The sequence below is a fragment of the Amblyomma americanum genome, chromosome 8 (genome assembly GCF_052857255.1).
Source record: "Amblyomma americanum isolate KBUSLIRL-KWMA chromosome 8, ASM5285725v1, whole genome shotgun sequence".
NCBI classification, from domain to species: Eukaryota; Metazoa; Arthropoda; class Arachnida; order Ixodida; family Ixodidae; genus Amblyomma; species Amblyomma americanum.
The window spans coordinates 57178678-57431385 of record NC_135504.1 but is presented as its reverse complement, the minus strand read 5'-3'; the positions used below and the strand labels follow the sequence as shown (position 1 = coordinate 57431385).

The window sequence follows — 252708 nt, the reverse complement described above, 5'->3', positions numbered from 1 at the left end:
AACAAGTATATGGTCTAAAAATGGAGTTATGGCATTTATTAGCGCTCGTCTCGGCTCCCAGAGACGACAAAAGCTGAGGACAGTACTTGCAGAGGTATCATTCAACTCTCTTCGAGCAAGGTACACAGATAGTAGTCCAATTTTGCAATACCAGCACAAGCAAACCGGATTACATTGATGAGCAGTGGCAGTGGCTTTAAATATGCAAAATTAGTTTTGTTGAGCAATCACTAAACTGCCAGCAACAGGATGGCTCGAAGGCACTAATAATAAATATTAGTGGAGTGGCGTTCTTACCTTCTTCCAGTTTCCCACATGCTAGGCACCAGGGGCAACAGAAAAGACCATTAAACTGCGTGTGGTTGCCAACAGATGCTCTTGCAGGGGCATCCACACACACACACACGCAATGTACACTTTCGAAGCCACAGCTGCAGCCCCATGTTGCCAGACAACCTCACCAACAGCCTGCACTGCCTTCACAAATTCTCCCACAAACAGCATCATGTCAGGGTGTTTCCGTCCAAACCACAAGCCAGCAAGAAAAGAATTCTCCATGCGATGAGGCTGTGGTAATTCATTGACACACACCTGAATAGGCCAGACTGATGAATTATTGGACTTGATGATTGTTGTTGTTGTTGTATGGGGTTTTATGGCGCATAAGCAACTATGGCTATCATGCGCCAAACACAAGGTTAGACGATGCTATGTCAAGTGTACAGAGGTTACATTATAATAGATTTAAAACACTGGCTTTCTTTAGAAACTTACAAATAAGTGAAAATTCGACGAGTGTTTGCTCGCCTAAAAGCAATGCGGGATGAAATGGAATGTGTTCATTGTAAAATACCGTAAAAACTTTTTGTCTAAGTTCTTCGAGATGCGAACAAGAAATTAAAATGTGATTTACTGTGAGCTCTTCAGCACACATTTCACACACAGGTTTGTCTTTTTTTGTTAATAAGAAGTTATGGGTGATGTGTGTGTGACCTATGCGTAAGCGACATAAAATTACTTCGATAAAACGCTCTTTATGGTGGCATGATTTCCATTCTTTTATAATGGGCTTTATGGTATGCAGCTTGTTGTGTCCTTCATTTTCCCAAGAAGCTTGCCACTTGTCTCTTAGTCTGCTATGCACTAACTTCATGTAATCCCTAGGAGGCAAATTCACATGTTTTATTTCCATGGTTCTGGTTTGTGCAGCACAAATGTCGGCTCTCTCATTGTCCTGAATGCCAACGTGACTGGGAACCCAGCACAATTTTATAACATGTTTTTCTGTTGTGACCTTTACTATATTATGTATGATGCTTCCAATCAGTGGCTCCGTGGCATTTTTAGAGTTTATTGCTGTAAGGACGCTCAGTGAATCTGTATAGATGATGCTGTTTTTGATGTTTTCATTTGTTATTTTCTGCACCGCAACACTAATAGCATAACACTCCGCGGTGAAAACTGTAGCACATGAGGGAAGTCGTACTGCATTTTCATTTTTTCCTTGCATTACTGCGCTTCCTACATGAGCATGAGTTTTTGACCCGTCAGAATAAAATGGAGTGTAATTTCTGTATTTTTCTTGTAGTGCTAGATATTCTTGTATTATCTGGTCGTGTGGTGTACAAGTTTTCCTGAGGCGTGTTAGTTAGTTAGTTATATTGATTTTAATGGCGCAAAAGCAACTTAGGCTATGAAGCACCAAACACACGGTTAGAGCTTTTGTTAAAGGTTACGCTTTTTATATCAAAAGTTTGTATAAAACATTGGCTTCTCTGAGAAATTTAAAAATGCTAGAAAAATCAACCAGTGCTTGATCTCCTAAAAGTAACATGGGGTGTAGTGGGATGTATTCATTGTACAATGTTGTGAAGTATTTTTTCCTCAGTTGTTCCAGTTTTTTGCATACAATTAAAATGTGGTTTACCGTGAGTTCATCGCCACACATTTCGCAGAGAGGTTTGCCTTTTTTTGTCAGTAAGAAGTTGTGAGTAAGGTGTGTGTGTCCAGTGCGTAGTCGACACAAAATAACTTCTATGAAACGCTCCTGATGTGTACATGACCTCCATTCTCCCAAAACATGTTTTATAGAATGTAGTTTGTTGTTTGTTTGTTCGTCCGATGCAATCTGCCACTTATTCCTGAGTTTACTGTGCAGTAATTTAGAAAAATCCCTCTGTGGTATGTTAACTTGTTTTATATGGCCAATTCTAGCTTGTGCTGCGCAAGCATCTGCTCTCTCATTACCTAAAATTCCAACATGGCTAGGGACCCAGCAGAATATAATGTTATGTTTTTGCTTTGTAATTTTAACTATGTTATGTATGATTTTTCCTATTATGGGTTCAGCAGCGTTTGTAGAATGCAGCGCTTTTAGCATACTGAGTGAATCGGTGTAAATGATGCTATTTTTTATGTTTTGTTTTACAATTTGTTCTACAGCTACAAAGATGGCATAACACTCCGCAGTAAATACCGATGCATACTGTGGCAATCGTATCATTTTCTCATTTGTTCCTTGAATTACTGCACTTCCGACATGACTTTCTGTTTTTGAGCCATCAGTGTAAAATTCGGTGTAAGTGTCATATTTTTCTTGTAGTGCAAAAACTCTTGCAGTATGTGCTCGTGTGGTATTTTCTCTTTGTTTAAGTGTGTCAATGTGAAGTCACATACTGAAGGAAGGCTGTACCATGGTGGTAGATATTCATGTCTTTGTGCAATATTAGGTAGGGCGTCCAGCACTGCTAAGTCTTCACATTTATCTTCAAAGCGCATTATTAGTGGCCTGATAAAATGTGGTTTATTATTGAATAATCTCTTAGATGGGCACTTGGTAACAATGGGATAGCAGAGATGTTTAGGGAGAGAACGGGTTTTTAGGATGTACGTGCATGTTAGTGTGACTCTTCTATCCTCTAGTGTGGGCTCATTAGCTTCAACGTAAAGACTCTTTACCGGGGGTGTCCTATAAGCTCCAGTTGATAGGCGCAAACCAAGATTATGAACAGGGTCCAGTCGTTTCAAGTAGGATGTTCTTGCCGAACCATATACCACACACCCGTAGTCCAGCTTGGAGCGCACCAAATAGCGATATATTTGCAATAGGCATGCTCTATCGGACCCCCACCGTTTTCGCGAGAGTACCTTTAATACATTGAGGGCTTGGGATGCTTTCTTTTTCAGGTTGTTAATGTATGACAGAAATGTAAGTTTCTTGTCAAAAGTGACGCCTAAAAATTTATGTTCCTGTTTGACTGGCAGTGTGGTTTGATTCAAGCACAGATTGGGATCGACCTGTAGGCCTCGTCGTAATGAGAATAAAACAGCTACTGTTTTTTGAGGGGAGAACTTGAATCCATTTTTCTCTGCCCAAGCAGCCAGTTTATTTAGTGTGATTTGTATTTGTCTCTCGCAGGACAGTATGTTGGAAGAAGTGTATTCTATCTGTATGTCATCTACATAAACTGAATACATTACGGACTTAGGTATTACTTTGGCCAAGGAATTCATTTTTACTATAAAGAGTGTCGTACTTAAAATGCATCCCTGGGGTACGCCATTCTCTTGGGCGAATGTCGTTGATAGAGTTGCTCCCAGACGGACTCTGAATGTGCGGTTAGTCAGGAAGTCGTTCAAGCAGTTCAGCAACCTGCCGCGGATCCCTAGATCTGCTAGGTCATGGAGGATGCCGAACTTCCACGCGGTATCATATGCCTTCTCCAAATCGAAGAAGACACCGATACAGTGCTGTTTGTGGATGAACGCCTCTCGGATGGTGTTTTCTAGGCGGACAAGGTGATCAGTGGTCGAGCATGCTTTCTTAAATCCACATTGATGTAAATCTAAGAGTCGACGAGATTCAAGTGTGAAGGTCAGTCTAATGTTTACTATGCTTTCGAAAGATTTAGCGATGCAGCTGGGGAGGGCTATCGGTCTGTAATTGTTAGGACTTGTTGGTTGTTTTCCGGGTTTCAGAAAAGGTACTATTATTGCTTTCTTCCACTCCTCAGGTATATTCCCAGTTGTCCATATTTTGTTAAAGAAGTTCAACAATGCCTGCACGGCAGCCTCAGAGAGATGGGCGAGCATAGCGTAATGCACATTATCTGGGCCTGTTGCTGTCTTTTTACCACAAGATAATGCCCTGATCAATTCCTGGAGTGTGATGGGTTGATTGTAGTCCTCGTGCATACCTGCTGCAAATGGAAGTTTTTGTTTTTCTGCTATTGCTTTGTACTTCTGGAACGTGTTTGTGTAATTGGAAGAACTGGAAACTTCAGCAAAATGTTCACCTAGTATGTTGGCCTGTTCTTCTAACGATGTTTGTGTCCCGGGTGTAGTCAACAGAGGAAGTGTGAAAGGGGTATGGTCACTACTGAATCTTCGAACTTTTTCCCACATTTTTTTTGAGGTTATTGAGCTGTTTATAGAGGACACATATTTCTGCCACGAGGATTTCTCGGCATTTCTCCGAACGAATCGCGCTCTGGCCTTGGCCCTCTTAAAGGCAATCAAGTTCTCCGCTGTGGGATAACGACGCAGAGAGCCCCAAGCTTTATTTTGTTGTTTTTTTGCCAATGTGCATTCTTGTGTCCACCATACTTTATGTTTTTTGTGTACGAGGCCTGTTGTTTGTGGTATGGCTAGTGTAGCGGCCGATATTATGCATGTAGTAAATTTTCCATTAATTTCGTCTATGCTGAGATCTTCACAAAATTCTTTTTCTAGTGTGGCACTAGCTGTAAAAAGTGACCAGTCGGCGAGGTGAAGTTTCCAGCGCCGTGGTCTTGTGGGGATGACTGCAGTAGACGATGAGAGGCTGATGATAATAGGTAGGTGATCACTTCCCAGAGGGTCATTTAAAACATCCCATTTAAAATCTGTAAAAAGCGATGGCGATGCGAAAGCTAAATCGAGAAAGCTCATTTTTGCCGAGCTTGGGCAACAATAAGTTGCTTTTCCTGTATTTAAAAGACAGACGTTATTTGAGAGGATAAAATCTTCGATTGTTTGCCCCCTAGAGTCGCAGCGCTCGCTTCCCCAAAAAGGGGAGTGAGCGTTAAAATCCCCAACTACCAGATATGGCTCTGGAAGTTCATCTATCGATTCTTCTAGATCATGGACTGTTAATGCAAAATGTGGAGGAATGTATACGGAACAGATTGTTAGTGTTTTATAGCTGACGATGCTGACTGCAACCGCCTCTAGTTTTGTATTGAGCTTTATTTCTCGAGCAGGGACGCCGCTTTGGACGACAATTGCGACGCCTCCTGAGAGTCGATTTGCCTGCTCGCGATCGCGTCTAAAAGTTTGATAATGTTTCAGGATATGCACATGTTGTGGACCAAGATTGGTCTCCTGAAGACATAAAACTATGGGTAAAATTGACCCTAAAATATGTGTTATGTCACTATAATTCCGCATAAGTCCTCTACAATTCCATTGAATTAAAAAAGCCATGCTTGTGTTTTTAAAAGAAAATGAAAGGAGATTTACTTATGAGGTGGGCCCGTTATGAGGGGCCTGTCTTTTTTTCGCTCAAGAGAGCTGTTCCGCCGCTGTAATGGAGGCGGAGTGGGTGTTGTATCCATCACCTCAACAGAGGTGCTGGAGGACCGCGCAGCCGCGGTTGTGTTAGTTCCAGGCCTCTCCCGACGGGGGGAGGTCCTGCGGGATGCCGACCCATGGACCGGCGGTCCCTGCTTTGGCAGTGACAGGGCAACTTTCGCTGACCCTGCCTGGGGCGTGGATGGCCCTGCCATAGGCTCGGTGGGAGCGGCCTTGGCAGGTGCCGGAGTGCTGTGCGGTGCTACGCCCCTGCGCACCACATCAGCGAAGTTTTGTTTTGCTGTGAAGGAGAATGTGTTTGTAAGCGCAAAACGCCTTGTCGCTTCTTTAAAAGAAATGTTTTCTTTGGTCTTTATGGTGATAATTTCTCTTTCTTTCTTCCAGGACGGACACGCCCTGGAGTATGCAGCATGTTCTCCTTCACAGTTTGGACAGCACAGGGCTGCGTCACATACATCAGACTGGTGATCCTTAGAGGCACATTTTGCGCAAGTTTTACGACCGCGGCAGCTCTGTGAGCCGTGGCCGAACCTTTGGCAGTTGAAACACCTGCGAGGGTTTGGTATGTATGGTCGTACATTGATTTTCAAATATCCCACGTGGATTGTGTCGGGCAGGGTGCTGGTGTTGAACGTCAGGATCATGTGTTTTGTGTCTATTTCCTTGTTGTCCTTCCGGATTTTGATTCAGTGAACATCTATGACGTCTTGGTCGATGAGCGCTTCGAGCATTTCTTTTTCAGTTATGTGAAGAAAATCATTTTCCGATATTACGCATCGGACAGTGTTTAGTGAGCGATGAGGAGTCACGGAGACCGGGATTTTCCCTATGGACGTTAGGTTGGAGAGCTTAGAATGTTGGACATTGTCACACAGTTCGAGCAATAAGTCGCCGCTGGCCATTTTTGACAGCTTATAGCCAATGCCTAGGGTTTCAGTCAAGCACTTTGACACAAGGAAGGGGGATATTATTCTTGCCTGTTTATCTTGTTGTTCACTGTGGATCACATGATATTTGGGGAAAGTTACTTTTCTTTTTTGAAAGAAGTTGTCTGCCTCGTTCCGCCCTCTTTTGAGAGAGTGATCGGGTTTTGAAAGTTGGGGAGCCATAAAAAAACTTTTTTTTTTCGGTCGTGGTGCCAGCCACCCACCACGGAGTCCAACAAGGGGACGGGACAGGAACTTGATAGCAAGTCCTGCCCACGCCAGCTGTACACCTCAACTATAACCAAATATGACGCAACTCAGGGTAGTTGGTCACACAAGGTTAACCCTCGCCGCCAGGAAAAAAGGAAAAACCAAGAAGTGAGTAGGATACAGGAGAGTTGTGAGACAGAGATAGGAAAGTTAAAGATGAAGAGGAGGATAGGAAAAGGCGACTGCCGATTCCCCCCGGTCGGGTCAGGCCGGAGGTGCCGTCTGCAGGAAGCTGGGGCCAAAGTGGTGTGTTGCTTCCGCCAAGGGGCCTTAAGGGTCCAAACGCTCGGCATCGGCTCAACCACCAGGATCCCCTTTTCCCCGGACACGGCGATGCCACGCACGGCGAGGCGCGGGTGCTCGGGTCCGTGGTGATGCACAGTTCACCATCATCCCCTTGCGGAGATGTCCCTGCGGATGCTCGGGAACCCGCGGTGCCGCCACTCACCGTCGCGACGCCTGCAAACTGCAGGCGCCCCCCTGCGGGGTCTTGAGGCGTGTTAGTGTGACGTCACACACTGTGGGAAGAGTGTACCACGGTGGTAGCGCTTCGCATCTTGGGGCAATATTTTTAATTTCATTTAGTATGTTTAGTGCTTGGCATTTTTCTTCGAAGCGCAAGAGCAACGGCTTAATTGCGTGAGGCTTGTTGTTGAAGAGTATTCTGGATGGGCATTTCGTGACGATTGAGTAACAGAGATGTTTGGGGTGAGAAAGGATTTTGAGGATGTATGTACAAGTTAGTGCAGTTCTTCGATCTTCTAAGGAAGGTTCATTCGTTTCCACATACAGACTTGCTATTGGTGAAGTTCTGTAAGCACCAGAAGACAACCTTAAACCAAGATTGTGGATAGGATCTAGTCGTTTTATGTAGGACGGTCTTGCTGAGCCATATACTATGCACCCATAGTCTAACTTAGAGCGAACCAGAGAACGATATATATGTAATAGGCATGCCCTATCAGATCCCCAGCGTTTTCTTGACAGTAGTTTTAGCACATTGAGGGCTTGGGAAGCTTTTTTCTTTAAGGTGTTTATATGTGGCAAGAAAGTTAGCTTTTTATCGAAAGTTATCCCTAGAAATTTATGCTCTTGTTTGACAGGTAATTGGGTTTGGTTTAGATATATTGTGGGGTTGGCCTGTAGGCCTCGTCTCAAAGAGAACAGAACCGCTACTCTTTTCTGAGGGGAAAATCTAAATCCGTTTCTATCTGCCCAGGTACACAGTTTATTTATTGTTATTTGTATCTGTCGCTCACAGGTGGGTATACTGGATGACGTGCATGCTATTTGGAGGTCGTCTACGTAAACAGAGTACATTATGGATTTTGGGATTACTTTTCCTATTGAGTTCATTTTGATGATGAATAAGGTCGTGCTGAGGATGCACCCCTGGGGTACGCCAGTTTCTTGTGTAAAAGTGTTGGAGAAGGTTGCACCTAGGCGGACTCGGAACGTGCGGTTGGTTAGGAAGTCATTCAAACAGCTCAGCATCCTGCCGCGGATACCTAGGTCCGCTAGGTCACGGAGGATACCGAACCTCCACGTGGTATCGTAAGCCTTCTCCATGTCGAAGAAGACCCCGATGCAGTGCTGGTTGTGGATGAACGCTTCCCGAACTGTGTTCTCAAAGCAAACGATGTGATCGGTTGTGGAACATGTCTTTTTAAAACCGCACTGGTGTATATCTAAAAGTTGCCGGGACTGAAGTATGAAGGTTAGTCTGATGTTTAGAATGCTTTCGAATGATTTTGCTATACAGCTAGTGAGTGCTATTGGCCTGTAACTGGTGGGAGTAGTTCGTGGCTTGCCAGGTTTTAGGAAGGGTACTATGATTGCTTCTTTCCATGCTTGGGGGATTTCTCCACTCATCCATATTTTATTGAAAAATTTTAGGAGAGCCTCTATGGCAGTCTCAGAGAGGTGAGCAAGCATGGCATAATGTATACTGTCTGGGCCTGGTGCTGTCATTTTACCGGATGTTAGTACTGTGTTTAGTTCCTGCATTGTAATAACCTGATTGTAGTCTTCGTGTATGCATGTTCCAAAGGGAAGTTTTTGTTTTTCTACTATTGTTTCGTGCTTTTGAAATGTTTGTGTATAGTTTGATGAGCTTGAAACTGTGGAAAAATGCTCACCCAATATGTTGGCCTGTTCTTCTAATGTTGTTTGAGTACCGGGTGTTGTTAGCATTGGAAATGTGAATGGAGTAAAATTTCCAGTGAATTTCCGCACCTGCTCCCACATTTTCTTGGATGTTATTGAGCTGTTTATGGAGAATATGTACTGTTGCCATGATGCCCTTTCTGCGTTGCGTCTGATGTATCGTGCTTTGGCTCTAGCCCTTTTGAAGATGAGCAAGTTTCCTGCAGTGGGATATCTGCGAAGGTTGCCCCAAGCCTTGTTTTGCTGCTTTTTAGCCGACGAGCATTCGTTTGACCACCAAACTTTGTGTTTTTCGTGCAATTTCAGACGTTTGTGGGATGGCTTCTATTGCTGCAGATATTAAGCATGTGACAAATTTTTCATTTAGTTCTTCTATGGTAAGGGTTTCGGCATATTCTTTTTCTAGTGTGGCCTTCGTTCTGAAAAGTGCCCAATCGGCGAGGTGAATTTTCCCTCGCCGTGGCTTCGTAGGGATGATGGGTGTAGCTGATGTTAGCTTTAAAACTGTAGGTAAGTGATCACTTCCCCGAGGGTCGTCTAAAACATCCCAAATAAAATCATTAAAAACCGATGGTGATGCAAACGCTAAATCTAGGCAGGTCATTTTTCCAGAGCTGGGGCAGCAGTACGTTGCTTTTCCAGTGTTCATTAAACATATGCTATTTGAAAGAATAAAATCCTCGATGAGCTGACCCCTGGAATCAGTATGCTCACTTCCCCAGAATGAGGAGTGTGCGTTAAAATCCCCAATTATGACATATGGCTCAGGCAACTGTCCCAGAAGTTCTTCTAGGTCATGCATAGTAATTGTGTTGCGTGGTGGTATGTACACAGAACATATTGTTATTGTTTTATGGCTAATGATGTTTACTGCGACCGCTTCTAAGTTCGTCTTTAATGATACCTCTCTTGCAGGGACATCGCTTTGCGTAATGATAGCGACGCCTCCTGAGAGTCGGCTAGCTTGTTCTCGGTCTTTCCGGAAAATATTATATTTTTTTAAGATGTTTGTGTGCTGTGGCCCAAGGTTCGTTTCTTGCAGGCACACAGCTGTAGGTGCCATTGTTTTGAGCATATCGGTTATGTCTGTGTAGTTTCTGTGCAGACCTCTACAGTTCCATTGTATTAGATATGCCATTGTGATAAGTTGGGGATTGGGGAAAGTCACTTATTTTCAGGAGCAGTGATTCGTGGTTTCCCTTTTTTCTCTAGGGAGTCTCGCCGCCGCTGCAGCGGTGGCGAACTAGGAGTTGTATCCATCGCCACTTTCGTGGCGCCGGATTTCTGCGGAGATTCCGCGGATGCGTGTATTTTAGATGTCCGCGGACTTTCGCTGACATCCATCTCCTCCACGGTGGACGTGGAGGATGCTTCTTGGTTGCGATGGCCCGTGGCCTTCGCATTCGTCTTTTTTGCTGGCACCGCTGAACCAGGCCCTGCTCCAGCGGCAGAGTCTTTTGGGCCAGTAGTTGCCTTCTTATAGGGGTGGGGCGACAGGTCCAGTTCAGCATAGCTGTTCTGGGTGTCTATCGCCGAGGATGCCACTGCTGAAAGTAGGGCCTGAGGGCCTCCGGCGAGCGAGGATCGCGTGGTCTTCCCGCGAAATTTTCAGCCCTGTGGACTGTGTCATTGACTTCTGTGGTGGGGACTTGGTTGTCGACCACAGGTCCTTCGGATCGACCTGTGTGCCGACAGAAACCGAAGGCGGCGGCGGTCCCCGCGTCACCGCTTCGGAGTATGTCCCTTTCTGTTGGAAAGAGACGCGTTTTTTTGCTTCAAAGTAGGACAGGTTTTCTGTGGTCTTCAAAGTTATGATTTGTTTTTCTGTTTTCCAAACTGGGCACGACCTGGAGTACGCGCCATGTGCGCCATTGCAGTTGATGCATTTTGGAGTGCGTTCGCATCTTTCTTCTGTATGTGCGTCTTCTGCGCATGTGACACACGTGGGTTTGCCCCGGCAAGCCAACATGCTGTGTCCAAAGCGCTGGCACTTGAAACATCGTCTCGGATTTGGTATGTATGGGCGGACTTTACAATGGAGGTATGCGGCGTGGATGGAATCAGGGAGAGTTGTACTATTGAAAGTTAGGACGATGTGTTTTGTCTTGATTTCAGCATTATTTCTCCGGATGGTTATTCGTCGGGCTGCTATTACTCCTTGTTCAGCTAGTTCTTCTTCCATTTCCGCATCCGTACTCTGTAGGAGTTCATATTCAGATATGACGCCCTTTGAGTGGTTCAGGGTGCGGTGCGGGGTTACCTGTACGCTCATTTCTCCAAGATTCTGTAAAGACATCAGTTTCGCGCTCTGTTCTTTTGTGTTTATTTCTACAAGGAGATCTCCGGTTCGCTGCTTTTTTGCTTTGTAGTTTTTGCCTACACAGCTTTTTAGGGTGTTGGCGATGACAAATGCAGACAGGTTGGCTACCGGTTCATCAGTGTTTGAGTGAACCATGAAAAACTTCGGAAACGTTTCTGGTTTCTGTGGCATCAATTGTTTCGCATCGGTGCGACTCCTTTTTGGGAGCCGATCAGATTTTTTTGAAAATTTTTCCATACGGCATGTACTGGCTAAGGGTTCCAAATACTTTGTCGCCTCTGATTCACCCTTATACACAGAGGAAGGACCCGGGACTCCCCCCCTGGTAGACAGACGAGGAGCCCATCGGCCGAGGATTGACCACTTCCTCGACCGCCACCGTTCAAGGTTTCTTCCCTCCACCTTTCAACCTATCGCCACGGTACGGATGACAGCTTCGGTATGGGGGCTAAGGGTCCGTGGTGGCGCCAAGCACCAACACCTCGTTACACATTGTTACCCTTTCTGTGTTGCTGCATGCAGGTTGCAAGTGAGCGGTAGTCACACGCGTGTTTTGTCCCCGCATTGTCGTTCGACGATGAGTTCCTCAGGTGCGCCTAGCTACGCATATGTAAAATATTTCGACGGCGCAAAAGCTATAGTTCATTTATCTTTAATACGCGAGTATACGCCATCATCTCTAAGCGACCTGGCAAAGAAAAAAGACGTTTACTGGGGCGGCGGCAAAGAAGAGGAGGAGGGATTTTATTCCGCCCAAGTAATGGAACTTGGAGGTGAGTTTTGCATTTACTTCACCACGTGGTCATTTAGATTTGAGAAGCCTGCCAGAAGTGTGACGCTTACACTGACGTGATGTATTTACAACCTATACGGTTTTAATGAAGCTTGGTGGCGTTTAAATGAGGTATGTGGTCATGGATCATCGGGATGAAAAAGCGCCCTATTGTTTACATGAAGCCTTAGACGTGCTTTATTTTCTGTTGCGAACGCGTGCAGAACGCTTACGTTACCACTTTGTTAGTGTGTGCGCCCCGTGCACGTAGCAGTTAGTCCGGCGAACGCTATTTAAAGTGTTTTTTTCTTTCTTAAATTGAACTATTTGCACGAGGCAGGGAGAAGCCCGCTGTTTTCAGATCTGCTAGTTACATAAATTTTTCTAGCTTGTCTTGGGTTTGCTGACGCTTTCATTATTTTGTCTCATGTATTCTGTTCCAGTAACAAAGGCAGACCTCATACGGCGCCTAGCCAGGCGTAAAATTCCGGTGCCGGACTTTGAGGAGTCCGAGCCAGTAGCCACAGTTTCACAGGAAAATGTATGTACTAAGAGAAGAGTCAGGCAGGTGTCTCTCTCTGTATGTCTCAAATATTTATTGTTGCTGGAAGCAGCCAGGCAGCCTTCGTCAACAGAGTTCTGCAGCGGATTCTTGAATTGCAGTATAGACTTGCACTGAGCTTGGCAATACATATTGCTTATGCGAAAGATTGCGAAGGACACGAGGGCAGGAGCATCGTGCTGATTTCATTCTCTCATATGTTGTGTTCTTGGTGTCAGTTCAAAATTTCATTTTTCATGTTGCCTCCTTGCGTCAGAAAATGAAGAACAAAAAAAATACCTGCTGTTTAACTACTGCTGAACCTGGTTTTAGAGTGAAAGATGTTGTGTATTGGGCAACTAGACGTGGCACCCTGGGAGGTGTATGATAAATTGATACTTAATCATGAGAGGTTGTACCTCAAAGTGCAATTGAGGAGTCCACTGACTCAGGGAGCCAGTTATGCGCCCTTCCTTTCCTCAATCATCGGAGTCTAGAATGTTGGCAACGCCAATGCCAATGGACGCTGATGTGCTGTAGCTTCAGTGCCGTGGTTCTGCCACAACGTTGTCAATGCCAACGCATGCAGCGCACATCTGTCACTACAATGTAGCTTATAGCGTGACTGAGACGTCCAGTCCACTGTCCCAGGGGGCCAATTATATGCACCTTTTCTTTGCTTTCGAAGCTCCCGCTCTTTATCTGTTACGGCACAACTGCAGCTCCGCGACGTCACGTGGTTCTCCTTGGTTCGAGGCCGTATGAAACACACGCCGAACAAGCTGCAGAAGGCAGTAGTAAAGTTTTAGCTTTAGAATGAAACCAAAGAGATAGTGTTATAGAAGCCAACTATACGGTGCAGCCTGTCCAGGAGCGCTGACATGAATTTTCGGCAGCAGGTTAAAAACGTTGGTCATATATGGCCAATGCCCTAAGGCGTGGCAAGGGAACAGTTACCACGGTAGCAGTGTAATCTTTATCAAGAACTAGGTTTGTCTAGCCTTTCGATCTGGACCGACACTGTAATGTCAGCAATGTTCCAAGCTTTCCCAAGAGCAAGGGAAGTGCGAATGGCCTATTTGAAAATGCTTTTCTTGATGTAAAAGTATCAAGGCTTGTGCAAATTGCATTGAAAATGCCCTGATATTCTTAAGTAATTTGATGTAAATGCATGATGAATAATATCATCTTTCAGTCTTTCTTTACAGCTATGCATATTATTGTTTAGTTAGAAAATTCCGGGCATCAAGCTTTACCTAGAATCCGTTTTTTATGTTTGGCTCTGTTTTCGTGCTGTAACTTGTATCGTAAGCACATGGATGGGGCATTTTACTGCAGGCTGTATCAGCAAAAGATGCAGCAAACAATGTCAAAACAGCGAAGCGGCAGAAGCTGCAAGAATTAATGGATGGATCAAGCTCAGACGATGACGTTCTTCCTAAGAAGCTGTTGGAAGAGCGCCGAAAAAATTCGATTCTCCTCCGGAGACTGAAACGAGTGCGCAAAAAAAAGGCGGAGCTGCAGGCCCGCCATGACCGAGTTGAGGATCTTTTCCTCAACAAATTTGGTGAGTGATAAGCAGTATGCCTGTCTCAAAAGTGGGTAACATGTGCTGATTACAGTGTGCAACCAATTGTGTGATTGGGTGCGTCTGGTGTTGATATATGCTATTTGAAGGCTAATTTTAAATTGTATTTTAAGGAAATGAAACCTAAGCAATTAAGTTAAATTCTTGCCAGTGCAAGGTAAGAGCAGTGCGGGCAAGGTAAAAATTGCATGCAAGCTTCCGCTATGAGTGCCCTAGGCGCATTTCTAATTGGTAGTGCCAGTCTCAGTACTGGGTGAGTGAAATACATTTTCATATGATCTTTTTATTTTGAATTTTTGTAATAGAATTACTTGCACCTACACACGCTCAGATTTTGAAAATTCTTTTTTTTGCACTGGTCTCTGGAGTGCATGGTGAATCCCTTTGATCAGATTGAATGGCACCGAGGAAAACATCGCAGTGCCCCTTTAATGAGTCAAAGGATTATTTGCGGCCGTGTGTTTTGGGGACAATGCCTCACAACCGTCTGGGTAGAGGACATTTTTGGCCAGAAGGCATTCGGGAAACTTTAAAAGGTGGCTGCCAGCAGCAGCTAAGAATTTTGACTCAAAAGCAGAATGAAAGTGTTGAAGCAAAGTGAATTTCTGCATAATTGCAAAGCACATTATTGAAATTAACAGCTCAGGTCACCAAACCTAGTAGCTTGGTTTACATGCTTTTGTTTTTCTTACTGGTGGCGTAAAAAAAGCAGTTGAAAGAAGTTTGAAATACCCAGCCAGGTGTTTTTCTAATGTTGTGTCTGTTGTGTTTCATATTTAGAATCCTGGCTCGCAGCACGCTGCCATCTTTGCCTGAAGGTGTGTATAAAACAAGGTGTTTTACTGAGAAAGTTGCTTTTTGTGCAGAGTGAGGACTGGATGTTGCAATTTGCACATTTCCAGGCCTGTGAATTTTAGAGAAGAGGACAAAATCTGAACCAGCTAAGGTCTGATGATCTTCTAACAGTGTGAAGTAGATTGGCATGTAGATTAGCAAAGAGATGGTGGGCCAAGGCTAAAGAAAGCAGGTTAATTGAAAAGTATCAGCAGTTTCAATTTTGGCAAGTTTAGTTAGAGATTTCAGCAGACTTTGAACTGATCTAAAGATCAGGAATGTCATTGTGGAAGAGCATCCGCCTCGCATTCGGGAGGTGCTGTGTTCGATTCCCAGTGCCAACGGGTACCCATCGGTTTTTAATGGGTACAAGATTTCCCCCGGCCTGGTGCTCGGCTCTTCTGGGTGAGATGCTTGGGAAAGGGTCTTGACGACAGTTGCTCTGACAGATCAGCGATAAGTTCCGCCGTCAACAACGTTAAATCTGCCTCGTGCGGTAGAAGCCCATTTGTGGCCCTTTAAACCACAGCCATGGCCTTGTAGTAGAGCCCCCGCCTCGGCTTCGGGAGGTGGGTGGGTTCGAATCCCACTGCCGGCCGTTTACCCACCGGTTTCCTCTAAATGGGTACGAGCTATGACCCAGCCTGGTGCTCGGCTTGCTAGGGTACATGGCTTGGCAAAGGAGCCTGCGCATTCAAATCCCATCTCTGTGGGCTTGGACTGACCTGACTGTAAGGTATCTTGCTAGGAGCTAAGGTCAAGGCTGTGCATTTTGTATTTTGAGGTTCACATTTGGCTCACAATCTCATCACATTACACCTCAGAACACCCTGCCAGTTTTGTTGATTTCCTATATCAAAGTACAATAAAAACTAAGGGTACCGGTTGGTGGCATCGTTAGTGATCATGTGCTGTAACACTATCTACAAACTTAGCATGAGTACCCACTGGTTTTCTAGGATTGCCTTAATGCTGTGGAGCATTGCCTTCTGGGTTGGAGACCATGCCGCGTGATGTGTTTGCAGAAGCTGATAGCAGGTCCTGTGCAGCCACCTAATGTGGTCTCACACTCAGCAGCCAACACTGCTTGGTGTTATTATCAGTCCAAGCCATGTGCTCAAGCATTCATGTCAAGTTTGTGGGTGGCGTTAAACTATGTTGCTCTAACCACTGGAGCAAGTAGCAGGATGTTCACCTTATAGCGAGCCCACTGCTCAATAGATCAGTTTGATTTGGCTGCACTGATTGCATTAGTTCTGTAAAATGTACGTAGTGAGTTTGTGTGGAGCATCAGGCATGGGCATCTGCTCGCCTCGGTGTCAGCACAGAGTTGCTGCCAGCTGCACGTTGTTAGCATCAACGCCCACTAACGTCGCAAACAATGAAGAATTTTCAAACTAACTGTAATGAAATGTCACTATCAACTAGACCCAGGAAATTGTTTTTTCCAGACAAATTTGTTTCATGGGTATTACACATATGATTTAGGAATCCCTATCTGCTAAGATGCTGTCTGTCTAGTTCACAATTCTTTATTTGGGGGGCTGAGGTTTACAATTCTTATACCACGAATGGTGTCAGTCTCTTCCTTTCAAGAAGAAACTGCCTTCATTTCATTAGGATGGCGGTCATATCTTTTTCAACCTACACAGCTAGGTGCCACCATTTTTCTGCACTACAGCTACACTGACACCGCAGACAGCACAAGCCAGTCAAAAATTCATGCTGCACTAGGTGGGCACTTTTGAAAAATGAATACGGAAGTGCTGCACTCTTTTAATTGGTGCATCCAGTGCAGCCAAATCGAACAGACCTAATGGGCCATTGCTGGTAATGGCTACTGAGTACCTTTTCTATGTGCTGTCTTTGTACTACGTTCTTCTGATGAACTGGCCCCCTCAGTGTACTTTGTTAATCCTACTGTATAGAATTATGCCTATTTAATGATGCGTAATATTTTTGCAATGTTCTCTATGTTATGCAGGAACATTCAAGTTGTACTTGCCGCACAGAGCGTTCCAGAGCCTCACCGCAGCAGCAAGTACGAGAATGTTCACCTCATAGCGAACTCACTGCTCCGTTGGCAGCAGCTACCACTCTGCAGCCATCTCCCCTAGGGGATTTCAAAAACATGGAGGTATTGAGCTATACCTTGAGTTTATCAATTTCATCGCATGTATTCATTGCATGTATTTTTGTTGCCTGCAGTGGCACCTGTTATGGTAGTTCTCGCTGTTTGTTTTACAGGCATGTGTGTGATCGTATCTTGATCTTGTCGCCGCCTCGCAAGCAGAGAGGCTCATTTCATATTACAATTGCACAGTTTTGATTCACAAAATATTTTGGCTCTTAATTCCATGCAGCCAGCTGATATTAAGATCGCATACCAGTATTTTTGGTAAAATTCCAAGTGGAGAAGTGCAGTAACATTTTGTGGCAAATGTCAACATTTTTCACAATTTGCAGGCTTCCAAAAGCACCGAGCTGGTTATTCCACAAAACTTGGGTGCTCTTGCCGAGAGTAGTGGTCAGGTACAGTGATTTAATTGCCCTCTTTTTTCGAAGCAGTGTGTAAACTTGAAATGATTTCAGCTCCCATTCGTGGTAACTGCAGGCAAAAAAACTCGGCCAATCAAACCACTATAAGAGGTTCTGTGACATAATCTTTAGAAATATCATATTTTGATCTATTGGCAAATTCAAGTTTTGGTTTCGGTTTTGTAGTTGACAGTTCATTATTTAATTTATGATTATTTTGGAGAACTATATTTTTTGGAACTGAGACAAAGACGTTCAAGAAGTGTAATGTAATAGTAAACTCAAAACGTATGAAAATTTCTGGAAGTTACCCTTTAATGTACCACATACATTACTATTTGTGGAAAATGAGAAGTTTTCTAACTTTGCAGGCTTCCACTAGCATGGCTCCTGGTCCTCTGCAGAACCACCCAGGGGGTGTTCTTGGTGTCAGTGGCCAGGTACGGTGGCTTCTCATGTTTAGAACTATTTTTGTGAGCTTGAAATGCTTTTTTCTCTCATTCTTGCTAACTACAGGCAAACATCTCCCAATGATGCCGTTATAAGAGGTTATGTTACATAATCTTTGAAATGATATTTTGATCAATTTGGTCAAATTCGGTTTGGTCTCAGTGTTTTAGTTGCTGACATTTTATTATTTCATTTCTCATTTTTTGAAGAACTATATATCTTGTAACTGAGACAAACACATTCAAAAAGTGTAATGTGATACTAGTGAACTCAAAATCTTTGAAAATTCCTTGAAGTTCTTCCTGAAGGTACAGTAAAAGCCTGTTAGTTCAGATTTCGTGGGACACGAAGAAATGTCCGAATTAACCAAATGTCAAATTATTGAGAGAGGCAGAAAAAAAGGCAACAAAGTTCCCCACATCAACAGACCTTTAATTTTTTTTTAAATCTGTTATTGTTGACTCGCTTGTATGAGAACTTGCATCACTACTACTACCTAGTGCACTTCTGCCAAATGATGCAGTGTGCGCACGCTGTCTGTAAAACCTGCACATACGTCTTCCAGACACTCATGACCTCAATAGCCTCCACAACATGACTCAGCAGTTCATTACATGCGTTGTCATCTTTGGAACTCGGCTGTTCACCCGCAAAGCTTCTTCAACGATTTCATTGTCGACAGGTAACGACAGTGTTAATGTCGATTGCAACAATTGCACAGCTGAATATTCGGTGGCATAATCCTTTTATAGGCTTTCTCCATCGTACTTGGCGTCCAGTTCATTTACAATGGTGGAATCAGCAAAACTGACTCAGGACAAGAACAAGGAGGCACAAACACAACACAGCATCTGTTTCACTGGTTCCATCATTACGCATTATGAACCAACTAGCCCAGCAATTTATTCGACTGGTTCATTTACATCGGTGGTGTCAGTGCTCTTAGTAAAGCCACTGTGTTTGAAGCAGTTTGCAGTTACTGCAGGCGGTTTTTGTGCCACACATGCACTAATATATGCATTGTGCTAAGAAGAGTGGTGCCATACTTTCGACCTGCTTCCAATCAAAATAACGTGTTCAAGCACCTGCTTGCGGTATCGGGTTTTTAGATACTGAATTGTTCCGTGATCCACAGATTGGAGGGAAGCAGTGGTGTTAGGAAGCAGAAAGGGCAGCTCGATATTCTCCAGCCGTGATGTGTTGTGTGCAATGAATTTGTCGAGGACAAGTAGCACTTGTGTTTTTAGCACAGAAGCTGCGATCTAGTCGGCGTAGCCAGGCTTGACATATACTCTTCTGCTATTAAACGCGTGCTGTAGATTGCTCCTCACAGCTAAACCAGTGAATTGTTCGAGCTCAAATTTCGTGCAGAAATGGCACTTGGTCGGCAGAATTGTTTTATTTAAAATTTCTTTGGGGTACTTGCCTGAATCAATACAACGAAGATGGATATTCGCATCGTCTGCGTCGACGACAAAACAAACCAGGTGCTCTCTCAGTGAATGCATTGGTGGCACCACGTAGTTGGTCAGCCGTGGAGATTAGGTAGACGGTGGTCTTGTGTGGGAGTGCAGCATGAACTGGGGGTCGAGTTGGTCGGACATGGTTGTTGTAACCCAGTGCAACGGCTCGAATCCAAACAATGAAGGGACAAAGCACAGCGCTGAACTAACAACAGAATGGTTTTATTCAGGACACCAGGGCTTAAATACACGCTGGTATCACAGAAAAACAAAAATACTGAGAAAACATCAAGGTCCACATGCTAATCATTGTGAGCAAGCGAAAGCTTTCTTTCTTCGAGATAGCAACAGAAGGGGTGCTTATGCATTCGGTACCTATCCTCATAATCTCTGATGCCTCAATTATCTCCCTGGTGAGCTGGTCATTGCTTTTTGCTACAATTTTACTTTTCTCGAACATTGGTCAGCATGAACAATCACGGCAGTGAATGCCGATATGGCAGACAACATTTTTCACATTATTGTTATGCTTCTTAAGTCTTCAATTTAAACAACGACCAGTTTGGCCAACGTATGATCCAGCACATGACAAAGGAATGGAATACACCAAGTTGTCTCGGCACTGAGCATATTTCTTTTCATGCTTCTTCGTGCACACAGGAACATTGCAACATGTTTTTTCAGGCCAATTTACACACATGCATAAAGTCTTCAATTTTACAGGGGCTGAAAAAACATTTACTTCAGCTCGTTTTCCTATTCTTTTCAGATTGTGGGATATAGCATGAATGTATGGGATTACGGGTACGTTTTTTTTTTTTTTGACTGACTTGGTTGAAAGTAGCGCCAATTTTCAATTTCTTCATCATACCCTCCGCCACCGAAGCTAACATGCGAAGGGGGTATCCTGCAGCAACAAGCCTTTCAACCTGGCATGAAAAACTGCAAGATATTTCATGGCATTGCCTTGCATTGCACTGACAAACCAACCTCGAGTCTACCTATTCAGAATGGGATGGGCGTGTTTTCATTCAGAAGAAAAGGATATCCATAGGAGCATCTATTGCGCCATAGCTCGCCGATTTGTATTTAGCTATGAATTACAGGGCACTCGATGTTGGCCTTAAGGGATCAAATGTTACAAAAATGTTCCGCTTTGTAGATGATTACCTTATTGTACTTGAATGTGAACCTGCAAATCTTCCTGCAGAAGTGACAAAACTTTGTTCACTTCTTGCAGACGTTCTTTCACCACTGGAAATAACTCATGAAGTGCCCGTTAATGACTCCATTAAGTTCATAGACTTGACCATGTTTTTTAATGATATTCATGTATGCTCGGCCTTTGAACCAAGAAGCGGGAAGCCTCTACTTTGATACAGCTCTGCACACTCTAAGCTAGTAAAACAAGGCATTGCGGCGTCTTGTTTCAGCAATGCCATGAAAACATCTTGTAGGCATAAGACCACGCACAGTTTTTCATGCCAGGTTGAAAGGCTTGCTGCTGCAGGATACCCTTTTCACATGTTAGCTTCGGTGGCGGAAGGTATGAAGAAGAAATTGAAACTTGGCGCTACTTTCAACCAAGTCAGTCAAAGAAAAAATGTATCCGTAATCCCATACATTCATGTTATATCCCACAATCTGAAAAGAATAGGAAAATGAGCTGGAGTAGATGTTGTTTTTTCAGCCCCTTAAAAATTGAGCACTTTATGCTTATTAGGTGGTCGAAATTTCCGGAGCCCTTCACTACAGCGTCCCTCATAGCCTCAGTTGCTTTGGGACGTTAAACCCCCATAAAACCAAAACTTTATGCGCACGTGTAAATCGGCCTGAAATAACATGTCACGATGTTCCTGTGTGCATGACGCATGAGAAGAAATATGTTCAGTGCCGAGACAACTTGGTGTATTCCATTCCTTTGTCATGTGGTGGATCGTACATTGGCCAAACTGGTCGTTGTTTAACTTAAAGACTTAAGGAGCATAAGAATAATGTGAAAAATGCTCCTGTATCAGAATTCATTGCCGTGATTGTTCATGCTGACCAATGTTTGAGAAAAGTAAAATTGTAGCAAAAAGGAAAGACCAGCTCACCAGGGAAATAATTGAGGCATCAGAGATTAAGGATAGGTATGGAATGCATAAGCACCCCTTCTGTTGCTATCTCGAAGAAAGAGCACGAATTTTTGATGTCCTAGATTACGTGCATCGAAAGCTTTCGCTTGCTCACAATGATTAGCCTGTGGAACTTTGTTTTATCTGTATGTTTCTGTTTTTCTGTGATACCCGCACGTATTTAAGCCCTGGTGTCCTGAATAAAATCGTTCTGTTGTTAGTTCAGCGCTGTGTTTTGCCGCTTCATTGTTTGGCTTTGAGCCGTTGCGCTGGTTTACAATAACCTTGTGTGAGATGTTCGAAGTTTGAAGACTCTTTAGCAACTGCTTTATCGATGATCACAAAAGCTTTGTATGGCCAAAGCTGCACTAAGTATGAAGACTTCATGGTACAGCATCCTCAAACCTCCCACAAAACACTTCCCCACTTCCTTTGTCGAATCATCACAGCTGACAAACAAGATGATACCACTGGTGCAGTCGTTGAAAAAGCGCTCCAATTTGTTTCATCGTTGCTGCAGACGATGCGAATATCCAACTTTCTTGTTGATGCAGGCAAGTACCCCAAAAAAGTGTGGTATAAAACAATTCTGCCAGCCAAATTTCATTTCTGTGCGAAATTCGAGCTCTAACAATTTACCAGTTTAGCTCTGAGGTGCAGTCTAAGTGCGCGTTTAATTGCGGAACACGCTTATTTCGGATGTCATCCAAGCCTTTTGTCGGATCAGTCTACGGATGGCTGTTTTATATTTTTGAAGCACAGCGGTTTCTGCGATTTTTCAACAACCAGCAGCGGCAGCCGCTTCATGCCGGTCATATTCGCAGCAAGCAAAACTTTCACTCTGTCCTTACATCTCTTGCCGCCGAAGCAAGGGTCTCCTTTAAAAGCGAGGGTCTTATCTGGCAGGGCCTTGTAGAAAAGTGCCATCTCATTGGCATTAAATACATTGCAGGGCTCATAACAGCAGGGCGCCTCGGAAGCACATTTCTCCACGCTTGCATCCACAGCACCTTGCTCGCCGCAGGCACTCAAAGAGACCAAATTATGCCCCTTCTTGAAGCGGCCAGACTACCTTTCTGATGCACTCAAACCTCCGATGTCCATCATTAGGGCGTACTTTTCTGCTAGTGCGCAGATGAGAGGTCCGCTCAAGGGCAGCTGTGAATTTTGCGCATTCGCAATCCATCGAAGCAGTGCTTCTTTCTGCTTTGAATATGCTGCCGTTCAGAGTCTTCCGCTTGTCGGAGAGCGGTTGCCCATCGTAAGCTTGCAAAATATGAGCTTCATTTTTAATGTACGAGGTCAGCGTGTTCCTCTTCACGTTATATCTTGTCATGATGGCCTGTCGCGGAACTGCTCCCTAGGCAGCCTTCAGTATTTCTACTTTCTGAGCTAATTAAGCCCTTCGCCACATAATTCGGCTGCTTCGTTAGGGCCTTGGTAGCCATCGCAGGAGTCGAAGATTGCAGCGTTATCGGGATTGTTGCTGAGAACGCTGTCCACACACCACCCCAGCACGCGCACACCTTGCTCCACGGTGCATACGCAAAGGAAAAAAAATGTGGCACAGCAGGGCAACAAAAAAAAACAAGAAAACCCATTCTCTGCCATCTTGGCTGATGTTTACACCGATGCGGTGGCGCCTTTATACTTTGGTTTAACACCAGCGCCGCTTCCTCTATCCTCATCATCTCAGCTCCGGTGCACTCATGGCCTCCTTGTACACATGCAAGCTCTGCCGCCTGTCTGAATTAACCGAAGGGTAGCCAAATTTGTCCAAATTAACGGGAGTTTTATGCCATAGAAAAGTATTTGTGGTTGACGGGACGGGATGGGCTGTCCGAATGATCAGATCTCACATTTAAAACTATTTTTGTGAGCTTGAAGTGCTTTTAGCTCTTATTCTTGGTAACTGCAGGCAAACGATTTCTCCCAATCAAACCGCTAAGAGGTTCTGTGACATTATGTTTAAAAATATATATTGATTTATTGGTTGAAATCCAGTTTGGTTTCAGTGTTCTAGTTGTTGACATTTAATTATTTAATTTCTCATTATTTAGAAGAATTATTGTTATGAGGTAGCAAACTGAAAATATTCGAAAATCCCCTGAGGTTGCCCTTGAATATGCTATGTATATTACTCTTTTTAAATGAGAAGTTTTCACACTTTGCAGGCTTCCAGTAGCATGGTTTTGGCTCCATCGCAGAACCTGGGCATTCTTTCTGGAGTCAGTAGACAGTTGCGATGGCTTCTCTTATTTAGAACTATTTTTGTGATTTGAAATGCTTTTAATTCTCATTCTTGGTAACTGCAGGCAAACTTTTGCCAATCAAACCACATTAAGAGGTTCTATGACATAACCTTTAAAAATACCTTATTTTGATCTATTGGTCAAATTACAGTTTTGGTTTTCAGTTTTTTACTTGTTGACCTTTCATTAATCAATTTCTCTTTATTCTGAAGAAGTAGTGTAATGCAATAGTAAACTCAAAGTTAAAAATCCTCCGCGGTTGCCCTTTTATGTGCCATGTAGATTACTATTTTGTGGCAAATGAGGTTTTCTCACTTTGCAGGCTTGACCTAGCATGGCTCCTGCTCCACTGCAGGATCATCCGGGTGCTCTTGTGGAAGTCAATGGCCAGGTACTGTGGCTTCTCATGTTTAGAACTGTTTTTGAAAGTTTGAAATGCTTTTAGCTTCCATTAATACCAATTGGTAGTTGCAGACAAGCAATCTAGAAACTGGCAAGTGTGGGCCTGAACAGCAGTGCACACCTCTTCTTAAAAGCGTGACATTTTCCTTCTGAATGCATGGTATAAGGAGCAGAAAAAAAAAATTTTGCCTGCACAGCAGTGACAGCTCAGAGTAGCTTTGAAGCCGCCGCGGTGGATCAGTGGATATGGCGCTCGGCTGCTGACGCGAAAGACGCAGGTTTGATTTCAGCTGCGGCGGTAGAATTTTGATGGAGGCGTAATTCAAGAGGTTTCTGTATTGTGCAATGTCAGTGCGTGTTAAAAAACCCCAGGTGGTCGAAATTTCCGATGCCCTTCACTACAGCGTCCCTCATAGCCTGAGTTACTTTGGGATGTTAAACCGCCATAAACCAAACCAGAGTAGCTTTGTTTAACAATGGCTTATAGCAACCATCAACACAACCTCCAAGTTTCATGTTCTAATAGTGCAGCCTCTGATGCTACGTTTTAGTTGCTACATTTTAAATGTACCTCAACTTTTATCTGTTCTGTGCCTCTGAATGCCTGGCAACAGTAGTGTTGCCAACATGCAGTGGAGCCTGTAGGAATCCAAAGAGAAGCCGACCTGTGTTGTCTAACGTAGGTTTATATAATTATGGACAGAGGTGACTATAGGAGGCCCAATGTGCTGCTAACTCTAAAGTAGAGGGCCGAGTGTTATGTTTTGTCATTACTAGGATATGCAAGGAGAATTGATATTTTCGTAATATTGCATATAGCAACCCTTAAGAATGGGATTTTAGCAGTTGTAATGTAGCAAATAATGTCTCTTCTCAGTTTGTTACCGTACAGTATAAAAACATGCTGTTTTACTTCATTTACATCAGGTGCATCTCGGGAATGGGATGTATGTGAGTGCGGAGCGGTGGCGCTGGCTCCTTTCCCGAGGTCGGGACTCCCTGTTTTGCAAGGACACTGCAACACTTTTGTGGGGAGTCTCAAATCTTCGGGGAAGGAGTGTCACCGGCGCTGCATGCCGGCGATTTCTGAAAGCTGGTGCCATACAGAAACCTGGGCTGACCCCAGAAAAGCTGGCAGCAGTGAGCAGTAAGTCTCATTATGTTTAAATTTCCTGAGTGTTCATTTTATGTAAATGTACATAATTTGAATCCCATTATTCTTCAGCACCTGTGTGTCTTCCAATTATGTCGTGAATATATTACTCTTTCAGATGCATTTGATGCTTATATTATTGCCAATCCAACTGCAGAGGATCAAAAAGCGCGGCGGGGGAAGATGAATCGTTTCCTGGCAGACATGTTGAGAGACATTAAGTAGTCTTTACCTGTCCCTGCAATATAAAAATAAAGGCAGTGAAAGAAAAGAGTCGTATTTCATTCCCTGCAACCAGGCTTATGCAAGCATCCATTTATTTCTGAGATGCAGCATTTGCTCTGCTAAGGGTTGCAAGTTCATTGATGTAGCCTGCACGTTCAGAGCTGTTAGCTGGACATTCCTCTTTAATTGCTTTCCAGTGCATGAGCTCCAAAGCCATCGTAACCCCACGACCAGTCCCTCGTATGTTAAACGTGGAATAGGAGGCCCACGTATGTACGAGGGACACGTATGGGATATGTGACACGTATGGGATATGTGACACATATGACAAATATCCAACAAATCCGTATATATGAGTCCCGTATATTGGTGTTTTGGCATACGAGGGACCCAGTAACATACGAACACGCATGACATACGAGCACGTAAAGCTCATATGTGGACACATATCCAATAATTGCGTATATATGAGACACATATATATGAGATTTTTCAATAGGGTTGAAAATCCCAACAGTCACAGGTTCGGATTGTTAAACATGTATAACAACTGGCTAATCAACGTGATCAGATACGCCAAATCTCTCATGATATATGAGATAATAGACTACGCACAGAACGAACACTTGTATCATTGGTACGCTTCGATGCTCAATTCGCACGTGGGGTGCATAAAATACACGGAGCTTTCCCAATATTGCCTAAATGACAAGTACATAACCAACGAATTCCCCGTCACTGCCCTAGAAGGTGCGGGGTTGGAGTCTTTGTACATTGCAATCCCGCGGGTGGGATATCGGTGCATGTGCAGACATGTAACAAACGCATTGTTTGTACATCGCCGAACGCTGAAAAAATTAACGTATTACACCGACACGTCCACAAACCTACCGTTTCACGTGTGCGGATTCGACGACAGTTTGGTCCAAGCGGCGACGGCAATCGAACATTTGGATATTTACGCGAGTCATTTTTCAAAACCGGTCGAGTGTGATATAATACACAGAACGCTGAGACGTCTCAGGTCCCTATCAACAGTTAAATTGAATACCCCAGTTGGATTTACAGATTTAATCAACATAACCGAATATGCGCCGATTTTTGTTAAATTGGAAATGGGAACCACGCCCCCTCCCAGACACGACCTAAAGCTTTGTTTTAACGACATTCATAATATATCGTACATGAATCAAAACGCGCTGATCGATTTAGACAGCTGCAGATATAAACCCGATAGAGTAGATGTATATCCCAACATGCGATCTTGGTTATTGGATTGTAACAACTGGAAACGTATTGATATTTTAGAAAACGCGAATAAATTGGTAGTCCATTTTTGTCCCCAGTCGGTTCAATTATACATTAGTATGCACGACGGGACCACTGTGAACACGACCGTGTTTAATTACATGGCATCGAGTGCAAAAACCGGATTGCTAGTATATCCGTTCGTTCACCCCGAGCCGCATAAAATATGCGATGTTGTTGCTCCGTATATAACGCCCGATTACGACGTAGAGCTTAATTGTGGCGACGCGCTGAAATCTTTAACGGCTGAAATTGACGTTGTGTCTCGAATAATGCTTAGCGCCCGTTCGTTTTCTGGGTGGTCGACTTTCAACGAGTCTTTTGCAAAGGATCCCAATTTGAAAGGATGTATGCGCAGCGTGTTATTTGCATGTTGCGAAAATCCAAAGCTCATTTCATTAAAGTTTGCAGCTTGTAAGACGGACGAATCTCCGCATTTTGAACAGCATGTCGAAATGGCACGCATCGCATGGATGGACTGCGAAGATCTCATAAGCAAGCTAATGTTTCAACACCCAACACTGGAAGAGTTTGGCGATTTTGTCGTGGTAGATCCCTCCAAATTAGTCGTACCGACCGAAATATGTAGCAAATTGCGCACCTTTAAGACATCGGGCCAGTGGGGGTCCGTCTGCACGTTAAATGAACACGAGGTCATAAAGGAATTAAACGCGATATGCATTAAAAATAATACCAATGCCAATACCACCGATGGCTACATAAGCGCCGCTACACGAGAAGAGGGGCTGCTCGGCATAGTATTGCAACAACCAGCAATGTCTAAAATTCCAAATATTAATTAAACCATCTCTTTCCTTATTAAAAAGCTATCACAAACAAAGTAATGTCGAAAGTATATGTTATGTATTTGGTCCTATTGTGTAGTCATAATCTGGATACATGAGATATGGCGCGCAGTGAACAAAAAATACACATAACTGCCGTAAATACTACGGTCATCGAGAAAACGATTGAAGTGTTTACGTATATAGCCCAGCATCAAACGCATATCAATCCTAACATCGCCTTTATTTTGCGTGGAAACGAAGACATCAGCGACAGTGATTGGGACGAATCCAGTGACGGAGGAGGAGAGGATATTGGGATTAACGCCATGGCCGACGATTTCGCAACATTGGTCTTGGATGTGTTTTCACAAGCATCGCCATTCATACGAGCGGTCAATGAAAAGTGGAACTGGGCCTACCGAAAAGATCTTCAGAAGCCACGATGCACATCACCAAAGGTTAGCTTTTACATTCTTTTGTGTGCTGTCATCTTATGTATTATCTCTTACAGGTTACGTTCTCCTTACAAGAGCCTCAAGTATATATCGCGGACGACATTGACCGTAAAGGACCATGGGAGCAGTTTGCCAGGGATCGCCAACGATTTCAATCTCGCATCATCGCGATTAATACCATGTTGATGCCATTGTTTTGCAATGAACATCGTCAGAACATGTTTAAAAGATTTGTTGATTTTTATTGATTGAATAAACGTTTCTACGAGTACAAACTTCCATGTGGTAATGAGGAGGCAGTTTCGCAGCAAATTCTTTTATTCACACTATATACATAGCAAAATATACACACAAGTGGTAACTTTCTTGCAATAATTATGCACATGGCATTGCCTCGGGTTAAAGCCGTCTGAGTTTTCGCGACAGCATATATTTACATTCCGCTCGCGAAACCCAACCGAGCACTGCACGCATAATGTCGACAAACTTGTGAGTTCTCATTAGCATCATAGCGTGGATGTCATCGTACACTACCGGAGAAGGAGAATGTAGCGCGTATGCCACATTGCACATGGCATGTTTCATTTCATACCTGATCCAGAGATCACACTCATTTTTGCATTGACTCATGTGAAGTTTACACAATACACAAGTGTCTCCGTGGAGATCGATGTACTTGTTACTCATAATGGCACTGATTCTGGCGTCAGTTATACCACATCGGGTGGACAAGGTCATGCAACAATGCATACGTCCGTTTAATATTGTGCATATGGGATCCGTCTCGTGCGCCTGTGGAATGTATTTTGGAAAGCTCAAATACGTCCGTTTAATATTGTGCATATGGGATCCGTCTCGTCCGCCTGTGGAATGTATTTTGGAAAGCTCAAATATTGTATATTTGGGATTTCGGAGCAGACCCTGTATATCCTGTTCACATTTTTGACAACGGTAGTAACATTGTCACCTATAATGATTTCATTGAAATAGACAAACACGTTGCACAGTGAATCTACGAGCAAAGTCGGAATAATGAATGGTGCCGTGATGCGGTCCAGAGATATGTTAAAGTCTATTCTCTTGACAACATCCGGGTACGAGGTGGCATATCTGAATATGAGGCCAATTTTCCAGAATATCCTGGGATAAATGCCCGTCCTGGTTCTAAAACGCACACCAAACTCCAGATAAATTTCGGTATTGAATACTGGTAGCAAAAGATAAAAGTCCGGCACCACAGCCTTGTCACATTCGTACATTACGAGACGACTCAGTCTTAACCCATTTGGCGGGGTTGGTAATCTGTCATTGCTGTCTTGGTAAATCCACAGACACATGGCCTGCACCCATGTGAAAAACTTTACAAAGTCGAGTCGAGGGACATTTATCGGTTCATTTTCAAAGGCATATAAATCAATGTTGGGGTCCATTGCATCTTCGACTCCGCTGTAAAAAATTCTAGGCCTTTTCTTTTTTCCAATACGGTTTTCTTCGACAACATTTAGCACTGTTGACGACCGTGTGAGGTTGAGGGGAGTGATTGATGTACACAAGTCAACACTTTCCAAGCGAGGCATGACATCTTTTCGATGAGTTGCGAGCAATGCATAAATGTCTCCAACACCGTGTTTGTTGTGAGCGGATCCAAAATCAACCAATTTCAAAGTATGCAATTTGACCCACACACGGCGGTATTTGTTTCCAAACAAAAGAATGCGAACAAACTCATCCGAGCTGCACTTCAATTGCATGCAGCACAGTATGACAGCTGTCGTGATGTCTGTCTGAGGACCGCTGGTTAAGGGCAGTTTATTTTCATTTATGCATTCACTAATGCTAGTGGGGATGTCCATTAGAGTACCCATGTCGGAGCTTTGAGAAACATCTTCACCTTGTGTGAAAGTAAAAGTTTGTTTTGCAAACTCGTCTATAACGCGGGGGATAAATCTGCCTTTCGTGTGCCCTAGCGGCAGAGTTTCAATGATGATATTAGAATCCATGCTAGAGAGCTTGATGTCAAACGATGCGGCCTGGGCAAGTAACCGTTTTACACACATGATTTCGTCCACATTTCTCGTGTTCAAAACAATGTTCAATTTAAGAACGTTTGTCATGAACCTGATACAGCTCAATGTGTTGGTAAGCTGGTGAAAGGCGTCATTCTCTGTACATACTAGATTGACCAGTTCATACGATCTGTGACTCCCAAACGCATGCATCACTAACAGATTCTGCTGATCCAGGATTCGCGATGGCCCCTCTCTTCGCAGGTATCCATGGAAAGGTGGTGTAGTCGTTTGTACTTGTTAGTCCTCGACGTCGCATGGTTGTAAACTATGCGAACCTGCGACAATAACAAGTATTCATAAGTAAAACTGTAGCATAAGGATACGAAGCATTTCGACGGAAAAAGAAATGCTTACGTGTTGATAGCAGCCGTGGTTCTCGATCAATGCCTTTAAACAATCCACAGTTGCTGTCACGTGTCGCTTGTTGTACTGAGGGTATTGCGGCCAGTCTTCTATGTTGATCATAAATTCTCCATTTTCGACGTTCGTCGAATCCATGACTGGCTCTCCGATGCATTTCCCCAACACGGCAAAAATGCCACTGTTGCTTGAGCACGTGGCCATTGCACACGATAGTGTCTTTCTGTATTGCAGTGTTCTCGCGAAGCACAAAGACGGAGGATACGAACATGGTTTCGTTAGTAGCAGTTCCATCTCACACACACTGCACTTCAGAGTATAGAGTCCGTCCGTATGTCCGTAGGATTAGTTTGCCACTTTAAAATTCGTAGAGGCATTGTCGAGCCTCTCCGATCTCATATCACAACACATACTACCGTCAATTGGAATTCTGGAAGATGGCACCGAAGAAAACGTATTTGCTGATTACAATACATTTATCAAGAATATCATCCGCGGGTACACTGGGAATACCATGTACACGCACGTGTTAAATAATGCAACTACTAATGCGCATCTGCAAACGATTTTGAAGTTTACGACATGGATTCACGCTAACGTGATTTCCAAAGACCATTTGAAGCAACTGATAGATTTAAATGAAGATGAGACCGATGACAGTGATTCGGATGCCGAAATTAACACGGATGATATTGACTGTGAATCATGCCTGTCATATGGTAATGAGAGTGACGTTCGCGACGTTTCTGATTTTATTGACGACAACGGAGAGGAACATTCTAAACCGGTGCACATTTAAAACGCCGAAAAAAGCAGCCAAAACGACCAAGGGCGACATTGTATCAGAAGAAATGCACGGAAGTATTACGAGTGTAGTATAAATTAATAATAAAGGTAAATTGTTCAATCACAGTTTGCGTACGTGTGTGTTCTCGTGCTGTATCAACTGGGGAGCGTAATCCATATGTCGCGGCGACATGCGCATGGAGCGGTCTATCGAGATAAGACCCCATTGAGGCCTATAAGAGTGGCAGCCGGCGGTCGGCAGCCAGTCACAATCGGCTCGATTGCGCAGTAGATAACACCGCTCGACGGCTCTGCTAGACCACGCTCGACAGCTCTGCTAAACCACGCTCGACAGCTCTGCCAGACCACGCATGCTTCGGATCACTGCGTCTCTGCGACTCCTCAGCGAGGCTAAAAATGTGTTTGAAACATTTTCCTTCCTTTTATGCTTATAAGTGCTCCAACGTGTTTTAAACGTCAACATAAAGTTTGTAATGTTTTCTATGTGTGCAGGAGAATCATTTACCCCGCAAAAAAGGGCCAGGGGTCGTCCCAAAACGGATCACCCCAAGAACTATTTGGGGAATCAACACAAGACCAATTTCGTATTGGAATTTCCCAAGGCATTATTCCATTGTTCCATAGGGCATGAGTTGAATAATATTGTTATTGTGCTTTAGAAATTAAGACAAACATTTACATTAGAGGTGCATCAATGTTGGATGCATACGCCAGACGGATCCAGGAGGCCTCTGTGGCAATAGATGGGTTTCTCCATGGAACCCAACGTTTAACCATCGGCTGCGGAGGCGTCTCTGGGACGTGTCGTTTGAAACATCGTTTGGTGGAAATCAACGAAAAGTTGAATCTCTTCCTGGCGCTGGACATTGAACCCGTGGTGACGCCGTCCGTCGAGGAGGTTACCGGACATCATCAATTGCCAGTCTCCACATCGACGATGGACCCAAAGGTATCAGGCCAACTTTCTAAAGAACAAGACGGATCTGGCGTGGATTGTGGCATTGTTCTGAAGCTGTATAATGACGAGCCAAGTAACTATTATGCTTTGGTGAACGCACTTCTAAAAGTGCATACATGTATTACAGAAATTTGTCTCATTGATAAATGTGAGATTACCTATGAAGTGAACAAAGTGCAATTTGACACACCACTACCATCTTTAAAGAGACTGCAAATGACAAGATGCGAGGCATCAATCACGAGCATAAACGAATGCAACCTTGCATCGGGCACCAATGTCAAATATGTAAATTTAAAAGACAATGTGTATCGATACACAAAAGACGTCAATTTGCATTACTGTTCAAACAAGGATGACAGTGATATTGATGCTTTGGTGCTGAATGGGGTGAACAATGCAAGTATTAAGTTTACAACAAACATTTTGGCAGGTCGCGCCACGTCATTTGCAGGCCTTCTAAAGGGTACAGCAAACGTGGAATTGCAACATTGCCCATGTGCACACTATGTGGTATGGCAAAATGAAGACTTAACAGCTTTTGTAAAACAGTTAAAAGCTGACATTCAAGATAGTTCGCATGCACTTCGGTCTTTGGACATATCGACGGTACAACCCACGGGGTATCACGTGAAGAAAAGTTTAGTGGGCATTATGACATAGTCATGTCAGGGAATTGCACATTTCATTGAATGAAGTGGCAACCGATGACACTTTAAACTGTGCCATTACAACAAATCTTTCTGGTGCAACGAGGGATGTCATGCAAGGATTAAATGAAACGTCATGCGAATCTGGGCCAAAGGTTTTTATTACCCCAAGATATGTTGTGTGTGGACCTACGGTAACTGAGCAAGTGTCATTGCGTAAAGCGCCATGCGTCATCTACAATGACGATTATCAGTATTATAGCACCGCATCCGTTGCAAAACAGACCGCCTCATTTGCCGCTAAAAAAGTTATACTAGACTTTAGGTCCGCAACATTCCAAAATGCGGACCAGCACATGAACTTTTTGTTAAAGTTTGACAATGTGGAAGAGCTTGTGTTGCTGGTAGAGACATGTGATGGCGCCGGCGCCATCAGTCCCGGTATCAGCATTTTGAGAGAGCCGTTAACTCGCGTGGCTGTGCGTGTGATATCCATTTTGACTAGAGAGCCCGCAGTCATCTTTGCAGAACTTGAAAGTGTAGTGGAAAATGACACTTTGAATAAGGAAATTTGCACAATTTATGTCGAACATGCCCCGTGCGGGTATGTGTCCAACAGTGCATTGCCATATAATGTACTGAAAACACTTTGGCAAACATTGGCCAATGAGAAGGAAATGCTGCAACCATCACATATTTCTGACACAGATGATGATGCGAATGATGGAGATGTGGCGGTACTATCCCATGTGACAGAAAGGCATAGTCAGGAACAGCAAGGGTCGGATAAGGATGTGGAAGAGAATGATGATTTGCAACTCGAATGTAGTCAGGAATGTATTCTGAGCCCGCTCTCATTTCCTTCATTGCCGTGCGGGCAAGGATTTTCCATTGACAAGCCTGATGCTTCGGTCGATTTGGCTGTACACTCAATATCAGACAATTCGACCGATGAAAGTGAAGAGTCTGTATTACGTTCCCCATCCCCCCGGCACCGCTCGACGAACAAAGAGCGCCAATTATTTGGCGAAATGAATATTCAGAGGGCATGTCCACATTCTGAGCCTTCCGAGGCGGTTAAAGAATGGTGTGAGAAATTTAAGACTGCTTCGCAGCATTTCGGTGTCCATGACCACTTGAAAATCCTAAACCTGGATTCTTTGAAAGCGTTTGTAAAAACAACCTCACTGGTGAATAATTAGAATATGGGACGACATCTAGTAGGAAGAGGACATCTACCGAGCCTCTCCCAAATGAGTCGCGGCGCAAAAGGCGCACTCATTAGTAAGTTGTGTGTTGTGTTTTATGGCACATAGGCAGCTAAGGCCATCATGCGCCAAACTCAAGGTGTAGAATTGGCTTTCTGTAGAATGTTTACGAATATCAAAAAATGCCGATGGCGTAGATGACCTAAAACTTTGTGCTGCCTAGTAAAAGAAGAGAAGAAATTTGGAAATCGCTAATGGTAAAAGCCTTAAAGAAGGTCAGGCAGCCTTAGCGGCTATCCTTGGCTAGGCAAGGATCCTGAGGCTCCCAACCAATCAAATAAAAAGCCTCAGCCTACTTCTCAGGAATGAGAAAGTGGCTGAGGTGCATCATGTAATAAAGAGAACCAGTGGTTAAAAAATTAGTTTTTCGAGGACGCCCGCTGCTTTTAAAAAGCTAAAAACGGAGGGTATGTTAACAATGGCATTATCAGCTAAGAGCAATGTTGGGTGGAAAGGAATGTATTCATGATAAAATTGAGTGAAGTACTTTTTTCTTAGTTTTTCTAGTTTCACACATGAGAATAAAATGTGGTTAACAGTAAGTTCTTCTCCGCATTCCTCGCAACTAGGTTTATCTTGTATTGTTAGCAGGAAGTTGTGCGTGAGGTGCGTGTGGCCTATTCGCAGACGGCATAAAACCACTTCTTTAAAACGTTCCTGGTGCACACATGACTTAAATTCACCCAAAACTGGTTTTAGAAAGTGCAGTTTATTATTCACTTCGCTGTTCCAACGCGACTGCCATTTTTGTCTTAATTTCTGTTGAACTAATTTCATGCAGTCACACAAATGCAGCGGCACACAAATCTGCTCTCTCATTTCCTTTTATTCCGACGTGGCTCGGGACCCAACAGAGTTTAATGTTTTGTCCTCGAGCTGTTGCTGTTACTATGTTGTGTATGATGTCCCCAAGTATGGGAGTGGTTGCGTTTCTAGAGTGGAGGGCTGTAAGTACACTTAAAGAGTCTGTGTAAATAATAGTGTTTTTGAGGTTCTCGTTTAGTATTTTTTTTGTTGCCACACATACTGCGTAACATTCTGCGCTGAAGATGGATGCGCACTGTGGAAGTCGCATTGCTGTCTCCGAATTTCCTCGCACCACTGCGCTTCCTACGTAAACATTCGTTTTTGAACCGTCAGTGTAAAAGTCCGTAAGACCCCTATCGGAAAAATATATACCGGGCATACTGGAACCCACCATCGAGCATTATAGTGGATTATGGTGATGAGCACGTTGGGCACTGGGCATGGCGGGCATGTCGGGTAGTGGGCGTGTTGGGTATTGGGCATGTCGGGTAGTGGGCGTGTTGGGTTTTGGGCATGCCGGGTAGTGGGCATGTCGGGTATTGGGCATGCCGGGTAGTGGGCATGTCGGCTATTGGGCATGCCGGGTAGTGGGCATGTCGGGTATTGGGCATGTCGGGTAGTGGGCATGTCGGGTAGCAGGCATGATGGGTAGTGCGCATGTCGGGTAATGGGCATATCGGGTAGGCAGTGGGTATGCAGGGTTGTTGGGCTTGAAGCGAGTATGCCCAGTATAGTGAATTTTTTCTTGGTAGTGCATAAGTAATGCGCAGGTTATATACAAGATAATGCAATTTGGACTTGACTACGATTCTCTGGAATAATAAGCTGAAAGTATGACTGGCAGCCCACAGCAGAATTACGTGTGTATAGTACATGCAGTATGAATGTATCGAGGCAAACAGGCATCATTACGCCATGTTTGCATTAAGTGCATAAAGTGTCAGGTTGAACGGTAGCTGAGTGTTTATTCAGTTACACCCTCTTTGCCTGGCGGCCAGCGTCAGTTCACTGGTTTGGGTGTTGCTGCAATTCATTGGTTTGGGTGTCACGAGGTGCTGCAGCACCCTGCACCCTCTTGCCTTGGCGGGCTGCCTCCGTAAAGAAGCTGCGCAGGTGCTTCCGCACAGCAGCCACTAGGTGGTCCTTCGGCAGTTCCGGCACAGGATGTTGATCGACGAAATAAGCCAGGCAATCTGAAAAATTAAAAAAATATCCGTTTTACTCAATGCAGTGGAGGGAATGGCCAAAAGGATTTTGGAGCTGGGTTTTTAGCGGGGGAAGATTCAATTTGGAGCATCTACATCATGCTTTGTACAAGAAGCACCAAAGTTTAATACAGTACATTTCAATCAACTTGTAGCATTGCAGCATGGTTTTACAAAAATGACATGCTGCACAGATTTTAACAGTGCAGCGTAGCCGTCGTATTGCCCACATCCGCATGCACTTTTTAAATTTGCCCAAATTAACAGTGTTAAAAAATGCACAAAATTCGGTACAGTTAAAGCACAAATTTTTTGTGCGCAAGTTGCAGGAAATGTCTTCACTTCAGCCTCTACAATATCAATTTAGCCCGCATGGTTTTCTTTTAAGACGTAAAAGACAGATTTAAAAATTCGTGCACGACTGCACTCATTAATCGCTATGTTTTCGGGTGCATGCCTATTGAAGGGTCGGTATGGGAAAGAAAGCAAGGATGAATAAACAGGCCACAGGTTATAGGGTAGTTCAGGATGAGAGCGGTCTACTTCATTGAACCAGAGATTGAACCACACTTGAGGTGACCAGATACTAAATTTTAGTTTGTTTTCTTATGTCAAATGATGCATTAGACATAATACAGAGTTCACCATGTGCAATTTTTCTAGGACCACTAAATAATTTATAATTTTATTTCCTCTTGATGAACTTATAGTTTTATGAGCCATATAATGGCTGTAATGCATTGGGAGTGTTTGGTTCGCGTGAGGAAAGAAAAACTACAATATAACTGCTGATAAGTTTTGTTGTGATTCCAGTTCTTCAAGCAGATTGGCCTGTGTTGCACTTATTTAAAATTATGCAACAGCAATTATGTTGCAGTTCTTTTTTGCCTCACATGAGCTAAACACTGGACGTGTCACAGTCATTGTTTAGATGATGAAAATGCAACAGCATCAAGAAAAATCAATTGTAAATTATTTAGCAGTCGTAAGTGAATATTATGCGAACGAAGTACTGTAGTGTGTAAAAATCATTTCAACGAATACGCATGCAACTGAAATTAGGCGTCCATGGTCCTTTAAGAAGACGATGATGCACAAGGAGTTTGTCTGCACTCTCCCCATATCAAGGCACAGCATAGGTTCCTTGCCGCCATGTTTGTAGCACACCATGGCCACAACTCTCGTGATAAAGCGTTCGGTTGCGCCTGTTGGTCATCATGTCGCTAGGAACACCACGATTCTCCGCTGAGGAATCCGGCATTGCCGTGTGCTTGTAACATACTTCTACGATTCCTCAAGTGCCTGAGACAAAGAAACTGCTTGAGCTTGCTCACACCATAACATTAATTCAAGCTCGCATGGCAGAAGACAAACTAGCGATCAAGCATGCACATGTGCATGTGAGATCACGGGGATCTGGTCATCATACGCTGACCCAAGGAGAATGCCACCCTGCCATCATTAGAAGTAGCTTAATTTAGAATCCTATTTATATGAACCAACAGTAAAAACAAACCAGAAGCTCGGATGCTGACGGCATTGTTACACCGTGCATAAATTAGGTCTGTGGGGTCAAGCAATCAGCTGGAGCGTGTCCTGAACATTTCATATGGTCCACATTGAACATGCACACAATGACGCTGCACAGAAGCTTGAGAAATCTAGCAGGATCCAACTTTAGCACTGCTAGAGCCTGCTCAAAGCAATTCTTTCTTTGCATGTGAATTCGCCATTTTCACTTGAGACAGTGCTGGCAAGGCCAGAAGCAGATGTGCAGCACACCAAGTACTATCGGGGACAAAAGTGGTATACTCCACGCAGTGGGAGCCGGAGCAATGGAAACCTTCAGCGTAGCGCCATCTACAGGCGGCATCTGGGATCCAGACAGCCAGTGGGAGTCCTTTATTATCTGCAGGCATGTCGCTTGACTCGTTTCAATGTTTCGTGCTTCAGCTCACCAAAATGCTGAGCTGCGCCGCAGCAGTAGCAATAAAGACACAAAATCAAGAGGGCCATCAGATTGCTACTGCTGTGGCGCCGCTCGGCATTTTGGCGAGCTGAAGCACGAAACATTGAAACGAATCAAACAACATGCCTGCAGATAATAAAGGGCTCCTGCTGGCTGTCTGGATCCCAGATGCTGCCTGTAGATGGCGTTACGATGCAGTTTTTCATTGCTCCGGCTCCCACTGCATGGAGTATACCACTTTTGTCCCCGATAGTACATATAAACAGAAGGCAGTAAAACGCTAAAAGCAAAACGGGCCAGCGCTGGATTCTGCCGGTCACTTTTCTCATCGCATGTGGGTAAAAAAGAACCAGGGCCATGTCTCTCTATACAAGTGGTAGTCTATGCCTCTTCGCATTCTTCACAGCTCTTAATTGCTGGAAAAGCACTTTGGCGCAGCCTAACAACAATTTCATCAAGAACCACAAATTTGTAGCAGCATGTAGCAGGTTTAAGACAATGGTGCAGCATCCCGCAACTACTAGTTGAAAAGTTAGTCCAATCTGTAAGTGAATAGAAAAGTAGGGAGTAGCCTCTATTACTCTTCATCACTTCCACCTTCTCTGGTGTGGCAGGTAGCTTTCTGGCTGCAGTGGCGATGGAGCGGCACTGTTGCCCAGTAAGGCTGTGCTCAGCAGCCTCACTTAATGTCCACAAATGCCGTGCCACCTCAAGGCAACACTTTGCGTCGCTGGTGTTCTTCAATACGTATATCCACTTTGCAGCAGGCATCCATAGCTGTGGTCCTATTAGCACCTGCACCATTCCATTACATAAAAGTAGCAATAAGCACTGCGAGCACAGTTTAAGACCAAGGTTTGGTTCATGGGGTTTAACGTCCCAAAGCGACTCGGGCTGAGGGACACCATAGTGGAGAGCTCCAAAAATTTCTACCACCCAGGGTTCTTTAACGTGCACTCACATCGCACAGTACAGCGGCCTCTAGCATTTTGCCTCGATCAAAATGCGACCGCCGCTGCTAGGATCGAACCCACTTCATTCACGTCAGCAGCCCAGCACCATAACCACCGAGTCACCATAGCAATTTCAGACCTAACACAACAGGAAAGATGGACTTGGGCAGAACTTGTAATGCAGGAAACAAGCAATGGTCAATGGTCATAGGTGGTAATAAAGCAAACTCGAAGAAAGCAAGGAAACTGGGATGAAAAGCATTAGGAAAAGCCTTTGTTCTCCCGTGGACGTAATCTGGCTGATGATGAGATCGGATCTATCAAGAGCACGCGTCCCCATTTCGAGCACAGTAGGAAAAGCTTAACAGTCATCAATGCACTTCAATTACATGTGACAAGGTGCAGGAATGGCACCTAGATATTTACAGTATAATGGCCTGGAGTGGGAATGTGGTTTATATTTTTGGTATATCTACGTCTCTATGGCACTGCCCGTCAGATAAATAAAAAGAAAATGGGGTGACAGGAGCTTCACATATTTGCTTAACAAGCAGAGTTTATTGCATGGGTTAAATTGTTTCAGGTCATCATCATCATAAACATCAGCCTGACTACACCCACTGCAGGGCAAAGGCCTCTCCCATGTCTTTCCAATTACCACGTCCTTTGTCAGCTGCACCCACCCTATGCCTTCAAACTTCCTAATCTCATCCGCCCACCTCACCTTCTGCCGCCCCCTCCTGCACTTGCCTTATCTTGGCGTCCACTCCGTTGCCCTTAAGGACCAGCGGTTATCTTGCCTTCACGTTACATGCCCTGCCCAAGCCCATTTCTTCCTCTTGATTTCGACTAGGATGTCATTAACATGCGTTCCCTGACCATCTCTTCCCGCTTCCGGTCTCTTAACATAACACCTAACATTTTCCTTTCCATGGCTCGCTGTGCTGTTGTTGACTTAAGCTGAACACTTTTCGTTAGCCTCCACGTTTCTGCCCCGTAGGTGAGTACCAGTAATATACAGCTGTTGTACACTTTTCTCTTGAGGGATATTGGTACCCTGGTATTCATGATCTGAAAGAACCTGCCATATACGCTCCACCCCATTCTTATCCTAGTTATTTCCCTCATGATCCGGATCAGCTGCCACTACCTGCCCTAAGTATTCCTTTACCACTTCCAGCACCTCGTTGCCAAATGTCAACTGCTGTTCCCTCGCTACTGTTGAGCAATACTTTGGATTTCTGCATGTTAATTTTTAGAGCCACCGTGCTGCTCTATCTAACTCATTGATCATGATTTGCAGTTCATCTCCTGAGTGACTCAACAAGGCAATGTCATCAGCGAATCGCACATTATTTAGGTATTCTCCATTAACTCTTATCCCCAACTGCGCCCAATTCAGGCCTCGGAATACCTCCTGTAAACATGCGGTGAATACCATCATCGAGATCGCGTCTCCTTGCCTGATGCTCTTACTTATTGGAATTTTATGGACTATGGTAGCTGTACAGTTCTTATATATATCTTCCAGTATTTTGACATACGGCTCATCTACACCCTGATTCTGCAATGCCTGTATGACTGCTGAGGTTTCCACTGAGTCGAATGCTTTCTCATAATCAATGAAGGCTATATTATACAGGGATTGGTTATATTCTGCGCATTTCTCTATCATCTGAATGATAGTGTGAATATGATCTATTGTGGAATATCCTTTACGAAAGCCTGCCTGATCATTTGGTTGATTGAAGTCTAAGGTTGCCCTGACTCCATCAGCGATTACCTTAGTAAATACCTTGTAGGCAACGGACAGTAAGCTGATCGGTCTGTAATTCTTCAAGTCCTTGGTATCTCCTTTCTTATGGATTAAGATAATGTTTACGTTCTTCCAAGCTTCTGGTATGGTAGAGGTCATAAGGCATTGCGTATACAAGGTGGCTAGATTTTATAGCAGAATCTCCACTCAGTCTTTCAGCAGATCTGCTGTTACCTGGTCCTCACCAGCTGCTTTTCCCCTTTTCACTTTCCCCTTTGCACTGCTCCTAAGGCTTTCTTTATTTCCTTTCATTACTGGCTGGGCGTCCCACTGCTGTGCGCTAGTCTCTATCATTAACTTTCTGATTACATTGGCTACTGTATATATTTGTGTAGAACTCATCGGCTGCTTTCACTATCTTATCCATATTGCTAATGACATTGCCCTCCTTTTCTCTTAACGCATACATCTGGTTTTTACCTAGGCCTTATTTCCTCTTAACAGCTTTTAGGCTACCTCTGTTATTTAGAGCATGCTCGATTCTTTCCATATTAAACTTCCTTATGTCGGCTACCTTGCGCTTATTTATTAACTTCGATAGCTCTGCTAGTCCTATTCTGTCTGTAGGGTTAGACGCCCTCATGCATTGACATTTCTTAATCAGATCTTTCATCTCCTGAGATAGCTTGCTGGTATCCTGTTGAACCATCCCACCACATACTTCTACTGTGCACTCTGTAATGATTGCTGTCAGTTTATCGTTCATTGTATCAACAATAAGATCGTCTTCCTCAGTTAAAGCTGATTATCCGTTCAGCAGGGATATCCTGAATTCCTATATTTTCCCTCTTACCGCTAGCTCGTTAATGGACTTCCTCTTCACTAGCTTCTTCCATTCCCTCTTCAAGTCTAAGCTAATTCGAGTCTAAGCTGGTCGCTACAACGCACCTTTCTGAGGACCTCCACATTCTGCACGATACCAGGGTGAGCACATATTATGAAGTCAATTTCATTTTTAACCTCACCTTCAGGTACTTGTCAAAAAATGAAAAAAAATAGGCGGTGGCTTAGCTCTGGTTACACCTGGAGTGACGCGATAGCTATGGCTGGCCGAGAGGAACTTGGTCACGTGACCAACCATGTGATCAGCCATGGCGCTGCGCCCCCAGCAGCTGCTCCGCACGTGACCAACCACGTGACAGTGTGGCGACGCAGCCACAGAGTGCCACAGGGTGGCAGCACCGCCACGCTGAAGCCTCGAAATGCTACCGTAATGCAGCTATTGTTACAAAAAAAAACTGCAGTGACGAATACAAGGTTTATGAGCCGCTGCAACCTGAAACGGCATTCCTATTATCATCAGCAATTCTTATTTAAAAGTTTTTGGCATCAGTTAGTTAGTTATATTGATTTTAATGGCGCAAAAGCAACTTAGGCTATGATGCGCCAAACACACGGTTAGAGCTTTTGTTAAAGGTTACGCTTTTTATATCTAAAGTTTGTATAAAACATTGGCTTCTCTGAGAAATTTAAAAATGCTAGAAAAATCAACCAGTGCTTGATCTCCTAAAAGTAACATGGGGTGTAGTGGGATGTATTCATTGTACAATGTTGTGAAATATTTTTTCCTCAGTTCTTCCAGTTTTTTGCATACAATTAAAATGTGGTTTACGGTGAGTTCATCGCCACACATTTCGCAGAGAGGTTTGCCTTTTTTTGTCAGTAAGAAGTGAGTAAGGTGTGTGTGTCCAATGCCTAGTCGACACAAAATAACTTCTATGAAACGCTCCTGATGTGTACATGATCTCCATTCTCCCAAAACAGGTTTTATAGAATGTAGTTTGTTGTTTGTTTGTTCGTCCCATGCAATCTGCCACTTATTCCAGAGTTTACTGTGCAGTAATTTAGCAAACTCCCTCTGTGGTATGTTAACTTGTTTTATATGGCCAATTCTAGCTTGTGCTGCGCAAGCATCTGCTCTCTCATTACCTAAAATTGCAACATGACTAGGGACCCAGCAGAATATAATGTTATGTTTTTGCTTTGTAATTTTAACTATGTTATGTATGATTTTTCCTATTATGGGTTCAGCAGCGTTTGTAGAATGCAGCGCTTTTAGCATACTGAATGAATCGGTGTAAATGATGCTATTTTTATGTTTTCTTTTACTATTTGGTCTACGGCTACAAAGACTGCATAACTCTCGGCAGTAAAAACCGATGCATACTGTGGCAGTCGTATCATTTTTTCATTTTTTCCTTGAATTACTGCACTTCCAACATGACTTTGTTTTTGAGCCATCAGTGTAAAATTCGGTGTAAGTGTCATATTTTTCTTGTAGTGCAAAGAACTCTTGCAGTATGTGCTCGTGTGGTATTTTCTCTCTGTTTAAGTGTGTCAATGTGAAGTCACACACTGAAGGAAGGCTGTACCATGGTGGTAGATATTCATGTCTTTGTGCAATATTAGGTAGGGCGTCCAGCACTGCTAAGTCTTCACATTTATCTTCAAAGCGCATTATTAGTGGCCTGATAAAATGTGGTTTATTATTGAATATTCTCCTAGATGGCCACTTGGTAACAATGGGATAGCAGAGATGTTTAGGGAGAGAACGGGTTTTTAGGATGTATGTGCATGTTAGTGTGACTCTTCTATCCTCTAGTGTGGGCTCATTAGCTTCAACGTAAAGACTCTTTACCGGGGATGTTCTATAAGCTCCAGTTGATAGGCGCAAACCAAGATTATGAACAGGGTCCAGTCGTTTCAAGTAGGATGTTCTTGCCGAACCATATACCACACACCCGTAGTCCAGCTTGGAGCGCACCAAAGAGCGATATATTTGCAATAGGCATGCTCTATCGGACCCCCACCGTTTTCGCGAGAGTACCTTTAATACATTGAGGGCTTGGGATGCTTTCTTTTTCAGGTTGTTAATGTGTGACAGAAATGTAAGTTTCTTGTCAAAAGTGACGCCTAAAAATTTATGTTCCTGTTTGACTGGCAGTGTGGTTTGATTCAAGCACAGATTGGGATCGACCTGTAGGCCTCGTCGTAATGAGAATAAAACAGCTACTGTTTTTTGAGGGGAGAACTTGAATCCATTTTTCTCTGCCCAAGCAGCCAGCTTATTTAGTGTGATTTGTATTTGTCTCTCGCAGGACAGTATGTTGGAAGAAGTGTATGCTATCTGTATGTCATCTACATAAACTGAATACATTACGGACTTAGGTATTACTTTGGCCAAGGAATTCATTTTTACTATAAAGAGTGTCGTACTTAAAATGCATCCCTGGGGTACGCCATTCTCTTGGGCGAATGTCGTTGATAGAGTTGCTCCCAGACGGACTCTGAATGTGCGGTTAGTCAGGAAGTCGTTCAAGCAGTTCAGCATCCGGCCGCGGATCCCTAGATCTGCTAGGTCATGGAGGATGCCGAACTTCCACGCGGTATCATATGCCTTCTCCAAATCGAAGAAGACACCGATACAGTGCTGTTTGTGGATGAACGCCTCTCGGATGATGTTTTCTAGTCGGACAAGGTGATCAGTGGTCGAGCATGCTTTCTTAAATCCACATTGATGTAAATCTAAGAGTCGACGAGATTCAAGTGTGAAGGTCAGTCTAATGTTTACTATGCTTTCGAAAGATTTAGCGATGCAGCTGGTGAGGGCTATCGGTCTGTAATTGTTAGGACTTGTTGGTTGTTTTCCGGGTTTCAGAAAAGGTACTATTATTGCTTTCTTCCACTCCTCAGGTATATTCCCAGTTGTCCATATTTTGTTAAAGAAGTTCAACAATGCCTGCACGGCAGCCTCGGAGAGATGGGCGAGCATAGCGTAATGCACATTATCTGGGCCTGTTGCTGTCTTTTTACCACAAGATAATGCCTTAATCAATTCCTGGAGTGTGATGGGTTGATTGTAGTCCTCGTTCATACCTGCTGCAAATGGAAGTTTTTGTTTTTCTGCTATTGCTTTGTACTTCTGGAACGTGTTTGTGTAATTGGACGAACTGGAAACTTCAGCAAAATGCTCACCTAGTATGTTGGCCTGTTCTTCTAATGATGTTTGTGTCCCGGGTGTAGTCAACAGAGGAAGTGTGAAAGGGGTATGGTCACTACTGAATCTTCGAACTTTTTCCCACATTTTTTTTGAGGTTATTGAGCTGTTTATAGAGGACACATATTTCTGCCAGGAGGATTTCTCGGCATTTCTCCGAACGAATCGCGCTTTGGCCTTGGCCCTCTTATAGGCAATCAAGTTCTCCGCTGTGGGATACCGACGCAGAGAGCCCCAAGCTATATTTTGTTGTTTTTTTGCCAATGTGCATTCTTGTGTCCACCATACTTTATGTTTTTTGTGTACGAGTCCTGTTGTTTGTGGTATGGCTAGTGTAGCGGCCGATATTATGCATGTAGTAAATTTTCCATTAATTTCGTCTATGCTGAGATCTTCACAAAATTCTTTTTCTAGTGTGGCACTTGCTGTAAAAAGTGACCAGTCGGCGAGGTGAAGTTTCCAGCGCCGTGGTCTTGTGGGGATGACTGCAGTAGACGATGAGAGGCTGATGATAATAGGTAGGTGATCACTTCCCAGAGGGTCATTTAAAACATCCGATTTAAAATCTGTAAAAAGCGATGGTGATGCCAAAGCTAAATCGAGAAAGCTCATTTTTGCCGAGCTTGGGCAACAATAAGTTGCTTTTCCTGTATTTAAAAGACAGATGTTATTTGAGAGGATAAAATCTTCGATTGTTTGCCCCCTAGAGTCGCAGCGCTCGCTTCCCCAAAAATTGGAGTGAGCGTTAAAATCCCCAACTACCAGATATGGCTCTGGAAGTTCATCTATCAATTCTTCTAGATCATGGACTGTTAATGTAAAATGTGGAGGAATGTATACGGAACAGATTGTTAGTGTTTTATAGCTGACGATGCTGACTGCAACCGCCTCTAGTTTTGTATTGAGCTTTATTTCTCGAGCAGGGACGCCGCTTTGGACGACAATTGCGACGCCTCCTGAGAGTCGATTTGCCTGCTCGCGATCGCGTCTAAAAGTTTGATAATGTTTCAGGATATGCACATGTTGTGGACCAAGATTGGTCTCCTGAAGACATAAAACTATGGGTAACATTGACCCTAAAATATGTGTTATGACACTATAATTCCGCATAAGTCCTCTACAATTCCATTGAATTAAAAAAGCCATGCTTGTGTTTTTAAAAGAAAATGAAAGGAGATTTACTTATGAGGTGGGCCCGTTATGAGGGGCCTGTCTTTTTTTCGCTCAAGAGAGCTGTTCCGCGGCTGTAATGGAGGCGGAGTGGGTGTTGTATCCATCACCTCAACAGAGGTGCTGGAGGACCGCGCAGCCGCGGTTGTGTCAGTTTCAGGCCTCTCCCGACGGGGGGAGGTCCTGCGGGATGCCGACCCATGGACCGGCGGTCCCTGCTTTGGCAGTGACAGGGCAGCTTTCGCTGACCCTGCCTGGGGCGTGGATGGCCCTGCCATAGGCTCGGTGGGAGCGGCCTTGGCAGGTGCCGGAGTGCTGTGCGGTGCTACGCCCCTGCGCACCACATCAGCGAAGTTTTGTTTTGCTGTGAAGGAGAATGTGTTTGTAAGCGCAAAACGCCTTCTCGCTTCTTTAAAAGAAATGTTTTCTTTGGTCTTTATGGTGATAATTTCTTTTTCTTTCTTCCAGGACGGACACGCCCTGGAGTATGCAGCATGTTCTCCTTCACAGTTTGGACAGCACAGGGCTGCGTCACATACATCAGACTGGTGATCCTTAGAGGCACATTTTGCGCAAGTTTTACGACCGCGGCAGCTCTGTGAGCCGTGGCCGAACGTTTGGCAGTTGAAACACCTGCGAGGGTTTGGTATGTATGGTCGTACATTGATTTTCAAATATCCCACGTCGATTGTGTCGGGCAGGGTGCTGGTGTTGAACGTCAGGATCATGTGTTTTGTGTCTATTTCCTTGTTGTCCTTCCGGATTTTGATTCGGTGGACATCTATGACGTCTTGGTCGATGAGCCCTTCGAGCATTTCTTTTTCAGTTATGTGAAGAAAATCATTTTTCGATATTACGCCTCGGACAGTGTTTAGTGAGCGATGAGGAGTCACGGAGACCGGGATTTCCCCTATGGACGTTAGGTTGGAGAGCTTAGAATGTTGGACATTGTCACACAGTTCGAGTAATAAGTCGCCGCTGGCCATTTTTGACAGCTTATAGCCAATGCCTAGGGTTTCAGTCAAGCACTTTGACACAAGGAAGGGGGATATTATTCTTGCCTGTTTATCTTGTTGTTCACTGTGGATCACATGATATTTGGGGAAAGTTACTTTTCTTTTTTGAAAGAAGTTGTCTGCCTCGTTCCGCCCTCTTTTGAGAGAGCGATCGGGTTTTGAAAGTTGGGGAGCCATAAAAAAAACTTTGTTTTTCGGTCATGGTGCCAGCCACCCACCACGGAGTCCAACAAGGGGACGGGACAGGAACTTGATAGCAAGTCCTGCCCACGCCAGCTGTACACCTCAACTATAACCAAATATGACGCAACTCAGGGTAGTTGGTCACACAAGGTTAACCCTCGCCGCCAGGAAAAAAGGAAAAACTAAGAAGTGAGTAGGATATAGGAGAGTTGTGAGACAGAGATAGGAAAGTGAAAGATGAAGAGGAGGATAGGAAAAGGTGACTGCCGATTTCCCCCGGTCGGGTCAGGCCGGAGGTGCCGTCTGCAGGAAGCTGGGGCCAAAGTGGTGTGTTGCTTCCGCCAAGGGGCCTTAAGGGTCCAAACGCTCGGCATCGGCTCAACCTCCAGGATCCCCTTTTCCCCGGACACGGCGATGCCACGCACGGCGAGGCGCGGGTGCTCGGGTCCGTGGTGATGCACAGTTCACCATCATCCCCTTGCGGAGATGTCCCTGCGGATGCTCGGGAACCCGCGGTGTCGCCACTCACCGTCGCGACGCCTGCAAGCTGCAGGCGCCCCCCTGCGGGGAGGAAATGGTGGAACAACCAAGCCAACCAAACGTACAGCCATAAATGAGGGAGCGTCTACGAGCAGCAGTGGAAGTGGTGGAGCAACCAAACCAACCAAACGTACAGCTATAAACGAGGGGGCATCTACGAGCAGCAGCGAAAATGGTGCAATTCCAATTAAACGACCGCAAACCAGAAAGAATGGGAAGAAAAGCAAATAAAATAAATTATGAACACGAAAAAACATGTCAGCGTGTCCGTGTGAATCTCGCTAGCCGCGACCGGTGGCTGTTATCGCAGCGCATAGTGCGACGAGAGTGAAACCAATGCTTTATCGGCGCGACCTTGCATGCTCGGCCCGGCGGATTTTTTTATCGCCGCGGAAGCACTTAGAGCGAGACCATTGGCTTATCGGCGCGGCATCGTCGGCTCGACCCAGTGGGGACGAAAGTGAGACCAATGGCTTATCGGCTCGGCCTTGCACTCTCGGCCCGGCGGTTTTTTTATCGCCGCGAAAGCACTTAGAACGAGACCATTGGCTTATCGGCGCGGCCTCGACATTCTATACGACCGTCTAACGTGTAGGCTAGACTAGTCTTGTTGCTGCCCTTCGCATTTCTTAGAGACATTGGCATATACGGCACCGCCTTCGCGACCGCCTGGAATCTGTCTTGTGGCGAGACTGGGATTGTTGCTACCACTTACATTGGGATATAGCAACGACATGTCTGCCCTCACTCCGGCATAATGCATGCTTCTATTGTATAGGCAGGTCGCTGCTCGTGGCTTTAGATGACATTTCTATGGGGCATTTTTCTCTCGGATGATTGGTCGCCACTACCGCAGCGACATCACCCATTCGTGCTATATATACGAGACTTCGCGACTTAAGGATAGCTTAAGTACTGCATTGAGTTAGCAAGATTCCACTATGTCTCAACAAGTATCGTCTACCGACGATTTGCTGGCGTATTTCATGGAATTTGAAAATGACATACCATGTAAGTTTTAACATTTAAGTTTGATTAACAGTATACAAATATAAGAATGCAAATGTTTATGTTTGTGATGCTGAATGCAAATGTTTATGTTTGTGATGCAGGGTCGACGCTCGCACCTTTGGTGCTCATCTTGCACAGTTCACCATCATCCCCTTGCGGGGATGTCCCTGCGGATGCTCGGGAACCCGCGGTGTCGCCACTCACCGTCGCGACGCCTATAAGCTGCAGGCGCCCCCCTGCGGGGAACAAAAGAGATGTAAAATTCAAGAGGTGATAATGCATCGAACGTGCAACTACACACAAAGAGAGTATGTCCGTTATCTTATCATGCTTATTGAAGAGGGAGTCTCACCAAAACTCCGCAGGTCGCTGCTATTCACCGCCGCTTGACTGCTGGAGGCGCACGGAAGCCGGCCGTTTTATCGCGATCGGAGCATCGCACCACTCTCCAATTGACAAATCAACGAATTAATAGCCTCCTCTCCACGTTATGACGCACAACTCTTCGACGAATCATTGAACACGTCCCCTCTCCACACTATGACGCAGACCTCCTGCGAATCATATTTTTAAGCACCCCCTCTCCACAATATGACGCCACAATGTCCGACGAATCATCGTAACAACGCCTTCTCTCCACAACTTTCTTCAAACTACACCTCCTCTCTCTCCTCCGTGTGCACGCGCAACCTCCGGCGAATCGCAGCCGCGATGAAGTCGCCGCGCGCTAATTCCGCCAACTGATAATAGAATATATACCAGCCATCGGCGGCTGCACGCCAACAGTCCCGCAATCCGTAATCATGAACACTGCACAGTGTCAGCTGCTCGATATGCCTCTCAGTTATTCGCACCAACCTGACAATTCCCACCAGTCTGAATTCAATCCTGGATATGCTCAACAACCTGAATATTCCAATCACCCCGATGATGCTGAAACTGGATCCGTAGCTGACGAGTGCCCGCCTTCCACCTACCAATTCCAACCGGATGAGCCCATTCGACACCTACCAACGGTACCAACGCCCGGACAAGCCACGCGCCCACAGCCTGGGCCTCTACCAATCGGATCTGTGACATCACCACAAGCAACGGAACTCGCCGACCACCCATCAATGTCGGTAGGACTCGAATGCTCTGATGGTGATTTGCCTTTTGCAGACAATGTTTCCGACTGGGTCAAAGAGCTGAATGCATTTGTTGAAACTGGACACATTGACAATGTATCGCGAAAAAGGTGCTCCGTAAATTTTGCTGAAGACGAAACCGAGGGTCCCGGGCGTGCAAAAACTAGAAAAATGTCAGTTGATGTCACGTATCCGCCCGCTAAAAAGAGCGTGCCCGTGTCTCGCCAAGAGCCTGAATTTCGGCTGCATGATTCGGCTGAACATGTTATTTGTGAACCTCATCTGCCCAGTATGACTGTGTCTAAAAATCAGATTAAGAAACATAAACACTTTAAAAGCTTTTTAAATGCTCAAGATCTAAATGACTGTTTGGATGACTCTCAATATGATAAAGTGATCACTTCCATCCAGGGCATCACTTCTAAGCAATGTGCTCGGTACAGTCGACAGCCTCTCCCGGAGCAGTTTCCGTCCGTTGACATTCCACCCACTTGGAAAATTGAAACAATGCATGTAGACTTCACCCCTACAGAGTTTGATCGGTTGCTGTACACGACGTTTGCTCTAATGCTTATCACCATTCCCAGCGCCGACCGTCTTAAAGTGAAACCTTACATCAAACCTTTCATTTCAACTACAACCAAGCAGAAATTTATTTACATTCACAATATTGTAACTTTACAAAACCATATCACGCGCATGTACACAGCTAACAAATATATATTGGTTCCAAATGAGCTGAAGCATGGGAAAGACCATTCGATTGTCCAGCCAGTGTTATTAGCACCTTTAGCACCCCAAAATAAATACAAACTGATGCTCATAAATGCCTGGACACACTCGTATTTTTATCCATTTGTCATAGGAGCTGACAACAATAGACGTAAGAAAATGATAGACACAATCATGTCCTCATTTGTAGCCGCGCCGTCTTATACTACAGATGCCACTAAAATGAGAGTCATGTCGCGGTTGGTTCAAGCTGGCAAGTGTTCTCAATATTTTACATCGCAGAGCTAACGACATGGAGACCTACGTCCCGTACGAGCATTACCGGGTACAAAATTCATGGATTCCTGACGAAACCATTGGAGGCGAAATCATGGAAATAATCATGAAAGGCATCAGAGATTTAATCACCCATCCTCGGTGTCCAGCAAGCAAGAAAGATTACAAGATATGTTTTGTGGAGGGTTGCAATGCACTATACAACGTGCAATCCAATGATCAATTGCGATGGCCCTTGACAGTTGACAAGCGTTATATTGACTGGTCCATCCTACTCCCAAAGATGAAACAGCCCAACGTGAAGAACAACCCACACGTCTTTTCGAGATGCCCCATTGAACTAGAAACTGCCACTAAAGAACAGTGCGAGCGCATGTGCCGCTACATGTGTTTTAATTCATTGGATACATGTTCCGATAGTTCACTACCATGGGTCGCATCTGAAATTAGGTCTAAATTGTTCATGCAAATCATCTTGAGTGTGATAACAAATACATACGCAAACGGTGGTATTCTGTTATACTCCAATGATTTGTATGTCATTTCCAAACTTTTAAATCTTCTTGAAGACATATGCAGCCATGTATCTTCTTCCAAAAAATTTTATGAAAAGCGAGTGTATTTCAAACATAACTTCAAAGACAGGTGTGACGCAACGTACAAAGATAACATTGAGCCCGATCGGCTATACAAATTAAAACCACACATTGCGGGCGACAAAAAAATATATTTTAATTATCGCATGCATGCACATAAACAGCGCCGAAGAACTGCACACAGTCAACGAATGCTCCAAACTCCCGCGCTCAGAGTCCTGCATAGGATCTACCACAGAATTTAACATCATTTTACCGGTGTGTGTCTCACAACATGCAGACAAAAACAAAAAGTTTGCCGACGAATTTTTCAATCGGTCCACTTTCATGTCCATTGCATTGGCCATGTACGTGCCATTTGAGGGTGATGTAACAAATGCCGTGATGTACAACCTAGACAATGTTGCACGCCTGCACGTGTCCATGGTTGGTCCATATTCACACATCAGTACGCACATTTGTACATCTTCTCTACTCAAACAAAACGTATCCGGACAAGTGTCATGCAAACTTTACGACATGCAAGTGGTCACCTCCGACCCCATTTATAAAGACAAGCAACAACCCGAGACCATCCTCCCACCTCTTCCGAATGTTGTTGGCGGCACCTATAACCAAGATGTGAGTACTCTCAATATTTATCTGTTGTCATTGAAACACGACGAGGAACGTAAGCGCTACGACAGCGAAATGTGTCATAAAAGAGCTGAGATGCCCGCACTGTCGGTTCCACTGTCGCCACAAAAGCAACAGAGTACGGGGATGGAACTGGTGTTGCCAGTCCACTCATGACTGATGCACAACGACAGCGCGTTGCCGAATATATCAAACTAAACACGGCTCATGCACAACGAGCACGCGAAATGGAAGCTCGCGGGCTTTTGACCAAGGACCCCGCGCCTGTCGATATCTCATCAAAATCTCCCCAAATTTTTGAAATGGAATCGACAAGGCTGCCCTTTAAAGAAGCCACGCCGCAATACGTGGTGACAACGGAAGATTCCATTGCAACCAACAACGTTGAAAGTGGACCGATTAGACAGAAAAAGTCCGAAAACAGTGAGGTTTGTATCATCGACATCACAGAACCCACTCCTTCCGAATGCCCCACCCCAACCAAAGAAATCTACACAGCCATCGTATCTCGGAAACCTGTACTGTGTATGTGTCGTGGAGGCCGAAAGTGTATGTTTTGGTAAAGGAGATGTTTAAGTATGCAAAGGCCAGTCGCAAACTGCCCAAAACTGCAACTTATAGTATACAAGAAATGTGTGAAATTGTAAAGGACGAGCTAGACAAAAGATGGGATAAGGTGGCATCCAGGGTGGAGAGGGTGTGTTCCATGACAATGACACAAGCAGTTAAACTCGATGGCTGTGGGTATAGAACCGAGGAGGATTTCTTTATTGTATGCAGAATAGCCGACAGGATGTTGTACAAACAGTTTGTTTCTTCGCTGCCGGTATGCACGACATACAACGGACAAATCGACCACGTTGTTCAATTCATTGTGGATATAAAGCAATGCCTCCCATGGCTGAAGCTACCCCCACTGAGTGAATCATGTCACGACACTTGCTTGTATAATATCAATGCTACTGAATATTACCTTTCTGAAATTTCAGGCATAATACCAGTAACTGACGATTGCAAAGTACCAGTGCCACCCATCAGCGCCATGTCCATTGATATAGAATGTATCGGCAGCGACCTCGGATCATTTCCAGTGGCAACGTCGGGAGATCCCGTGATACAAATTGCATGCGTGACTGTAAAAGACATGCGCACACTGCAAATGTCAGGTTATAACAACCATGCGCCTACGATAAATGGCGGAAAGTATGACAAACACATATTTGTCATAGGCGAATGTGCAAAGCTGCACAGTAACATCGTGGAATTGTTGAAGAAATTCAATTTGCATGTTGCAGAAGTGGATCCAGACATAATCACAGGCTACAACATAATTCAATTCGATTTCCCATACCTCTTGCAAAGAATGGCAACCCTCAACGAAAGACAAATGTTATCGAGACACATGTCTTCTCGGTGGAGTATATACACGATGCGCCATGGAGAAACCGCCAGATTTCCGCTGGCAAGGGGTGATTCTGACGGTGATGATGTTTTTGATGACAGAGACATTGAGGATGCAATGCCAATAGAAGTGGCAGTTAGCAATGACCCAAACAAAACTGGCACCAAAAGCAAGGTGCAGAGTTCGATGGATGGATTTGTAAAATCCAATTACATACAAAAGTCGGAGGATGCAACCTCGACGGAGGACATCGCCGATGCGGCTGACGGCTGGAAAAAGGCCGACCCATTTGCATGCAACACAAAAGTGAATTTGATTACTCCGTCGAGAGTAATAATTGATATGTATCAATTTGTGAAATCAAATTTGAAACTGCGTCAAAACAGTCTGTATGCCGTATCCAAGCTTTACTTGGAAGGCGAAACTAAGGAGGGGGTAAAGTATGCAGACATGTACATGCTCCACCACGGAGGGCCTGTGGATCGCGCAAAGATCGCTTCCTACTGCGTTCAAGACACAGTATTACCCTTGAAATTGATGACTAAATTGAAAATCATGACTGCAACGTGCGAATTGGCACGCGCGACGAGGATACCCATGCGATATGTGTTTGGGAGAGGCCAACAGGTGAAAACAATGTCTGTCATTGCACACGAGGCCGACAAGAGAAATATGGTGTATCCATCCAAGATCCCATTCGATCCAAACATTGCATACCAGGGGGCCACGGTCGTGTCTCCGAAAACAGGTATGCACAGGGACCCGGTCATTACTTTGGACTTTGCGTCACTGTATCCAACAACAATCTGCGCGTACAATTTGTGTTTCACCACATGCATCCTCCCAGGTCCGCTGAGCCAAATTGCGCATTACACGCAAAACGTTGCAATCGCAACGCCATGCCCAAGCGGTACGGAGAAATCTAACAAAGCAGCCCCGACAAAGCGGGCGAGCGGTGGCAAATTACCCGCTGCAGTTAAAAAGTTTATAAACAATAGTAAACTCCCAAAACCAAAGAAAATTGCACAAGTGCAAGGGCAGTGTAAATTGTCATTTGCAAAAACACCATTGAAGGTGGATTATACGACCAGAACACTGGTGGAGTCCCGTGTGCCCTCTCAGTCGGCGGAACTGTCAGCAAATCCATCGGCTACCACGACGGCGGTGGCGTCAGAGCCGCGGGCCCCGGTAGTACATTTTGAGGGCAACGTAATCATAACCCCGACAAACGACAGATTTGTCAACGCAGAGACGCGACGGGGTATATTGCCCACTGTGATTGTCGGACTGCTCAATGACAGGCGAGCCGTGAAAAAGCAACAGGCGGTCGAAACTGACGAGTTGATGCGCCAAATTTTGGATGGCAGGCAAAAGGCATTGAAACAGGTTGCAAATTCGTTGTACGGTTTGATGGGCGCGATCGAAACCGGGCAGTTGCCATGTTTGCCAGTGTCTAGAAGCATCACGGCCATCGGACGCATGCTCATTGATCAAACCAAGCATTACGTGCACGAATGTACAGCGACGCACGCCGATGAAATGCCTGGGTTGAATGTCACTTACGGGGACACTGACTGTCATGGTGGCAACGCCGCCGGGTACTCAAGTATCGACCGCCCTGCAATGGGGTCCCAAACTTGCTAATTGGATAAACTCTCACTACATATCCCCCATTGAATTGGAATTTGAAAAAGTGTACGCCCCATATCTTCTCTTGACTAAAAAACGATATGCGGGTAATATGTACACTCACGCAGATAAGCCCCCTACGATGGACACTAAAGGTCTCGGAAACGTGCGGAGAGACGCATGTCCGTACGTGTCCAGTCAGTGAACTTATGAGCAAGGAGTTGAGCAAAAAGGCATATAAAGACGGCGTGTCAATGCCTCACGTCGAGGTTGTGGGAAAGATGGCATCTCGGAAGCCGGGCACTGAACCCAAAATGGGAGACAGGGTGTACTACCTGGTACAAAAGATAAATCCATACACTGCATACACGATGCCAAACACCCAGACCACAAAAAAGCAGAAAAACACAAAGACCGTGAAATTGGCATTTAAGGTAGAAGACCCAAAACATCTAATAGAAAATGATGAGAACATTGATTATGAATTTTATTTAAATAATCAATTAGTTAAGCCACTGGTGAGGATAGTCTCAGGTGCTCTGAATATCTCTGAAAAGAGCGCCACTGATTTGATTCTCAACAAGTGCAAGAGTGTCCGTAAGTCTTCTACGCTCGCGAGCAATGCCCCACTTGCCGAGTTTGTGGTCAGGCACAAACGTTGCGCGTCCTGTGCTTGTATGATTCTTGACGACAGCGCGAGCTACAGCGACGAGTGCGAGGCATGTTGCTTCAAGCGCAACGGCACCGATGTAAATACCCACATTAATACAACACTGGTCCATGATGCCGAAGAGGTATTGGATTTTTTAAACACATGTAAACAGTGTGTAAAGAAAGATCATGCACGCGACATTTCCTGTGTCAATGATCAGTGCCCTGCATACTTTGCGCGAAAAATGTGTGCAATAAAGTTTAATAAAAAGTACGCGCAAATGCATGTGAACAAATGTGAAGACTCCTCCTGTTGTGTTTGTTCTGAGATGTGAACTTCCAGATAAGTTGCAATGGTGAAATGTTTGTAATATATATTGATGTATTTATTGTTGCTGAGTGGATGAATGCATTGTGTAAATAGCTAAATAAAAAACTTTATTGACCAGTACTTTGTGTGTCTGCATGTCTACGTGCATATTTCAAAATAATAAACCATGTTGAATTGGGAGGCAATTTTTGAGTTTTGGAATGAACCAATACAATTGCAGAATTTGCTAGGAAGTTTAATGAAAAGAATCAGGGTAAATTAAACAGCTTTGTGGAATTTCAAAATCAAATTGGTATAGAATGGCTAGCTAAAACATGGAAGGGTATACGCACTGAAGCAAATGTAGAAAGCGGTACGTCAACGGAATGCGCAATAAAACATGCACTGTCAGAATATACTACAAAGTTTATAGGATGCGCATTGGTGCCCGCGCATCCAAATTACATAGCGAATTGGTCACATGCTGGTATGGGTAACAATTTTAAGACAAAGACTAATGTAGTTCCTACTGGAAACACAATGGTGGTCCAGAACACGACTTGACAGCTATACAACCTCCAAACACACCTTGCATATTGATAGAAGCAAGAGATACTAAATGCTTGACATTCCATATACTAATACCCAAGACGGCAAATACAGAATGTTTTGCCATAGATTTGGATTTATACATTTGCGAAATGGTATTGCCAGTTAATCAGTACTTAAATGTGGCAGTACTACCAAACGCTATTAATAAGATGTACGATTTTAAGTCTAACAGAAATCGGACATGTTTATTTCCCACTTACATGTTTCCATCCGTAGGTACAATTATAGATTGTCGGCAAACTTCGCAACATCTCAATTAAAAGTAATATACGACGCCGCACTGCTTACACCCTATATAATACAATCAGAATCCGTAAAATATATATTGCAAACTATCCGTATGACGTCTTGCGCCAATAAAGCATTTGAAACAGCTGGTGTCACTGGGCTATTACACGCATGTAGCAACCGAATTAAAACGGAATTTGGCTTTTGTTGGACAGGTCTGGGTGTAAACGCATTCAACATAGACGCAAACACGGATGATGACCTCGAAGCGCTGGCAATGTGTGCGTCTATTGCAGCTTTGATATTTAACGAAAATCTTAATATTAATCCATATGCTATCGCTAATGAAAATTTATGTAATTTAGTTGACATGCACGATACTTTGACTTTAACCATATTAAGACGGGCGAGTGACACACTACATCCATTATACACAACGGCGGCAATTAAATACGCAGCAAATGTTTGGTTATATAAAGCGCTGCAGTCAAACAAATATCTTCAAATCAGAAATACTATGAAACCTTGCATAGAACCGTTTGTATACGCCTGTTCAATTTTGTTTGGTGACGTACCACACGACGAATCGTATAGAACAACAGTACATCAAATGTACACACGTGTAATGACTGCCGTAAAATTAAATATTGAATTAACATCATTAACACGTCATTTCAGTTTACCGGCTGTGCCACAAGACATAAACAATACAATTGACCAACAGGCGCCATATATTACTGCAAAGCACCCTGATGTAAAAACTGTCGTGCAAGATGTATTTACAACATTGAGTACCCCAGCTTCAAGCTGGAATCACCAGAAATCACTATTGATAGATATTACAATTACACCTGGTATATCGAGCAGTGCCTTGTATGCCGCACTTATGAAAGGAAAATATACAGTATCATTCACTTTACAATTTACTATTGCTCCGGTGGGCATAGATGGCTTCGCCAATTGAAACTTATCAACCAGGATCAAAAAGATGTTTCACATATTCCAGGAGTTGCTACATTTGCAGAGCGGTTATTGATGGTGTATTTTTGTCATCAAGGAGCAGCAGGAGTTGCGGCTGCCAAAAAAAAGGCATGGGTGGTGATTATACATCAAAGGCATTTGCAATAGCATCACCGGCTCCTACAAATTTGTCAACTGTGTCTAGTATACTGTCAGGATAGTCCCAGGCTAACCAAATTCCAAATTTATTAGAAGGGCATCAAAGTGAAATGATCTTAATATATAAAATTTTACGAAACGTAGACACTAAGTGATCGCGAGCATTACTTGATATCGTATGGTTTTCAATCAGCATTGAACATGGTCCTGCTCTGAAACAATTGGTTGATGCACATGCTACAAATACAGCGACGGCGGAATATATCGCGTTCAATTCAATATATACTAACAGGGGAAATTCGGAATTAATAGAACCAGTACCACCACCACAACCAGTACAGGTACAGTATGCCAAGGCGAGTGAAATTATGTCAACCAGCGATCCCTCATGGAAAACATGTACATCGGCATTTGGTATTAAATTTGCCACGCTTGTACTGAACACCACAAAGAGTGCCCATGGTAGTAAGTTCGCAGTGGATGCTTTTACAGATCCCGAACATTTGTTTGCGGCATATGCATTGGAAGTACTGAAGAAAATATCCTGTAATTCACATCCGAATATTTCTCGAATGTCTAAATATTCCACAGAATTTGCCAAACTATTGCAAACGCAATACACAAAATCTCCGTTTTTTACAAAGGAAGGCGTAAATGAACCCTATACATATACATGTAAACGCCGATGTGTGGTTATGTCCACAGACACACAACAAGCACTTACAGGTATTATAGATAATATAGATAATACAGAAATAGCAGATGGTATGGACCCGTTAATGTGGTTCACACCCAATGCATTAAGCATGTCAAAAATTGGTTTTCGGGCATTAACATCAGATGAGACGCCATATCGAAATGTATTAATAGGACTCGATCATAACGGAATCGTGCATGTTAAAAGAACACATTGGTTGACCGGTGTCGTATATGATACACCATTGGCATATTTATATAAACCATTTGGGCATGATATTGATCCTACCAAAGCAGACGTATGTACATCACCATCAACGTCATATGTTGATAAAACTGTTGCCCCCAAAGGCATATGTGATGTTCTCACAAGCACAAACACCACAACCAAATGTAGATACTGCAAAAATTATTTTCGGTCAGTTTTTAACCGCTCAAAATGATTATTTTAAGAAGAAATGCTAATCATTGGATGTTCGTATTTACCACAATCTCACCCAATATTAAGTGGATATATAGGAGTTACTAATAAATGGCTGGAACACGTGGCATTGCCGGTTGTTGAAGAATATTACCAATCTCTATTAGAAGGGAAAAAGGTGGCTGAGACGATATGTAAATATGCCGATTGCATTCATGGGGGTAACGCCGACTTGCAATTTAAAACATACCAAGTCATGCGTAGTTTACACGCCAATACACAGCTTATAGATGGCGCTGTCGGATGGAGCTTACTTGGATTCAGACAGGTATGCAATGCCATACCCAATTTGTCGGTGAATATTATACCAAACAAAGTAACTATGAAATTTCCGTACGTTACCACACGATTTTTAATATACTTATCCTGGAAATATATTGTCGGTAATCATCACGAGTCCGAACTCACACGTACCGGTTACGATTTATATTCAAAGATTATGAAGAACATCACTGACATAGACTCTCGTCGGGTCATTTTCAGAGAAACCAGCAACATGAAGGACGCAAAATATTCAGTTTTTAAACTGAAAAGACCATGCCCCAGTTTATACGACGCGTACGAACGCCGTAGTTTAACTGCGTACGACATAAAAGACATAGTCACGGGAATTCCCACGTACATAGTTGCGGTTGCCGGTGGGTATCGGAAATCAGAAGGAAACGACGTCCGATTGTTGGGGTGCCTCGATTATGAAATCCCAAATCCTCGCGGATTTATAACAACGAGCGTTCAAATGTACGGAAGGGCTGGTAATGTTGATCCCCAATTGATGAAATATTCGGACGGTAGTGTAGACGATTATAAAGTACCTCTGACTGCCCAAAACGATGATTCGGGTGCTTGGGTTCTTAGGATAGTTACTGACATACTGTTCAAGTTACACAACAACGTGCGTGCACGGGTGCCGCTATTGGTACTTAAACACATCTACAACCCACCCGAATGGGACAGAGAAGATCCCACTCGTTGTATAAGTGTGAGTAACGACTACATGCCCATTGACTTTGACAGTACTCCGAACGAGCGTGTTTACGATTTTGTTTATACGTGCATGTCCTTTATGAATTCGAAATCGTTATCCAGTGCAGATGCTGTAATACGACCAGAAGCGATGCTGAAAGCGGAGAATATAAGAGAAGCGCCCCATGCGGTGTTTTTGGCCGCGTTTAATAAGGAGGATTTGAATTTAGCAGAACTTGAACCAGTGCCGCCGACTCCTGATCCCAATCCAAATGCAGCAACAGCATCTAACCAAGCATCTTCTACCCAAACATCTTCTAACCAAACAATGGCCAGGCCATCAGTGGATAAACGGGTATTAACGCACACAGTAATAACCAAAGTAATTGACCCAGAAAGGCGACATCCAGAACGCCGCAAGATCACAGACACCGACATTGAAGATGATGAATTATTACATAAAATAGGTAGAGCTGTTCATTACAATCGCATGAAATGCAATAAATAAACGGAATTTTCCACCCTTTATGCATGTGTGACGTGTTTCATTAGCGCGCTGCCGTTCTTATCACTTTCACGGGGGAGGAGAGATCTCTCCAAACACGCCCACGCGGCGTGGCGCGTTGCGCGAAGCACGTGATAGAGCGGAGTGGGTATAAATAGACGCGCCTCGTGTAGGTCATTTCATCTGCCTCAGTCTCTCGTCGCATCCTGCTAGGCTCGCCTTACTGGGAAAATGATTTTCTCCAAGGAATTGCTCGATGCTGCAAAGCTCCCGAACCCCAACAACCTCCCGCTGGCATGGTTTGCGGACTTTCTGCTCAATCCCGACAATATGTGGAAATTACACCCCGAAGACACCCTGCGGCACGGGCGACCCTCAAGTGCAACTTCCACAAGAGTAAGTGTTCAACAATCTTCAATGTCCGATACGCAAGTTGGCCCGCCATACTCCGCTTTCTTGAGGACCACGAGGCGTCCACCCCGGCCTACGAGTTCTTCGGACTCATCCTGAGATACTGCATTTTACGCAGTCATGGCATGCATTATTGTCATTCTGGTGAAATTGATGTGCCTGACATCCCCGACGACCTCCGTAGGAACATCATTGTTAAAAAAGCGATAGGGGATATGAGTACGATTCAGGATCCGCAATATCCAAGCTCAGGTGTTCTACTAGAAATGACTGGAAAATTTCAAGAATTCATATACCACAAGCTGTTCGCTGACCAATATTCGTGCATCCCCTTGAAAAAATCCGACAGAAAGCCAAACGACAATCGGGCTTATGAAGATAAACACAACATGAGATCGGCTGACTATGACAAGGCACTGCCTAATGCACCCTTTATTCACAAGGGGGTTTTTACATCTAAAGAAGAACATTTACATAACATGCTCAATCGCCTCAAGAGCGTAACCATGAAAAGCAAGATTGGGCGAATGAACGGGCAGGAAAAAACTTTTGTAAATTTTGTAGGAGAGGATGAAGCTGTGTTTAATGGTATCAACATGATCAGTCCCGAACCAACAATATTGGCGGGGGGGTTTCACTACGTTATGTGGGCAAACCAAACTCCAAGTGCCAACAGCGTGCCCTCTGAAGACTATTTTTGCTTGAAGGCAAGCAGACTGTGCCCAGGTGTCGACATCATGGCATGTGCCAATGACTACACCATCCCAGTCATTTTGTATCTGGGCTTGCACGGTGCCTTGTTTGTTGTGACCGACCCAGTCGTGACCAAGTCGTCATTGAGCAGCCTACAATACTGGTGCACGAAATTGTCAACCCTGTTATTTGGCATGTCAAAGCAGAGAACCCTCAAAAGAATGTTTATCGAAACAAAAACGATGGCATTCCTGGGGAATGTCGACAACCCCAAGGCACGCACAGCCCTCGAACGGGTTAAAGAACAGGCAATGCACGCAGCCAAGATCCTGAATGACACATCCTCGACCAATGAAAAGTCCATTGAGCCTTCATCACTCATCAGAAAAATCAGGGGCAAGTCCCATCTGGAATTTTGCATTTGTTCGGCCACAGTAAATGGGAAAAAATGCTACCGGGAAGAGTACCGCCCATTGTTTGCAGGCAAGGGGGTTGAATACAACCGCCACAAACGGTACATCGGGTTTATGAACTTGGGCTTTGAACCAGTGATTCACAATGGCGTACCAACCATGAGGATCACTTTTGGCAGCTGCATCATGAAACCATACACGCAAAACTTTGATGAAAGCAGCCTGATGGACTGTGCCTTTGAGTTGCCCGAAGCACTGGCGTTGGAACTACCCGAGAACTATGTGTGTGTGAATGACAGCGAAAAGCGCAGGAGCGAAGAGGAAGAGGAGACAAGCAGTCGGCTGCTGCCGAACTCTCTAGTGTGACATCGGAAGATGTCGATTCTAGTGTCCTGCAACTCCCCACAGATCTTAACGAAATGTATGGGACCGCAGTCACCCTTGATGATGATGAGCTGGAGGTCGACTTGAGTGGTGCATTCCACGATCGACCGACGCAAAAAGGCCAAACTGAGGACATCGTGGACACAGTGAAGAAATCAAAGTTTGAGTGACCTTTATTGTGTGTGTGGTGGTGTGTGCGCGCGTACCGTGTTTTAATGAAGATGTGTGACGGTGTTGGTGATTTTGTATGAATTGAGGGCACTTTTGATATTTATACAATCAATAAAGAATTTTGTTTGGAGATTGTTTTTTTATTTTGGGTCGACTAAATTGACCACCGATTTATTCGAGTCATCAGATGTTTCGGACGTGTCATCGTCGTCGCTCTGAGCAAGATTTTGCCAGCTCACTTCATCCAAGTCTTGGTCGTTTGTCACCAATATGTCTAGCATGCTTTGTTTAATAGTATCCAGAAATCCAGATGTTTCCTTTGTAACGTTACTCCCGTCTGTTTGTAATCTTGGGAACTTGTCCAACTCCGTCCCTCGTATTTCAATGGGCTCGTGACGCAAATCACGCTCCTGCTCGGCTTTGTGCTGTGTAATTGTGCTTGCATGTTCGACCATGGCTCTGTATCTATGGGACACTTTTATAGCTTCAATTTCGGGAGATAAATCGGCATCGGCAATATATTTAAGGTTTCTAGTAACGGGGTCGTAGATTTGTGGCTGTTTTTGAAACATGTCATCAAATTTGTAGACCGGAGACGTATCGGAGTTAACGGAACGTAAAGCTGTCAAGTGTTTTAACGATTTGTACTCGTTGATCGGATCTATATTACGCACGACGGCTAAACACATCCATTGTGCAAATATATCAACTTCTGGCATTAGTTCATATAATTTAACACAATTGCACATTCCTTTGTGTTTGCTAGTTTTCTTTGCGTCACCCCCAAACAAAAAACGTTCCAGCGATTCAACGGTCAATTCGTTAGTTTTAAATGCCGCTACGGACGGCATGTCATCATCGCACATTTCTGCAAGAACGATAGCCGCTCCTATCATTAAATCTATAATTGGAATTTTACGGATTTTGCGCAACCTATCATAGGTATTGGTGTCCTCTAGTGTATAATTTAGTGTAATAGGAGTGGACGTTACGCATTTCGCTATTAGATCATTTACGTCAGTATTTCGTTTACGTTCAATGTTTTGCGTTATATCTAATTGCATTTCACGGAAATATGTGTCCATGTATATGTTACGCGCAAATATGTATATCAACACCCATATGAAATATGAATGGCTCTCCGATAAATATTGTATCAAGGAACGGGGCTTAGGCGTTTTTACAATCCGGTCGTAAGTGTTCATCCAAATACCCGGTGCATATAAATCGCAAAATGCAGACAGATACGAAGCCGACGCTATAAAATCGGGCGTCATTGTGGCATTATGGGATAACGACGGCGTACTTGTGAAAAGTCGCAATAACACATACAACGGAGAGGCCAGATACCAGATATTATAGGCGCTTCTAAACATTTTCCCAGATGGTGTGTCGGGATCGGATGATCCGACTAGCATGGGAAGTAGGAGTCTCATTTCACCCAATGACACTCTCTGTTGTGAAGTTAATTTTAAATGGGGTTTATTTAATGCTACCACGAAATTTAACATTGATGTATATGTGGGGTCATACAACTCGTAGTTTGCAAAATATATTTTTGCTTGTGGTTCCATTTCCAATTCAAATAGCGGAGTTTTGGGTGTGAAAATGGCCGCATATGCCAATGCAGTGTTTCCCAGTGCCAATTGATTATAGGAGCGCATTATGACGCTTTGAATAAAATTGTCGTACATTTGAGTCATGACGCTAATCGCTTCGGTAACTTGTTCGGGATATAGCAGCAATTCTCCCGCGTGTATAGGCAATCTATGCATGTTATAAATGTTTGCCACACATCTTCTTCGACTGCTATGAGCATTCCTCGCGTGAAATAGCGGAATCGGATATATGTTGCTGTCTATTAACGTTATGTCCGTACATCCCACAGCGGGCATGGGACAGTCTACTTCCCATGGTTTAATATACGGAGAATAAATACAACCCGAACGCGTCACATACGTGCCGCAAGGTTCAAAACCGCCAGAAGCACCCACAAATTCAAAGGGTGGCAAATATGGATTGGTTGTTGTTGTTGTGTTGGGTTTTATGGCGCATAGGCAACTAAGGCCATCATGCGCCAAGCTGGAGGTATAGGAGAAATCTCTGGATGATTTTATGGAAATGTGAAAATCGTCGCTGGTGCAGAGTGCTTAAATAGTTAAAATTACCTCATGATGATGAAGGAAAAAGATGCTAGAAATTGGTACTATTAAAAACGTTTAAAGGGGGTCGGGTCACCTCAGCAGCCATCCTTACCAGGGTAAGGATCTCGAGGCTTCCAACCAATCAAATACAGACCTCACCCTTTTTCTCAGGAATGAGGAATGGCCGAGGTGTGTCAGGCGAAGTACTGGGTCATGATTTAAATATTTTTAAGAAAACCAGCTTCTGTTAAAAATCTAAAAACACAGGACATGTCCACAATTGCGTTATCACTCAAGAGCAGTGCTGGATGAAAAGGGATGCACTGGTTATAAAACGGAGAAAAACACATTTTCCGTAGCCTTTCCAGTTTAGAGCATGAAATTAAAATGTGAGTCACTGTAAGTTCTTTTCCGCATGTACAAACTGGTATGTCTTCTTTCCTTAGCAGAAAGTTGTGTGTGAAGTGTGTGTGACCTATCCGGAGTCGGCAGATAATGACCTCTTTGAAACGTTTCTGGTGCACACATGACTTCCATTCACCTAGGACTGGTTTTATTAACCGTAGTTTGTTATTTAGTTCGTTGTTCCAGGTGGACTGCCATTTTTTTTTTGCATTAATATGTAATTAGTTCATGCAATCTCTATAGGGCACATTTATGTTTTTAATTTGCTTTTCACAAGCTTGAGCAGCGCACAAATCTGCTCTTTCATTGCCCTTTATGCCAACATGACTTGGTACCCAGCAGAGTCTTATGTTTTGTCCTTGGGCTATGGCTGTTGTAATGTTGTGTATGAGGTCGCCAAGCAGCGGGGTTATTGCATTTCTAGGATGAAGGGCTGTGAGCACACTTAGTGAGTCTGTGTAAATAATACTGTTGGGTAGGTTCTCGTTTAGTATTTTTTCTATGGCTACACAAATGGCGTAACATTCCGCAGTGAAGATGGAAGCGCACTGTGGAAGTCTTAATATTTTATTCCAATTTCCCTGTACAACTGCACTTCCAACGTATGCATCTGTTTTGGAACCGTCGGTATAAAATGCTGTGAAAGTAGTATACTTTTCCTCGAGTGTGAGGAATTCTTGTGTTATATGTTGTTGCGGAATTTGTTTCTTAGGGAACTGTGTTAGAGTGAAATCACAGATTTCAGGGAAATTGTGCCATGGCGGCAGTGGACCTCGCCTTCGGGCAATGTTTGGCAATACGTCTAATATGCCAAGGTTCCGGCACATGTCTTCAAATCGCAAGAGGAGAGGCCGAGTAGCTTGCGGCTTGCTGTTGAAGAGTGTTCTAGAAAGGCACTTTGTGGCGATAGGGTAACATAGATGTTTATGCAGTGAACGGATTTTTAGAATGTATGAGCATGTGAGTATGGCTCTTCTATCTGTAAGCGATGGTTCATTGGTCTCTACATGGAGACTGTTTATGGGTGATGTCCTATATGCACCAGTGGAGAGACGTAAACCTAAATTATGTACCGGATCTAGCCGTTTGAGGTACGATGGTCTCGCTGATCCATACACTACACATCCGTAATCCAGGGTAGAGCGTACTACAGAGCGGTATATTTGTAACAGACATGTCCTATCGGCTCCCCAGTGTTTTCTCGACAGTACTTTGAGTATGTTCAGGGATCGAGAAGCCTTCTTTTTCAGCGCATTTATGTGAGGCATAAAGGTGAGCTTTCTGTCGAATGTTACACCTAGAAATTTATGTTCTTTTTTCACGGCTAAGTCTATTTCGTTCAGGTGTAGGGTGGGATCTATCTGCATGCCTCGTCTGAGTGAAAAAAGAATGGCCACCGATTTCTGTGGAGAAAAACGGAAGCCATTTTGGTCTGCCCATATTGCCAGTTTATTTATTGTTAGCTGTATCTGTCGTTCACATGTTGATGTATTCGAGGATGTGTAGGCTATCTGGAGATCATCTACATAGACAGAATACATTACGGACCTCGGGATTATTTTCCTGATAGAATTCATTTTTACAATAAAGAGTGTTGTGCTCAAAATACATCCTTGAGGTACTCCGTTTTCTTGGATAAACTTCTTTGAAAGGGTTGAGCCTAGGCGGACGTGAAATGTACGGTTAGACAAAAAGTCTTTAAGGCAGTTCAACATCCTGCCGCGGATGCCCAGTTCAGCCAGGTCCTGAATAATCCCAAATCTCCACGTTGTGTCATACGCCTTCTCTAAATCGAAGAAGACAGCGAGACAATGCTGTCTGTGTACAAAAGCCTCACGAACAGTGTTTTCAAGACGAACCAGGTGGTCGGTGGTGGAGCAAGCCTTTTTAAAACCGCATTGATGGACATCCAGAAGCTCCCGGTCTTCTAACACGAATGATAGTCTGATGTTCAATACACTTTCAAAAGATTTCGCTAGGCAGCTAGTCAGAGCTATGGGCCTATAGCTGCTAGGAAGGGTAGAGGGCTTTCCGGGTTTTAATAGAGGAATAATAACGGCCATCTTCCAGGCTTCAGGAAGTTTCCCCGATACCCAAACTTTGTTAAAAAAATTTAAAAGCGCCTCCACAGCCGGTTCAGAGAGATGAGCCAGCATTTGATAATGTATTTCATCTGGGCCAGGTGCAGTTTGCTTACCAGCGGACAGTACTCTATTAATTTCTTGGATTGTAAGTAGGTTATTATAGGGCTCATTTGAACTGCCACTTGTCGGCAGTCTTTGTTTTTCAGCTGTGTTTTTGTATTTCAGGAATGATTCTCTGTAGTGAGATGAACTGGAAACTTCAGAAAAATATTCACCCAAAATATCTGCCTGCTCTTCTAAATTTGTCTGTATGCCAGGGGTTGATAGAAACGGAACTGTGAATGGGGAGTAGCTGCCATTTATCTTTTTTACCATCTCCCACATTTGTTTTGACGTAATTGAGCTGTTTATTGAGGACACGTAACCTTGCCATGAAGTTTTTTCTGCATTACGGCGAATATATCGAGCTTTTGCTCTTGCCTTTTTAAAGCTTATTAAGTTCTCGTGCGTTGGGTACCTACGAAAAATTCCCCAAGCTTTGTTTTGTTTCTTTTTTGCATCTCTGCATTCCTGTGTAAACCAAATTTTGTGATTCTGCTTTACTACTCCAGATGACCGAGGAATTGCTAGGCGTGCAGCTGTTAAAATGCAGTTCGTGATAGCTTCATTCAGTTGGTCTATGCTGAGGTCATCTGAAAATATTTTATCTAAGCTGGCCCTTTCTCTAAAAAGTTCCCAGTCGGCTAATTGTACCTTCCACCGTCGTGGTTTCGTTGGGGTGACTAGTGGTGGGGATGTTAGGCTTATTGATAGAGGGAGGTGATCGCTGCCGTATGGGTTATCAATGACATCCCATTTAAAATCGCAAAAGATAGAAGGTGAAGTAAAAGACAAATCTATGCAACTCATTTTTCCCGTGCTCGGAGAGCAGTATGTATCTTTGCCGGTGTTAAGAAGGCAAACATTATTACTTAGAATAAAATCTTCTAAAATACGACCTCTTGCATCAGTGTGTGCACTGCCCCAAAAACCGGAGTGGGCATTAAAATCACCAACTAGCAGATATGGCTCTGGTAGCTGTTCTAAAAGGGATTCTAAATCATGAAGTGTTACTGTTAGGTGTGGTTCAAGATATATGGTGCATATTGTGAGTGTTTTAAAATGAAGAATGGTGACTGCGACGGCTTCGTATTTGGTTTTAAGTTTAATCTCGCGGGTTGCCACACCATTCTGGATGACAATGGCAACACCTCCAGACAGTTTGCTTGCTTGCTCTCGGTCACACCGAAAGATATTGTACTTGTTTAAAATATTTTTTTGTTTTGGACCTAAGTTGGTCTCCTGTAAGCACAAAGCCACCGGGGACATTGTGTTTAAAAGCTCTTTTATGTCAGAGTAGTTATTTATTAGTCCTCGGCAGTTCCACTGTATAAGGAACGCCATATTTCACTAGTGTAGTTAAAACTTAGGGTACCGGTTTTGGGGGTGCCAATACCGGGGTCTTTTTTCTTTTTCGCTCCAGGGAGCTGTGCCTCTGCTGCAGCAAAGGCGAATTCTGTGTTGTGTCCATCGCCTCATTAGAGGCTCTGGACTTCCGCGGTGAACCCGCAGGTGTACGGTTTGTGGGCTTCTCCCGACTGGGGGAAGCCTTTCGGGCGGCCGACTGAGGGGCCGGCGGGCCCTTGCTCAGAGGTGGCAGGGCAGCCTTCGCTGCATCTGCCGGGGGCGGGGGTGGCCCTGCCTCAGGCATTTCCTGGGCAGTGGCCGAAGCCTGGTGTGGTGTGCCGCCCCTGCGCACCACATCGGCGAAATTTGTTTTTGCCGTGAACTGGAAAGCTGATGGGAGTCTTTTCCGAGCTTCTTGGTATGTTATGTTTTCCTTTGTCTTTATTGTTATTATTTCCTTCTCTCTCTTCCAGGTAGGACATGACCTCGAGTACGCGGGGTGATCCCCTTCGCAGTTCGCGCACAGTGGTGAAGCACTGCAGTCCACAGATTCATGATTTTTTGACGAACATTTGGCGCATGTTTGGCGGCCACGACAGCTCTGTGAGCCATGGCCAAATCTTTGACATTTGAAGCAGCGTCTGGGGTTTGGGATGTACGGTCTTACATTTATTTTGAGATATCCTACTTCTATGGTTTCGGGAAGTTGGCTGGAGGCAAAGGTCAGGACTATGTGTTTTGTTGCTATTTCCTTGTCATCTTTTCGGATTTTAATACGATGTACTTCGGTGACGCTCTGGTCTTTCAGACCCTCCAACATCTCTTCTTCAGAAAGGTTCAGGAAATCGTGTTCAGATATTACTCCTTTCACTGTGTTTAGTGATCGATGTGCAGTAATGGATACAGGAATGTCTCCAAAGGACACTATGGATGGGAGTTTGGAAAATTGCACTTTGTCTCGGATTTGGAGGAGTAGGTCGCCACTGGCTAGCTTCGTCACCTTGTAGCCAAGGCCCAGGGCGTCGGTAAGAGATTTAGAAACAATGAATGGGGACATTTTCCTAGCTGGTTGATCTAGATTTTCACTATGTACGACATGGTACCTAGGGAAAACTTCTTTTGTTTTATGCAGGAACTGCGTAGTGGCATCGGTCCGCCCTCGTTTATGAGGGCGATCATTTCTTGAAGGAATGGGATCCATAAAAAAAAGTTGTTTTTCGGCTGCGGTGGCAGCCACCCACCACGGAGCCCAACATGGGGACGGGACAGACGGTTGCAAGCAAGGCCTGCCCGCGTCAGCTGTACACCGCAACTATAACCGAATATGACGCAACTCAGGGTAGTTCGTCACACAAGGTTAACCCTCGCCGCCAGGAAAAAGGAGAAACCAAGAAGTGAGTAGGGGATAGGAGAGTTGTGAGAAAGAAGATAGAAAAGTAAAAGATGGAGGGGAGGATAGGAAAAGGCGACTGCCGATTCCCCCCGGTCGGGTCAGGCCGGAGGTGCCGTCTGCAGGAAGCTGGGGCCAAAGTGGTGTGTTGCCTCCGCCAAGGGGCCTTAAGGGTCCAAACGCTCGGCATCGGCTCAACCACCAGGATCCCCTTTTCCCCGGACACGGCGATGCCACGCACGGCGAGGCGCGGGTGCTCGGGTCCGTGGTGATGCACAGTTCACCATCATCCCCTTGCGGGGATGTCCCTGCGGATGCTCGGGAACCCGCGGTGTCGCCACTCACCGTCGCAACGCCTGCAAGCTGCAGGCGCCCCCCTGCGGGGAGGAAATGGTGGAACAACCAAGCCAACCAAACGTACAGCCATAAATGAGGGAGCGTCTACGAGCAGCAGTGGAAGTGGTGGAGCAACCAAACCAACCAAACGTACAGCTATAAACGAGGGGGCATCTACGAGCAGCAGCGAAAATGGTGCAATTCCAATTAAACGACCGCAAACCAGAAAGAATGGGAAGAAAAGCAAATAAAATAATTAAAATAAATAAAATAAAATAAAATAAATAAAATAAAATGGATTGGGTTGGGTTGGGTGTTGGGTTTTATGGCACATAGGCAGCTAAGGCCATCATGCGCCAAACTCAAGGTGTAGAATTGGCTTTCTGTAGAATGTTTACGAATATCAAAAAATGCCGATGGCGTAGATGACCTAAAAACATTGTGCTGCCTAGTAAAAGAAGAGAAGAAATTTGGAAATCGGTAATGGTAAAAGCGGTAAAGAAGGTCAGGCAGCCTTAGCGGCTATCCTTGGCTAGGCAAGGATCCTGAGGCTCCCAACCAATCAAATAAAAAGCCTCAGCCTACTTCTCAGGAATGAGAAAGTGGCTGAGGTGTATCATGTAATAAAGGGAACCAGTGGTTCAAAAATTACAGTTTTTCGAGGACGCCCGCTGCTTTTAAAAAGCTAAAAACGGAGGGTATGTTAACAATGGCATTATCAGCTAAGAGCAATGAGCATTCGTCGCGTGAAATAGCGGGATCGGATATATGTTGCTGTCTATTAACGTTATGTCCGTACATCCCACAGCGGGCATGGGACAGTCTACTTCCCATGGTTTAATATACGGAGAATAAATACAACCCGAACGCGTCACATACGTGCCGCAAGGTTCAAAACCGTCAGAAGCACCCACAAATTCAAAGGGTGGCAAATATGGAATCACGTTTTCTAAAATTTCGACAGTTTGATTACATTGCGAGAGCTTGTGGATATATTGTTTCATTAATGCCTTAAAACGGCGAAGGCAGTTTGAATCTAGTTTATTATTGACCACAACTACCCCCACACTGGACAAGTGAGCATTCCAATATCTGACTATGGTTGCTCCCCTAGTTATAATGTCTGGAAGATGCATGAAAGGGTGCACGAATTGCCTACGTCTAATTATATGTTTAGCCACAACGAACACATGGAAGTCCAGTATAAATACCACCAGGGTATGGTGCATGCTTAGGTTGAAAGTACGTATCCTTTGATGGATGCGTTGATGACATAGCATAATCATAACTCCAATGGAATTAAACTTCAAGTTCACATTCTATTTCCCATATGCCACATACTGCAGCAAAAGATGCTGTTGGAGCTAAAGGTGTGTTAGTTTGAACTGGTAAAACACCAAAATGAATTAATGGTGGTGCATATGGTGCCATCATATTCATTAAAGGATGTTTTGCATATGCTGCTTTTTCAATACATACTTCATAACTAAAAATAGTATCATTTAAAGTAGCTTTTTCATCATCACTTACCTGATTACTCATTTAATTTCCTTTGATATAAGTATAATTTGCTTTTTGAAAATTACAAGGACCCCATTGGGAATCATAAGTTGGTGGTTGATACCAGTTTTTAATTGGAGCAAATTTAAAATCATGATGATAATTTATAATTGGTGTTCCCTTTTCAATATTCATATCCATAATATTTAAATGTTTATTCAATATTAATGAATCATCTTTAGGGCAAACAATCATTGTATAATTATTGAAATGTCTAGGAATACCAGTTACACAAGGAACATTTGATGGATCTTCACTTGTTTTATCTCCCCAAATCATTCTGCGCAAACGTGCCCAAATAAATTCAGTATCGTCTATAGCTGGTTTAGTTTCATCATCAGCTGTCTATTTATATGCAAGATCAAAAGTATTATATACAGTATCTAACCCAATCGCACTTGCAATTTGTACAACCAATTGACTGTTCGCATAGCCAGTATTTGTTTGATTAGTAGCAAAAGGTAATCTATATCCTAAAGGAGTTACTTTTATATTACAAGATTTAGCGAAAGTTCTATCAGGAAGATCACTAAACTGTCCTTGACTAATAAAAAAACAAATTATTAGGATTTAATGCAGCAAGAGGAGTTTTAAGGAAATAATGTTGACTTGAATCATTTAACAATAATGTATGCATAACACTTTGAATAGTTTCATATTCAAATCTATAACCGCCAGTATATACTTGAAACGTATTTTTAAATTTATAAGTTTCACTTTTTAAACTTGGATTTCTCATAATTTGATTTACTACCATACCTCCTGTTGTTGAATATCCTGCATCACTTTCTTCTAACATATGTACATCACTTATCTCTTCTGCTTTTCGTTTAGTCATATCAATTTCTTTTTGATTTAATAATTTTTTACTATACTGTTTAAAAGATTGTTTTAACCGATAGTCTTTTACAACTTTACTAAAATAACTTCTAATATTTTTTCGAGCTTGTCCTTTAGACGTACTATCTTTAACAATTTGTTTTAACTTAGGATACTGTACTCCAATAACACTTTCTAATATGTATTTCCCTCCAATACCAATAGTTCCAAGCCAAGCGACCGCGAAGATGTTAGGGCTCAGAGTTTGAGGGGACCACAAAAATGCTTAAACATCATTTTTGGTGCGTTTAAGGCCAATTTTGATCATTTAATAAGTCGGATTTTTTTTCCGTAAAATGCAAAATATCTAAACAATGTGGATATTCTCGGCGTTGAAAAAAATATTTTTGGTTACAGTACCCTATAAGGATGATATATAAAAGTTTTTATCGAAACCTATCGAGTGGATTTTTTAATTTATTGCTATATTCGGTTACCTGCTGTATCTCGTAAACGACGAGAGTATAAGGAAAACAAATTGTATCAGCAGATCGGATTTGTTGTGAAACAAAAAACGTTCCCGTGTACAAAATTGCACAATTCACAGTTTCAGAGATATTTCGAGTTTTCGTTTTTGTGCTTAAATGATCAAATTGATGGTTATAACGCACAAAACGGTCATTTAAGGAATCAAATTTTTGATGACTATCTCGAAAACTACACGATAGAATTTCATAAAAGTGTACATGCACATGTGTTATGCGGCGTTTTATTATGTTTTAGTTGGATTTCTGTAACATTTTTGTCGCACGGTAATAAAGCGCGAAAGTTTGTGGAATCGAAAATAATATTTTGGCGATGGAGTTTGTGTAGTGGATAGGGGACGTGAAAATATTATGATACATGCGTTTATTTTCGTTTAACATGCATTTTGCGGAAAAGTACGCCAGGTGAACAGTTTTTGTGCCTAAATGATAATTTGTGCGATTTCGGTGCCTAAAAGTACATTTCACACACTCTAAGCAACCACGTGCGTTTTTTTTAAAAAACGGTGTAAAATTTTGCAATAACACGGAATATCTGAACTACCAATATTATTTTCTATTACAAATTTCTATCGTGTAGATTGTTATATTTTCGAAACATAGATGTTCAAATTGTGAAAAACCACACGATAGGATATGTTTAAACTATTGCTGCTACATGTAGATGGTCTTGTGTAAACCATATTAGATTTTGACTGAAATATTTTTCGCCGTTTGTGAAATATCACATGTGTTTGGGTAGAGTACCTTAAATGACTATTTTGTGGGATTTTACCCCCGAACTGATCATTTAAGAATATTTCGATAATTTGTCTAGATATCGTGAGCATTGATTATACAACGCTTATATGGTGTAAGAAATGGTAGTCCCCCCGACACCGGGGGGACTTGTATGTGTAACGCAACAACTTTATTTACATTGTACCACATCGTATCGCTTGTATGACACATTTAAGGCACGCATATGCAACAAACAGTAAAAACAAGGTATTAAACACATTATTTATATAAACATTACATCAAGTTATGTGCAGTGGGCAAAGTATACATTAAAAGTCAAACAAACAATTACCCAAGAAGTTTATACTCTCCCTTCTTTATAATATGCACACCACTCGCCCTGATAAAGACATCCAACTTCATTGAGACGGCACATTTAGATTTTAAAGCGATTGTACCATCCGATTTGGTGGGAGTTGTGGTGTCGGAACAGCCAAATATGACAGGCAACCATTCGGTGTTAATTGCGTTTAGGACATCAACCCAATATTGTTTGTCGGTCAGGCCGTGCATTTTCAGCAGAATTAGTGAATCTGTGTCGGCATAGACACACTTGACATCACAGTATGTTTCGCATAGTGCACGCGTTAGGTACAAAGCCCTTCTCGCTATGCGACAGGTCGATGCCGCAACTGTTCTGTTTTGAATACAAGTAAATGCATTGTTTTTGTATGCAGCCATGCACCCTATCGAACTGTTTGCATGCTTTTTCATTTCACCCTTTAAGGTGGCATTTGTCGATGCAAGGTACAAATGCTGTTTTAAGTAATGGCTTGTAACAGTTTGGCCCGGGGATGCACACAAGTCGGGGAATTGCACCAAAACAGAGGGGTACATCGATGTAAAGTCAAACAAGGCACCCATTATAGATGGCGCGGGGCGCGAAGAAGTTGAAGCTGCGGGTTGTTTCTTGTAGAAGGTGTTTCCTGCCATGGCCATCTTGAATCCTCCTGCATACTCGTACTTGCAACAGTCCCACTTGCGACCATCGAAAGTTTCCCACGCACAGCTATGTTCACTGCACATTCGTACACAATGTATGGTGTAATCCTTGGGATTGAGTTCGGCGGCATCCGCTTCTCTGTCGGTTCCCTCTTCATCCAGCGGAATGTGGTACCTAGCTCTGACACGTGCAGTCATCTCCGTCATATATTGGTTGGCTTTTGAAATTGTGGATACGAATCTGTCCACCCAGTTTTTAGACGGATTTGACATTACTTTGTGTTGGAGTAACGACTGACAAATGTATACCTTTGACTGGTCGGTTGCGTTTACAGTCATCAGATGACTCAATCGCTCGGACACGCTTTTTTCGGGCGTGCAGCCGTTGAAACAACTCGGCACGTACGGGTGGCATTGCACTGTATATTTTTTGAAAATATGGACCAATCGATGCTTGTCAGTGGCACACTCCACAATTCTATTTCAACACCAGTTAATGGTCGTCTGTAATTGGTCACGACGCCCCTTTATGTCAGTCCTTCGCACGCGCTACTTTTATTTGCATAATAATTGCCGGTGTTATCCAGGTGCATATTTCCGGCAAAGACGACATCCATTGGAAACACGTCGCATGCACAACTAAACCACACTTCCTCTCGATGTGGAGTGAAGGCCACATAACTCAATGACTCTTTTGGCACGCATGTGTGGAACTCCAAAGTAGTAGCCGAAATTCATGTCCATGCGCGTCTTGCCAAAGAGATTCCCTATTACAGCAGCTGCAATGTCCACAGTACTCTGGGGTATTCTTAAATTATATAATTTTATCGAAGACGGTGCCGATACTTGCGTCCCATTGATGTCGCCGACATATCGTCCATTCAAAATCCCAGTCCACGTGACTTCAGAGTTGCGCATCCACGTTAGCTCTTGGTGTGTCATTGGGAAAGCGCAAAATGTGTGAGAGGGAATGGTGACTGCGATGGTTGTATGCGATAGGTGGATGGTGCCACTATGTGGTTGCCGTTCCAGCAGTCAGTCTGCATCGTACGAGTCGTTATCAGGAGCGTCCTTGGCAGCCCGTCTCAAGTGGCTCTTATCTGAAGTGGGTTCGCTTACGGTCGGGACGGTCGCGTAGGTTGGAGAAACGACGGTTCTGCATCGACAGGGTATATAAGGCGATCCGTTATCAGTTCACTTGAGATGCCCGTGCTGCGTGGACACAACTGGTTTGGCCCTGGAAACGCTCTTACTGCTGATAGCCCAACGGACGTAGACGACGAGTTTGTTAAGCAACCCGATCTCGAGTACGCCCGAGCAGAAAAAGAAGGTGACCCTTCCATTGTTCGTACTGCAGATTTAGAATTGATTTCTAAAACTTTTGAAGAAGGAAAAAAACACCCTCACGCTTGGTTAGGAACAATAGGTATCGGTGGAAAGTATATTTTAGAAACTGCTTTAGGAGTACAGTATCCAAAATTGAGAAAAGTTGTTCGTGATAGCAATTCTAAACAAGAAGCAAGAAAAAATATTCGAAATTATTTTAGTAAAAATCGTAAAGCGGAAATTCCAGAAGAGGAAAAAAATGTGGGCAGAGATGCTCAAAATCGTATACTTCAGTCTTCACAAACTCATGGAATGTTTTGGAGAAACGGAATCTGGAGCGGAAGAAGCCTACGAGAATTGTATTCTCACTGTAATGCAATCGTTAGTGGAACACAACGTGTTATACACGACATATTGCCAGACCCGGATGGTCGAAGAGTTAATATGTTACTGGACCACCTCAGTAACACCAGAAAGCCAAACGGATTGTGGATCATTACAATTCATAGACGCGATGGTCCTGCTCACCAGTTAGAGCTACCTGGCTCATTACCCTCCAGACCTGAAGCTATCGAGACCGCGAGACTCATTAGTGAACAGTATGGATACGGAGCTGACAGACATGCCCACATTGTCCACGTCTGTCCTTGGGCAAGCAACTGTTGCCGATGAAAACCCTTGCAAGGTATCGGAATCAAGAGACGAAGTCGACCATCTCGAGCTTGGAGAGTGCTTACCGAAGAACACTTCAGAAACTTCATTGAATATCTGTTGCGTAGTCCCAGGCAGCTGTGTTTATTTGAAGTCGCCTGTGCTCCCGTCGACATCACACTTCCTAGAGGTAATGTATTTTAATTTTATTTATAATGTTGGTTCTAATAGTGTTTTAATATGCAGGTGAAGTTCTGGGACCATCAGAATCATCCACCTGGGAGCCAATTTGGCCCGCTGCTGCTCAAGTATTGTGTGGAGATTGGAGACAGAACGAACCCCCAAACCTTCCAAGCATTCCTACAAGCTCTGAACGAACTGACTATGAATCAAATGCTTTAGAAGCTCCCCGTAAACGTAGTCAGGACACTACGGTGAACAGCATTTACAAGTTTCTTAAAGTAATTTGTGTCTCACCTCCAAAGTCTAGTTGTAGAGTATTGGAATGGGTGCAAAGCCCAGTAGCAGGATATTCAGCTGTAGACAGCGAATATAACCTAGCTGTCAGGCGTTGGAAAACTGAGTTATGCTACTGGTCTTTTGATGACTTTGTTCATCACTATGATACTGTGCAGCCAAATCCGGTGTTTGTTCCTATGACAACTTACCTGTCTGTACCAGAGGGTATGGTTATGGTAGAGAAAATACTTGATATCCAAACAAAGGGAAACATCAAGCAGTTTGTTAATGAGGTATATCAAGTTATGGAGAAGTTATTACCAAAGAAAAATTGCATTTACGTAATTTCTGCTCCTAGCTCAGGAAAAAATTACGTTTTTGATGCAATTAGAACATTTTATCTGCATACAGGTCAAATGGGAAATTTTAATAGAAACACAAGTTCCCCATTTCAGGACTGTGATAGCCGCCGCGTGATTCTTTGGAATGAACCAAACATCGAAGCGAGCGCCTACGAAACTAAATATGCTTCTTGGAGGTGATACATTGTCAGTAAATAAGAAATATGAGGACTATGTAGAAATATATAGGACCCCTATTATTATGCTGACAAACAATGAAGTACTAACCAGGGATCCTGTATGGACTGATCGGTGCTCTTTTTACCGATGGGAACGACTGGACATCTGGCAAGACAACGTCAATAATGGAGGAATGGTGAATGCGAGAGAGGGAAGATTATGAGAGAAGCGCGCGAATGGCTATTGTCTGACTGCGCTCTCGTTCTCCTTCTCTCTTTTTTTGCGCAACGCGGTTATCGTTCGTCTAACGGCAGAAGATTGCGACTGTGCTGTACGGACGCACGATGGAGGCGAGAAACATTGTCAGTGCCTTTGGTGCTCATCTATTCAAGCAACTGCAATTGCTCGGCGGCGGTAACAAGTGGAATGTTTCCGAAGACCTCCGCGCGGCCTAGAGGACCTCAAGACCTGGGAGGACTGGGAGACCCTGCTGCACTCAGAGGACCCGGCCGTGCAGACCATCGCCACAGGCCGGGCTGCCAGTGTTATGGACCTTAGGGACATAAACACTTGAGTGAAGTGGGGTCGTGCGGGGACCCAGGGGCATGCCCCGATTTCCTCTGGACAATAATGTTTTTCTCTCTCTCTCTCTCTCCGAAGACACCAACTTGGGCACCTCGCCCGTCAACGTTTACCTGGCTCTCGCTGCACTGATGTATGCAACCAAAGGTCGGACGAAGAAAGAGCTACTGGATGTATTGCACCCCAGGCCATCGCCGGCAGATGCGCAGACGGACATTTGTGATGACGACGAAACGACCGATAAAGAGTGCGACGCCCGTATGAAAGTGTATGAAAAGGTACTGGCACTGGACGAACATATGTGCATTTCTAGCGGCGCTTTTGTGGACAGTAGATATATGCCATTGAGTGAAGTGTACGAAAACGTTTTGCGCTGTACGTTTGGGACTGACATAGTGCCGATGGATATGGATAAAAATGCGGACTGTGCTGCCGTCGTGAACCAATGGATAAACGACAAAACTCGTGGTCTGATTACGTCAAAGACTCAAAGCGACCACATTTCCAGGCCACTGATGTTAATAAATGCAGTGTATTTTGAGGCTAAATGGATGTACCCCTTCGACCCCAACGATACCGACACTGGAAGATTTTACATACGCGATGGAGTGCACAAGCTGGTAAAGATGATGAAGACCGAGAAAAGTTATGTCAATAGAAATGTCAAAATGCTGTTATTAGGTTGCCATATAGGGACAATAATGGCTGTATGTATGTTATATGTCCCGACAATGTATATAGGTTGTCTGACATCGAAGAATGTGTTTTGGAACATTGCAGCAAAATTCCGACTCTTATGAATCCTAGATATATGAAGGAGAACGTTGTGCGACGTGCCGATGTTGAAGTGATGTTACCGGTCATGAAATTGTAATCTCCGACCGTGCAACTGATTCCTGCTCTGAACAAGATGGGCATTGAGCGTGTATTTAACGAATGTAGTGCTGATATATCTGGAATGTTTGCATCTGGAAAACAAGACTTGTGGGTTGCATCCGTTTTGCATCAAACTGTTGTGTTGGTGGATGAAGTCAGCACGAAAGCTGCTGCTGCTACAGTGTGATGTTGCTGATGGCATAAGCATCAAGGAAAAGTTCTATGTGACATCGCCATTCATGTTTGTGATTGAGTTGAATGGCTTTGTTTTGTTTATTGGATCTGTGTATGACCCTCAATGTCAATAGCCTGGATGTGGAGAGTGTTGAATAAAGATTGATGACATCTGCAATTCTGGTGTTTGTGTGTGATTAAGCCACATTGCACATTTGATGTGGTGTTAATACCGTTTATTTAATGTTCGTCTTAGAAGTAAAAACCATACACAGGAACGTTCTTGCGGGTCCGTCGCCGGGTCTTGGCAGTACGGCGCTTGCCCTTAGACTTTGCAGCCTTTGTAGTCTTCCACTTCTTTTTCGATAACATTTAGCAGCAATTCTATACGACTGACTAACGTGTAGACTAGACTAGTCTTGTTGCTACCCTTCGCATTTCTTGGGGACATTGGCATATCTTCGCGGCGCCGTCGGTGCATATTTTTTCGGGCCAGACTTGTTTCTGTCATCCCGCCCCCATCATCCATCTTCGTTGACATTTGTATAGAATCCGCATTAACATGAACGCGCTCACATTTCGATGACCTTTATCGGCGACATTTTATACGACCGTCTAGACTAGTCCTGTTGCCGCCTTTCGCATTTCTTGGAGACAATGACATATATGAGACCGCCTTCGCGACCGCCTGTAATTTGTCTTGTGGCGAGACTGGGGTTGTTGCTACGCCTTACAGTAGCGACGACATGTCTGGCCTCGCTCCGGCATAATGCATGCTTTTATTGTATAGGCGGGTCGCTGCTCGTGGCTTTAGATGACATTTCTATGGGGCGTTTTTCTCTCGGATGATTGGTCGCCACTACCGCAGCGACATCACCCGTTCGTGCTATATATATATACGAGACTTCGCGACTTAAGGATAGATTAAGGGCTGCATTGAGTTAGCAAGATTCCACCATGTCTCAACAAGTATCGTCTACCGACGATTTGCTGGCGTATTTCATGGAATTTGAAAATGATATACCATGTAAGTTTTAACATTTAATTTTGATTATATAACAGTATACAAATATAAGAATGCAAATGTTTATGTTTGTGATGCTGAATGCAAATGTTTATGTTTGTGATGCAGGGTCGACGCTCGCACCTTTGGCGCTCATCTGTTGCGTGTTGTTGCTGTTGTGTGTTGGGTTTTATGGCACATAGGCAGCTAGGCCATCATGCGCCCAACTCAAGGTGTAGAATTGGCTTTCTGTAGAATGTTTACGAATATCAAAAAATGCCGATGGCGTAGATGACCTAAAGACATTGTGCTGCCTAGTAAAAGAAGAGAAGAAATTTGGAAATCGCTAATGGTAAAAGCCTTAAAGAATGTCAGGCAGCCTTAGCGTCTATCCTTGGCTAAGGCAAGGATCCTGAGGCTCCCAACCAATCAAATAAAAAGCCTCAGCCTACTTCTCAGGTATGAGAAAGTGGCTGAGGTGTATCATGTAATAAAGGGAACCAGTGGTTCAAAAATTACAGTTTTTCGAGGACGCCCGCTGCTTTTAAAAAGCTAAAAACGGAGGGTATGTTAACAATGGCATTATCAGCTAAGAGAAATGTTGGGTGAAAAGGAATGTATTCATGATAAAATTGAGTGAAGTACTTTTTTCTTAGTTTTTCTAGTTTCATACATGAGAATAAAATGTGGTTAACAGTAAGTTCTCCGCATTCCTCGCAACCAGGTTTATCCTGTTTTGTTGGCAGGAAGTTGTGCGTGAGGTGCGTGAGGCCTATTCGCAGACGGCATAAAACCACTTCTTTAAAACGTTCCTGGTGCACACATGACCTAAATTCACCCAAAACTGGTTTTACAAAATGCAGTTTATTATTCACTTCGCTGTTCCAACGCGACTGCCATTTTTGTCTTAATTTCTGTTGAACTAATTTCATGCAGTCATTAAAGGGTATATCTACTTTTTTATTTCCTTGCCCCGATCATCAGCGGCACGCAAATCTGCTCTCTCATTTCCTTTTATTCCGACGTGGCTCGGGACCCAGCAGAGTTTAATGTTTTGTCCTCGAGCTGTTGCTGTTACTATGTTGTGTATGATGTCCCCAAGTATGGGAGTGGTTGCGTTTCTAGAGTGGAGGGCTGTAAGTACACTTAAAGAGTCTGTGTAAATAATAGTGTTTTTGAGGTTCTCATTTAATATTTTTTTGTTGCCACACATACTGCGTAACATTCTGCGCTGAAGATGGATGCGCACTGTGGAAGTCGCATTGCCGTCTCCGAATTTCCTCGCACCACTGCGCTTCCTACGTGAACATTCGTTTTTGAACCATCAGTGTAAAAGTCCTTAAAACTACTGTATTTTTCTTCGAGTGCAAGGAATTACTGTACTATATGTTGCTTTGGATTTTTTTTTTGGAACTGCGTAAGGGTAAAATCACAGATTGCCGGAAAATTGTGCCATGGAGGAAGTGGAGCTCGTCTTCGAGCAATGGCAGGTAATGTGTCCAGTATGCCGAGGTTTTGACACATCTCTTCAAAACGCAAGAGGAGTGGCCTGATAGCTTGTGGTTTGTTGTTAAAAAGTGTTCTTGATGGGCACTTTGTGGCTATGCGGTAACATAGGTGTTTGGGAAGCGAACGGATTTTTAAAACGTACGAGCAAGTGAGCATGGTTCTTCGGTCCTCGAGTGACGGTTCGTTGGTTTCTACATAAAGACTGTTAATTGGTGATGTCCTGTAAGCACCAGTGGAGAGACGCAAACCCAAGTTATGCACTGTATCTAGTCGTTTAAAATATGATGGTCTCGCTGACCCATACACTATACATCCATAATCAAGGGTAGAGCGTACTACAGAGCGGTAAATTTTTAGAAGGCATGTCCTGTCGGCACCCCAATGTTTTCGTGACAGTACTTTGAGTATGTTGAGGGATCGGGAGGCTTTCTTTTTCAGTGCATTTATATGAGGCAGGAAAGTGAGCTTTTTGTCAAAGGTTACGCCTAAGAATTTGTGCTCATTTTTCACCGGTAGCTGTGTTTTGTTCAGGTGTATAAATGGGTCGGCCTGTAAGCCTCGCTTAATAGAGAAAAGAATGGCCACGGTTTTCTGTGTGGAAAACCGGAAACCGTTCTCGTCTGCCCAGGTCACCAGTTTATCCATTGTCAGCTGTATTTGTCTCTCGCATGTTACCTGGTTTGAGGATGTGCAGGCTATTTGCAGATCGTCAACATAGACGGAATACATAATGGCCTTCGGAATTACTTTGGCTATGAAATTTACTTTTATAACAAACAATGTCGTGCTCAAAATACACCCCTGAGGAACCCCGTTCTCTTGAACGAAGCCCCTGGACAGGGTTGATCCTAGGCGCACTTGAAATGAGCGGTCGGAAAGGAAGTCCTTCAGGCAGTTCAACATCCTGCCACGGATGCCAAGATCTGCTAAGTCACGAAGGAGGCCGAACCTCCAGGTGGTGTCGTATGCTTTCTCGAGGTCAAAAAAGACGGCAAGACAGTGCTATCTATGTATAAAAGCCTCTCGGACAGTATTTTCCAGGCGAGGTAAGTGGTCTGTTGTTGAGCATGCTTTCTTAAAACCACACTGATGGGTGTCAATAAGTTCAAGAGATTCAAGCAGAAAAGTTAGTCTTTTATTCAGCACACTTTCGAATGATTTGGCAAGGCAGCTGGTAAGGGCTATCGGTCTGTAACTAGTAGGGGATGTTGGTTGTTTTCCAGATTTCAGGAATGGTACAATAACTGCTTTCTTCCAGGCTTTCGGCAATCTTCCGAGCACCCACACTTGGTTAAAAAACTTCAAGAGCGCCTCCACAGATGGCTGGGAAAGATGTGCTAGCATTTCGTAATGTATATTGTCAGAGCCAGGTGCTGTCTTTTTTCCGGCCGAGAGAACTTCGTTTATTTCTTGGAGTGTTATTAAACCATTGTGCGGTTCTTTTGTGCAACCCGTTGTTGGAAGTCTATGTTTCTCCACTGCATGTTTATGCTTTAAAAATGTTTGTGTAGTGTGAAGAACTAGAAATGTTTGAGAAGTTTTCTCCTAAGATGTTTGCCTGTTCCTCTATATTTGTCTGTGTACCTGGAGCTGTTAAGAAAGGAATTGTGTAAGGCGAAAAGCTTCCGTTAAACTTGTGGACTTGTTCCGACTTGTTTTTGGACGTAACTGAACTATTTATGCATGATACGTAGCTTCTCCATGATGTTCTTTCGGCATTTCGGCGGATGTACCGAGCTTTTGCTCTCGTTTTTTTAAAGTTGATGAGGTTCTCCTGAGTTGGGTATCTTCGAAAAACTCCCCAAGCTTTATTTTCCTTCTTTTTTGCTTCCCGGCATTCCTGCGTGTACCATACCTTGTTGTTTTGTCGTACTATTCCTGACGATTGAGGAATAGCTTGGCACGCAGCAGCAATAATGCAGCTTGTAAAAATTTCATTCAGTTCGTCAACGTTAAGACCGTTTGAAAATAATTTCTCCAGGCTAGCCTTTTCTCTAAATAGTTGCCAGTCGGCTAGGTGTAGTTTCCAACGGCGTGGTTTAATAGGGGTGACTGATGGTGGCGATGAAAAGTTAATCACTACCGGAAGATCGCTTCCGTACCGGTTATCGAGAACATCCCACTTAAAATCGGTAAAAACGGAAGAAGAGCTAAAAGATAAATCTATGCAACTCATTTTTCCTGAGGCTGGAGAGCAATATGTGGGTTTGCCTGTATTGAGTAGGCAAAAATTTTTGCACAATCTAATATACGGCCCCTAGTGTGTCTGTTCACCCCCCCCCCAGAAAGGGGAGTGTGCATTAAAATCCCCAACTACCAGATATGGCTCTGGTAGCCGATTAAAAAGTGACTCTAGGTCAATAAGTGTTACTGTGAGGTGTGGCTGAAGGTATACTGAACATATGGTAATTGTTTTAAAGCTAATTACGGTGACTGCAATGGCTTCATAATTCGTCTGCAGCTGGATTTCACGTGTTGCAACACCGCTCTTAACAACGACAGCAACACCTCCAGAGAGCCTATCTGCCTGCTCACGGTCACGGCGAAAGACTTTATAATTCTTAAAAATATTTTTTGTAAAGGTCCCAAATTGGTCTCCTGAAGGCACAGTGCTACAGGAGACATAGAGCGTAAGAGATCTGTTGCATCGCTGTAGTTATTTAAAATTCCACGGCAGTTCCAGTGGATAAGGAACGAAATGATTATTTTAAGGAGGAGTGTTTTGAGACCTCAGGTCCCTCCTTGTTGAGGGCCTGTTATCGTGGTTTTTTTCTTTTTTCCGGTCAAGAGAGCCCCGTCGCCGTTGCGACCGAGGCGAGCTTTGACTTGTATCCATCGCCTCCATGGAGGCGCTGGAGTTCCGCAGGGGGTGGTAGACTTCTCCCGAACGGGGGAAGCCTTGCGGGCTGCCGACTTGGAGGACGGCCGGCCCGTTGTTGGGGGTGGCATAGCAGCTTTCGCTGCATCTGCCAGGGGCGCGGATGGCCCTGCCTCAGCCTCACTAGGTGTGAACTGGGCAGGTGCCTGAGACCGGTGTGATGCGCCGCGCCCGCGCACCACATCGGCTAAGTTTGTGTGGGGTGTTAAGGAGAAAGTGCCTTGCGACATTGCATAACGCTTTCTTGCCTCTTTAAAAGTGATATTATATTTTGTCTTTATTGTAATGATTTCCTTTTCTTTTTTCCAGGCAGGACAAGACCTTGAGTAAGCAGCGTGCTCGCCTTCGCAGTTTGCACAGCGTGGCGCGGCGTCGCAGCCGTCTGATTGGTGGTCATTGGTGGAGGGTTGCAATGCACTATACAAAGTGCAATCCAATGATGAATTGCGATGGCCCTTGACAGTTGACAAGCGTTATATTGACTGGTTCATCCTACTCCCAAAGATGAAACAGCCCAACGTGAAGAACAACCCACACGTCTTTTCGAGATGCCCCATTGAACTAGAAACTGCCACTAAAGAACAGTGCGAGCGCATGTGCCGCTACATGTGTTTTAATTCATTGGATACATGTTCCGATAGTTCACTACAATGGGTCGCATCTGAAATTAGGTCTAAATTGTTCATGCAAATCATCTTGAGTGTGATGACATATACATACGCAAATGGTGGTATTCTGTTATACTCCAATGATTTGTATGTCAGTTCCAAACTTTTCAGTCTTCTTGAAGACATATGCAGCCATGTATCTTATTCCAAAAATTTTATGAAAAACGAGTGTATTTCAAACAACTTCAAAGACAGGTGTGACGCAATGTACAAAGATAACATTGAGCCCGATCGGCTATACAAATTAAAACCACACATTGCGGGCGACAAAAAAAAATATTTTAATTATCGCATGCATGCACATAAACAGCGCCGAAGAACTGCACACAGTCAACGAATGCTCCAAACTCCCGCGCTCACAGTCCTGCATAGGATCTACCACAGAATTTAACATCATTTTACCGGTGTGTGTCACAACATGCAGACAAAAACAAAAAGTTTGCCGACGAATTTTTCAATCGGCCCACTTTCATGTCCATTGCATCGGCCATGTACGTGCCATTTGAGGGTGATGTAACAAATGCCGTGATGTACAACCTAGAGAATGTTGCACGCCTGCACGTGTCCATGGGTTGTCCATATTCACACATCAGTACGCACATTTGTACATCTTCTCTACTCAAACAAAACGTATCCGGACAAGTGTCATGCACACTTTACGACATGCAAGTGGTCACCCCCGACCCCATTTATAAAGACAACAAGCAACAACCCGAGACCATCCTCCGACCTGTTCCGAATGTTGTTGGCAGCACCTATAACCGAGATGTGAGTACTCTCAATATTTATCTGTTGTCATTGAAACACGACGAGGAACTTAAGCACTACGACAGCGAAGTGTGTCATAAAAGAGCTCAGATGCCCGCACTGTCGGTTCCACTGTCGCCACAAAAGCAACAGACAGAGTACGGGGATGGAACTGGTGTTGCCAGTCCACTCATGACTGATGCACAACGACAGCGCGTTGCCGAATATATCAAACTAAACACCCACTCATGACTGATGCACAACGACAGCGCGTTGCCACATATATCAAACTAAACACGGCTCATGCACAACGAGCACGTGAAATGGAAGCTCGCGGGCTTTTGACCAAGGACCCCGCGCCTGTCGATATCTCATCAGAATCTCCCCAAATTGTTGAAATGGAATCGACAAGGCTGCCCTTTAAAGAAGCCACGCCACCATATGTGGTGACAACGGAAGATTCCATTGCAACCAACAACGTTGAAAGTGGACCGATTAGACAGAAAAAGTCCGCAAACAGTGAGGTTTGTGTCATCGACATCACAGAACCCACTCCTTCCGAATGCCCCACCCCAACCAAAGAAATCTACACAGCCATCGTATCTCCAATCTCCGATGTGTCAGACAATTGTGTAGAAACTATAAATTCAAGCACGGAGTCCGCTGTCGGGACTCCGATGTGTTTCATGTCCCCGTCGCCCGTAGCGTCTCCATTGCAACACATTACCAATGATGGGTTTGGACTCGAACTGCCCCCCATATCCACTGCCATACCCTCGTATGAAAACATACTTTGAGGAAATTCCGGAACATCGAGGAATGGCAGTAAAATGAAAAATGTTGACTTTGCGCCAGACCAATCAAAAAGGTCTAAACGGAAATACACAAAGCGGATTAAGACTGGGCGTGTGTGATAATATTGTGTAACATGTATTAGTGTCCTATGTATGTGAACATGCGTGCATTTATGTGAAACCTGAGTGACTTGTTGTATTATTATATGTATGTGAAAAATGTTTGCTGCCTACTCGTGTAAAATATACTTTGAGGGAATTCCAAGTCATCGAGGAATGACACTAAAATGGTAGATTTGCACCAGACCAACCGGAAAAAGTCCAAATGCAAATATATTATGTGTGTGAACATGCATTTGTGTGAAACTTGGGTGACTTTTGCATGTGAGAAATGTTTATAAGCGTGTGAACATGTATGCATTTGTGTGAACCTTGGGTGACTTTTGCATGTGAGAAATGTTTATAAGCGTGTGAACATGTATGCATTTGTGTGAAACTTGGGTGACTTTTGCATGTGAGAAATGTTTACAATTGTGTGAACATTGTGTAAATTGTTATAGCATTGACTAATGTGGTGTGGTATATATGTATGCGAGAAATGTATACATTGTGTGAAACTGGTGATTGCTATAGAATTGATTGATCATGTGGTGGTAATAAATAATTTCAGACTGGTATTCTTGTGTTTGGTGTCGATACTTATAACCACAAATATATGGTACCACAAGTCAGACACGAACGCGTGATATTAAAGGACACAGGAGCCAAGCAATGCCCAAACGTTTAACATATCACACACAACTTCGCGTTGGAGAAACTCTGCGCCTGACAAACTCTGCGCTGACACCAAATAATGCACCCTAGAGATGGCATGAGTTCTCAAAAGAAACATATGGATATAAATTTTATTACGTCCTAACTATTCACCTAATTAAGCTAGGACCAAACAAATTACATTTCTGAAATCAGCGCAAAATTTGCAACAAGATAGATACCTCACTTGTTTAATTACGTCAAGAATTAATTATGATGAAGCTTAGCTGGCTGTGACGTCACAATCTGAAAAATTTTAGTAGGTGGCGGCGGGCGGCTCGCTCGCCGGGGGGTTGAAACGCGATTTTGCCCCGAGGCTGAAAAAGTTTTCGAGCCTCGCTGGAAACGCGATTACAACTTGCACGTAATTACAACTTGCATATTTGGAATCGGCATCTACAGTAGAACATCTTAGACACCGAGTTCGCCCCCCTGGGCCAAAATTTGGTGGTCACGTGACCTTAATTGCGTAATAATTAATTAACTAATTATGCTAGGACCGAGCAAATATCTTTGAAGTCAGCACAAAATTTGCAACTAGATATCTCACTTGTGTAATTACGTCAATATTTAATTATGATTAGGCTTAGCTTATTGTGACGTCACATTTCTAATACAAAACCTAGTATGCGGCGGACGGCTCGCTGCCTGGGGGTTGAAATGCGATTTTGCTTCGAGGCTGAAAAGTTTTTCGAGTTTTTCGCTAAAATACAATCTGACCCCACGGCGGCGAGCCGCTCGCCACTACCCATATAGAACAAATCGAATATGCTTAATATCTAAAGAACTAATTATGTTACGAATCAGATCACCGAGCAGAACATTTTAGACATCGAGTTGAGCCATCTGGGCCAAAATTTGGAGATCACGTGACCTTTATTGACTAATACCTCTTTCTCTAATTAAGCTAGAACTCAATAAATTATATTTTTGAAATACCTCTGAATTTGGAACACTATAGACATATATCACTCGTTTAATTTCATTAATATTCATTCCATGCTAGCACTCTGAAAAAACCACGCGCTCTAGACGCGTGAGTGTACAACATTATATACATATGCCATAGGAACGACGTTTGCTCGATAAGATATGGCATCGTTACTGGATATAAACAGTAAATTGTTTCCAGTGGGACAAATCGTAAATGTGATAGATCTGGATAACGATGTATACAGAAATGTGCAAAACAAATTCCCCAATGCAGACTCCTATCCATTGGCAATTGAAGTTATCTGCGGAACGCCCAAAGAAACAATCACGGAAAGTGAATTGACATCTCTGAGGCAAGCATTAAAGGAAGACTGGTGCAAAATATGCATTGTAAACATGCACAATGTCAACCAGGGTTATCATGTGTTTGATGCAATCTTCAAACAGACATCAACGCCCATTGAATTGGATGCATTGAAGATAATATGCTGTTCCGGCCTTGGTTACGGTGACAACACAAAAAGCACCCATAGTGAATGGGAAATATGTGGTGGAGTATATGCCCGCGAAACAGAGTCTGACCGAGCACACAGAATCCATAGAAGACATCAAAATGGTGGAAGGGTTTGGGCGTGTAATGACAGATCGGTCACCGTCGTGCCAATTTCTCATCCAGAGGCATAAATCTGCCCCCAGCGCGAAAATCGGCCCGGACTTTAAACTTCACATCATCGACAGCACGTGTGCACACGAATTTGACAATCCAGTGTGTTTGTCCAAGTCAAGTTGTGTCCTATGTGAACTGTTGGAATCTGCTCCCAGTGTACACGTGAATCCCAAACACATTTGTTTGGCGAATGCCAAAAATGAACATTGCTGCGATGACGACACAAGCCTTGCTAACAAACTGAAATGTTTGTCCATAGAACGAAAAAAAGAGGGGTGTTGCGAGGCGTGTACTACCAATTTTGCGGCGCTCACAAAGTACTGTGAAGACGCGGTAAACAGTTTGTGTGTCCTGAAAAGAAGATTGGTGAAAATGCAAAGTCGTTTCACGAAACGAAACGCATTGTGGATTCATTTCGGATACCCGCACCGGCTTGTCTGAAATATGTTAAATTTGTCCAGTTTGTGGAACGTTTGATATCCAGCGGTTGCAGAGGCTGCCACCGGACAATTTCATCGCAACACGAGGTGTGGGCCGTGGTGTGTCTTGTGTTTGAAGGTTGCACGCAAAGCCCCAATACCACGTTGACCGTGAGATTAAACGTGATTCCAATACCATTCAAGCGCAGGCACGTGCTACCCGCATTATGTGGTTTATACAATTTGCCCAAGTGTCAAGATTCTTGTTTGACTCGGGATCATTTGAGCTGGATATGACTGACATACACACAGAGTGTTTATATGAGTTTGCGAAAAATATAAATGTGTGGAATGGGATAGCTGCATTGAAATTGACACGATAGTGTTCACTCGAGAATATAATATACGAGCTGGTGACAAAACAAGACTCGACCATTCGCTGCTTGTCTTTGCCAATATTAGACACGTATAAAATTTTCTCAAAAGAACCCGTGCAAGCGATGCTCTCAAGTACACCATCGTTGGAAATGCTCGAACCTCTTAGTGAATTGGCTTCACGTAGATGCCATAGTGGAGGTCATCGAAAAACACCCAAACCTCTAGATGGTTGGAAATGCATTTGCCAGCAAGAGAATCAAAATGATGAACTGTGCAAATGCATTGGACATAGACTGGCACGTGCTGTTGGGAAAACAGACACAAATTACATCATCGACCCAAAAAACGACATCAAAAAGCTGGAAATGTGGGCGCAGATGAATTGTTTTTGGGTGTCCTTTCCATGTACACAAATGATCCGTGTGTGGAAAATGCCCGTGCAATTGTTTTAGGCCTAATTACTAAATATAAGAACACGTGCTCTGGCTCTGACGCCTCCCCGGCAACATAGTATCGCCCAGCAACAGGAACTCTTCCATGTGCGCTCACGACCTTGTCCATATTTGCATTGTTCTCGCAAGTGGGGAGATATGAGATTGTCAAGTTCACGTCGTGAGAGATAAGGTGCCGTTTCTCAGAAAAAGTGTCAAGGGGGTAGAGTGACGCCATTGAACACTTCTCCATTGTCTAAGAGACGCCACCATATCCAAGATAAGGTGCACCGACCGCATTCTCAGAGCAGCGACGCTGCCGAAGCCAAAAGATAAGGAGCATCGATCACATTCTCAGAACAGCGACGCTGTTGTCCATTGTCTAACATTAGACGAATGAGGAGAGATAAGGAGCACCGACCGACTTCTTCTTGAAAACAGGTGCAAGTGAAGAGCATTGTCCATTGTTTTACACGAGGAGCACCGACCGACTCATGTGGAGCGGAGCGACATGACATGAGACATGACATGATAGTCGAGCCTCGCCTTCGCCTTCATCATTGATAACGCCTGCCACCATGAATGAGGCTGAAAAGTTTTTCGAGTCTCGCTGGAAATGCAATCTACCCCCCCCCCCCCCCCCCGGCGGCGAGTCGCTCGCCGCTACCACTAGGAAAATTCTAATATGCTTAATATCTAAAGAACTAATTATCGCACGTGATTCAAACTTGTATTTTAAGAATCGGTATTAAGAGTAGAACATCTTAGATACCAAGATGACCCACCTGGATCAAAATTTGGAAGTCACGTGACCCTTATGCCGTCATAACAATTTATCTAATTAAGCTAGGACCAAACAAATTACATTTTTGAGATGAGCACAAATTTGCAACATGATAGACAACATAAAAACGACTTTATTATAACTGTAGTTAATTGGAAATCAATAACATGGAAATAAAAATGACGTGTTTATTTCTCATTATTTTTTATTAGTAACGTCGTAGCATGTAGCTGATCACGACATTCGGGGCACATGTTTAGTAGGTTGCCAAAATAAATACAAACTGATGCTCATAAATGCCTGGACACACTCGTATTTTTATCCATTTGTCATAGAAGCTGACAACAATAGACGTAAGAAAATGATAGACACAATCATGTCCTCATTTGTATCCGCGCCGTCTTATACTACAGATGCCACTAAAATGAGAGTCATGTCGCGGTTGGTTCAAGCTGGCAAGTGTTATCTCAATTTTTTACATCGCAGAGCTAACGACATGGAGACCTACGTCTCGTACGAGCATTACCGGGTACAAAATTCATGGATCACTTACGAAACCATTGGAGGCGAAATCATGGAAATAATCATGAAAGGCGTCAGAGATTTAATCACCCATCCCTCGGTGTCCAGCAAGCAAGATTACAAGATATGTTTTGTGGAGGGTTGCAATGCACTATACAACGTGCAATCCAATGATCAATTGCGATGGCCCTTGACAGTTGACAAGCGTTATATTGACTGGTCCATCCTACTCCCAAAGATGAAACAGCCCAACGTGAAGAACAACCCACACGTCTTTTCGAGATGCCCCATTGAACTAGAAACTGCCACTAAAGAACAGTGCGAGCGCATGTGCCGCTACATGTGTTTTAATTCATTGGATACATGTTCCGATAGTTCACTACAATGGGTCGCATCTGAAATTATGTCTAAATTGTTCATGCAAATCATCTTGAGTGTGATGACAAATACATACGCAAACGGTGGTATTCTGTTATACTCCAATGATTTGTATGTCATTTCCAAACTTTTCAATCTTCTTGAAGACATATGCAGCCATGTATCTTCTTCCAAAAAATTTTATGAAAAGCGAGTGTATTTCAAACATAACTTCAAAGACAGGTGTGACGCAATGTACAAAGATAACATTGAGCCCGATCGGCTATACAAATTAAAACCACACATTGCGGGCGACAAAAAAATATATTTTAATTATCGCATGCATGCACATAAACAGCGCCGAAGAACTGCACACAGTCAACAAATGCTCCAAACTCCCGCGCTCACAGTCCTGCATAGGATCTACCACAGAATTTAACATCATTTTACCGGTGTGTGTCTCACAACATGCAGACAAAAACAAAAAGTTTGCCGACGAATTTTTCAATCGGTCCACTTTTATGTCCATTGCATCGGCCATGTACGTGCCATTTGAGGGTGATGTAACAAATGCCGTGATGTACAACCTAGACAATGTTGCACGCCTGCACGTGTCCATGGTTGGTCCATATTCACACATCAGTACGCACATTTGTACATCTTCTCTACTCAAACAAAACGTATCCGGACAAGTGTCATGCAAACTTTACGACATGCAAGTGGTCACCCCCGACCCGGAATTGTATACCGGAATTGTTAACCGGAATTGTATACGATACACCCTTAGCGCATTTGTACAAGCCATTTGGATATGGTATTGATCCAACCAAACCGAGCGACTGTGTACCATTCCCTACCTCGTATGTGAATAAAGATGTGACGCCAATGGGTATATGGGATGTGATAAATTATCCAAATACATTAGCAGGCAATGCGGGTGATACAAAACCTATATTTGGAAAATTTCTTTCTGCACAACATGATTATCTCAAAGAAGAAATGATAATCACAGGATGCTCTCATATTCCACATTCTCATCCAATTATTAATGGATACATAGGAGTTACTACAGAATGGTTGGAACGTGTGGCATTACCAGTAGTTGAGGAATTTTATGAGCCTTTATTGGCAGGTAAAACACTGGCAGATACTATATGTGAATATGCTAATTGTACGCACGGTGGTGTTGTTGGCTTAAAATTTAAGACAATTAATGAGATGATGCAATCACATGCCCCCGATAGTGTTCTTGAAAATGCTCTTGGATGGTGTCTGAATGGGTTTAATACATTATGCACAGAAATGGGCGGTATATCAATTGTACTCACTCCATCTCCCAATGAAGTAAAAATGAAGTTTACGTATGTCACACCACGATTTTTAATATATTTGACATGGAGATATATTGTCGGCGCACACCATAACGCTGAAATTGTGCGTAATGGATTTGGTTTATACACAGAGATTATAAGTAACAGTACAAACATTAACACCAGACAGACTATATTTACAAGGCTGGGAGACATGTCAGACAAGCGCCATTCCATATTTAAATTGAAAAGGTCATGCTCAAGTCTCTATGACGCATACAAACGCCGCAGTTTAATTTCATACGACATAAAAGATATTGTTAAAGGCATTGCCACCTACGTTTTTGCCGTGGCTGGGGGATATAATCCATCAGACGGTAGACTATTGGGCTGTCTCGATTATGAACTTTCGGATCAACGAGGGTTTATAACAACAAGTGTTCAAATGCACGGCCGTGCAGGCAACGTGGATCCGCATTTAATGAAGAGATCTGATGGTAATGTCGATGACTACAAATCACCGGTGACGCCTGATAATAATGATTCGGGTGCGTGGATCTTACGCATTGTTGCCGATATATTATTCAAGATACACAACAATGTCCGAGCACGCGTTCCAATATTAGTGTTAAAACACATACACGACACGCCCACGTGGAATCCAATGAATATAACGCAGTGCATACGTGTCAGTAATAAATATGTACCGATTGACGTCGATAGCACTCCAAATGAACGCGTGTATGATTTCGTATTCACGTGTATGGCGTTTGTAAACTCCAAAAGTCTATCGAGCGAAGATGCCCGAATCCGACATGATGCACTATTTAAGGCCGAGAATATACACAACACGCCCCATGCGGTGTTTATGGCAGCATTTAATAAATCTGATCTGAATTTAATTGAGATGGAACCCGAGCCGCCTGCAACAGCCGATCCCAACAAGCAACCAATGCCCAGGCCGCCTGTGAAGAAACGAATCTCAACCCATATGGTAATATCAAAGGACGACAGTTTACGGCAACATTTCAAACGTCGCAAGATCACGGACACCGACGCTGCTGATGATGATGATGAATTGCATAATATAATCGATTTAATGTCTCAGCATAATCGGACGAAATGCAATAAAAAATAAATATGACATGTGGAGTGGCGTGACTTTGTTATCGGTGCACCCTATTGGTCGAGCGCTGCGCGCTCCACCTCTCCGCTCCTACACCGCGCTTTCTCTCTATGCTCACGTGAGCGCACGGAGGGTGTATATAAACCCGCGCAAACTTCCCGAGGCATATACACGCATCTCTCGCTGTATTACTTGCTCCGTTCGAGCTTTGACGCTGTGCAAAAATGATGTTCTCCAAGGAGCTGCAGGATGCTGCCCAGGCCCCCAACCCCCATGGTCTTCCGCTGGCGTGGATTGCCGACTTCATGATGAACCCCGACAACCTCTGGAAGCGGCATCCCATGGACAACCTGGAGTCACGGGTAGGCCTTAAATGTCAACTTTCATATCACTTGAAGACTTGCAAGACAATATTTAATATCAAGTATGCAAGCTGGCCGGCTGTGTTGGAGTTTCTTGTGGACCACGAAGCGTCAACACCTGCCCATGACCTGTTTGGAAACATTTTAAGATACTGCATTCTTCGAGGCAAGGGCATGCCTATAACCCATAGCGGCCCAATTGACGACAGTGACATCCCGGAAGATATGCGGTCAAACATCATTGTTCGAAAGGCGCTAACCATGCTAACAATCCATAACCCCAACTACCCAACAACCGGAGTCCCATTGGAAATGACAGGAAAATTCAGGGATCTGTTGTATCACCGACTAATTGCAGACCAATATTCATGTATACCTCTGAAGGCATCTGACAAGAAACCCGGGGATAATCGGAAATATGAGGAAAATCACAGCAGTCGGTCTGCGGATTTTGAAGGAGCTCTATCAAATGCACCGTTTATTCACAATGGATTGATTTCTTCAAAGGAAGAGCATTTGCATAACATGATTAAAAATTTAAAAGATGTAACTATGCAGAGCAAAACGGTAAAAAACAAGGGCATGGAAAGAACATACATAAATTTCGTAAATGAGAAGATGAACTCCTTCAACGGAGTAAACATGATAATCCCCGAGCCCACTATTTTGTCTGGGGGCCTGCACTATGTGTTGTGGACACAGAAGACTCCAACCATAACAGGAGTGCCCGAGTATGAATATTTCATCTTGAAATCATCCCGACTTTGCCCCGGAGTTGACATGATGGCATCTGCAAACGACTACACCATTCCGGTGATTCTATATTTGGCCATACACGGGGCACTATTCACAATGCTGGACTCTCAGGTTTCAAAGAGAAGCCTGAGCAATCTCCAACATTGGTGTAACAAGCTCTCAAATTGGCTGTTTGGGATCGAGCAGCAGAGAACCATCAAGCGCACTTTTGTGGAGCCGGCCACGACCATCATGCTCAACAGCCGCGACAACCCCCGAGCACGGGCTGCATATGAAAAGATTTTCATACAAGCACAGCAGGCAGCAAGTGTGCTGAATTCGACATCATCAGCAAACGAAAGTGTGCAGGATCCCCAGAACCTCATTCGCTCGATCAGAGGGGGCGCCCACCTGGAATTTCTGATCAGAAAGAAAACTGTAAATGGTCAAAAAATCTTCGTGGAGGATTACAAGCCTCTCTTTGCTGGCAGGGGCGACCAGTATGATAAAAACAAGAGATACATCGGATACATGAACATGTGCTTCCAACCAATCTTGCATAACGGAGCGCCCACCCTCCGCATAACATTTGGAAGCTGTATAATGAAACCCTATACTCAAAACTTCAACGAAAGTGTCTATGTGACTGGTGGCGGCGACACTCCCCTGGACATAGACATGGCATTGGAGTTGCCTTTCAACTACATCAATGATGATGCTGAGGGGAATGAAGACGAAAAGGACTCTATTGTGGGCGAAACCTGCAGCGTCACATCTGAGGAGGTGCCACCTGTAGACACGGCGGAGACTGACAGCGTCCAGGACATCTACGGACCGCCTCTGACCAGTCTGGAAATCGACACAGACGGACTTTCTGTGGACTTTTCAGCCGGTTTCAAGGACCGGAAGCGCGCAAGTGAAGAAGCATTGCTCGACAGTCGCCACCGACATAGACTCGCGTCGAATTATTTTCACAGAAACCAGCAACATGAAAGACGCAAAACATTCCGTGTTTAAATTGAAAAGACCATGCCCCAGTTTATACGACGCATACAAACGCCGTAGTTTGACTGCATACGACATAAAAGACATAATTACGGGAATTGCCACATACGCATTTGCGGTTGCCGGTGGGTATCGGAAATCTGAAGGAAACGACGCCCGATTGTTGGGGTGCCTCGATTACGAACTCCCGAATCCTCGCGGATTTATAACGACGAGCGTTCAAATGTACGGAAGGGCTGGTAATGTGGATCCCCAATTGATGAAATATTCAGACGGTAGTGTAGACGATTATAAGGTACCTCTGACCGCACAAAATAATGATTCGGGTGCTTGGGTTCTTAGGATAGTTACGGACATACTGTTTAAGGTCCACAACAACGTGCGTGCACGGGTGCCGCTATTGGTACTTAAACACATTTACAAGCCACCCGAATGGGACAGAGAAGATCCCACTCGTTGTGTAAATGTGAGTAACGACTATATACCCATTGACTTTGACAGTACTCCGAACGAGCGTGTTTACGATTTTGTTTATACGTGCATGTCCTTTATGAATTCGAAGTCGTTATCCAGCGCAGATGCTGTAATACGACAAGAAGCGATGTTGAAAGCGGAGAATATGAGAGACACGCCTCAGGCGGTGTTTTTGGCCGCGTTTAATAAGGATGATTTGAATTTAGTAGAACTTGAACCAGCGCCACCGAATCCGTCTAACCAAACAATGCCCAGGCCATCAGTGGATAAACGAGTATTAACGCACACCGTAATATCCAAAGTAAATGATCCAAAACGGCGACATCCAAAACGTCGTAAAATCACAGACACCGACATTGAAGATGATGATGAATTATTACATAAAATAGGTAGAGCTGTTCATTACAATCGTATGAAATGCAATACATAAACAAATAAATAAACGGAATTTCCCACCCATTGTGCGTGACGTTTGTTTTCATTTGCACGCTACCGTTCTTATCATTTTCACGGGGAGGAGAGATCCATCGCATGATCACATGAAAATAAACCATTCATTAGCGCGCTGTCGTTCTTATCATTTTCACGGGGGAGGAGGGATCTCTACAAACACGCCCACGCGGGCGCGTTGAAAGCACGTGATAGAGTGGAGTGTGTATAAATAGACGCGCCTCGTGTATGTCATGTCATCTGCCCTCTGCCTCGTCCTGCTGCCGGGCTCACCTACCCGGGACAATGCTTTTTTCCAAGGAATTGCTCGATGCCGCAAAGCTCCCGAACCCCAACAACCTTCCGCTGGCATGGTATGCTGACTTTCTGCTCAACCCCAACAACATGTGGGAATTACACCCCGAAGACACTCCCGGGACCCGGGCGGCCCTCAAGTGTAACTTCCACAGGAGTAAGTGTTCAACAATCTTCAATGTCCGATACGCAAGTTGGCCCGCCATACTCCGCTTTCTTGAGGACCACGAGGCGTCCACCCCGGCCTACGAGTTCTTCGGACTCATCCTGAGATACTGCATTTTACGCAGTCATGGCATGCATTATTGTCATTCTGGTGAAATTGATGTGCCTGACATCCCCGACGACCTCCGTAGGAACATCATTGTTAAAAAAGCGATAGGGGATATGATTACGATTCAGGATCCGCAATATCCAAGCTCAGTTGTTCCACTAGAAATGACTGGAAAATTTCAAGAATTCATATACCACAAGCTGTTGGCTGACCAATATTCGTGCATCCCCTTGAAAAAATCCGACAGAAAGCCAAACGACAATCGGGCTTATGAAGATAAACACAGCATGAGATCGGCTGACTATGACAAGGCACTGTAATGCACCCTTTATTCACAAGGGGGTTTTTACATCTAAAGAAGAACATTTACATAACATGCTCAATCGCCTCAACAGCGTAACCATGAAAAGCAAGATTGGGCGAATGAACGGGCAGGAAAAAACTTTTATAAATTTTGTAGGAGAGGATGAAGCTGTGTTTAATGGTATCAACATGATCAGTCCCGAACCAACAATATTGGCGGGGGGGTTTCACTACGTTATGTGGGCAAACCAAACTCCAAGTGCCAACAGCGTGCCCTCTGAAGACTAATTTTGCTTGAAGGCAAGCAGACTGTGCCCAGGTGTCGACATCATGGCATGTGCCAATGACTACACCATCCCAGTCATTTTGTATCTGGGCTTGCACGGTGCCTTGTTTGTTGTGACCGACCCAGTCGTGACCAAGTCGTCATTGAGCAGCCTACAATACTGGTGCACGAAATTGTCAACCCTGTTATTTAGCATGTCAAAGCAGAGAACCCTCAAAAGAATGTTTATCGAAACAAAAACGATGGCATTCCTGGGGAATGTCGACAACCCCAAGGCACGCACAGCCCTCGAACGGGTTAAAGAACAGGCAATGCACGCAGCCAAGATCCTGAATGACACATCCTCGACCAATGAAAAGTCCATTGAGCCTTCATCACTCATCAGAAAAATCAGGGGCAAGTCCCATCTGGAATTTTGCATTTGTTCGGCCACAGTAAATGGGAAAAAATGCTACCGCGAAGAGTACCGCCCATTGTTTGCAGGCAAGGGGGTTGAATACAACCGCCACAAACGGTACATCGGGTTTATGAACTTGGGCTTTGAACCAGTGATTCACAATGGCGTACCAACCATGAGGATCACTTTTGGCAGCTGCATCATGAAACCATACACGCAAAACTTTGATGAAAGCAGCCTGATGGACTGTGCCTTTGAGTTGCCCGAAGCACTGGCGTTGGAACTACCCGAGAACTATGTGTGTGTGAATGACAGCGAAAAGCGCAGGAGCGAAGAGGAAGAGGAGAATGAAGACAAGCAGTCGGCTGCTGCCGAACTCTCTAGTGTGACATCGGAAGATGTCGATTCTAGTGTCCTGCAACTCCCCACAAATCTTAACGAAATGTATGGGACCGCAGTCACCCTTGATGATGATGAGCTGGAGGTCGACTTGAGTGGTGCATTCCACGATCGACCGACGCAAAAACGCCAAACTGAGGACATCGTGGACACAGTGAAGAAATCAAAGTTTGAGTGACCTTTATTGTGTGTGTGGTGGTGTGTGCGCGCGTACAGTGTTTTAATGAAGATGTGTGACGGTGTTGGTGATTTTGTATGAATTGAGGGCACTTTTGATATTTATACAATCAATAAAGAATTTTGTTTGGAGATTGTTTTTTTATTTTGGGTCGACTAAATTGACCACCGATTTATTCGAGTCATCAGATGTTTCGGGTGTGTCATCGTCGTCGCTCTGAGCAAGGTTTTGCCAGCTCACTTCATCCAAGTCTTGGTCGTTTGTCCCCAATATGTATAGCATGCTTTGTTTAATAGTATCCAGAAATCCAGATGTTTCCTTTGTAACGTTACTCCCGTCTGTTTGTAATCTTGGGAACTTGTCCAACTCCGTCCCTCGTATTTCAATGGGCTCGTGACGCAAATCACGCTCCTGCTCGGCTTTGTGCTGTGTAATTGTGCTTGCATGTTCGACCATGGCTCTGTATCTATGGGACACTTTTATAGCTTCAATTTCGGGAGATAAATCGGCATCGGCAATATATTTAAGGATTCTAGTAACGGGGTCGTAGATTTGTGGCTGTTTTTGAAACATGTCATCAAATTTGTAGACTGGAGACGTATCGGAGTTAACGGAACGTAAAGCTGTCAAGTGTTTTAACGATTTGTACTCGTTGATCGGATCTATATTACGCACGACGGCTAAACACATCCATTGTGCAAATATATCAACTTCTGGCATTAGTTCATATAATTTAACACAATTGCACATTCCTTTGTGTTTGCTAGTTTTCTTTGCGTCACCCCCAAACAAAAAACGTTCCAGCGATTCAACGGTCAATTCGTTAGTTTTAAATGCCGCTACGGACGGCATGTCATCATCGCACATTTCTGCAAGAACGATAGCCGCTCCTATCATTAAATCTATAATTGGAATTTTACGGATTTTGCGCAACCTATCATAGGTATTGGTGTCCTCTAGTGTATAATTTAGTGTAATAGGAGTGGACGTTACGCATTTCGCTATTAGATCATTTACGTCAGTATTTCGTTTACGTTCAATGTTTTGCGTTATATCTAATTGCATTTCACGGAAATATGTGTCCATGTATATGTTACGCGCAAATATGTATATCAACACCCATATGAAATATGAATGTCTCTCCGATAAATATTGTATCAAGGAACGGGGCTTAGGCGTTTTTACAATCCGGTCGTAAGTGTTCATCCAAATACCCGGTGCATATAAATCGCAAAATGCAGACAGATACGAAGCCGACGCTATAAAATCGGGCGTCATTGTGGCATTATGGGATAACGACGGCGTACTTGTGAAAAGTCGCAATAACACATACAACGGAGAGGCCAGATACCAGATATGATAGGCGTTTCTAAACATTTTCCCAGATGGTGTGTCGGGATCGGATGATCCGACTAGCATGGGAAGTAGGAGGCTCATTTCACCCAATGACACTCTCTGTTGTGAAGTTAATTTTAAATGGGGTTTATTTAATGCTACCACGAAATTTAACATTGATGTATATATGGGGTCATTGATTATAGGAGCGCATTATGACGCTTTGAACAAAATTGTCGTACATTTGAGTCATGACGCTAATCGCTTCGGTAACTTGTTCGGGATATAGCAGCACTTCTCCCGCGTGTATAGGCAATCTATGCATGTTATAAATGTTTGCCACACATCTTCTTCGACTGCTATGAGCATTCGTCGCGTGAAATAGCGGGATCGGATATATGTTGCTGTCTATTAACGTTATGTCCGTACATCCCACAGCGGGCATGGGACAGTCTACTTCCCATGGTTTAATATACGGAGAATAAATACAACCCGAACGCGTCACATACGTGCCGCAAGGTTCAAAACCGTCAGAAGCACCCACAAATTCAAAGGGTGGCAAATATGGAATCACGTTTTCTAAAATTTCGACAGTTTGATTACATTGCGAGAGCTTGTGGATATATTGTTTCATTAATGCCTTAAAACGGCGAAGGCAGTTTGAATCTAGTTTATTATTGACCACAACTACCCCCACACTGGACAAGTGAGCATTCCAATATCTGACTATGGTTGCTCCCCTAGTTATAATGTCTGGAAGATGCATGAAAGGGTGCACGAATTGCCTACGTCTAATTATATGTTTAGCCACAACGAACACATGGAAGTCCAGTATAAATACCACCAGGGTATGGTGCATGCTTAGGTTGAAAGTACGTATCCTTTGATGGATGCGTTGATGACATAGCATAATCATAACTCCAATGGAATTAAACTTCAAGTTCACATTCTATTTCCCATATGCCACATACTGCAGCAAAAGATGCTGTTGGAGCTAAAGGTGTGTTAGTTTGAACTGGTAAAACACCAAAATGAATTAATGGTGGTGCATATGGTGCCATCATATTCATTAAAGGATGTTTTGCATATGCTGCTTTTTCAATACATACTTCATAACTAAAAATAGTATCATTTAAAGTAGCTTTTTCATCATCACTTACCTGATTACTCATTTAATTTCCTTTGATATAAGTATAATTTGCTGTTTGAAAATTACAAGGACCCCATTGGGAATCATAAGTTGGTGGTTGATACCAGTTTTTAATTGGAGCAAATTTAAAATCATGATGATAATTTATAATTGGTGTTCCCTTTTCAATATTCATATCCATAATATTTAAATGTTTATTCAATATTAATGAATCATCTTTAGGGCAAACAATCATTGTATAATTATTGAAATGTCTAGGAATACCAGTTACACAAGGAACATTTGATGGATCTTCACTTGTTTTATCTCCCCAAATCATTCTGCGCAAACGTGCCCAAATAAATTCAGTATCGTCTATAGCTGGTTTAGTTTCATCATCAGCTGTCTATTTATATGCAAGATCAAAAGTATTATATACAGTATCTAACCCAATCGCACTTGCAATTTGTACAACCAATTGACTGTTCGCATAGCCAGTATTTGTTTGATTAGTAGCAAAAGGTAATCTATATCCTAAAGGAGTTACTTTTATATTACAAGATTTAGCGAAAGTTCTATCAGGAAGATCACTAAACTGTCCTTGACTAATAAAAAAACAAATTATTAGGATTTAATGCAGCAAGAGGAGTTTTAAGGAAATAATGTTGACTTGAATCATTTAACAATAATGTATGCATAACACTTTGAATAGTTTCATATTCAAATCTATAACCGCCAGTATATACTTGAAACGTATTTTTAAATTTATAAGTTTCACTTTTTAAACTTGGATTTCTCATAATTTGATTTACTACCATACCTCCTGTTGTTGAATATCCTGCATCACTTTCTTCTAACATATGTACATCACTTATCTCTTCTGCTTTTCGTTTAGTCATATCAATTTCTTTTTGATTTAATAATTTTTTACTATACTGTTTAAAAGATTGTTTTAACCGATAGTCTTTTACAACTTTACTAAAATAACTTCTAATATTTTTTCGAGCTTGTCCTTTAGACGTACTATCTTTAACAATTTGTTTTAACTTAGGATACTGTACTCCAATAACACTTTCTAATATGTATTTCCCTCCAATACCAATAGTTCCAAGCCAAGCGACCGCGAAGATGTTAGGGCTGAGTTTGAGGGGACCACAAAAATGCTTAAACATCATTTTTGGTGCGTTTAAGGCCAATTTTGATCATTTAATAAGTCGGATTTTTTTTCCGTAAAATGCAAAATATCTAAACAATGTGGATATTCTCGGCGTTGAAAAAAATATTTTTGGTTACAGTACCCTATAAGGATGATATATAAAAGTTTTTATCGAAATCTATCGAGTGGATTTTTTAATTTATTGCTATATTCGGTTACCTGCTGTATCTCGTAAACGACGAGAGTATAAGGAAAACAAATTGTATCAGCAGATCGGATTTGTTGTGAAACAAAAAACGTTCCCGTGTACAAAATTGCACAATTCACAGTTTCAGAGATATTTCGAGTTTTCGTTTTTGTGCTTAAATGATCAAATTGATGGTTATAACGCACAAAACGGTCATTTAAGGAATCAAATTTTTGATGACTATCTCGAAAACTACACGATAGAATTTCATAAAAGTGTACATGCACATGTGTTATGCGGCGTTTTATTATGTTTTAGTTGGATTTCTGTAACATTTTTGTCGCACGGTAATAAAGCGCGAAAGTTTGTGGAATCGAAAATAATATTTTGGCGATGGAATTTGTGTAGTGGATAGGGGACGTGAAAATATTGATACATGCGTTTATTTTCGTTTAACATGCATTTTGCGGAAAAGTACGCCAGGTGAACAGTTTTTGTGCCTAAATGATAATTTGTGCGATTTCGGTGCCTAAAAGTACATTTAACACACTCTAAGCAACCACGTGCGTTTTTTTTAAAAAAACGGTGTAAAATTTTGCAATAACACGGAATATCTGAACTACCAATATTATTTCCTATTACAGATTTCTATCGTGTAGATTTTGTTATATTTTCGAAACATAGATGTTCAAATTGTGAAAAACCACACGATAGGATATGTTTAAACTATTGCTGCTACATGTAGATGGTCTTGTGTAAACCATATTAGATTTTGACTGAAATATTTTTCGCCGTTTGTGAAATATCACATGTGTTTGGGTAGAGTACCTTAAATGACTATTTTGTGGGATTTTACCCCCGAACTGATCATTTAAGAATATTTCGATAATTTGTCTAGATATCGTGAGCATTGATTATACAACGCTTATATGGTGTAAGAAATGGTAGTCCCCCCGACACCGGGGGGACTTGTATGTGTAACGCAACAACTTTATTTACATTGTACCACATCGTATCGCTTGTATGACACATTTAAGGCACGCATATGCAACAAACAGTAAAAACAAGGTATTAAACACATTATTTATATAAACATTACATCAAGTTATGTGCAGTGGGCAAAGTATACATTAAAAGTCAAACAAACAATTACCCAAGAAGTTTATACTCTCCCTTCTTTATAATATGCACACCACTCGCCCTGATAAAGACATCCAACTTCATTGAGACGGCACATTTAGATTTTAAAGCGATTGTACCATCCGATTTGGTGGGAGTTGTGGTGTCGGAACAGCCAAATATGACAGGCAACCATTTGGTGTTAATTGCGTTTAGGACATCAACCCAATATTGTTTGTCGGTCAGGCCGTGCATTTTCAGCAGAATTAGTGAATCTGTGTCGGCATAGACACATTTGACATCACAGTATGTTTCGCATAGTGCACGCGTTAGGTACAAAGCCCTTCTCGCTATGGAAAACCGGAAACCGTTCTCGTCTGCCCAGGTCACCAGTTTATCCATTGTCAGCTGTATTTGTCTCTCGCATGTTACCTGGTTTGAGGATGTGCAGGCTATTTGCAGATCGTCAACATAGACTGAATACATAATGGCCTTCGGAATTACTTTGGCTATGAAATTTACTTTTATAACAAACAATGTCGTGCTCAAAATACACCCCTGAGGAACCCCGTTCTCTAGAGAACCCCGTTCTCTAGAACGAAGCCCCTGGACAGGGTTGATCCTAGGCGCACTTGAAATGAGCGGTCGGAAAGGAAGTCCTTCAGGCAGTTCAACATCCTGCCACGGATGCCAAGATCTGCTAAGTCACGAAGGAGGCCGAACCTCCAGGTGGTGTCGTATGCTTTCTCGAGGTCAAAAAAGACGGCAAGACAGTGCTATCTATGTATAAAAGCCTCTCGGACAGTATTTTCCAGGCGAGGTAAGTGGTCTGTTGTTGAGCATGCTTTCTTAAAACCACACTGATGGGTGTCAATAAGCTCAAGAGATTCAAGCAGAAAAGTTAGTCTTTTATTCAGCACACTTTCGAATGATTTGGCAAGGCAGCTGGTAAGGGCTATCGGCCTGTAACTAGTAGGGGATGTTGATTGTTTTCCAGGTTTCAGGAATGGTACAATAACTGCTTTCTTCCAGGCTTTCGGCAATCTTCCGAGCACCCACACTTGGTCAAAAAACTTCAAGAGCGCCTCCACAGATGGCTGGGAAAGATGTGCTAGCATTTCGTAATGTATATTGTCAGAGCCAGGTGCTGTCTTTTTTCCGGCCGAGAGAACTTCGTTTATTTCTTGGAGTGTTATTAAACCATTGTGCGGTTCTTTTGTGCAACCCGTTGTTGGAAGTCTATGTTTCTCCACTGCATGTTTATGCTTTAAAAATGTTTGTGTAGTGTGAAGAACTAGAAATGTTTGAGAAGTTTTCTCCTAAGATGTTTGCCTGTTCCTCTATATTTGTCTGTGTACCTGGAGCTGTTAAGAAAGGAATTGTGTAAGGCGAAAAGCTTCCGTTAAACTTGTGGACTTGTTCCGACTTGTTTTTGGACGTAACTGAACTATTTATGCATGATACGTAGCTTCTCCATGATGTTCTTTCGGCATTTCGGCGGATGTACCGAGCTTTTGCTCTCGTCTTTTTAAAGTTGATGAGGTTCTCCTGAGTTGGGTATCTTCGAAAAACTCCCCAAGCTTTATTTTCCTTCTTTTTTGCTTCCCGGCATTCCTGCGTGTACCATACCTTGTTGTTTTGTCGTACTATTCCTGACGATTGAGGAATAGCTTGGCACGCAGCACCAATAATGCAGCTTGTAAAAATTTCATTCAGTTCGTCAACGTTAAGACTGTTTGAAAATAATTTCTCCAGGCTAGCCTTTTCTCTAAATAGTTGCCAGTCGGCTAGGTGTAGTTTCCAACGGCGTGGTTTACTAGGGATGACTGATGGTGGCGATGAAAAGTTAATCACTACCGGAAGATCATCGCTTCCGTACCGGTTATCGAGAACATCCCACTTAAAATCGGTAAAAACGGAAGAAGAGCTAAAAGATAAATCTATGCAACTCATTTTTCCTGAGGCTGGAGAGCAATATGTGGGTTTGCCTGTATTGAGTAGGCAAAAATTTTTGCACAATCTAATATACGGCCCCTAGTGTGTCTGTTCACCCCCCCCCCCCCCCCCCAGAAAGGAGAGTGTGCATTAAAATCCCCAACTACCAGATATGGCTCTGGTAGCCGATTAAAAAGTGACTCTAGGTCATGAAGTGTTACTGTGAGGTGTGGCTGAAGGTATACTGAACATATGGTAATTGTTTTAAAGCTAATTACGGTGACTGCAATGGCTTCATAATTCGTCTGCAGCTGGATTTCACGTGTTGCAACACCGCTCTTAACAACGACAGCAACACCTCCAGAGAGCCTATCTGCCTGCTCACGGTCACGGCGAAAGACTTTATAATTCTTAAAAATATTTTTTTGTAAAGGTCCCAAATTGGTCTCCTGAAGGCACAGTGCTACAGGAGACATAGAGCGTAGGAGATCTGTTGCATCGCTGTAGTTATTTAAAATTCCACGGCAGTTCCAGTGGATAAGGAACGAAATGATTATTTTAAGGAGGAGTGTTTTGAGACCTCAGGTCCCTCCTTGTTGAGGGCCTGTTATCGTGGTTTTTTTTCTTTTTTCCGGTCAAGACAGCCCCGTCGCCGTTGCGACCGAGGCGAGCTTTGACTTGTATCCATCGCCTCCATGGAGGCGCTGGAGTTCCGCAGGGGGTGGTAGACTTCTCCCGAACGGGGGAAGCCTTGCGGGCTGCCGACTTGGAGGACGGCCGACCCGTTGTTGGGGGTGGCATAGCAGCTCTCGCTGCATCTGCCAGGGGCGCGGATGGCCCTGCCTCAGCCTCACTAGGTGTGAACTGAGCAGGTGCCTGAGACCGGTGTGATGCGCCGCGCCCGCGCACCACATCGGCGAAGTTTGTGTGGGGTGTTAAGGAGAAAGTGCCTTGCGACATTGCATAACGCTTTCTTGCCTCTTTAAAAGTGATATTATATTTTGTCTTTATTGTAATGATTTCCTTTTCTTTTTTCCAGGCAGGACAAGACCTTGAGTAAGCAGCGTGCTCGCCTTCGCAGTTTGCACAGCGTGGCGCGGCGTCGCAGCCGTCTGATTGGTGGTCATTGGTGGAGGGTTGCAATGCACTATACAACGTGCAATCCAATGATCAATTGCGATGGCCCTTGACAGTTGACAAGCGTTATATTGACTGGTCCATCCTACTCCCAAAGATGAAACAGCCCAACGTGAAGAACAACCCACACGTCTTTTCGAGATGCCCCATTGAACTAGAAACTGCCACTAAAGAACAGTGCGAGCGCATGTGCCGCTACATGTGTTTTAATTCATTGGATACATGTTCCGATAGTTCACTACAATGGGTCGCATCTGAAATTATGTCTAAATTGTTCATGCAAATCATCTTGAGTGTGATGACAAATACATACGCAAACGGTGGTATTCTGTTATACTCCAATGATTTGTATGTCATTTCCAAACTTTTCAATCTTCTTGAAGACATATGCAGCCATGTATCTTCTTCCAAAAAATTTTATGAAAAGCGAGTGTATTTCAAACATAACTTCAAAGACAGGTGTGACGCAATGTACAAAGATAACATTGAGCCCGATCGGCTATACAAATTAAAACCACACATTGCGGGCGACAAAAAAATATATTTTAATTATCGCATGCATGCACATAAACAGCGCCGAAGAACTGCACACAGTCAACGAATGCTCCAAACTCCCGCGCTCACAGTCCTGCATAGGATCTACCACAGAATTTAACATCATTTTACCGGTGTGTGTCTCACAACATGCAGACAAAAACAAAAAGTTTGCCGACGAATTTTTCAATCGGCCCACTTTCATGTCCATTGCATCGGCCATGTACGTGCCATTTGAGGGTGATGTAACAAATGCCGTGATGTACAACCTAGAGAATGTTGCACGCCTGCACGTGTCCATGGTTGGTCCATATTCACACATCAGTACGCACATTTGTACATCTTCTCTACTCAAACAAAACGTATCCGGACGTGTCATGCAAACTTTACGACATGCAAGTGGTCACCTCCGACCCCATTTATAAAGACAATAAGCAACAACCCGAGACCATCCTCCCACCTCTTCCGAATGTTGTTGGCGGCACCTATAACCGAGATGTGAATACTCTCAATATTTATCTGTTGTCATTGGAACACGACGAGGAACTTAAGCGCTACGACAGCGAAGTGTGTCAAAATAGCTCAGATGCCCGCACTGTCGGTTCCACTGCCGCCACAAAAGCAACAGACAGAGTACGGGGATGGAACTGGTGTTGCCAGTCCATTCATGACTGATGCACAACGACAGCGCGTTGCCGAATATATCAAACTAAACACGGCTCATGCAAAACGAGCACGCGAAATGGAAGCTCGCAGGCTTTTGACCAAGGACCCCGCGCCTGTCGATATCTCATCAGAATCTCCCCAAATTGTTGAAATGGAATCGGCAGGGCTGCCCTTTAAAGAAGCCACGCCGCAATATGTGGTGACAACGGAAGATTCCATTGCAACCAACAACGTTTAAAGTGGACCGATTAGACAGAAAAAGTCCGCAAACAGTGAGCTTTGTATCATCGACATCACAGAACCCACTCCTTCCGAATGCCCCACCCCAACCAAAGAAATCTACACAGCCATCGTATCTCCAATCTCCGATGTGTCAGACAATTGTGTAGAAACTATAAATTCAAGCACGGAGTCCGCTGTCGGGACTCCGATGTGTTTCATGTCCCCGTCGCCCGTAGCGTCTCCCTTGCAACACATTACCAATGATGGGTTTGGACTCGAACTGCCCCCCATATCCACTGCCATACCCTCGTATGAAAACATACTTCGAGGAAATTCCGGAACATCGAGGAATGGCAGTAAAAAGAAAAAAGTTGACTTTGCGCCAGACCAATCAAAAAGGTCTAAACGAAATACACAAAGCGGGTTAAGACTGGGAGTGTGTGATAATATTGTGTAACATGTATTAGTGTCCTATGTATGTGAACATGCGTGCATTTATGTGAAACCTGAGTGACTTGTAATATTATATGTATGTGAAAAATGTTTGCTGCCTACTCGTGTAAAATATACTTTGAGGGAATTCCAAGTCATCGAGGAATGGCACTAAAATGGTAGATTTGCACCACACCAACCGGAAAAAGTCAAAATGTAAACATATGTGTGTGAACATGCATTTGTGAAACTTGAGTGACTTTTGCATGTATGTGAGAAATGTTTACAAGTGTGTGAACATTGTGTAAATTGTTATAGCATTGACTGATTATGTTGTATATATATGCGGGAATGTGTGCAATTGTGTGAACATTGAGTAAATTGTTATAGCATTGACTAATGTGGTGTGGTATGTATGCGAGAAATGTATACATTGTGTGAAACTGGTGATTGCTATAGAATTGATTGATCATGTGGTGGTAATAAATAATTTCAGACTGGTATTCTTGTGTTTGGTGTCGATACTTATAACCACAAATATATGGTACCACAAGTCAGACACGAACGCGTGATATTAAAGGACACAGGAGCCAAGCAATGCCCAAACGTTTAACATATCACACACAACATCGCGTTGGAGAAACTCCGCGCCTGACAAACTCTGCGCTGACACCAAATAATGCACCCTAGAGATGGCATGAGTTCTCAAAAGAACATATGGATATAAATTTTATTGCGTCCTAACTATTCACCTAATTAAGCTAGGACCAAACAAATTACATTTCTGAAGTCAGCGCAAAATTTGCAACAAGATAGACACCTCACTTGTTTAATTACGTCAATAATTAATTATGATGAAGCTTAGCTGGCTGAGACGTCACAATCTGAAAAATTTTAGTAGGCGGCGGCGGGCGGCTCGCTCGCCGGGGGGTTGAAACGCGATTTTGCCCCGAGGCCAAAAAAGTTTTCGAGCCTCGCTGGAAACGCGATTACAACTTGCACGTAATAACAACTTGCATATTTGGAATCGGCATCTAGAGTAGAACATCTTAGACACCGAGTTCGCCCCCCTGGGCCAAAATTTGGTGGTCACGTGACCTTAATTACGTAATAATTAATTAACTAATTAAATTAGGGCCAAACAACTTATATTTTTGAAATGAGTACAAAATTTGCAACACGATAGATATCTCACTTGTGTAATTACGTCAATATTTAATTATGATTAGGCTTAGCTTATTGTGACGTCACATTTCTAATACAAAACCTAGTATGCGGCGGACGGCTCGCTGCCTGTGGGTTGAAATGCGATTTTGCTTCGAGGCTGAAAAGTTTTTCGAGTCTCGCTAAAATGCAATCTGACCCCACGGCGGCGAGCCGCTCGCCACTACCCATATAGAAAAATCTAATGTGCTTAATATCTCAAGAACTAATTATCCCACGTGATTCAAACCTGTATTTTACGAATCGGCATTGAGAGTAGAACATTTTGGACACCAAGTTGATCCACCCGGGCTAAAATTTGGAGATCACGTGATCCTTATAACATTATAATTAATTAACTAATTATGCTAGGACCAAGCAAATGATATTTTTGAAGTCAGCACAAAATTTGCAACAAGATAAATATTGACGTAATTAAACAAGTGATATATCTAATTATGATTAGGATTAGCTTATTGTGACGTCACATTTCTAGTACAAAACCTAGTATGCGGCGGGCGGCTCGCTGCCTGGGGGTTAAAACGTGATTTTGCCTCGAGGCTGAAGTGTTTTCCGACTTTCCCTGAAAGGATAATCTGACCCTCAGACAGCGAGCTGCTCGCCGCTACCATATAGAACAAATCGAATATGCTTAATATCTAAAGAACTAATTATGTTACGAATCAGATCACCGAGCAGAACATTTTAGACATCGAGTTGAGCCATCTGGGCCAAAATTTGGAGATCACGTGACCTTTATTGCCTAATACCTCTTTCTGTAATTAAGCTAGAACTAAATAAGTTATATGTTTGAAATACCTCTGAATTTGGAACACTATAGACATGTCACTCGTTTAATTCGAGTAATATTCATTCCATGCTAGCACTCTGAAAAAACCACGCGCTTTAGACGCGTGAGTGTACAACATTATATACATATGCCATAGGAACGACGTTTGCTCGATAAGATATGGCATCGTTACTGGATATAAGCAGTAAATTGTTTCCAGTGGGACAAATCATATATGCGATAGATCTGGATAACGATGTATACAGAAATGTGCAAAACAAATTCCCCAATGCAGACTCCTATCCATTGGCAATTGAAGTTATCTGCGGAACGCACAAAGAAACAATCACGGAAAGTGAATTGACATCTCTGAGGCAAGCATAAAAGGAAGACTTGCAAAATATGCATTGTAAACATGCACAATGTCAACCAGGATTATCATGTGTTTGAACTTCATGTGTGATCAACGTTCTGCGTTGCCAACGTTCTCCAGTTATCGGTGTGATAACCGAACATCTCTCGGTATAGGCCACCGATAATGAATTCTTCGAGGATGTACTGCCCCGGCTTTCTATAACACTCCATGGAATCTGGGTTATACGACACTTTAACTTTACCCTCGCAGTAGGGTCTGTCGTATTTGAGGAGAGGCATTCCCTTCTTCACGTACCTCCTAGTAGCTGCCAGCTCGGGACGACCGAACCAGTCCGAGTCAGTTTCCATGTACCACTGATATAATCTGTCGTACTTGTGCGAGTCGGCTGTAACGAGTTCGTGGTCGGTAAGCGCGAGCGCGGCGGGCGCCATCCTGCACACGCCGGCGACTTCGTCCCACCAAGTAAGCACCGAATGCGTGCCCAGCAGTAACGAATTTTGATTCGCGAGGTCGGGGTCTTCCTCGAGCACGGCGTCCATTGGGTGTTTGTAGTCCGGTATACCGACGTTGTCCGCGTTAAAGTAGCAGAACTCTCCCCACGTGTATTTACCCACCCTATCCTTCTGTTCTTTAAGAAACGCTTCTTTCGTTACAGGCACTCCGTCCACCACGGCCCGGCAACTGACGGCGAGACAGCCTTCCTTGGTGAAGACGTACTTTCCGTACGGACGCTTTCGACGACGCAGCTCGGCTCGCGTGCTCTCGTCCTGGTGAACGTCGTCCCAGATACAAGGATACGGAACCGATTTGCTGAGATCGTCGCCGCTCTGTTCCTGCCATTTGACGAATCCTCTGTCTGCGAACGCCTTCCCTACCGGCGACTGAGCCTTAAATTTCTCCCGCATCCGATACTCTGCGTATAGCGCCACATTTGCAACGTCTTCCTGAGTTGGCTGGAACGTCGGCGGCTTTTCTATTTCCACGTCGTCGCTATCCATTTTGAATCTCGACGATGTCGAAAAAGGCCGGGCCTATGAAACGCTTCCTAGTGCGTATGGAAGAAGTACTGAGACGTAGAGAGGAACGTGCTTCTAAGCAGAAACAACAGGAGCAATCCAACAAGGTCAAGCGCAGCAAGACGACGGGCACCAAGCGTTTAGGTTCAGCATCCAAAGGTTCCTACAAGAGAGGTTCCTGCAGCAAAGGGAAAGAAGATGGGATTCAACAACGAGTCGTTCGGCGGGTGACCGCGAAATCCAGCAGCAGCAGCAACGCCATTGCTCACGACGACGAGATAGTTTACAAAGACGTGCTGGCCGCGGCAAACTGCGGTTTCCCCTGTGGTGAGGAAGATGAAGTCGTCGTGATAGACAGCGATGATGACAACAACAAGAAATCATCGTCCACCACCTCCAGGAAAAAGAAGAGTGACGCTACCTCGTCGTCGTCTGCCGCTGCCTCTACCGCTACCACCACCACTACTGCAGCGGAGGAACTGATTGCAGAAATGGAGTACTTCACCGACGTGGGATACAGGCCTCGCGGTGGTGTGTACTCGTACGTTTGCTGTCCTCAGCAACTGAATCCGACGTACGAGAAGTACTTTACGACTCAAGACGGGGGACGAACATCATCGTCGTCGAAAAAGAGGCTGCGAGCCAAGACGGGCGTGGGTAGTGCGGCGGTTGCCCTGGCATCGGTGGGGGACGCTACGATGGGTGTTAAGCAAACGTCGGCAGTGTTCGCCGATGCGATGCTGAACAAATTATTGCTTCACGACCTGCAGCTGCCGTTTCCTCGAGCAAAAATATGCATCGTGTACCTGAACGTCTTTGACGGCTGGGACTCTAGCGAGTGTCACCGATTCAGCGAGTACGTCATAGACGGGTTCGACGACAGAGCGTCCACGACAGAAGAGGAGATGCGCGAAACTGCGCGCGAAGCACTGTGTAATCCGGTCGAAACGGCTCCGGCGCAGGCAAAAGTCGCCTACGCCAACGTGTTTGCGGCTCTGGCCAACCTCGTCGGCATAGACGACGACGCTCGCATGTTGTTCTCGGAGACTATTCCCGGTGTCCAAGAGGTGTACGACGTGCCGTTGCGCTACCGCTCGCTCTTTGAGCGCACGCTGGAACCGGACGCCAAGTGTCTCACCCTATGCTACAACTGGAAGAAGGAGGAAATTTCTCCGTGTGCGCTGGTTAACACAGCCTTGAATCGGTGCAGCGAGCGGGCTTTCGGAACGCCGAGCCCTCCTCGAGCAGCGGGCTACACCAGCAGCGGCGTGTCGTCCCCGATGTTCATGGAGCCCATCGTCCTACTGGGTCACGTGGAGTACATCAAGAAACACTTTATAGCTCCCGAATTGATGACCAAAAAGAAGACGACGCCGACGACGACGCCAATCACCGTCACCAAGACTCACCGCATCGCCCTGCTTCAGGCGAAAGAACACGCCGAACGCATGAAGAGCACAAACACAGAAGGTCTAGATTGAATAAAGAATCTTTATTTCCCCACAAGATTCGTTGGTGTTACTTTCGCTCAACCACGTACCGCGACCGCCTCTCGGAGGTTGCGACGCGGCGAGCGAAATATCCGCGTCGGCCGAAAGTATTCTGCGTACCGCGCTGTCGTTGGGATTCAATTAGCCGATGTTGACTAGAATTGCCATGAAGTACCTGGCCGCGCGCGTATTGACGGGAGTGTCTGGTAGCGAGCGCAAATGTTGCATGGTCTGTCCGATCAACGCGCTAGGAGTAGAGCTGGAACGAATAATGTCGTGGATCGCCAGCTCGGTTTCGTTGTTCTTGCCCACTCCGAACGCGGTCGAAGCGAGCGATCCGCCGCCTATGCGCTCGCTTTCCCGTATGCAAGCGCGAACGATAGCCGCGACAGAGTCCGCTACGTTGGGGGCGATAGCCGTGCCACCGGCGGTCGCAGCCGTCGTGTTGAGGCAGTTAGGGTCGGTCGAGCCTGGTTCGCACGTACGCGTATACACGCCGTTGGACACGTACCTAGTCACCGTGTTACCCGTAGCCATCTGCCGCGCGACAATGTTGATCGGGCTCAGTGTCGAGTCCAAGCCTATGACCACGCCGGCGGGTGGCTTGACGCGACTGCACGTTTCGAAGTCGCTAACGCCGATCGAGCGACCGCGAGTCGGGAGAACGTATTTTGATGGCACTCCTCTAAACAGGGAATGGGTTTGGAAGTATCCCGGCACGTCCATCGTGGTTTCCGAGAAACACGAATCGGCTGCGGCAGACAGTCTGGACCCGGACGCGTCGACGTTACATATTCCGTTCTCGACCATGCGTTGGTAGTACGCGCGGTCTGGAAGCGCGGTACCCAAGTCCCCGGCTTCCATGCGAGCGCGCTTAATTTGGGCAATGGTTCGCTTTTCGCGATCGGTAAGACCGCGGTTGATGAAGCGCAACTCGCCGGTTATGGGGTTGTATATCACATTGTTCGGGGCAAACTCGGCGGGTATCTCGTGAGAATTTACGAGTTGATACGAGACCAGAGGAGACACGCCGGTGTTGAAAGTTGCCAGGTACGCCGAATGTCGCTGACTGGGACTGGATCTGGCCGCGCGCAAGGCCTTGTTCAAGTACTGCGTGAATTGCACGGGATGCGCGGTGTCCGGCGAGAACCGGCGAACCGGACCGCCTCCCGTTCCTTTCGGAGATTCTACGACGGGAGAACAGTTTACGGGAATGTGTGTGTTCAGCACGGTCATGCGGAGCACATCCGCGACCATTTGTACATTGGAAGGGAACCTGTACTTGTGGTAGTTGTTGTCTATCGACGCCATTTTGCACAGTCACAACCTTATTTTTTCGCGGCAGTGGCAGCATCGAATAGGGCCATTGTTACTTTAACGACGAAAGCGTCGGAAGCGCACAACCGACCGCTGGGGAAGAAATGGTAGGAAGTCGGCGGCGATGATGCCGCCGACCGTCGCCGCTTGAGCGTGTGCTTTACTCGGATATTGGAGTGCCACCAGTGCATAGGCGGCGAGTAACAGTTCTGAAACGACGAGAACAGCTGTTGTGACGACGACGTCTCGCGCGAGATCTCAAAGTCGTTGATCATGTGAACTTCATGTGAACTTATCATGTGTTTGATCTTCAAACAGACATCAACGCCCATTGAATTCGATGCATTGAAGATAATATGCTGTTCCGGCCTTAGTTACGGTGACAACACAAAAAGCACCCATAGTGAATGGGAAATATGTGGCGGAGTATATGCCCGCGAAACAGAGTCTGATCGAGCACACAGAATCCATAGAAGACATCAAAATGGTGGAAGGGTTTGGGCGTGTAATGACAGATCGGTCACCGTCGTACCAATTTCTCATCCAGAGGCATAAATCTGCCCCCAGCGCGAAAATCGGCCCGGACTTTAAACTTCACATCATCGACAGCACGTGTGCACACGAATTTGACAATCCAGTGTGTTTGTCCAAGTCAAGTTGTGTCCTATGTGAACTGTTGGAATCTGCTCCCAGTGTACACGTGAATCCCAATCACATTTGTTTGTCGAATGCCAAAAATGAACATTGCTGCGATGACGACACAAGCCTTGCTAACAAACTGAAATGTTTGTCCATAGAACGAAAAAAAGAGGGGTGTTGCGAGGCGTGTACTACCAATTTTGCGGCGCTCACAAAGTACTGTGAAGACGTGGTAAACAGTTTGTGTGTCCTGAAAAGAAGATTGGCGGAAAATGAAAATGCAAAGTCGTTTCACGAAACGAAACGCATTGTGGATTCATTTCAGATACCCGCACCGGCTTGTCTGAAATATGTTAAATTTGTCCAATTTGTGGAACGTTTGATCTCCAGCGGTTGCAGAGGCTGCCACCGGACAATTTCCTCGCAACACGAGGTGTGGGCCGTGGTGTGTCTTGTGTTTGAAGGTTGCACGCAACGCCCCAATACCACGTTGACCGTGAGATTAAACGTGATTCCAATACGATTCAAGCGCAGGCACGTGCTACCCGCATTATGTGGTTCATACAATTTGCCAAAGTGTCAAGATTCTCGTTTGACTAGGGATCATTTGAGCTGGATATGACTGACATACACACAGAGTGTTTATATGAGTTTGCGACAAATATAAATGTGTGGAATGGGATAACTGCATTGAAATTGACGCGAGAGTGTTCACTCGAGAATATAATATACGAGCTGGTGACAAAACAAGACTCGACCATTCGCTGCTTGTCTTTGCCAATATTAGACACGTATAAAATTTTCTCAAAAGAACACGTGCAAGCGATGCTCTCAAGTACACCATCGTTGGTAATGCTCGAAACTCCAGTGAATTGGCTTCACGTAGATGCCATAGTGGAAGTCATCGAAAAACACCCAAACCTCTAGATGGTTGGAAATGCATTTGCCAGCAAGAGAATCAAAATAATGAACTGTGCCAATGCATTGGACATAGACTGGCACGTGCTGTTGGGAAAACAGACACAAATTACATCATCGACCCAAAAAACGACATCAAAAAGCTGGAAATGTGGGCGCAGATGAATTGTTTTTGGGTGTCGTTTCCATGTACACAAATGATCCGTGTGTGGAAAATGCCCGTGCAATTGTTTTAGGCCTAATTACTAAATATAAGAACACGTGCTCTGGCTCTGACGCCTCCCCGGCAACATAGTATCGCCCAGCAACAGGAACTCTTCCATGTGCGCTCACGACCTTGTCCATATTTGCATTGTTCTCGCAAGTGGGCAGATATGAGATTGTCAAGTTCACGTCGTGAGAGATAAGGTGCCGTTTCTCAGAAAAAGTATCAAGGGGGTAGAGTGACGCCATTGAACACTTCTCCATTGTCTAAGAGACGCCACCATATCCAAGATAAGGTGCACCGACCGCATTCTCAGAACAGCGACGCTGCCGAAGCCAAAAGATAAGGAGCATCGATCACATTCTCAGAACAGCGACGCTGTTGTCCATTGCCTAACATTAGACGAATGAGGAGAGATAAGGAGCACCGACCGACTTCTTGAAAACAGGTGCAAGTGAAGAGCATTGTCCATTGTTTTACACGAGGAGCACCGACCGACTCATGTGGAGCGGAGCGACATGACACGCATATGTCGACATATGTCTTCGGTCGCCGTCCACCCCACTCGAAAGGTGTCCCTCTTTCGTATATGTATATAAGATGATGATGCAGAAATGGCCACTTTCATTGACGATGGGATTGAAACTGATGGAGGGGAAACTCGCGAAGAGACAACCGAGGACGAGGAAGAGGACGAGCGGGAATTGAGGGAGGAACTTAAAAATTTGGATGATGATGAAGACACGTCGGATAGAAAGATACGTCGTCGCAGAACTGTACAGGGGCCGGAATCTGCGGAATCTGGCGATGACTCAAAGGCATACAACTCTATTCCACCATCCCCAAACGATGGGAGTACACCCAAACGCAAGTTCACCCCCCGCTATAACAGGGCAGTCATTGCATCTTCGGATGATGATGACTGTGCGGCTGACCAAGAGATGCCAAAAGAAACTGAAGGTGTTGTGCAAAGTGAAGGTGTTGTGCAAAGTGTAGTGTCCGATGTTATAGCTGGACTGGTGTCGCGTGTGTGCGAGGACAATGACAAAGAAGGGGAGTCGTGTAAAGTAGCCGATGTCGTGTCTGGACATGTGTCGTGTGTGTGCGAAGGAGAAAAGAGTAAATGTACAGATTCGGGTGATGTTGGCATACCGTCTGGTATTACACCTGTGTCTCGCGAGTGTGAGGAAAAGTGTAAAGGGTCTGCTGATGATAGCGACCATTGTATAGTAGCTGATGTTATGTCTGAACTGATGTCGCGTGTGTGCGAGGGAGAAAAGTATGAACAATCTGTGGTCACAAACTCATATGAAGCTTCTGCTGTTGATCCATGTGAAAATGTGCTCTTTGAAAGCGACAGGACCTCCGGAATGGGTGTGTCATTGGAAAGTGCAGGTGAAAGTAGCATATCAGACATCACACACCAAATTGAAAATATATGTGTTGACTCTAAGGACGCTAAAGGTGATACAGGCGATAAAGACGTCCAGTTAACCATGGAAGGGTTGTTAAACCTTTGTGAGGAGACAAGGGGGATTGATTCTGACATTGAAGAGAGGTTATTGGCAGATACAGACACGTTAACACAAGTGTCGGTGTCTGTCGTGGAAACTGTATTGGCCCATGAAATAACATTGCAAGATGCGCACAAGATCGATTCTGGTGCGAAAAGTGACAAAAACATCGGCAATGTGGGCGAGACAGCCAAAATGCTCGATGGGGATGTGCAAATGGAGGAATCTGAGAATCTGAGTGACATTGAAACTCGGAACGTCCGATCAGATTTGGGAGATATCCAAGTAAATGCTATTGGTACCATGGACGACCAGGACATGGACTCGTCTCATTATTCCCCTGCACATTCACCCACTAGGTCGGTCTCCTCTGTGCATTCGATGCAGTCATTGCCACGCAAGAGGGCATCTTCTCCGCTTTTGCAGGATTATGCACAGAGTAGCCCGGGATCAATTCAAGTCGACGAACAGGATTCCAATATTTTGCACAAAAAGACTCCCTTGCTTCCATCAACGCCCAAAAAACGCCGGCGAACTAAGAATGCCAGCACCAATACCCCAAACAAGATGGAGCCGAAGCGTGCAAAATTTCCGAATACAATGCCTCTTAAACGACCCAACCCTAATGATGCAGTCGATCAAACGCCAAGTAAGGACACAAGGAAACGTAAACTTCTGTCTGATGCGGAATTGCAATATGTGGAAAAAAACCTAAAAACTGCCAAATCTGCCCCTACGTACGAAGAGACCGATATGATTCACGATGCAGTACACACAAAGTATGAACGCATCAAGAATTACACGAACAAGGCTAGGGTGAAGCTTTTTTTCCTATTGGAATTTTTAATCAACATCATTGCAGTAACAACACTAACAAAGAACGACCAGTGTATTATTGACAATATGGTACACACGTCAAAAACTGTGGAACGCGACGATGATGGAGGTCCTGTCGTATTTGTGGAGCATTTTTTAACATGGGACCAGTTGGTGTGGACATTGTTAATAGAAATTTTTGGTTCGAGTAAGCAAGCCAGATTGGTATTGGAATTTGTGGCCCTGGGCCTGACGACAAATAACATGGGTAGAGTGATCATGTATCTGCACGGTCAAGCATCCAATGGGAAATCATTGCTAATAGATCTGTTACAGAACATGTTGGGGGAACATAGCGGTATGATCAAAATTTTAGAAAGTAATTATTTTTCCAAAAAATTTGATACCAGGATGGATGATTTCATGAGGTGTCACCCCGAAGAAATTAGGTTTTTAGTAGAAAACGAAATTGCAGTTAACAACATGGACGCGGTAGGCAGACAAAAGATGAAGCAATTTACGGGGGGTGACACTTTTGCGGGCAGGCCTCCTTATTGTAGGTACACGCTGACTGCAAAAATAAATGCTAGTATAATTACGGCCTCGAACGATTTGCCGTATTTCGATACAACCATGTATGCCGAACGCACCAGATACATGATCATTCCTGCCACGTCACATTTCATGACGAATAAGACCAGTGTGCGATGGTTTTTGATGCGCTACATGGCCGGGGACAGGCTGAGACGCCGTGTGATGCAGGACGCCTACCCAATGTTTCGAGATTGTGTAAAACTGTTAAATTCAAAAGCAAATGTTATGTATCCGTTGGATGTTGAACACATGGACGCTAAATCTGTGTTACTACCGGCAGATGTTGATTTATTGGATGTCAACCTTGCAATGAATCTGAAAGCGCCCCCGCAACATATCCCTAGTATGAAATGGCTATTGGCGGACAGAAAATTGGCAACACCTCCCACCCATAACGTGTTTGACGTAGATGACAGTTTGGACATAAATGACCTTTGGACCGCGTTCAATAAAACTTATGACACGCCGCAGTCCGGCCGAATTGTGCTTTTGAACCATAACGCTCACATTCACCTTTATACGTTTACTAGAGATTTTGACAAATTGTGTCTATATCTAGCATGTCGAATATTTGACGAAATAGATGACGCGTGTTTATTCTGGAAAATGAAAGACATGTCCGACCCAATGTTTCACATGCCAAGCATCAAGCAATGCGTAATTGCCCAATGGATACGCAAACGCCATCGTAAACATGCGAAACGACCGGTAATGGGAATGAAGAAACGAGGGCGTAAACGTGGTAACCACGGCCGTGCCAATATTGGTAAACACGTCACACCGCCCAATGTCCACGTTATTTCGAGGGACGAAGACTAGGACCGAGCGGCGACGAGCAGCCGCGCGACTCCGCCCCCTGCCATTCTCCTCCCCGAGGCGCGCGCTCGCGCACGCGCGACTCCGCCCCCTCTCTCCTCCAGATGTCAAGAGAATAAAGCATTATCTCTTTGTATAACATACTTTTACTTTTGCTTTTTCTTTCCCGGCGAGCATATATACACAGCAACCACCGAGCAGTGTATGTCTCGAGCGGCGGCTATGGTATGCTGTGAGGTCGTCGCGATGGATAGATTAAAAATTGGGTGGGAATACCCGTCGCCACTTACTGCTATAAATGTGGAAACGGACTCTGGTGTTGTGTATGAGCTAACTACAAACATCAGGAATGCACTGCAAAATGAAAGTGTGTCATACTTTCAGTATTACAATGATATATCGAAAGGATTGATTGTCGCCAATGCTCTACCGGTGCAATTCCTTTCGTGTGTGGATCCACCCCGCTTTCTAGCACTGCACGCACCCGGGGAAAAGCATCTGATCATCATTCCAACTCTGTTGACACCATTGGACGTGGATTTGGTGGTCAAAGACAAACTCCATCAACAATCCAAACAGGTATGTATACACTTACGGTGATGTCAATGTATATACCTCGAATGAGAGTACTCAATATTTGTGTAATTGTGCAGATAACCCTGTACTTCAACAACACGGACATCATTGGAAAAGTAAAGGTGTGCAGCAGGGTCGCAAAGACGGTCTTGGGCAACATAAACAAGGTCGATTTCCTTGGAATAATCTGGAACGTGGATGATTGGGTCAGCATGGGTGTCCTGATTCCGAAATACTGGTCGATGCGCGACACCAGCCCTAAGGACATCAAGCACCTCTGCGTTGTTTCCAGGCACTACAACGACTTGACTGTTCGCAACGAACCCATGATCCTGAGACACCTGTGTCGGAACACCAGCGGCGTCATCTACAAGTCGGCGTTCAACAACACCAGGGGCGTGGCAATTTCTGTACAGCAAGGTGATTGTTTTTCAATACTGCCATTGTCAATGCTGCCTGGATATCTCAACTTGGACAATGTCACGCACTTGACTTTCGCGGGTGAAATGTGCATAGATTCAGCAATGGCACCCCTGACTCGAGCATTTAAAGACAGCAATGCATATGCACATATTCAAACCATAGTGTTCTTGAAACGTGGAAACAATTGTAAACCCCACTACTTTGGTCGTGTCGTGGATGCAGAAACTGGCCGGGATATTGTCGTTCGGTGTGTGGACATGAATAATCACATTTCTCGGACATGGGGCGATGTGCGGGACATGGCTCTGCAAGTGTATGGCACAGACACGCTCTGTTTGAACATATATCTTTGGCTGTTCAAACATTGTAAATAGGCAGAACGTCGTCTCGCAGTAGCGCAACCCGCAAACCTTCAATCTCGGACGAGTCCAGTCAAACGCAATTGCGATGACGGAGATGAGCCACCCGCAAAAAAGAAAGTGCCATCGGCACCACAAGACCCCGACGTTATTGTAGTGGCCGACACACCAGCGCCAATAACTTTGCCAGGGTACATACGTGATATATATGAAGTTGTCTGGAACACATTGGAGAAGAGCATCACATTGCGCATCTCCATTGTGTGCAGTCGCCGGACTGTAAAAGTAACTTGCTGCACTCCATCGATCGAAGTAAAGGTGGAGGCAGTGCCGTTAATGTTACAATCCATCTTTGGTGTTCCTTCCAACGCAACAGACGAGAGGAGCGACGCGCAAAGTGCACTGTTGACGAGTGCTGTTGTCTCTGTGAAAAACATATATCACAAGTCTAAACATGTTGATGTTAATGTGACATGCACGCCAAGGGACGTGTTGTTTGTTATTCAAACGGCAACTGCACACAACCCTCAATCACTGATCATATCTTGTGCACCCGAAGTGTACACCAGTGGTGTTGTGTCGTTCACTCACACGAGATTGTGTGAAGTGCGTTGTAACACTGCCATCGCGCACCTGATAAAGTGCACTGCTCTCAGAACTTTGACATTGCCAGAGTGGTTTTGGGGGATGTTGACGGAAGACAATTTATTGGATGTCAACCTCGCAATGAATCTGAAAGCGCCCCCGCAACATATCCCTAGTATGAAATGGCTATTGGCGGACAGAAAATTGGCAACACCGGAAGCAAAAAAGATGGGAAGCGCCCTTGCGCGAATTTTGATGAAAACCATCATCCCATCGATGGGCGGTCTCGACGAATTCGGCGCATCGGTCAAAAAAATGGATGCTTACGTCCTCAAAAATGGCCACATTTTTGACGGATATAAAGACATGGTGTTAATTGTAATGAGAGCGTTGGTGATTCAGTGCCCTGGACATATTATTGCGCTTTCAGATTTATTGGCGGAATTTAGAGAAAGGATAAAGGTGGTAAATGGGTTTCGCAAAACAATTCATGGATTGGCAGGCAACCATGGGCAAGCAATGTATGACTATGTGTGTGAAAACACTAAAACAATGTCCACATTTCATTCCATGTTGGTAAGCAAGGGTTTTGACATTTTCAAAGACGACAGTGGTGCTTACATGCTTCGGAATTATAAAATGATTCCGTCTGTCATGTGTTTAGCGCATTGATTATCCCGGATGATTTAACTGCATATGCAAAGGAACTGAACGGCATTGACGCAAAACTGCCCAAACAAGTACGTGCGCCGCATGTACCTTACCAAGCCGTATGTGGTTGACGACATGGAGTTTGGAAGCTTGGTTGGATGTGGGTCAGGCAAAGCTAATGACATAGACAGGGATGTTGTCACTTATAAGGATGGTTTTGATCGCCTGGCATACATTGATGAGATTGACAAGTACATTGGTGACGACATTGCTTGTAAATAAACATCTGTGTTTGTTAATTATTGTTCATCAAGTGTGTTTATGTATGTATAGACAATGTACATATGGAAATTGTTGTATATACACATGTGTTTATTTTGTTTTGAAGAAATCAATTCCATGGACATGTGGTTGTGATAGAATCATTTTTTTAATGCAGCCATTAAAGAATTTGCGAAGCATCATCAATATCGGAGATACCTTCGGAATATCGATCCACGAATTGTCTTCGTCCGTAGTATGAGTCGAATTATTATAGAATTGTACCGCACCTTTTAAATCGGTGGAATTCTTCCCAAATAACACATACTCGTACTCTATTAATTGTGAAAGGAATCCGTCGTTCGGGCTGGCCAGGGGTCGGCGTTCGGCAATAAATTTCATGGCCTCGAGTAGAGTCATGTGTTTATATCTCATTAAATAAGCCATGCAAATGGTTGTGGATCGAGACATTCCTAAAACGCAGTGGACCATAATTCTAAGCACACCAACGCGACCGCGCAAGATTGACACAACTTACCAGACTTCTTTCTACTCGAATGAAATAATTACGTCGTCATATCAAGAAACAGTTTTAAGTAAATATTAAATGTCATAAAACGCGCCATTAAAACATGGTGGGTGTGCTATTAACAAAAAAACGCATTTCTTGGGGGCGAATGAACCTGTCGACGCCCCGTGCACTCCGGCTCAAGGTGATAATTCCGTGTGCAGCTGCACGTCTTTTTTTTCCTTGAGCAATTATCAGCCTACTATCCTGAAGTTCAGGTGAATGAACGCAGTAACTTGCATGCTATTAAGCGGACTGAGTGGCAGTGCCTATCGACTCCCAGACTTCGCGCTTTACTACCGTGGCCCAATGCCTGTTAGCCAGTTTCCGAATGCGGAATTTATGCGCGAGAAACCTATCGAGGCTAATTTAATATTTTTTATGCTACTACGCGGATCCAGCAGTGACGCAGCTGGTCAATACATGCTGCTTCTGCAGTGCACAGGCTTGAAGCAGCCGCCGGTAGCTGCGGCAGCTGCGGTAGGCACGGGCAAGCGGAACCTGTTTTGCCTACCATGCGAAAGTCGCTGCTAACATCAGCGCCACCGCATCTTCGTGACGTCGCGGGGTGAAGGAGGTCCATAGACGTACCCCCAGCAGCAGCAGCGGCTGTAGTCCCAGCGGGGGTAGCCACGTTCCCCTTCGATGTGTGAGGATGTGGTTGTGCAGTTGTTCCAGCCTCTCTTATGCTAGGTCGTGGCTGAACATCAGTTTCAAGCCTACTCTGTTTAGACCTGAATGTGTAAGGTTGTATTCTAACCGGTGCTGCAAATGTCGGTCTAAGAGCGAAACGAGCCATTAGTTTTAGTACACTGGTGGCCCGAGGGCGGCATCTGGCTGTAAGACTGTCCGGGCGAAGGAGCTCAGCTCTTTTATACATGTGCCGAGACGTCATTCATAGCGCAGCGCCCCTAGCGGGAGGAGCGGGAGTCAGGCGGTGGCTGCGGCCGCGCGCGACCGCGCGAGTTGGGGCCCAGCTTTTCCTCCGGCTGTCGTGACGTCACGTCACGTGGTTGCGCTAAAGGTCAATGGTGGCTGCCCGGCCGCGCCCAAGGGCTGAACTGAGTGATTGCAATATGCAACGCATAAAATGCAATGCAGCTCAGCACAGCGCTCAGTAAAACGACTGTCGGCGGAACATCACGAGCTACGCAGCCAAGCTTAGCTCGTACTGTGCAAAATGCAGCTCACTGCCACCACTTGTGGATGCGTATTCGATGTGACCGGAGTTAAAGCCAATGCAGTCCGCAACATTAACAACACTTGACGCTCCGCGGAACACCTGCGCCCCGTTCTTCATTGCATGAACACTGGCGCTATCCAAACGGACCACACTTTTTCACCCTAATTGTGGTAAAGTTTTTCGTGAAAGAAAGAACAAGCCAAAACGCTAGTGCCCAAATACCGATTGCCTCATGGCAACTAGGGAAATTTTCCGCAGGTTCGCAAAGTCTGAGGCAGCTGGGCTTTAGCCCTACCGCTTTTGGATATGCAAAAGCTGCATCAGGCGTGCAAGACACTGCAGGATAGCTATTCTCAGAACCTGTTGTAAAAGTATTGTGTATGCTTGGTGTTGTGGCACATCAGTAGCTAAGGCTACCATGCGCCAATCACAGCCCTTGAAAAGCGCCACTTCGATCCTCAGAGTTGCACTCGGTTCTTCGGCGACTATCGTGTGTGTGTGATTTTCAATGATTTTATAATACCTGCCGTACAAAAGAAATCGAAATTTTTACGTTAACAGCATCCATATGGGACTGATATTTTCTGCGTTGTAAATTGTAGTCCCTGTTTCACATTCCTCTAACACGTCTCGCATACTACAAACACGCACGTTTGACCTGCCGTACTTGGCCAACCTGCTAACTTTCCGCTATTCTAAGCACTCTCGTGAACTGCCAAATTGTCTACGTAGGCAGTCGCAGAACGAGGAAAACACATATTAGCTGTTAAACATTGGCACTAATTGCCAATAAACAGACAGGCACCGTCAACAATAGCGTCGATCCACGAGTACGGGAAAAATTAGAGGCCGAAAGAAACAGTCTAGCTCGATCGTTAGGGTCGAAATTTGACCCTCCGAAGACCGTTACGAAAGCGGCCAGAGCGGTCGCCCAACTGTTCGAAGTGCCCGGATGAAAGACTGAAGGAGCTCGGCACAGAATATGCGAAAACGTTAGCCCGAAGGGCTCGGCGGTTGTGGACGTTGTAGTGAACACTCAAGAATGAAACTATTAGGCGTTCGCTATTTTTGCTGGCTCCTGTGGATATGCGCTGTCTTCACGCATGGAACACAAAGCTACATCATGACGACGCCCAACTTGGTCCGGTCAGAGGCTGAAGAAACTCGCGATCTTCAACCGGGAGTCCCCTAGGGCCGTCACCCTGACCATGGAGGATCGTGCAGTGCGCCTGCGCACACTCTTCGAAGACATCTCCCTAGGAGCAGGCAAGTCGGGTTGGGTTCGCCTGCACATAATCTTACGGAAGCTGAGCGCTGACTGTGCCGCTTCTCGGAGCGGACGTTAACACAAGGAGGTTCACAATGATAAAAGGAGAAGGTCCTGCTGCTCATAAGTGAGACGGGCGACTACCTGCTGTTTCAGATCGCAAAGCCCTTGTTCGCGACCAAACAGACCATCATTATAATAGGAGCTGTCTTGGGAAAGCATTTTGCTATCTATGGGTGGCCTCGAGAAAGGAATAATGTGCAGAACATAGTCATCTACCAGATCGTGCTGAGCGCAAAGGGCAACGCCACAGGGATGGTCAGTAACTCGTAAAAGTTGCCGGAAAAGCCGATTCTCGGCAAGTAGAAGGCAGCCGCCACTTATGGTGCTCGACTGCCATGCGATCACCTATCCTCATCCTCACCACTGCTCCTTAATTCAATGGCGCCTAAGGTTACGACAACCAAGAAAGACCCTAGACACCACAGGGGCTGCACCCACGAACACAAACCGAAGGCATAGGCCTGTGAGCAGGTGACGCGCGCTCGTAGCTACCACTGCATAGCCCAGAGAGCAGTCACTAAGTATACCCGCGCCACGCGTTGAGAAGTGTACCCTATAAGAAACCAAATGTCATTTATGGACCGGTTAAACCGATGACAGAATCATCATTTAAACCAATGTCCATGCTATCGCCACCCTGGTTCTCTTGTCTATTCACAATAATCATCGCAAAACAACGCACGCGCCAATTTGGATGGAACCATTTAAGACTAAAATTCGGTCTTAGCAGCGCTGCATCAAAGAATGTGTCAACCGATCTGCCTCCGAGTTTGTTGGTTTCAGTTTTATGGCCCACAAGCACCTAACGCTCTCCTGCGCCAGACGCAATGTTTAGTGTGTTCGCTTTTTGGATACGTACTAAAAAGTTGTTAAGATACAACTTAGGAGCCCTTCTAAAAATGTAAACGTCGACTTGTGCTTTATGCTAGCAGGAAGCTTGGGGGGTGGAGGGAATCCAGATATTAGCTGAAAATTTTGCTCTCGAATTTTGTACATCACAATATCATGTTGGTTATCGAAAACCCATCTCCACATGCTTCACTAGTCGATATATCTTAATTAAATACGGATGAAGTTTAGTGCCTGATATGCTCGTTCGAAGGACACAGAATTACGTGTTCTTAATGCCTACATGGCTTCATTCAAATATAATTGTCCTACCAAAGTGGTTTTTGATTACATCGCTATCATATAGTGTTTCGCCTCTGCAGCCGCTCAGAGCAGCGACTGGAATGCAAGGCGTGCGAGGGACAATGCACGAAAAGACTTTTTACTATGACGGGTGCGCGACTGCAAGAACCGATTTGCCGCGAAAGTAGTGGATACCGCGACAGGACAGCGCACCAGAACTGTGCACACGCAGAATTTCGTCATGCGGCCGGCAATTCACGGCAGTTTATGTGCCTTTAGATTCCCTGGGCAGAAGGTCCCAGCAATATTTTCACGCTGGCGCTTGTAAGACCACTATACACACGACTGAAGATTCGTCAGTGAACATCACGTATTCCCATGCTGCACACCGCGAGAGTTTGGCGTCCTGAAAACTACCGGTAAGCCCTTAATTCATTGCACCCGAGCAGTGTTTCGCTTTTGTATTTGCAGTTAAGGGAGTTAAGAACATGTTCCAACACTGTCGTGGGGCAGGGGCTTCCTCGAACCCGTGCTCCGTTGGGTAGAGTGTCCGAGCCTTCGGGACGAGGAGATATGGAACTATAAAGCAAGTCAGCCGGAGCCGACGTCCTTGAGAGTGGGTACTCGCAGACGTCGGGCCGTTTATGATCATCTGGTCGACATTGCCAAGTGCGCGAGGGATTTAGCAATCGACAGGGACCGCAAACGCGCAAAACGGGCAGCCGAAACCGATGAAGAGCGGGAGCTTCGCCTGGCTGAACGACGAGCGAAAGATGCCGAAAGAAAAGAGTTCTCGCTGGAAAAGAGTTCTCGCAGTGCGGAACGCTCAACGAACGCAAGCTTTCGCTGGCATAACCAGGGTTAGCTGAGCTAAGCTGCAGCCATTTTTTTTTCTCACTATCCACATTGGCCACTGTGTGTGTGCGTGCGCGTAATTGGAATTCTAAACATTGACTTCCATTAAGTTTTATTTGGGATGCATTACTGCGCCGGCGCTCGCCTCTGAAGTTTTATCCCTTTGACAGCATGCATGCACAAAGTTTTATTTTTTCTCAACGACAGCACCCTTAGACCGCGAATTTCTGCACGTGGAAACGAGAGAAACCACCGCCTCTAGCTGAATACCGCGCATGCACGTTGGTTCTAACTGCAACTGCTGCGTGCCAACGACGCAGAGAAAAAAGTTTGAGGCGCGGTTCCGGTGAGGCTCCAACGTCGTATTCAACCACGCGCATCGCTGCTGGTTCATGTCCTGAGAAAATTTACGAGTTCTGGTCTACCGTAGTTGTGATTCCCGTTTTTTTATGTGACGATGCCAACGCGCACAATTCAAGAATCTGCAAATTGTTTTCCTTCATGCATGACAACGTGTTGTACACAATGCCGCTAGCTTTTCCGTTGGCGAGGGAGCACGATTTTTGCCAGATCACGGAAAGCGGGCTTGAATCCGGGGGCCCTTTTGTGTGTTGCTGGGTAGGCAAATTACGGTAAGTTTTTTATTTCGGTAAAGAAATTTTTTTTCACAAAGTCAATCATTCCGCAAAATTTATTGCCTCTTAACATCACATCGCACCATCATTATCTACATCATCATCATTACCGTGTGCGGCCGAATCTTATTTAAGCCAAGCCAGGTCTGCACCCGCAACGTCGATACAGTGATCGATCACCGCGACGGCGACGCATGCACGCTACTCGCACTTGCGCGTTATTCCACGATGGATGCCTCTCAGAAAAGTGAGTGACGCCTTTGTAGATTTGCAGTACGACCTACTGATTTGCACGATGTCAACGGAAAGTAGTGCGCGAAAATTTCGCCGCACAAGGAAAAGACGGGTTGGTGTTAGCCTGCAGCTCGCCGCGTGTGCCGAAGCTGGTGCTGATGCATTGTCAGAACAGTGCAACCAGCTTCAGCGTGATGTGTGTGTGACCGAACGTTTTGTGCCCGATACTGAGGATGTGCCGACCCCAGACACCACTAGTCAAGATGCTGAACCTGGGACCTTATCCTCAGGTTGACTGCAGGTTTGATTGCGAAGCCAATCATAAATGCGCTGACGAGGACGTAGCGACTTTCCGGCACCAGCTTCAAACATGGGCAGTGGAGACTAGGTCGTCGCATGCTGCTGTAACGTGACTTTTGAAAGTGCTCCGCAGCCACACGTGTGTTTCTTCTCTCCCATTATCGGCGAGAGCGCTGCTACAGACACCGAAAAAAATCGAATGACCTTTCCGAAATTTCGGGAGGCCAGTACCGCCACTTCGCTGTAGAAGCAGGAATACGGCAAATCATAGTACAATGTCGAGACCTGCCACCGGAACTGAATTTCACTTTTCAGATTGATGGCCTTCGATTATCGAAGGAAAAGTTCTAGAGGCCAGTTTTGTACAATTCTCGGCTGCATAAACGACCTCAAGCATGCGGCATCATTTGTGGCGAGTGTTTTCTTCGGTGACAGCAAGCCGAGAGATGCAAATGAGTAATGCAATATACACCTCTTAAGAGTTGAATGTTCTTTTAGCTACAGGAATTGCTGTTGAAGCTTTCACAATACCTGTAAGGCTAAACGCCATAGTGTGTGATGCGCCTGAAAAGGGACGTGTTTTGTGTGTCAAAAACCACATGGGCTATTACAGCTGCACGAAGTGCACTGTGAAGGGTGCGTACATTGAAAGAAGAGTTTTCCAAGCATTAGCAGTGAGCTGAGAACCGACTGCAGTTTTAGGCAGAGGTCGCAGCAGCAGTATCATACTGGAAGCTGCATTGTAGAGCAACTGCCAATAGACATTGTGAGGGATGTCCCGCTAGATTATATGCACCTCGTTTGCCTAGACGTGGTGCACAAATTCCTTGTATTGTGGTTCCGTGGCCGAAACCTATAAGGCTTGGCAGCAAATTCCCCATTGAACTCAGAGAAATGTCAAGGCCGCATAGTTTGTTCCTTGCGAATTTAACCGAAAGCCGTGTAGCCTCATAGATCTGGATCGTTGGAAGGCCACAGAGTTTCGTTTCTTCTTGCTTTATGGGGGACCCGTGCTTCTGTGACCGCTTCTTCCGTCACAGATGTACGAAAATTTTCTAGCTTTGCATGCTGCTATTACCATTCTTTTAATGACTAGTGGCACGAAAAGTGAAGTGCAGTATGCAGGGGAGCTTCTCGACCATTTTGTTAAAGGCTTTACAAAGATATACTGCAAGGAGCATGCTTCGCACAATGAGCATGGACTATGCCATCTGGCATCCGATGTTGAGCACCTGGGGCCATTGGATTCATAGAGTGCGTTCCCATTTGAGAACCAAATGTCTGCTCTGAAAAGGCTGCTCCGAAAACCAGAGCGACCCCTTGAGCAGCTCTCTAAAAGACTATCATTGCAAGGAGCTGTACTGAAGGAGGCTCAGCAGACGCCAAACTTTCCACTGCTCACTGGACGACATCAGTCTGGGCCTCTTATTGTTCCTTGTCAAGGGCCTCAGGTCCAAAAAGTGAAGCTGCCACTTTGCTTCAGTGCTTGAGGTCATTTTATTCTCATATGAGCCCACGAATACCTGTTGCAGTGATGAATTTTATGGAAGTTGCTCATGCAGAAGAGTGTGTTGCACTGCAAGTTGTAAGTTCAGATATCGAGTCATATTTGCATCTCCTTGTTGCACAAGGAGCACAAAAAACTGCTTGAACTGAATTGCATATATTCAACAGCTGATTTTCCATTTCTATTTGTGTAGGCACCACAGAATACATCTCCAGCTCACAAAAGCAGTAAAGAAGCCCGTGCGGCGCAGCGGGATGACAATAAATGGCAGCAAGCAGCTGAGTACTTTTTGAGGACCATTTGAGGCCGTCCTGAGGATAAAGAATATCCTCAAAAAAAATCCTCAGTATGTCCTCAGGATATTTCAGTATTGGTTGGGTTAATTCAAAGGAAACCTTGAGGGTTTGGGTGGCCACTGCCCCCAAAATCTTGTGAGTGCTTCGATTTAGCATTTCTGTTACCAATACTTAGTATGTTACATCGTTATTTAGCCTCGCGTGTAAATAAATAGGTACTGCTTGGTAGCTCTCCTGACAATCTTCGTCTGGAGGGCCATTCTGGGGTTGGAAGGGATTTTTTTTTGGGGGGGGGGGGCGTAAATGTTGTATAAGGTCTTTTACAACTGCATCTCTACTAGAGTACGAACCTTGCGTTCTTGATCGATTTCAATGTCAAGGAGAAATCTGATGGTCACTACCTTGGATCGGTTCGTTTTATTTTTTGCGCAATTCAGCGCAGACCTATGGCTTCCTTAGAGTCCCGATCAGCTCAAAGCCTGCATCTCGTACATTATTGCTGTTCTCGTCCATCTCATTCCGCTCCACGAGAACCGAGTTATCTTTCTTCGAGCAGCCTACAGACACGTCGCGCTCGCCTGTTAGGCCGTCTTTTATGCCAGTCTCTGCAGGGGTCTTCATGACCTCTAGCGCACCACGTAACCTTGTCGTCCATGCGATAGTCGCGAGGCAGCCTAGAGATGAGGTGCAGTTTTCTTTTCCTTTTCCTCCGTGGCAGTGCGCGGAGTCTGTACCCTGCTCGGTGTTCCATATTCCTTTGCAGTAGGCATGGTAATACTAATGCAGTTTTTTTTTACTTTTCGCTACCGGTGGCGGCGGTCCTTCCGGGGCTCTCTTCGGGGCGGGATCTCCTTGTTCAATGGCTAGCAACGTCTTGCAGCTAACTTATCCTAACAAGTCCCATATCTGACACTTATGTGGCTTTGAGGGCCCTACTTATTCTTTGTCACAGCACTACCGTTCGGGTCACGACACATACGTGACCTGCAAATGCCAACACTGTCCCAAGAACTATCCACTCGCATGGAGCCTGGCACCACATTTCATCCAGTGCGCCAAGCGAGCTGCGACACATTCTCAAGGCGAGGCAGTCGAGTAGGCCCCCTATTGTGCCATTTCAGGGCACAGAGACTTATCCATGCCTTCCACGCTCAGTAATCGCCCTACATCTAGTGCAGACGAGGCGATTGGGTCCTCTGTTTCGGGCCATACTCGCGGTTGGGAGTCGCGCAGGGGCCCTGTGCCTCCCCTTCACAGGCCTGGTGTTATAAGCCTCCTCTAACCTCCCTCCGCTGTTAGATGCATCCCTTGCAAGCACGTTGTGATCCTGCAGTCGTTGTCGACTGGAATCAACCTGCGGGCACACAACACGCCAGTCAGGGGGGTATGCAGGCGATGTTTTTCAGCTTCGCGTGACCAATTGAAGTCTGCATCATCGCACTATGCAAGGTGCAAGATAGACACGCTCGACAACGCTTCGGAGGTGTCTATTTGTGGTTCTTTCGGGGTTGGTGGCCAAGGTAGGTCGGGTGTTAGCCCTTCTGGCGCCGGCGAAGGGGTTTCTTCTGCTACTGCTTTTTCCTGGACTGATGGATACCTGCAGAAACTAAGTGGCCTTCAGCTGAAATTAGGCAGGCCCGTCGGTCCAAAAATTTTAAGTCAGTGTCCTCTAACAGAACGCCATAGAGTATTGCTCAGCAACTTGGAACCTGGAGATACGAGCCCATTACTCGAGGTTCTCACGGGCGCGGTGCAGCCCTCCCGCTCCGCACGGGCTGCCACGTCTCGCGCCTCCACCCGGTCGGGCATTCCCAATAAGATGGCGAGTGAGTTCTGTCAGCAGCTATTGTCTTCCTCTGACAGCTCTGTTACCTCTGGGGATTTCCCGACTGGCCCTAAGGCACCTCTGATCTCTCAGTCCGCACCCTGCCTTGATGGCATTGGAACGCAGGTCTTACCGGGCGAGGAACCAGACTGGTCTGTGGCCTTTGGCATATCTCCTGTAGAGGCTACTACTGCCTCCTCTGAAATCTTTACTTTCATTGAGTTCTTGCCAATTACCTCAGCCTGCAACCAGTAGCCCTTCAGTGGGCACCAACATGCACGGCAAAGCGTCACACCCAACAGGCCCACTATTCCAAGTTTTGCGTGTAGATGACATTGACCATGACATCGTTGTGGCAGAGGCCGCTGCAACCCCCGGAATTGTCCCTGAACCTTCTAGGCATATTGCCCCTCTGGCATTTCGCAGCACACCACCGGGCAGCTGTGGCAACGCCTTTTTTCCTTCAGCACCTCTGCCCGGGGTGCCATCGTCTTCCCCGTCATTCCGACGGCCTGATGTAGACATCGCTAGCACATGTGCACAGTCTAAACATTAACAGGACCACTCAGTCTTCTCAACGAGTAATTTCAGAGCATTCCCGACAGCCCCTGGGTGGTGGCGGATGACAAGAGTGGGCAAGGGAGCAGCCATTGCGCCAGCATGGCTAACACGCATCTGTTCTTCGCACCACAGGCGTTCCTGTCCCTGGCGACGTGTTGCCTGCTTGCTTCGCAGCCAGTCACACTTCATGAAGCTGGCTGTCTACCCGATGCCGATGCGACCGATCGCATTTGCCACGCATGCGCCTACATCGCGGAACAATCTCCTGTCATCGTACCAGATATCAGGCTCTTCGCTACCACAGCGACACCGCAGCAGCCCGAGCACTTTAAGGCCCTGCAGCCCGTCACCATCTTCAGTGGGCAAGGGAGCAGCCATTGCGCCAGCATGGCTAACACGCATCTGTTCTTCGCACCACAGGCGTTCCTGTCCCTGGCGACGTGTTGCCTGCTTGCTTCGCAGCCAGTCACACTTCATGAAGCTGGCTGTCTACCCGATGCCGATGCGACCGATCGCATTTGCCACGCATGCGCCTACATCGCGGAAATATCTCCTGTCATCGTACCAGATATCAGGCTCTTCGCTACCACAGCGACACCGCAGTAGCCCGAGCACTTTAAGGCCCTGCAGCCCGTCACCATCTTCAGTGGGCAAGGGAGCAGCCATTGCGCCAGCATGGCTAACACGCATCTGTTCTTCGCACCACAGGTGTGTAACCGGCACTCTCTTTTCGTTAAGAAAAACGATAACAGATTCCTTATTTCGCTCCCTTGCCCAAGGGTGATTTGTGCTGTTGCCTGCGATTGCTTTGACTCTGCATATCTGTTGCTATGCTGCGGCGACGTCGAGTCCAACCCTGGTCCCAACACACGTACCGCCTCTGCCTCTACTGATCCGGAACGCGATTCTCAGCAAATGAATGAGATAATGAAGTTACTTGAAGGCATTGACAAAAAAACGTCTGAACTCACGACTGGCCAAACTAAACTGAGTGCAGACGTTAACACAATCAAATCAAGCCAGGCAGTCCTCGAAACTAAGTTGCTTGATGTGTTCAACCGTTTGGAACTGATCGAAAGCAGATGCAAAACTCTGGAAACCCTAGAACTCGACGTCGCCGCAACTCAAGATACTGTCGAACAGCTGACTTCGCGACAGTATGAATTACAGGCTCGTATAGATGACCTTGAAGACCGTTCACGACGGAACAATTTAATCTTACGCGGTATACCCGACGCACGTGAAACCTGGGAACAGACTGAAAAAAAAATTATCACTGCATTTTCAACTTCTTTAGGCACTGATTTTGATCAACCGGTCATTGAGCGCGCCCACAGGATAGGTACGTTCTCACATCAAAAATGTCGGCCTGTAGTTATCCGGTTCGGCTCATTTAAAGACCGTGGCAGAATACTAGCATGTCGAGCTAAACTTAAAACTGACAACATTTCTGTATCAGAGGATTTTTCGCCAGCAACCCGTAACGCGCGCCAGCAACTTACTAATTTCGCTAAAAGCCTGCCTCAGTCACCAAAGTTCCAGCTTCGTTACAACAAACTCTACGTTAACAATAAGTGCTACATGTACGACAGCGTGACAAACAACATCGAACTGATAAAGGAATTTCCCACCGAAGTACTCGAAGAGGACACACCGCGGTCGCGTTCATCAAATGCCCAAAACACCGAAAACGCCCCGTAGCATCACGAGAGGGGACGTGGGCAGTCGTCGCCTTCACCACGCACATCTGTTCTTCTCGCTAACGTAAGAAGTATCGTAAACAAACGTGATGCATTTCATTCCGTAGCTGACGTGTAACGCAGATATTATTGCACTTACTGAAACATGGCTTCATTCTAACATTCGTAACACCGAAATTTTCCAGGACTCATCCCGATACACTTTTTATCGCTGCGACCGCACGTCACGTCAGGGTGGTGGCGTATTACTTGCCATTTGTAAAACACTCCGGTCTTACGCTATTAACATCACAACAGATCTCGAGATTGTCTGGGCATGCGTGGAACTTGGACACTCTAAAATTGTTTTCGGGGTATGCTACCGTCCTCCCAGTCACTCTGCTAACTTCCTCGATGATCTGCACGATGCCATAAATGCTGTTTGCACACGACACCCCCTGGCGCCTGTTTTCTTACTTGGCGACTTCAATCTTCCTAACATATCTTGGTCTTTTGATACCCCAGTTCAGAACCCTTCTTCTAACTTAAGCACCGATTTCTTAAACCTTTGTTCCACTTTTTCCTTTTCCCAACTAGTCTCTCAACCGACAAGAATTACTAATACCACTGCAAACACGCTGGACATAATACTGACTACCCATCCCGATATGGCCTCAGAAATCACTTACTTACCTGGTCTCAGCGACCATCTATCGCTCTCATTTGACATTTGCATCGTTACTCCCCCAGCTGAGAAGATTTCTAAACACATCCGCGACTATAAAAAAGCTGATTTTCAGGCCATTAACAGGGAACTCGCCGAATTTATCGATTATTATTGCAACGGGTTTGATGACCGCTCTGTCGATACTAGCTGGAATCTATTCGTTACCAAGGTTAAAGAATTAACAGATACATACATACCATTACGGACAATCTGTTCCCACTCGAGAGCCCCGTGGTACAACTCCTATCTTAAACGACTGTCCAATCGAAAAAAACGTTTCTACCGAGTTGCGAAAAGGTCTGGTAGTAACGCAAAATGGGAGGCGTACCGCGAAGCTGACGCCGTTTACGTAACTGCACTTAAAAGCACAAAAAATAATTTTCTTCACAATACACTTCCTAGCATTCTTTCCACTGATCCTAAAAAGTTCTGGCGCATTGTCAACCCCAGCCACAGCGATACCATTAACTTATTAGACGAGAATGGCCTTGCCATCCCAGATGCTTAATGCCCAGCGGTACTGAACTCCACATTCTGTAAAAACTTTGTTCATTGTACTAACACCATTTTTCCACAAGCGCAGACTTACAACTACATAACTATGGATCCCATTTGCATCGAAGCTTGCGGTATTGAGAAGATTATTGAATCCCTTAAACCATGCTCCAGTCCAGGTACTGACTCAATCAACGCGAAATTTCTTAAGGGTTCTCAAACTTACTGTTCATTGCTGCTTTGCAAGATATTTCAACAGTCCCTCGACACCGGTGCTCTGCCTGCTGACTGGACGGTCGGGAAGGTGGTCCCAATCCATAAATCAGGTAACAAGAATTCACCCCTTAACTACCGTCCCATATCTTTGACAAGTATTCCATGTAAAGTATTGGAGCACATATTATACACAGGTATCGCGAACTTCTTGGAGTCAAATTCATTTTTTACAGACATGCAGCACGGTTTTCGTAAGCGACTGTCTTGCGAAACTCAGTTAGCATCATTTACGCATAAACTTAATCTCATCCTTGATCGCCGCTCAACAGCTGACTGCGTCTTCCTCGACTTCGCAAAAGCCTTCGAAAAGGTATGCCACAAATTACTACTTTTTAAGCTAAGCAAACTAAACCTTGATCCTAGGCTTTTTTTCTGGCTTGAATATTTCCTTTGCAACCGCACTCAGTTCGTAACTGCTAACAATGCCACCTCTCCATCAACCCCCGTCCATTCTGGAGTGCCACAGGGATCCGTCTTAGGCCCTCTTTTATTTCTTATTTACATTAATGACCTACCTTCTTGCGTAACCTCTAACATACACTTATTCGATGATGACTGCGTAATTTTTCGCGAAATTAACGACACTAACGACGTATGCGCTCTACAGAATGATCTATCTGCTATATCTGCATGGTGCAACTTATGGTTAATGCAACTTAATTCTTCTAAATGCAAAGTTTTACGTGTCTCCCGCACGTCATCTACTACAGGTGCATATTGTCTAAATAATACCATACTGGAGGCCGTCACGTCATATCGCTACCTCGGAGTTTATATATCTTCCACTCTAAATTGGTCGCTCCATATTAACGCCATAATTAACAACGCTAACAGCATGCTAGGCTACCTACGCCGGAATTTCTCCAATTCCCCTACCTCCCTAAAACTCATGTTATACAAAACCCTTGTCCGTAGTAAACTAGAATACGCATCTGCAATTTGGGACCCCAGCTACGCAAACTCAATTAATGCACTCGAGCTTGTACAAAATAACGCCGCCCGTTTCATCCTACTTAACTTCAATCGTACTGCAAGTGTCACCTCCATGAAAAACACGCTCAACCTCCCACCCTTAGCCTCCCGTCGAAAATTTTCACGGTTATGTTTATTTCATAAAATTTTTTAGAACTGTCCCAATCTACGCGATGAATTGATATCTCCTCCGTCTTTCATCTCTCCACGGCTAGACCACGTTCACAAGGTCGGTATAACGTCGCACGAAACAAAAGCTTGTTCTCAGTCGTTCATTCCCCGTACATCAGCAGATTGGAACCACCTTCCCGGATCGACAGCCTGCATTCAAGACATCCTGCGCTTCCGTAGCAATTTAGTTCGATAGTCGGCTGTTCTAGTCGATCTATTATAAATAATGCGGCAATTGATGATATTAATTCAAACATTGCGCACAGTATCGAAGTGTGTGTGCGGTCGATACTACCCCGACTTATTGACACCATATCAATACCCCCGATTGTAATAAATGCGTTATCGGCAACCAGCGATTTTAACATTATTGACATAATAAGTGGAGTGGATGCATTTTTATTTGCGCGACCTCGCTGGGAAGAAAGAATAAATGCATCTTTAATGTCGCAATCTTCGTTGGTAAATGCGGTGACGAAACAGCCAGTGTTGACATTTGCGCCGTGCGAGGCGGCGTATACCACGCCCACTGACGACATCCCTCTGCCGGTAGAGATTAGCGCGCCCTATCAATTTTCCACTTACATTGACCCCGAGACAGGCAAGCGCCTCTCTCCATTCCGATATATAATGACGTCACCGTTCCTCTATTTAACGGCGGGCGCCGGACGATATTTTCAGCACTCCACCGGCGGAGCTCCTCTAGCGTTCACTCCTCTCGAAGGCGCGCGCATTTTATATCATATAGTCGTCCGTGCGGACAGGCAGTAAAAAAAAGCGATGGGAATCCACAACCTCTGGAAATATGTTAACGCTGCGTGCGACACGGAAGCGCGGGCAAGAATCAATGCCATCGTGGCAAAGCAGCGCATTGAAAGTTATGAAGATGCAAGTCAGATTGCTGCGGAGTGTATCTATGGACCCGGGGCGCAGCGGCACTTTAATCACCTGACGACCGAAGGTGTTTTTGTTTCGAGTGTCACCCCCGAGCACTTCGAAACCCCTCCGAAGCATCTGAAGGTGATCGTGGCCGTGGACGGGAACGTGTTTTTTCACCAAGGCGGGCAGACTCCGGAGGCGCTGCAGTGTCTACTGGCTCGCGATTTTGTCGCCGACTTGCCAACCATGCACCCATACTACCCAGGATCCGGGACCAGCTCGAGGCCGGACGACGCCCTTCCACCGAAGCCTGGACAGTGCATCACAGACAGTCTCGGCCGATGTGTCAAATACGACAGCATGTTTGGAAGAGTGTTTCATGGTATCACAAAAGCGGTGCAAGACACGGTCGGAGGACTGCGTATAAGGTATACAGCCAATTCTAAAATTGATGTGGATGTTGTCATTGTTTTTGATGGTGTAACTCCTGCTGCAAAGTGGGAAGTCCAGGCATCACGGCGTCGCAGAGCTGAAAAGAGCGAACCGGGGAAGCGAGCCAGGGAAGAGTATGATAATATAATGGATGTACCGGCCGAGGATTTTACACGTATGTGTGAGATGATGGCATTTAGCGATATGGCCAGGCATATGCAATCATACATTGAAAATCTATTCACAGACCCAGCAATGGTCCGAAAAATTGTACAGGGAGCCGATAAAGCAAACTGCCCCGATTGGTATAATTTGGAATCTGTAAATGTAGTACCGCCAGTATTTGTGGGAGAGGGGGAGTCCAAAATTATTAGATGTTTAACTGAACTAAAACATAAAAGCAGTTGGGATTTTGCTGTCGTGCTCTCTGACGATTCGGACTTGCTTTTGATGCTGGCAAATGCAGTTGATAAAATACCAGCTGCAGACGTGTACATGTGCTCCCCCTGTCAGAGAAGAGTTATGCAGGCTAGCGGCATTCTAATTGGCTCATTTAATGTAAATCCGATGCACATAGAGACATATCCGACCAGATATTCTGGGTATTATCATATTAAGGATGATTTTCTGGGCTCATTTTTGGCACACCACAAGTACTCGAGCCCCAGATGTTTTACTGCACCAATCCTACTGACGGGTGGCTGCGAGACTTTGCCATACATTGTGCCCAGAAAATCTGCATGGGTTCAGGATTTTACAAGCATGAACCAAATGCTGCATTCCACTCAGACAGCAACATCATATGATGTGATTCTCATTAACAGCATTAATGCTGCCAAATTGTCCGAAAAGAGGAGCAAACGAAAGTCTCAGGAAAAGCTTTGGGGAAAGGCAGATTGTGCCCAAATTGCCGCTAGCGTGGCAGACTGCTTCCTACAGCAGCACATGTACACTATTTATAATATTGAGTGCAATGATAAAATTGCAATATATGAATATCCAAAGGGAATGTATAACCTACATGAAAATGCTCCAAACCATGCGAGCCGCATTGATTTATCAGACCTGGGGGCTGCAGTGTGTCGCCTTGTCGAAAAGGCCAGTGAATGTGAAAATATGGCTGTGGAGGAACTCATCAAAGTTCCATATGTGCGGCTACACGCACAGGAAGACAAGGTGACTCCGAGAGTTGCCGCTCGAGCTATCAATATGCTCAATGGGGCATATATTTTTTAATGGCTTTGTGTGGCGAGAACATGGTTGATGTCCTTAGTCCAGAAAAAAGGAAGTCGATCGAAAGGGCATATGAAGTGTATAGTCATACAATGTGCCCTGCTGTACATGAGTATGATGTCAATGCTGTTGTTTCCTTGACTTCCGGGAGCAATGGACAATTTTTGGCTCGCAGTATTTACAATGCCATGTGGGTATATACAAGGAGACAGATTGCACATGCATTTCCAGATATATTGTAATCACTTTGTATGCATGTGAAAGAGTGGTGCTTGTGTGGTGAAGTGTGATTGATCCAGACAAAATGAAGTGTATAGCCAAACAAAAAACTATGTGGTTTGCCTGACTGTTGAGAACAATGGACACTTCCTGTCTCGCAGTATTTAATACATACGAAGACAAATTGCATATGTATTTCCGGACATTTTGTGAATACTTTGTATGCATGTGGAAGAGTGATGTTTGGATGTAAATAAATGTGTATATATACAATTGTAATAAGTTGGTCTCTGTGCATTATTAATAATGGTCGTCAGAATGGCCGAGTGGTCTAAGGCGCCAGATTTAAGCTCTGGTCTTCGAAAGAAGGCGTGGGTTCGAACCCCACTTCTGACACTAAAATTTATTTATTTAAATGAAATTTATTCATCATCAGTGCCACCCACGAACTCTCCGTAGATCTTGCACCCTGGCCCGGAGTCTGCTGCTGTTCCAGATGGACCGGCTTCTTGCTTGTCTGGGTCGGCGTGACTGGTCCTGGCCAGGTTAACGAGATCGTTTATGTCTATTCTTGTAGAAAGTGGCGTAGTGTTCAATGTAGAGAGGTTGTCCAGTAATTTTTGCTGCTGAGCTCGGAAACTATTTAGATCTTTGATATTTGCGGATGCTGCAATTATAACGGACCAACCGTTCTCGGGGTTGTCCCTGTGTAGCTTTCGCTGCTTGCGGTGCCTACTGCTGTCCGAGTGCTCTGATTCACGCTTGTCCTCCAGTCCACGTTTTTTCTTAGCGAGAAGCGCTTCTAGGTTTTCCATTTCTTGTGAAATTTCCATAAGGCGCCTTTCAGTTTCTCTTAGTCGTGTGGTGATATCGTCTGGTTGTTGATCATGGTGCCATTGGTAATAACTAAGGGCATTCGGGTGCCTATATTCTGTATAGTAAGGGCGACGGGACTTTGCGCGGTCGTAAGATTCGTCTCTGTGCCAGCGGCAGTTGTTGGTTTGATAGTCATCGCATTTGCATTCATGTTCAGCATACTTGTAACAAGGCACGCGTCGGCCGTTGTAGAGAACAAATTCCGGAAATTTGTCTCCTTGAAACAATAACAATGCAGACTTGCTATGCCCAATCATTCGTGCCTTTATCAGTGAAACATCTGGGGGTGTATCTATTGACATCATCAAGTGTGCACTTGATGTGTATGGCTTGATGCCCTCAATCACCCCCTTTATATACATGGTGCCAACGTTATTGTTATATACAAATAATGATGAACGCAGAATACTGTCTCAAGCAGGTTTATTTAAATGCCAAAATTCAACTCCTTCGTATTTATCAGGCGTACACAAAACAAAGCGCGCATAGCATTGCGGCCAATATTTGCATTTGAAAACTGCTTAGCAACGGGGGATGGTATGTACAGTGAATCGCGATGACATGCATGTCTAGTCCACCACAGATCGTTGTGATATTTCACTGCAGTCGGGTGGAAGTAGAGATGATATTCACCGTTGGCAGCACCCCCATTCCCAGGTCCTGATGGCACGGGGTATGTGATGCGTGCGGTGTGAGGAACCAGCCCAAAATTTTTCACCACAGTCATTCCGTCGTCGTCAGTTGGCGAATCCACAATTTTCACACCGTCCAGTTCAGTCCACACTCGGCAGATGTTCGAGGCAACCACAATAGAAGAGGCCGGCGCCGTTGTCGCAGACTCCACCGTAGCCACCAGCTTAGCATTGCGTTCTAGGCGTAGGATGAATTCCGTTTCCTGTGCGTTCACAGATATAACGCTCTTGAGATCACACATCTTGCCTTGTCGGGGTACGACTGATGAATAGAATGAGATATGTTGAGGTATTTATACAGGTTTGGCGATACACGATAATATATTTTCGTATTCTGGGAGTAGTGTGACTCCAATTCGAAGCACATATATGCCTTTGGATTCCTGCATGATAGACACAGTCTGCAGGCTAAAGTCGACTGCGTCAAAAAATCCCAACACGGGCGTTATTGTTGCGGATAATTTTGGCAACACATCTTTAATGTTTTCGGTATACGGACACGAATCGCTGGTGTCCATTTCAAGCGTAACTAGCGTTTGTTGGACATTGGGATAGAATTTATATTCTGGTGATTTTATACCAAACATATTTAAAGGTGTCATTAATCTCGACACTGCGTCTCTGAACAACAGTATATCTTCGCTGTGTGGGTTGACATCAAATATTTTGGTCGATTTTCCAGAATTACTAGATTGTTCGCTCAGTTGTTTAGCGACTATGCGCAACTTTTGAGAATGCCTGACTGGTATCACGGATACGCGCATGAGACCATTGTGTTGATTATCGGCTCCAGAACAGTGATACACACCAATGATGCCAACGCCGGTAATAACGTCTTCATATTTGTTAAATAAGTCTTGATTTCTGTTCATAAATGAAAACACTTTTTCGGTACTTATGGTTTCCACGTCCTCAAGTACTGTAGTTATAGTCGTGGTGATTAATATTTGAACGAATTGGGTTGATATTTTAGCGCCCTTTGGTAGTGATATTTTCGACATTGCATCCAATGTTTCGTTTAACCCACATATTTGTGCGTCAAATGGAATCACAAACAAAGTCATGATTATAGTATATATCATATACAGGTTGATAGCGCATAAGTTTTATATTGTACTAAAATAATACAATATCAATATGAGCATTCTTGATGTGCTATTTGGCACTACAAATGGGATCTTTATCGGCTTTCTAAATTGCATCAAATTGAATCGTAAATTGGAAGGCCCGCCGCAATGTGTGACTGTGTTAGTATATGTTCGCAGTAACGACGACCAATTGGTAATATGGGATGATAGGGGCATTATGTGGGATGCCTCTGCTCATAGATTATACATTTTAAACGCAGAATACTCCAGTCGCGTAGAACAAATGTCCGGCGTGGCCATTGACTTGACACCAAGTCTCACCGTTACACGAGCGGTGAAATTATTGGAAAGCGACACAAAAACATTCTATTACAGACCTTCGCATGCTCAAAAACGAATGCGAGCTCTAGGTGTTCCCGAACAAGTGGTGCACATAGACTGGCCCTCGATACAAGCATACAATACACATGACATTGAAATCAATGACAAAAAACAAGTTGAAATTAAATACGTATTTACGGCATTGGATTTATTACGCGTATTAATAGATCATTCCATATTAACACGATAATAAATCATTTCCACCAATATAGTTCGCGTTGTTTGGCTTTATATCGTCTATATTGAATGCACACACATGTTATGATAAATATACACAACACAGAAACAATGGCCGGAACGTAAACAAGAATGTAATTTGTAGTGTATGCGGGAACAACTTTCGCAACTTCCAAATCTTCATCCGCGTCCCAGTTTGGAAATATAGGTGCGTACGGATGTACGGGCACTTTGTCATTTTCATCTGCATCTTCAAATATCACATTTGGCCTATAAATCATACGCCTATTTCTATCGATGTTATCTTTATGCACAGACACGGCTTTATCTATTCTGGTGTATTCGTCATGCTGTATCCGCTTAAGCCTTGCATAATGTTCATAATTGGGATGACGGATCATACCCGAACACATTCGCTGTGTTATAAATGTTGCGAGTTTGTATACATATCTACTCATATCCATGTCTTTATAACCATCAAAGCACGCCAGATGAATCATGCTGTCATTGGTAATATATAAAACGCGTTCGTGCCATTTAAATACGCTCACAATTTTCATCCCATTGCAAATGTCAATATCCACGCAATCCCCTATTGTTCGATTTTTGTGCAAATCTATATTGGGATTATATACGTTAGCATAATAATACTGCGATGATTGCGTACAATTATTTAAATATCTGGTATAGCCACTGCGTCTAGGCCTGGGACGTAATAATCGTGCGAGTTTTGGATTGAGAAATGCCATCCCATGATCTATTATGTTAACACCTGCATATTGAACAGCAATATGAAACGTGTATCCCATTGGTGTAGTTGCGACAAATTGTCGTCCTCGGCGCGTGAATGCAACTCGCGCATTCCACAATTCATTTGTATGTTCGGCTAGGAACCAACACGAATTTGAATCCTCGTCTATAATTATGAACGCCCTGTCATTTGGATTTAGAGTTGGTATGATTATTGTATTATCAAAAAAATTAAATGGTTTGGGGATGCCCACTATGCGATTAGTTATATTTCTGCGCGTGTAATCTTCGTTGATTTCAAGACCTCCGGGTAATGGATACGTAAAGTCCTGTATTGCCGTTTGTCCTGTACTAAACATGTGTTTAGCAGCACTTTCATCTGTAATCTTCATTCCGGTCATCCGATCTTTGATAATAACTCTTGCGGCACTTCTGACAATCGATCGTTTTGACACATTTCGCTTTCCAAACACTTTTTCCGATGACAACATATAATCAACATTGGGCGGCGCCATTAAATCCAAATCTTCCAAATCATGGTATGCACGCGCAAGTCTGGCCATTCCTATCCCATTTGGAATACATGCCCCATTTATCCATCCATCAGTCACAATTGTCTTCTTGTCTTCGGTTAATGTAGGGGTAGTATTTCGAATCATCTGTCTCATGTGTATTTTTTCATCGTATAAAAATATTGTTTTGCTATCGCGTATCCGAGAACGATATGACATATGCGGTGCCATTATCCAATCGCTATGTTCAGCGGATACGTGACTTATGTTTAAAGTATGCCCCAATTCATGTAACAATATTAGAAATAATGCGTCTGCCGATTTTTCCATTATTGCCGATATCGTATTAAGATGTATCATGAGCCAATTGGCATGCCCCAACATACTGGGTATCATATCATGATAACATTTCTGCAATGCCGAGTTGCGAACTATTTCATACAATGCCAATCCATGAGTGCTGCGCGTGGAAGATAAATAACTTCCAATTTGAAATTGCACAGCGACATAATTCACGTTCGCATATTTCCCCGGCCGGGAAATGAATGACACATTCCAATGCTCTTCCAAATTTATACGTATCAAACTCTCGGGTGTATACAAGTGGGGCACCAAAGGCATCAGGCGAATGTTTGTGCCACATAAAATGTGCGCATTCCACGTTTCCAATGTTGTGTATAATATGGCATTCATTGTTTCGCTGTCGATTGGGGATATCAATGCATCATCAATAAAACCCACAAATAACACATATTGTCGATCGCGTCGGTGTTTGACACAATTGAAAAGACCATGCCCCAGTTTATACGACGCATACAAACGCCGTAGTTTGACTGCATACGACATAAAAGACATAATTACGGGAATTGCCACATACGTATTTGCGGTTGCCGGTGGGTATCGGAAATCTGAAGGAAACGACGCCCGATTGTTGGGGTGCCTCGATTACGAACTCCCGAATCCTCGCGGATTTATAACGACGAGCGTTCAAATGTACGGAAGGCGGGTAATGTGGATCCCCAATTGATGAAATATTCAGACGGTAGTGTAGACGATTATAAGGTACCTCTGACCGCACAAAATAATGATTCGGGTGCTTGGGTTCTTAGGATAGTTACGGACATACTGTTTAAGGTCCACAACAACGTGCGTGCACGGGTGCCGCTATTGGTACTTAAACACATTTACAAGCCACCCGAATGGGACAGAGAAGATCCCACTCGTTGTGTAAATGTGAGTAACGACTATATACCCATTGACTTTGACAGTACTCCGAACGAGCGTGTTTACGATTTTGTTTATACGTGCATGTCCTTTATGAATTCGAAGTCGTTATCCAGCGCAGATGCTGTAATACGACAAGAAGCGATGTTGAAAGCGGAGAATATAAGAGACACGCCTCATGCGGTGTTTTTGACCGCGTTTAATAAGGATGATTTGAATTTAGTAGAACTTGAACCAGCGCCACCGAATCCGTCTAACCAAACAATGCCCAGGCCATCAGTGGATAAACGAGTATTAACGCACACCGTAATATCCAAAGTAAATGATCCAAAACGGCGACATCCAAAACGTCGTAAAATCACAGACACCGACATTGAAGATGATGATGAATTATTACATAAAATAGGTAGAGCTGTTCATTACAATCGTATGAAATGCAATACATAAACAAATAAATAAACGGAATTTCCCACCCATTGTGCGTGACGTTTGTTTTCATTTGCACGCTACCGTTCTTATCATTTTCACGGGGAGGAGAGATCCATCGCATGATCACATGAAAATAAACCATTCATTAGCGCGCTGTCGTTCTTATCATTTTCACGGGGGAGGAGGGATCTCTACAAACACGCCCACGCGGGCGCGTTGAAAGCACGTGATAGAGTGGAGTGTGTATAAATAGACGCGCCTCGTGTATGTCATGTCATCTGCCCTCTGCCTCGTCCTGCTGCCGGGCTCACCTACCCGGGACAATGCTTTTTTCCAAGGAATTGCTCGATGCCGCAAAGCTCCCGAACCCCAACAACCTTCCGCTGGCATGGTATGCTGACTTTCTGCTCAACCCCAACAACATGTGGGAATTACACCCCGAAGACACTCCCGGGACCCGGGCGGCCCTCAAGTGTAACTTCCACAGGAGTAAGTGTTCAACAATCTTCAATGTCCGATACGCAAGTTGGCCCGCCATACTCCGCTTTCTTGAGGACCACGAGGCGTCCACCCCGGCCTACGAGTTCTACTGCATTTTACGCAGTCATGGCATGCATTATTGTCATTCTGGTGAAATTGATGTGCCTGACATCCCCGACGACCTCCGTAGGAACATCATTGTTAAAAAAGCGATAGGGGATCAGGATCCGCAATATCCAAGCTCAGTTGTTCGACTAGAAATGACTGGAAAATTTCAAGAATTCATATACCACAAGCTGTTGGCTGACCAATATTCGTGCATCCCCTTGAAAAAATCCGACAGAAAGCCAAACGACAATCGGGCTTATGAAGATAAACACAGCATGAGATCGGCTGACTATGACAAGGCACTGTAATGCACCCTTTATTCACAAGGGGGTTTTTACATCTAAAGAAGAACATTTACATAACATGCTCAATCGCCTCAAGAGCGTAACCATGAAAAGCAAGATTGGGCGAATGAACGGGCAGGAAAAAACTTTTATAAATTTTGTAGGAGAGGATGAAGCTGTGTTTAATGGTATCAACATGATCAGTCCCGAACCAACAATATTGGCGGGGGGGGGGGGGGGGGGGGGGTTCACTACGTTATGTGGGCAAACCAAACTCCAAGTGCCAACAGCGTGCCCTCTGAAGACTATTTTTGCTTGAAGGCAAGCAGACTGTGCCCAGGTGTCGACATCATGGCATGTGCCAATGACTACACCATCCCAGTCATTTTGTATCTGGGCTTGCACGGTGCCTTGTTTGTTGTGACCGACCCAGTCGTGACCAAGTCGTCATTGAGCAGCCTACAATACTGGTGCACGAAATTGTCAACCCTGTTATTTAGCATGTCAAAGCAGAGAACCCTCAAAAGAATGTTTATCGAAACAAAAACGATGGCATTCCTGGGGAATGTCGACAACCCCAAGGCACGCACAGCCCTCGAACGGGTTAAAGAACAGGCAATGCACGCAGCCAAGATCCTGAATGACACATCCTCGACCAATGAAAAGTCCATTGAGCCTTCATCACTCATCAGAAAAATCAGGGGCAAGTCCCATCTGGAATTTTGCATTTGTTCGGCCACAGTAAATGGGAAAAAATGCTACCGCGAAGAGTACCGCCCATTGTTTGCAGGCAAGGGGGTTGAATACAACCGCCACAAACGGTACATCGGGTTTATGAACTTGGGCTTTGAACCAGTGATTCACAATGGCGTACCAACCATGAGGATCACTTTTGGCAGCTGCATCATGAAACCATACACGCAAAACTGATGAAAGCAGCCTGATGGACTGTGCCTTTGAGTTGCCCGAAGCACTGGCGTTGGAACTACCCGAGAACTATGTGTGTGTGAATGACAGCGAAAAGCGCAGGAGCGAAGAGGAAGAGGAGAATGAAGAAGACAAGCAGTCGGCTGCTGCCGAACTCTCTAGTGTGACATCGGAAGATGTCGATTCTAGTGTCCTGCAACTCCCCACAGATCTTAACGAAATGTATGGGACCGCAGTCACCCTTGATGATGATGAGCTGGAGGTCGACTTGAGTGGTGCATTCCACGATCGACCGACGCAAAAACGCCAAACTGAGGACATCGTGGACACAGTGAAGAAACCAAAGTTTGAGTGACCTTTATTGTGTGCGTGGTGGTGTGTGCGCGCGTACAGTGTTTTAATGAAGATGTGTGACGGTGTTGGTGATTTTGTATGAATTGAGGGCACTTTTGATATTTATACAATCAATAAAGAATTTTGTTTGGAGATTGTTTTTTTATTTTGGGTCGACTAAATTGACCACCGATTTATTCGAGTCATCAGATGTTTCGGATGTGTCATCGTCGTCGCTCTGAGCAAGATTTTGCCAGCTCACTTCATCCAAGTCTTGGTCGTTTGTCCCCAATATGTCTAGCATGCTTTGTTTAATAGTATTCAGAAATCCAGATGTTTCCTTTGTAACGTTACTCCCGTCTGTTTGTAATCTTGGGAACTTGTCCAACTCCGTCCCTCGTATTTCAATGGGCTCGTGACGCAAATCACGCTCCTGCTCGGCTTTGTGCTGTGTAATTGTGCTTGCATGTTCGACCATGGCTCTGTATCTATGGGACACTTTTATAGCTTCAATTTCGGGAGATAAATCGGCATCGGCAATATATTTAAGGTTTCTAGTAACGGGGTCGTAGATTTGTGGCTGTTTTTGAAACATGTCATCACATTTGTAGACTGGAGACGTATCGGAGTTAACGGAACGTAAAGCTGTCGTGTTTTAACGATTTGTACTCGTTGATCGGATCTATATTACGCACGACGGCTAAACACATCCATTGTGCAAATATATCAACTTCTGGCATTAGTTCATATAATTTAACACAATTGCACATTCCTTTGTGTTTGCTAGTTTTCTTTGCGTCACCCCCAAACAAAAAACGTTCCAGCGATTCAACGGTCAATTCGTTAGTTTTAAATGCCGCTACGGACGGCATGTCATCATCGCACATTTCTGCAAGAACGATAGCCGCTCCTATCATTAAATCTATAATTGGAATTTTACGGATTTTGCGCAACCTATCATAGGTATTGGTGTCCTCTAGTGTATAATTTAGTGTAATAGGAGTGGACGTTACGCATTTCGCTATTAGATCATTTACGTCAGTATTTCGTTTACGTTCAATGTTTTGCGTTATATCTAATTGCATTTCACGGAAATATGTGTCCATGTATATGTTACGCGCAAATATGTATATCAACACCCATATGAAATATGAATGGCTCTCCGATAAATATTGTATCAAGGAACGGGGCTTAGGCGTTTTTACAATCCGGTCGTAAGTGTTCATCCAAATACCCGGTGCATATAAATCGCAAAATGCCGACAGATACGAAGCCGACGCTATAAAATCGGGCGTCATTGTGGCATTATGGGATAACGACGGCGTACTTGTGAAAAGTCGCAATAACACATACAACGGAGAGGCCAGATACCAGATATGATAGGCGTTTCTAAACATTTTCCCAGATGGTGTGTCGGGATCGGATGATCCGACTAGCATGGGAAGTAGGAGGCTCATTTCACCCAATGACACTCTCTGTTGTGAAGTTAATTTTAAATGGGGTTTATTTAATGCTACCACGAAATTTAACATTGATGTATATGTGGGGTCATACAACTCGTAGTGTGCAAAATATATTTTTGCTTGTGGTTCCATTTCCAATTTAAATAGCGGAGTTTTGGGTGTGAAAATGGCCGCATATGCCAATGCAGTGTTTCCCAGTGCCAATTGATTATAGGAGCGCATTATGACGCTTTGAATAAAATTGTCGTACATTTGAGTATTGACGCTAATCGCTTCGGTAACTTGTTCGGGATATAGCAGCACTTCTCCCGCGTGTATAGGCAATCTATGCATGTTATAAATGTTTGCCACACATCTTCTTCGACTGCTATGAGCATTCCTCGCGTGAAATAGCGGGATCGGATATATGTTGCTGTCTATTAACGTTATGTCCGTACATCCCACAGCGGGCATGGGACAGTCTACTTCCCATGGTTTAATATACGGAGAATAAATACAACCCGAACGCGTCACATACGTGCCGCAAGGTTCAAAACCGCCAGAAGCACCCACAAATTCAAAGGGTGGCAAATATGGAATCACGTTTTCTAAAATTTCGACAGTTTGTTTACATTGCGAGAGCTTGTGGATATATTGTTTCATTAATGCCTTAAAACGGCGAAGGCAGTTTGAATCTAGTTTATTATTGACCACAACTACCCCCACACTGGACAAGTGAGCATTCCAATATCTGACTATGGTTGCTCCCTAGTTATAATGTCTTGAAGATGCATGAAAGGGTGCACGAATTGCCTACGTCATATGTTATATGTTTACGTTATATGTTTACGTTATGCCTACGTTATATGTTTAGCAACCAACGAACACATGGAAGTCCAGTATAAATACCACCAGGGTATGGTGCATGCTTAGGTTGAAAGTACGTATCCTTTGATGGATGCGTTGATGACATAGCATAATCATAACTCCAATGGAATTAAACTTCAAGTTCACATTCTATTTCCCATATGCCACATACTGCAGCAAAAGATGCTGTTGGAGCTAAAGGTGTGTTAGTTTGAACTGGTAAAACACCAAAATGAATTAATGGTGGTGCATATGGTGCCATCATATTCATTAAAGGATGTTTTGCATATGCTGCTTTTTCAATACATACTTCATAACTAAAAATAGTATCATTTAAAGTAGCTTTTTCATCATCACTTACCTGATTACTCATTTAATTTCCTTTGATATAAGTATAATTTGCTGTTTGAAAATTACAAGGACCCCATTGGGAATCATAAGTTGGTGGTTGATACCAGTTTTTAATTGGAGCAAATTTAAAAACATGATGATAATTATAATTGGTGTTCCCTTTTCAATATTCATATCCATAATATTTAAATGTTTATTCAATATTAATGAATCATCTTTAGGGCAAACAATCATTGTATAATTATTGAAATGTCTAGGAATACCAGTTACACAAGGAACATTTGATGGATCTTCACTTGTTTTATCTCCCCAAATCATTCTGCGCAAACGTGCCCAAATAAATTCAGTATCGTCTATAGCTGGTTTAGTTTCATCATCAGCTGTCCATTTATATGCAAGATCAAAAGTATTATATACAGTATCTAACCCAATCGCACTTGCAATTTGTACAACCAATTGACTGTTCGCATAGCCAGTATTTGTTTGATTAGTAGCAAAAGGTAATCTATATCCTAAAGGAGTTACTTTTATATTACAAGATTTAGCGAAAGTTCTATCAGGAAGATCACTAAACTGTCCTTGACTAATAAAAAACATAAATTATTAGGATTTATTGCAGCAAGAGGAGTTTTAAGGAAATAATGTTGACTTGAATCATTTAACAATAATGTATGCATAACACTTTGAATAGTTTCATATTCAAATCTATAACCGCCAGTATATACTTGAAACGTATTTTTAAATTTATAAGTTTCACTTTTTAAACTTGGATTTCTCATAATTTGATTTACTACCATACCTCCTGTTGTTGAATATCCTGCATCACTTTCTTCTAACATATGTACATCACTTATCTCTTCTGCTTTTCGTTTAGTCATATCAATTTCTTTTTGATTTAATAATTCTTTACTATACTGTTTAAAACAATGTTTTAACCGATAGCCTATTACAACTTTACTAAAATAACTTCTAATATTTTTTCGAGCTTGTCCTTTAGACGTACTATCTTTAACAATTTGTTTTAACTTAGGATACTGTACTCCAATAACACTTTCTAATATGTATTTCCCTCCAATACCAATAGTTCCAAGCCAAGCGACCGCGAAGATGTTAGGGATCAGAGTTTGAGGGGACCACAAAAATGCTTAAACATCATTTTTGGTGCGTTTAAGGCCAATTTTGATCATTTAATAAGTCGGAATTTTTTTCCGTAAAATGCAAAATATCTAAACAATGTGGATCTTCTCCGCGTTGAAAAAAATATTTTTGGTTACAGTACCCTATAAGGATGATATATAAAAGTTTTTATCGAAACCTATCGAGTGGATTTTTTAATTTATTGCTATATTCGGTTTTCTGCTGTATCTCGTAAACGACGAGAGTATAAGGAAAACAAATTGTATCAGCAGATCGGATTTGTTGTGAAACAAAGAACGTTCCCGTGTACAAAATTGCACAATTCAGTTTCAGAGATATTTCGAGTTTTCGTTTTTGGGCTTAAATGATCAAATTGATGGTTATAACGCACAAAACGGTCATTTCAGTAATCAAATTTTTGATGACTATCTCGAAAACTACACGATAGAATTTCATAAAAGTGTACATGCACATGTGTTATGCGGCGTTTTATTATGTTTTAGTTGGATTTCTGTAACATTTTTGTCGCACGGTAATAAAGCGCGAAAGTTTGTGGGATCGAAAATAATATTTTGGCGATGGAGTTTGTGTAGTGGATAGGGGACGTGAAAATATTATGATACATGCGTTTATTTTCGTTTAACATGCATTTTGCGGAAAAGTACGCCAGGTGAACAGTTTTTGTGCCTAAATGATAATTTGTGCGATTTCGGTGCCTAAAAGTACATTTCACACACTCTAAGCAACCACGTGCGTTTTTTTTAAAAAACGGTGTAAAATTTTGCAATAACACGGAATATCTGAACTACCAATATTATTTTCTATTACAGATTTCTATCGTGTAGATTTTGTTATATTTTCGAAACATAGATGTTCAAATTGTGAAAAACCACACGATAGGATATGTTTAAACTATTGCTGCTACATGTAGATGGTCTTGTGTAAACCATATTAGATTTTGACTGAAATATTTTTCGCCGTTTGTGAAATATCACATGTGTTTGGGTAGAGTACCTTAAATGACTATTTTGTGGGATTTTACCCCCGAACTGATCATTTAAGAATATTTCGATAATTTGTCTAGATATCGTGAGCATTGATTATACAACGCTTATATGGTGTAAGAAATGGTAGTCCCCCCGACACCGGGGGGACTTGTATGTGTAACGCAACAACTTTATTTACATTGTACCACATCGTATCGCTTGTATGACACATTTAAGGCACGCATATGCAACAAACAGTAAAAACAAGGTATTAAACACATTATTTATATAAACATTACATCAAGTTATGTGCAGTGGGCAAAGTATACATTAAAAGTCAAACAAACAATTACCCAAGAAGTTTATACTCTCCCTTCTTTATAATATGCACACCACTCGCCCTGATAAAGACATCCAACTTCATTGAGACGGCACATTTAGATTTTAAAGCGATTGTACCATCCGATTTGGTGGGAGTTGTGGTGTCGGAACAGCCAAATATGACAGGCAACCATTTGGTGTTAATTGCGTTTAGGACATCAACCCAATATTGTTTGTCGGTCAGGCCGTGCATTTTCAGCAGAATTAGTGAATCTGTGTCGGCATAGACACATTTGACATCACAGTATGTTTCGCATAGTGCACGCGTTAGGTACAAAGCCCTTCTCGCTATGGAAAACCGGAAACCGTTCTCGTCTGCCCAGGTCACCAGTTTATCCATTGTCAGCTGTATTTGTCTCTCGCATGTTACCTGGTTTGAGGATGTGCAGGCTATTTGCAGATCGTCAACATAGACGGAATACATAATGGCCTTCGGAATTACTTTGGCTATGAAATTTACATTTATAACAAACAATGTCGTGCTCAAAATACACCCCTGAGGAACCCCGTTCTCTAGAACGAAGCCCCTGGACAGGGTTGATCCTAGGCGCACTTGAAATGAGCGGTCGGAAAGGAAGTCCTTCAGGCAGTTCAACATCCTGCCACGGATGCCAAGATCTGCTAAGTCACGAAGGAGGCCGAACCTCCAGGTGGTGTCGTATGCTTTCTCGAGGTCAAAAAAGACGGCAAGACAGTGCTATCTATGTATAAAAGCCTCTCGGACAGTATTTTCCAGGCGAGGTAAGTGGTCTGTTGTTGAGCATGCTTTCTTAAAACCACACTGATGGGTGTCAATAAGTTCAAGAGATTCAAGCAGAAAAGTTAGTCTTTTATTCAGCACACTTTCGAATGATTTGGCAAGGCAGCTGGTAAGGGCTATCGGCCTGTAACTAGTAGGGGATGTTGATTGTTTTCCAGGTTTCAGGAATGGTACAATAACTGCTTTCTTCCAGGCTTTCGGCAATCGTCCGAGCACCCACACTTGGTCAAAAAACTTCAAGAGCGCCTCCACAGATGGCTGGGAAAGATGTGCTAGCATTTCGTAATGTATATTGTCAGAGCCAGGTGCTGTCTTTTTTCCGGCCGAGAGAACTTCGTTTATTTCTTGGAGTGTTATTAAACCATTGTGCGGTTCTTTTGTGCAACCCGTTGTTGGAAGTCTATGTTTCTCCACTGCATGTTTATGCTTTAAAAATGTTTGTGTAGTGTGAAGAACTAGAAATGTTTGAGAAGTTTTCTCCTAAGATGTTTGCCTGTTCCTCTATATTTGTCTGTGTACCTGGAGCTGTTAAGAAAGGAATTGTGTAAGGCGAAAAGCTTCCGTTAAACTTGTGGACTTGTTCCGACTTGTTTTTGGACGTAACTGAACTATTTATGCATGATACGTAGCTTCTCCATGATGTTCTTTCGGCATTTCGGCGGATGTACCGAGCTTTTGCTCTCGTCTTTTTAAAGTTGATGAGGTTCTCCTGAGTTGGGTATCTTCGAAAAACTCCCCAAGCTTTATTTTCCTTCTTTTTTGCTTCTCGGCATTCCTGCGTGTACCATACCTTGTTGTTTTGTCGTACTATTCCTGACGATTGAGGAATAGCTTGGCACGCAGCACCAATAATGCAGCTTGTAAAAATTTCATTCAGTTCGTCAACGTTAAGACTGTTTGAAAATAATTTCTCCAGGCTAGCCTTTTCTCTAAATAGTTGCCAGTCGGCTAGGTGTAGTTTCCAACGGCGTGGTTTACTAGGGATGACTGATGGTGGCGATGAAAAGTTAATCACTACCGGAAGATGATCGCTTCCGTACCGGTTATCGAGAACATCCCACTTAAAATCGGTAAAAACGGAAGAAGAGCTAAAAGATAAATCTATGCAACTCAATTTTCCTGAGGCTGGAGAGCAATATGTGGGTTTGCCTGTATTGAGTAGGCAAAAATTTTTGCACAATCTAATATACGGCCCCTAGTGTGTCTGTTCACCCCCCCCCCCCCCCCCCCCAGAAAGGAGAGTGTGCATTAAAATCCCCAACTACCAGATATGGCTCTGGTAGCAGATTAAAAAGTGACTCTAGGTCATGAAGTGTTACTGTGAGGTGTGGCTGAAGGTATACTGAACATATGGTAATTGTTTTAAAGCTAATTACGGTGACTGCAATGGCTTCATAATTCGTCTGCAGCTGGATTTCACGTGTTGCAACACCGCTCTTAACAACGACAGCAACACCTCCAGAGAGCCTATCTGCCTGCTCACGGTCACGGCGAAAGACTTTATAATTCTTAAAAATATTTTTTGTAAAGGTCCCAAATTGGTCTCCTGAAGGCACAGTGCTACAGGAGACATAGAGCGTAAGAGATCTGTTGCATCGCTGTAGTTATTTAAAATTCCACGGCAGTTCCAGTGGATAAGGAACGAAATGATTATTTTAAGGAGGAGTGTTTTGAGACCTCAGGTCCCTCCTTGTTGAGGGCCTGTTATCGTGGTTTTTTTCTTTTTTCCGGTCAAGAGAGCCCCGTCGCCGTTGCGACCGAGGCGAGCTTTGACTTGTATCCATCGCCTCCATGGAGGCGCTGGAGTTCCGCAGGGGGTGGTAGACTTCTCCCGAACGGGGGAAGCCTTGCGGGCTGCCGACTTGGAGGACGGCCGGCCCGTTGTTGGGGGTGGCATAGCAGCTCTCGCTGCATCTGCCAGGGGCGCGGATGGCCCTGCCTCAGCCTCACTAGGTGTGAACTGGGCAGGTGCCTGAGACCGGTGTGATGCGCCGCGCCCGCGCACCACATCGGCGAAGTTTGTGTGGGGTGTTAAGGAGAAAGTGCCTTGCGACATTGCATAACGCTTTCTTGCCTCTTTAAAAGTGATATTATATTTTGTCTTTATTGTAATGATTTCCTTTTCTTTTTTCCAGGCAGGACAAGACCTTGAGTAAGCAGCGTGCTCGCCTTCGCAGTTTGCACAGCGTGGCGCGGCGTCGCAGCCGTCTGATTGGTGGTCATTGGTGGAGGGTTGCAATGCGCTATACAACGTGCAATCCAATGATCAATTGCGATGGCCCTTGACAGTTGACAAGCGTTATATTGACTGGTTCATCCTACTCCCAAAGATGAAACAGCCCAACGTGAAGAACAACCCACACGTCTTTTCGAGATGCCCCATTGAACTAGAAACTGCCACTAAAGAACAGTGCGAGCGCATGTGCCGCTACATGTGTTTTAATTCATTGGATACATGTTCCGATAGTTCACTACAATGGGTCGCATCTGAAATTAGGTCTAAATTGTTCATGCAAATCATCTTGAGTGTGATGACAAATACATACGCAAACGGTGGTATTCTGTTATACTCCAATGATTTGTATGTCAGTTCCAAACTTTTCAGTCTTCTTGAAGACATATGCAGCCATGTATCTTCTTCCAAAAATTTTATGAAAAACGAGTGTATTTCAAACAACTTCAAAGACAGGTGTGACGCAATGTACAAAGATAACATTGAGCCCGATCGGCTATACAAATTAAAACCACACATTGCGGGCGACAAAAAAAAATATTTTAATTATCGCATGCATGCACATAAACAGCGCCGAAGAACTGCACACAGTCAACGAATGCTCCAAACTCCCGCGCTCACAGTCCTGCATAGGATCTACCACAGAATTTAACATCATTTTACCGGTGTGTGTCTCACAACATGCAGACAAAAACAAAAAGTTTGCCGACGAATTTTTCAATCGGCCCACTTTCATGTCCATTGCATCGGCCATGTACGTGGCATTTGAGGGTGATGTAACAAATGCCGTGATGTACAACCTAGAGAATGTTGCACGCCTGCACGTGTCCATGGTTGGTCCATATTCACACATCAGTACGCACATTTGTACATCTTCTCTACTCAAACAAAACGTATCCGGACAAGTGTCATGCACACTTTACGACATGCAAGTGGTCACCCCCGACCCCATTTATAAAGACAACAAGCAACAACCCGAGACCATCCTCCGACCTGTTCCGAATGTTGTTGGCAGCACCTATAACCGAGATGTGAGTACTCTCAATATTTATCTGTTGTCATTGAAACACGACGAGGAACTTAAGCACTACGACAGCGAAGTGTGTCATAAAAGAGCTCAGATGCCCGCACTGTCGGTTCCACTGTCGCCACAAAAGCAACAGACAGAGTACGGGGATGGAACTGGTGTTGCCAGTCCACTCATGACTGATGCACAACGACAGCGCGTTGCCGAATATATCAAACTAAACACCCACTCATGACTGATGCACAACGACAGCGCGTTGCCACATATATCAAACTAAACACGGCTCATGCACAACGAGCACGTGAAATGGAAGCTCGCGGGCTTTTGACCAAGGACCCCGCGCCTGTCGATATCTCATCAGAATCTCCCCAAATTGTTGAAATGGAATCGACAAGGCTGCCCTTTAAAGAAGCCACGCCACAATATGTGGTGACAACGGAAGATTCCATTGCAACCAACAACGTTGAAAGTGGACCGATTAGACAGAAAAAGTCCGCAAACAGTGAGGTTTGTGTCATCGACATCACAGAACCCACTCCTTCCGAATGCCCCACCCCAACCAAAGAAATCTACACAGCCATCGTATCTCCAATCTCCGATGTGTCAGACAATTGTGTAGAAACTATAAATTCAAGCACGGAGTCCGCCGTCGGGACTCCGATGTGTTTCATGTCCCCGTCGCCCGTAGCGTCTCCATTGCAACACATTACCAATGATGGGTTTGGACTCGAACTGCCCCCCATATCCACTGCCATACCCTCGTATGAAAACATACTTTGAGGAAATTCCGGAACATCGAGGAATGGCAGTAAAATGAAAAATGTTGACTTTGCGCCAGACCAATCAAAAAGGTCTAAACGGAAATACACAAAGCGGATTAAGACTGGGCGTGTGTGATAATATTGTGTAACATGTATTAGTGTCCTATGTATGTGAACATGCGTGCATTTATGTGAAACCTGAGTGACTTGTTGTAATATTATATGCATGTGAAAAATGTTTGCTGCCTACTCGTGTAAAATATACTTTGAGGGAATTCCAAGTCATCGAGGAATGGCACTAAAATGGTAGATTTGCACCAGACCAACCGGAAAAAGTCCAAATGTAAATATATTATGTGTGTGAACATGCATTTGTGTGAAACTTGAGTGACTTTTGCATGTATGTGAGAAATGTTTACAAGTGTGTGAACATGTATGCATTTGTGTGAAACTTGGGTGACTTTTGCATGTGAGAAATGTTTATAAGCGTGTGAACATGTATGCATTTGTGTGAAACTTGGGTGACGTTTGCATGTGAGAAATGTTTACAATTGTGTGAACATTGTGTAAATTGTTATAGCATTGACTAATGTGGTGTGGTATATATGTATGCGAGAAATGTATACATTGTGTGAAACTGGTGATTGCTATAGAATTGATTGATCATGTGGTGGTAATAAATAATTTCAGACTGGTATTCTTGTGTTTGGTGTCGATACTTATAACCACAAATATATGGTACCACAAGTCAGACACGAACGCGTGATATTAAAGGACACAGGAGCCAAGCAATGCCCAAACGTTTAACATATCACACACAACTTCGCGTTGGAGAAACTCTGCGCCTGACAAACTCTGCGCTGACACCAAATAATGCACCCTAGAGATGGCATGAGTTCTCAAAAGAAACATATGGATATAAATTTTATTACGTCCTAACTATTCACCTATTTAAGCTAGGACCAAACAAATTACATTTCTGAAATCAGCGCAAAATTTGCAACAAGATAGACACCTCACTTGTTTAATTACGTCAAGAATTAATTATGATGAAGCTTAGCTGGCTGTGACGTCACAATCTGAAAAATTTTAGTAGGTGGCGGCGGGCGGCTCGCTCGCCGGGGGGTTGAAACGCGATTTTGCCCCGAGGCTGAAAAAGTTTTCGAGCCTCGCTGGAAACGCGATTACAACTTGCACGTAATTACAACTTGCATATTTGGAATCGGCATCTAGAGTAGAACATCTTAGACACCGAGTTCGCCCCCCTGGGCCAAAATTTGGTGGTCACGTGACCTTAATTACGTAATAATTAATTAACTAATTATGCTAGGACCGAGCAAATATCTTTGAAGTCAGCACAAAATTTGCAACTAGATATCTCACTTGTGTAATCACGTCAATATTTAATTATGATTAGGCTTAGCTTATTGTGACGTCACATTTCTAATACAAAACCTAGTATGCGGCGGACGGCTCGCTGCCTGGGGGTTGAAATGCGATTTTGCTTCGAGGCTGAAAAGTTTTTCGAGTCTCGCTAAAATGCAATCTGACCCTCAGACAGCGAGCTGCTCGCCGCTACCATATAGAACAAATCGAATATGCTTAATATCTAAAGAACTAATTATGTTACGAATCAGATCACCGAGCAGAACATTTTAGACATCGAGTTGAGCCATCTGGGCCAAAATTTGGAGATCACGTGACATTTATTGACTAATACCTCTTTCTCTAATTAAGCTAGAACTCAATTATATTTTTGAAATACCTCTGAATTTGGAACACTATAGACATATATCACTCGTTTAATTTCATTAATATTCATTCCATGCTAGCACTCTGAAAAAACCACGCGCTCTAGACGCGTGAGTGTACAACATTATATACATATGCCATAGGAACGACGTTTGCTCGATAAGATATGGCATCGTTACTGGATATAAACAGTAAATTGTTTCCAGTGGGACAAATCGTAAATGTGATAGATCTGGATAACGATGTATACAGAAATGTGCAAAACAAATTCCCCAATGCAGACTCCTATCCATTGGCAATTGAAGTTATCTGCGGAACGCCCAAAGAAACAATCACGGAAAGTGAATTGACATCTCTGAGGCAAGCATTAAAGGAAGACTGGTGCAAAATATGCATTGTAAACATGCACAATGTCAACCAGGGTTATCATGTGTTTGATGCAATCTTCAAACAGACATCAACGCCCATTGAATTGGATGCATTGAAGATAATATGCTGTTCCGGCCTTGGTTACGGTGACAACACAAAAAGCACCCATAGTGAATGGGAAGTATGTGGTGGAGTATATGCCCGCGAAACAGAGTCTGACCGAGCACACAGAATCCATAGAAGACATCAAAATGGTGGAAGGGTTTGGGCGTGTAATGACAGATCGGTCACCGTCGTGCCAATTTCTCATCCAGAGGCATAAATCTGCCCCCAGCGCGAAAATCGGCCCGGACTTTAAATTTCACACCATCGACAGCACGTGTGCACACGAATTTGACAATCCAGTGTGTTTGTCCAAGTCAAGTTGTGTCCTATGTGAACTGTTGGAATCTGCTCCCAGTGTACACGTGAATCCCAAACACATTTGTTTGGCGAATGCCAAAAATGAACATTGCTGCGATGACGACACAAGCCTTGCTAACAAACTGAAATGTTTGTCCATAGAACGAAATGAAATGAAAAATGAAATGTTTGTCCATAGAACGAAAAAAGAGGGGTGTTGCGAGGCGTGTACTACCAATTTTGCGGCGCTCACAAAGTACTGTGAAGACGTGGTAAACAGTTTGTGTGTCCTGAAAAGAAGATTGGTGAAAATGCAAAGTCGTTTCACGAAACGAAACGCATTGTGGATTCATTTCGGATACCCGCACCGGCTTGTCTGAAATATGTTAAATTTGTCCAGTTTGTGGAACGTTTGATATCCAGCGGTTGCAGAGGCTGCCACCGGACAATTTCATCGCAACACGAGGTGTGGGCCGTGGTGTGTCTTGTGTTTGAAGGTTGCACGCAACGCCCCAATACCACGTTGACCGTGAGATTAAACGTGATTCCAATACGATTCAAGCGCAGGCACGTGCTACCCGCATTATGTGGTTCATACAATTTGCCAAAGTGTCAAGATTCTCGTTTGACTCGGGATCATTTGAGCTGGATATGACTGACATACACACAGTGTTTATATGAGTTTGCAACAAATATAAATGTGTGGAATGGGATAACTGCATTGAAATTGACGCGAGAGTGTTCACTCGAGAATATAATATACGAGCTGGTGACAAAACAAGACTCGACCATTCGCTGCTTGTCTTTGCCAATATTAGACACGTATAAAATTTTCTCAAAAGAACCCGTGCAAGCGATGCTCTCAAGTACACCATCGTTGGTAATGCTCGAACCTCTAGTGAATTGGCTTCACGTAGATGCCATAGTGGAGGTCATCGAAAAACACCCAAACCTCTAGATGGTTGGAAATGCATTTGCCAGCAAGAGAATCAAAATGATGAACTGTGCCAATGCATTGGACATAGACTGGCACGTGCTGTTGGGAAAACAGACACAAATTACATCATCGACCCAAAAAACGACATCAAAAAGCTGGAAATGTGGGCGCAGATGAATTGTTTTTGGGTGTCGTTTCCATGTACACAAATGATCCGTGTGTGGAAAATGCCCGTGCAATTGTTTTAGGCCTAATTACTAAATATAAGAACACGTGCTCTGGCTCTGACGCCTCCCCGGCAACATAGTATCGCCCAGCAACAGGAACTCTTCCATGTGCGCTCACGACCTTGTCCATATTTGCATTGTTCTCGAAAGTGGGGAGATATGAGATTGTCAAGTTCACGTCGTGAGAGATAAGGTGCCGTTTCTCAGAAAAAGTGTCAAGGGGGTAGAGTGACGCCATTGAACACTTCTCCATTGTCTAAGAGACGCCACCATATCCAAGATAAGGTGCACCGACCGCATTCTCAGAGCAGCGACGCTGCCGAAGCCAAAAGATAAGGAGCATCGATCACATTCTCAGAACAGCGACGCTGTTGTCCATTGTCTAACATTAGACGAATGAGGAGAGATAAGGAGCACCGACCGACTTCTTGAAAACAGGTGCAAGTGAAGAGCATTGTCCATTGTTTTACACGAGGAGCACCGACCGACTCATGTGGAGCGGAGCGACATGACATGAGACACATGTCGACATATGTCTTTGGTCGCCGTCCACCCCACTCGAAAGGTTTCCCTCTTTCGTATATGTATATAAGAAGGAACGAAAAATGACGGTAAGCCACCGATCCGCGACTGCCAGTCGAGCCTCGCCTTCGCCTTCATCATTGATAACGCCTGCCACCATGAATGAGGCTGAAAAGTTTTTCGAGTCTCGCTGGAAATGCAATCAACCCCCCCCCCCCCCCCCCCCGGCGGCGAGTCGCTCGCCGCTACCACTAGGGAAATTCTAATATGCTTAATATCTAAAGACGCCTATTGGTTGCGCGAGAGTCAGACGGTGACAAGGAAAAACTGATAGTCAGACGACGAAGTATATGTATATATAGCCGTCGAGCGAACGAGTGAGAATCACTATCGCTTGCCCGTCTGCTCTGTGACAATGTCTTGGGGCGGCTGGCCCAAGCGAGGTATAGTTTACGACTGCAAATTGAGGGATTCTACCACGAAAGTTAAATGTGCGTCTAAGCAGCTAGTAACTTGTGGGTTGCCTGCGACGCCATGGATGATAGCGGGTCATTTACAGACTGAAGTTAGTAACTTCCAGAATGTATACAGTCGTGTTTATCACCATCCCATGCCGGAGCACTACATCGGTATGACTCTAATGGAGGTGGCGCAGCACTACGATTTTGCACCGTTTGTTCCACCCGGAGGCCTGCCTTTCATGCGACGTATGACGATTGGCCTGACTCTCTTGGTTTCTCGGATCAACACGACGCGGATTTCAAGGAACACCACGCTACACCAGCTCCAGCAGCAACAACTCCAAATCCTACAGAAACAACTCAAACAACAGATGCTGATGCAACAGACAATGCGTCGCGAAAAACGGCAGGCCATGGGAGATGAGGCACCCGTCGCATCATCGGCATCGTCGTCAACAACAGCCTCCTCAACGGCTGCATCTAACGTTGCCGAATCTGCAAGTAACCTGTTTCATGTGACAAGAAAAAGAAGGAAATCTACTCTGGATGATGACGAGGGGTATAAAATGTTTGCCAGACACCATTCAGATGCTCGCCCACAACACCAAGAACAGGATTTTTGTGTGTGGGACTGCCACCCCATTTTTCACCAAGTATGACAAAGAACTGATGCAATGGGTCAATGTCTTTGACATGTCCATTGGAACTAAAGAAGACGCTGAAGCATTTTTTGGGAAGCGGCTGGTCATACCAACGCCGTCTTTTCTTCAGCACGTTTACACGACTACGCTGCGGTTTGTAAACGAAACCGGCGGATGGACGATCCCCAACATAGTGGACGTGAGGAATTTGCTAAAACCGTCGGAATTCCGAACAATCGGATGCTGCTGTCCGGAGTACAGAGCACGGGGCAGGGCGTGCAACACGGAGCCGTACAATTTCCCGGCGAACCTGACGCCCGGCGGTCGCAAGGCTTATGCACGAGCAATCAACAACGCCTCGGATGCGTGTGCGGTGCGTCGGTTGCTGTCCGAAATTGCCCAGTATCCCAAAGACAAGCATTTCGTCGCCACGTACAGATACGAAATGCGGGAGCGAGTGTTGGATGCCATGCGTAAATGACAGTAAATGCAGACACATAACTGTGAAGTTGGAAGAAAGAGATGTCAACGCGCACAGCTTGAGGAAGCAGAGATTTATTCTGGAGTGCATACTGACGAGAAACCCGAAGAAAGATTGGGATTATGTGTCCATCATATCGGATGGGATGCGCTCGCTGTGTTTTTGCATACAGGCCATTGTGCCATCTACGCCCCCCTGCTTTATAAGGAGGCTTGTGATCCACGAGTGCGACTATCCCATGGGGGCAGTGGATGAGTTTGTGAACGGCATAGCGCACGTGTTTGCTCCGGTTGTAACGGAAGCGTTAAACATCAGGCTCATGTCACAGCCAACTGCTGTAATTTGGAACAAACTGTCCGGGGAACTCAATATGCTAGCCACCGACCCCATCTTTGACTATGAGACTACCAAGGACTCGTGGCTGGGGAAGCGCCCTGAAAGTGTGGTGGATGAAAAGTGGTTTGCCCCGATGGAGATCAGCCATCTAGAGTTGTGCAATCCATATATGTCATACGAGGGGCTGGCAAATGTTGCCGCCGTTGAAAGTCTTTTGGGAAAGTTGCTGGACTTTATATATGACCGGGATCGAGAGCTGGACCGAAGCAAATCCTTAAAAAGTGTGTACATAGCAATGGCACCAAGTTTGGACATGATAAAACAATTTCTTAATGACGAAGAACATATCTTGGGTGTACACATGAACAGCACGGTCGAAGAGATTGCGGCATTTGAAGCAGAGTTGGCTCGACTTCGAGAGGAGATCGCAACTAATGCGAGAAATGCCGCACGTGAGACTGCTGTCAGACATCCGCAGTATGCCACTATGTTTAAGACGAGCTGCATGGAATTGGACATCCATGGGTGGGCGACGGCAATACGTGCAGCAACCAGGACACATAGGCTGAATGAGGACAGCGCATTGGTGAACGATCCTTCGGCTAAGGTAACACCGCCCGTGTTTGTTGAAGATATACAGCATGTTAGAATTGAGCACATCGAGATGATGCCCTACTGCACGTTTTCCGTGCAAGTCAAGATAGTGCCAGTTGTGCGAGACGTTGAGATTGGCTTGTATCTGCAATCATTTTTGAGGGCATTCCTGCAAACGGTCAACGTCTACAACCTGCAAACAAAATCGCTGGAACTGGTTGGTGCCCTAGAACACAAAGATGTCATACATCTGTTGCCTCTCATTGATGGTGTTGAGAACCTGAACATCACCGAGGTCACCTCTAACGTGGAAGAGGAAAGCATCCGCCAGGTTTGTATAGTTGCAGACGTTTGTATTTTGTGAGCTAATGTGCGGTTATTATATTTACAGCTGTGCCTGCAGCTGCTCAAGAACCGCCGACTGAAGACCCTGTTCATGACCATCATGGCATAAGTACTGATCGCATAGAAAAAGAACTAATCGCGTCATCGTACAGAACAGGGCTTTATGTACATGCTGGCTTAAAAAAACCGCACTATCTACTAAATTATTTGAGACCTTGGGGGGACTTGACGACGGTGTTAATAATAATTACCCAGAACTGACCACTTATAGCTATAAATAAAGGGAATTAGTGAAAATAGCGTAGGAATTTTATATTTGCACCAAGTTTAGTTACATATCGCATGCATGAATAACGAAAACACTTTTCATGGCCGCGTCGCCTCTCAATCTCGCCACGTGTCTGTTAGTAGCACGCCTTCGGCTGCTTCTTTCCAAACAAGCTTCGCGATAATGTTCTACCTCATGAAACATGACACATGCATGATGCAATGAAAAAGCATATGGCGTTTAGCACACTTAAGTTACGCTATTCTAAGCACACCAACGCGACCGCGCAAGATTTACACAACTTACCAGACTTCTTTCTACTCGAATGAAATAATTACGTCGTGATATCAAGAAACAGTTTCAAGTAAATATTAAATGTCATAAAACGCGCCATTAAAACATGGTGGGTGTGCTATTAACAAAAAAACGCATTCCTTGGGGGCGAGTGAACCTGTCGACGCCCCGTGCACTCCGGCTCAAGGTGATAATTACGTGTGCAGCTGCATGTCTTTTTTCCTTGAGCAATTATCAGCCTACTATCCTGAAGTTCAGGTGAATGAACGCAGTAACTTGCATGCTATTAAGTGCATTGAGTGGCAGTGCCTATCGACTCCCAGACATCGCGCTTTACTACCGTGGCCCAATGCCTGTTAGCCAGTTTCCGAATGCGGAATTTATGCGCGAGAAACCTATCGAGGCTAATTTAATATTTCTATGCTACTACGCGCATCCAGCAGTGACGCAGCTGGTCAATACATGCTGCTTCTGCAGTGCACAGGCTTGAAGCAGCCGCCGGTAGCTGCGGCAGCTGCGGTAGGCATGGGCAAGCGGAACCTGTTTTGCCTACCATGCGAAAGTCGCTGCTAACATCAGCGCCACCGCATCTTCGTGACGTCGCGGGGTGAAGGAGGTCCATAGACGTACCCCCAGCAGCAGCAGCGGCTGTAGTCCCAGCGGGGGTAGCCACGTTCCCCTTCGATGTGTGAGGATGTGGTTGTGCAGTAGTTCCAGCCTCTCTTACGCTAGGTCGTGGCTGAACATCAGTTTCAAGCCTACTCGGTTTAGACCTGAATGTGTAAGGTTGTATTCTAACCGGTGCTGCAAATGTCGGTCTAAGAGCGAAACGAGCCGTTAGTTTTAGTACACTGGTGGCCCGAGGGCGGCATCTGGCTGTAAGACTGTCCGGGCGAAGGAGCGCAGCTCTTTTATACATATGCCGTGACGTCAATCATAGCGCAGCGCCCCTAGCGGGAGGAGCGGGAGTCAGGTGGTGGCTGCGGCCGCGCGCGACCGCGCCAGTTGGGGCCCAGCTTTTCCTCCATGACGTCACGCGCCGGCGCAGCGCCCCTAGCGGGAGGAGAGGGAGTCAGGTGGTGGCTGCGACCGCGCCAGTTGGGGCCCAGCTTTTCCTCCATGACGTCACGCGCCGGCGCAGCGCCCCTAGCGGGAGGAGCGGGAGTCAGGTGGTGGCTGCGGCCGCGCGCGACCGCGCGAGTTGGGGCCCAGCTTTTCCTCCGGCTGTCGTGACGTCACGTCACGTGGTTGCGCTAAAGGTCAATGGTGGCTGCCCGGCCGCGCCCAAGGGCTGAACTGAGCGATTGCAATATGTAACGCATAAAATGCAATGCAGCTCAGCACAGCGCTCAGTAAAACGACTGTCGGCGGAACATCACGAGCTACGCAGCCAAGCTTAGCTCGTACTGTGCACCATGCAGCTCACTGCCACCACTAGCAGATGCTTATTCGATGTGGCCGGAGTTAAAACCAATACTGTCCGCAACACTACGGACACTGGACTCCCTGCGGAATACCTGTGGCCCATTCTTCACCATTCTATGCACATTGCCGCTATCCAAACGGACCACACTTTTTCACCCTAAATGTGGTAAAGTTTTTCGTGAAAGAAAGAACAAGCCAAAACGCTAGTGCCCAAATACCGATTGCCTCATGGCAACTAGGGAAATTTTCCGCAGGTTCGCAAAGTCTGAGGCAGCTGGGCTTTAGCCCTGCCGCTTTTGGATATGCAAAAGCTGCATCAGGCCTGCAAGACACTGCAGGATAGCTATTCTCAGAACCTGTTGTAAAAGTATTGTGTATGCTTGGTGTTGTGGCACATCAGTAGCTAAGGCTACCATGCGCCAATCACAGCCCTTGAAAAGCGCCACTTCGATCTTCAGAGTTGCACTCGGTTCTTCGGCGACTATCGTGTGTGTGTGATTTTCAATGATTTTATAATACCTGCCGTACAAAAGAAATCGAAATTTTTACGTTAACAGCATCCATATGGGACTGATATTTTCTGCGTTGTAAATTGTAGTCCCTGTTTCACATTCCTCTAACACGTCTCGCATACTACAAACACGCACGTTTGACCTGCCGTACTTGGCCAACCTGCTAACTTTCCGCTATTCTAAGCACTCTCGTGAACTGCCAAATTGTCTACGTAGGCAGTCGCAATACGAGGAAAACACATATTAGCTGTTAAACATTGGCACTAATTGCCAATAAACAGACAGGCACCGTCAACAATAGCGTCGATCCACGAGTACGGGAAAAATTAGAGGCCGAAAGAAACAGTCTAGCTCGATCGTTAGGGTCGAAATTTGACCCTCCGAAGACCGTTACGAAAGCGGCCAGAGCGGTCGCCCAACTGTTCGAAGTGCCCGGATGAAAGACTGAAGGAGCTCGGCACAGAATATGCGAAAACGTTAGCCCGAAGGGCTCGGCGGTTGTGGACGTTGTAGTGAACACTGTCAAGAATGAAACTATTAGGCGTTCGCTATTTTTGCTGGCCCCTGTGGATATGCGCTGTCTTCACGCATAGAACACAAAGCTACATCATGACGACGCCCAACTTGGTCCGGTCAGAGGCTGAAGAAACTCGCGATCTTCAACCGGGAGTCCCCTAGGCCCCTCACCCTGACCATGGAGGATCGTGCAGTGCGCCTGCGCACACTGTTCGAAGACATCTCCCTAGGAGCAGGCAAGTCGGGTTGGGTTCGCCTGCACATAATCTTACTGAAGCTGAGCGCTGACTGTGCCGCTTCTCGGAGCGAACGTTAACACAAGGAGGTTCACAATGATAAAAGGAGAAGGTCCTGCTGCTCATAAGTGAGACGGGCGACTACCTGCTGTTTCAGATCGCAAAGCCCTTGTTCGCGACCAAACAGACCATCATTATAATAGGAGCTGTCTTGGGAAAGCATTTTGCTATCTATGGGTGGCCTCGAGAAAGGAATAATGTGCAGAACATAGTCATCTACCAGATCGTGCTGAGCGCAAAGGGCAACGCCACAGGGATGGTCAGTAACTCGTAAAAGTTGCCGGAAAAGCCGATTCTCGGCAAGTAGAAGGCAGCCGCCACTTATGGTGCTCGACTGCCATGCGATCACCTATCCTCATCCTCACCACTGCTCCTTAATTCAATGGCGCCTAAGGTTACGACAACCAAGAAAGACCCTAGAAACCACAGGGGCTGCACCCGCGAACACAAACCGAAGGCACAGGCCTGTGAGCAGGTGACGCGCGCTCGTAGCTACCACTGCATAGCCACAGAGAGCAGTCACTAAGTATACCCGCGCCACGCGCTCGCCTCTGAAGTTTTATCCCTTTGAGAGGATGCATGCACAAAGTTTTATTTTTTCTCAACGACAGCACGCTTAGACCGCGAATTTCTGCACGCGGAAACGAGAGAAACCACCGCCTCTAGCTGAATACCGCGCATGCACGTTGGTTCTAACTGCAACTGCTGCGTGCCAACGACGCAGAGAAAAAAGTTTGAGGCGCGGTTCCGGTGAGGCTCCAACGTCGTATTCAACCACGCGCATCGCTGCTGGTTCACGTCCTGAGAAAATTTATGAGTTCTGGTCTACCGTAGTTGTGATTCCCGTTTTTTTATGTGACGATGCCAACGCGCACCATTCAAGAATCTGCAAATTGTTTTCCTTCATGCATGACAACGTTTTGTACGCAATGCCGCTAGCTTTTCCGTTGGCGAGGGAGCACGATTTTTGCCAGATCACGGAAAGAGGGCTTCAATCCGGGGGCCCTTTTGTGTGTTGCTGGGTAGGCAAATTACGGCAAGTTTTTTATTTCGGTAAAGAAATTTTTTTTCACAAAGTCAATCATTCCGCAAAATTTATTGCCTCTTAACATCGCATCGCACCATCATTATCTACATCATCATCATTACCGTGTGCGGCCGAATCTTAAGCCAAGCCAGGTCTGCACCCGCAACGTCGATACAGTGATCGATCACCGCGACGGCGACGCATGCACGCTACTCGCACTTGCGCGTTATTCCACGATGGATACCTCTCAGAAAAGTGAGTGACGCCTTTGTACCTTTGCAGTACGACCTACTGATTTGCACGATGTCAACGGAAAGTAGTGCGCGAAAATTTCGCCGCACTAGGAAAAGACGGGTTGGTGTTAGCCTGCAGCTCGCCGCGTGTGCCGAAGCTGGTGCTGATGCATTGTCGGAACAGTGCAACCAGCTTCAGCGTGATGTGTGTGTGACCGAACGTTTTGTGCCCGATACTGAGGATGTGCCGACCCCAGACACCACTAGTCAAGATGCTGAACCTGGGACCTTATCCTCAGGTTGACTGCAGGTTTGATTGCGAAGCCAATCATAAATGCGCTGACGAGGACGTAGCGACTTTCCGGCACCAGCTTCAAACATGGGCAGTGGAGACTAGGTCGTCGCATGCTGCTGTAACGTGACTTTTGAAAGTGCTCCGCAGCCACACGTGTGTTTCTTCTCTCCCATTATCGGCGAGAGCGCTGCTACAGACACCGAAAAAAATCGAATGACCTTTCCGAAATTTCGTGAGGCCAGTACCGCCACTTCGCTGTAGAAGCAGGAATACGGCAAATCATAGTACAATGTCGAGACCTGCCACCGGAACTGAATTTCACTTTTCAGATTGATGGCCTTCCATTATCGAAGGAAAAGTTCTAGAGGCCAGTTTTGTACAATTCTCGGCTGCATAAACGACCTCAAGCATGCGGCATCATTTGTGGCGAGTGTTTTCTTCGGTGACAGCAAGCCGAGAGATGCAAATGAGTAATGCAATATACACCTCTTAAGAGCTGAATGTTCTTTTAGCTACAGGAATTGCTGTTGAAGCTTTCACAATACCTGTAAGGCTAAACGCCATAGTGTGTGATGCGCCTGAAAAGGGACGTGTTTTGTGTGTCAAAAACCACATGGGCTATTACAGCTGCACGAAGTGCACTGTTAAGGGTGCGTACATTGAAAGAAGAGTTTTCCAAGCATTAGCAGTGAGCTGAGAACCGACTGCAGTTTTAGGCAGAGGTCGCAGCAGCCGTATCATACTGGAAGCTGCATTGTAGAGCAACTGCCAATAGACATTGTGAGGGATGTCCCGCTAGATTATATGCACCTCATTTGCCTAGACGTGGTGCACAAATTCCTTGTATTGTGGTTCCGTGGCCGAAACCTATAAGGCTTGGCAGCAAATTCCCCATTGAACTGTCAGAGAAATGTCAAGGCCGCATAGTTTGTTCCTTGCGAATTTAACCGAAAGCCGTGTAGCCTCATAGATCTGGATCGTTGGAAGGCCACAGAGTTTCGTTTCTTCTTGCTTTACGGGGGACCCGTGCTTCTGTGACCGCTTCTTCCGTCACAGATGTACGAAAATTTTCTAGCTTTGCATGCTACTATTACCATTCTTTTAATGACTAGTGGCACGAAAAGTGAAGTGCAGTATGCAGGGGAGCTTCTGAACCATTTTGTTAAAGGCTTTACAAAGATATACTGCAAGGAGCATGCTTCGCACAATGAGCATGGACTATGCCATCTGGCATCCGATGTTGAGCACCTGGGGCCATTGGATTCATAGAGTGCGTTCCCATTTGAGAACCAAATGTCTGCTCTGAAAAGGCTGCTCCGAAAACCAGAGCGACCCCTTGAGCAGCTCTCTAAAAGACTATCATTGCAAGGAGCTGTACTGAAGGAGGCTCAGCAGACGCCAAACTTTCCACTGCTCACTGGACGACATCAGTCTGGGCCTCTTATTGTTCCTTGTCAAGGGCCTCAGGTCCAAAAAGTGAAGCTGCCACTTTGCTTCAGTGCTTGAGGCCATTTTATTCTCATATGAGCCCACGAATACCTGTTGCAGTGATGAATTTTATGGAAGTTGCTCATGCAGAAGAGTGTGTTGCACTGCAAGTTGTAAGTTCAGATATCGAGTCATATTTGCATCTCCTTGTTGCACAAGGAGCACAAAAAACTGCTTGAACTGAATTGCATATATTCAACAGCTGATTTTCCATTTCTATTTGTGTAGGCACCACAGAATACATCTCCAGCTCACAAAAGCAGTAAAGAAGCCCGTGCGGCGCAGCGGGATGACAATAAATGGCAGCAAGCAGCTAAATACTTTTTGAGGACCATTTGAGGCCGTCCTGAGGATAAAGAATATCCTCAAAAAAAATCCTCAGTATGTCCTCAGGATATTTCAGTACTGGTTGGGTTAATTCAAAGGAAACCTTGAGGGTTTGGGTGGCCACTGCCCCCAAAATCTTGAGTGCTTCGATTTAGCATTTCTGTTACCAATACTTAGTATGTTACATAGTTATTTAGCCTCGCGTGTAAATAATTAGGTACTGCTTGGTAGCTCTCCTGACAATCTTCGTCTGGAGGGCCATTCTGGGGTTGGAAGGGATTTTTTTTTGGGGGGGGGGGGGCGTAAATGTTGTATAAGGTCTTTTACAACTGCATCTCTACTAGAGTACGAACCTTGCGTTCTTGATCGATTTCAATGTCAAGGAGAAATCTGATCCTCGTGACCCCAAGGGTCACTACCTTGGATCGGTTCGTTTTATTTTTTGCGCAATTCAGCGCAGACCTATGGCTTCCTTAGAGTCCCGATCAGCTCAAAGCCTGCATCTCGTACATTATTGCTGTTCTCGTCCATCTCATTCCGCTCCACGAGAACCGAGTTATCTTTCTTCGAGCAGCCTACAGACACGTCGCGCTCGCCTGTTAGGCCGTCTTTTATGCCAGTCTCTGCAGGGGTCTTCATGACCTCTAGCGCACCACGTAACCTTGTCGTCCATGCGATAGTCGCGAGGCAGCCTAGAGATGAGGTGCAGTTTTCTTTTCCTTTTCCTCCGTGGCAGTGCGCGGAGTCTGTACCCTGCTCGGTGTTCCATATTCCTTTGCAGTAGGCATGGTAATACTAATGCAGTTTTTTTTTACTTTTCGCTACCGGTGGCGGCGGTCCTTCCGGGGCTCTCTTCGGGGCGGGATCTCCTTGTTCAATGGCTAGCAACGTCTTGCAGCTAACTTATCCTAACAAGTCCCATATCTGACACTTATGTGGCTTTGAGGGCCCTACTTATTCTTTGTCACAGCACTACCGTTCGGGTCACGACACATACGTGACCTGCAAATGCCAACACTGTCCCAAGAACTATCCACTCGCATGGAGCCTGGCACCACATTTCATCCAGTGCGCCAAGCGAGCTGCGACACATTCTCAAGGCGAGGCAGTCGAGTAGGCCCCCTATTGTGCCATTTCAGGGCACAGAGACTTATCCATGCCTTCCACGCTCAGTAATCGCCCTACATCTAGTGCAGACGAGGCGATTGGGTCCTCTGTTTCGGGCCATACTCGCGGTTGGGAGTCGCGCAGGGGCCCTGTGCCTCCCCTTCACAGGCCTGGTGTAATAAGCCTCCTCTAACCTCCCTCCGCTGTTAGATGCATCCCTTGCAAGCACGTTGTGATCCTGCAGTCGTTGTCGACTGGAATCAACCTGCGGGCACACAACACGCCAGTCAGGGGGGTATGCAGGCGATGTTTTTCAGCTTCGCGTGACCAATTGAAGTCTGCATCATCGCACTATGCAAGGTGCAAGATAGACACGCTCGACAACGCTTCGGAGGTGTCTATTTGTGGTTCTTTCGGGGTTGGTGGCCAAGGTAGGTCGGGTGTTAGCCCTTCTGGCGCCGGCGAAGGGGTTTCTTCTGCTACTGCTTTTTCCTGGACTGATGGATACCTGCAGAAACTAAGTGGCCTTCAGCTGAAATTAGGCAGGCCCGTCGGTCCAAAAATTTTAAGTCAGTGTCCTCTAACAGAACGCCATAGAGTATTGCTCAGCAACTTGGAACCTGGAGATACGAGCCCATTACTCAAGAGGTTCTCACGGGCGCGGTGCAGCCCTCCCGCTCCGCACGGGCTGCCACGTCTCGCGCCTCCACCCGGTCGGGCATTCCCAATAAGATGGCGAGTGAGTTCTGTCAGCAGCTATTGTCTTCCTCTGACAGCTCTGTTACCTCTGGGGATTTCCCGACTGGCCCTAAGGCACCTCTGATCTCTCAGTCCGCACCCTGCCTTGATGGCATTGGAACGCAGGTCTTACCGGGCGAGGAACCAGACTGGTCTGTGGCCTTTGGCATATCTCCCGTAGAGGCTACTACTGCCTCCTCTGAAATCTTTACTTTCATTGAGTTCTTGCCAATTACCTCAGCCTGCAACCAGTAGCCCTTCAGTGGGCACCAACATGCACGGCAAAGCGTCACACCCAACAGGCCCACTATTCCAAGTTTTGCGTGTAGATGACATTGACCATGACATCGTTGTGGCAGAGGCCGCTGCAACCCCCGGAATTGTCCCTGAACCTTCTAATGCCATGGCACCGGCGGTTAGGCATATTGCCCCTCTGGCATTTCGCAGCACACCACCGGGCAGCTGTGGCAACGCCTCTTTTCCTTCAGCACCTCTGCCCGGGGTGCCATCGTCTTCCCCGTCATTCCGACGGCCTGATGTAGACGTCGCTAGCACATGTGCACAGTCTAAACATTAGCAGGACCACTCAGTCTTCTCAACGAGTAATTTCAGAGCATTCCCGACAGCCCCTGGGTGGTGGCGGATGACAACTCCCCCTCAACCAGTACGGGTCGCCCTGAAAAGGACACCCAGTACTTGGACCAAAGGACATCTGAAACCAGCCCCAACCCGGGAAAAATCACCCCCCCTCCCCCGGACTCCTTTCCTGTGCGGGGGATGGTAGACTGATGTAGTTAGTGGCTAGCACGGCGTCCGTGTCTGAAACGATCAAGGAGCCCATTGATGGAGAGGGGGGCTCGTGCCATCCAGGTTTCATGCGGCCTCGCACGCTAGGTGGACCGACGCGGAGGTTGGCATAATTGATCTGGAGCTGGACTTGCCCCATGGAGAACGTTTCCATGATATCGCTATTGCAGCTCTCCACCAGATTAGGTCAGCAGACGCCATTCGGGGCCTAAGGAAGACAGACAGGTACAGACATAGGCTTGAAGTCGAGAGGGGGGCGTCGTCGTTGTTCAGGGGTTCGCCTTTTTGTGGCGGCCCGGCTTCCAGCACCTCTCTCCCTTCTATCAACCCTCTCTCTCCTTCCCTACCGATAGTATATGAGGAATCCGCTGCTGACCCTCCTTCCCTAGATCTTGTGGAGGTCATAGACGGCTTGGCACGATACAATCTCCACAACACAGGTTTAGCCACCAATCTTTGCTCCGGCCCTCTTGCTGCCTTTGATTTTTCCATCTTATATGATCGTGTTAAAATAGGTCTCAAGCCCTATAGAGCGCTGAAGAATGTAGAGCCGGTTGTCCGGCGTCCAAATGAGTCGGCTAAAAGTTTCTACGGCCGGCTTTACAAGTACCATCGACAACTATTTAACAAGGCCCCAAAAATCTTACTGGACGAGCTCAGCCGGAGCCATGTTGATGGGCGTAAAATCTGTTTAGCTGAGATTCACGAACAATATGATCCGCTCTTCAAGAACGAATCTCCGGAGGTCCCATGGGTAGGGATAGAACCTACAATGTTTCCATCGGAGGACCCACTCTTTACCTCTGGTGAGGTGCTTTCCTGCTACCAGGAAATGCGCGAAAATACTGATCCCGGACGAGACGGCCAAACGGTGGCGCAGCTAGGTAAACTCCCCATTGACGTCATCACTTTAGTCATGAATAAATCCCTTTCAGTGCATTGTCTACCCGAGGACCTACCCATGTCAAGAACGGTGTTATACCAAAGCCTGACATCCCAGCTTCGGCGGCAATTTCCGGCCCATGATTCAGTTAGCTCCGTCTGGGTTCGACTTTTTTCTAGGCATTTATTGTGCCGTTTCACTTCAAGTCGATTTCATCCTCTGCAGATCGGTTTTCTGATGACCGCTCCGCACAGTCCAACCTGCTCCTGCTACAGGGTATTATGAAATGGAGGAAGACAAACAAAAGAGACTTCTATGCCGCCTCACTCGATCTGCGCAAAGCATTTCACAGCGCAAGTCACCACGCGCTATTTTCAGCCCTTCAGGAGGGGGTGCGTGCCCGACATACCTTGAGGTTGTAATATATATGTACTCAGTGCAGAGGACCACATTTTCATAAGCAGGGGCCAAACACGCAATCTGTGTTCATACAGCGGGAGATCAAGCAGAGGGACCCTTTGGCGTGAAACAAATGATGCATTGTTTTCAGAAGCCGACCCCTCTGACGTGGTCCATCCTCTTTTTCCCTCCTCTTTCTATGTTTAGTTATAATTCCCAGTCCCTTCTTCTAACCCTGTTTTACGGATCCTCTTTTTTCCAATGTTTGAGACCACTTTCTTCGAAAACTGCCAAGAACAGATGACGTGCCCATTCTGTGAATTTGGGGGGAAAAATGTGTCTTTCCAGATAAACTCTGGAAACCACCATCCGTTGCGTGATTGTAAAGAGGAAGTGGAACGGGCCGACAGGAGTACTGCACCGACAGCTTTTCTCTGAATTCCGCGCCGAACGAACGGTCAGCAAACCGCAAGCTTCGTGATGAACGCGCTTTGGATGTGCGCTGAGTTCGCCGCTCACTGCGTGATGCCGGCATCCCCGCATGGCCCCACTGCGCCCGAACGAGACGAGCGGGAGTCGGTGCCGTCGCGCGCTATCTGTTAGGGCAGTGGGGTACATTGCGAGGAGGAAGATTTTTCCCTCACGGCCAACGCCGCCGACGACACCGGATTTTTTGCGTCAGACATTGTCTTTGATCCAGATATTAAGATTAGTTTGAACCTCTCAAATATCGAACAGAACTGCCGGAGATAAGCAGCGCACGGCGAAAGGGTGCAACCCATAGGCGACAATGTAGCATGCGCTGCGACGTTTCTACCGTTGTGAGCCCAACTTTTGCGCCGAACGGTGCGTATAAATTGCAAAAGCACCAAATCAAGTGTCAAAACATGACTTCATGATGCTGTGAAGCCCTGGTAATCTACCGCGTTAAAAAATACGGGTTTAAAGTATAGCGGTTCAAGGTGTAATCAGTAGTGCATGTGTTTCCCGGTTGCAGAATTCAAAGGAACTAGCGTTTATAAGGCATTCAATTCTTTTCACTAGAAAAGTATACCATATATTCATTTGGACATCATGTGCTGCCTAATCTGATCTATGCTTTTTCTTCGCACGCTTTCAATGCAATGCAGAGAAGACCAGCAATATGTATGGAACGTTCGTTCAAGCAGCCGCACCTCTGTGCACGTTTGGGGAGCAGTAAAGCCCCAACTCGATGCACACATCCTAGGCGTACGGCGGAGCGCCTACGCGCCCAGCGCCGCGCCGTGCCAAGCGTCGAAAAAAGTCATACACCTCCATGCTCCCTGTGTTGGTGCGTTCTCCCTCTCGAGCCGACCGAAGGAATTTCAAGCGTGAAGTAAGGGGATTTGGGGGGTGCTGAAAGGACAACTTAAACCGCGAAGAAACGTTCCAGGAACCTGGGATAGGTTCAAGCCATAAAGAAAAGAGTCCCCGAGAGCCCCTGCCGTCCTCCTATTGTTGTAAACCGGACCCCGCTTCCGACGCGCGCGCAAGCGCGCGCGCTCAGGCGCGGATATTTGACATGGACAGATATCTGCCCCTGCTCGCGCGTCGCGCTTTGCGCATGCGCAGACAGGATCCAGCGTACGCCCGTGCGCCCGTGCGCGTAGGCGCTCCGCTGGTACGCGTAGGATGTGTCCATCGAGTTGGGGCTTAAGCCACGCCGGCCCCGGACCACTTCACCGATTCACGGATAGGATGACGTCCGAGGCATGCATGACTATCTTGGGAGACTGGTTTGGTGCCGTATGTACTTGACGGCCCTATCCCTGACAGATTTTCTGGCGGCAGCAGGATGGTGCACCGACACACACACAGCCAGGCGTGTCCAGGAGCTATTAGACAGCCTAGGAATCATGAGGGTGGACTGGCCAGCAAGAAGCCCCGACCTCAACATAACAGAAAACGTGTGGGGTATCATGAAAAACAAGTGGGGACCATCTTTGGGAAGACGCAAAGGAAGAGTGGGAACGACTGCGGCTTCTTCCTGATTTCGTAGATTCGTTGTACGATTCGCTTCCGAAGAGAATCCGGTCCGTGAAAGAACGGAGAGGAGGTCCCATCTTTTACTGATGCCATTTGTTTGTCTGGGCAGAAATGTTCGCCAAATTCTCAATAACATTCAGTATTGTTATAATACACGTTCTTTTGTATGTTGGTTTGTTTTGCGTGTAATTAGTTTGAATTTCGGTGTTTTATTTTTACATCCCTAGCAAAAATTTTCATTCGAATGCAATAAACCATTGCAACATCACAATTTTAGTAAGGCAATTCTTCACCTGTTGCTTCTATTTATTTACATCATACGGCCAATCCCCAATGTGGCGTGGTAGGCAGCCATTGCGAGCGGAAAGAGTTTTTCTCCTCGGAAATTCATAAGCCTCACAAATGAGTGATGCAATGCAAAAACACTTATTGCGACATCCTTACCTTTTAACATCTATTCACTCGTGAAAATACAGTCTAAATAAAGGCATAACCACATGCTTAAGGGGGTTATGATATGTGTCGCAGTTTGAAAGCTGTTAACTAAATGCAAAATTTTTTCTCACTTCGTGCAAACGAATCGTTATCAGACTGTTTCAGGGAAGCATGTTTCCGGCGGTATCGCATCGCTCGAACGCGTCGCGCACCGCCAGCATTCTAGCCGTGTCACGTTCGCAGCTCAGCTGGCGGTGCTCGTCCGCTGATAAAAAGCCGGTGCTCGCGACCCGCAAATCACACAGGCCTGCATCTCTGCTGCCCGCGAATGCCGCAGCGTCGACGCGCGTGGCGCTATCCGCCAGCACATCTCGAACCCGGTGATTGTCGCTAGGCGTCGCAGGCGCAGTGCGGAGGAGCCTTCGGGCCACTCTATAGGCAAGTGTTATCGACTCTGTACAAGGGCTCGTGACGCACCTAGCTGTTATCTGCGCAGGTCAGGGGCGTTGGACAGGTGAATAAGTCCTCAGATGCGAGTCACCGCTTGTGTTATCTGCTCTTTCTACGTCCGTCGTCTTCTTGCACCGTTTTTTTTCCACGTAGTACTTGATCGACTAGCTCAAACGTCGGTATTACTCAGGAGTTGAGTAAGCGTACCCATCTGCACAATGCCGCTACCATATTGATCCGAATCAACACGCTCATAACATCGAGCGGCAGCAGCCTACGAGTGGAATGGAATGTCGTGGCCAACCGAATGGCAACGTCAGTGATGCGTATTACGAAGTATGGAAGAGTTAAACACAGCAGTACTTTGCGGTTAACTTTCAACGCAAGTGACTAATAACCGGCGACAGCGTGAGCTGGCGTCTTTTAGGCGATAGCGCGCATACAGCTCGTTCGGACGAACAGCGGTCTGCGTGACCTGATCGACCTGAAGTCCTCAGAAACGTGACGGAAATATTCGCACAAGCTTCGAATGAACAAAGAAATTTGCCGGCACAGAGTAATTAAAAAATAAACACGGAAAAGGCAACGTCGAGTCCTCGTAATTTTGTCCTGTGACCACTTTTTCACTAGTCCCTTATGGCAGAAACGTGGACCAACTCACACAGCGATTCACGCTTCTGAAGAACGACAAACGCCGCTCCAAGCCTTCGCTTTCTAACCCTCCGTCGGCGCAGTTCAATCCCACAGTCCTATCTGGAACACCGAGATGAAAGAGGCGCTGGATGCTTTTCGCCGAGCGCTCGAAAAGGGACCCAACCTCTCAGCCTTGCATCGAGTGCTGCAACGTCTTCTTGCAGCGAAAAAAGGGACAACTCACTTTGCAGCCGAAGAGTCCCATGCAGCTACCGTGAATGCGGCGCCACTCCGTCGTCCCGCCCAGCAGCCACGTCCTTCGAAAGTTCCAGAACTTCGGTCGACGCTTTCCATGCTGCTCAGTCCGCACCACGCAAAAGGCATTCGATACATGCTCGCACGGTCGCCCGTTTCCGGCTGATAAAATGCAGCAGAAACACGAAGTCCCGCAACCGCCGACAACCAGAGCCACCGGACGACTGCCGCAGCCACACGAACGGCGCGCAGTGGTGTGGGCGGTGAGGCAAGCACCGATACAGATCTTGCGGTGACGTCACACGTAGCAGCGAGGCCCTAGCGACAGTGCAGGGCGAAGAAAGTTGCCGGCTCATGGCTTGATTAAAGCTGCGAAATGGGCGAGTGGGTATTGATTCATATTTGAACAGCGCAATAAAACCAAGATGTGTAGTCTCGCGCTCGTGCTGATTGTCACCTTTGTGGGCATGATTGGAAGCTTTGTGTCGTTTTTCTTTTGGTTTTCCCTCTTGTTTGTGTTTGGCGTTCTTAGTATTTAAGATGCTTTGACGTGAATTGAAAATCTAGTTGCGAGTCAGCGCTTGTGGTGTCCTTTCTTCGTTGTGTCCCGTTGTTTTATTGCGCTGTTCAAATATGAATCATGGCTTGATTCCGTTCATGACCACCAGAGCGCGGGAGCTTGAGCTGGCCGGCTCGGAGCGCCGCACGGCAGACACATAGCAGTGGTTTTTCGTCTGCACTGCACTTTGCTATCAGTGGCTGCTGGTGCCGAAAACACCGAAGCGTGGGCATGAAACGCTCGAATAACCCTTTCTTATGCGCAAGCTTTGTGCAAGTATCACATGCGTAAAGTAGTAAAATTGTGCTCGTGATGGCTTTGGGAACTGAATGACATCACTTTAAAGCCGTTTCGATCATTGATTTCGTAAAAAAAAAAAATGGGGGTACATATATATACATGCATTTGTGTCAGTCACTTCGTAAAAAGACCTCAAATGTGGTATGTGTTCGTACCTGTATTATTAACGTGTAAGAAAACATGCATTATATTTGAAAATTGCTGCAAGGAGGCAATTGACTGATGGAAGGGGCTGGACGAAAGCTGATCATTGTTTCAGGTGGTGGTGGTGGTAAAAACTTTATTTTCATCAATATTCATTGAAAGGAACAATGTTTCAAAAAAATATTTCCCCGCCAAATTGATTCCCGTCGAACTGCTCGGCTACTGATCCGGATTGCCCGGATTCGAACTTAGCCGCGGCGGCTGCGTTTTTATGGAGGAAAAACGCTAAGCCGCCCGTGTGCTGTGCGATGTTAGTGCACGTTAAAAATCCCCAGGTGGTCGAAATTATTCCGGAGCGCTCCACCATGGAACCTATTTCCTCCTTTCTTCTTTCACTCCCTCCTTTATCCCTTCTCTTACGGAGCGGTTCAGGTGTCCAACGATATATGAGACCGATACTGCGCCATTTCGTTCCCCCAAAAACCAATTATTATTACCAACTGAGGAGGCCTATGAGCGAAAGATGAAAACCCGTTTAATGGTACGTCTGACAGTTTAGTGGCATTCAGCATGAAAAAATACCCTTCGTAGTTGCACTGTTGTCTGTGTTTGTCGGAACTTTAGGCTAGTGGGAAAATTGTGTTCCGCTGCCCTACAAAGAGATAAATTGACTACAGTTCTTGTACCCGCGCGAGTGCTGGCCGTCGGAATGTATGAACGTAAACGGTTCCCGAAACCAATTCGTGGAAGCTCCTGTCCGGCTTTGCGAGAGTATTCGAGAGGGCTTGGTGCGCCAGGCACATCGTTCGGCCCGAGCGGATATGACACGTTGCGGTTGTCTAGCAGTCCTAAAAATCCATAACAACCAGTCGTCAATACCGCGTTGAAAATAAGTGTTATAGAGTGTCAATCTGACAACGAGCTTTTACACTGCCGATGGTTGATTCTGTGTTCTCTCCATCTGCTCAACACGGCACGCCTCTTTTGGCGACAAAATCCACGTGCAACTGCGCCGAGCCCGTTGGCTTAATTGTAACGGAGTGGGCATCAATATGGCGGATGCCGTAGCAGAGTAGCGCCGCCGCGGTGGCTGAGTGGTTATGACCAGAAGTGGTTATGGCGTTCGGCTGCTGGCCCAAAAGGCGCGGGTTCGATCCCAGCCGCTGCGATGGAATTTCAATGGAAGCGAAATTTTAGAGGCTGGTGTACTGTGCGATGTCGGTGCACGTTGAAGAACCCCAGGTGTCTGAAATTTCCGGAGCCCTCCACTACGGCGTCCTTCATAGCCTGAGTCGCTTCGGGACGGTAAAGCCCCACGAACCATAAACCATGTTTCACGTTTTAAAACAGACTGTTTGGCTTTCCCAATTGAATTTCTTCAACCGCGGGTGCACTACTTAAGCGCAGTTTTTTTTTTCTGATAGCAATAGCGAGCGGCGGCGCCTTCAAGAGAGAACCTTTTTTTTTTCACCCAGCGGTGCTCAGGAGCAACAGCCAGCTGAAATATATTTTTTCCATCATACTTAGCCAGCTTTGATATTTCAGTTGCCAGCTGTTGTATGACCAGGCCCTTTGAACTTCATAACATAAAAGGTCAGACGGCTGCTTTCAGTTCTTTCCATGCATGGAGGCAGTGTGGAGCACGCGCACATCGAGGCACCCTGCAGTCCGATACAGCTTGAAGGACTATGCACAGCTAATTTTAGTTGCATGTTTTCTTCGTTCAAATTATGCAGTAGACATTAGAATACATGGGTCACCGCGTGGTATTCGCCTACGACCGGTCAAAAATTTCTTCTCATGTTGTTTCGGTTTCGATTTCATCATACCAACGATGGCTGTGACATGCAGCTGGCCTTTAGACCACGTGAGTCACGAAAAAGACTGCAATACCGATGCTTGTGCGTAATTTAATTCACTGCAACTCCTAAAAAAGCCCATTTCAAGAGCCATAATTGCAACAAACGACGTGTCAGCAGCTACATAGCTCTTTTTTTCGTGCCTCATGTGGCCTGAAAGTCAACAACACGTCACAGCCATCGGTCGCTTGATGAAACTGAAACCAGAACATTGTCGAGAAGAAACTCGATTATAAATTTTTTAGCGGTCGCAGGCGAATATCATGCCTGCGACCGCTATGTTAATGCATAACGGATCACTTGAAAGAAGAAAAAAACAAAGCAAAATTTTGGTTTCTCTCCAGTGAGGCTCGGGATCCGCTCACAAGGACCGCCGCACGATATGTACAGACGTAAGCTTCCGATGAAATTATGATAGTCTGGGATAATGACAATTTTCGTTATGCGAACCACTTCGTTGGATATACTTGGATCGGCCGAATTTCATTAAAGTTATGCTGGCGGTGCGATTTGGAAAGAATGAGACGGGATCATTGCAGCTTTTGTGTGCCTCACGTGAGGAACACAAAAGCTGTATAATGGCTGCTTCTTCGCTGTAATTTAAGCCAGCTCTTGCGCTAAAGAGCTGCTCCAGAAGCAGAAATGAAAGCAAGTTAACAAATAACTATTATAATTGCAGTTCTTGTGTGCTCACGTGATCTTAACCCTACTTGTGACGTCACTGCCATCATTCGGCTACTGAAACCGAAATGGATTGTCCGATCCTGCACAGTTGAGGCTGCTGCACGCTTTACGCCAAAATGGCGGCCGTCAAGAAACCACGTGATGTCGAGACGTGGGTACGTAAGCTATTACTTTTACGGTGCGCACAGGCCACCAAACACCGCGGGTTCGACGTTAACGCAAGGCAAAGGGCCCCGGATGAGAACTCTGCAAGAGCCCACCGCGATCTTGGCCGGAGGCGGCAATTGTCATCGGCGGTGCTCCCCGGTACCGAGGTTCTGACGGCGAGGCAAAGGGCAACCGCTGCGGCGCACACTCAACCTTCGAAGGGAGCAGCGGGGCTCGCCGTAACGAAACAGACCTCCCACGAAAGAGGAGACTGGGTCCAGGGACAGCCAACCTGACAGCCGCCCCCTCCTGACGGCGCTGCAGGAAGGATTCTCGCGTTTATGCTGAGCTATGCACGGGTCTCTCGCGGCGGCCACAGAATTAGTGGTAGTCCTCTATTAAAATAATAAAAAAGGAAAAGATTTTTGCTAGCCCCGACATCTGCCTTCCATACTGAAGCACCTGAGCTGGGGCAGCGGAAATAAAGGATAGCAGGCAGAATGGAGAAATGAAATGCAAGAGGTGAGGGGACAGGAATAGAGGATAGGGGGAGACGTAATATACAAAAACTATTCACAGAATAAGAAATTTTTAAATGTTCCGCGCGTGATTAGTTAATGATGAAGCGAGTGGGGAATCAATGCATGATACGGTTTTTTGTAAAAAGCCCAAGAGGATTGCTTCTAAGCTGAGTAGTAGTTGGTGCCCTTTTGTAGCATCGGTGCGAGTCCCGGAGCGATGAGGAAGATCCCACGCTCAAAAGATCTGGAACATTGGCGATGTATAGCTAGTCACACAGCATGGCCGAGAAGCAAAGCAGACGTCCCTGGGCTCTATTTCTTAATGCGATAGCATTAGGAGGTCCATAAAAGCGAAAACTGTCAGTCGGCGGCGTCAGTGTGAAGCCCCCAGCCGCTAGGTGGTGTTTAGGGGGATTCCCCTCTATGAAACTGCTACCTGTTCAACCGTCCCCCTCTTCTGCCCCTATCCCTTCTCCCCGCTTGCAGGGGAGAGAAGGAAGACGCCGGATGAATAATGACTCTGCAGAGATGAAAATGTCTAAGAAATGACTTGAACAGTAGGCCGACGTGAAAAATATACAGGCTGCTAATGCAGTAGTGCATCGCTTTACCGCTGTGCCGGTAGGGGCATCAGGACTCGTCGCAATCTCTGGATGTGGCACATTTTGCATCGTTGCATAGTTGGAATTGCAACAGAAACAGACATGGAATAGATTGGAGAGTGAAAGCATCATGCCATCGATTTTCCTCCGCATTAATCCAATAGACGAGCGTCACGTTTGTAAACAAAGGTGGCGCTGGGGTCGGCAGCGACGCGGGGTGTAGGCAAAACGCAGCACGCCTACAATGCGCCAAACGACGCTGCCTTCAAAACCAACTGATGTATGCGAATATTTCGAAACGTGCGCGTCGCTTGTGGTTAGAAACATTTTTGTTGATGCTCGAGATGCTCGAGAGATGCGGAGCGCTGCATCGGGTGCTTCTCCGCGACAATTGTAAAAGCGCACAGCTATACGGCGGGTGAAAGCGCAAAGTATGATGAGGAACTAATCTTCCGCAGTTGTCAACTTACCGGCCGATAAACAATATCCGATTGCTATAGTGCAAGATAGCACGACGTGATGCACGATGCGAATCAGCTTTCTGACACGAGAAACCTTGTAATGTGCTTCCTATTTTCACCGAGCCGCTTCACTCCTGAGACCTTGGAAATTAATGAACACTATAGCTGCTTTAAATAAGGCAAATGCGATCCGAGAGCTCCCCGAGCGCATGCACAGACGTTTTCCTCGAGCTCCAAACGAAATTTACGCACTCTGCTAAGCTGCGAAATTTTGCTTCTCATTTTAGAATTTATTCATGTGTGCGCATTCTGCTTGATTGGAGTGTCTTTTGGCGTGGAATTTGCTGTGCTCGCTGGGTTCTGATCGACCTTGTGGTCATTGGGCTTCTAGAGCCACCGGAGTGCGCGCCCACTGCTCCTGTTTTCTCGTAAGAGAGACCTCCCGTAGGGTGTCCGCGAGCGGAATGCAGGCGGCCGCGCTGCTTGTCCTTTCCAAGGGAAACTCTGTTGAAGAATCGATGTAAATCACCCTCCCTTCCGTTCTTCCCGCTTAGACCTCGCGTCCCCATTGGGTCACTCCGAGTGACAGTTGAGGGGGGGGGGGGGGGAGCGTCGTTTCCCAGTCAAAAAAACAATGGATCCAGTTGGGCATACCATTTGGTTCCAGTTGAAAGCTGTTTGACCCAATTGGTCAGCCAGTTGGGCTCATGAATCCAACTGGGTAGTCCACTTGGTTTCCCTAGTCCCAACTGGATTACCCAACTGGTTTGTGAGGTTCCAATCGGTATCGGCAGTCCCAGTTGGATCGCCAACTGGAACCATCTGAAACCAATTGGGCTCCCAGTTGGAACCAAGAAAACCAATTGGAAGCTGATCTCCCAACTAGAAACTCCAGTTGGTTCCAAATTGGCGATCCAATTGGAAAATCTAAGTGTAAGTCAGTGATGTCCTTCATTCTGTATATATTTTTAGCTGGCTATAAAACAGAACACTAGGCTAATTAGGTTCTTGTAAAAGAGATATTAGCAGCTTAATCTCTTGAATTATTTTCGTCACTTCTATCATCAGCGCGGGCGTTCTTAAATTAGATAAATTCTTAAGTTCTTAAATTGCTTACTGTTCACCCGCCATTGTCTCCAGCTGTCTGTCTCATGAGTGGGGTATATAATTAACTGCAAAAGTGTGTTCTGTGGATATACGTTGAGAACTTGTGTTGGTATACAGTGTTTGACTATATGTTTGTAATGTGCTTGTTGGTCTCCCTTGATTTTCATAAGGACGTGTAGATATAATTTCAGTTGCCTTGTATACATGTTGGCAGCAGTCTCACAGCTGCCATAGAAGAAAGGCCAATTGATTCCAATGCAGCTCTAATTTTCTTTTTCTTTTTTTTTTGCTGACCCGTTCAAACCATTTGAGCCGAATAGGTATGCCAATTGTGTTCAATTGGTGGGCCATTTGGTCTTGTTGGATGACCAATTATTTCTTATTGGAAGCACCAGTTGGGCTCAATTGGTCGAGCCCAATGGGTGGCGAAAACACAATTGGTTTTCGACCCATTGGTTTCAACCGGAAATTTTCCAACTGGGCCCATTGGCTCTTTTTGACTGGGTTCGGCGAGAGTCCGCGAGCGGGAAATGAACGGGGAGACCGCCACCGACCCGGGCAGCAGAAAGGTGCGTAGATTTCGCCTGCCGGGGGACCAAGAGCGCGGGTGGCGTAACCTTGCGCTCCTAGTATGTACGCTCGAGTCCAGGCCCGAGCCTCCGGAGTCCTGTCGCCCGCCTGTGCGGCGCTCACGCGCTCCGCATTCGGGAAGGCCTGACTTGGCTGGTTATCCGTCATCGCCGGCCATTGCCGGTGACGACGCGCGACCTGCGTCAAGATGCGCTCCGCGCATTCCCCATCCTCCCTCGTGTTGTGTCGCTTGGTTGGCTGTACGGCAGGCTATCGCCCTCGGCTGTGCCGTCACACGCGTGTATACAGTGTTGTGCGTTTTTATCGTGAAGATTTTAAATAGTTTCCCCGCCTCAACCACTGGCTCATTTGCCGTGAAACTGCACACAGAGCTTGCGTATTATGGTAACTTTTATATCGTGGCAAGTTTGACAACGGTACTTAGTTGAGCCGTGCATGATGCGAAAACGCAATCGTCTACGTAGAGATCGGCGAACCAAATAATAATAATAATAATAATAATAATAATAATAATTGGTTTGGGGGGAAATGAAATAGCGAAGGATCTGTCTCATATATCGTTGGACACCTGAACCACGCAGACGTTTTTTCGCTGAGCTGCCGCAGTGGCGCCATCTGTTTTTGGCAGTCGACAATGCCGCCGAGGGGAAGCGTTTCGAGAAGCGCGGCCCTTTGAATATGCCATTCCGGCTGTTTCATCTGCTTCAACTGAAGCGCTTGCAACATTTTCGGCTAATTGAGCGGAAAAGATTTCAGAACAACCGATTTAAAGAGGCTTTACCTTTCAATGAATATTGTTTGCAAAGCTCGTCTCGGCGGCCTTGTCCTGACGCTTTCCACTGCCGAAAACAGATGGTGCCACTGCCGCCATTCAGCGAAAAAGCGTCGTCTGCGGGTTTTGGTTGCCGATCTCTACATAGACGATTATGTTTTCACATCATGCATGGCTCAACTAAGTAAGTACCGTTGTCAAACTTGCTACGATACAAAAGTTACCACAATACGCAAGCTCTGTGTGCAGTTTCATGGCAAATGAGCCAGCGGTTGAGGCGGGGAAAGTGTTCACGACAAAAACGCACAACACTGTATTGCGCGCGCGGCTCCGCAGGCCTGCTTTCGGGTGCTGCGGCTGCGCTATGGGTTGTACTGAGGTCTGAGGATCAGCGCAGTGTTATTTAATGCAGCGTCCTGTATAATAAACACTTGTGCATGCTTCCTATTAACTGCGCCTTCCTTACTTCGGAGCGAGAGCGCAGGCGCGTCTCGGCGAACGCTGCCTGTGCCCTCTGCTTGCATGCTCTGGCCGGAACCCGCGGTATGTGGGCGGAGTGCCACTCAACACTTCGTCACAGGTTCGTAAACAACCCCGCAACCTACATAGTGAAAATTCGAATAATTTGGGAAATAACACTGCGCGGCTTTGTCGAGGTCCTAGCATCGTTGGACCAGTGTTGCGACGTGCACACTTAATGAAATTCGCGAAAATGAAAACAGAGAAAAAACCGTCGTGCGTGCTACTACCCGAGTCCGGTGCTTCTTCAAGCGCGTTTTGTTTCTTCTACGCGTTTTGTTTGATGTCCTGCGTTCATATAGCCAAGCGATGCAGCCTGGCACTTTGAAGAACTTTATACAGCTGGTGCTTTCCTTTGAGACCTTGATCACCGCCTTCGCAGAGAACTTCAACTCTTAGATGGCTAGTTTTCTTTAACCTGTTGCAACTAAAAACCCTAGAAAAGTGCCGTTTATCATGCAATGGAACTGCGCTGGGATTATCAGTCGATTAGCAGAACTAAAATTGTTCTTGAAAGAGACCTGTGTTCCAGTACTGGCCCTCTCGGAGGCTGGCTTGCCAAGCGGGAGGACTTTGCCGGGATACGTCGCCCACAAGAATTGCAGCATAAAGTCTTTTCCCGCAGGAAGTGCCGCCCTTTACATACGAAGGGAGATTCCTCATGTGGCTTTGAACGTCGCCGATCTTTCCACCGACAGTATTGAGGTAGTGGCTGTGAGGATTCGGCTCGCCTTCCGAACTCTGTCCATTGCATCAGTATACGTGTCCCCGCGGAAGAAGGTCGATATGGCTTTGTTCCTCCAGCAACTTTGTGACCGCTGCCCAGCACCCAGAATCATCTGCGGTGATTTAAACGCCCACCACCCTGCCTGGGGTGACAGGAACACAGATCCTCGCGGACGCCAACTTGTAGAAGTCATCGACAGTTTGGACCTGTGCGTGGCCAATGACGGAAGTCCCACTTTCCTTCGGCCTCCAACCTCACCCACATCTATAGACCTAACCTTACATTCACCTGACGTCCGTGTGCAGTGGTCAACTAGATGCTGACCGAATGGGAAGTGATCACTACCCGATATTTGTGTTTACTGCCGACTTCCATCTGCGTGCTCCTAAAATTTGCCATGTTGTTAATTGGGACAAATACAGGGAGCACTTAGCCTGTGTTTCCGGTGATGTGACAGGCAAAATGATTTATGCTAAGATGGCTGCTACCACGGCGCTCAAGTTACCTGATCATTTTCCGACTCCGGATTTAAAACTCAGGAACCTCTGCGCAGCGCGAAGAAGGGCGGAGCGACAACTGTTGCGGAAGAAGGATGACAGAGCCTTGAAGACAAGTTTCAACAGGCTCAACTCTGCCATTAGACGTCATGCGAACAAGCTTTGTAGGTCCCAGTGGGCATCCTTTTGCGCTAGTTTGACTGTTTTCTCACCGATAACGAGAATTTGGCGTGTCGTTGGCAGTCTTGCTGGTGGCTCTCGTCCGAGTAAACCTTTCGAGGCGCTTGCATTGCGCACGCAGAAACATCTCATGTGCTTGGCAGAGGAATTTGCGGATGCATTTTGCGGATGAATTTGCGGATGCCAGACTAGGCATTCATCCCTGCGCTCTTCCTGCTACGTCTCCGTCTGTTATGGACACCCCGTTCACACTTCGAGAACTACAGACAGCGCTCCGCAGCCTGCGGCGTCGCTGTGCACCAGGTCCTGACAGCATTACCAATCAAATGTTACAGCTAGAACCTGCCTCTGGAACACCGGAAGATGCTCCTAACCTATCTCAATCGAGTGTGGGAGTCTGGTGACGTTCCCCCTTCATGGAAGGTGGCTTGTGTAGTCCCACTGCTGAAGGCCAGCAAAGAGATGACAGACGCGGCCTCGTATCGTCCTGTATCGCTGACGTCGTGTGTGGCTAAGCTCATGGAGAAGATGGCAAGCAAGCGTTTGTCTTGGTGGCTTGAGGATAGAAGGGCACTACCAACATGCATGACTGGATTCCGCACAGGTTTAAGCGCGCAAGATAGCGTCCTCGACTTGATAAGCCACATTGAACATCAGAGTGCTCTTGGACTTTCAACACTAGCTATTTTCCTAGACATATCAAAGGCTTATGATAGCGTCCTCCAGAGCTCAATACTGAATAGTCTGCAGGTCATAGGCGTACAGGGCTATCTTCTGCGATTCATTCACTCATTTCTCAGTGATCGAAAATTTCGAGTGCGGTTAGGCAGTACAATGAGCTCCGAAAGGGCGGTATCGCGAGGGATACCTCAGGGTAGTATCCTGTCCCCAACGCTCTTTAATGTTGTCATGGCTGGGCTTCCCGCAAAAGTGCAAAAACATTGTAGGCATGTCCATATATCGATATATGCAGACGACATTTGTCTTTGGTTAACCGGATATCAACACAAACGCTTAGCTCTATTAGCGCGACAGGCCGTGCTTTCAGTTAAAAGTTACCTTCAAGGTGTTAGGTTGACTCTCTCGGTAGAAAAATCTGACTTCGTCCTGTTTCCAGGTAGGGGACGACGGTATGCGCGGCTGAGCATAGACCTTGATCAGTCTTGCCTTCGTCAGGTTAACCACATACGTTTTTTGGGCGTCACTATTGACTCACGTCTACAGTGGCGACGAGCTGTGGACTCGATTGTGGCTTCACTATCTTCGCGTCCCAATGTGCTTCGTAGAGTTGCTATTGAGCAAAGGGGAAACCATCCTGCTTCAATGATCAGGCTTCACGATGTCCTGGTGACAAGTCGCATAATGTACCAGCTCCCTTTAATTTCCCCCTCGGTATCGCAGCTGGAACGCCTTGAGGTTTTGCACAGAATGGGACTAAGGAGGGCTCTCGGCGTTCCGCAGGCTGCTCCAAACAATGCAGTACTGTATGAGTCTCAATCGAAACCTCTTCGGCTAGCCGCTTCACAAAGACTTTTGCTGCAAATTGACCGCCTCAGAGAGACTGTTGCCGGGAGAGCGCTTCTACAGCGCCTTCGAAAGAGATCTGAGTCCCGGGCGTACTTGGCTTTAAATACTCTTCGTTCTCTGGGTCTCGACCTTCGAGATCGACCTAAGACGCTGAAGCAATACCACCTAGGTGGTATTGGTTGAAGCCACCTTGGTCCTTTCCGAGCCTCGATTGTTCCTTGACAATTCGCCACGTTCGCGCTAAGCGGAATTTTCCTTTAGCGGCAATGCGTTCGCTCGTACTGGAACACCTTGAGACCGAATATGCCAGTCATCTTCAAATTTTTACAGACGGCTCTGTGGACAAGATCAGAGGATCTAGTGCAGCTGCTTTTCATATTCCGTCTTTGAAGTATGATTGGTCTGTTCGTTTTACTAAAGTCGTGTCCTCCACAATGGTCGGAAGCGTTGCCATTGAGGCAGCTCTAAAGAAGCTACGGTGTTGTACGCCTCAACCTACTGTCATAATTACGCATTCAAAATCTGCCCTTCAAAGGTTGTAGTACGGGTTCCCCACTGATGCCTTGAGTCTTAGATCCCTACGTTTGGTGCATAATCTACATAGCAAAGGCTTCTCTATACGTTTTCAATGGGTGCCCTCGCACATAGGTGTCTTAGGCAACGAGATAGCAGACAACCTCGCCCATACAGCTCTATCCGGGATTCCAGTACATGGAGTCCTTCATGAAGTCAAGCAAATGTTCAGAGATGTGGTGTTGTGCCACTTCAGTTCTTTGTGGAGCTCTCCTCATCAGCCATGTGTGACCAAGGGTCTCAAAAGGTACCAAGCCACTTTGCTGTACCGAGTTCGCACGGATTCTGCTCGTACGCCGGCGTGGATGTATAAGACTGGCCTAGCGTTGCCACCATTGTGTTCAACGTGTGGTGTGTGTGGTGACATAGAACATTACCTCTTGTGCTGTACTTTGTACAACGCGGAACGGGCTGTGTTCTTCGGATCCCCCAAGAAGGCAGGAGTTCCTCACAGTTCTCTTCAGGACATTGTTTTCCCGCGCGGGAGCCAGTCGAGTAGAAGGGATGCTTCTCGCCTTCTTCTACTTTACCTGCAGGACACGGATTTGGCCTCCACATGGTGACCTCAGGAGTGCCTATTTGGGTTTTTGCGGACAGTGTTTCTGTGATTTCTATTTAAGTGTCGCTACGGTGGAGCAATTGCCGGCAGCAACTGCAAGGCTAATCCCACCGGTAGTTTACGACCACTCAACTCAACTCAACTCTCTTCAAGCGCGGCACGGTGCGAACTTTGAAGGCGACTGGCGGCAGCTTTTCTTTCTTGCGCAAAGTGATGCTCGGGACGTTTTACAGCTGATAAGCATCTGGAGATGGCCCCCTGTGTTCATCTTACGATCCCAAGCACACGGAATATCGCGCCTAAACTTATGCTGAGAGCACGACAGAATGAGAACTAGTTGCAGGCGTTATTAATTAGTTGATTTTTGCACAGTTAACCCAGCGACCGAACAGCAACGATGCGAAGTCAAAGACACGAACCAACTTATTAGCTAGATTTGAATGCAGAAACGCAGTATGATAACCCAACGGGCGAAACGATCGAGCTCGGCGTAATAACCCACGAGCTCAGCGCTAATAATAATAATAATAATTGGTTTTTGGGGAAAGGAAATGGCGCAGTATGTCTCATATATCGTTGGACACTTGAACCGCGCCGTAAGGGAAGGGATAAAGGAGGGAGTAAAAGAAGAAAGGAAGAGGGGCCGTAGTGGAGGGCTACGGAATAATTTCGACCACCTGGGGACCTTTAACGTGCACTGACATCGCACATCACACGGGCGCCTTAGCGTTTTGCCCCCATAAAGACGCAGCCGCCGCGAAGCCGATCCGTCGCCGAACTTGTCCTGCTCCTTGGCCCCTGCCCGTCGCTTTCACGCATATCTGGCTGCAATAGTCTCATGGAAACTTATACCGCGTCCCTTTATTCTGTATTGCGGCTTAACCAACCGCACCACAATTTGTCGGCACGCCGTGAATTTGTCCAAAAACACGCAAGCGTGGCGCACCCAATGCGGAAGGTCCCGTTTTTTGTCTACACAACGAAAGTCACTGCTGACGGCAGCGCCGCCGCATAACACCAAAGGTCACGCGAGGTATATCTCAGCACGCTGACCAGTGCACGCCTTTCGCTTTCTGCTTTGATTTTTCACAAACCTTTACAGGTTATTTGCTTTCAAAATAGGCTCTGTTCTCTGTGATCAAAATTAGGAGTCGACTTTGTGCATTTACTAACTCTCCAATAGTGCACAGTCGGTCGGTTGTGAACATATTGACGCATACTTCAAAAACGTAATAGAGGAGGCAAATTTTTTTAGCCGGCCTAGGCCTGTGTTGCTCAACCATGCAGTCCAGTTGCAAAGAAGCGCGTTCATTATTTTGCCGGCAAAGCTTGGCCATAGGCACTAAATGCGCTCCATCTACGAACCTTGATCGATTGTACGGTGGCAAACTAATTAAGTGCGCTGAAAGAACCATACACCGATTACTGTTTAGTTGTCTGAGTGTGCGCTTCAGTTTTCTCAAGTTCAATTGATTTTAGAAGGGCTAGAAAACTCTCGGTTAATGCGTCTGTGTGATGTGACACGCACTATGTATAAAAACTGAGGTGTGAATGAGTTATTTTTTCAGTATATTCACTTTTTAATATTGACTGCTAACAGCACAGTATTCACTCCATGATCCAGTTTCAACGAGGCGTACGTCTGGCTGAATCAACGCTAGTAACGGCTTTGAAACGGTGACGTTGAAAATCTCGCATATGCATGGCACATTGCAGTGAACATTGCAGGGAACAGCAGGACGCAGCTGGCCAAGGGTACAGATTGTACCGCAGTGCCACAGAAGTTGGTCAACACATTTGCACACTCAGCACAAAATAACCACTCGCTACGCTACCGGATGAGTTTGCCTCCACTTGAAAATTAATAGTGATCGTAATGCGCAACACTTGGAACCGGTACTTAAATGCGCATATTAAAATGACAACGGCACAGAGTTCAACTTTCCAACCCACTTTCCTGTGCCAATTCTTGCCATGACCAGCACCAAATTTGATGCGTAGCTGAGGACGTGGTAGGAGCGTGCTGGTGCTGAGTAAAAGTCATTTGGCAAAAGGTGAGCAAAGCAAGCAGCACAGCAAGTGAGGCATTGGCTTTTGAAATTCCATTTGTGAGATTCACAACAGCTACACTGGCATCAGAAAGTAGGCATAGTAAACGACGCACCAGCTTGACGAGCTCAACCGAACCAAGATGAAAACCTGTGTGCGCGGTGTTGCCAGACCGCCAAGCAGTTTTGCATATCGTCTATTGATCATAGCTAAATTTTTGATAAAGTCTGTACGAATACGCCTGCAGTAGGTCATAAGGTGTACGCACAAACTCAACCAAGCGCTAGGCGGACTGGATCCCAAAGGTTCCATTGGACGAGACCATCAAACGTAAGCACCTTGCGTAGTCGCGGAGCGGTCACCCTCTGCGCTTCATAGCGCTAAGAGCCTGTGTACATTTCAGACGAGACACAGCTGTAGCCAAGTGACAGTGCCTAATTAGTCTGCCCCCCCTATACTCCATTAGGTGGGAGAAAAGGATAGGGCAGTGGAATACTGGCAAACAACTGCGTGAAGTGAACAGCAACCAGCTGGGGTTCCCACAATGTCCAATGCTATTCACAGGTGCACGCTGACAGGAGGACACCAAGTAACAGCCACACCTGCGGTAATCCCCCAGAATCACTATAATACATTGATAGAACCAGAGACAGGTGTGTCGCTACATCATCTTTTATTTATGTACACAGTTCACAAGGTGGGCTACAGATTCATCGAACCGCTACACAAACTCAACATTTCGACATTAGCGGTGTCCGCAAACCGCCGACAAGAGAGACGACGTCTCCATAATACTCTCATAAAACTACTCTGGCAAATAGAAAGAAAAATAATGACGTCATATATATTCTACAACTGGCACTCTTCACCTTGGGACTCCACTAGGAGTAGACTGTCTACGTGGTGGACTTGCGTCATGGAACGAATAAATATAAGCACAACCTTAACTTCCCTGGCGACAAAAGGCTCCTGGGAGCCACACGTATTATGTACAAGTATCGAGACGGATGCGTTCCCTGTACAACGGCTGCCGCGCACGGGCTAATTGTGACTATGGGAAGGTGGTACATACAGAAAATCCCTAACAAGCACAAGGAAAATAACAAATCCATGAATCAAAAGGCAGTCGGGTTTCTCCTGTTTCAGACTACATTCACAAGCACTTCAGCACATCACAAATAAAAAAAAAAACGCAGGGCCATTTTATCGAAGAATCGATATTTCCGAGCTGCAACTGACACTCCTGAAACATCTCAAAATCCAAAATGTGAACGCAGGCATGGAGGGTCCACAGCATATGAGTGTCGCAAGCATGTCGTCAACACAAGTAGTGGGCTCATATTGTCGTTTGCAAACTTCATAACTCACTTAGGTTTGAATATTATGGTGCAGAAGCATTTCAATTCTGACTGGGCAGCTTTGCTACAGCAAATATGCTGTACACAAAGGCCTAAATGTCAATGGTGATTAACACCAGCCTTTTAAAAGGCTTGGCAGAAGCTTGGATGTGTCAGCAACTACATAGTTTAACTGAAACGTAATGTGCGTGGCTCGATCAGTAGAATCCACTTTATCACAACAAATCAGCAGAGCAGTCCAACCTCACAATAAAAAAAGTTGAGGTTCTGCATAAAATCACTGCACAGACTAGTTTTTGCAATCAAGAAAATATGCAAAAAATCTGTAAATAATTCAGCAGAATATAAATTCACAAAAAAAATCAGAAAAACGGGGGGCAAAGGCACCAATGGAGTGAAAATTATTAAGAGAAAAATGGGTCCTGGAAAAAAAAAGGGCGAGGTTGGATGCATGAGCATTTTATTTCAAAGGCATGAGGCTATAGCAATGCAACCATGCACTGAGTGCAGGAACGCCGAGGGGACATCATGCCTCCCGAGGGGACAGCAGCTCCCCAACGGCAACTGCTTGCACTCAGATCAAATTTCTGACGAACAATTAAATTTCAAGGACGTTATTGATGTCAAGTGCAGTGGGGCTCAGCTAGTTGGCTTCATAGCCAGTCGTAAAGCATTTAGTTTGGGCAACTTAAACCAATCATGTCCCAACCGAAGTCACAGACTGACTGGCCTCTGTTCATGAGCATGATTAACAGTATGTTTAAACTTGCTTAAAGCACTCATATGGCATTTACTCACTCCTCATGTGCACATCTTTATAAAGCTGCCTTTTCCAATTTATATGCATTAACATATAATACACTTTAGAGCCGTGAACTATAGAAAAATGAAAACAAAAGTAAATAAAATTGAACAAATATTTGAATAAAACATGGAATAAAGAAACAAACTCTGAAGTCCTGCCCCCAAACTGAAAAAAAGCTCCAGAGTCCCTGAATGAGTGATACCTCAAAGCTAACAATGAGGATTCAACTAATTCAAAGGCTGCTTACTGCTATGAAATATACAACGGTCAAGCAACTTCGTTTCCATTAATTCAGAATGAGATTACTTACATGTGCGCACGCCTGCAGTAGGTCTCTAAAATTTGCACAAGTAAATGTTGAGATTGAATTGACACGGAAAAAAAAAATGATGGTATGTACTTTTAAAATACACTTCCCACGACTAAGCACGACCAGTAACAGTCAGTAGCAGTGACTTTGCAAGGATGGAACCTAACACAAGCAAGAGTTTGCATCCTCAGCTAGGAATACTGAAACGGTGCACACTGAGTACGAAATAAAATCTCGGCATAGAGCAATGCTTGTGTGCAGCAAGCACGGAGGTAAAAATTTAGGCTCGCATAATGCAGGCCAGTAAGAAACACGGACGAACTCAACTTATTTGCAGCAAAATTAACCAGTGTGTAAAGCATTCCAAGTGCATAAAATGGCAATAAATAAAAGGCAGCAGTGCAGTCAGACAATCACCCCAAAAATTTTTACTGATGTTCCGATTTACCAAGGACAGCTGAACTCAATCACCATGCAGCAACAGACTAGCAGTTTCCCCAGCCTAATGAACCGTTTAGTTTAATGAATCAATTCACCCTTCCCTGAAGCAAATGTAACATATCAATGCACAACAGCGGCATACAACACTCTAGGTCAATCAGCAGACAGAAGACAGCAGATTGAAATCTCACATACACTACACCCGGTTGCTACGGGAGTCAACTTAATATTTAATGGCAAGGCTTGTCCATTCTGCAGAGACGACAAAGCGAGAGATGGTAATGGCAGGCCTTGCAGGACTTTTTAACAGTACACACACACACTTGTAAGGGTATGGACAGCAGGAGACACAAGGACATGCCATTTTGTGCGCCAATTCCTGTCCCAGAATGGCAAGCTACAGTTGAGCTCCATTTACCGTGCCCTCTCAACTGCTATGCTGACTTTTGGTGCGGCAACCGAGTCGGCAGAGGCCCGGACAACAGGAAGGGTACAGGTCCCGAGAAATTTCTTTCCTTGAGTTCCTGTCGGAATTACCTTGCCCTCCAACTTCAACAGAGTGCCATACAGAATGACCTAGTGTTGATGGTGGAATAAGTGAGGGACCTCGAGTGTTTCCTGGGCAAAAAAAAAAATGCTCCTCAATGTTATTTTTAACTGCCCTGAAAAAAAATAACCTTAAACTGTGCATAACATATATCCGCACTTCTAAACATACAGAAACATTCCAAGAAAAGATAACACAGGTTTCTTCAATAAATTGCAACTTGGCCACTTCCCTGATGTACACATGAATCAAAAGAGTAACAAAATACAGAATATAAAGGAAGCACAACCAACTGTATTTACATGTTTGAGAGGCAACAAAATGCAACTCGAAAAGAAAATTGAAGCTCTCTTGAAACACTCAAACACTAAGCAGTTCAAGCACAGTAGACCGAGGGATCGAGCACTGGCAGGCTTTCGTTTATACGGCCTCAAAATCTGCAGATGCAAATTTAAAATATGTCCAAATTTTTTGACAAATAAGTGATAAGCACAGTGGCGGCCATTGGAAAAAAAAAAGCATTGATGGGAATCGCGCAAATCAATTGGAATGAGGAAGTGTTACCGGTTGTTTGAACAAAGTAAGGGCAACAACAGCTCTCTGCTAAATTTGAACAACCATCACCCAATCATAAACGCGGCATTAACCACCTGCATGAGCACCATTAACGCGATGCTTAGCTACCAGACAGCATTACTGAAGGATGTCTAATGCAAATCTGACACTGCGTGAGCCTGCCTTGCATAACGATATTTCACAATCACAACTGTCTAATCTACGTGTGAAACACTAGTGAATTACTGAAAAACTTTCTTTCTCACTTTTACTTCTCAACTTACAACCTGCGTCAAGGAGCGCGCACTGCTGGCATTCATACCCTCAAATATGATGCCTGTTTCACGCAAGTTTTTCCTACACCTTATCTCTCACTTTTTCCCAGAGTCTTATCTCTAAGCAGTTCCCTTAAGGTGTGAAACAAATGGACCAGTTCGTCTAGAGAGCGATACTTGAGGCCTGTCAAGCAATGGATGCAACAGTAAGCCATTCTTTCCTACCATTACTATCCATCTTCCTGCACTTCTTCCTTCTTCCTGCACTTGGCTATTGCGTATCTGAGGTTTGTTAACCCTTCATTACGCATCCAACAACCACTCCCCTTGTTTGTTCGACTGCGGCTGTGGTGGAGCGGCATGCTTGATACAAGGTTGGTGCAAGAGAGGCCTCAAATTCTACACATGTGGGCTCACTTCAGTAAGGTAGCCTCATCGATCTGAATACAACTCTAAACGAATCAGTGTGCCTTGCTGTGAAGCATAAGAGATAACAGGTGCATCATAACACGCAATCTACACACTGCCTTACTAGATCCATGCAGTCTAATGGAAGCTGAACTGGCAGCAGCGAATTGGGGGCCAAATGAAGTTTCCGATTGGCCATGTGCCAATCGCAGTGGACATCGTAAGAATAGCAAATGTGGCGGCGATTCACTAAATATTATTACGTATTATCCCAACCACCGGTCAGGTGATCCCAGTTTCTTGCTTCCAGAATGCTACAAGGTTAGGCACAGCGTACAGTGACAATCAGGCTTAAAGGGAACACCTGTGTTCGAGCAAGGCCGACATTCAAACCTGCTGTCTGGCCTCAATAGATTGGGTGATGTGTGGCAGGCATCTACAGGGTACAGACTAGTTTGTAGTCCTTGAGCTCTAACCTGAGTAATCATCGGCACTTAAATACTAATGAACTGTGAATGCCAGCACTGCTCTTTAAAGTGCAACGGCATTACATCAGTTTAATGTGCACAATGGTGACTAATGCATCACTCTTCACAATATGGAGAAGAAATGTCCATATAAAGTTCAAACCCGTCGCCCTTCTTCTAACGCATCTAATCTTAGATTAAGGAAGCAGCTCAGAAATGTTTACAGTAGTGCAATGCGGAGATTATCAACATGGTAAGTACGGCATTGTGGAGAGAATTGACAGCAAATGTAGCGACACCATGGCTATTAAAAGACAAATTCCTGCCCAGTATGTGTGCAGTACGCAATGGATCCCATGGTGCCACACGATGTTCAGCAAAACATGAACCAGAGCAAGACTACTGTGGCCTTCAAACTTGTACTAAAATGGCACCTCTCGACACTCCAACCAATCAGTTCCGGTTCGCTGTAGCAATTTGCCACGTCGTGCATACTCGGTCCCACACACCGAAATAAGTCTCACTACAGTTTCAGTCCCACACAGGCATGCACGCACCCACACATACACAAAAAGATGATTTCATAAGGAGCTCCAAACACTGGGGAGCAAGGACATTCCAAGCTGTGTGTCAAGCTCCTGACAACAGATGACACCACATGTTACGACTCAACACTAAGGGATGGAGATGACGTTGGAGGGAGACGAAAATGAGAGGACGGACCTGATGCCGGGGGAAGTGCCAGAACAAGGTGGCTGTACATGACTGGTCAATCCGAGAGCAGGAGTGTGTCTTGGGGAGGGGGCTCTACGCAAGCCAGAGGCTCAGAAGCACCCCGTTGGAGCTCCCAGTCCTACTGCTGCTACTCCTACTAAGGATTAGACATCTGTATGTGCAGCAAGAGGCGACCCAGCGATGCTTTTCCAATCCTCTTTCATTATGCCGTTGCAACAAAAGGCGCAAATATTTACAGGCCTAGTGAAGCCGCTTTCACGACCCTCACTGAATGGTTTCCTCTCGGGATTTGCACACTGCGTCGCCTCTTGGTGCGGATCCCTAAACACTAACTGGACAAAACTCTCTGTTGGCGTCATCCCTAAAGCTTACCTTATATACACGAAGCAGCTAAAACAACAAACTATGACTGCAACGTCACATCTGACAGCCCCATCCTTGCAGTGATGAAAGTAGACTGGCAGGGCCTTCCTCAAAGTCAGTCGTGACGGCTGCGCACAGTCTTCTTTCAGACCCAAGCTTGAAAGATTTTGATGACCAAACGGAGAATTTGCAAGCACGCAGTCGATCCTAAAAAACCACTCTCGTTCCTGAGGACGCCGCTCTAAGCCTAGTGCGCCACGGCCGGTGTTGAATTTGCACCACTGTCACTGTTGGCATTGGAGTCTTCGTGGGTGGTGCGTCGTGGCAGCCGGAAGTTGTTGGCATTGAGGTCGATGTTGTGATTGGCTGTCGCCGAGGCAGTGGGGGAAAGCTTGGCAACGGGACTGTCCGACCGAAGGGAGTCGGCGTCATCCGAGATGTCCAGGTTCGACAGGTCACTCATGGATGAGTCCCATGGGGGGCGCTGGTTGATCAGCAGGTCTTCGCTTGGCTCCTCAGCGAGGGATGGTTCTGCATGAAATCGAAAAAAAAAAATCTATATTGCTGGTCTATCCAACAGGCGAGAACAAGTATAAGAATGCAAGGTTCACTGCGGGACGCTAAGCACCATGCAAGATCACGCAAACGAACTTGGCTGCCTAATACCTGCCTCCCCTGCTTCTGCTCCTGTTGGGAGTTCCTACCCAGCTCAAGTGTAAAACATGCACTTTGCATGCCTCTGGCCTAACAGAGCACACACATCAAAAACAGCATGAGTAGGAAGATGAAGAGAGGACAAAAATTTGCTGACTCGGCCAAGTGGCCCAACTTCAGACTACAGTGGTCCAACATGATTACTGTGTATACTCTCATAACAACCCACATTTTCGTAGCGAAAGCTACAGTGGCCACGAACTCACAGTTTCGCCGTGCTCGCATTCCCACTGTGGTCACAACGCACCATGTGGCCAACCACGCGACTGGTCACGTGAACAACCGCGTGACGAACCACGTAACAGCCAGACAACCAGACTTACCTGGACTTGCAATCAAGATTAACCAAGGCTAACCGAGCTATGCCTTAGCTTTTGCTACGTATATCCTGGCGTAGCCGAGCTAAGCCATTGCCAGTTTTTTCTCGTAACAACCCACAAAAGGTGACAACAATTTGGGAGGAGGGTTCATTACGCCATACATACCATAGCAAACTACTACAACACCTTTGCTACATGAGTCCACAAATCCACAAGCTTCAATGGGGAAGGCCTTGGGAAACTGAGAAACTTCGTAATAATAAATTCACTACATGGAGATCTATCGCTTCCAGACTTAATGTACGCAAGTCCCTGTATGCCAGAAGCACGCCTGAACCATCACGAAAAAAAGCGACAGGCACTAGTGGCCCCATCTGTAAAAGAAGCTGTGAAATCGTCTCACCAGTGCGCAGTTCCTCTTCATCCGTGGTAGGGATGTCGTCGCTGGAGAGAGCTGCGATGCAGTACAGAGGAGCAGCTGCAAAGCTGCTCCCCAGCTTGGTGATGCGCGGACGCACGGGAAGGCTGTGAAACGATCCTCCCTGCTGCCCCCTCGGGGGAAACTCATCCTCGCTGCTGCTGCTGCTGCCGCCCCCGTTGGCCTCGGGAAACTCCTCGTCTAGGCAGAACGGGAACTCCCAGTCTGCACAAGCAAGCAGTCACTCCTTTGGTCACACAACCACTGACCACTTGACAGAAATCAACGTGCGGACATATTGCTTAGAACGAAAGCGCTTTACGAACACTTGCGCAGGAAAACCAAGTCCTGTCAATCCACCAGTTCCCACTCCAGAGCTCAAATGGGCACAGCTACCGAGATTGCACTACTATTCATGAGGCACCTGATCAAGAGATGCTGATTGGCCAGTGTGAACAACGTTCTCATTAGGCAGCATGTGAGCGCAACAGCTTTCAATGAAGACACACTGCAACATCAGTGGCAATGACGTCGTCCCTTTTCCCTCCCCCAGATAAGCTCTCCTATTCAACTATCGCTGTTTACTCATCAGAAAGCACAATAAGACCACAAACCCACTTGAAGACAGCCAGCAAAGCAGTGCTTTGCCAGCAAGGACAGCAGCCACCTTGCAGGGCATTCAGCCATGAATTCACTGACTTTCCCACGTTTTTAGGCCCAATATGACCGACAGGTCCCAAGACAAAAATTCATTTGGCCCAATGACCACCAAAGTAAGACTGTCCAGTTTTCCAACTGGTGCCACTAAGGTAAAGCAATTATTTTTCCTCGCAATGAACCGTTTCAGAGCAGGTTTCCGCTTCAACAAAGCTTTTGCGAAGTAAAATTGAACATGACAATTTACTTTATAATGTAAGAAACATGCAAGGCCGCCAACTTGTTTACTAAAATCTGTGGGGAGATCAAATTTACAGACTCCCATCACACCTGCGTAACATGACATTCTAGGCTGCCAATTTGCGGTCAACATCTCTTTATTCATTTACTTCTGTCTTCTTTCTTTGTACTTTACAGGCTCCAGAAGGTTCCATGACGTCAGTTGTGACGCAATTACAAATGTGAGCGTTCAGACCGTGCCACGCAACCATGATGCAGTGCTGTGACCAGTGCTGCTCCATCCCCTTTCCTTTTTCACTCATCAATGCTGCGCCACAAACGTCAACACCGCAGAATCAGAAAACATACTGTCAACTGCTGACGCAGTAAAAAGTTCACCTTTGAGGCTGGCATAGTCGAGGGCAGAGGCAGGAGCAGACGGAGGTGGCGACGGGGGCGCCTCTTCATCGGCTGCGTAGTGGTGCACCGACGAGATGACGTCATGGAATGACACCGTCTTGCGGAGAGAGGTCGAACCCTGCACCAATAGGAATGGCAGGAAACGGGGGGAGGGGGGGGCTGGAGCAGACTTTGAAAGAACGTGCAATGAAGTGGAAAAATTGTCGGCGCAATCAGTTGGACTGATGCGCAGGAAATGCCACAGCATTTTTCTTTCACTTGCCAATCATATATATAATTATAATTGGTTTTTGGGGAAAGGAAATGGCGCAGTATCTGTCTCGTATATATCATTGGACACCTGAACCCTGCCGTAAGGGAAGGGATAAGGGAGGGAGTGAAAGAAGAATGAGGTGCCGTAGTGGAGGGCTCCGGAATAATTTCGACCACCTGGGGATCTTTAACGTGCACCGACATCGCACAGCACACGGGCGCCTTAGCGTTTTTCCTCCATAAAAACGCAGCCGCCGCGGTCGGGTTCGAACCCGGGAACTCCGGATCAGTAGTCGAGCGCCCTAACCACTGAGCCACAATCCAATTCCGATTCTACTGTCTTTCACTCACCAATTTATTCTAATTCTGATTCTACGCCATTTACATTCAGGACCGCTTCTTTTGTACATTTTTGCTGAGTCATCCGTAGTGTGGCCTCTCCCTCCCCTGCAAGAGGCGAGGGGTATTCCCCCCCCCTCACCTGCTACCTGCCATGGTTGCCAGGTGGAGGCTTCACACAGAAGCCATCGGCACCGGACAGTTTCTCCTTTATGCCACGTTTAATGCTGTCACACTAGAAACAGGGATGGTCTGAGAGGACCCACGAATACGGCGAGCAGAAAAAAAAAAATTAAGGATAGCAAGGAGGCAGGAACAGCACAAGTGCTAAACTTGTGGCTAAAAAATCCATTCAAAAAGAACCGTGAATGCTTTGAGCAGTGAGCCCCAAGTAGTGTACAACCATCATGAAACAAAAGCAGCGAGGCAGTTTTAGTGTACAATCTGCTGCGCTGGAAGAAAGCCGTGGCAGACATGCTCACAACAGCCCGATGTGTGCGAATGCTGTGATCTTATCTGGACCAGTATGTTGCTGAATTCACTGCTGTTGGAGAGAAGACGACACCTAGAAAGTGCCCCTTTTCAATGACTCATTGTGTACTCAGTACATATTTAGCATATTAAGCTCACCTTTGGCTAAAACTCCTAGCATAGTTATGACTGGGGAGCCAAATTAGTTATCACGCAACGTGACAGGTGGCAGCACTAGAAAACTAAAAATGCCAATCACTTACCAGCGACGTGTCATAAAATTACGAGCAAGCGACCCCACACGCAAGTCAAAATTACTCGCAAAGTGATGGGGCGGGGGGGGGGGGCTATCCGAGAACGGCACCGAAATCCAAGGTGGCGATGACAAATCTTCCCGCCGGAAAAAAAAAAGCGCAGTGCACATGGATTTCAAGTTTTATTTATCTCTGGGAACATGAACTTTACTAGGCCAAAGATTTGTTACTGCCATGTTAATCACTTTCAAAGCTATCATGCTCAAAGAACTCAAATGGTGCATCGTCCTATGAAAGCTATGGAGGGATCGAGCTGCAAAGCAGGATTGAATTGGATTGGATTGGATTCTTGGACTGGGTGTAGAAGGCCAGTGTTACCTGGGTGCAGAGTGTCATAAGGGTGCAAAACAAGGAGGTGTGTGTGTGTGTGTGTGGGGGGGGGGGCTCTTGCATGGGAGAGGAGGACACTTGCTCGGAATTTTATGGTACCATTTTTCACTGTAAACTTGCGCACACTCACTTTCCCCAAGCTTGACTGGCGCCGGTTGCTGGCTGACTTGAGAGCCGACTTGGTGGGGGTGGCCCCACGGTCCCAGGTGCTCAGGCCCTTCTGGTCATTGGGGCTGCACTCAAGGCTGCGCGGCCGCACAGCGGCAGACGGTGTTGCCGTGCCCCCCGCCAAGTCGTTTGCTGCCCTGCCCCCCTCCTCTTCCGCTCCTGCTTCCTCCTGGGCGAGGCACTCAAACGACCCGGACGTGGAGGTGCACGACGTTCCCGTGCTGCTGGTGTCGTCCGTGTCCTCCGCATCCTCATCCAATCCGTCGGCATGCCTGCAGGTACCAAATGACTCAGGAATGCCTCCTGCACCAGACGGCTTACACTGCATGAAGGAGCAAGTCTGAGGGCTAGCCGCAGCACCATTCGCACCCCTAGTTTAATTCCGTATGCTAGTCCCAAAGGTTAAGTGTTTACAGCTCAGTGCCCGTCCTTTCGTGTTATGTCCACACATACACATGTGACGATTCGTGCACATGCACCGGTGCCACGGCGAGCCGGTCAGTGACTTTTCCTGGAGACTGTTGGCCGCGCCGTCCTGGCGTCGGGTCGCAGCGGAGAGACATGACCATATTTGGTTGTGGCGGAGAAACATGACCATATATGGTAACCGTCGACGACCCTGTCGAACGACGTTTGAGTGTCCCCGTCATTATGCACCCCTCGAGAGCCACGGGGGAGTGGACAAAGGCGCGGCCACGGCTGAAGAAAGAAGCAAAGGCTTTAAAAGGGGAAGCCGACGGGAGGAAGGGGGAGAGCGATCGGGGCGAGTGGACGAGAGGGCCGGAGACGGAGCGAGGCAGAAGACTGGGGCTGCGCATTGACCTGAGCCCGGGGTCTAGCCGTCGCTAACGTTCGACCTTCGCCAACGCGCCTCCACGCCGGGCAGCTCATCCAACGACCAGCCGAGAACGAGGGCAGCACAGCCACGAGGAACTCCCAGCCCGGCCGCTGCAGACAACCAGCCATTCATCGAGCCCGTGCCACACCACGCTGACTCAGCCCCGGCGACGACGAGCCCAGCTTCTGTCCCGTAAGCGGCATCGAGCCAGATGCTTTAATTAAATCACTTCAAAATCATTTTGGAGTCTGTGCATCAATCTCCTCATGCCCAGTGTGGACCCAGGGTCATTTTAAGAAACTGGTTCATCACACACACACAAAAAACAAGACGGAGAATTTAGCATGGCTAGGCAAAAGGCAAATTACCGTAAAAATCCACGTATAATACAAGGCATGGTTTGGGGACAGAAAAACGGAAGAAAAAGTTTTCATTCGTGCATAATGAGAGTGAAGAAAGGAAGTCAGCTCGCAGACACTCCGAATGTCGCGGAAGTCGAACATCTTCTGATTATGTATGCAGTCATGCTCAATACAATGCGCACAGCACGGGCGCCATATACGTAGGTGGGAGGTACAGACCCGGGCGCCTTTTTCGCGCCTTCTTGTGTCCTGTACAGCGAGCATGCGCAGACCAGTTCCGGCATACACACAGATGCGCAAGCTTTGCAAGCATCTGAGAAATCGCTGAAAAAAAAAGAAAATAAGAAAAAGCAAAGCACTAAACCAGCAGACCTGCTGTGTTGTTGCCGCTCAGGCGTTCCTAGGGGACTGGCATCTTCCTCATCTTCTTCCACGCCGGCCAGCACTTCCCGGCCGTCAAAGATGACGCCTGCGGCCGCGGGCCTCACGGTGATCTCGTGGGTCAGTGTATTCACTGTCAGGATCTCCTCTTCCTCTCCGCACACAGGCGAGTCCTCAAGAGGGGGCCATGCCGATCGCGGAGATGGCAGTGCCCCCTGGCCCCCGGCATTGTCTAAAACCGAGGAAATGTCATTGAGGTCGTACTCCACCAGGCCCTCCTCGTCGCTGCTGTCCCCTGGTGGCCGAAAGAAGCGAGCCTTTAGAAAAACCAAGCACATGCCAGTCTACTTGTCCAACCGCAATGCACAGTGGGGTTCTCCATCTCAGCCTTAGAATGGGCTTCATTACTTCTTCGGGACCCATTCACATATTCTGTCGGTAACAACTAAATGCAAGTTTGATATACTTCTGAACACAAGCCACCTGGACTGACTTTTGGGTTCTGAAACGCAGCCTGTAGCTTGCAACCAGGTGATCAAAATAGCCTTAACTTGCGACACTGCATCACAATGTTTGAGACATGATTTTTTGTTCTCCTCAGACGGTACGTCACTCGATGCTAATTTCTATGTCAAAGCTGCTGGGCAACCAAGAGTGAAAATCATTAAATTAAGTTCCATTTGATGCCTGCGATTCAAACTGGCTGGCTGGAAGATAACTCTAACCCTATATACTGAGTTAACAAATCATCTCTTTGGTTAACATTTAAACTTTCGTGTCTGTAGACACCCTTTACAAGATCACCTCTGAAAAGGTGCTCACAAACGGAATGAGATGAGTGCAGAAATCTTTGCAGAATTTCTGACACCTCAACATAGTCCGGATCGCCCACAGATCTGAATGCACTAACTCACCCGAGCTAGAGCATATGTCGGCTGAAAAACACGACTACATGAGCAAAAACTTGCTCAAGAAGACATGAGATGTGCAGAGAATCAGGCTAGTTGGCATACATTTGCAATATTGAACAGCAGATCACTTCACTGAAAGAGCAGGGCGCCCCTTGTCCCAACCTCACTCTTTTCAACCAATGCTGTTTTGAGCTCCTTTCAGTCATGAGTGTTTTGGGCGAGTTCAAACCAACAAGAACGCATGTTCAGTATGTGTTGTACTTACGGGGAACATGAGAAATGGTTAAAGAAAAAAGGTTTCACTGCAAAGCAGGAGTGCGGCTTTTACAGCTTGTCCTCTAGAGCTCTCTATGTCTTTTTTGCCTCGCGCTGCAACCTATATTTCTCAAGTTATGAGCCGGTTTCAATTCTTCTTATGTCTCTCCCAAATAAGACACATACTGTACAAGGACTCGCTCTCAGACCAGTGCCTACTTAGGCTACGAATTGGCTGGGCTCACTCAGAGAAACTGATTTCACTATGGTCTGCTGAGGCTTACAACGAATAACTCTTAATATCCACATGCTCAGATTCATTTCAACCACCAGGCATGGCGAGTAAGTTCACACATACTGAAGTGCACCCAAAATTACACATTTCCACCAATGCGCCTGCACCCTTTCTGCTGCATGCCAATTTTCGACAGTAAAAGAACACTGAAAGTGTGAGAAGAGATGCCAGCTGGAATGCTCACCATTCTCCGGTGCTACCGGTCCATTGCACAAATGCCCATTTGTGACCGTTGGTCCATTCTGCACCACCTGCCGGTGCTGTGCCACAGCCTCGTTTGCAATCCTGCGCATCTCGCCCACAAATGAGTCCTCGGTGATTGCGAGTGAGTCCTCAAACGAAGAACCCCCCCTCCCCGCATCGTCCTCCTCTGTCGTCAGGTCCGAAAGTGCCGACTCCTCGATATCGTCCCCAACGTTCCACGATGCACACTTAGGGATCGGCGACACGCTGGGACTCGGACAGTCCATCGTCGGTGTCGACGTTCGCACACACTGCGCCTGCGGGCTCGCAAAGTTATCATCATCGTCAGCCAGGGTAGCTTCGGAGCAGTCCGACGTGTCGTCGCAGTCCGGCATGGCTGTCAGAAACATCGTCTCTGACTCAGATGCCGGACGGTCCAACAGTCCCGGCACCAGCCCACAGCTCGATTCCTCCGACTCCAGTGCCGTCACGTACGAAGCACTGTCGCGGCTGCTGTTACTGCCAGCCTTCGTTGTCGGCTCGGGAGCCGCCGCGGCAGCCGGCGTTGACGTCTCAGAGTCGTCTCCGCTCTGGCTGCAAGTCAAGACAGGGGCGCGCGAATCAGTCGCCGCTCCCAGGGCAGCGGCGTCGCCGGAGGGAGAAGAAGCGTCTGGGGTGTTAGTGCTCAGCGTGCCACCGTTGACGGAGTTAGCGGCCGGAGGGGGCGGGAAACAGCCGTGTGCTGAAGTGCAACCACCACCAAACCGTCCCGCGACTCCGTTACTTACGTCCTCGCGTGCCGCTGCCGTAGCCGTGGAGTTCCGCTGACCATTGTCCCTATCGGCTGGATGCGGTGACGCCTCCGTCACATGTTGCACTGTGTCACCAGCGCCACTGCCCCAGATGCCCATGTTCGCTGACACAGCACCATTGCCACCACTAGCAATGACCCCACCATTCACTGCACCATTGCCAGGTGTCACCACAGGACCATCGTCAAGCCGCCTCCAGATGTCCGAGTCCGCCCCGAGGCTGCGGGGCTCACTACCACTGGCGTCCACATCGTCAATGACTGTGATGCGGAACATCTCTGCCACCTTCTCGGGTCCCTCGCGGAGCAGGTCCTCAACCGAGGCGCTCTTCTTGAAGCCGAGTGAGTTGAGCTCCCGTGAGTCAACTGACTCGTTGCCCAGGCTGTCCTGCCGTTGCATCGACTCGCTGGGCAAGTCGACGGAGGCCGTGGTGGAGCCCGACTCGGCAGCCAGGATGGCGTCCAGGTCGCGGATCGCCTCAGAGATGTGGAACGACGTCAACTCTTCTTCCTCCTCCTCTTCCACGGTTGGCTCCGCACGGAGGTCCTCAGCGCTGCCATGCAGGTTCTGCAGGCTGGCGGCGACAAAGTCACTCTCGAAGCCAAGCCGGGACAAGGACAGTGCGGCTGGGTGGTTGGGGGCCAGGTTGTGCTCCTTGACACGCTCAGGCCGAAGGGCGGCCCAGCGCGACTCGAAGTCGTGTGCGTCACTGTTCTCGCGCTGCAGGTGGCCAAGCAGCTCACGCAGCTCATGCATGGAGGGCCGGTCGTTGACTACCTCGCTCCAGCACCAGGTGGCCACTTGGTACCTGTGCCGGCATGAAACGGCAAAGTGAAACTCTTGTCACTTGCCAATGTCTGAAAAGCAGTTTTTCTGTTCATAAACAAGCCTGCTAATCGTCTCCTCAAACTAAATGCAGAAGAGTCATCCTTTTACAAAGGAAGAACTGCACCTTGTGCACCAGCGCCATCATAAACTACCTCATAAATAGACAAAAAAAGTATTGTAGCACCCTCTCTTGGGTGGCGCTAGGAACTCGGATAGCGCGCGCCGCCTGGCGAAGAAAATAAATATGGCGCCCGGCCGTGGCTCGTGCAGCCGCGGCTCGCAGTTCTGTTCTGGTGTCGGTTCGCAGCTGCAGTCTTGTTCCTTCGCTCCTGAAGCATTAAGCCTACAGTATAAAAACTACACTCAGTACTGCATGACTACACCCCGTTAACAGTGAATTCAGCGCCTCAACACATGCTCTACTGTTGTGAACAGTGGCAGACACAAAAAGAAAACTCACAGGCGATCAGTGTGCCGGCCTGCCGGCGTGGTGGGTCTGGAGGGCACCAGGTTGCGCTGCACAACCACCCGCTTCAGCACCTCCTCATCCGAAAGGCCCTCATAGGGCAGGGCCCCCAGAGAGAGCAGCTCCCACAGCAGCACCCCGAAGCTCCTGCACATACACACCACATGGCACTGTTAGGCTGGCTGCACGCAACAAATTTTTTGGGGAACAGGTACAAGAAGGCCGTGGAAAAGTATGAAGAGACTACTAAGGCAAAAGTGAAGAGATGCTGCGATAATGCAGCACAGAACATTATGGGTGTATATCACGTATGTGAAGTACTAAGAGTTACTTGGGAAGGAATAGTGGCGCTAGACCTTACTTTTTGGAATGCGGTTTTGTGCCTAAGGGCAGAAGTTCAATACAAGCTAGAAATAAACCAGAGAGCCACTGGATGATTAGCATTAAGAGCTCACGGCAGAACGACAAGTCAGGCAGTACAGTGGAGCATGGGCTGGGCATTGTTGGACGTGCGGGAAGCACAGAGTAAAGTACTGTGTGAAGAACATCCGAGGAAAGTGGACATCAGACGGGCAAGATAAGGTATTTAAATAACTGTGCAGAAACAGCATTGACTCACAGCTACAACGAAGGTCTGGAAAACTAACCAGCAAGTATGCAGGAAACCAGACCAGGGAAATAAAAAGCTTTGAACGCCAGGTCAAAAAGACCCGAGGGTGGGAACTGGAGTGCAGTAGCCGATTGATTTTTTGGGCTTTAGCAATTCGTATTTGTGCAATACTTCAGATTTTAATGAGGAACCATCATAGACCTCATAAGAACGTGTACATATGCACGACCAACATTTCAGACTCCGTCAGGCCCAAAGTTTTGATTTTTTGGGCTTTAGCAATTCGTATTTGTGCAATATTTCAGATTTTACAGAGGAACCATCATAGACCTCATAAGAACGTGTACATATCCACGACCAACATTTCGGACTTGTTCGGGTCCAAAGTTTGATTTTCTGGACTAAAAAAAAATGCCAGCAAAACTCCGTGGAGCCCAAAAGATCGAATTTTCGGCCTAACACAGAAGCTAGCAAACACTGCTGCCATGAACAAGTCTTCATCATCGTCGCCACCACAGAAGATGCAATCTTGCATACAACTGGATTAATTCAGACGGATTGGCTTAAACAGACTTAGCAATTTCTGTACTCTACTGTTGTCACTCGAGCTAACGGCACGTTCTTCGCTCTTAATGAGGTGGTTTAAAAAGATGCAAAGTTTGGCTGCATGATCTGACCTCTACATGCATGCTGACGGGCTTGCGATGTGGCTTGCCAACAGAGAACAAGCTTATGACATGGCTCGCGACATGACCCATGGACGCGGCACACATATTTTGGTATTGGCGATGTGAAGTGTGGTGCAGACATAATGAACGCATGGCTTTGACTCAGATGCTAGCTAATGTTAAGTGTTACATAGGAAATGGTAAAATTCACAAAATTTTAATGTGAAGTGTAACATAGAAAAATGCAAAATTCACAATTTTTTAATGTTAAGTGTAACATGGGAAATGGTGAAATTTGCAATTTTTCAAGGCAGTTTTTCGCAGCCAAGTGATTTTTCAAGATTCACAGGTTTTTTTGGACTGTTTTTTTTGGACTACTGGGACCACTTTTCGGGTCTCTTCCACTTTGTCGCAGACTTTATTTTACCAAAGAAAAGACTCTGGGCCTGCACAGAAAACGGAAAAGGCAAATCAAGAGTGAATTGTTCTATGACAATGCAAGAGACAGCACCACCTGTTTGAAGCGAGATTAGGGTGCCTCCAAAAGCAAAGCTACAAAAAGAAATTTAATCAAGATAACAACCAATGTGCAGTGTGTGGTAAATATCCAGAAACATTTGAGCATAATTAGTTATAACGTGGCAATATCTGTCCAGACGTCGACACAGGCACAGTCGCTACCACAGAGGCCCTAGGGTTTAGGGGCAACAAAGGTCGTCTCTAAACCTTGGCCACAAAGAAATTACTACTCTTTCCCACAGCCTTGGCACATAGCCCGAAATGAGAACACCACCAAGTTTGCAGTAAAACACAGAACTGCAGACAGCACCTCTAAATCATGGGCACTGAATAAAAACGTAAAACTGCAAACTTAATACTAGGCCACATGATGAATGGGAAAACTCAGACTCTCGCGTTTCTTACGCTTTAACAGCTAAACGAATACAGTCTCTTCCAACACCAATGTCCAGGCACTGACCAGATGTTGGCCTCCTTGGTGAGTTCCCGGGCCTCCAGGGCGAGGTCGGTGCAGTGCAGGGACTCGGGAGCACTCCACCGCAGCGGTATGGCTACTTCACCCACCAAGTGGTAGTCCTCCTGGGGTAACGGGGTAGTCACACCAACATAAGAGAACGATAAGAAAATCAATAGAGGAGAACTGTGAATTGTGGGATTTAACATATCGAAGCCACACATGGGCTATGAAGGATGCCCGCAGTGGAGGGCTCCGTATCATTTTCGACCACCTGGGGTTGCTTAACGTGCACCAACATCACACAGCACACTAGGTTTTTTTTTGCATCCAATAAGTGTGGCTGCCACAGCTGGGATCGAACCCACGACCTTGGGATCAGCAGCCGAAAGCCAAAGCCACTGAGCCATCGCGGAGGGTAAAAAAAAAAACAAGCAGCCTGACGCCAAAAAAGATAAAGACAAGAACGAGCCCAGTTCGAGCTGCTTCCATTTGGACATGCCCACTTAGCAGACACCCCCCGAGTACGGACCCAGGTAGGCATTCAAACCTGCTAGACACACTGAAAGCTTTCTTTGCCTGTTAGCCCCAAGTTCCGGCACAAAAAAAGTAAACTGCTAATTTCACAAAGTTCCTGACATCAAGCTATAGTTGTATGGCTGTCAGGAAGATGAGAAATCAATACCCAGAGGTGGGCCCTGTTTTGTAAAGACAAGTACATGTTTGGAGAAGCACCATCAGTCTTTCAAAAAAAACAAAAAAACTTCAGTGCTCGGAGTTCGCAGAATTTTTTTTTTTATTTGGAGCAAGGCCTCACCTTGTAGGCCTGGAGGGAAGTTCCATAGTCACCGACCTTGACAGTCTGGTTCCGGTCAACAACACAGCTACGTGCAGCCAGGTCCCTGTTACAGAAACCAGCAAGATGCAGTAAGAGCAGTGGCCTTTCAACCAAGGGGCATAAAGACAGCCCCATGATGCTCTTTGTTATGACTGCCAGCTCTGCCTCTCGACCCCTCGGCAGCCCGACAGTGTTGACAGTCCGAGATCGCACACAAACCTCGGACTATTGTATTTGCTCGCGCAATTTGCGCATTTTTTCTTTAAAATTAGGGCTTCAAAAGTGCAAATTACGAAAGTTTTTAAACACGCCCTAAAAAACTCTATGAAGCTTGTAACACACAATATACAGTAGAACCCCGCTGTTACATTCCTCACTGCTGCGTTTTCCTGGCTGTTACGTCGTTTTCGTCCGGTCCTGGCATAGCTCCCACAGGATCCAATGTATTGGGTACCCCACTGTTACGTTGTAGCCGTGAAAACGTTCCTGCATGATACGTCGCAACCTGGCACCCCAAACCCAGCCGGGCAACGCGCGCCAACCGCCAATTTGACGAGTCTTGGCCAGGCTTGGCTACGGAATTGGCTACAAGACCATGGCCTCCGAGATCACCTCCTTGCATGCGCGTGGGTAATCTCGGAGGCCATAAAAAGCCGCATGCGAATTGGAGAGATTGCCACTAGATGGCCACTGCCTCATCAGCCGAAGCGAGTAAAACCCGCGGGCCCGCAGCAATCCAGTCTTTCTTGTTTGTGCGGTTCAACCCATCCGAGTTGTCCGTGTCCTTCCGTGAACAGCTACGCTGCCTACGCCTCGTCGGGCCTCGCTAACACCGCGAGCGATTTGTCGTTCTTTGATGGCGTCGCGCAAGCGCAAGGCGCTTTCCCTCGAGGAAAAGCTGGATGTTCTCAACGCAGTCGACAGGCAGCCAGCGCGGAAAAGAGTCGACATCGCCAAGGATCTTGGTCTGCCACCCTCGACGCTTAACAGCACCGTCTCGAAGCGTGCCGAGATACAAGGGAATGCCGCGCTCTTCGGCCCGAAAGCTAAGCAGGCTCGTGGCGCCAAGTATGGAAACCTCGACGAGTCGCTTCTTACTTGGTTTAAACAAGCTCGCGCTGCCGGTGTTAACTTCGACGGCAGCATTTTGCGCGAGAAGGCGATGGAAAATAGCCGACCGACTGAGCATCAGTGACTTTGCGGCGTCAAATGGATGGATCGACCGTTTCCGGAAGAGGCACGGCATCGCGTATAAGACGGTATCCGGGGAAGCAGCAAGTGTAAACTTGGAAACAGTCGACGATTGGAAGGCCACACACTCTGCCATAATTGAGGGGTATGAGCCTCGTGACATTTACAATGCCGACGAAACGGGTCTTTTCTTTCGGGTGCAGCCATCCAAGTCGTTAAGCCTGAAGGGCGAAGCATGCCACGGAGGCAAATGCAGCAAAGAACGATTGACGGTGCTCCTTTGCTGCAACATGGATGGCTCGAACAAGCTGAAACCATGGGTAATCGGAAAATACCGAAACCCACGGTGCTTAAAGAACATTCGCCTGCTGCCATGTCACTATAGAAGCAACAGTCATGCATGGATGACGGGTTCTTTGTTCGAAGAATTTCTTCGTTACTTCGACAACAAGATGGGCTCCCAGTGCAGGAGTGTTGTCCTTTTTCTGGACAATTGTGCTGCCCACCCGAGAGACTCGTCGTTTCTTCGGAACGTTAAGCTTGTTTTTTTTCCTGCAAACACTACAAGCCACTTGCAGCCGTTGGATGCCGGCGTCATAAAGAACTTAAAGCACTCGTACAGGAAGTCCATCGTAAAGCGCTGTCTGGCGTGTATTGATCGCAGACAGCAGCCTACGATCGTTTCAATACTGGACGCTATGCACTACGTCGCTTCAGCGTGGACTGCAGTGAGCGCGTCAACTGCACAGCACTGCTTCGCGCGGTGTGGCTTTCGCATGGACGGCGGAGAGGAAACTGCCACGGAAGCTGAAGAGACGGAAGCAGCCTCTGATGATCAAGAGCTGAGTGAAGCTTTGAATGCGCTGGGTGCCACGGGAGTCACGTATGACGACTACGTCGCCATGGATGCTGCTGTCGTGACATCCGAGTGTCAGAGTATCGCCGAGATCGTTGCAGACTCGGTCGCGAGTGAAGCCTCAGACTGTGATGACGACGAGGAGCACGAGCCGCATGATTCCGAGAAGTTGGCGGACCCGAGCTTTGGAGAAGCAGTCGCGGCTCTGGACCTCCTCCGTAGGTACGTCGCACCTCAAAGCGACGCTGAGAGCAATGCGGCTTTCCAGGCCATCGAGAAACGCGTGGTGTTTTCCAGCGAGCGGAAAAAACAACAATCGACCATTCTCGATTTTTTTAAGACCTAAGCTCACTTGATGCCGAAATAAATTGTTTCAAGGCAAAGCTGCACTGTTTTCATTAATTTTCGGACCTTTCCTCACTGTTGCGTATTTCTGGCTGTTACGTTTTTTTTTTCTGGTCCGGCGAAAAACGTTTGAACGGGATTCCACTGTATACTGTATGTTGCCGCCCACATAAACCCCACATTTTACACCCCTCACTGGCCGACAAAAAGATATAAGGAGATAACGGGCGATAAAATAGCGCCCTCGCATGCGGCCCAGCTGACTAGTGGCAAGCTGCACAATAAACGGTTCGGCAGTTTCGAACTCAGGCACGCACGCGAGCCATATAAACGGCACACAGTTCACGCCCTCGTCACTCGCACCTTTCACAACCGCACAAGGTGATGCAGCCACGCCGGTTTTCTCAAGCCTGCCTTGCGCGCACCCCCACGTACATGATGGTGGTATGACGCAGCAGAGAGTGCAAAGTATGCGTGCAAAAGTTTTTTTTTTTTAATCCGGGTAAAAAGTTGGGGGTGTGCAAATTACGCGAGTAAATACAGTATACAGTCGACTGAATTTTCGGACGCCCAAATTTTCGGACATGCCTGATATTTCGGACGCCTTCGCGGCACCGCCACGAGCCCCATAGAATCAATGTATAAGGACATCTGAAGTTTCGGACGCTCGAACCCTCCACCGTCCAATTTTCCGGACTTTTTGATGCGACGGAAGGTCATTTGGCTTCTTGCGCAGCACCCTTGCGAAGGAAATCGACTTGCAGCCGAAGCATATCACCGCTCTGAACCACAACTAGCCGAATCTAGCCGTCACACAGCGATTTGGTCTGGCCACGCTGGCTATGTTCAACGCCGCACTTCCGCCTCCGGCGGAGTTTCCGGAGGCGCCGCGGCGCCATTTCGTTCGTTTGCGCAGGCCACATTTTGGCTAGCATGGTGTGTGGTGCGTGGTTGTGCTGTTGTGTCCCTCCTTGGTTGTGTCAAGTGCGCTCTGCGACACTAGGCCTAGCTGCTTTGACGCTCGTCAGCAAACTGCACTGTTTGCAACTTGAGGATTTCGCTTGCCTGCGATGGCCCCCACTCCGTCTTCGTCGTCCTCGCCGATGGCATCGAAGCGTGGAAAACAGTACCGTCGATTAACGATGGAGAAGAAAGCCGCCATTATTAAACAAGTCGTGAGCGGCCGATTGCAGGCTGACATGGGCAAGGAGTTCGGTATTTCAAAGCAAACAGTATCGGATTTCCTCAAGAACAAGGGCAAGATCTTGGAAGCGGCTGAAAAACCGTCTGGTGCCCAAAAAAAGAATTCAAGCCAGGGTGTCCATCCAAAGCTCGAGGAAGCTCTCGTCGTGTGGCTTAATTCGATGATATCAAAGAGGTTGCCGGTCTCGGGCTGCATCTTGAAAGAAAAAGCGGAAACTCTCGCGGTTCAAATGGACATTGAGGATTTTAAATTTAGTGATGGATGGTTGAGGAACTTTAAACATCGGAATGACCTCAAGTTCAAGAAGGTGTGCGGTGAGAGCGGCGCCGTCGACAGTGCAGTTATTGAGCAGTACCGCAACGGAAAACTTCCGTCTTTGTTGCAGCAGTTCTCTGCTGACAACGTTTTCAACTGCGACGAAACTGGTTTGTTTTTTAAGTTGTTGCCAGAAAGAACACTGGCTTTTGCTGGCGACCCATGCCATGGTGGCAAGCATAGTAAAGAACGGCTGACCGTTCTCGTCGGCAGCAACATGTCTGGCAGCGAGAAGCTTCCCTTGTTAGTAATCGGGAAGCCAAAGAACCCGAGGTGTTTTAAAGGGGCAAAGCTGCCAGTGTTGTACGAAGCCAACAGAAAGGCATCGGTGACTCAGCAGTTGTTCGAAAGTTACGTCCGCAGGTTGGACAGGAAGTTTGAACTTCAGAACAGACGTGTCGTGCTCTTCATTGACAACTGCGCCGCTCATGGACACATTAAAAACTTGAAGGCTGTCCAGCTGGAGTTCATGCCACCCAACACGACTGCAGTCCTCCAACCGATGGACCAAGGCGTCATCCGCAATTTAAAGCTTTTGTACCGTTCACGGGTACTACACCGCAGGGTGCTGTGTACGGAAGACGGCAAAGGTTACAACGTTGACCTTCGGTCTGCTGTTGGAATGCTTGCTGACGCGGAAGGCAGTGAGGCAAGACGCTATTCGCAATTGTTTTCGCCAGGCGGGCTTCGTACTTGCCACAGAGGCAGCAGACATTCCTGAAATCAACAAAGCGATTGACGTGTGCCCGCCCATGGACGACGTAAGCCCGCCCATGGACGACGTGATCAACGACCTCCGCTCTGCTGGGGTTTCCATACCCACAGAAATAACTTTTGAGCAGTTTGTTGACGCTGACAACGGGCTCGACTTCTGCACAGAACTGACTGACGAGGAAATAGTCCGTCAGGTTGTGGGGAACTCGGATGACTCCGATGTTGAAAATGAGGAGGAGCCAATGCCTGCACCGCCTACGAGCGCAGAGTTGACGCGAGCACTGTTGACGCTGTCATCGGTGTACAGTGCTGACACGACCCTTGCTCAGATTGAGGAAAATATGATCGCATGCGAGCGGAACGCCACCCAAACGACAATAAACAAGTTCTTCAAGCCACTGCAGCAATACAGTAAAACCTTGTTAATTCGAACTCGAGGGGGACCGGAAAATTGTTCGAATTAAGCGGAGTTTGAATTAACGAGCGGGCGCTAAAAAAAGCGGCCATCACGCCCGGCAGCACGGGCCGAAGCTAAAACAGGCATATCTGAGATCGTTATCTCTTACTACGCGCTACTACACATATCATAGAGCCCGAATGTCGAAGGAAATAAAGTTCATTTGTTTATGCGGTTGGAGCTAACATCAAAATGCATTCGCGTAAGCAGCAAGCTTAATGATTAAATATGACACTATGCTTCAAAAACATGTTTATTAACAGCAGATTGGCAAAGCATATCAAAGAGAAAAATAATCGGTGATGCGCATTTGTTTTCGTTTTCTTTGCCGTGACTCGACAAGCATCGTATGCAACTTGCCCAACAGCTCCAACGCAGCGTCCGAATTATCATCGGCGGAGAAGTAGCGCGCAGCCAAATCGAGTGCTGACGCTGTTTCACATGCACTCGGGGGTGGCAATGGATCGTCGCCTCCGTCGGACTCGTCGTCGCTGTAAGCTGTGCTCGCCGCGCCCGAGTTGTGCGGCATCTGGTCACCGCAGGCCGCTTCAATAATCTCGGCATCGCTTAATGGCCCCGATGTCTCCACGCCGCTGTCAACGTCTACGAAGCTCTGGAAGTCAACACCCTCCGATAAAGCAGCGTAGGCAGGGTGCAGCGCGACGGAGTCATCACACTGAGCATCCAGCTCTGCCTTGCTGCAGGCTTCTGGGCCTTCAATGAAGCCGCACTTTCGGTAACAGTTCGCGACTGTGTCCGCCTTGACAGCATTCCACGATGTTGCCAGCATGTGGCAGGCTCCGAGGAGATTGACATCGTACGATTTGCCGCTGTCCATACACACAAGAATCCGCTCTAGGAGGTGGCGCCTGTACAGTGTTTTGAGGTTTTTAATAACCCCAAGGTCCATAGGCTGCAGCACAGCCGTAGTGTTTTTCGGCAGAAATGCCAGACGGATCGCCTTCAGTCCGCTGATGTCGCAATGGGCTGAACAGTTGTCGACGAACAACAGAACATTCCTGTTCTGTGCCGCGAACTTCCTGTCGAGTGTGCGCAGCCAATCAGTGAAAATTGCTCGCGTCATCGACGACTTTCTGTTGAAAGTATAATCAACAGGGAGAGTTTTTAGCCCTTTAAAGCAGCGAGGCTTCGCTGCTTTGCCTATAACTAGCAAGCGGCACCGTTCCGTGCCAGTCGCGTTTGCGCACACCAACACCGTCACTCTTTCCTTGCTTCTCTTCCCGCCTGAACACGTGTCGCCTTTGTAACTGACAGTCTTGTTCGGCAGCAACTTAAAATAAAGCGCGGTTTCATCTGCATTGAACACATCGCTGAGCGAGTAATCGGCAAGGTAGTCCTTTAGTTGACCTGAGATCCAATTTTGACACGTTTCTTCATCGACTGCGGCTGCCTCTCCACAAACACTTTTAAACGTAAGTCCGTGACGGGCCTTGAAAAAACGCGACAACCAGCCTTCCGACGCGCTGAAGTCACTTATGCCCATCTGGCTGGCGAAGTCCACTGCCTTTGCGGCAATTATTGGTCCACTTAGCAGAATGTTCCTGCTGCGAACGTCCTTAATCCATGCCATTACAGCATCCTCCATCTCTGGATGAGCCGATGTTCTCAGTCGTTTCCGCGAGGGCTCCATCTCCTTTTGATACGCATTGAAGATCGAGTCCTTGTTCTTGAGGTATGTGGACAGCGTGCTTTTCTTGACTGCAAACTTCTCTGCGATCGCTGTCTTTGTTAGGAGACCACGTTCGACCTCCTGTAATATCTCCACCTTCGTCTTCAAATCCTTTGCGGAGTACTTTCCTCGGTTTGCCATGATTGGCACAGTCGATGAGACGTCACCAGCGAGACACCAAACAAACGAGGAGTATCACCCAACACAAACTTCGCTAGACACCGCGGCAACAAAGACTAGGTGCAAGAGGGGCCGGGTGCTGCGTGCAGGATGAAGGAAAGGAAAGAGTCTTCGCTTCCCGAGCTGCACAATAAAAGGGTACCGGAAGTCACGCGTTCTTGCAAGGGCTACTGGGAGAGTTTAGTCGACGGCGCAGCCAATAGAACGCTGGGCGCAGCGGCGTCGTCTGCTGCATGGGCAGGCGCGCTGGGACGGCGCCCAAGTAGAGGGAAGCGGGGGAACGGGGAGGGGAGGCCCGCTTGATTGAAACGTTTATTTCCATCAGAAAAAAAGCGCGGCTTCAAAAAAATGTGAGGTAACCGCCTCTCCCGAGTACTTCCTTCCTCCATGGTCGCGTGCGTCTCCAATGGTCACGACCGCCTCGGCGCAGCAGAAACCTGCAACGGCTTGCGCCGGAGCCACCGTGGCCGGAGCATAGGCGGCGCCCGCGGTAGGGTGGCTACCCGCGTGACCGCGCGTCAGCCAAAAATAGACAAGCCAATGCTTCGACGCTCCGGCAGCGAAAACCTGCTACGGCATGCACCGGAGGGTTGGTTCGGGCAACGAAATTCACGTCTCACCTCGTGCGTGCTGGCTTATTTTGTTTCTCATCATTCTGCATTTTTTTTTAATTTTCAGCGCATTGTATTTGCTACGAGGTGACTTCTATATGCGAGGAGCAATGCCAGCCATCGGCGCCTAGTTCGAATTAACCGACGTGGATACCGGCATATTCGAATTATCGGGAATTTTGACCCATTGAAATACACAGGGCTTTGCCGGGACCCGGCCGTCAGTTCGAATTAACCGGAAGTTCGAATTAAGCGATTTCGAATTAACGAGGTTTTACTGTAACACCGGCTGCCCTGACGGTACACGTGTACATATTAAACCGGCAGTCGGCTGCATTTCTGAACGTCTCTTTTTATAGCCACTTCACTGATGCTTTGGCAGGGTTTCGGAAACCCGGTACTTCACCCTTTACCCTCTAGATCCGAGGAAAAAAGAAAAAAGGTGCGTTTTTTTTTTGCATGCATTCATTTTTTCAGACTGCCTGAATTTTCGGACGTTTTTACGTTCCCTAGAGGGTCCGAAAAATCGGGCGTTGACTGTATTCGCCGTGAAGGAAGAAAAGACGAGTTTCAGCTCTGTAGCCTTGTCTCCATTGCAAGGAAATGTTGTCAAGGGGTGTAGGTGATGCACCTGTGAGGTGCTGGGGGAGGGGGGGAATGAGGGTAATGATGCTGAGAGGCTTGGGAACGAGGCTAAGCTGTGTGCGCAGGTCAAGATGGCATTCGGATCACATGGGAACTGTGTGTGATTTGCGGTGAGCGTGGCAATGGAGCCCATTGAATAGCAGAGCAGACTTCCTAGTGTAGACTGATGTGTTGTGCCATGGGTGTTCTGTGCACCCCTGGACCTACGACAAATCTTCTGGCACCGACGAGGAATTCATGTGAGCCTAGGCTGCCATCGGGAACAGAGCCCCTTGCTGCAGATGCCGCCGCACTGACTCGCTACTTCGACCAGCAGTACAGCACATGAGATTGCACAGTGGAATCTACGTAATTAAAAAACCCACATTTCGATCTTCCAGTTTACAGAACACCTTGGACCTTCCCACATTAAATGTATTAAACAAATAAACAAGTTTTCAGAGCCCCCTTGGGTTCAAATTATCGAGAGACGTCTTCAGACAGTCCCAAAAGTCCCTGCTGGCACCTGAACGAGCAGAGAACAGTGGGAGCAAAATTTTGTCGAGAAGGAGAGGCAGAATTAAGAGGAGTGAATGACCTTCCCCAACAAAGTGAGAAATCCGACGTGGGGGAACCCCGTATTAGCTCACATTTTTTTTTTTCGAATGAAGAAAGTTCAAGAACAGCACTCTGCAGATAGAACTGCTCCCTGTGAGATTTGCCCATAAATTCTCCCCTGGGACAGGCAGAGGCTTGATGGGTGTCACGTCTCAAAGATGCACATGGACTACTCCACAGTGGAGCGCTCCAGATTCATTTTGACCACCCACGCGCACCAAAATCGCACCGCAAACGGGCGCCTACAGCGGCTCGGTGCCATGAAAGTGTGAGCACCAAGGCTGGGTGGGATTTGATCCCACTCGACAACAGCAGCATGTAAAGAAGGAAAGCCACAAAATAAAGCAACGTGCAGCGAGACGCTCTATTTTATCACAGGTGCTCTATTTTATCGAAGATAAAATAGAGCACCTGTGTGCCCTGTGTGCACAGGTGTTGTTTATCGAACATGGCAGTGGGTGGCTGAGCCGGTGCTCCGGTCTACTTCACACACCATGGTTTCAATGAACCAACACAGAGTGCCCACTCTGCCCTCTCCTTGCACACAACCGTTGCCAGTTCACGCTCGAGACAAGAAGGATGTGAGGAGATGGGGACTGTGCCACTCACACGTGAACAAAGCTCTGGCGGTGCATGTGGTCCAAAGCCGAGGCGATGGCGCATGCCGCCTGCAGGGGAACCGGGCCTAGGAGGAAGGACTCCGCCTCGGAGCGCTTGCTCAGCAGGAACGCCTTCAGGTCCTGCACACAGGGGACAGTGGGAGAGAGGCGACTGTCTATCACCTCTACCAAAAATGACCTCTGATTTGCAATGTCAACTACTCCAACACTGCTGTCCAGTGTTCCATGGTGCATGTTCATCCTTGGTCCAACCTCTTTCCGTTGATCCTACATCTCATGTCCTCATGCCACCAACGGGCCCGCAGTCCGCCCTAAGCGACGCCTAGAGCCTCTCCTTCCACCCTCTCCCAAACCTCACCCTTAAAAAATACCAACTCTGCAGGTCCTGTAAGACCTGCATGCATGCAGTCGGCAGTCATGCAGGTCCACCTGGATCCTATTCTTGCTGACCAGCTGGTGAACAGGAGAGCTTTGTTTCAACACGCTGCGGTGGAAGCCGATGCTATTATGAACTCCAAGCAAAGTTCCCCATACGGCCGCAGCCCGACCTGATTACAACAAACTTTGATAGCGGCCAAGATTTCGGTCTGTCAGAAAAGAAGTTCACAGAATCCAAATCCTATGACAACAGACTGATTCGCAATCATAGCTATATGAGTCTGTTATAACCGGGGTATTCCACAAGCCATGCATAGCTACAGACAAGAATTGGTGTATTCAATCTTAACATCTCTGCAAGAAGCTAGGAGCTTTAAGATGAGCATTACACATTCAAAAACCTTGCTGTGTGACAGGTGCAATCAGTAAAATGCAAAACAGATGCACAAACCATGACGGAGTCCTCCAGGATGAGGAGGAACGGGTCCGACTCCAGGCAGCGGCCCAACAACTGCAGGAGGTTGGGGTGCCTCAGGAGCCTGCACATTACGAGAGAGAGAGAGAGAGAGAGAGAGAGAGAGAGGGTGACGTGGCTTTAGCACGCAGCACCTGCACGGCATTTCACACTGGCAGGGATGCTTGTGAGCGTCCCGAATCTTCAAGCTAAGGTGCTCCCTGTCAGAGCGACAATAGGACAAAAATTATTTTGGGACTATAAAAAGAACGAAAAATAAAGTGTCCCTGCCCGTGCCACTAATTATAGGGCAGCAGCCAGCACAGGGATTTGGGAGAGCACTGTTGTGCAATGGGTTCACAATCATGATGTTAAATGCGGGTTGTGCTACTCGGTTTGGCCAAGGCATACATGTACACTCCTCCAAAAACTTGTCTAGAGTGCGCGAACGACAAACTATGTTGTGGGTTCATGGCTACCACTGCCTAGCGGGCTCGGCAGAGCTTTTAAAGGCATCGAGAGTTAAACACTGCCCACGGTAATGTGCACGCGCGTTAAGGTCTTGTTTCGAGCCCTACGTCACTTGTAAAGGATGCAAGTGCACTCCACGGGGCACCGCTCGAGTGTTCTAGGCAGGAATGTGAGGATGACTGTACATCAGTGTATGATAGACAGTGGGCAGCACTACATACCGTGTTTACACGATTGTAAATCGACTCAAATGCAAGTCGACCCCGCCACATCACATTTCTGAAAAAAACAAAAAAACTTGGAGGTCGTTTAAGCTTGGCCTTTAATAATAGAAGTGATAGCACTATCCTGCGGCCTCCACTTATTGCCAGCCGCTATCGGCTGTGGGCATATTCCCAAGCAAAAATGTATTAGTCACTTGACTACTCATCCACACTTGCGCCATCGTCCTCACTAGCGCTGCCGTCGCGATTGCTGCTCTGGTCCCACAGCTCGTCGTTCTAACATCGTCGTGCAGCGAAACCCTGCACTTCGCAAACAGCCACATCCCGACATCGTGTGGAGCAGCTGAAAATTTTCCTCGCTGCAGCTGCCACACCTGTATCACCTGTTGCGAACGTCGAACTTGCGGCCTGGCGCACAGTTCGTTTCTTCAGCGTAAAGAATGATAGCCATCTTAAACGTAGCCGTGAATGAGCGCCGGTCGCTTACCGGACCCGGAGCACAAATGAAGAATGACGAAGCACTACATTAAAAACTTGCGAAACACGGCTGGCAGTAGTCAAATGCGTCAGAGCCAAAGAGAAACTACGGGTGAGCGGTGTCGGCTATTCCATCGGCTATCGACACCCCTCGGCGCCGCTGCGGTTCCGAGTGGGGGGTGCTGGCGCGATTGGAACAGCAGGCCTACCATCAACATCGACGCTCCCTTGAGCACCAAGTGCACGGTTGAAAGTTAACGAAAAAAAAAAACTTGGACGATGCCTATTAAGAGCAAAACGCGAATGCGTTATCAAGCCGCCGCCGCCACTTATCATCAGGAGCCATCCGCGGCCACGTGTGGGGAATGGGCTAGTGCCAGTTTGCTGCTTAGCGACAGCCACCATCGGCCGCCTCGTGCAGGGCGGGGATGCCGGTTCTGCGCGTTGACATAGCAGCTGCTCAAGGCCAGCACCAAAAACGATGCGAGGAAGCCGTGCCGCAAAAATGCAACCACGCTGTAGCATGCCTGATATCTCATTTGTCTCGCCTTTATTTATGGTGCGATGCTGTGGTTTCGATTTTAACTTGACCCCCCCCCCTTTGGATTTTAAAAGTTTGATAAACAGGTCGACTTACAATCGTGTAAATACGGTAAGAGGTCACATGGAGAAAGCCAGAGGAAATAGTATGCACCTTCTGTGAAGTGCCTAGCATGTCTGCAGCATTACAAATACGAGAGTAAGAGCATCACGAATATAAAAGACATAAAGTACTGCTCTATCCCTTTGTTGACTCCTCAAGTTTGGCCGGAAGAAAGCAACACCAAGACTGAAGAACAGTTGGGGCAAACTGAGCAGTGACGGGCAGAGCGACTCTTCAGGTACCTGCACTGCTATAAGCAGCGTGCACATAAGGCGGAATGGCAGGATACGGATGGCAAGAAAATGTGGAGGACAAGCTGGGAGAATAAGCATCAACATAAACTTAGACCAGGAAGCAAGGGGGCTTGGGGTGACACAGAGGAGGCAAATTAATGAATAAACAGAAGTTAAAACCATGCAGAACACACACACAAAAAAATTAAGATAATAAAGTAAGATATCTGGGGGTTACTAGCGCAATGGAAACTAAGGCCACACAGCGCTAAACTAAGAATGGTTATGTACAACGGTTAGTTACGGTCGAATGCTGAGAACTAAACTTCACGGGTCTAAGTATTAGTTCGGTGGATTCTGTGACAAGTTAAAAGGCTAAAACACAGAATTACTTAAAATATGCCAAAAGGCCGCTTGTATGGAACCAGCAGCTCTTCAGCCAGTAAACTTGCGGTGTGGAATGAGGTGTGCTGTTTCAGTTAAACCATTCAAGGCAATGCTCATATTATGAGCAAAAAAAAAAAAAAAACTTTCACCTATACTACATCCAGGCCTCAAGGAAACCAGCTTCTTAGCTTTGCAATGCAAAACACCAACTGTTAATTTTAATAGACATGCACAAAATTTAGTAGAAAGTGCCGCAAGGGTTGAAAAAACAGCATCAAAATACCGGATTTTACCAATACAGCTGAACCTCGATATAACGAACCTCAATAAATCAAAGTTCATCATCATCAACAGCAGCCTGACTACGCCCACTGCAGGGCAAGGGCCTCTCCCGTCTCTCCAATTAACCCTGTCCTTTGCCAGCTGCAGCCACCTTATCCCTGCAAACTTCTTAATCTCATCCGCCTACCTAACTTTCTGCCGCCCCCTGCTACGCTTGCCTTCTCCTGGAATCCACTCCATTACCCTTAAGGACCAGTGGTTATCTTGCCTTCGCATTACACGCCCTGCCCAAGCCTATTTCTTCCTTTTGATTTCGACTAGGATGTGAAATATCTTTGAAAGTTCCGAGGCAAGTGCTGTACAGCACAAGTACAGGCTGAGATGCTGAGATAATGCCTACCTGAGATGCTGCACCTCATGCAGAAAGCAGATGTGCTCCGTGGGCGTCGCGTCCGAGCGGAGGATCTTCACGACCACCGGCGTGGTGGTGGTGGCGGCACCCGGTTCGCTGTCATTGGGTCCACTGTGGAGATTCTGTGCCTCCCCACGCACAGCCTGCCCAAACCAGCCAATGCCGAGCTCCTGCAGGTATTGCAGGCGCTCCCGGGGGAAGTTGGCCTGGGGGTCATCTGCCCACAAGGAAGGGAGCAAGGTTCAAGTCCTCTGTTTCGGCAATGTGTTAACAGATTCCACACCAATACCATCACCAGCCTCTGTCCATTTCAGTGCAAAGGCACTCCAGACAACACCAAACCACCAAAAGACAACCTCAAATGGTACTGACGTCCTCATCCCATATAGGATGTCCACAGTTTGTAAGCTACTTGATGATGCAAAGATGAAAATTTCTCAAATGTCTTATAAAAAGTCCTCTAGCAGGACAACATTGTGGCACTGCCCTGAAATCAAGCTCGCTTTTACGTATTTGGATCTCTTCACATAAAACTGCAGGTTTATTTAAAAGCAATTTCTTTGAACTACAGATATAAAAGAGAATAATTCTGATTCAGGAAATGTCATGTCTTCAGGATATACCTTAAAATATATTCGCTGTTTAACCTCAACTTATCCACCTCATGCTTCTGGTGGGGTTGGACTAAAGATTTTTGGGTCACAGCAGGTGTGCATGTTCCACGATTGTGCCACCATTAAAATCCAGAGAGAGCTATAGGCATCAATGTATAAAAAGACTGCCCAAACAACAACCCGCGGGAACTTGAAAAGGTGGTGATGAAACCAGTCAGTCTTGCTCAGCATGGCCAAACTTTTCCGAAATTAGTCAAAATCCAGCACAAAAGGAAAAGAAAGCCGCTTCACAATTATCGTGAATGCTACCCACAATAAGCCAGAAAATAATAATGCCTGTTCTCTGTGCCAAATCATCATATGTCCTGAGGCCAAACAACAGGACAAGAGGGGGGGAGGACTTGCAGAGGACCAGTTGAGGACATTCTCAGGACAACGCAACGTCCTCGGTAACATATTCTCAGGACAGCCTAAGGATGTAATTGTGTTGTCTGGCTGGCGAATTACAATCGTAGATTCAGTGCACTTCTGGATAATCTTTTTCTGCTCTTTTCGGACAGAGGCTGTTCCAATAACAGACAGAAACTGCAGACCACTTGTTCCAATGGCACATTGAGAGCCGTCGCTCTGTGAAGCAGTCAGGACTGCTCAACCGAAATCGGTGCATTCGAACGGCAGTCTGTGTGATATGCTGTACTTACTCACGCAGTGAGCCCAATCGAATAGTGGACCTCCTCCCCCTTTCGGCATTGAGGATTTATTTTTTTTAAAGCGTTAGCTTTTCTTAGCATGTTCCTTAGCTTCACGTTGTCTCAATGCTGAACTTGGCAGTGCGTCAAGATGCTGCATGCCAATAACATCAAGGTGTGTATCTTTTGACAAGAGCTCCTGCGGCGATAGCTCGCTCAGCGAACTTGGCAGAGCGCCAAGGCGTACCAGCAGCGGTGACTTACTCCCCGTGCAACTGAATGCCCGGCTGTGCCCGTGTATCCTTAGAAAGCCGGCGAGCGCACAAGCATCAGACAGGAGCATAGCAGTTTAAACCAGAATTCCATAAAACATCCTCTATACTGAAATGCTATGGAGGAAGCAGGAACTTCAAACCCTAGGCGATTTGGCGAGCTTGAGATCGGGAGCAAAAATGCCAAACCCCTCTCACACCGCTGCAAACACTTCGCATTACACATGTAACCATCCTGCGAGTTTCTTAAATCTATGTAAAAAACGCGCACCTGGTCTTCGGGGGCCTGTGTTCAGCATTTTCGCTTTATCACGCCCTATTGGCCGGCACCAGTGACCATCATAAAATCGTCCAATACAGCGAAAACCTTTCAAAGCGAATGACACTTAACATCAGCAACATGGGCGCGGCAGACCACGTGCTTTTGTTGATGGATGGACATGAACAAATGGGCGGGCGGGTGGGTGGGTGAAATTTCTGAATCACGCAAAAAAAAGTTTACATTTTTTTTCCCCATGTAATGGGCCCTCCCCTCAAGTTGTCAATTTTTCTGGAAACAAGTGGGTTAATTATGCAAATAAATATGGTATATTCTTAAGTGGCATGATTCCTTCTGCTGCCTCGTCTCCTGTTCCACAGCACACAATGTGCGTAAGAGCGCACAGAACGCTGGGTACTCTTTCAACAGTGTGCAAGCGCCCAAGGCATGCTCCGGCTAGAGATGAGTGTTCGAAATAGAGATATGGCACGCGTACCATCTGCTGCATTCAGATGCACTGTTGTGAAGCCCACGGATCACTCCAAATCTGCAGTTGAAATGCAATACAACCTTCCCTCCTATAATTTTTGACAACCACAGCCATTTAGTACCTGTGAATTACCTAAGCCTGTCGCACAACCCCATTATCCACCACAACAGCCACGTGTCCCTTTGTATCCACCCTTCCAGACTACATGTTACCGTATTTACACGATTGTAAGTCGACCCCCCCACATCACATTTCTGAAAAAAAAAAAAAACTTGGAAGTCGTTTACGCTTGGCCTTTAATAAAAGAACACGATAGCACTATCCTGCGGCCTCCGCTTATCGCCAGCCGCTATCGGCTGCCACGCGCGGGAGTGCCCGTGGGCACATTCCAAAAGGAAAATGTATTAGTCATTGGACTACTACACTTGCGCCATCATCCTCACTAGTGCTGCCGTCGTGATCGCTGCTGCGGTCCCAAAGCTGGTCGTTCTTACATCGTTGCGCAGCGGAATCCTGCACTTCGCAAACAGCCACATCACGACATCGCGTAGAACCGCTAAAAATTTTGCCTTGCTGCAGCTGCCACACCTGTATCACCCGTTGGAAATGTCGAACTTGCGGCCCGGTGCACAGTTCATTTCTTCGGTGTAAAGAACAACAGCCATCTTGAATGTAGCTGCGAACAAATGCGGTCGCCTACCGGACCCAGAGCACAAATGATGAATGACGAAGCACTACACTGAAAACTTATGAAACGCGGACGGCAGTAGTCGAATGCGTAACTACGCGTGAGCAGCGTCGGCTCTTCTGTCGGCTACCGACACTCCTCGGTGCCGCTGCGGTTCCGAGTGGGGGTGCTGACGCGATTGGAACAGCGGCCCTTCCATCAACTATCAACGCTCCCTTGAGCGCAGAGTGCATGGTTGAAAGTAAAAAACATAACAAATCTTGGACGATGCCTATTAAGAGTAAAACGCGAATGCGTTATCAGGCTGCCGCCGCTTATCAGCAAACGCTATCTGCGGCCATGTGTCTGGAATGGGACGGTGCCAGCTTGCTGCTTATCAACAGCCACCATCGGCCGCCTCGTGCAGGATGGGGATGCCGGTTCTGTGCGTTGACATAGCATCTGCTCAAGGCCAGCACCAAAAACGATGATGCTACGGAGCTGTGCAGCAAAAATGCAACCACACTGTAGCATGCCTGATATCCCGTTTGTCTCGCCTCTATTTATGGAGCGATGCTTTGGTTTCGATTTTAAGTCGACCCCCCCACTTCGAATTTTCAAATTTTGAAAAATTGGTCGACTTACGTGTAAATACGCTACCTGTTCTGCATTAAAATGCCCCACCCAAATCCACTTCTTCCTCCTAATTTCTGCTGGAATATTGGCTTGCAGAATTTTCTGAAATCTATGCTGCTCTCTCAATGTTACCCTCTTAGTTCCCCTCTCCACTCGTGACTGCACAGTCCATTTCAAGCCAGTAGCAAGCCAGTCAGATGCTTGACTTGAATGCAGCTATGAATTTGTTCATATAAAGTCAATACGATGTACAGAGAAGGGGCCACAACTGGAACCTTAGATGTATACTAATATATTTTTCGGCTGCCTCCCGCATTCCTTGCAGTGCCTACACTACTCACTTCCTGGCTTCTTCTGGCAAGTCAGTGCACCATGAATATTTCTCTCTTAGCACATATAAAATCTTGAACAGCACAACAATAGAGCCAAACAAAAAGTTCTCAACCAGTTCTGAAAGCTGACAAAAATTTCCACATTATGTGGTAAGAACCAGTCTTGTCAGCACCAAAGCTAAATTAATCCGAAGTCCATTTTTCCTAGGATTTGCCGAAGATGGTACACTAAACTTAAGAAAAATGGAGCATTTTTGTTTATGCAGATATTGCATATCCTCTTAACCTCCTCATTCGATGGCACACCAAACAGATATGCACATTTATCCTACTAAAATCTTTTAGTTCCAAGAGAGCTCGTTTTGGGGGCACCGTTTGTCGACTAAGCCTTCCACTGTCCCTACTTTACAAGCAAACAACACGAAAACTGCTCACAACAAAATGTTCAAAGCATAGGAAACCACTTCTCATTGCTCTTACACCATTTCCAAATGCGTCCGGAAAGAAAAGCACACTTTCCACACACTCACTGGAGCTAATCAGCTATTGGCCACAGACTTCAGACCTTATGAGGCCCCATCAAATCTAGTCTATGACAGCCTAACAGGCTTGAGATAAGAAAAAGTGTATTATAGGTGAGCGAACAGAAGTGACGCAAAAGACAACTTAGCTGAATGCAAGAAGCAAGTGAGAAAAAAAATACGTATAAAAGACACAACCTTAGGGCAAGCACTCTTGATGCACCCTGGCGCCTCCCCTACCGATGCTCCATGAACGCCCTGTGCTTCCCGGAGGAAGCAGTAAAACATCCTGCAGCAGCGAACTCTCTAGCTAGCATGCGAGAAGTAGGTATAGAGTACACACGATGCTTACCGAACCAGTCGTGGACTGAGCTGGGAGTGCCGCCCAGCTCCCCGGAGTAGTGGGCGGGCCGCAGGGGGTGCTTGGAGGGGGACGCCGGCAGCCGAGGGAAGATCTTTGGCAGGGGCTCAAAGCTCACCTGGAACCACAGCAACAGCCCAACATGGGGGACAACCATGAGCCACAGTGCAGAAGCAAGGGGCACAGCTGCACCCACCAAGTACCGCTCACTTGCCCATAAGCACAGTGAGAGGGAGGAAAAAAGGAAAACAGCAAAGAAAGAAAGCCGACTGAACACAAAATGCACCTCCTAACACATAGGTACATCTGAGCCCCAGAGGTCCCAAGAGGCAGTATTCGTATCCTAGAAAACGGTGCCCTTGTCAGGAGTACCCATAACCTAATGTCTAGTGAAGGACTCCGGGCTAGTTTAGACCACAGCACACCGGGGGCGTCTTTTGTGCCTTGCCTCCATCAAAATGCGGCTGGGATTGAACCCAGGTTCTCAAGCTCACTAGCCGAGCAGCCTAACCACTGAGCCACAATGGCAAGCTAAATATGTGTTCAAATTTTATGCAAAGATGGCGGAAAGTTTTCTTTTGAAAAGCTACACATGCAGTTACATAACTTACTTTTGTCTGAGAAGAAGTGAACAGTCCTGTAGGCAATCAAGCCAGCATCACAAAAGAGGTGCACAGCCTCGCAAAGCACCATGCGCTGCTAGGAAGACAAAACCATGCACCAACTTTGATGGCCCTTTTCAGGGCACCTACCAGCACCTTGCAAGACAACAGTCAATGCAGACAGACTTATGGCAAAGACAGCGGCGTTTGTCTGTGTCTTCATTCTACAATCCCTTGTTGCTAGCGCTGCAAGACAGTGACTTGAAGTAACAGACCAGCACAGGGGGCTCCTACCTCAAATGGCCATTGCAACTTACAGGGTCTCATTTTCTACACAAAAGGGGGCTACAGTCATACAGTAAATGAATCTGTATAAGACTTGCTATGCTGCTGGACTGCTAGGCTAACAGGTGTAACCTGCAACCTGCTTCTACGGCAGGAGTAGAGACTGCGCGGCACAGACCTTGTCGTCGAACGGTGTCGTGGGCGTGGCGAAGGCCAGGCGTGGGGCGGCCGTGGCCGGCGGGAAGATGGTGACCTCAGGCGAGATGCTAGACCGCTGGGCCATACTGCCCAGGGGAAGGTGGGGCACACTGACCCCATTGCGGGCACCCAGAAGCTACGCACAGAAACAACAGTAATAGATGAAGGTTAGCAGCACAGTGGCAACTGAGTGCATAATCCGAACAAACATAAAGCATGTGCACAGGACTCTCGTTAATTCGACTTTGTTGCATTGAAACTTCCCCGTTTATTCCAACTGGCTTGTGGTATGTGGAGTTTAACGTCCAAAAGCTGAGAGGGGTGCCGTAGTTTAAGGCTCTGCATTGATTTAGGCCTCCAGGGGTTCTTTACCATGCGCCCACATTGCACAGCACACGGGCGTTCTTTGCATTTCACCTCCACCGAAATACTAACGGCGTGGCCGGGATTAGATCCCGTGACCTCGGTATCAGCAGTTGAACACCGAAGTCACTGAGCCACCGCGGCAAGTTAGTTTATATGCAGTGACACTCTTGTTCTGCCTGCATCAAATGTATTTAAAAGGTTCCCCTTGATTCAAAGTCCACATAGTAATTCAACTAATTTTTTATCCCCTTTGAGGTTGTATTATCAACGGCAGACTGTGCAGGAGATGTTCGGAGAGAAAACACACTGTGCCACCATTTACTCGGTGACAAACAAAATAATAAGGGGCATTAAGGCAGACTCATTGCATCACCATGTTTTGCATTTCCTACAATGCGCAGTCACAGCACCGTATCCTTTCTTTTCCTAAAACCACCCCAGCAGCTTGCTGAATTGTCGCACAAGCTGCTGGCTTAACAGGAGCACACAATAACACCTATGCAATGCCAGGCAGCTATAAGGCAAGTTGGTTAACTCATCCGGGAAATGGTACAGGGCATGATTGCGATCGCCTACAGCCACATGACTGTTGAAGTTTACAGGCAATGTATCACAACAAGAAAAAAGAAAAATTTGTTTTTGTTTACTGCTGCACTGTACAGGTATGGCCAAAATTTTATGCAGCATGCTTCAGCATTTAAAACTTTCTCACATGTTCCACAGAGAAGATATGATGGTTTCTTGGGTTCATACACGAGTGCACCAACAGCATGTGCTAACGTATGTACAAAGTACTTCTTAATTTTCGCTGGGTAAGGCGTGACACAAGGTTCATCGCTGAAGTGTGCTCCATAATAATGTGGCCAGGACTGTATTTGCGAGTGCGCCCTGTTTCCTCTCTAACATGTACAGTAATGGTCATAAAAGTGTGTACAACTCATGAGCTCACAAAAATTCACAGGGGTACCTAATACCTTATGTGATGGCACTGCGTAGCAATAGAAGCTGTTGATGCCTTTACCGGAAGTGAAATCATTTCCCTCCAGCCAATGGGCAAATTTTATGACTGACACATTTTTTTTCCTTGAAGAGGCTTTTAAGGCTATCGCATTAAATAAGAAAGCCTCGGGTACAGCAACACCTTTACCGCATGCCCACACCCACCACGAGTGCACCTACTTGTACATGTTCTCAAACTGTTGTGCCTACAGATCCCTGTGGCTGATGCCCACCTACCCAGCACTGTCCTTAACCCTTTGAGTGCCATTTGTGTATCCGTACGTTCTACAGTCCGCATTCGAAAATGAGTGCTGGAACGCAAAGCTAGCATGCCTGGGTGGTGCCGCCATCTGTAGCATATTTCTAGAAGCTGGTATTATCATCTCTGTGCTGGGTTTGTCAGTTGAAGGTCATGGATGTAGAGCAACCGTGCCAATCCCTCCTTCTAGGGTGGTGCGTGGTGGCTTGGCGCAAGCACCGCACGCTGAACTTGCGAAAGGAATGAGGCTTCTCTGAGTGCGAACATCCCTATGCTTGCAAATCTTCATTCAAACATTCGCAACAGTGGTTCTGCCACCTCTTGTAAATTTGTAGAAGTTTTATTTATCATTCTCTCGCTGTGTCTGCTATGTGGCGTCAAGTCTAAGGGGGCGCGTGCCGCTACCTCCCCATGGACTCGCTCACCACTATAAGTGGAAAGCCAAGGTCGTTGCATCGCTCTTCCACCTCTCTCTTTCACATTTAGTTCGCAAGTTGCCGTTTTTACTCTGTCCAGGCTGCTGAAACTGCTCCCTCCTTGTGGGTGCAACACTCCAGGAAAAAAACCTGGCACTCGAAGGGTTAAACAGCGGATGAAAGAAGCAGTTTTCAGTAAAGGCACAGTACAACATCCATGCCGACAGTTGGCAACGTTTACTCTAGAGAAACTCATCCGTGCAATTACCACTGGAAAAAAAAAGTAAAGGGGGGAGGCAGGGAAACCTAATTCTTCCCAGTCACGACTTGCACCCTGAAATACTGACAAGAGGACAGCCCCTTACGCACATACACACTATATTGCACCCAAGTCCTTCAATATGACAAGCCTGTGTCAATGCGTGAGGTGTCACAGCACCAAAACAAAAGAAAAAACAAACAGGACCAATGAAATAAACAATCAGGCCCACCTTGATGCCCTCGTTACGGCAGCAGAGGCACCCCAATGAGGCTACGATGGCTGCCGTCAGGGCAAAGCAAACAGATGCTCCAATCACCCACATAGACTCCGAAAGGCTGCCCAATGCTGGTATCCATGACTGCGTTTCCTCCTCAGAGGTCACGGGTGGTTCACCTGCCAAACAAAAGCAAGACAGGACAGACAAAAAAAGACATGAGGTGCACCACCCATCGGCATCCAAGCCAACCCAGAGGGTCAGGCTAATCTTAGCCCGATGCATGGCTCTAAAAGGTGCTCTTCAGTATTCGAATCAACTTCAACAGAATAAGAAGTGCGGGCACAAGGCAGAACAAAACAATGACATGTATGCCACATAAAAAGCACTCCACAGACATGAATGATTAGATAAGGGATCTAATATGCCAACTACAACAAACCACAATCAAAAGCTCCCTATGTTCATCACCGAGAAAAATCAGGGCCAATGCTGACACAGAACTGTTCGGACAATCACTTAGTAATATCCGAAATTCAGAACTGCGACTCAGAAAAGAAAAATCCAAATGGCTGTACAGCAATGCCTTGCTACAGCAAGACTACACAAAAAGTGTAGTTCTGCAACCCCTCGATTCAAAACTGGCTTCTTGATCAATTTTTTTTTTCATGACAAATCAACCCACATACACATGCAGCTCAAGATTCTTACACCAACAAAGTACAAGGGTTTCTGTTTAGTGCCTTGGAACTACTAAATTACTGCCATTTTCTTGCTCAATGAGTCAACTTATTTTCGGTGCTAACCTGAGATGCAATGAGGTGTTTGTTGAGGTGTTTGTACACCACACTGATGAACTTACTTTTCTACTCTCTACAAATGTTATTTGTAGCGTCTTTCTGCATTTCTTCGTACCAACAAAGCAACAAAAGTATCTCAAATTTCAATAAAAACTAACTAAAATTGCTTTTACTGCAACGTGTTCCCCGAGGTTAATAAATAAAACTAGCTCAACTTGCTTTCGGTGCAGCAAAAACCCCAAGGTTACTGTGAAAGGTACCGAGTGGCACCCCGTATATTTGAGGAGGCTTGCCCCTCAAGAGTAAAAGTGAAAAAAACATGAGCTTATTGTTGTAGATGCCTCACCTCCACCACCAAGAGGATGTCCAGACACTTGGCAGACCAGGAGCAGCACGGTAATGATCACAGCAATCTTTGAGCCCATCATGGCTGACATGGCTGCACAAAAAGCACAAAAGTTTCAGTTTCAGTGCACCACAGAAATCAGACACAGCACGTGCCACAAAAAAAGTTTGGAATGACAGTGAAGAAACATCAAGATGCAAGCAAGTGGGGAAGAAGCATGCTGAAAAGTTCATCAGAAGCGGCCCATAAGAAAAACAGAAGGAACGCCAGAAAAACCTACACTCTGCACATGTGAGCACAAGAGACAAAAGAAAATACACAGCACTGCATGCCACAATAAAGACTGTCGCAGTTCTAATCTTGTATAGCCCAGGCAGGAAAAAGAAGTTCCGCAATTCTAGAATTTATTTGCTATTGACCTGTACAAACTGCAGAAACTGACAAAGATTGGAAGACTGATTTAGAAAATATTCTTCTCAAAATCAAAATGGGCAAATTTGGCTAACTTCTCAACATGCAAAGATGACTAAAGTGTGCACACTTACTAGACAACCGACAATCAAAGTGAGAATTCACAGCCCTTTTTCACACAATGATATAACAGTCCGACCAAAGAAATATTTGCTCATTTCGCTGCAAGAGAGTCAGTAGCCGAACACCACACACTCTGGCGTTTCACACCTTGAATTAGGCATGAGAAATATGCTAGAAAAACGTGGTTTGTGTAATGCTAAGAATTTCGTACTTGTTTGCAAACAAAAAAAAGTGAAAACCATTGGCATATTACACATGCCTGTGCTGTATGTGGTGTACCATACGTAATTGCAAGCAGTGGTCAAAAGAGAACTCAAGACAGAGGCCTAACATGAGAAATAGAAACAAAAAATGTGGCAATTAGATGACAAGTGAAATGTAAACCACCACTGCAAAAAAGCCACAACAATACTTAGAACTATGCAGTGCTCACACAAGAGTTGATTAAACCCAAGATATCTAAAATTAACGAAATATGGTAAAGAAAAAGCCTCAGGGGATGACCAACATTCTTGTTTATGCTGCATCCAACAAAAGGAAATGATAAAAAATAACTGCCAAAGGGAATGTAAAAAAAAAAATATTCCTGTAACTGAAAGAAACACATGCCAAGAAGAGAAAATTATTTAAAACCCAAATGCTTTGTGAGGAAAGGAAAGGTGCAGTGACTCGCAAGGGAAAGGACAAAAGAGAGTGAGAGTGCAAAGAGAAAAAGCACCCCAGTGGAGGTCTCTAAAGATCTCCTTCTGGGAACCTTCACATACACCCACACCAAACAGCGCGTGCGCGTGGGAGCTTTTGAAATTCGCCTTCATCAAAATGCAGCCACCACAGTGCCAGGGATTTATTCCCGGATTAAAACTACCCATCCTCTCTAAAACACAGAAACTAGCAAAAATAAAAAATAAAAGACACACACAGCCAGACAAGCTGTATTTAGTCCAAAAAATACATATAAAAAAAAGAGGTGCAAAGGAGGAGTCTCGTTGACATGGGAATGGTTGCACTGCATAGCCGCAACTGAACGCCCAAAATACACCAACATATCTCAAGGTGTCATTGCCAGAAGTTATATCCATCTTATCAGCAGGCCTCCCCAGAAAAAGCAATGCCTTATCGCTGTTCCCTGTACAGGAACAAACTGGCCACATTACTTATCTTTGCTATTGTCTCAACAGCACTTGTATTAAATATGGGAATGCATCCTGACATTAAATATAATAATGCTGTCATAGAATGCTTGAAGTGGATGAATAAAACGTACACTCGCCAAAAATGGGTTTTAAAATAGGACGTTTCGGGACCACTACGGGTCTCTTGTTCACAATGAAGATGGACGAAATGGACCACTTCTTTATAAGCGCACTTGACAGCGCTGTGAATGGGTGTAGTTATCCGGGAGAGTACCCTTCGTCCTGGTAATAACGTTACCCGTAGTCTGAATATAAAATGATTCTAAAAGCAGTCGGGACGATAAAGGTTTCATTGTGTCTAAGATTATGGCGTTTTCCCAGTCAATGGCATGCTTCATTTCTTGAACATGCTCTGCTAGTGCGTTCGATGCAGCAAATGTCGCACGTCATCGAACGCACTAGCAGAGCATGTTCAAGAAATGAAGCACGCCATTGACTGGGAAAACGCCATAATCTTAGACACAATGAAACCTTTATCGTCCCGACTGCTTTTAGAATCATTTTATATTCAGACTACGGGTAACGTTATTAACAGAACGAAGGGTACTCTCCCGGATAACTACACTGTTACGTTTCGCCTACAACGCGCGGTATAGCCGGCGCGGATGCAACGGACGCCGGGGCTTCGTTCAAAGTGGCGGTCATTTTGGCCCGTTCAGTGCTGCCGCAACGCCTCCCGCCAAACGCGTCCAGGCAGGTTTCAATGCCACGTGTCTTCGTGTGTGCGTGTGTGTGTGTGCATGTTGGTGCCCACGCTTGTCAAAGCGCGGCAGCCGGGGAGAGGAGCTCCCCAACTGGGAGGCGAGGAGGTCTGACCGGCGCCGGCCCGGCGGACGCGGCACGTCACGTCTCAACATGTCCGTGCGTCGCCGTCTCGGGCGCCTCATCCCGAGCCGTTCCTTCTTGCCCTCGACTCCGAGGGTATAAAGGCAGCTGCCCCGGACGCCAAGGAGAGACTTCGATTTCTTCCGTCGAGTAACGTGGTCGCCCTGACCGGCTGCTCTTTTGCGATGCTAGAATAAACAAGTTGTTCTGTTGGCAGTCGACTCATCCTTTGCCAGGACCTTCGGATGTTTCCAGCTGTGCCCCAGGCCGCCAGGCCAACGCTACCCTTAGGGCTTGCGACCCATTTGCAACAACACCCATTCACTGCGCTGTCAAGTGCGCTTATAAGAAGCGGCCCATTTCGTCCATCTTCATTGTGAACAAGGGACCCGTAGTGGTCCCGAAACGTCATATTTTAAAACCCATTTTTGGCGAGTGTACGTTTTAGTCCTCCCCTATGTTTCCCCCTCGCCAGACAGGATTCTGTCGAACCCTTGACTAGAATGCTTCAAGCAGGCGCTGCTTTCTGATAATGAAGCTATCAAGGCAACTTCCCAAGAACTAGCATCTGCAGTGCTTCAGTGCATGTTAATTGACTGACTGGAAATCATAAATGTATACAACTACAATTGTCAAGGATGCCAGTTTCTCACACAAAAAAAAAATTGTGGATAAGCTGCGCCTTGAGAAAAAAAATAACTCTGCTACTGCAAAAACTAAATTTTTGATACAAGCAGGAAGCAGGCAACAAAAAAGATGCCTTCCAAGAGGGCAGAAACCATCTTCAGCTGGTCTACTATATTAAAGATTCGTCAAGTCATCATCAGTCTAGTAACATCCTGTGTACGGCAAAGGCCTCTTCCATTAGTACCGTGCACCTTATGCCCGCAAACTTCCTGACCTTGTCCATCCAGCTGACTATCTCCCGTCACTGCCTGTGTTTGTTTTCTCTTGAAAGAAACTCCACTATCGTAAAAGACCATCGGTTATATTCCCTTCACATTACGTGTCCTGCCCGTTTCCACTTAATTGCAGCTAGGATATACCACTGCCCTGCATCTGTCTCCTGACCCACTCTGCCCTCTTCCTGTCTCTTAAGTTCGTTACATACCCACCAATTTCCTTCTATAGCTCGCTGCGATGTCTTCAATTTAAGAGGAGACGCGGCTTTAAAATCACGAAAAATGGCCAAAAATTAGATTTTTGAACATCACCGTATCTGCTCACACGCCTCATTTCCTATGCTGTCCAGAAGTTTTACTGCTGAAATCCACCGGGAAGTACTAAAGAAAAAAATTGTTTTGTGAATATATCTGGGAAATGTTTGAAAAAACCAGCGTTTTTGTTCTGGTTTTCTGACTGGATGCTCACCTTATGGTGCAGAATTCTCCACGACTGTCCAGTCTATTTGACCTTTTTTGTTTTGTCGCAATCATAGAACTCGGCACTATGAAATGACAACCTTGCTTTTCCAATTTAATATTTAATAGATTATAGATTTTTCATGGGACACCTTGTCTGCAATTTAGACATGCCTCTGGCAACTACTTTGTAAAAAATGAAAAAAAAAAAAAATTGCCGCGGGGGGGAAAAATCTAAGAATGTCATCATGCGTAGCATGCATTCAGAAATGCAGTGAATCCTGAATCGGTCCTCTACTACGATTTGTCTAACCTGGAGGAATTTCACACAGTGTAGAAGAGAAAAAAAATCTGTAAGAACAAAGTTCTCCACACATAATGCTGAAGTTTTGCGCACTTAAGTTTAAAATCAGAAGTAACTTGCAGAAAAAGTTTAGTCAAAATTTATAAAAATGCAAGAAAGTTGATTTTGAAAGCAGCATCGCCATTAAGTTCAACCCTTTTTGTTGGCCTCCACATTTTATACTCATATGGAGTGCTTGCAAGATAAAATTATTACCATATGCTTTCCAAAACCTTTCACTACAGTATCCTTCATGGCTTATGTGTGGATGTTAGAGACCACATAATGTATGTTTGGCAGCTTACTAATATTTCACTATTCATGACTTGAGACTGGAAGTGCATGTCAAATAAATGCACTCAACTACATCTTAGTCTCCTAGGTATTTCTCTTTCACAGTGCAGATATGCGGCAAGCTCGCCAAGCAAGTCCAAGCTCTTCACTTAAGTCCCAAGAGTTAAAATTCAACAGCAAGGGTTAAACAACAAAGCGAGAACAGGCAAAGTTATGAAATGGTAATGACTGGCAAATGTAACTGAAACGGGGCTTAAAGGTATCATATTTGGTGCACGCAAAGCCACCAAAGCCACACACGAGCAAAGCCATCAACGTAACAAGAAAGTTCTATCCACAAACCAAAATGTGTGCAACATTGCCCAGCAAGTCAGATCTTTCTCCAACAGTAGCAAAAAGAAACATTTCTTTCTTAAAAATGCACTGACCCAGCAGTGAACTTTGGTAGAGAGGTAGGTCAGTTAATGAGTAGAACAAATGGTTGAGCTGTGAGGAATGGCTATCCCTACTACTGCTTTGTGGGTTAAACCAAACTCATGATTAACTTCAATGGGCACCGAGGACAAATTTAAGAAAAATTTAAGGCATCCACAAAATGCAGTGAATCTGTGAGGCTAGCTGATAATGCAATCCACTTTCAGTCAGTGATGACTGACTCCACTTTCTTGAGGTTATCATGCCTGGGTGGTTAACAGGTTTTCTCCATTTTTAACGATGCCTGGGCATGCGCAGTATGATGCTTTCTTCTTTTCTTTGATGCCTTTCATCATAATAGAGCTTCAGTTACCAGTCAGCGTTTGTCATGTCTTGTCTTCCTTTATTCTGGTTTTTTTTCAAGCTGTTTACCACCCAAGCATGTAACCCAACCAACTAGCCAAGCTTACAATTCTTACTGTTGAGAATACCATCAACATCATGAGTTTGAGATGAATTGCAGCAATAAACACTCCATAGTTAGCTTGAAATTTTTCAGCAGAAAACAAGCCTTTGCCAAACAAAATAAAACATCAAGCCAAACAACTGAATTTCGTGAAGAACAAAAACAGGATGCAATTGTCCTCAGAGCTCCTTAAGTCTCCCGAAGTCCACCACACCCGCAAGTTCACCAGGCCACTCAAAAGATGGCAAAAAAGGCACAACTTAAGACCAAGTAGCAAAGATTCATCATGTGTCACAGTGCAAAAATCGATCCATTGTATTATGCACTGTGGCACATCATGAATACATATCAAGTGATGACATTTCCACTTTAACCAACACCAAAAAGTAGGGCATGACCACAGTAAGGCTAACCTGCAGCTTTTTTCCAGCATATGCAGAATGACCACCCATATTCAAACCACAGATGTGAGTGCAGTCAAATCCTCGATGCTTTCAGAGCCCCAGAACTAGGCGGCAATGATTCAGAATCGCGGCCAGTAAATGGTTAAAAACAACTAAAACAACCGAAGACACAAAGCAAACAACCACTCACAAGAACCAACGTCGCATTTCCTGACATGAGCCAGGCAATGATCTCTAGACGCAGCTAGCGGTCACACCCCATTCATATGCCAAGCTAGAGCTCAGCCTCTATCACTCTGGTAAAAAAAATTTGGCGGTTGTTTAGCTCTGGTTAAACCTGGAGTGACGCAATAGCTACAGCTGACCGAGTGGAACTTGGTCACGTGACCAGCCACCTGACGAACCATGTGATCAGCCACGGCGCCGCGCCGCCGGCAGCTGCTCCGCACCACGTGACAGCTCTAAATACTACCGTAATGTAGCTATTGCTACAAGAAACTTCCAAATTTAACTCGAATCGCAAAAGTAAGCGACACTTAACACTTCCATTGATTTCTATTTTGAAAAACATCATGCTCTGATCAACAACATGACTGAATTCAGCTGCAAATTGCTGTAAATGCACGTTCTGTTCTGCAATTGCCTCTTTAGCGTTATGTTCTCCTGTGTGACATTTGCACTAACGCCATGAACCTGGCTACACTAAGAGTGTACAGAAATAATCAAGATTGCAGCATAGTGCAATAAATGAAGGCCTTATGTTTACTATAATGGCCAAATGGAAGCAAAGTCTCGTTAAACATGATTAGCCAAGCACAAGAAATCAATTTTAAAAAAGTCATTTCAAGTGAAAATGCAGCTGGACAAGCTCTCTCAGGCCAAAAAATATGGCTTGTAAATAATGAAAATGCAACATTCTATTGCGCCAGAATGCTCTGGCAACACAATTAGCTGATGTGGCACGCTTAACTTGACAAAAACAAACATGCTACGTCTGGTACATGCAGACAAAAAGTAGGAAAGTGAAACCAAAACTGTAAAACGAAACAGGCAGTGTAAAATGCAGAACCAAAAATAGTGGCTTCACAAAATGAAGATCATTTTACTCGAGATTGAAAACTGCTGTTGTCAGCAGAGCCCTTTCTGAAAAAAAATAAAAAATGGAGGAGTGATTTCTGTGAAAGTTAATCCAAAAGTTGAGCCTTCACAAAGATAACAAATTATGCGCAGAATGTCCCTATTCAGGTGGCACAGATTTCATTGTAATTATGCCTGCTGCTGTCAGCGCATGCACTTAAAGGCTATGGGTTAGCAGTAATTGCAACCAATACGAATGAAAGGTTATTGAAATGTGATCATGGCATCAAAAGCACTGAGAACTAAATCCAGCTGCCTCACAATACCAACTGCACTAATCCAGTAACTCGGAAAACTGCACCAGGCTAGCAGCAAATGAAGCTATTTTATGCAATGAACAAAGTGAAATGGAGCTGGAGAAGCAAGCTTATCGGAAATGCACTGCATGGAAAGAGAACGACTGCCCTTTTGTTCCCAACTAACATACTTTACTGCAGGTACTAATTATATTACGCTGGCTCTCAAGTCAGCGGCTTGAACATTAGGATAGTTTTCGAGGTTAATGACCTATCAGTCATCAGTTTAATATTTTCTTCACGTCCGATGCAGTCACATTTTACAAATGATGAATCAAAGCTAAGCAAAAAAAAACATTCATCAGCATCATCATCAACACACTTCTCTTGAATCTCCCAATGCCTTGACCACCGTGGTCTTGACAGCACCTTCAACATATCAAATGCACAACACCCTTTATGTAGGATGCACAGTGCATGCTTTCACAATTCTACTGGCGTGCACCGATACTCGTTATATGTAAAATCAGTGATGCAGTTAGCTTCAATCTGTTTTTCAGTCAGCACTAGACAGAGCAGTAACATTCTTTGCTGTCACAACTGCAGCGAGCCTGACCAAAACGAGCACACAATGCACCAGCTGTGCACAGTTTAGAGCTGTTCTTGTTGTCAGGCAGTGTACCCTTTGCAAAAGAAGGACCGAGATCACATCTGGGTCACCCTTTCGTTTTTTATCACTTCTGTACTGTAGTTCCAATGTAGGACAGTATGGCATGCGTCAGGAAATGACCTCTCTGCCTCTGTCAGTTTTGTACAATAATATTTCACTGAAAATAACTTTTTGATCAAATAAATCTTCTCACTGAAACTTTACTGTACTTTTGATTAGGCTTTTCGCAACTAACAATTGACAAAAAGGCATATCATTTAAGTTAAATCATTTTTAGATAACACCCAACTTGTTCAAAGTCAGTGAGGCTACGACGGGTTTAAACGAGCTACATAGAATACAGCATTGGGTGCAAAGTAAAAACTTAATTTTTGTCACAATGTTTTGATTGGTCCACCGCCGTACGCTATTTCTGTAGATGATAGCAGCGCTCAAGAATGCGGCTCTGTCACAGCGAAGGCATGTTTCCCTTCAAGCGAAGCAAGTTTAAAATCCAAACTGTTCGCCCGCACCAAACAGCTGTGAAACGGTTGATCGAGATCGCATGCTCATTACCAAGCACAAAGTGCTTGAGAGCTAGGCCGTGCCGAGCGAGACGCGATAGTCGGCTCGAAGTGACTCATGCCCAATCTTTTACGAGAGATGCCAGTCAGCAAGCGATGTGCGCGCCGCTACGATTTATCACTTCCAGTTCGGTGATCACTCAGCGATTGCGCTGCTTTGAAAGGGCGCCGCGCGAGCCCATATACGGACACAGCAGTTGGGGGGGCATATACGGAAAACAATTAAGTTGGAATGTATGAGAGAAACCTGCGGCGCCAATGCGGAAAGCTGTTGCGGAAAGTATCAGCCCGTCCGTCCGCACACGTCCCATTCAAAAAGTTGCGAGAAAGCGATGCCCAAGGACGCCGCTGCATTACGAGACACGAACAAAACGAGGGTGACAGTTCCTACCGCCAAGTGCTCGCCTTGGCCCGGCTTGAGCTTCCGTACAATACGGACAAAACACGGAATGTCGAAATCGACAATGAGGAAACCGCTGACTTTCCCAGACCGCGGTCGCTAGGTCGGTCTGCGGTGCACCGCTAGTTCGACCCGGCCGCTCCGTCGAAATCGAGCCGGCCGCAGGGAACATATCGTAGACGCGCGCGCCGTAACATCGGTGGCCAGTGAACCGCTGAACAATAAAGGTCACCCAGAATTGATGAGTTTCGACGATGGAAGGCGTTTGGGTGCGTGAGAAACGGGACAGGAGGGCGGACGTAGTACGGAGAACTGATCTCTCGGCGTGACATTTACGCGGACACCCCCCCTTACGAGATATCAGCGCGTGACCGGGGTCCTACATTGGATCCTGTCAACTCTCGTGACGGTTGGTCATCAGCGACGACCAAACGTCGCAGTGAAGTCGGGCCATGCTAAAATTAGCCGCGCGTCGGTGATGGTGGTCGTTACGAAAGCGCGTGTGGCTAGCTGGCGCAGCTCGCGTCGAAGATGGTAGCAGCAGCAGCAGCAGCTTACCGCGGGCTCGCAACGGCAGCTGTGCGTACTCAGCGGGCGTCCCAGGGTCGGTCGGGTAGTCGCAGGTAGCTCCGTCCCTGCCTCGATTCCATCGCGCGGGTGGTACACGGGAGACGAAGAGGCAAGTCGCGCGGGCCGCGTATCACGCTGGCGACGGGACGGCCATCTTGATGCGTGCGCTGCTGGTGCGGGGCGTTCCATGCAAAAAGCGAAAGCGCACGGGACGCCTGCGGCGGCCGGCGGCGGCGCGATGCGCGCGTGCGTGCGTTTTCCGCCGCGGGGCGGAGATTTTCGCGCGTCATCAACGTCATCATCGGGCGTCCGCCCGCAGGAGCAAGAGCATTTTTTTGCGTCAGTACCAGCGGGAAATTCGAGTGCTTGTCTGCAGAGTATAACATCTACACTGGACAGGAGAGGAGACACTTCCGTATAGGTGACTCACTCCAAAGGAGTGCAGGGTCTGGTGGAGGCTTCAGGTCAACAGATTCTTTCCGTACTCTATACTACACGATGAAGGGAGCTTGAGCTCTGCAGTATAGCTGTCACAGAATGATTTCGCAAAATCACGTAATTGGGGAGTGTCAGTATATATCTCTTGGGGCTAAATCAAAAAGCATCCCAGACCTTGCCACCTGGGAAGAGCTGATCCAGAGCCACGACCCGGTTCAACAAAGACTCGCCATCCGTCAGGCGAAGACAGCTTACTGCAAGACTTACTCCGCGGTCTCCAGTGTTGAGAGCCGGCTGGGAGGCACCCCGTCCTAATTGCTGCGCCCAGACCGTACGTGAGGCCCCATGATGGCAGGAATAAAGTTTTCATTCATTCATACATTCATTCAATCATTCATTCATTCGTTAATTCATTCGCCTTCCTCCTTAATCTACATACCTCAGCCAAAGCAGCAGGACAGCCTGAAAGCTGTCCCACTCAAAATTTGCGACCAAGTGGAGCTTCCAGAACAACGACTGGCGCCCGCATGCAGTTGGCATAATATTTCAATAGGTTCAACCGTGTGTGCTCTTGAAATTTAAGTTCCAGCTGGTCGCTTTGACTGCGTTGTCTTCGAGGAAGATAGATGTCCTGGTCATTGAATGGAGAGAGTAAAATTGCACCATTAGGAGTGGACACATCTTCAGACAAATAGCATTGACTATTAATATATTTTAGAAGGCACAATCAATACTAGCTGATTTTGGTTTATGAGGTTTAACGTCCCGAATCAGGCTATGAGGCACGCCGTAGTGGAGGGCTCCGGATAATTTCGACCACCTGGGGTTCGTTAACGTGCACTGACATCGCCCCAGTAGACGAGTCGCTTAACATTTCGCCTCCATCGAAATTCAACCGCAGCGGCCGAGATCGAACCCGTGTCCTTCGTGTCACCGCGGTGGCTCAATATTGATTTGTGTAATCGTCAAACCTGTTTTATTATAGTTACTGATTCATTTTTCCAGTTCGCTAACAGGTCCTTCCTAGCATAATTAGGCCTCATAAAATCTCTTGGAGGTGAAGGCAGAAAATTGGAAAACAGCTTGTCATTAAAACTAGAGTATAAGAGTTCATAGAAAAAAAAATTGTGTCTCCAATCCACGCTGTGAAAGAGGTTGGACAGCGAAGCTATGCTTTTTGGAATCAATTTTAGCCTGACGTTTTTTGCTTACAACGACGACACGAAAACGCAACCGTAATCATCACCGGGAAACACACGCGTGCTTCGCATTGTTTGCAGACGCCGTTATCATACATTATGTGGTTTGCACTTCACACGTGGGCTTCGAATGACGGCAACCTCTTTCCAAGCAGCTAAAAAATGTTTACCGGAACGCGCAGTAAATCGTCGGCACCGCGCGTCGAAAATAGTTGTTTCATTACGGCGCGGTTTGGGTGTCCACCGAGATATGTGAGACAGGCGTCATTTCCTTTCCTTCAAACTAATTTTCGTTTTCCTTGCGTTACGGCGCGTTTCGGGTGTTCACAAGGTGTACATGCGACAGGCGTCATTTTCTTATTGTCAAACGTGCAAGGCGTCGCGCCGAACGGACTATGGCGTTCCCTGGGCCCCTTGGCAACGCTGCAACATGCTGTCGTGTCCCGCTCTTAAAGGGACACTGAGGAGAACTCTATGAATTTTTTTTCTTAGCAAAATCTAATAGTTCGGCATTTCATGGCTTCGTTGCCGCTTATTCGTGCGCGAAAGATGCATTTATTTCAAAGAAATTTGGATTCGAAGATGAAAAAGTTTTTCCCGCCGCTCTGATTCAAACTCAGGGAACTCTTATGACGCCACGGCAACTCTTATGACGTCTCGGAACCGAGTGACGTGACATGTGACGTAAACGCAGACTCCGTGATTTCTGACAGCTAGCGGTGCGGTGCGCAACCTTCCTTTCCCAGCCTCAGAGATTCGCGACGTCCATGAAGTAAGGAAAATTCCTCAAAGGTGGCGCCTCTTGCCCTACGAAGTCATCACGCTTGTACTTGCGAGATTGGCCTGTGGCGGCGATACCTGTATTTTGGTTCTTGCTATTTTCTACATTACAAGAGCTTTGTTTTCAGTAAGAGTGGCGCTTTTGTGATCAGGATCTGCTATTCTATCGATACAAGCCAACTTCAATTTCTCCTCAGAGTCCCTTTAAAGACGAAGCTGAAGTTTTTAACGCGATAGCGTTAAAGAGCTCGTGTCGCAGAAAAGCCGGTGTCGGCGTCTTTGGCCGTGAGTGAAAAATGGCGCCTCTCGGTGGACACCTCATCCGCGCCGTAAGGGAAGGGATTTTAAGGAATTGATTGATTGATGAATCGATTGATTGATGGATCGAATGACCGATCGATCGATTGATTGATCGATTTTTCTTTCCCTTACGGCGCGATCCGGGTGTCCAGCGAGAAATGTGAGACAGGCGTCATTTCCTTTCCTTAAAAGCAATTGTTCATTTCATTTTCTTTCTCTTACGGCCCGATTCGAGTGTCCGCCGAGATATGTGAGACAGGCGTTCTTTCCTTAAATTATCCAACGGGCCACGCGTCGCGCCGAACGGGCGATAGCGTTCCCTGTACCCCTCGGCAACGCTGCGACACGCTGTCGCGTCTCACTCTTAACCAATTTTTTATTTTTATTTTGTAGCGAGAGCTACACTGAGCTGCCAGTCGAGCGTTTCGCGCTACACAGGAGAGACAAGTTGTGCGCATGCGCCGTTACCATGGCAACTGAAGCGGAGCAAAGTGCGCTTCGTCGCCGCCTCGCCGCACGCCGCTATCACCCGAACACCGCGTAATAATAATAATAATAATAATAATAATAATAATAATAATAATAATAATAATAATAATAATAATAATAATAATAATAATTGGTTTGGGGGGAAAGTAAATGGCCTCATATATCGATGTCTCGTATATCATTGGAAGCCTGAACCACGCCTAAGGGAAGGGATAAAAGAGGGAGTGAAAGAATGGAGAAAGAGATGCCGTAGTGGAGGGCTCCGGAATAATTTCGACCACCTGGGGATCTTTTCACCCCCCCTCCCTTCCATACTTAAAAGACGCTAGCTACTGCCCTCAGTCACCCCTGATGAAGGAGCCGAGTGGGCTTCGAAACGTTGGGTTAAAGTTAACATTTTTGGTTGGAGATGTGCAGTTTATTATAAGATGTTTAACGTGCACTAACATTGCACAGTACACGGGCGCCTTAGCGTTTTGCGCCGCAATGCGCAGGATTGCGTATAAAGGCGTAGATGTAGTGCGCGTATGTATCTGCAGCGCGTCCTTGACCTAAGATATTAAACTTATTTTTGGAATATGGCGGTGTGCTTGGCTTGAAGCGCTCTGGAACGGGTCGGCCCGGTATTGCACTGCCTCCGGGTTGGGCCGGGGCATATTAGCGCGGCGAGTCTTTTCTTTCGCTCTTTGCTCTATGTTGTGTTGTTGTCGCCTCAAATACGACGCTAAGGCGCCCGTGTGCTGTGCGATGTCAGTGCACGTTAAAGATCCCCAGGTGGTCGAAATTATTCCGGAACCCTCCACTACGGCACCTCTCCCTTTCTTCTTTCACTCCCTCCTTTATCCCTTCCCTTACGGCGCGGTTCAGGTGTCCAAAGATATATGAGACAGATACTGCGCCATTTCCTTTCCCCCCAAAACCAATTATTTTTATTATTATTATTATCATACCCACGGTGGGGGATTGGCCAGGGTTTGCTCTCCTATCCTTTACCTCTCCTACTTTCAGCACGCGACAGCGAGCGTGGCTCGGCTTGAGCCAGTACAGGCCCCCCATGCTCTTTCCTTTTCCTTCTTCCTCTCAGCAACGTCAGTCAGTCAGTCAGTCGCGTCTGTAACACAACGTTTGACATGCATGCAGAGAAGGAGAGTCCAGCCGATGCTAAACGGCGGTATAGACAACTCTTCCGATCCCGAGGTTGTCGCCTGGCAGTTGGCTTGAACCAAGTAAGAACGCTGGAGTCTGTGTCCGCTGTCAGACATCCCTTCGATCGTGGTGAATAATGGTGAAGTCTGCTGTGTTCGGCTTCTGGAAAGCGGAATTATCATCCAAGGAGTCTACGTACGTGGCACCGGGAACATTTGTCAA

At 45.8% G+C, this 252708-nt stretch overlaps 5 protein-coding genes, 1 long non-coding RNA gene and 1 other non-coding gene across 11 annotated transcripts; 5 read left to right on the top strand and 2 right to left on the bottom strand.

Moving 5' to 3' along the window:
• Positions 1–25407: 25407 nt before the first annotated feature.
• On the top strand, positions 25408–28390 carry LOC144101709 (uncharacterized). Its single transcript, XM_077634846.1, has 2 exons — positions 25408–28142; positions 28196–28390. The coding sequence occupies exons 1-2, from the start codon at positions 27804–27806 to the stop codon at positions 28385–28387; spliced, it is 531 nt and encodes a 176-aa protein (XP_077490972.1). The 5' UTR covers positions 25408–27803; the 3' UTR covers positions 28388–28390.
• A 7608-nt stretch (positions 28391–35998) lies between these two features.
• LOC144101708 (BEN domain-containing protein 5-like) lies at positions 35999–182329 on the bottom strand. 5 transcript variants are annotated; one of them, XM_077634844.1, is made up of 4 exons: positions 182056–182329; positions 49123–49154; positions 38814–39027; positions 35999–36251 (listed from the first exon to the last, which is right to left on the bottom strand). In XM_077634844.1, exons 3-4 carry the CDS (start codon positions 39001–39003, stop codon positions 36064–36066), a joined length of 378 nt encoding a protein of 125 aa, XP_077490970.1. In that variant the 5' UTR covers positions 39004–39027; positions 49123–49154; positions 182056–182329; the 3' UTR covers positions 35999–36063. The 5 variants fall into 5 exon arrangements, with proteins under 5 accessions (XP_077490970.1, XP_077490968.1, XP_077490971.1 ...); XM_077634842.1 differs by lacking the exons at positions 49123–49154; positions 182056–182329 and adding exons at positions 47897–47928; positions 49035–49062; XM_077634845.1 differs by lacking the exon at positions 49123–49154 and having other exon boundaries at positions 182056–182317.
• On the top strand, positions 52752–63083 carry LOC144101707 (DNA polymerase delta catalytic subunit-like). Its single transcript, XM_077634840.1, has one exon. The coding sequence runs from the start codon at positions 52752–52754 to the stop codon at positions 55329–55331; it is 2580 nt and encodes an 859-aa protein (XP_077490966.1). The 3' UTR covers positions 55332–63083.
• Positions 80931–83955, top strand: LOC144101711 (uncharacterized). The gene is made up of 2 exons (XR_013308036.1): positions 80931–81020; positions 83764–83955. It is a non-coding gene; the product is annotated as an uncharacterized LOC144101711 (long non-coding RNA).
• Positions 118899–122613, top strand: LOC144101706 (uncharacterized). Its single transcript, XM_077634839.1, has one exon. The coding sequence runs from the start codon at positions 118910–118912 to the stop codon at positions 122036–122038; it is 3129 nt and encodes a 1042-aa protein (XP_077490965.1). The 5' UTR covers positions 118899–118909; the 3' UTR covers positions 122039–122613.
• TRNAL-UAA (transfer RNA leucine (anticodon UAA)) lies at positions 142711–142794 on the top strand. Its single transcript has one exon. It is a non-coding gene; the product is annotated as a tRNA-Leu (tRNA).
• Positions 182330–197100: 14771 nt separating the features above from the next.
• Positions 197101–248384, bottom strand: LOC144101704 (uncharacterized). The gene is made up of 17 exons (XM_077634837.1): positions 248123–248384; positions 238725–238817; positions 237594–237757; positions 235043–235198; positions 233969–234095; positions 229125–229353; positions 226005–226092; positions 225165–225295; positions 215730–215814; positions 214919–215037; positions 212656–212808; positions 210557–212175; positions 208903–209206; positions 207293–207602; positions 205436–205574; positions 204146–204385; positions 197101–203239 (listed from the first exon to the last, which is right to left on the bottom strand). Exons 2-17 carry the CDS (start codon positions 238813–238815, stop codon positions 202956–202958), a joined length of 4239 nt encoding a protein of 1412 aa, XP_077490963.1. The 5' UTR covers positions 238816–238817; positions 248123–248384; the 3' UTR covers positions 197101–202955.
• Between the last annotated feature and the right edge of the window lie 4324 nt (positions 248385–252708).

Coding starts and splice junctions, on each gene's coding strand:
- LOC144101709 (XM_077634846.1), top strand. CDS start 27,804: ATGGCGCGCAGTGAACAAAAAATACACATAACTGCCGTAAATACTACG. Junction 28,143..28,195: donor CACGATGCACATCACCAAAG/GTTAGCTTTTAC, acceptor TATCTCTTACAG/GTTACGTTCTCCTTACAAGA.
- LOC144101708 (XM_077634841.1), bottom strand. CDS start 47,361: ATGGCTCCCCAACTTTCAAAACCCGATCGCTCTCTCAAAAGAGGGCGG.
- LOC144101707 (XM_077634840.1), top strand. CDS start 52,752: ATGCCCCACCCCAACCAAAGAAATCTACACAGCCATCGTATCTCGGAA.
- LOC144101706 (XM_077634839.1), top strand. CDS start 118,910: ATGGCCACTTTCATTGACGATGGGATTGAAACTGATGGAGGGGAAACT.
- LOC144101704 (XM_077634837.1), bottom strand. CDS start 238,815: ATGTCAGCCATGATGGGCTCAAAGATTGCTGTGATCATTACCGTGCTG. Junction 212,809..214,918: donor ACCAAGGAGGCCAACATCTG/GTCAGTGCCTGG, acceptor GTGTATGTGCAG/GAGCTTCGGGGTGCTGCTGT. Junction 204,386..205,435: donor CGACTATGCCAGCCTCAAAG/GTGAACTTTTTA, acceptor TTGCTTGTGCAG/ACTGGGAGTTCCCGTTCTGC.